General features: G+C 32.9%; 3 protein-coding genes and 2 long non-coding RNA genes across 5 annotated transcripts; 3 read left to right on the forward strand and 2 right to left on the reverse strand.

Annotated features, from left to right (window-relative positions):
- Window positions 1-6,220: 6,220 nt before the first annotated feature.
- Window positions 6,221-7,242, forward strand: LOC142241369 (uncharacterized). Its single transcript, XR_012723601.1, has 3 exons — window positions 6,221-6,538; window positions 6,602-6,707; window positions 6,773-7,242. It is a non-coding gene; the product is annotated as an uncharacterized LOC142241369 (long non-coding RNA).
- Window positions 7,243-27,722: 20,480 nt separating this feature from the next.
- On the reverse strand, window positions 27,723-210,924 carry sli (slit guidance ligand). The gene is given in 24 exon segments (XM_075313673.1): window positions 27,723-31,693; window positions 31,756-31,898; window positions 32,948-33,104; window positions 33,169-34,166; window positions 34,228-34,751; window positions 34,821-34,964; window positions 35,022-35,093; window positions 35,153-35,521; window positions 38,001-38,072; window positions 38,148-38,366; window positions 38,427-38,580; window positions 38,736-38,893; window positions 65,988-66,203; window positions 73,011-73,154; window positions 80,441-80,582; window positions 85,886-86,121; window positions 86,192-86,335; window positions 86,630-86,701; window positions 87,076-87,147; window positions 87,223-87,294; window positions 101,617-102,124; window positions 102,209-102,703; window positions 143,925-143,954; window positions 209,827-210,924. Coding segments are annotated over 21 exon segments (6,564 nt in total). The 5' UTR covers window positions 101,928-102,124; window positions 102,209-102,703; window positions 143,925-143,954; window positions 209,827-210,924; the 3' UTR covers window positions 27,723-29,548.
- Window positions 107,616-153,116, reverse strand: LOC142239767 (uncharacterized). The gene is made up of 5 exons (XM_075311540.1): window positions 152,916-153,116; window positions 121,595-121,775; window positions 121,149-121,237; window positions 120,654-120,839; window positions 107,616-108,740 (listed from the first exon to the last, which is right to left on the reverse strand). The coding sequence occupies exons 1-5, from the start codon at window positions 153,114-153,116 to the stop codon at window positions 107,616-107,618; spliced, it is 1,782 nt and encodes a 593-aa protein (XP_075167655.1).
- Window positions 210,925-242,689: 31,765 nt separating the features above from the next.
- On the forward strand, window positions 242,690-243,960 carry LOC142239312 (uncharacterized). The gene has a single exon (XM_075311098.1). It carries the CDS (start codon window positions 242,799-242,801, stop codon window positions 243,855-243,857), a length of 1,059 nt encoding a protein of 352 aa, XP_075167213.1. The 5' UTR covers window positions 242,690-242,798; the 3' UTR covers window positions 243,858-243,960.
- A 24,115-nt stretch (window positions 243,961-268,075) lies between these two features.
- On the forward strand, window positions 268,076-268,699 carry LOC142238168 (uncharacterized). Its single transcript, XR_012722671.1, has 2 exons — window positions 268,076-268,355; window positions 268,411-268,699. It is a non-coding gene; the product is annotated as an uncharacterized LOC142238168 (long non-coding RNA).
- Window positions 268,700-270,301: the final 1,602 nt, after the last annotated feature.

Here is a 270,301-nt window from a genome sequence, read left to right on the forward strand (position 1 = left end):
TAACTAATTGATTGAATCAATTAATATTTTAATTGGAAACGTAACAAATATCAATCATTTTTTTAATTGGTTTTTATTCGGATTTGATTAAATAATTAATTGAATCAATTAACATATTAATTGAATCCGTTTCCAAATTCAATTAAGTGTTTAATTGAAAAAATTTTGGTGATAATTTTTTGTGTGTAGCATGTATCAAAATAATCGTGGAAGTTGAGGAGGATCCCGAAAATATTTATGATTTATAATTAGATGTGTAGGTATATTTGAGACATTTTTACAATTTTACAAATGGGCTGGACCTCCACAAGACATTTGGCGAATTGGGAATTTATGTTTACAAATAGGGTGGTTTGTAATTATTTGCAATCAGCTAGTAACCGATTTTCACCATTAAGAAAAGGCCCGGCAGATGTTCTATCGTATTTAGTTGATTTCAACACGAACATATATCATTCCATTTATTAATCAATTTTTATTTTATTTTTAGTAAAGATTTCTTGCCGTATAGGATGATTTCGCCAATTCATGGCAGAGGGTACATGAGTTGATTTAGTGCAATTTTCATCTTTCGATGTCACCTACTTTGTATTTAGATTTATTATGTACATATATTTTAATAAAATATTTAACTGGGACGAAATTGATTTTTAATTCGGTCATTAGTATTATCAAAGATGGGCAACACAACCGAATGATGAAGGTAGCAACAACCAATGTCGTCGGCAGACCCAACCAACACCATATGAGATATTGGTTGTGTCGACCGAATCAGTCGGGTGGCACAACTGCCAACTGGTAGTTGCTACAACTACCAAAAGGAGGTTGGCAATAAATTCGATTGTCACAACCAATCTGTATTCTCTGCACCCAGAGAAATGATTGGTTGGAATTCGATTACGACAACAGTTTGATAGTGGAGACCCACAATTTTTAATTGTGTGTAATAATTGTTAGTTATTTCTCTTGTTTGATAGTTTATATAATCAATATAACGGTGGTGTGACCAAAAGTTGGTACACACGACCAAATATTGGTCGTTATTTATACATTGAAGTAACCAACCATTTCAATTTATTCCACCCTGTTGTGATAACTGATTTGTTTTGCCAATGTGTCACCAAACCCAACTGAAAGTCCGCCTAGCCAATAAGTTGGTTGTGTTAACAAATTTTATAGTTATAAAGGAATTTGTTACTATGGACTACATAAATATGACAACAAATAAGTTGTTGTTTGATTTCATTAATTATAAACTCTAAATTCTCAAAATTTCAATACAATTCAAATTTTTCATGTCGAGTACCCAATATTAGAGAAAATTCTGGCCATAAAGACTTGCTGTGAATTAGGTATATATTCTTTTTAATTCGGTAGCTGCATTCTTAATTGGTGAGTAACATAATCATCAAATGAAATTAATACCACTCACTCACTTACGTTCTTCCCAACTAGAGATATTTTAACAAATGTGACGATTTCCGAGGATGGGAATGGTAAATATATAGATTGGCTACCTCGCCATCGAACTTAAAATCGATCAGAACTGAAGAAAGATTCTGGTGCAAAGACATAACAATACGTCAAGGTCCATGCGTGAGTCACGATCGGGTAATTGTGAGTGGAGTAATAGTAATTATTAATTAATAATTTAAATAAATACAGACTAAAATTAATTCACCAAATGGTTTCTTTAATTTCTCAAGCATTGGTTGTCCGAAAATAATAAATAGTTGTTTCAACAAACGAATAAAATCTTATTGGTTGGGATTACCAATTAGACTTATAATGTGCCTAAATTTTAGTTATCGAAACAATTTGATATACTGTTGTGCAAGACAACAGTTGGTTGCTTTGACAAATTTTGTCAGTTATATTCTGGTAGTAGATAGGACCGAATAATTTGGTTGGCAAAAGAATTGGTTGGCACAACAAATTTGTTTTCTGTGTGTGTGTAGCATAATTCAGGAAAATAAAATATTGAAGATTTTTATAAGATACGCATATTTTCTTTTATTTCAAATAAAACTAAACTAAAACTAGATTATGGGGGTGCAATATATACATTTTTTGATTGAAATGTATTGCCAATATCAATTATTAATTCAATAGAATCGATTAAATATTGATTGATTTTGTCGCGAAATTAATTAAAATTTTAATTGATTCAAGTAAAACTGTGATTGAATTTTATGTCAAAAACCAATCACTTGATTCAATTGATTCAATCACACAATTAATTGATTCCATGACGAAATTCAATCAAATTTTTAATTGAAAATCGTGTTTGTTTTCAATCAAAATGGGTGATTGATACTATCATTTTCGTGATTGAAGACATTTCAATTAAAAAATGATTGAATCCGTTATTTTCGTGATTGAAATAAAAAAAAATTGTGTAGTATTTCTTCAAAAAGCGATTATATATCATTGAATTAAATATTCTGGTTTCTTCCCATCTATAAGAATTTATGTTTACTCTTTTTGAGGTATCTTCACAATTAGCACACATTGTAGCTTATGCCCCCTACGAAAATTTTGCTAGCTACGCCAATGTTTAATTGACAAGTGTGACAAATAAAAATGAAAATTCAAAATCCAGATTTTCTCTATTTTAAATTTCCCACAATATGTGCAACAAGTGAAAAATTTAATTCAATTTGACTGACAATCAAAGTTTCAATATGGCGACTGACATTTTTGTTTGTGTAATACTAAAACTTCCTTATTAAATCTGCTTTGAACTTCTACATTTATTTAATATGTGAAATAAATTGAATTCCATCAAAGTCTATTACTGAGGTATTTAGGGATGCCAGATTTTGAAGGACAATAAGAGCACATTCAGCTTATAAAAAGAGCACATACGGAGAAAAGAGCACGCTTTTTCAAATAAGAGAAAAACATTTAATTCCAATTTATTAAAATAGAATTCATTTAAACATAATCAAAAAGCTAATAACATAAACATAAAATAACCCACTTGCAACTCAAGCTAATTTTCTTGCAATAGTTTGTAAGTAATTTTTTGATGTTTTTGTGAAAAATGTTATTGAAAGAAGTTTGTTTACATTTAGAACAGACTACAAGGTGAAGAAGCAACATCGGCGTGCTCTTCTTCGACTAAATAAAACGTTAGTTTATTAGAAAAAACGGCGTAGGAAAATCTCGTAATGCGACATTTACGTATGTTCAGTTTACTTTTACCATTTGTTGAATCGCGTTGGAGTAATATTTGTTGTGATGCATAAAAAGAGCAGTTAACAAAAAATAGAGCACTTTTGAATGCTCTTTTGGCCTATCTTGGTTTAAGAGCACTTTTTGTAAAAAAGAGCACATATGCTCTTTAAAAGAGCACGTCTGGCATCCCAGAGGTATTGGTAATTGGAGTTTTGACCTTTGGACCAGTATTAAATTGACATTATCGCGCTAAATTGGTAATTTGTTCACTGTTACTTTTCTTTAATAACTCATATCATAGAAAATAAACATTTTAAACTGTTGCATTGACTCACTCGCCATCAAGTTATAATAAAATGTGCAACAAGATGATATCATTTTATTTTTGCATATTTGTTTTTGATTTTAGCGGCTAAACTCGAACAAGTTCCCACCTTTATGCACGCGAATAAAACATTACAACTTTAAGGCAATCACTCGTGCGTGAGCGAGGAAATTTTGTTCGAAATGAGACTCATACGAAAGAAGTGTCTTTGATATGTATTTTAAATGCAGTTTTACGGTATTCAGGTGTCCGTCGTCTACGTTTGTCTCCAAATTTATAACATTATCGGTGATATTTTCTGCGACCTTCAGTATACGCTTCAAGAAATATCTTTGGCGTTTATCCACATCTTCAAAATTTTCGTAGCCCCCTTAATTGTGCAGTGTAACTTTTTGTCGATCTCCATATTGCCAGAAAGAGTTTCCATTTCGAATCTAGTAATAAAAATTCCATTTCGAATCTAGTGATAAATAAATCGGGCTACCACTTTAACCTTGAGGTTAATTTATTGTCAGGCTCACTTAGAATATTCAGTCTATTTTGATAACCCCAAGATAGTTATATTCCGTTACGGTTTCTATTTGTTGTCCATCTAAATACAATTTTCACCCTCTGACAATCTTTCTCCATTCCGGAATACCATAATTTTCGATTTATTCATTTTTAACCCTTCTGTGCGTGATGAGGTCCCGTTGGACCTTTTTCTTTTATATGATTTGCAGCATGGTGGTTTATGACTTCTTGTATTAAAGTGTTTTAAGTTGAAAACTTTAAATTTTTATGTGATTGAATCATTAAATCGGTTTTTATAGGTGTTTGTAAATGTTTAGTACGCTTCTGCGTGATGAGGTCCAATAGGACCTACCACTAATTACATTAGTAGTTTTAGCATAGTTTAAAAAGCCGCGTAAAGAAATTGCGATTTTTGTGTTTGGAACAATTAATTGCACTAACATCCTTTCAGAAAATGCGGTTATTTAGAAGAATTTGTCATTTTTGAAGTTTCCATTGGTTTCTTTGCTTGGTACACACAAAAAATTATCACCAAAATGTTTTAAATTAAACAATTGAATTTGGAAACGGATTCAATTAATATGTTAATTGATTCAATTAATTATTTAATCAAATCCGAATAAAAACCAATTAAAAAGAAGTGATTGGTATTTGTTACGTTTCCAATTAAAATATTAATTGATTCAATCAATTTGTTAATCAATTCAGAAATAATTTTCAATTACAAACGTGATTGAACATTTTTCCGTTTCCAATTACACATGTGATTGATCCAATCACCTTTCTGATTGAAATTGAATAATTTTGAGCAATGGAAAGAGTGAAAAGAGAACAAGAGAATGGGTATTTATCAGGGCTGTCAATAAAATTTCAAGAATAATCGTCACTTTTTTCCGAAAAAATCGTCACTTCCATTTTAAAAATCGTCAAAAAATCTGCAATGTTAATAATATTAAAACCAAACTAAATTTTTGGTTAAAAACAAAAATATTTATTTCATATAAAGAACAAAAAATTAACACAACTATGCATTTCAACAACAAAATCATAATGAATTCAGCCTTGTAAAAAAATAAAATAAAATAAAAAAACATTTTTATGCAATGCTATGCAATTCCAAAAATAATATAAAATTTTTTTTGTAATATATAGTTTTACTTCAGTAGGTTTTTTATTTAAAAATAAAACTAAAGATCTTTAATATTTACATATGTGTTGCCCGATTTTCCAAAATTAGACAATTTTCAAAAATTTTATTAAAAATAAAATTTTGCAAAATTTTCTTAGAAATACAATTTTTCAAAAATGTTCATAGAAATACATTTTTGTAAAAATTTACTATAGAAAATAATTGCCAAAAATGTTCATTAGAAATAAAAATGTGCAAAAATTTTCTACAGAAATAAAGGCTTGAGAAAGTTGTCTATAGAAATAAAATTTTGACAAAATTCTCTATAGAAATAAAATGTTGACAAAATTTTCTATAGAAATAAAATTTTGACAAAATTTTCTATAGAAATAAAGATTTGACAAAATTTTCTATAGAAATAAAGATCTGACAAAATTTTCTATAGAAATAAAGATTTGAAAAAATGTTCTGTAGAAATAAAATTTTGACAAAATTTTCTATAGAAATAAAATTTTGACAAAATTTTCTATAGAAATAAAATTTTGACAAAATTTTCTATAGAAATAAAATTTTGACAAAATTTTCTATAGAAATAAAATTTTGACAAAATTTTCTATAGAAATAAAATTTTGACAAAATTTTCTATAGAAATAAAATGTTGACAAAATTTTCTATAGAAATAAAATTTTGACAAAATTTTCTATAGAAATAAAATTTTGACAAAACTTTCTATAGAAATAAAATTTTGACAAAATTTTCTAGAAAATAAATAAATAAAATTTTGACAAAATTTTCTATAGAAATAAAATGTTGACAAAATTTTTTATAGAAATACAATTTTGACAAAATTTTCTATAGAAATAAAATTTTGACAAAAGTTTCTGTAGAAATAAAATTTTGACAACATTTTCTGCAGAAATAACATTGTGACAAAATTTTCTATACAAATAAAATTTTGACAAAATTTTCTATACAAATAAAATTTTGACAAAATTTTCTATACAAATAAAATTTTGCCGAAATTTTCTATTGAAATAAAATTTGAACAACTTTTCCCAATAAACACAGGATGAGCGTTTTTCAAATGCAACAACTTTTCAGTTTGAGGGTAAATATAATTTTCAACATAAATTCAACTTGACTTGAAATAGCTCATCTTCAATACATCTTCAAATTGTTTGCGAATTACTTCCAATTTGCCAAAATGTTGACGAAATCTTTGAAAAGGTGTTGAAGATAATATGAGAAAACTTTGACAAAACACTACCCTAAAATGCAACGAAAAAACCATGTGGTTTTCAATACTTATTTGTGCAACGAAGTTCGTGGTCAATTGCAAGAAATTAAAATGGAATATTTTAGACAAATAACCAAATAGTTTATAAAACTAGGTAAGTGAAAATAAAAAATGAAATAAAACTTTAAGGAAGTCACTAAATGTATATCTCTTTGAGAAAACTAAAATTATGGATTCTACGTTCTTGAAAACATTAAAAAGCTGACCGATGAAAAAATGGTGGACAATTAACTGGAACTGCTTCAAATAGTTTATAATAATTGGTACGTCAATATGAAAAATTAAATCAACACTTTAGAGAAGTCACTAAATTTAAATCTCTTTGCAGAAAACTAAAATCTTTGGATGCTACATTCTTGCAAACATTAAGAAGCTGACCAATGAAAAATGAGTGGCTTATCGACAAGAAAAAGTTTCCAGAAACATTACAAGTGCAACCAATTAAAATTGTTAAAAACAACAAATTGTTGAAATCAACAACTTCTGGATGAAAATGAGCATCACATCGTCAGTTTAATTCATATGCTATTATCAGTTTAAAATGGATATTTTGTGAATTCCTTCTTCTGGAAATCAATTCTAACACGCGGTCCAGTACGTTCCTAATTTCAAATTGCCCGCATGTTAATAAATTTTAATGCTGTTTTATGACACCAAAAGGAAGGAAATCGAATTATCAATGCAAAAGTGTTTACTAATAATGTTTAAGATATTTAAAGTTTTGTTGTTTGTTTTTTTTTGTTCTTATTTGTTGATATGTTTAATAAGATTATTATTTATCAATTGGTATTGTAGTGTATTATGTAGTGTAGTGTATTATGTAGTGTAGTGTATTATTATATATTTTATTTTGATGAAAATGAATAAATTATACAAAATTCATAGAATTTTGGCTTTGACTTTCAATTTGAAGTGGGGATACCATTCATACAAATTTAGGTTGAAAAGTATTTGCAACGACTCGCATCGAAAATTGTTTGACAAATTATTGAGTAGCGATGCATTTCAATTTGAGGATAACACTTGAGATATTATTGCTAATGTGTTGAATTTCACTGTTGAGGGTAATGTCTGTTTTTTGTTGAGAACGCGATTTTCTCAACAATTTCTCAACTTAAATATTACCCTAATCCTTCGAAAAAATGTTTGAAAAGTTGTTGAAATTTAGCATTTTTCAAACGTTTGTGTTTATTGGGTTTCTATAGAAATAAAATTTTGACAACATTTTCTATAGAAATAAAATTCTGACTAAATTTTCTATAGAAATAAAATTCTGACTAAATTTTCTATAGAAAAAAAATTTTGGCAAAATTTTCTATAGAAATAAAATTTTGGCAAACTTTTCTATAGAAATAAACTTTTGACAACTTTTTCTGTAGAAACAAAATGTTAACAAAATTTTCTATAAATATAAATTTTTTGGTATTGCACAAACATTTACATATTTGATTTATTCCAATATATAATATGTTTGAAAGCACATTGGCCTAAACAATATAATATGTTTGGGTAGTTTAAGTTCCAAACATTATGTATTTTTCCATCCAAATTCAATAATGTTGTCTTCCAAAAAACTATATGTTATTATGTGAACATATAAATGCTTGGAAACATTTTGAACCCAAACCTGTTATATGCTTAGAAGAATTTTCTCCCAAAGAAGATTGTGCTCAAAAATGTTTTTCTGCCTAATTGTATATTCCCTCACATTTTTCCCACTTCCACGAGTTTTTTTTTAGTTCTTAGCACCTTTTTCTGTAATACAAACATTGTAGAAGAAATTATTAAATTTTATAATTTTTTTAAATTTTACCTTTTGCCGGACGGGGATTTGAACAGCGGACCACACAGTTTGTAAAGCAGCACACTATCCACTGGGCTACGTAGTTGTTATGGTCATCAAGAGATAATTATTGTTATAAGATATATTTATATAGCATAGCTTGCGGCGCCCACGAGCCGATGCAAACATAACATTGTTTAACAACATAACATTGTTAAACATACATTTGTTGGCGACGTGGAGCAGTGGTTGGTACGTCCGCCTTGCATGCCAAGGATCCATATATTATTTTTTTGTTGCAAAAATAAAAATTTTGTAACAAAAAAAAAGGTTTTTGTATACAAGTTTGAAATTTTCGAAGAAATTCACAAACTCTTATAAAAGAAGAACGTGAAGTCGAGTATATAAAGGGTGATTTGTTAAGAGCTTGATAACTTTTTTTTTTAAAAAACGCATAAAATTTGCAAAATCTCATCGGTTCTTTATTTGAAACGTTAGATTGGTCCATGACATTTACTTTTTGAAGATAATTTCATTTAAATGTTGACCGCGGCTGCGTCTTAGGTGGTCCATTCGGAAAGTCCAATTTTGGGCAACTTTTTCGAGCATTTCGGCCGGAATAGCCCGAATTTCTTCGGAAATGTTGTCTTCCAAAGCTGGAATAGTTGCTGGCTTATTTCTGTAGACTTTAGACTTGACGTAGCCCCACAAAAAATAGTCTAAAGGCGTCAAATCGCATGATCTTGGTGGCCAACTTACCGGTCCATTTCTTGAGATGAATTGTTCTCCGAAGTTTTCCCTCAAAATGGCCATAGAATCGCGAGCAGTGTGGCATGTAGCGCCATCTTGTTGAAACCACATGTCAACCAAGTTCAGTTCTTCCATTTTTGGCAACAAAAAGTTTGTTAGCATCGAACGATAGCGATCGCCATTCACCGTAACGTTGCGTCCAACAGCATCTTTGAAAAAATACGGTCCAATGATTCCACCAGCGTACAAACCACACCAAACAGTGCATGGGCAGTTCTTGAACGGCTTCTGGTTGCTCTTCACTCCAAATGCGGCAATTTTGCTTATTTACGTAGCCATTCAACCAGAAATGAGCCTCATCGCTGAACAAAATTTGTCGATAAAAAAGCGGATTTTCTGCCAACTTTTCTAGGGCCCATTCACTGAAAATTCGACGTTGTGGCTCGTTAGTAAGTCTATTCATGATGAAATGTCAAAGCATACTGAGCATCTTTCTCTTTGACACCATGTCTGAAATCCCACGTGATCTGTCAAATACTAATGCATGAAAATCCTAACCTCAAAAGAATCACCCTTTATATATATATATATATATATATATATATATATATATATATATATATATTTATATATATATATATATATATATATATATATATATATATATATATATATATATATATATATATATATATATATATATATATATATATATATATATATATATATATATATATATATATATATATATATATGATTTATTCCAATATATAATATGTTTGAAAGCATATTGGCCTAAACAATATAATATGTTTGGGTAGTCTAAGTTCCAAACATTATGTATTTTTCCATCCAAATTCAATAATGTTGTCTTCCGAAAAACTATATGTTATTATGTGAACATATAAATGTTTGGAAACATTTTGAACCCAAAAATATTATATGCTTAGAAGAATTTTCTCCCAAAGAAGATTGTGCTCAAAAATGTTTTTCTGCCTAATTGTATATTCCCTCACATTTTTCCCACTTCCACGAGTTTTGTTTAGTTCTTAGCACCTTTTTCTGTAATGGTTAGGTTAGGTTAAAGTGGCAGCCCGATTAAGATTCAGGCTCACTTAGACTATTCAGTCCATTGTGATACCACATTAACTAAAAGTACCTATTACATATGGGCACTTCTAGTTTTAACCGCTGAACCTTCTTGATTATTTTTCTTTGTTGAACCAACCAGATTGTTCCAAAAACATTAGCAGACTGCTTAAGTTGACGTTTTCCAGATCCGCCAGTAATCCGAAGCTATATGCTCCTAAAAGTTGCTTGCGCTTTACACAAAATGCAGGACACTCACACAAGAGGTGTTTAATTGATTCTTTTTCCTCCGCATCATGACAGCTCATACAATAGTCATTATACTTCGCGTCAATAGTTTTTGCAAAATCTCCTATCAGGCAGCGACCCGTTATAGCAGATATCAGGAGTGATATCTGACGTCTCGAGAACATTAGCATATCTAGTGTGCGGTTTAAGTTGAAATGGGGCCATATTTGCTTGGTGTCGTTACAACCCTTGCAATTCTCCCATCGAACATTTGCCATCATAACAGCCTTCTCACGCAGCATGAGCTTGCAGGTAGCTAGGGGCATACCAACAAATTCTAGTTCCCCTGGAATATGTAAGGTAGTCCCTAGCCTTGCCAACTCATCCGCTTCGCAGTTCCCCGGTATGTTCCTATGGCCAGGCACCCATATTAGGTGAATATTGTACTGCTCAGCCATCTCATAGAGAGATTTGCGGCAATCGATGGCCGTTTTCGAGTTGAGGAACACAGAGTCCAAGGATTTTATTGCAGGTTGACTGTCTGAGTATATATTAATGCCCACATTTTGTGGAACATTACTTCTCAGCCAATTCGCCACCTCTCTTATTGCTAATATTTCAGCCTGAAAAACACTACAGTGATTAGGTAATCTTTTCGCTATTTGAAGTTCCAGATCATTAGAATATACTCCGAACCCCACTTGTCCATCCAATTTGGAGCCATCAGTGTAGAAATCTATATATTCTTTATTCCCCGGGGTCTGTGTGCACCACGCCTCACTGTTGGGGATTAGAGTCTCAAACTTTTTGTCGAAAAGTGGACTCGCCAAAGTGTAATCCACTACGTTAGGTACATCTGGCATTATTTTGAGGACAGAACTGTGACCGTAACCTTTTTCCGACCACAGCGATAGTTCGCGCAACCGCACAGCCGTTGTTGCAGCTGACTGTTTGGCCAAAATGTCTAAAGGCAATAGATGCAGCATGACATTAAGGGAATTTGTTCCTGTCTTGCTGAATGCGCCTGAAATACACAAACACGCCATACGCTGAACTTTATCTAAACCAGTCGGTTTCTGAAGTGCCGGCCACCAGACTACAACACCATATAGCATTATAGGTCTAACCACTGCCGTGTATAGCCAATGCACAATTTTTGGTTTTAGTCCCCACTTTTTTCCTATTGCCTTTTTGCACGAGTACAAAGCTACAGTTGCCTTCCTCGCCCTTTCTTCAATATTAAGCTTAAAGTTCAGCTTCCTGTCCAAAATAACGCCAAGGTATTTTGCACAATCACCAAAGGGAATTTCAATACCCCCTAAGGAAATAGGCCTAACCGTGGGAGTTTTGCGATCTTTGCAGTACATGACTAATTCTGTCTTTGCAGGATTTACCCCAAGACCATTGTCTTTCGCCCATTGTTCAGTCATCCGGAGGGCCCTCTGAATAATATCTCTGATTGTGGATGGGAATTTTCCCCTGACTGCCAGAGCTACATCATCTGCGTATGCCACCACTTTTATCCTTTCTTTTTCTAGAGTAACCAGAAGGCTATTTATAGCAACATTCCAAAGAAGAGGTGATAGAACTCCTCCTTGGGGAGTGCCTCTGTTCACATACTTTTGTATGTTTGCTTGTCCTAGTGTGGCTGAAATACGTCTCTTCATTAGCAGTTCGTCTAACAGCCTGAGTATACATGGATCAACATTCAGAGTTGTCAGTCCATTTAATATCGAGCTCGGATGGACATTATTGAACGCCCCTTCGATGTCTAGAAACGCCACGATTGTGTATTCTTTGACAGATAGTGAGCTTTCAATAAAGCTAACTAGTTCATGTAGTGCGGTCTCAGTAGACCTGCCCTTCGAGTATGCATGCTGTCGTTTCGAGAACAAACTTGAATCGATGCTAGTTCTAAGATAAATATCTATCATCCTCTCCAGAGTCTTAAGTAGGAATGAGGATAAGCTGATTGGTCGGAAATCCTTCGCCCTCGAGTGAGAGGCTTTTCCTGCTTTAGGTATGAAAACGACTTTTGTTTCCCTCCACTTTCCTGGGATATATGATAAGTTGATACATCCTTTATATATCACCGACAACCAGGGGATAATTTTGTCAGTTACATTCGGAAAGTCCAATTTTGGGCAACTTTTTCGAGCATTTCGGCCGGAATAGCCCGAATTTCTTCGGAAATGTTGTCTTCCAAAGCTGGAATAGTTGCTGGCTTATTTCTGTAGACTTTAGACTTGACGTAGCCCCACAAAAAATAGTCTAAAGGCGTCAAATCGCATGATCTTGGTGGCCAACTTACCGGTCCATTTCTTGAGATGAATTGTTCTCCGAAGTTTTCCCTCAAAATGGCCATAGAATCGCGAGCAGTGTGGCATGTAGCGCCATCTTGTTGAAACCACATGTCAACCAAGTTCAGTTCTTCCATTTTTGGCAACAAAAAGTTTGTTAGCATCGAACGATAGCGATCGCCATTCACCGTAACGTTGCGTCCAACAGCATCTTTGAAAAAATACGGTCCAATGATTCCACCAGCGTACAAACCACACCAAACAGTGCATTTTTCGGGATGCATGGGCAGTTCTTGAACGGCTTCTGGTTGCTCTTCACTCCAAATGCGGCAATTTTGCTTATTTACGTAGCCATTCAACCAGAAATGAGCCTCATCGCTGAACAAAATTTGTCGATAAAAAAGCGGATTTTCTGCCAACTTTTCTAGGGCCCATTCACTGAAAATTCGACGTTGTGGCTCGTTAGTAAGTCTATTCATGATGAAATGTCAAAGCATACTGAGCATCTTTCTCTTTGACACCATGTCTGAAATCCCACGTGATCTGTCAAATACTAATGCATGAAAATCCTAACCTCAAAAGAATCACCCTTTATATATATATATATATATATATATATATATATATATATATATATATATATATATATATATATATATATATATATATATATATATATATATATATATATATATATATATATATATATATATATATATATGATTTATTCCAATATATAATATGTTTGAAAGCATATTGGCCTAAACAATATAATATGTTTGGGTAGTCTAAGTTCCAAACATTATGTATTTTTCCATCCAAATTCAATAATGTTGTCTTCCAAAAAACTATATGTTATTATGTGAACATATAAATGTTTGGAAACATTTTGAACCCAAAAATATTATATGCTTAGAAGAATTTTCTCCCAAAGAAGATTGTGCTCAAAAATGTTTTTCTGCCTAATTGTATATTCCCTCACATTTTTCCCACTTCCACGAGTTTTGTTTAGTTCTTAGCACCTTTTTCTGTAATGGTTAGGTTAGGTTAAAGTGGCAGCCCGATTAAGATTCAGGCTCACTTAGACTATTCAGTCCATTGTGATACCACATTAACTAAAAGTACCTATTACATATGGGCACTTCTAGTTTTAACCGCTGAACCTTCTTGATTATTTTTCTTTGTTGAACCAACCAGATTGTTCCAAAAACATTAGCAGACTGCTTAAGTTGACGTTTTCCAGATCCGCCAGTAATCCGAAGCTATATGCTCCTAAAAGTTGCTTGCGCTTTACACAAAATGCAGGACACTCACACAAGAGGTGTTTAATTGATTCTTTTTCCTCCGCATCATGACAGCTCATACAATAGTCATTATACTTCGCGTCAATAGTTTTTGCAAAATCTCCTATCAGGCAGCGACCCGTTATAGCAGATATCAGGAGTGATATCTGACGTCTCGAGAACATTAGCATATCTAGTGTGCGGTTTAAGTTGAAATGGGGCCATATTTGCTTGGTGTCGTTACAACCCTTGCAATTCTCCCATCGAACATTTGCCATCATAACAGCCTTCTCACGCAGCATGAGCTTGCAGGTAGCTAGGGGCATACCAACAAATTCTAGTTCCCCTGGAATATGTAAGGTAGTCCCTAGCCTTGCCAACTCATCCGCTTCGCAGTTCCCCGGTATGTTCCTATGGCCAGGCACCCATATTAGGTGAATATTGTACTGCTCAGCCATCTCATAGAGAGATTTGCGGCAATCGATGGCCGTTTTCGAGTTGAGGAACACAGAGTCCAAGGATTTTATTGCAGGTTGACTGTCTGAGTATATATTAATGCCCACATTTTGTGGAACATTACTTCTCAGCCAATTCGCCACCTCTCTTATTGCTAATATTTCAGCCTGAAAAACACTACAGTGATTAGGTAATCTTTTCGCTATTTGAAGTTCCAGATCATTAGAATATACTCCGAACCCCACTTGTCCATCCAATTTGGAGCCATCAGTGTAGAAATCTATATATTCTTTATTCCCCGGGGTCTGTGTGCACCACGCCTCACTGTTGGGGATTAGAGTCTCAAACTTTTTGTCGAAAAGTGGACTCGCCAAAGTGTAATCCACTACGTTAGGTACATCTGGCATTATTTTGAGGACAGAACTGTGACCGTAACCTTTTTCCGACCACAGCGATAGTTCGCGCAACCGCACAGCCGTTGTTGCAGCTGACTGTTTGGCCAAAATGTCTAAAGGCAATAGATGCAGCATGACATTAAGGGAATTTGTTCCTGTCTTGCTGAATGCGCCTGAAATACACAAACACGCCATACGCTGAACTTTATCTAAACCAGTCGGTTTCTGAAGTGCCGGCCACCAGACTACAACACCATATAGCATTATAGGTCTAACCACTGCCGTGTATAGCCAATGCACAATTTTTGGTTTTAGTCCCCACTTTTTTCCTATTGCCTTTTTGCACGAGTACAAAGCTACAGTTGCCTTCCTCGCCCTTTCTTCAATATTAAGCTTAAAGTTCAGCTTCCTGTCCAAAATAACGCCAAGGTATTTTGCACAATCACCAAAGGGAATTTCAATACCCCCTAAGGAAATAGGCCTAACCGTGGGAGTTTTGCGATCTTTGCAGTACATGACTAATTCTGTCTTTGCAGGATTTACCCCAAGACCATTGTCTTTCGCCCATTGTTCAGTCATCCGGAGGGCCCTCTGAATAATATCTCTGATTGTGGATGGGAATTTTCCCCTGACTGCCAGAGCTACATCATCTGCGTATGCCACCACTTTTATCCTTTCTTTTTCTAGAGTAACCAGAAGGCTATTTATAGCAACATTCCAAAGAAGAGGTGATAGAACTCCTCCTTGGGGAGTGCCTCTGTTCACATACTTTTGTATGTTTGCTTGTCCTAGTGTGGCTGAAATACGTCTCTTCATTAGCAGTTCGTCTAACAGCCTGAGTATACATGGATCAACATTCAGAGTTGTCAGTCCATTTAATATCGAGCTCGGATGGACATTATTGAACGCCCCTTCGATGTCTAGAAACGCCACGATTGTGTATTCTTTGACAGATAGTGAGCTTTCAATAAAGCTAACTAGTTCATGTAGTGCGGTCTCAGTAGACCTGCCCTTCGAGTATGCATGCTGTCGTTTCGAGAACAAACTTGAATCGATGCTAGTTCTAAGATAAATATCTATCATCCTCTCCAGAGTCTTAAGTAGGAATGAGGATAAGCTGATTGGTCGGAAATCCTTCGCCCTCGAGTGAGAGGCTTTTCCTGCTTTAGGTATGAAAACGACTTTTGTTTCCCTCCACTTTCCTGGGATATATGATAAGTTGATACATCCTTTATATATCACCGACAACCAGGGGATAATTTTGTCAGTTACAGCTTGTAACTCCGCCGGAGTAATTCCATCAGGTCCAGGGGATTTGAATGGTCCAAAGCTATTTAGCGCCCATCTTATTCTAGTTTCCGATACAATTTCCTCGACAGGAAACGACCGCTGAGCAACTGTGGCACCGCCAGTACATGGTTCAACCGTCTGATTTCCAGGAAAATGTGTGTCCAATAGTACCTCCAGCGTCTCCTCACTGGACGTTGTCCAATTGCCCTCCGATGTTTTAATGAAACCTGGAGCGGAGTTGGTGGATGCTAGAACCTTCCGTAGTCTGGAAGCCTCGGACGTATTCTCAATACTGCTGCAATAAGCATTCCAAGAGTTATGCTGAGCCTTTCTCAGTTCTCGCTTGTATCCTCTCAGATTCTTCTTGTAAGCGTCCCAGTCCTCAGGGGCTCTGGTGGACTTTGCCTTGTTAAAGAGCTTCCTGCAGGATTTCCTCATATTACTTAATTCCGTAGACCACCATGGTGGTCTATGTTTCCCCCTTGGCTTTCCTCTAGGGCATGCAGCTTTCAGTGAGATGTTGAAGGCCTTAGTAATCCGCTCCACTGCGTGTTCGATATCTTGCACATTTCTCATATTTGTCTCTGTTATCTCCGGTATCATCATATTGAACGATTCCCTATACCTATTCCAGTCAGCTTTCCTAACATTTGGCGGAAATATGATCTTGGTGATATGAACATCAAATTTGAAACTGATGTAGCGATGATCTGAGAAGCTGTGTTCACTTAAAACCTGCCACTCAGATATCATTTCATTCAGTTCTTGCGAGGCCAAGGTGATGTCCAAAACCTCTTGCCTGTTTTTAGTGACAAAGGTTGGGACATCTCCCTTGTTGCAAACTACCAGATTAGTACGCAAAATAAACTCTATTAGCGACTCTCCCCTTGCATTAGTATCACTACTTCCCCATATACTGTGATGCGCATTCGCATCGCATCCCATAATGAGTTTCGTCTTTGTTTTCAGTGACTCCTCCACTAAGGTCTTAACGGCATGCCTCCATATGCCGTTATATATATATATATATATATATATATATATATATATATATATATATATATATATATATATATATATATATATATATATATATATATATATATATATATATATATATATATATATATATATATATATATATATATATATATATATATATATATATATATATATATATTGCTCTCTTTAATAATTTATTTTAAAGAAAATAAACTTATTCAATTGTTGCTTTGCATCATTCTCCACCAAGTTATAATACAATTTGCAGAAAAAAAATATAATGTTATTCTGGTTTTACCGATTCGAGTTTTTCCGCTAAAATGAGAAATAATTTTAGTGGCAAAACTCGAACTCAATATCCGCCTTTATTTTCGAAAGTATCCGTCAACTCCTCTTGGACTACTTATTAATAAGGAGGAACTAAACTTTGTTTTTATAGATCTTACTGTTTAATTTTTCACTGGTTCCCAATGTTTTCATTTTACTGTCACAACTCTAAAAAGAGTACACTGAAAAAAATATTGTCGTGAGGCCAAAGATTTCATGTCCTTAAAATAAGAATACACATTTTGCTTAGCTTAGAAGACGCATTTCTCTAATATAAAGTTTTTTTCTATGTTCAAAAGTCCATAAACTTTTCAATGGAGTCGTGTTGTCCTTATAATTAAGTGACTTGGGTATCATAACATAAAAGAAAAAATTTTTGGAATAAGGTCAACTTGACTTTAATAATTCAGAAAAATTCTTTAAAATTAATGAAATTGTCTTTAAATTTGTTGCATTTTTGCATCTTGACTACAAAGCAAAAATCGTTAAAAAATAGGACATGTTTTTCAACACTTTATTTTAAAGACGTTTTTTACTTGAAACATAGCATAAATTCATATAATTGGAAGTCTTGTTTTTAAAGCTGAAAAGGCGAAAAATTAAAATTTGCTTCATAGAGTCAAATACACAAAACCCACATTTAAAAGAGAATTGTGCCTAAAAAGTATCCTTACTTGAATTATCCGCTTCATTGGCTCGGAATCAATACCAAAATTGTTAAAGTAGAGACACAATCTTTGGAACCGGACATGCTTTTTTCAGTGTATAGTGTCCTTTCGTTAGTTTTTATGAAGATCCCTTTAATTACCTTTGTTTGAATATTTTGACTTACTCGTCCTACGTTCCGATTCGTTTTGACGAAACAAAAAAATTGTGCCCGTAATGCGAAAATGATAAACATAAACAAAATTCATGCTCTTTTTTTCAAAGGCTTTTCTCTTGGTTCCGAATGAATTTTCTCTCCGAATACGCATTTTAATATTTTTACTTAAGCATATACAATTTTTGGCGAAATTGTAAATTTATACTTGTTTATATTCACACATAGTATTTTTCCATTCTTTAATGAAATTTTCTTTGTGTATATATATTTTTAAGGCGCCAATTGGTTACTTTCATTACTTTACTTCCAGCATACACTTTATGTCTCTCTTTCTAAACACATACATGTTTATAGCCTATTTCTAAATTAATATATGTTTGCATCCAAGCATATTATATTTACAAACATTTTATGTCCCAAACATAATATGTTCTAACATATTAACATATATGTCCCAAACATGTTATGCTAATTTATGAACATTATATGCTTGCACTTAAAAATATTGTGTTTAGAAATTTGAGTTCCAAACATATAATTTTTACACCCAAACATATGAAAAACAGTCTTTTTCGTCCGTGTACACCCTCACAAAAAATCGCTTCTGTAACATATACTCCCAAACATATTTTACTTCAAGCATATACATTTTTGGGTATTGCCCAAACATTTATATGTTTGATCTCTTCCAATATATATTATGTTTGAAAGCATATTGGTCTAAACAATATATGTTTGGGTAGTCTAAGTTCCAAACATTTTGTATTTTTGCATCCAAATTCAATAATGTTGTCTTCCAAAAAAAAATATGTTATTATGTGAACATATAATATGTTTGGAAGCATTTTGCACCCAAAAATATTATATGCTTAAAAAAAATTCTCCCAAACAATATTGTGCTCAAAATTTTATTTATTTATTTATATATTTACAATCATAATGAATTATGAAAATAAACAGGTAATATAGGTGCTAACAACATAGGTTTTCGACCTGAATGCCCAAAATTTTGTTTCTGCCTAATTGTATATTCCCCCACATCTTTCTCACTTCCACGAGATTTTTTAGTTCTTAGCACCTTTTTCTGTAATACAAACATTGTAGAAGAAATTATTCAATTTTATGATTTTTTTTTTATTTTAATTTTACCTTTTGCCGGACGGGGATTCGAACAGCGGACCACACAGTTTGTAAGGATCAAAGAAGTAGCTGATCAATTGCCCAAGGAAAAACAAGTAAGGAAAGTCTAAAGTCGGGCGGGGCCGACTATATTATACCCTGCACCACTTTGTAGATCTAAATTTTCTATACCATATCACATCCGTCAAATGTGTTGGGGGCTATATATAAAGGTTTGTCCCAAATACATACATTTAAATATCAATCGATCTGGACCGAATTAGATAGACTTCTGCAAAATCTATAGACTCAAAATTTAAGTCGGCTAATGCACTAGGGCGGAACACAATGTTAGTAAAAAAATATGGGAAACATTTAAATCTGAAGCAATTTTAAGGAAACTTTGCAAAAGTTTATTTATGATTTATCGCTCGATACACGCACAGAAAAACCATGTTTGGACATGGTTGCCGCATCCATTTAATGCTTAGCTAGAGCATGTAATTGCCGCGAAAACCATGTATTTTGTCTTTGTAAAAATAGTTTTCGAGCGGAGAAAAATTTATGGTGGCAATAAGCATTTGAACGGTTCTCAAATACCGCAAACATGTTCTATCATTTAAATGATAGAATTTGAGACCATTAAATGGTCGGGAAAATCATGTACCTGACCATTCAATTTTTTTTTACTTTTTTACAGGGAAAAAAGTATTTTTATAGGTTAAGTATAGACATGTCTAGAACCATTACATGGCCATAAAGACCATTTACATTTTTTTCGTGACCATTTAATTTTTTAACTTGTTTGCAGCGAACAGAATTTTATAAAAACATTGAGCAGGTACACACGATTTTCATTTTGCGCGTCAGTCGTGTGTTGATTGTTTCTTGGAATGGACGGAGAATACGGATTTACTGTGTTTTGTGTTAATTTATTTATTCAGAAGTGGCACGTGGTTTTATGTGAACACAAAAAAGGAAAGTGTAATTGAAAAAATGTACCTGTTTTTTGTTCTGCATTTTGCTATATGGTATCATTTATTTTTATTTGCAGTTACATGATGTCTGCGTTTGTACATTTGATGCGCACGATGTAAATATGGAATAATTACTTATTGTTGAAATTGAAATAAAATAGAGTGTGTAAAAATATATGATGTTTGCTTGAACGGCATTATAAATACAAATAAACAATGAATTAGTTTATAAATAAATAAAAACAAACAAATAAAGTTAATTTTGTGTTTTCTTTTCTCAAGTGGCGTACTTTTTTCGACGATGAAAAAAGTTTTTTCATAAAGATCAAAACATTTTAGGTTGTGATCATGTTCTTTTAACTAGAAGAAAAACATTTTTAATGAATACCATAACATTTTAAATCGTGACCATTGTCTTTTCATTCAAACAAAATTCTTTTTATCAATATAATAACATTTTAGATGAGGACAATTACATTTTTCTTAGAACCATGTTCACTGAGCCAACATGGTTGCAGGTTAAAATGTTACATGGTCGCCGCAAAAATAGCTCCTATCATATTATTTTGCTCTTCGAATATGATTGTGACAATCATGTTTCTTCTCTGCGTGTATATATGTATTAGAAGTTTAGGAAAATTAGAGTCATTTTTACAACTTTTCGACTAAGCAGTGGCGACTTTACAAGGAAATTGTTGATATTTTGACCATTTTTGTCGAAAACAGAAAAACATTTATATGGGAGCTATATCTAAATCTGAACCGATTTCAACCAAATTTGACACGCATAGCTACAATGCTAATTCTACTCTCTGTGCAAAATTTCAACTAAATCGGAGCAAAAAATTGGCCTCTGTGGGCAAATGAGTGTAAATCGGGCGAAAGCTATATATGGGAGCTATATCTAAATCTGAACCAATTTGCCTGATATTTTTCAAGTTTTTCGAGACTCATAAAATATTCGGATGTACGGAATTTGAGGAAGATCGGTTGATATACACGCCAATTATGACCAGATCGGTGAAAAATATATATGGCAGCTATATCTAAATCTGAACCAAAATCAATAGGGATCGTCTTTGAGCCGAAACAGGACCCTATACCAAATTTTAGGACAATCGGACTAAAACTGCGAGCTGTACTTTGCACACAAAAATACATCAACAGACAGACAGACGGACGGACAGACAGACAGACAGACAGACAGACGGACATCGCTAAATCGACTCAGAATTTAATTCTAAGACGATCGGTATACTAAACGATGGGTCTCAGACTTTTCCTTCTTGGCGTTACATACAAATGCACAAACTTATTATACCCTGTACCACAGTAGTGGTGAAGGGTATAATAAAATGTTAATTTTGTAATAACAAGCAACAACCACCAAAAAATCGGAAGATCGGCATTTGCTATTTTTTAAGTAAAAAATCGTCAAAATGCCGATAAATCGGCAAAATTGGCAGCCCTGGTATTTATTCAACAATGTGTGATGAAGAGATCAGTCTGCGGAAGTAACTCGTAACGAACGGTTGGGTTTTTGTTTTTCGCGTAAATTGAAAACCATGATTGGCGACATTCTGTTTGCTGACTTCAAAATGTGTGCATGAATATTTTGAACGCAATAACAAATCATAGCAAAGGGTTGAAATAAAGTGTGCAACAACAAAAGGCCACGTGGTAAAGGTTTGAAAAAATATATGACAGAACGCATTTGAAATTACTTGTGTTTGCGTTTTGTGATATTGTAAAAATGGAAAACAATCTATGTTTATTGAAGGTAAGAAATTGTGAAATGTGAATACCGTTTTCCACTGAAGCCTGTTTACATTAAACGGACTAAAATAATATATTTTTTATTCATTTCTTTTAGTGACCAATTTTATTTCGTGAAATTGACCAATCAATCCCATCAACTCCATAATTTTATCAAATATATAAGAATATGTTTGCAATCAAAGAAAAAATAATTTAGCTTACAGGCTGCTGATTTATTGGAAATCTAAGCGCATCTACATATTACACGGACGAAAAAGACTGTTTTTCATATGTTTGGGTATAAACATTATATGTTTGGAACTCAAATTTTTAAACACAATATTTTTGAGTGCAATCATATAATGTTCATAAACTAGCATAATATGTTTGGGACATATATGTTAATATGTTAGAACATATTATGTTTGGGACATAAAATGTTTGTAAATATAATATGCTTGGATGCAAACATATATTAATTTAGAAATAGCCCATAAACATATATGTGTTAACAAAGAGAGACAAATTGTATGCTGGAAGTAAAATAATGAAAGTAACCAATTGGCGCATTACAAATATATATACACAAAGAAAATTTCATTAAATATAGGAAAAATACTATGTGTGAATATAAACAAGTATAAATTTACATATTATGAGTAAAAATATATATGTTGTGATATAAGACTTCGCCAAAAATTTTATATGCTTAAGTAAAATATTAAAATGAGTATTCGGAGAGAAAATTCATTCGGAACCAAGATAAAATATATTTGAAAAAAGAGCATGAGTTTTGTTTATCATTTTCGCATTACGGGCACAATTTTTTTGTTTCGTCAAAACAAATCGGAACGTAGGACGAGTAAGTCAAAATATTCAAACAAAGGTAATTAAAGGGATCTTCATAAAAACTAACGAAAGGGCACTATACACTGAACAAAAAGCATGTCCGGTTCCAAAGATTGTGTCTCCACTTTAACAATTTTGATATTGATTCCGAACCAAAGAAGCGGAGAATACAAGTATGGATGCTTTTAAGACACAATTCTCTTTTAAATGGGGTTTTGTGTACTTGACTCTAGGAAGCACATTTCAATTTTTCGCTTTTTCAGCTTTTTTTCATATGCTATAAAATGTCCGTTAAAAACAAGACTTCCAGTAGAAATTATGTTATGTTTCAAGTAAAAAAATGTCTTTAAAATAAAGTATTGAAAAACATATCCTATTTTTTTATGATTTTTGCCTTGTAGTCAAGATGCAAAAATGCAACAAATTTAAAGACAGTTTCATTAATTTTAAAGAATTTTTCTGAATTATTAAAGTCAAGTTGACCTTAGTCCAAAATTTGTTCTTTCATGTTATGATACCCATTTTTAAGTCAAATCACTTAATTATAACGACAACACGACTTCATTGAAAGTATTGACCTTTGAAGATCTATAAAAACAAAGATTAGTTCCTCTTTATTAATGAGTAGTCCAAGAGGAGTTGACGGATTTTTTCGAAAATACAAGTGGGCATTGAGTTCGAGTTTTGCCGCTAAAATTATTTCTCATTTTAGCGGCAAAACCAGAATAACATTACAACTTTTTCCGGTAAATTGTATTATAACATTGTGGGGAAAGATCCAAAAACAATTGAATAAGTTTATTTTCTTTAAAAGAAATTATTAAAGAAAAGTAAAAGGGTAAACATGGCCATTTTAACGTGATAATGCCAATTTATACCGGCCTTAAGAATTAAATTAAGTACAAAATTATTCGTTAATAAAAATTTGTATTTCTAAATTAATGGTGTTACATGCTAGCAAACAATTGTTCACACCAAAATAAATTTATGTGCAGTTTTAAAATTACTGTTTAGAATTTAAATATGTGCTTTTGAATGGTTATCGTTAAACTTAGGATTCGATGGAAAAATAGTTATATATAATCGACTTCACGTTCTTCTTTTGTAAGTGTTTTTGAATTTCTTCAAAAATTGTAAACTTGTATACAAAAACCTTTATTTTTTACACAATTTTTATTGTTGCAATACAAAAAATAATATTTGAATTGAACTCAGTCCATTCCGTTTATATCAAGCTGACTTTCTGACTTTAAGTCTTTTATAAGACACACTTTACAATTTCGTAGTAAAAATTTAATATAATTTAATATAATAGTATGTAATGCTGAACACCTTTTCGGGAACTTCCTAACGTATCTGGAATATATGTTAAAAAATATATTTAAAAAAAAAATGGTGTTGGTCGAAGCAGGGATCGAACCCAGGTCCCCTGTCACGCTAGGCGGACGACCAACCGCTGCTCCACGCTGCCAACAAATGTATGTTTAATAATGTTATGTTGTTAAACAATGTTATGTTTGCATCGGCTCGTGGGCGCCGCAAGCTATGCTATATAAATATAACTTATAACGATAATTATCTCTTGATGACGTCCGGCAAAAGGTAAAATTAAAAAAAATTATAAAATATAATAATTTCTTCAAAAATGTTTGTATTGCTAAAAACTCGTGGAAGTGAGAAAAATGTGAGGGAATATACAATTAGGCAGAAAAAAAAATTTGAGCACAATCTTCTTTGGGAGAAAATTCTTCTAAGCATATAATATTTTTGGGTTCAAAATGTTTCCAAACATATTATATGTTCACATAAGAACATATAGTTTTTTGGAAGACAACATTATTGAATTTGGATGGAAAAATACAAAATGTTTGGAACTTAGACTACCCAAACATATTATATTGTTTAGACCAATATGCTTTCAAACATATTATATATTGGAAGAAATCAAACATATAAATGTTTGGGCAATACCCAAAAATTTATATGCTTGAAGCAAAATATGTTTGGCAGTATATGTTACAGAATCGATTTTTTTTGAGGGTGTAGGCATTATGGCTATTATGATAAGGAAGATAATGATTTATATAGTTTATTTTTGCACCCTATAGTTGTTATTGGTAGGTTAGGTTAGGTTAAAGCGGCAGCCCGATTAAGTTTCAGGCTCACTTAGACTATTCAGTCCATTGTGATACCACATTTAACTAAAAGTATCTATTACATATGGGCACTTCTAGTTTTAATCACTGAACCTTCACTATTATTTTTTTGTGTTGAACCAACCAGATTGGTGATAGTTGTTATTGATAGTAATTGTATGTGTAAGTTATGTTAGAACAAAACACACAAATGACAAGAACCAAATTTATTTGTCTATTGCATTATTCAAAAAATAATAAAATACTGAATTGTTTTATAGAAACACATATTTTCTTTTATTTCAAATAATATATACATTTTTTGAGTGAAATGTATAGCCAATTTCAATTAATTATTTAATTCAATTAATCAAATAGTTGATTGATTTTTGTCGCGAAATTAATTAAAATTTTAATTGATTCAATCACACAATTAATTGATCCCGTGACAAAAGTCAATTAAATTTTTAATTGAAAATCGTGTTGGTTTTCAATCAAAATGGGCGATTGATAGTATCATTTTCGTGATTGAAGACATTTCAATTAAAAAATGATTGAATCCGCGATTTTCGTGATTGAAATCAAAATTTTTTTGTGTGTGTAGTACATAATTTTGTCTTCCGTGGATATATCCATAATAGTGAAATTACAAGTGCAAAAAAGTTATTTGAATTTCATACACGGATGAAAAAGACTGTTTTTCATATGTTTGGCTATAAACATTATATGTTTGGAACACAAATTTTTAAACACAATATTTTTGAGTGCAAGCATATAATGTTCATAAACTAGCATAACATGTTTGGGACATATATGTTAATATGTTAGAACATATTATGTTTGGGACATAAAATGTTTGTAAATATAATATGCTTGGATGCAAACATATATTAATTTAGAAATAGCCTATAAACATATATGTGTTTAGTAGCTTGGAGCGCTATTTAACAGGGAGCGATATTGAATTAAGTTGGTGGTTGTTGCTTGTTATTACAAAATTAACATTTTATTTTTCCTTGGGCAATTGATCAGCTACTTCTTTGATCCTTACAAACTGTGTGGTCCGCTGTTCGAATCCCCGTCCGGCAAAAGGTAAAATTAAAATAAAAAAAATCATAAAATTGAATAATTTCTTCTACAATGTTTGTATTACAGAAAAAGATGCTAAGAACTAAAAAATTTCGTGGAAGTGAGAAAGATGTCGGGGAATATACAATTGGGCAGAAACAAAATTTTGAGCATTCAGGTCGAAAACCTATGTTGTTAGCACCTATATTACCTGTTTATTTTCATAATTCATTATGATTGTAAATATATAAATAAATAAATAAAATTTTGAGCACAATATTGTTTGGGAGAATTTTTTTAAGCATATAATATTTTTGGGTGCAAAATGCTTCCAAACATATTATATGGTCACATAATAACATATTGTTTTTTGGAAGACAACATTATTGAATTTGGATGCAAAAATACAAAATGTTTGGAACTTAGACTACCCAAACATATATTGTTTAGACCAATATGCTTTCAAACATATTATATATTGGAAGAGATCAAACATATAAATATTTGGGCAATGCCCAAAAATATATATGCTTGAAGCAAAATATGTTTGGGAGTATATGTTACAGAAGCGATTTTTTGTGAGCGTGTAGAAATCGTGGTCGATCTGAGTTTTTATATTTCCATACGTGTTCCAGACCAATTTGGACCAAGTTTTAAGCAACCTATATGCCAATAATACTGCGAACAAAACGAACGCCACTAAAAAAATCGTACTGTGTTTCCTTCAAAAATCCAGTCTGTTCAGAACATTCAACTACCAAACCAATATATTGTTGATTGGTACCTATAACATAGGTATACTTATAGGTACCACACCTGCGACAAACATCAGGGCCTCTAGAATACAATATCTGTATCCAATTAAAAATTAAAGAAAAGTCTATATTTACAAGTAAATATCTAAATAATCGAAAAATATCTAAAGGATAATCGCTCTGCCATCCTTTTTTTATTGTGGGTCCCAAGGGACCTTATCACGCTGGTATGCTTTCCCCTTTTCAGCAAAAAAAAAAACTGCTGTTTTAGCACAATTTTTTTGCTGATATAAATAATATTTTTTTGAGTGTATCTACACTGATAGAAAAAGGTTCGTTATATCAACGAAATGTGTCATTAAAATTGAGTCAACGAAAAATATTCATTAATAGAACGAAATTTTTCATTATTGCGATGAATTTTCTGTTAAAGGTGGGTATTAAGTTCGAGTTTAGGCGCTAAAATCGTAATTTTTTCACGATTACTTTTCTTTAATACTCCATTTCAAGGAATACAAACTTTGTGAAAATTTGCTTTGGGATATTCCCCATCAAGTTATAATGAAATCTGTATAATTTTACGACTTTTTTTACTGATTTAGTTTTCACTTTAGTGAAAATTAGCGGCTAAACTCGAACTTAATGCTCACCTTAAACAATGAAACGTTTCGTACTATTACCGAAAATTTGCATTGGCTTAATGAAAACTTTTCGTTGTATAAATGAAAACCTGTCGTTGGCTTAATATTAATGAAATTTTCTTTGTGTGTAATAGACTTACCATAACAATAGTTTGGAATATAAAAATTAAATCCTATACCTGACGATACGATTTACTTTTATTGCTGCATTGGGTTGGGTTGGATAGGTGCAAAGCGAAACTCGTACATGTAAATGAATTTATATTATTTATTTTTGACGAAGTTTTATTTCGACACATTCGATTAATAATTTCGTTTGTTTTTTGTTTTGATATATAGACATAAGAATATAGAGTTAGTCATAGATACATACAATAGATTATAATTTGGGAAAAAATAAAAAAACAAATAGAATAATTGGACATGTTGTGTATATATTGTATATATGAGTTAATATTTTTTGTTTAGCAAATATTCCTTTTGTTATATACTCTCTGGCAAAGATTTTATTCTATTGTACATAAATCAGAGGGTACGGGACAAAGCGGAAACCCAATCTAGAGGTATTTGAAAAATACGTTGAAATTCTCTCAGTTAGTTTTACTTGACACCTTACATGATCTCCGTCGTCTCCGCTTTTGTTGATGTTTCACGATATTGTATATGCGTATTTTTGTATAATTCAAAAACTAAAAGGAAGTGAATGGTTTGTTTCGTTTGTTTGTTTGTTAGTCTAACTTATTGAACTACAAAGGTGTATTTGTATATATAGAGTAATTATTTAGAGTTACTTAATACTATGTTTAATAAATACGCAATAATGGAAAATTCACTTTCGTTTTGTTTTTTATTCTTATTATTTGTTAAATTGTTATTTTTACATGCGACTACCCAGCTTAGATGTTAGTTCTTGTTTAATTGATTTCTTAAAACTTCTTAGTTTCACCATTGAGCTTTGTTATTTGCTTCTTAATTTCGTTTATTAATCTAGGGTTCTTTTGCAACGATTTGTTGAAAAATTCGTTTATAATAGTAAATTACTTACAATTAGTTTGTATACATTAAAAAATACAAATAAATATTTTCACGTTTGCTTCGGCAATGTGCGAGAGAGTCGTCAACTATGCCGAATTCTCTGAGGGGATCGAGAGGGATCTGTCAGTCATATGTCTGTAGGAGTTTGTCAATATTGCAGTGTTTGTTGTCGGTTTTGAGGATTGCTAATTTACAAAACGGATGGAATTGATTTTTAGATGTTGCAACACATATATAAGAATGAAATCGGTAACGGATTTCCCATAGTTAATTAATGTAGAGTTGTTCGCGTAAGCATGGTGATGATGGAACTTCGTGTGTTGGATTGTGTTCGTCCGTTTGTGTCAAATTGTCACTGTTATCAATAATTGGGTAAAGGATTCAAAATTTGCGTACTATGTTATGTTGTTTTTAATGAATGAGTGAAATGTATAAGTGAAAATAGTGCGCATAGAATTGACACTTGGAAGGAAGATTGAAAAAGAATTGTATTAGATTTCGTTGTCGTTAATGGCTGTGCTACGTGTCAGTGAGCTCGAGTGATTGAGTGTATGTTCTGCCTGGGTAGCTGGCACATTAGTATGGCTTATATGAGTGATGTTGTATTTAGTTAGTTTGTATATATGTATGTAGTAAGTGTTAGATAATTTATTTATTTTAGTAGTAGTTAATATAGTATATACGTATGTATGTATGTGTTTAATTTTATGTTTATGGTATGTTAGTCACAAAACAATATGCTTTTATGCACTTCTTATCCAGTATATTCGATTCGATGTACATGTGTATGTATGTATGTGGTAGTGACTTATAATATAACATGATTATATGAATGTTGGTCTTGCGAACAGAGAGATATATGAATACGAAAATATTTTGTTAGACAGGAATTGAGACACATAGTGAACAGTTGGGAGTGAATGTATGTGAGCTTTCTTAGAGCAGTGTTTTAACGAAGGATAACAACGACAGTGGCAACAAGAACAAGTATGATGGGGTATTCAATTGCGAAATGAGAAACAATCGAATACCCTTGTTGTACTACCAGTGCATGAGGCGCAACTGGTCAAGTATGCGTTGCTTAAAGAACGTACCGAGCATACCGAATACGGTAGATATCGCCGCAATACCCATCATGGCCTGCATGATGCAGTGTATGCCCGATAGATCTTCATCGTTTTGTTTTTGTCGATGCCGTTGGCGATGATGGCGACGTTCTTCGTACTCGCGCAATCTTTGTAATCTCTCAAGCTCTTCATCAAAGTGTGGTATGATTGCCAAATTAACAACTTCGGTTTTAGATAAAATTTCTTCATTTGCAATTTCAGAAGCCTGGTTATTGTCATTGTTTGAATTTTGAAGATTTGTATTGAGTACTGATTTAGCTTGCTGGTCTCTGTGGCGGGTGCGTTCATCAAGCATAGTATTGTCCCGACTGAAGTCAAAGTCAAAGTTTCGAGAACGCGCCGACGTTGGGTAGTCCGCTAAGTTGACTTTTGTCAAGAAATGTAAAGTTGTTGTATCAGAATTTTCCACGTGGAATCCATTTATTGGACGAGAAGATTGCTCGGTTGTAGTTGTGGAGGTATCTTTAACGCGGAATTGCTTAAATTGATTTTTCTTAATGCCAAGTACTTCGGACAAAGGTCTATTTATCATTGGCAAAACAGAATCGGTTGGTCTTATTATAAAAGATCCTGTCGTGGGTGCAGTTTCTGGTGCTGGGAGTATGGCGGCTTGCTCTTCATTCGTTGTGGCTTTGCTAGCCGTTGGATTTTTAGGTATGTGATCGTGAGAAGAGTTGAATCTAATATCATCGTCATCATCATCCGTATCTGAGTTTTGTTCGGAGTCATCATATTCACCACTGCTGGTATCTGCATTAGCATTTAACTTTTTTTCTGTATTGGAATCGGCATTTTTGTTGAACTTGTGGGTTGTTAGATTTCTTATGGGCTCATATTTTGAGTTTTCGGAATCTCCACGATAAAGCAGGGCAACCTTGCCATCGGGTGTTAAGACCGGTGTAATTTTCGGATGAGAAGACGCCAAACGATGACTGCTCTCTGGGTCCGGCGATAGGGCGTCAAAATCGGTAAAAGCGGTAGATTTTTTTTCTGAATTGTCTTGTGGTTTTTCTTCACCATTAACTGGCGTTTGTTGATAAACTATACCAACTTTTCCTAGTGGTGTAGAGATTATTTTAATGGCGTCATTAGTATTTTTTCGGAAATAACGACTAGTAGACTTCCGCTTCGAATTGAAGAACCCATCGCTATCTTCATCGTCATCGCTGTCGTCATCATTATCTTCATCATCGTTAGCAAAATTACCGCTGCTTTCTCGCAAATCAACTTCCGATTCACCCTCGTTTAAATGACCGCTTTGCGGTTTTTGGTGTTTTCGTCTGTATTTATTTACGTAGTCAAATCTAAATCTATCATTTTGTATCTCTTTATATGAGTTTTTTGATGATCTGCCGAAACTTCCGCTACCTTCTTCATTAATAAATCCTTGATCCTGGTCTGCGCTAGTACGCGATCGTACTTCTTTCGGCCGTTCTACGGCAATGGCAATACGCTCGTCGTCCTCGTCATAACCCATGTCCTCTTCTTCTTCAGCGTCGGTAGTAGCGGATGACTGAACCAGACCCTTAGCCTCGGGCAATAATTCGGGCTCGTCGCTGTCATCTGCATCATCGTTGACATCTTCGTCGATATCGTCGTCGTCCTCATCATCGTAAAAGTCAGTACTAGGATTTAATTGCATTTGTTCGCTGTCATCGGTCAAGTCTTCAGTCTCATATTCGCTCATGTAATCACCGTCCGTTTTCGTGTCCTCTCCTTGACTTTTTGTGTTATTAAAAGCTTTATTGTTTTCGTCCTCCTTTTTATGTGATGTCTCCCCAATTCTTTCAATATATTGATTGAATAGTTTCTCTGTTACCCTAATATTATCGTCTAACGTATTATTACTATTACTATGATAACTATTTATACTTCTATAATAATTATTACTACTATTTAAAATGGTGACATTTGTGTGTTCTAAATTTGTAACTAAGCTGCTGTTGTATAATTGGGTAGTCGCATCTTTCAGTCAGTAGCACTTCTTAGTGCACCCGCATTTTCTTACGATATCTAAGTTTTTAATATATTTTCTATTGTTGCTGCATATCATCCGTACCTGTAATTAGAATTTTTAAATGCATTGAAATAGGTAACGAATGTTTATTTTCTTCTTCATACCTTGCGCCTTCGCACGATTTTCGCCGCACAGCATTGATTTCCACAACCACCAACACATTTGGCGTATTTCAAGGGCTGTCTCGATCGGCAGTCATTTTCTGTATAGTATTCCCGTACTTGTTCCTTTCGACAAGTTGATGCAACTGAAATACAAAATAGTAATAAAGCCAAAATAAAAATATGCCGTTCCCCATTTGTGTAAAACAAGTTGTTGATTATAAATAGAATTCGACATGAACTATGATATGGTTGATCCTTGTAACTTCATCACCAATTTCTAAATGTATGTAGAAGACAATTTGTGTTAATTTATTTGCATGCAGCTGGTGACCTTTAATATCTAGGCAGACAGGGTTTTAATAGATATATGCCAACGAGATGAGATATGTAAATAGATGGGTGCCATAAATTGTGTTCTTTTGTTACTCTAGCGTTTGTATAATACTCAGAAAAAATTTAGAGTTTTCGAGTTTGTGAAAATTTGGAAAGGTCGTCTTAATTTCAAAAGTCGCCTTTCCGATTTAACCGGATAATTTTACACATTCATATTCACCATATGTTTGTTTTCTTTTCGTTAAAAGTCCATTGGCCAATTTTAGCCATCATCGAAGATTTTGAGATTTTGAGTCAAAATTCATTTGGAGGAATTTGCCAATTACAAAACGGAGACTTCGACTTTTTTGGTTGCTAGTTTCTGCTGGATATTTCTTCCTTTTGTAATTTGATTTTAAGGAATGACTTTAACAGTCCAGAACATATTTAAATATATTTTATTGATTATAAACATTTTATTTCACTGTTTCTGTTACTTTGGTTTTTATTAAGTATTTCTGTTTGACTTCATGATGATTATTCGTGATTTTCTAGTATTTCACCGTATGTATGAATGAATATGATTTTGACCATATCTTCATTGGTGACAACATAATTTTCGTGAGCGTGATACCTGTTCGTGAGTATCTATACTCTATTAATCACGGTTCGTGAAAATAAGGGAGCATTAGAGAACTACGATAACCAAAAATTAATAAAATATATTTGGGACAGTCTAATCTAACCTATGTCTTCCATATCTCACATATTTTTCTTAAAAGTGATTATAGAAAACGCGATGAAGTTTTAAGACTAATCTTCGATATGGATTCAGATTTGGGAATTGTTAGTAATGCGTGAGAAAATGAATGATTAATACCGGTGTTTGTTGGGGGCTCAGTCGTGGTGCCCTCACCTTGATCACAGTAACGTCCTTTTTGGCCATGTTTGCATTTGCATTGGTAACCATCTCTCGAACTAGAGTTTGGTACACACCGACTTCCACGACGACATTTATTGTTTTCACAGGGATCCACCTATCAATAAAAAAATATCGTCGAACATATTATCAAATAATTTAACGGAGCAATTAAAACATACCTCTTTACTAATGTGAGGAGTTTCATCCATGAAATCTCGTTCATCATCTTCAGCGTTCTCCCCTTCTAAGAGAGCACATCCTGGTGTGATTTTTTGTTGTCGTGCAGCATTTTCAAAATCGACTAGTTTGTGGTTAATCCACACCTCTCTCATACATCCCTTGAAACTTGTAAGGTTACGAAGTTGCCAGTTTTTATAAGCTTGTTGAGCTGGTTCTGGTGGAAGACCACCCAAATAGAGTGGTGTTGTTAGCTTCAAATATTCGTTGGAACCATCGTTGATAATGGATCTAGCTAAACCGCGATCCACTCTCAGGGTAAAATTCTTCTTGATAGACAAAAGTTCAACTGAATGGTACTTGCTGTCGGCTACCATCTCAAAACTGTACATTGTCGACACAGGATAATTACCAACATCATAGCTAACACGTATTCTACCATTAAAAAGTTCCACGGCCCAATGAGCATCCTGCCCATCATACATAAGGATTCCGTTCTGCTCTGACGTGCTAAACACGATAGTCACATTAGCGTCCGGCTTAGTACGCAGTGGTTCCATTTCGACGTAGGAGTTATTGTGCACGAAACTGATACTCGTCAGATACTCACACCACTTTCCAGTATATCCCGGATGACATTTGCACAAATAATCGGAGCCCGAAGGATTTGGTTGGAAACAAACACCATGCTTACATTCGTGATTTTGACATGGCGATGTTTGTGGGTACATCATAGATACCATATTGTGACCCTCACAGTATTTGCCAGTGAAATCGTCGGGACACATACAAATATAGTCATTAATACCATCGACGCAAGTTCCTCCATTTTGACAAATATGGTTTTGACAATCATCGATATTGTCAGTACAATTTATTCCATGGAATCCTGGCATACATTCACACGTGTAGTGTGAAAAATGGTCCTGGCATTTGGCGCCATTCGTACAGGGATTGAATTCAGAACTGCAAAATTTAATTTTTGTATCACAATACTCGCCTGAAAAAAGAATGAAAGCCAGTCATCTATAGTATAACACTCGAAGAAATTTTGAAAATACCTGTGAAACCTGGTTGGCACTCGCAAGTATACGATTCGATGCCATCAACACAAGTTGCATTGTTCTGACATTTGATTTCACCTAAACAGTCATCGATATTCGTTTCACAACGAGCTCCGGTATATCCTGGTGAACATTGGCAACTAAACCGACCTTCTTCAAGTACAGTACATGTTGCATTATTTCGACAAGGATTTCCATAGCAAGCGTCTATCATGAATTCACAGTGCTTTCCATGGTAACCAGGTTGACACAGACACTTGTAGTCTCGCTGAGGAAGCGACACACATTTTGCTTTGTTCTGACAGGGGTATGTGAAGCATGCATCACATTTGGCCAATATCTCGTTACTGACTTTGGTTTTACAAACAAAATTGTGCGACGGAGTTGAAAGAACTAATTTATCTTTCATATGTTCCGGTTCCGAACACCTCGCTATACCCGGTTCAACGTAGTCAAGTTTGATCCAATCGGAAAACCATTTCAGGGTGCAGTCACAGTATAGTGGATTACTTCCTAGGGCTCTGCAAAGCGAAACGGTTATCAATACAAATTATAAAACTTTTCTCTTCGACTTTCGGTTGCTATCTTACATGTGGGTTAAAGATTTTAGATCTTCAAATGAGCCCTCCGGCATCATAGATATTTGATTCCCGTGCAAAGATAATACTCTCAAATTATTCAAACCAGCTAGAGCATGACGTTGCAAACACTGCAGATTGTTGTACGATATTATTCTGTAAATAATGAATGAATCAACAACCCAATCTGTCAAATACGTTTACTCTACTTACAATGTGGACAATTTTGTTAGATTTGCAAATGTGTAATCCGATAACACAGTTATTTTATTATTGCTCAAATCCCTGTATTCAAATGGATATTATGAAATTCTAAAATATTGAATGTGCAAGTTCATACTTACAGCCTTGAAAGTGATTTTAGGTGACGAATACGGTCGTGGTGCACCATATCTATTTCATTGGACTCCAAGTATAGCTCAGATGTTTCACTTGGAATTCCACGGGGTATTTCCGTCAAATTGTTTCGAGAACAGCGCACAACAGTTCCAGTACAAGTGCACATTGGGGGACAGTAGTCATCACCCAAACATCCGTCATTGTTTTCGGAAGTGCATTTGAATTCGTTATGGGGTAAATCTTTAATTTGTACATCACGAACTTTCGCCGGAATGGCACAACGAGCAGCACCTCCCGATAGGATTCTTTTGCGTAGCCAGTCAGAAAACCACGCCAAGTGACAATTGCAATTAAAAGGGTTTGAAGCCAGATTTCTGAAACGGTTCGTAATATAAATATTTAGATTAAATGGAATCAATAAAATACATTTCGTGCCCACATAACAGCATTTGTGGGAAGCTTGCGAACAGTTTCTCCAAAGGCAACAAAGGAAATATTCTTTACTTTGCATCGTTATTAGTAATGAAAAGTTGATCCATTACGACAATCCCAAGCGAAAAAAATCATATGGTTACACCGGCCACGTCTTGGCATGGAATAAGTCTTATGATTTGTATTTGTGAGGTGTACTAAGAACTACTGCAACCGATAGAAAATATCACAGGAGCTTTGTATCGAACTCAATTGATGCGTTTGAGCCGATCATTGCATTATAAACGACCACAATATTTGGAAAGGTACAATAGGGTGGATTTGCAGCACGAAAACGCATGTTTCAAATCCCGTAAAAATTATTTGGAAACACTAGAATGAGGAGACATGCTCCACCCGTCGTATAGCCCAGACATTGCTCCCTTTGATTACCACTTGTTCCGATCGATGACGTATGACCTGGCTGATTAGCATATTCCTTCTAATGAAGAAGGCAAAAATTGTGTCGATTCGTCGATTGAGTCATATTTGTTGGCCGAGTCAAGAGGTACAACTTTGCTAAAGACTACAAAAAAAAGCACAGCAGTTTTCGAGCTATGACCATGCGAAAATTGCAAAAAGCGCTCAAAACCGAAAAATTTTTAGAGGCTCATAAAAACCAACTTTGATCCAAAGCTTTATTTCTACATTATTCTTTATTTCTTTTCCTTACGCTCTCTCCCTTTCTCTTAGATCAGAATCTTTTAGCATATACATGTATACACGAAATTTGTCAATGAATATTCAGTCAATGAATTTGTACACGGACAAAAAAGACTGGTTTTCATATGTTTCGGTGTAAAAATTATATGTTTAGAACTTAAATTTTTAGCACATTATTTTTAAATGCTATATGCTTACATTGTGTTCATGAACTAGTATAACATGTTTGGGACATAATTTAGAAATTTCGTATAAACATATATATGTTTAGGAACGTCAGGGAGCGAGAAAGAATAGAGAAAAAGATAAAGACTGAGACAATTAGACCAACACAGTGAGTGAATCAAATGCGAGCAAATTGTGCCCTACTTGAGAGACATATTTTATTGTGGATAAATGTGCTTCCATTCATTTTCCGTATGTGTCATTCATTTTCCGTATGTATGTGCCAAATGAGCGAGGCACCCCAAAAATTTTAAATGTTGAAGTCTAACTATTAGAATTAAACGAGTCGGGTTACGACTAAGCCGATATTTTCTGACCAAGAACTAGTAATAAGATTAAGCATTACAAATTCATGAACAGATTTGTTTGAAAAATAAAAAGGGAATTGACTATTTGAGCCTTAAAAAAGATATGCTTAGGGTGAAACATAATATGTTTGCACAGAACAAACAATTTTTGTTTTAAAAACTTTGAAAATATATATGCTTGTTTGGCAGCATATGTTACAGAGACGATTTTCATAGGTAGGGCTTAGTGGTGGTTGGTCGATGTTGGGATTGTATGCAAGGCGGGCATACTAACACCACTGTGGCTCCCGTGAGAAAAATAATTTTTGACGAATATCATAACATTTTAGATGGTGACAATTTTCTTTTAATTCAAAAAAAAAAAATCTTGTCATCAATACCATAACATTTCAGATGAGGACAATGTGTTTCTTAGATCTATGTTCACGGGTGAACATGGTTACGGTGGAAATTTTACATGGTCGTCATTCCATTATTTTGCTCTTCGAATATGATCGTGATAACCGTGCTTCTTCTCTGCGTGAGGGGCAATGGTGGTGCTTATATTTTATTTCAATGGAGATATGAAGTTTTTTTGTAACGACAGGCGTGGTGATTCCCTGCTCCAAGAGTATTGAAACCAGTGCCATATATTAAGAATATATGGGGCCGCAATTAGTTCAAGGCATGATATTGGTGTGATTGTGTGCATCTCTCAAACTTTCCAACTAAATTCAATGAAGAAAGTGATATGCTGGTGGTGCGATTGCCATGGGGGGTTGTAATTTCGGTCTTTGTATGTATTCCATGCATGCTATAAAAATGTTTTACTCAGTAGTTTGACTATTCATATTGGCGACCTAATGCATGGAGATAGCAAAAAGACGTCGTCGTTTTCCACATAACAATTTAGTTAAAAATCACACGGAGCAATCGAACAAAACCCATTAACCTCAATTTAATTCGATCAGAGTACACGTTTAAGTAGTTGCAATTAAGTAAGACCTCCTAACCAATTCCCCCGACAAACACACACCCTTCAAGTCGTAGGAGTTTTCCTGGTTTTACCACTTCAAATGAAAGTGATGATAAACACATGAACATCCATTTTCCAAACATGCTCATATAAAATAAATGGATGCTTGTGCACACATCCGCATGTACATTTTATTTTTGCTGATGTGTTTGAATAAGTGCTTGTACTTACAGTGAGGTGAGCGACGTTAGAAATTCAAAGGATCCCGGCATTACACACGAAATTTGATTGTCGTATAGATTTCTGTTGAGAGAAGCACAATGGATACATTAGTAGCATGTAATTAGATTAATTGGGTATACCATGAGGAACACTTACAGAGTTTTTAATTGATGTAAACCCAAAAACATTTTGTTGGAGATCTCTTTGATTTTGTTCTCGGCCAGTTGTAGGTCCTGTATGTGCGAGGCACCCTCAAAGGCGTTTGCCTCAATTCCGCTGATTTGATTTCGTCTCATGTCCAATTTAATAAGGTGCGGCAGCCGACCGAACAGACCATCCGAAGTGATACGACCCAATTCATTGTCGTTCAACAATCTATACATTTCGAAGAAAACCGTAAGTTCCAATTAGAATTATAAATGGAGAATTACTTACAATTCGGTGGTGTGTAAGGGTATGTCACGCGGAATTTCCTTAAGGTTTCGACCAGAGCAATCCACTACCGAACCGTCACATTGGCAAAGAGCAGGACAGTCCGTATTCAAACGACATTCTCCAGAAAGTTTCATTCGCATTTCGTCCCAAGAACCTGAGAGTCGACAAGAAAGTTAAAGATTTGTATTACTCATTGAAAGACAGATTGGCTTATATTCCATATGGGCAAGTGTGAAACAATGCATGTCTGCCACATTTAGAAAGTTGAAATTATGTTATTGATGATAAACAAATCGAATAACAACTCACACTTGAATTTCTCCTCCCGTAATGTCTCGATACGTCGACGATGCATCCGCTTAGGAGATTCGCACCGAGCACCACTTGTTTCGATGGGGTTTTTGTGTAAGTAGTCGGCCAACCATCTTAGATTACAATCACAAATAAAAGGATTCTTTGCCAGATGCCTGTGGGTGAACGATAAGATGATACTCTTTAAGTGGAATGTTAAGTGTTATTTTGTAGCATATTCTTCGCTTTCTTAAAAGAGAATAACGGCAACAACACCGATAAAATAAAAGAAATAAAAAAAATACAAATTGTACGAGAATCGAAATTCTATACATTGCCATAAATTAGCGTAGCCCTCGCCTAAAAACTCGTAAGAAATATTAAATACACTCAAAAAAAAGTGCATTCGAAAATACTTTTCCTTAAAAAAATAAATTTTAGACTCGGAAGTTAATCAAAATGCAATCAGAAACAACGAATAGCTGGAATACATTCTTTCAAACATCCAGTACATTCATTTCACATCAGTTCTTCAAATGTTATCCTACTTTAATATTTCGCATTTCACTCGAAAACACTGAAAAAATGCGATAAAAAATACTTTCAGATCCAGAAAATATAGTTTATTCACCCTGAGAAAGAATATCTAATATCTAAACAATGTTTCGAGAGCAAAATGTTATTGTTGGATGGGGAACATGTAACATGGTTGCCGGAACCATTATATCTTTTCAAAAATTATGTTATTGATTTTGGCAACCATGTATATGTTTGCCGAGAAAACAACATTTTTGCGACAAAAATGTTCCATGGTCACCCTCAAAAAATAACATTTTGCTCTAGTATTCATATTCCTTCTCTAAGCAATTTTCAGCATTTTTACTATCAATGCACTCTGTGACTTTCTAAATTGTCGCGAACAGTTTTCAAAGTGAAGTTCTATTTCCCGCTTTGCTGCTTATGAAGAAGAAAAACGTTTTTCTATTTTTGTTTCAAAAACCAGGATCTGCTCTATATTTGATTCCGAAAAGAAGACAAATGTCATAACTTTCTTTACCACATAACCAAAAATTTACACTTGAATATCTAAAATATTTAAAACAAAATTACGAAATTATTGTTCAAAATTGAACACAAAAGGGCAAAATGCGGGAAGACAAAAAACCGATTCAATTTTCGTTATGATGCTTGGTTCAGGGTGAACTTTTGTTCAAATCCTTGTCGATGATCCTTCTCTAGACCAATTGGAAAATTTTAGCTGCGATAGTTATGCAACTTTTCGAAATCAGCAGGATTTAACTATATCAAAACGAGGACGTCAGAGCGTTCTCAAAAAGAATATTGATTACAACCCAGCAACAATTCTTATTACCCGGTAATCTTGTAGGTAATCCTACTTAAAAAGTAATAACCACTTATTAATTGGCATCGATCCGGATTACATTTACATACGCATGTCCTAGGAGGAAAAATACTTCACCCCAGGCATACCTTCGGTCATGAAATAATTAGTGTATAATATGTAATCAGTTATTCGTAGTTTACATCTCGAAAATAAAAACCGATTCTAATGGACCAATGCTGTAAGATGAACACTACTTGAATAGGAACTCATAAAGTAAATTAACGCTTTTCTAACAACTAGGTTTTGAAAATTATGTATAATTGTATACACATACGTTGCGTACAAGTATAGTTTTTTAATCATATAAAACCTAGTTTTCTACGCTGAAACAAAGCTTGTCCGGTTTCAAAGATTTTGCCTATACACTAATGATTTTGGTATTGATTCCGAGCCAAAGAAACGGACAATTGTAGTAAGGACACATGTAAGATATAATTCTCTTTTAAATTCTGAATAGTTCATACTAGGAGACGAATTTGAACTTTTTCGTTTCTTTTTTCAAACAAAATTTTATTTCATGTAAAAATACCATTTTCAAGTCGAATCACTTAGGTTAGGTTATGTGGCAGCCCGATGTATCAGGCTCACTTAGACTATTCAGTCCATTGTGATACCACAGTGGTGAACATCTCTCTTATCACTGAGTGCTGCCCGATTCCATGTTAAGCTCAATGACAGGGGACCTCATTTTTATAGCCGAGTCCGAACGGCGTTCCACATTCCAGTGAAACCACTTAGAGAAGCTTTGAAACCCTCAGAAATGTCACCAGCATTACTGAGGTGGGATAATCCACCGCCGAAAAACTTTTTGGTGTTCGGTCGTAGCAGGAATCGAACCCACGGCGGGCATGCTAACCATTGCACCACGGTGGCTCGAATCACTTAACTGCAAGGTCAAAATAACTTCAATAAAAAGTTTATCGGTATATCAGAGAAATGCTTCTTCTATGCTAAGCAAAACTCACATTCGTATTTTAAGAAAAAAAATCTTTGGACTCATGACATTAATTTTTTCAGCTATTGTTGTGAAAATAATGAAATGATCATAACAAAATTTGGTCCATTACATATACATATGCATAAACGCCAGAATTTCAGCATTAAACGCAAATTAATGTCATGACTAAACTACAAAACTCACTAAACAACCATATAATATAGCAAAGTCATCCATTTAAAACACCATTATTATGAAATACTTGGAAAATCTTCAGAATTACTGTTACATTATATATTGGTTTTAATTTTTTTAAGTAAATCAATTATGTTGATATTTATCCTTAATTATGTAATGATGTTTTCAATTTTATTAAGTCATTATCCGTCAATTGCATTACATATTAAGAGCAATCATCACAAATTACTGAGAAGTAATTACTGATTTACTACTGGTAATGCAAATTGTAATGAGTTGTGGTTACCTAGTTTTTGCTGGCAATTCAGTTAACTAAAATATATATTAAACAATCAACAATGCACTGAACCCCAATCAAGCAATACACAAACCACTGAATCAAATAAACTGTCTGAAATTCCAGATATCGTTAGCTTAATGTGTAAAGGTGCTAAGTCAACCTTTTACAAAAAAAATGGATTAAGATGCAGATCGACAGATAATTCAAAAATACATAGTTTACCATAAAAAATATATTAAATATCTGTTTTTATTTCTGTTTGGTAATGATGGGTAAAAGTGCTAAGTCAGCACCTGTTAAAATACACGTGCTAAATCAAATTTAAGTTGAGGCTTTGTTAAAAAATTTAATAGCAATTGTTTGTGTGCGATATTGATAGCATTTATGGATTTACAATTTTTAGAAAATAGCATTTACAATTTTTAGAAAATAGGTTTATTTCACAATTTATTAAGTTTTTTGCCTCTCCTGTAAAATTTCAAAAATTTGACTTAGCACTTTTACACATTAAGCTAACGATATGCTGAAAAATTTAACCTTGCTTATGCAACAAATGTCAACTCTGCTTACGAATATAAGCACAAAACTTACCTTGCAACCCTGAGCAATAATATTAACAATGGATTATCTGAAAATAATATTCTGGAATGCAAATGTCCTTGCCCAGCATACATTGAAAAAAAAAAAAACTTTTATATAACAAAGTGGATATTTTACTTATATCTGAAACGCATTTTACTGATAAGCACCATTTTTCCATTCCAAAATACAATTTTTACCATACTATGCACCCTAGTGGGAGGCGAGTGGTGGATCCGGAATCCTTATCAAAGAAACAATTAAGCATTATCCTGAACGCAATTACAGGGTCCTGTTACTATATATTCGGTATATAGTCCACCAGGATACACTTAGAAACTCTTGGAAATAGGTTTCTAGCATGTGGTGACTATAATGCGAAGCATACCGTTTGGGGGTCACGTCTCACGACGCCCAAAGGCAGACAATTGTATTTGGCAATCAAAGAGCTTAGATTAGAGACAATTTCTCCATATTCACCGACCTATTGGCCTACTGATTTAAATAAATTGCCTGATTTGATAGACTTCTTCATTTCAAAGGGTATCCCGATTGAATCTGTAAAATGTGAATGTAGCGAAGACTTGTCTTCAGATCACTCCCCAGTTTTCTTAACCTTGCATACACAACGAATCGAAAAAGATCATAAATGCAAACTTCATACTAAGAAAACTAACTGGCATTACTTTAAATATCAAGTCAGCAAAACTTAAATAAGAAACTCCCTCTAAAACAGAGCTTCCCAACCCAATTTGCTTCGCGCCCCCCAAAAAATGTATCAATTTCGTTACGCCTCCAACCTAAAACAAATTTTGTTTACCCAAACAAACAGGAATAAACATTAACAAAAGCTGAAAATATGATTAACAATAACTAATTAAATAATTAAAAATAAAAATGTTTATGAATATTAATATAAAAGAGTTTATCAACACAGGTGAGTACTATGTTCGTGTTTTTCACCAAAACACTAAATTAAAAGTGCAAACATATATATGAAGATGATAACATTTTTATCAAGTCTCTTCAAATTATGGATGGAAAATATCCAATGTATTGATTGCGAACCATTTAATATATCGAAATTAATTGATTAAAAAAAGTAACCGTGAAAATAAGCTGGTTTTCAGCTTGAAAACTGAACCTAGTACTCAGCTTTAGTGGAAAATTTGGCAATTGTTTCAACATGACGGCAGTTTGAACATGAAGGCAAGGCAGATATTTTGATTTTATGTCTAAAAGTGACGAAAATGGATTCAAAATTTTTAAAATGTGTGAATACAAAAGTGGGTAGTGGTTCTGTATTTTAGCAAGAAATTTAGTCGTTGTAAATAAAGTGAACGACTAATAATGGAAACTTATAGGAAGAATGAACTACCACGCACGAAAATTGAACTAAATTTTATTCCACATTTTCAGATTTCCACAAAGCGTTGTTAAAACCAGGAAATTTTAATGCCATGTTGTACTTTTTAACTGCAGTTCACGAAATTACATCATATCATAGAAGAAAAAATGAACTAAAAGTAAAGAAGAAAATCATTGGCGCCAAATCATGACCATTTTAACCATATACGAGTAGTAGTTGGACCTGTAGTGGACCTGTCCTCTTTACAATCTTTATAAATGACTTACCCTTTGTGATTAAAAATGCACATGTATTAATGTATGCTGATGATGTCAAAATCTTCTATTCATTTAATGACCCTATTGACCAAACTCTATTACAGTCTGATCTTGACAATTTCTTAGTGTGGTGTGATATAAATTTGATGAAATTAAATATCTCAAAGTGTAAGCATATGTCATTTTATAGAGTTAAACGCATTGATACTACACGGTTGAAAAAGACTGTTTTTCATATGTTTGGCTATAAACATTATATGTTTGGAAAACAAATTTTTAAACACAATATTTTTGAGTGCAAGCATATAATGTTCATAAACTAGCATAACATGTTTGGGACATATATGTTAATATGTTAGAACATATTATGTTTGGGACATAAAATGTTTGTAAATATAATATGCTTGAATGCAAACATATATTAATTTAGAAATAGCCTATTAACATATATGTGTTTAGTAGCTTGGAGCGCTATTTAACAGGGAGCGATATTGAATTAAGTTGGTGGTTGTTGCTTGTTATTACAAAATTAACATTTTATTTTTCCTTGGGCAATTGATCAGCTACTTCTTTGATCCTTACAAACTGTGTGGTCCGCTGTTCGAATCCCCGTCCGGCAAAAGGTAAAATAAAATAAAAAAAAATTGAATAATTTCTTCTACAATGTTTGTATTACAGAAAAAGGTGCTAAGAACTAAAAACTCTCGTGGAAGTGAGAAAGATGTCGGGGAATATACAATTGGGCAGAAACAAAATTTTGAGCATTCAGGTTGAAAACCTATGTTGTTAGCACCTATATTACCTGTTTATTTTCATAATTCATTTTGATTGTAAATATATAAATAAATAAATAAAATTTTGAGCACAATATTGTTTTGGAGAACTTTTTTTAAGCATATAATATTTTTGGGTGCAAAATGCTTCCAAACATATTATATGGTCACATAATAACATATTGTTTTTTGGAAGACAACATTATTGAATTTGGATGCAAAAATACAAAATGTTTGGAACTTAGACTACCCAAACATATATTGTTTAGACCAATATGCTTTCAAACATATTATATATTGGAAGAGATCAAACATATAAATGTTTGGGCAATACCCAAAAATGTATATGCTTGAAGCAAAATATGTTTGGGAGTATATGTTACAGAAGCGATTTTTTGTGAGCGTGTAGTTACTTTCTTTACAGTCGTGAACTTGATAGGGTTGAGACTTTTCTTGATCTTGGTATTCTTTTAGATAATAGATTAAATTTTAAACAACATTTAACTATGATGATTAATAAAGCATACAGCTCGCTTGGTTTCATGAAGAGATGGTGTAAAGAATTTGATGATCACTGTGTCACTAAAAGTCTGTACATTTCTCTTGTTCGTACTACCCTAGAATATGGCTCAGTTATATGGGACCCTGTTTATAAAATATATTCGGATAAAATTGAATCAGTTCAAAAACAATTCCTTATTTTTTGCCTGAGAAAACGAGGATGGACATATCTTACACTACCTTCATAAAAATATAGACTTGAACAAATTAAACTTCCGTCATTAATTAGTCGAAGAAAAATGTTAAATATCACGTTTATTATGAATATTATACATGGGAAAATTATTTCGAGTTTTATTTTGAGTCGTATTAGTCTAACTGTACCTCTTAGACCAACAAGGAACTTCCGTTTATTAAGTATAACTTACTTCCAAAGAGAGTTTGCAAATAATGATTCTCTTCGCCACCTATGTGATGATTTTAATAAGTATTATCATATTATTAATCTTTCTGAGGATAGAAATATGCTAAAACGTAAAATGATTCTTTATTTGAATGAATGAATGATAATTTATAATATACTTCCCATTTTTTTTTATTGTTGTATATATGTTATGTAGTATTATTATTAGTCTGTAAGGATATTGTATCTATAGACTTAAATAAAAAAAAAAAAAAAAAAAAAAAAAAAAAAAAAAAAAACAGGAAATTTTAATGCCATGTTGTACTTTTTAACTGCAGTTCACGAAATTACATCATATCATAGAAGAAAAAATGAACTAAAAGTAAAGAAGAAAATCATTGGCGCCAAATCATGACCATTTTAACCATATACGAGTAGTAGTTCATTCTTACTATTTTTGGGAATAGTACGAAAATGTTAATTTGTTTTAGTTCATATTGAACTTATGTGTACGGTTATTGAACTTTATACTCACGTTTAATTCATGAAAATTTGAGACATATTTAAAAAAGTAAGATTTCATTTAGCTGTAGAAAATTGCGATAAAAATAATAAAATTTAACTACAAGTAAATAATTTTTTCCAATAAAAATAAGTTAAATTTAGCGTTAGTTTAACTACGGAATTTTTTTCTGTGAACAAATTTAATGATACAAAACCTGCTCAACCAAAAATGACGCTGCGCTGACCATTTGTACAATGTATTCACTCCCAACAGTTGCGAAGACACTCCAGAATATATTCAAACTTTTTTAGATCAAACTCATCAACTCGATTTGCCAATTAAAAAATTCACTAAAAGCGAAATTACACAAGCTATAAAATCTCTAAAACTTGGTAAAGCTCCGGGTTATGACTTAATAACCCCAAAGGTTCTGAAGGAGCTTCCAAAGAAGGTATTGATTGTATCACATTTATATTTAACGCCTGTCTAACTTACAACTTTATTCCTCTGCAATGGAAAGTTGCACAAATTTCTATGATTCAAACACCTGCACGGACGAAAAAGACTGTTTCTCATATGTTTGGGTATAAACATTATATGTTTGGAACTCAAATTTTTAAACACAATATTTTTGAGTGCAAACATATAATGTTCATAAACTAGCATAATATGTTGGGACATATATGTTAATATGTTAGAACATATTATGTTTGGGACATAAAATGTTTGTAAATATAATATGCTTGTATGCAAACATATATTAATTTAGAAATAGCCCATAAACATATATGTGTTTACAAAGAGAGACAAAGTGTATGCTGGAAGTAAAATAATGAAAGTAACCAATTGGCGCATTACAAATATATATACACAAAGAAAATTTCATTAAACATAGGAAAAATACTATGTGTGAATATAAACAAGTATAAATTTACATATTATGAGTAAACATATATATGTTGTGATATAAGACTTCGCCAAAAATTGTATATGCTTAAGTAAAATATTAAAATGAGTATTCGGAGAGAAAATTCATTCGGAACCAAGATATATTTTGAAAAAAGAGCATGAGTTTTGTTTATCATTTTCGCATTACGGGCACAATTTTTTTGTTCGTCAAAGCAAATCGGAACGTAGGACGAGTAAGTCAAAATATTCAAACAAAGGTAATTAAAGGGATCTTCATAAAAACTAACGAAAGGGCACTATACACTGAACAAAAAGCATGCCCGGTTCCAAAGATTGTGTCTCCACTTTACCAATTTTGATATTGATTCCGAACCAAAGAAGCGGAGAATACAAGTAAGGATGCTTTTAAGACACAATTCTCTTTTAAATGGGGTTTTGTGTACTTGACTCTACGAAGCACATTTCAATTTTTCGCTTTTTCAGCTTTTTTTCATATGCTATAAAATGTCCGTTAAAAACAAGACTTCCAGTAGAAATTATGCTATGTTTCAAGTAAAAAATGTCTTTAAAATAAAGTATTGAAAAACATATTTTTGAATGATTTTTGCTATTATTGTGGTAAGCCATTTGACCAAGTGAATTCTTATCGACCAATCAGTTTACTGCCTGTATTATCTAAACTTCTGGAGTCTCTTTTCCTTAAAAGATTAATGTCAATAATTGAAGAAAATAAAATTATACCACATCACCAGTTTGGATTCAGGTAGAATCACGGAACAATCGAGCACACCCTCAAAAACAAAATCGCTTCTGTAACATATACTCCCAAACATATTTTGCTTCAAGCATATACATTTTTGGGTAGTCTAAGTTCCAAACATTTTGTATTTTTCCATCCAAATTCAATAATGTTGTCTTCCAAAAAAGTATATGTTCTTATGTGAACATATAATATGTTTGGAAACATTTTGAACCCAAATTAGAAGAATTTTCTCCCAAAGAAGATTGAGCTCAAATTTTTTTCTGCCTAATTGTATATTCCCTCACATTTTTCTCACTTCCACGAGTTTTTTAGTTTTTAGCACCTTTTTCTGTAATACAAACATTTTAGAAGAAATTATTATATTTTATATTTTTTTTAAATTTTACCTTTTGCCGGACGGGGATTCGAACAGCGGACCACACATTTAGTAAGCCAGCACACTAACCACTGGGCTACGTAGCTGTTATGGTCATCAAGAGATAATTATCGTTATAAGTTATATTTATATAGCATAGCTTGCGGCGCCCACGAGCCGATGCAAACAGAACATTGTTTAACAACATAACATTGTTAAACATACATTTGTTGGAAGCGTGGAGCAGTGGTTGGTCGTCCGCCTTGCGTGACGGGGGACCTGGGTTCGATCCCTGCTTCGACCAACACCATTTTTTTTTTGTTTTTTTTTTTTTAATATATTTTTTACATATATTCCAGATACGTTCGGAAGTTCCCGAAAAGGTGTTCAGCATTACATACTATTATATTAAATTTTTACTACGAAATTGTAAAGTGTGTTTTATAAAAGACTTAAAGTCAGAAAAGAAAAGTGCTTGATATAAACGAAATGGACTGAGTTCAAATCAAATATTATTTTTTTATTGCAACAATAAAAATTGTGTAACAAATAAAGGTTTTTGTATACAAGTTTAAAAATTTCGAAGAAATTCAAAAACTCTTACAAAAGAAGAACGTGAAGTCGAGTATATATAAATATTTTTCCATCGAATCCTAAGGTTAACGATAACCATTCAAAAGCACATTATATTTAAATTCTAAACAGTAATTTTAAAACAGCACATAAATTTATTTTGGTGTGAACAATTGTTTGCTAGCATGTAACACCATTAATTTAGAAATACAAATAAATATGAATTTTTATTAACGAATAATTTTGTACTTAATTTAATTCTTAAGGCCGGTATAAATTGGCATTATCACGTTAAAATGGCCATGTTTACCCTTTTACTTTTCTTTAATAATTTCTTTTAAAAGAAATAAACTTATTCAATTGTTGCTTTGGATCTTTCCCCACCATGTTATAATACAATTTACCGGAAAAAGTTGTAATGTTATTCTGTTATAATATTGTAATGTTATTCTCGAACTCAATGCCCGCTTTTATTTTCGAAAAAAATCTGTCAACTCCTCTTGGACTACTCATTAGTAAAGAGGAACTAATCTTTGTTTTTATAGATCTTCAAAGGTCGATACTTTCAATGATGTCGTGTTGTTGTTATAATTAAGTGATTTGGCTTAAAAATGGGTATCATAACATGAAAGAACAAATTTTGGACTAAGGTCAACTTGACTTTAATAATTCAGAAAAATTCTTTAAAATTAATGAAACTGTCTTTAAATTTGTTACATTTTTGCATCTTGACTACAAGGCAAAAATCATTCAAAAATAGGATATGTTTTTCAATACTTTATTTTAAAGACATTTTTTACTTGAAACATAGCATAATTTCTACTGGAAGTCTTGTTTTTAACGGACATTTTATAGCATATGCAAAAAAGCTGAAAAAGCGAAAAATTGAAATGTGCTTCGTAGAGTCAAGTACACAAAACCCCATTTAAAAGAGAATTGTGTCTTAAAAGCATCCTTACTTGTATTCGCCGCTTCTTTGGTTCGGAATCAATATCAAAATTGTTAAAGTGGAGACACAATCCTTGGAACAGGACATGCTTTTTGTTCAGTGTATAGTGCCCTTTCGTTAGTTTTTATGAAGATCCCTTTAATTACCTTTGTTTGAATATTTTGACTTACTCGTCCTACGTTCCGATTTGTTTTGACGAAACAAAAAAATTGTGCCCGTAATGCGAAAATGATAAACAAAACTCATGCTCTTTTTTTCAAATATATTTTATCTTGGTTCCGAATGAATTTTAATATTTTACTTAAGCATATACAATTTTTGGCGAAGTCTTATATCACAACATATATATGTTTACTCATAATATGTAAATTTATACTTGTTTATATTCACACATAGTATTTTTCCTATATTTAATGAAATTTTCTTTGTGTATATATATTTGTAATGCGCCAATTGGTTACTTTCATTATTTTACTTCCAGCATACACTTTGTCTCCCTTTGTAAACACATATATGTTTATGGGCTATTTCTAAATTAATATATGTTTGCATCCAAGCATATTATATTTACAAACATTTTATGTCCCAAACATAATATGTTCTAACATATTAACATATGCACTCAAAAATATTGTGTTTAAAAATTTGAGTTCCAAACATATAATGTTTATACCCAAACATATGAAAAACAGTCTTTTTCGTCCGTGCAAGTACATCGCTTGGTGGAAAAAATAAATCTAGCTTTTGAATCGAGACATTACTGTACATATGCGTTTCTAGATATTTCACAAACATTTGACAAAGTATGGCAAGATGGCCTACACAGAAAAAAAGTGTCTCGTAAAATTAAGAAGATTTTTACAATAATTTATTACAAGAATTTTCCAGAATTTTAGTTCATTTTTCGTATCTTCAACGAAAATTAACTACTCGAAAGGAAATTTTACAAATTCTAAGTAGCAATCGTTTAGTTCATGGCATACAAAATACGATGGAAATTTCCTTAAAAAATTTCTTAACTTTTAGTTAAAAATTCTTTTGATATGCCATAAAACTACTTGTGAAATGTAAAGTACTTTCTAAATAATAAGTGCAATTTACTATAAGATTTTTTGTATGAGAAAATATTTTTTACGAAAAATGAACTTGAAAGTGGATAGCAATTTCTTACTGACAATTCCTATAGTTAATAATTGTTGGTAGAAAATTACCCAATGAAATATTTTTAGTTCACATGTAATTAAATTTATAGACATTTTCGTCAAAAATGGTAGATAACATTTCATGAAGTTTTTGCAAATTTTAAGTTAAACGTTTCATCGTTTATAAACTGGTGTGCCTTTACGAATATTATTCTTAGAGTAAAATGTCAGCAGATGCGATGAACTAATGCATAGTACAGATATATATCTTTATCGGCATAGTGGAATGTGATGAATTTAAAGATGATGTTACTTGAGTTTAGTTTGAGTGAGAGTAATGCATTAATGAGAAATGGTAGCGAGGGCTGGGTATGTTCTGTATACATGAGCGTGGGTTTGTTTTTATTGTTTTTCATTTAGTGGTTTGTGTGTGTGTTTGTTATTCGCGGATGGTTTATTTGGCTGGATGAGATGTTGTTTTCAATAAAGGCACATGTGTTTTTGTTGTTGTAGCAATGTTTTGGCTTTGCTTGGTTTTGTTTGGCATGCTTCAGTTGTATAGTTGCCGTTGGCGTGGGCTGTTGCATCTTTTAAGCAGGTATGCAACAAGGGAATATAAAGGCATGGAATATTTTGGATTTTTAAGACATATATTGGTGTTTGTTTATTAAACCTTTTAAATGAAAGTTACTAATATTTTATAGGTAGTTTAGAAAAGTGTTATTAAGAATATTTAGGAAAATATGTTGAAATTGAAAGTGTATTGAATTTTTTATTATTCAATGTAAAAAATTAATATTCAATTCCAGATGAATTTGGAAAATTTTTGTTATATCTCATAGTCATAAATTGGTAAGTATTTTATTAATATGGCTTTATTTAAAAAAAATTATGTATATTATTATTTGTTAATTAATTTTTTTGGAAACCAGTTTAATGATTTTCTTTGTTGTAAAAGCAATATTTAATTTCAGAGCCACTCCAGATAGATTCGAACAAATTTATTTAAAAATAGAGAATTGGTATGTTTTCTTTTAAAAATTGGATTTCTTTCAACTAGAATATTTACGTTTTTATGACCTTTTTATCATCAAAATTGCAGGTTTTTAATACCTTATTTTAGTATTTCTTTAATCAAATTTTTTGGAAACCAATGTAATATTTTTAATGTAAAAAACAAATATTTAATTTCAGAATAACCCCTTAAAAATTTGGAAAAAAATTTGGTACTCCTTTGCTTGTAATTTAATAGTGAATTGGTAAGGATTCTTTAACTTTCTTTTAACTATGGAAGTCATCCTTATTTTTTGTACATTAACGTCATCCTTCGTAATTTTCACTACGGATCATTTCAAGAAGCTATAATTTTCATCGTAAGCGAAAAAGTGAAGCAAACTTGAATTTATTTTCTTCTTCAATTTGGTTTTAATTAGTATAAAACAAAAATTTATAAATCGGTCGAATTAGTATAACTTAAATTTACCATTTCCCAGTAGACTAAATGCATTTTACATCAAAAATGAAATTACCTGTCGTCATTTTGACGAATGATGACTGTCTAGGGTTAACCAGAATATTTGGTTTTTTATGCATATTATTATTTTTTTTTAATTAGATTTTTTGGAAACCTATTTCATAATTTTATTTAATGTAAAAAATAAATATTTAATTTCAGAGTAACCCAAATAAATTTCGACAACTTTTTATATTTCCCCTCAGCGTACAATTTAATAGATAATTGGTAAGTTTTATATTAAAACTTTGGCTTTCTTTCAACTAGAATATTTATTTTATTATATCCTTCACATCAATAACAACACAGTTTTGTGAGTTTATAGAATACTTAATTATTTCTCTAATTGTTTCAGGTACAAATTTTATGATATATGTTTTCCAAAGAAAAGTTGAATTCCTTACACCATTTGATAAAATGCCCCCACATATGGTAAGTTACAAGCTAAAATGAAGAATTAAAAAATTATATTTCATTACATGGTGTTAATTTTTAACAATTTTCATTATTGCTTCCATTTTTTTCAGCAAGATATGTGAAAAAATTACCTACGATGAATAAAAAAGGATAAGTCAAAATGTCCAAACAGCGTGTTCAAATGAACTATTCTCTGTTCCACATGGTCATAATGAACTAAAATTTAAGAGACTTATAAACTAGACAAGTTTAAAAAAATCTTAAGGGCTAAATCATGGTCAATATTCCTACAGATTAGTTCATTTTGCAATGGAAAAGGGTTCACTGTTTTTTCAGTGTACTATACAAAGTCAAATCGCTTGTTCCAATAAACTATTATTTGTTTATAAAATCCTATATTCAAAACCGATTATTCTGTGTACAAGATAATGATGAGATGAGCACACTGAGATCTATTAGGGCGGGCGTTCCCCAGGGGAGCGTTATGGGTCCTATTTTATATGTACTACTTACATCAGATCTGCCTGAATCAGAATCTACTGTCATTGGAACTTTTGCGGATGATACCGCTAGTAGACATCAATGCGGAAAATGCGAGTAATTTACTACAGAATTATTTAAATACTTTAAGTAAGTAAGGCTAAACAACTGGCGCATAAAAGCGAATGAGTCGAAATCTACCCATGTCACATTTACATTAAATCATTCAACTTGTCCACCTGTGAAAATGAATCAAATAGATATTCCACAAAAGAAAAACGTTAAATATCTTGGATTGTACTTAGATAGCAAACTGAAATGGGGAACCCATATCAAAACGAAACGAAAAGCACTTGATATCCAAGCCAATAAAATGAACTTTCTAATTGGTCCCAATTCGAAACTCTCTGGAAAATACTGACCCGTGTAAAAATTGGTGGATCTGGCCAGATATTATTAGATCTTCTGCCATATCTGATTAGATATGATAGTATATGTAGGCAGATCTGGACAGATCCGAAAAATGGTAATATCTGATCAGATCTAATTCTAAAGGAATTAGATCTGACCAGATCTCAAATTTGGCCCACATCTAATTATATCTAATTTGATATAATTAGATGTTAATATATCTAATTATATATAATTTTATCTACAAATTTCCAAAATTAGTGAAATTACAGTAATTAATAAAAAAGATTTATTTAATGGTTTTATAGTGAAAAGAGTATTTAATATTATAAGTTGGATCAAACATATGTACATTATATGTAAGTCTAGGTATAAAAGTCTACGAATTAAAAAAAAACAACAACAGCAAAAACAAAATATATATACATAGCCACCAAGGGTTCTGGCATTTCCCAAGGCGTTAGTACATTGCTCTCTGCAAACATTTCTTTAAATGAGTCTCGCAATTCCTTTATTTGACTACTCGGTATGAAAACTCTGAAAAATATAAAATATACAGAAGAATTATCAGTCTAACATATTTAAAGATATATTTGCAAATAATACATATACTTACCAAAATTTGCTTCTCGTACCCAATAATTTAAACCAGCGCTGTATTGAATGGTTTGTGCGAAGCTCCAAATACCATACTATGAATAATTGCACGGGAATGTATCCGGTTCACAATCCAAATCATCTCCAAATTTGTATTCTTTTTGAAATTGGATAATACTTCCTTCTATCGCAACTTCGGATATGGCCTGGTCACAAATCTTTACATTGCTCCACTGTCTTCTTTTAATCTTTTCCTGGACTACCACAAATTCATCCTCCTAAAACAGAGAAAATATTTAATATATAAAAATAGGAACAAAACAATAAACTTACCTTCTTTATCTTCCTCGAAAAATGAGATTTTTATATGAAATAAAAATATGAAACTCGCATTATCAAATATTTGATATATTTTTTTTTTCAAATTTAATAACAACAGGCGTTTCTAATGGTGATAGTTATGGGGTTACATTTTTGAAAACAAAAAGACAGTTGTGTCTGAAAGTTAAGCATTTTATGAAGACACTTCAAACTGATATTTAAAAGGGTTTCTTGAAACTGTCACAACATATAAAGATTGTTTGGTTATGTTCACCACTTGTTTGATGTGCGAAACATACGTGCTTGTAACCAAGTATATCACGTTAGTATTCTCGTAACAAACACATTATTTTTACACACAAACATATTCAAATATTTTTTTATCCGTGTTACACAGCTGGTTCATGATTTAACGCGATATATATAATTAGATATGGAGCTATATATAGTATATATAATTAGATATGATGTCATATATGAAGATATATAATTAGATCTTACCAGATATGACTGATATAAATAGATATAACAACATATATAATGAGATCTTGAATCAGATCCAATCATATATAGCACTATACATAACATATCTCCGTAGATCTATTTATATCTACAACCATATCTGAGCAGATATAATTATATATAATTTGATATTATTAGACATGATTAGATCTCTCAATTTTTACACGGGGATATATAAATGTATAATAAAACCTATCTGGACATATGGTATCCAGATATGGGGCACAGCTTCCAATACAACCATCATACTGCAACAATTTCAATCCAAAATACTAAGAAAAATAACTGCTGCTCCTTACTATATAACAAATAAACAAATACATGCACCCAGAAAAAAGTGACCCCTTCTTTAAGTTAAAATGAACTCATTGCGAAGAAAGTTGAACTTCGTATAGCGCCAAAGACATTTTTATTTGTTTGAACGATGTGATTTTCGTAGAAATTAGGAATAATGCATTCCATATATTAGTTAACATTTTCCTATATTTATATACCACTATACTACAGAATGAAAAAAATTAACTAATTTGAATTCATATATGGAATGATTTTATTGAAATTTTTTCATTCATTTCGACAAATCTTACACATTTGTGGTAAAACTTTTACTTCATAATTAGAACTGCTTACCTTCGTTTTTATATACAATTTTATTTATTTCTATAAGCAATTTTATCTTCAATAAAAGACATGTTTTATTAATATATTGAATATATTTATTAAGAATCAACAGCATCGAATCTCTTAGAAATATTAGTTTATTATTCCACTATTTCCAATTTCCGTGTGATATTATCAACTGTAAAACGCACTTTTTCTTCTTCTTGTACTTTTCACTTTTAATAAGGTGCTGCCTAACGATTTTGTCCTCCTTTTACAATTTCAATACCTACAAATATAAAAAATCATAAAACATTTTTGTTGCAAAAGGTTAGCGTCACTGAATATTACCTGATAATTGAAGATTCCAAAATGAAGACAAATGAAAGGGTTGTTATTCTGCTGGTGTTTTCTTTCTTTATACACTATCACGAACATTGATAGATTTATTAAAAAAAAACGAAAATTTTTCTCACTAATTTAAAATAAATATTTTATTTGTTATTTATTATAATTTTTTAACAATCTCTCCGTATACCAAAACAACGCGATTCCAACTAAAAAAACAACCGACGCGCAAATATATCGATTACACCCACGCGCTAACACATCGATTACGATGACAGGTATCGATTACAGGTAGACAATAGAAATTTAGGAAAATTTCCTATATTCTAACAAGTGTGTTTCCTTAAGTTTTGAAAGGATTGCATACTTCTTAGTACGAATGAACTAAAATATTTTTCTATGCCAAGTGGTGTTCGTATGTATGAAAAACTTTCTATTATAAAGGAAGTCGCAATTATCATTTTATAAGAAATTTTACTAATTTTGAGTAAACTTGGTTTTAGTTCGGTTTTTGTTTATTTTTACGAATGCTTTGTTATCGGTGAATAAAATTTTCTTTTTCAGTAGTAAATTCGTATACCCAGCGAAGAAAATAGTATGAGTAAAATTCCATGCCTTATTCTAGTTAATGAAGTATTCCTAACTGCTTACAGTTTAGGATTTTTTTACTGAAACGAGTAAATTTTATTATTTTTCACAAAAATTTACCTTAATGGAAAAAAAATGGATAAACTATATTGATGAAAATTTTTTCCTTTAGTTTCGAAGGCACTTTTTTCTGGGTGTGAAGAACTGAATATGAAAACTGTTAAAGAAGAAATAATATCGCAACTTCAAAGTTACAAAATAAGAACACAAAATCATCCAAACCCATAAGCAACAAATTTAATGGCAAATGTGGAAACTTTCACTAGACTAAATAGAAAAGCTCCGCAAGATTTACTGTAATCATTAAAAAACCATAAACATGAAGATTGAGGAAAACAAATATTGAAAATAAAATAATTTTAATTAAATATATTTAATATAAAATAGGCTCACCACTGGGTGGGTACCACTAGCATAACTGTATTAATAATCAATTAAATAATGAAAATATCGCTAATAAGATAGAATGTATTAATAAAGAGATAAAAAAGTTAACTAAAATAGAAAAAACAATATACAGTGAAACTTCTGAAAGGTGGACTCGCACGGTGGCCTTTGAGAGGTGTTAAGGTATGAGAGGTTAATTCTAATGTGTTAATATAGCAAATGTCCCCTCCATGTTTGAGAAGTGTCCGGTTTTCAGAGTGTCAAATTTTGACAGGTTTCACCGTACATTTTTTCTTCATAAATTGCAATAAAAGTTAAAAGGGCAATCAAATTTTTAAAAACTACGAAATTGGTTATAACTCCGAAAAGATAAAATATACCGTTGTTTGTAGACAACTTCTTTTTTCTAAAAAAAAGAGTTAATGATTTCGATTTATTACACTGGTAGAAAAAGGCGGTACGTGACCATTACCGTTTGGTATTAATAGTTTAGTTCACGCTACCTTTCAATTTTGATACCACATTATATCAAATCATTTACATCCGGTATTATTATGGTATTAACTATCACATCCCCATAATATATGATATGTCGCCGTTGCTCACTGGTCGCCTTGGTAGTTTATTTTCTTCCCCGCTTGTTCGGCAAATAGCTATTGTCGCTTTTTCCCTGCTTATATAAGCACTCCACATGTGCAGGCGGTTATTTTGGTATAGAATGACTAAAGACCCCTTTTCTAAATGCATATAATGCACCATTTCGTTTCACTCAATTCAGCACCATAAAGTAATCTATTAAATAGTCGATAAACTATATTGGGCATTACCAGTTGAGGATGAAATCGATAAGAAAGACCCTGTTACTCTCACAGAAAAAATGAGAGAGAAATTAAAAAAGTGATCATTTAATTTCGGTATATAAAAGTAATGTACGAAATAGTTTGCCGAGCAAAATTAAACAAAACACAAAAGTAATTATGTTCTTAATTTGGTTTTGGTGCTTACGCGTAATGCATAGAAAGATATTATGCTTGTCCTAATCGTAAAGAGATGTTGAAAGAACAAAAAAACGAAGTCCCGCTAGAACACGTTAGAAGTCAAATGATTTGTTCAGTTGTTTTCTTGGTTTCAATGCGTTTGGCTGGATACGGAGTGCTTATGGTGATTCAAAAGGAAAGAAATTCAAAAATGTAAGTTAAAAAATTAATTATAATTCTATTACATATCAGTTGTATTTATGTATTTCAAATTTATATTCTGTAATGGTTTACTAAAGCGTATTAGTGAAATAGAATATTTCTTAAACGATCAAAAGGTTGACATTCTCCTGATATCTGAAAGTCACTTGACTAAGCAATCGTACGCTTCTATTGACGGCTACAAATTGTACCATTCTATCCATCCTTCTCAAAATCCACGAGGTGGCTCAACAGTCATAATCAAATCTAACATAAATCATCACGAAGAGCTTAAAATCGAAAATGAGGTATTTCAAGTTGCATGCGTATCTGTTTGTCTTAAACAAAACAAGTCATTTAAAATTTGTTCAATATATTCACCACCAAAACATAACATTAAATCAGACCAATACGAATCGCTGTTAAAGTCTATTGGAGATCATTTCATAATAGGCGGTGACTTCAATGCCAAAAATAAAAATTGGGGATCGAGACTTACATCTACAAAAGGCAGTGAGCTATATAAGGCATGTAGAAAATTGAAATGCCAAATAGTCTCGGGGGATGAACCTACTTATTGGCCATCCAACCCTGAGAGAATTCCAGACCTTATTGACTTTTTCTAGTTAAAAATTTAGCAAGATCTATATATTTGTTGAAAATGTCACATCTTTATCTTCATCAGATCATTCTGCTGTTATTATGACTATCAGTGATTCTATAATAAAGAAAATGAATGCCATCTATATAATAAGCGGACGAACTGGCGATTATTCCAATATCTTATCGATCAGAAGATAAATCTAAAAACCCCCTTAAAATCTGAAAGGGAAGTTGATAACGATTTTACTGATTTTATCCAATCCATTCAAACATCAGCTTGGGAGAGTTCACCCGAATTGAATCAAAACACTGTAGAAGTTACATATCCAAAAATTATCCGTGATTTGTTGTCTAAAAAACGTAAAGCACGCAAAAAATGACAGAGGGAAAGAACTCAAGAAAACAAGGCGACTCTTAACAGACTTTGTAATGAATTGAAGCAAGTAACGAATGAAAATAAGAATAAAACTATGACTGACCGTCTTCACAACTTATCAGCTCGGAAGGACACAAACTACAGCTTGTGGAAAGCAACAAAAAATGTTAACCACCAATCACCTCAAATGTCCCTATCAAGAGGAAAGATGGTACTTGGGCTCGAAGCTCTAGAGAAAAAGTAGATGTATTTGCATCATATTTTCGAAGTACATTCCGTTCCCTAGAAGGATACAAAGAATCTGAGGATCTCCTGAAAGTCGAAAAAATGATAATGCAATCATTAAACCGGCTTCCTTTGGAGAGTTAAAATATATTATTAATAAGGACTTGAGCTTCAAAAAAGCACCTGGATATGATTTGATCACTACGAAAATCATTAAGAAATTAACTCCAAAAGCATTACGAAAATTTTTATATTATTTTTATACTGGAATGGAAAATTGCTGAAATAATAGTAATTCCCAAACCTGGAAAACCTCCAAACGAAACAACGTCGTACAGGCCTATATCAATTTTACCAATCTTGTCCAAAATATTTGAAAAACTCTTGCTGAAAAGACTTCAACCAATAATCTCAAAAAGAGAACTGATTCCAAGTCATCAATTTGGATTCAGGAATAAACATTCTACTGTACAACAAGTCCATCGTATAATTGATGTTGCAGAAAAGGCAATTGCAAGCAAAAAAGTTTGTTCGGCTGTCTTTCTAGACATAGGTCAAGCTTTTGATAAAGTATGGCACAAAGACCTGCTATTCAAACTCTACAATGATTTTCCAAAAGAATATTATGAAATTTTGAAATCATATCTTGAGAATATACACTTTCGAGTCAAAATAGAGAATCAATATTCAGATCTAAATCCAATTGAAGCAGGAGTACCACAAGGTAGTGTCCTTGGGCCAGTGTTGTATCTTTTATACACGAAAGATATACCAAATCCACAAATTGCCAAAATAGCTACGTTTGCAGATGACACTGCCATTTTAACAACAGCAAAAACAGAAACTGAGGCCACAAGCAAGTTGCAATTCGTACTTTCTGCTATAGAAAACTGGATAAAGAAATGGCGAATGAAATTAAACGAAAGCAAATCAATTCATATGATATTTACAAACAAAAACACAAGTCATACTCCGCTGTACATCAATAAAACAATTGTCCCATTTGCAAACTACGCGAAGTATTTAGGAATGACTCTGGATACAAAACATAGATGGAAAGAGCACGTGAAGAATAAAAATAAAGAGATGAAAATAAAATTCGGCCAAATTTTTTGGATTCTCACCGACAATAGAGTATCTACCGAAAATAAAATATTGCTCTACAACCAAATTATAAAGCCAGTATGGACTTATGGTATACAACTTTGGGGCTGCGCTGCACAAATCTACCGAAAATAAAATATTGCTCTACAACCAAACTATAAAGCCAATATGGACTTATGGTATACAGCTTTGGGGCTGCGCTGCACAAAACGACATTGAAAAAATACAAAAGACGCAGAATCAAATTCTTCGCACTATAGTGCATGCACCGCGGTACGTTATAAATAGTGATCTGCACAGAGATCTCAATATAAAAACAATTATTGAGGAAATATCCCTTATCGCCCAGAAGCATGCAGCTAATCTACACACGCATGTGAACTCTGACCTGAAGGATATTTTCAACGGCTATGTAACGTCAAGAAGACTTTTAAGGACTGTCCCCATGGACCTAGCCAACTAATTCAGAAAATTGTAAAACTAGAGTGTAATTATTGAATTATTCCTCAACCATGTGCTTGCTAATGTTAAATTTTAGTGATAAGCTATATGTAATGATAATCTTAAATTACTAGATGAGTTTTTTTACTCAGTTGTAATAAATTGAAATAAATAAAAATAAAAATATTTATATTCTAATTTCAGAAACGGCGTCTCCATTTCCTGGCAGCAATGGACCTCCAGAACAACAATTACGCGAGGCAATGCAGCGGAAAAAGAAGGGCCAATTTAATAGTAAAACCATATTTAAACCAACATTAACATTTTTTCTTTTTGTTTGTATAATCTTGACGTAATTTTGTTATTTATATATTAAAAAACTATTTAATAAAAAAGCCTTGAGTAGCAACAATGAAATTAATTTTCAGAATAAACCAGCAAATGGGGTATAGATTTAAAGTGATTATTTTGCTACCACATATTCACCACCCTTTTCTGTGAGTAACTTTCAGCTACCAAATGGGGGGTTATCGTTAATGCAGAGAATAGTCTATTGGTTATTTTGAGCGACATCTCCTTGTTAAATTCCTCAAATACAAGGGCGGTAGTCAGGATTATAAGTAGGGGTGTTTACGAATAGGTAGCCATATAAGCAGGCATTCACTACTTACCCGAACAAGCGGGCCACATAAAGAAAGTAGGCGAGTAAATTACAATATTTCTTGGAAAACGGGACGATCAAAAACCTAATTTGTGAAGCATTGGTAAGTATAATATGTTTTAGCATTATTAATTTTTTTTGAATTCGGCATTCTTCTCTCATTAGATGCGTAAGAGACATACAAAAGCTTTCCAAATCTCACAGCAAACAACTTGAGGCATGCAGTGCCTGCGATGGGGCCCAGAATTTAGTGCATAACTTGAGAATAACTTTTAGAAAATTATAAGATGAAAAAATTGAGGTGTTTTATATATTAAATACATTTAAAAAAAGTCTTTGTTGCGTGTGTTTTATTAAACTAACATGTATTAAAATACCGGGTTTGTATTAAACCCAATACCGTTTTGGTATTATTTGGTAATACCGAACTGTTTATACATCAATACCTTTATTGTATAAATATTAACATCGTTTAGGTATTATTTTCAATACCATATTGGTATTTTCACAATACCGTATGGTACTTTCATGCTTTGCGTACCGCTTGTACCGTTCGGTATCGATATTGTACCATACGGGGTTGGCTAACTATCAATAATGTACGGCGTCGATTTGAGCACGTATGGTAATACTTTTTTTATGGGTGTAGTTCAAAAGCAAGAGACTATTGAAAAGTAATACATGAAAATAGTAGATTTTGACTCACGAATTAACAAAAATTAATAATGCTAAAACATATTATACTTACCACACTGAAAAAACAGTGAACCCACCAGGAAGAAAAATTTCAGTTAATTTTAGAAAGTTTTGAATATTTTTAGAAAAATTTAACTAAACAGTATTACAAACGCTGGCATCACGCCGATGTCATTGCAGTAAATATTTTTCGACAAATTCAAGAAAATTTATTAGACATAATTAAGTTTTTTCACTTGTTAAAGAAAAATTTGTAGTTTCAAGGAAAAATTTGGAGTTCAAAATTGCAAGAATGTCTTTAGTGATATATTGAGTTCATGGTGAACACATTTATAGTAAAATTTGCAAATCTAAAGAAATATTGAACTATTTTGTGGAAGACACGAATTTAGTTAATCTTTATGCTTCATTTGTGTATATTTTTTCCTCGGTTTTAGTTAATTTAACTAACGTACGCAAATAATTATTATACACCCATAGTAAAATTATTACCATACGGTCTCAAAACGATACCGTACATTATTGATAGTTAGCCAACACCGTATGGTACAATATCAATACCGAATGTTACAGCCGGCACGCAAAGCATGAAAGTACCTTTCGGTATTATGAAAGTACGAATATGGGAATGAAAATAATACCTAAGCGGTATTATTATCTATACCATAAAGGTATTGATGTATAACAGTGCAGTATTACCAAATAATACCTAATCGGTATTGGGTTTAATACCAACCCTGTATTAATTATAGTAATACATATTTAGTTTAATAAAACACACATAAAATGTATTTGTTTCTTTAATCTAATCATATCTCCGTGCAAAGTTTTTCTCCCAATTCAGCTCCCTGTCGCACTTCAGTTACTGCATCCCTCAAGTCGTCTGTTGTGGTATTTGGATGGTTTTTGTATTCCAATTGCGCATCTAATTAAAGAAGGTTCGCATTAGAAAACTTTTGAAATGTTAAAATATATTATATTTACCTTTACTTTGCTATATTCACCGAATTCATTTTTTCGGTAGTCATCTTATCCTAAAATATTGTTATTTACAAGCCACATGAAAAAAATAAACTACCAAGGCGACCAATTATACTTGGTCGAAACGGCTACATATCATATGTTACGGCGATAGTTAATACCATAATAATACCGGATGTAAATGATTTGATATAAAGTGGTATCAAAATAAAAAGGTAACGTGAACCAAATTTTTAATACCAAACGGTAATGGCCACATACCGCCTTTTTTTCTACCAGTGTAGTAAAGGAAACTTTCTCCAAACATAATAATTCCATGAACTAAAATAAAGTTAAATCGGCTTTAGTAAAATAGAGAGTTCACATTTTTTTGAGTGCAATACTTCACAAATTAGGTTTTTGGTCGTCACGTTTTCCAAGAAATATTGGAATTTACTCGCCTACTTTCTTTATGTGAAGAAAATAAACTACCAAGGCGACCAATTAGTTTTTAGCAACGGCGACATATCATATGTTATGGGGATGTGATAGTTAATACCATAATAATACCGGATGTTAATGATTTGATATAATGTGGTATCAAAACTGAAAGGTAACGTGAACTAAACTATTAATACCAAACGGTAATGGCCACGTACCGCCTTTTTTCTACCAGTGCATTTTTATTTTTTTGAACGATGTGATTTTCATTGAAAGTAGGTAGAATACATTCCATATATTAGTTAACATTTTCCTATATTTATGTACCCTTATACTACAGAATGAAAAATTTATTTATTGAACTTTTTCATTCATTAAATCTTACATATTTGTGGTAAACCTTTTTACTTCAAACTTAGAACTGCTTACCTTCGTTTTTAAATACAATTTTATTTATTTATATAGGCAATTTTTCTTCAATAAAATACACATTTCATTAATATATTTATTACGAATCAACAGCATCGACTGGCCTTGAAATATTAGTTTATTATTCCATATTAAAAAAAAAGTGAACTCTCTATTTCACTAAAGCCAATTTAACTTTCGTTTAGTTCATGGAATTAATATGTTTGAAGAAAGTTTCCTCTACTCTAATAATTTTTTGTGTACGTTAGTTAAATTAACTAAAACCGAGGAAAAATATACACAAATGAAGGATAAAGATTAACTAAATTCGTGTGTTCCACAAAATAGTTCAATATTTCTTTAAATTTGTAAATTTTACTACAAATGCGTGCATCATGAACTTCGTATGTCACTAAAGACATTCTTGCAATTTTGAACTCCAATTTTTTCCTTCAAAGTACAAAATTTTCTTTAACAAGTGAAAAAAAAAATTAATTATGTCTAATAAATTTTCTTGAATTTGTCAAAAAATATTAACTTGTTTTAATGACATCGGCGTGATGCCAGCGTTTTTTATACTGTTTAGTTAAAATTTTCTAAAAATATTCAAAATTTTCTAAAATTAACCGAAATTTTTCTTCCTGGTGGTTCACTGGTTTTTCAGTGCAGTATTTCCAATTTCCATGTAATGCCATCAACTGTAAAACGCATTTTTTCTTCTTGTACCTTTCACTTTTAATAAGTTGCTACGTAACGATTTTTTACAATTTCAATACCTAGAAATATAAAAAATTATAAACCAATTTTTTCCCAAAAGGTTAGCGCCTCTGAATGTTACCTGTTAATTGAAGATTCCAAAATGAAGACGAATGAAGGGGTGTTATTCTGTTGGCGTTTTCTTTCTTTATACACCATCACGAACATGATTTTTTCTCACTAATTTAAAATAAGATATAATTTATATATTTTATTTGTTATTTATTATATTATTCTACTATATTATTTTTAACAATCCCTCCGTATACCACAACAAAGCGATTCCAACTAAAAAAAAAACCACGCGCAAACATATCGATGACAGGTATCGATTACAGGTAGATAAAAGAAATATAGGAAAATTTCCTATATTCCAACAAGTGTGTCTCCTTAAGATTTAAAAGGATTGAATACTTCTTAGTATGAATGAACAAAAATATTTTTCTAAGCCAAGTGTTATTCGTATGTATGATAAGCTTTCTATAATAAAACAAGTCAGAAATATCATTTTATAAGAAATTGTACTAAATTTGAGGAAACTTGGTTGTAGTTCAGATTTTGTTTATTTTTACGAATGCTTTGCTATCAGTGAATAAAATTTTCTTGTTCAGTAGTAAATTCTTATACCCAGCGAAGAAAACAGTATTAGTAAAATTCCATGCCTTATTCTAGTTAATGAACTATTCCTAACTGCTTTCAGTTTAGGATTTTTTACTGAAGCAAGTAAATTTTATTATTTTAAACAAAAGTTTAACTTAATGGAAATAAAATGGCTAAACTAAATTGAACATTTTTTCCTTTAGTTCCGAAGGCTCTTTTTTCTGGATTTTACCGTATATATCTTTCTTTTTTCATTTTCTGGCTTTTGTATATAAACTTTAAATTTTTTTCAACTGGCACAAAATGGGGCATTAGAGGGTTGATTTCCATAGGGTATTTTTTATTCAAATTAAAATAAATGTATCTGACAAAACACTTATCACATCTAACACTTCACCTAAATGGTTGAAGAATATAAAGATTCATACGAAATATTCAACAAGTCACACCAGGATAATTCATGCCACAATGGATGTAAGATGTTCATATGTCATATAACACGTTAACAAGTACCTCACACGATTACCACCTAAGTTAAACGACACTAAATACTGTAGAGTGCTCTTATGCTTGTGACAAATAGGCGATTAATATGGTCTTATGGCTCGATAGATGCATACTGGCATTTGTTTTTGTTTTTTTCTGCATGAAAAGGATAAAAATACAGGCTAATACTTACAGAGTCTGAATGCTCTTCATGGCATCAAAAGTACCATTTGCCAGTGTCTGAATGTTGTTGTCGTATAAGGAGAGCAAGCTGAGGCTATGCAAGTCGCGGAATGCATCCTTGCGAATACACGAAATCTCATTGGCGTTTAGTAAGAGCAGCTGAAGCGAGGTGAGTCCTTTAAAAACGCCCGAAGGTAAGTCCTTTATTTTATTTCCATATAGAACGCTAAAAGGAATGGAATGAGAGTGTGAGAAAAATTCAGTGGGCGTACTTAAAATACAAAATATATTAATAGATTAATATTGGATATAGTATATTTTCCCATAAAAAACATAAGCGAGATGCTCCGATTTTTAAATGTGATTGTGGGGTTTCATCACACTTTTTCTTTCTTCTGTCAAATCACGATTTTAAAACATTAATTTGTGGTTATTTTTCTCTCATAATTAATTTACATATCATTTAATACGAGCTTTTTGGATATGAAGATAAAGGATTTGAAATGGTTGTTGTTGAAAAGATAATGACAGACAATGCTAATTCCTTAATCTTCCTGGCCAGTATGCTCGTATTAGAATTGTAATGATATGTAAAGCAATTGATTTGGACGAAAAAACCAGCCTGCAATGATATCAGGCTAATATAAAAATTCATAATTTCATTTTAAATCAAACAAAAAATACTTTTTTATATTGATGCATTCAACAATTTAATAAGTTTAACATAAATTGATGCATTCACAGAAAAAATATTGTAGTATCAATCACCAACGTTCATCAATTAAAAAATTAATTGATCCAATTAAAAATTTAATAAATGCAATTAATTTCTGTGATTGACTTTTGTTTCAATTAAAAACTTTGTTGAACCAATTAACTTTTTAGACTACACCACTCTCCCTCTCTCTACGACGATTTTCGTAAAGCTGAAGAGATAAATTGTTTGTTTTGCACCCAAAAAACCATAGACAATAGAATATACATAGATGATCCACTTGTGTCTTTAAAAAATGTGTCAGTTCCAAAAGTTAATTTTCTATAATTTCATTTTGATTTTTTCGTAAAGAGTCAGTCCCAAACATTAATTTTCGTGCATTTGCTTTTGTGTTCTTCGTAAAGAGCAACCGATGGATCATCTATATATATTCTATTGTCTATGCAAAAAACAAACATATTTTCCACCGGAAAAAAATTTTAGTCAAGGGAAATTCTGCTTTTTCTAAAGTCCTTTCTTTAAAAGCAAATAAAACCTAATTTATTTTACGTGCTTTTTTATTTACTTTTAAAGAAAGATTTTTAAGTCAAAAGAAAATGCCGTTTGTCTAAAATTTCGTCCCTCAGAAAAGAAAATAATTCTTTCAGTATATACAAAGTACTGAAGACGCATCAACGATAAGTGAACGAGCATTTTCAATCAGGGATGGAAAATACAATTTTTAAGAAAGTACAAAAAAGGTATTTTTTGAGCGGAAAGGTACTTTTTGACAAAATTTTCTATATAAATAAAATTTTGCAAACATTTTCTATAGAAATAAAAGTTTGCAAAAATTTCCTATAGAAAGAAAATTTTTACAAAATTTTCAATTGAAATAAAATTTTGACAAAATTTTCTATAAAAATAAAATTTTGCAAAAATTCTATATAGAAATAAAATTTTGACAACATTTTCTACCGAAATAAAAAATCGATAATATAGAATCGCATTCTTTTTTCGACTAAAACATTCTTGAAGTTCAATAAAATCCTGTTTTTGACTATGTCTTTTACAAAATCGAGATTTTCTTCCCACATGAACATGTCTGTTTTGCCATAAGGTGGGTATTAAGTTCGAGTTTAGCTGCTAAAAACGTCATTTTTCCACGATTACTTTTCTTTAATAATCCATTTTAAGGAATACAAACTATGTGAAAATTTGCTTTGGGCTTTTCCCCATCAAGTTATAATAAAATTTGCAACAAATACGTATAATTTCATGCATTTTTCTTACTGATTTAGTTTTCACTTTAGCGATTTTAGCGGCTAAACTCGAACCTAATACCCACCTATATTTGTAAAAGACTATTAGCAAATAAGGTTGATAAAGACTTTCTCAAAATATTAAAATATTTTGTCAAAGCTATTGTACCATAAATCTGATATCGACTCAAAAATGTCTACACAAAAGGTATCAAATCATTCGCGGGGGTACTACGGTACTGACCGGGGTGAAAAAGTACTGAAAAAAGTACTATAGTACTGCATTTTCCATCCCTGTTTTCAATATATCAATTGGAAACGGAGCACCTTCACGATATTATTTTTTTTATATCACAATGGAAATACAACATGAATTTATTCTTAGTTTCTTTTAATTTTTTGTAAAATGAATTGTTAATTCTTTGTTTTATAGAATAAAACTCATCTTCACGAAAAAACGAAAACCTGTTTTTCAAAAAATGGGATAATTGAATTGAATATGTTTGAGGTCCGCATTGCTTTGTTTGTTTTCGTGCTTTCTTAGTAAGCTCACCAAGTGGACGACGCTATAAATCTATAAATCCACGGACTTTATAGGACTCATAGGAAAATGTTGGCGAAAAACTGTAGTAGGCGTCTACATTTTTTACTTTTATGGTCTAGCGCCAAAAATTCGTAAAATATTTTAGTTTTAAAATCTTACCCAAAGTATTTTCAAAATCCTAAAATTGTTTTTGTATATTATATCCCACTAATGTTCTCCTGAAAAGGCTCCTAAATATGATAAGCAAACATTTTGTTTGATGACATTCCTACTTAGTTTGGATTAGCGTTGTCTTTATTTTTACGATAACCCCAAAATTATATTTGGACTGCTTGAATTAATTCGTTTTTTTTTACAATTATGTACAGCGGTTCTTGAAATATGTTCATAATTGTGGATTGGAATTTAACACAAAATTTCATACTCCCGAGGTTACCACCTTTCAAGTTGATATCTTTATCCATTAAAAAATTGCAAACATATTTCCAACAACATTGGTTTGGAATAACCGTGCGCCGCTAACAATTAAATTTAGAGGTTAAGATTTGTCTTTAAATTACAAACTAAAATCGGAATCGAAATTATGAAAATAATAATTTGGAAGCAGATAATATTTCTTTATTTTCTTAAAACACATTACAAAATGGGATTTGAAAGAAAAGTTTACTTTGTTGAAACAAAATATTGTCCACATCCATTTCTCTCGATTCGGGTCATAATAGATTCGTTATCACGAAAGTGAACACCATTCATTGTAACTGCCTGCACTGTTAGAAAAATATGTTTTTCATATGTTCCGATATAAACAAAATGTGTTTCGGGCACAATTTTTAAACACAATATATTTAAGTGCAAACATGTAATGTTCCTAAACTAACACTAAATGTTTGGGACATCTATGTTAATATGTTAGAATATATTATGTTTGGGGCATGAATGTTTCATAAAAATCATATGTGTGAATGCAAACATATATAAATTTACAAATTTCGACTAAACATACATATGTTGTGATATTTTATTCAAAGCGCCAGAAAGAGTATAGAGAAAGAAATAGAGATGGAAACCGGGAGAGTTGACGAAAGATATCAACATAACACAGCGAAAGAATAAAAAAGAGAGCAATTTCTGTGAAACCGCTTGTATGTTGTTTCGGAAAACTGTTTTATGATAAGGCCAAAAATTTGATATGCTTAAGTCTAAATATTATTTAATTTGAATAAGAGAATAGACATTCGGAACCAAGAGAATAGTTCTTAATTCAACCGTCGAACTGAACGGACGTGTTTTCTAATAGCGGAGCTCGATATTAAATGGACTGACAACTCTGAATGTTGATCCAGGTATACTTAGGCTGTTAGACGAACTTCTAATAAAGAGACGTATTTCAGCCACACTAGGGCATGCAAACATACAAAGGTATGTGAACAGAGGCACTCCCCAAGGAGGAGTTCTATCACCTCTTCTTTGGAATGTTGCTATAAACAACCTTCTGGTTTCCCTAGAAAAAGAAAGGATAAAAGTGGTCAGTCAGGGGAAAATTCCCATCCACGATCAGAGATATTATACAGAGAACACTCCGGATGACTGAGAAATGGGCGAAAGATAATGGTCTTGGTGTAAATCCAGCAAAGACAGAACTAGTCATGTACTGCAAAGATCGCAAAACTCCCACGGTTAGGCCCATTTCCTTAGGGGGTACTGAAATTCCCTTTGGTGAGTGTGCAAAATACCTTGGCGTTATTTTGGACAGGAAGCTGAATTGTAGGCTTAATATTGAAGAGAGGGCGAGAAAAGCCACGGTAGCTTTGTACTCGTGCAAAAAGGCAATAGGGAAAAAGTGGGGACTAAGACCAAAAATTGTGCATTGGCTATACACGGCAGTAGTTAGACCTATAATGCTATATGGTGTTGTAGTTTGGTGGCCGGCACTTCAGAAACCGACTTGTTTAGATAAAGTTCAGTGTATGGCGAGCTTATGTATCTCAGGTGCATTTAGTAAGACAGGAATAGACTCCCTTAATGTCATGCTACATCTATTGCCTTTAGACATTTTGGCCAAACAGTCAGCTGCAACATCGGCTGTGCGGTTGCGCGAGCTATCGCTGTGGTCGGAAAAAATGTACGGTCATAGTTCGGTCCTCAAAGTAATGCCAGATGTGCCTAACATAGTGGATTACACCCTGGCAAAACCACTTTTCGATAAAAAGTTTGAAACTCTAATTCCCAACAGTGAGGCGTGGTGTACACAGACCCCGGGGAATAAAAGATATATAGATTTCTATACTGATGGCTCCAAATTCAATGGACAAGTGGGGTTCGGAGTATATTCTAAAGATCTGGAAATTCGAATAGCGAAAAGATTACCTAATCACTGTAGTGTTTTTCAGGCTGAAATATTGGCAATAAGAGAGGTGGTGAATTGGCTGAGAAGTAATGTTCCAACAAATATTGGCATTAATATATACTCAGACTGTCAACCTGCAATAAAATCCTTGGACTCTGTGTTCCTTAACTCGAAAACGGCCATAGACTGCCGCAAATCTCTCAACGAGATGGCTGAGCAGTACAATATTCACCTAATATGGGTGCCTGGCCATAGGAACATACCGGGGAATTGCGAAGCAGATGTGTTAGCAAGGCTAGGAACTACCTTACATATTCCAGGGGAACTAGAATCTGTTGGTATGCCTCTGGCCACCTGCAAGCTCTTACTGCGTGAGAAGGCTGTTATGATGGCCAATATTCGATGGGAAAATTGCAAGGGTTGTAACGACACCAAGCAAATATGGCCCCATTTAAACTTAAACCGCACACTAGATATGCTAGTGTTCTCAAGGCGTCAGATAGCACTTCTGATATCTGCTATAACGGGTCGCTGCCTGATAGGCGTATTTGCAAAAACTATAGGTGCAAAGTATAATGACTATTGTATAAGCTGTCATGATGTGGAGGAAAAGGAATCAATTAAATAGTTGGGACAGTAAAATTAAATAAGGAGGAAATAGTGAAAAATTACACAGTAAAAGGTATAAAAACAAAATTTAGTTCCTCTTTATTAATAAGTAGTCCACGAGGAGTTGACGGACACCTTCAAATATAAAAGCGGGCATTAAGTTCGAGTTTTGCAGCTAAAACAATTTAAAAAGTTTATTTTCTTTAAAATTAATTATTAAAGAAAAATAAAAGGCATTTTAGAGCGATGGTGTTAAATTCTAGTAAACAACTGTTCACGCCTAAATAAATTTATGTTTATATTATAAAATTATTTATGTATGTTTATACTCGACTCCACGTTCTTCTTTTGTTAGAGTTTTTGAATTCCTTCCAAATTTTAAAGTTTTGTGCCAAAAACAGTTTTTTGTTACAAAATTGTTATTTTTGCAATAAAAAATAATATTTTATCCAAAAATCAGTCAATTTCGTTTATATCAATCACTGTTACTGACTATAAATCTTTAATAACCCACATTTCGATGTTTCATTATAAAAAATTAATATAGTATAAATATAAATGTGTAAATTAAAAAAAAAAAAGTGTTCGGTCGGAGCAGGGATTGAACCCACGACCCTTTGCATGCAAGGCAGACATGCTAACCACTGCTCCACGTGGCAAACAAATGTATGTCTCTGTTAAACCATGTTATGTTTGCATGGGCTCGTGTGCGTTGCAAACTATGCTATATAAATGTAACTTATAACGATAATTATCTACTGGTGACTATAACAGCTACGTAGTCCATTGGATAGTGTGTTGGCTTACAAACTGTATGGTCCTCGGTTCGATTCTCCGTGCAGGCGAAAGGTAAAATTTAAAAAATTTATAAAAGTGAATAATTTCTTCAACATTATTTGTATTACAGAAAAAGGTGCCAAAAACTAAAATATTTCGTGGAAGTGAATATTACGAGTATGTTAGGCAATGAGCACAATCGTCTTTGGGAAAAATTCTTCCAAGCATATAATATTTTTGGGCAAAACATATAATATGTTCACATAAAACAAACATATTAATGTTTCGGCAGTATCCAATAATATATGTGCTTCCTGCAAAATATGTTTGGAACATATGTTAAAGAAGCGATTTTTTTTTGAGGATGTGCCCGACATCATTTTTTAGGAAATACAGTCAGGTGATGCTGCCTATAACCTCACCAAACATTCAGTCTTTGTGGATGCATGGATTTTTATAATTTTGAGTCAATTGCACCTTGTAAGCGACGATCGTGAGGGGTGCATATTTTGGGCACCACGACGACTTGATGCGGACGTCTATTCTGCCACACTATGACAACTCGCAGCAATATTTTCTTTGGTATGAGCTGTACGAGCATTGACAGTGGAGTTGAAAGTCGACCCTTTTATTTTCATTACTGTCCCTATTACATACTTCAAAACAAAACTCACCCTACAGAACAATTATATGGAATCAACTCCATTTTTGAGTTGAGAATCGGCACAATACAACCATTTTTTGTAAATAATTCGAAATAATTATTTAAATTAATAATAAATTATATAAGCAATACTTACAGTGTTGTCAATGATTTAAGGCCACTTAGCGCATCATGGGCTATTCTTGATATATTGTTATTAGACAAATCAATACGCCTCAGACGTCGAAAATTCGCAAAAGCCTTTGGGGGTAATTCTGTGATGAAGTTTTGCTCCAAACGTCTGAAATGAAACAAGACAGTGAGTACTAAAATTTTAAGTTTTCATTTATTTATTTATTTATATGCAATAATATCTACAAACAAAAAAATTACATCTAATAAATGGCAATGTATACAAACTAGAGGTGTGCGCGTGACACGAAATTGTTGTGACACGCGTGAATCACGTGAGTCGTGAATAAAATCTGAAACAACTCTCGTGAATGTGCGTGAATGGGACTAAAACAAATATGTCGTGTGTGAGCGTGCGTGAGTAATAAAATCGGTTCGTGAATAAAATTTCTGCAAAATCACGCTCACGAAAAAAAATCAAGATTTAATTCTTACTCGTATGTTAACTGAAATAGATTTAGCTGTCGAACTATATTTTATTTATGAATTTTGATACCCTTGCTCATTCCCGGTTGGAAAATGTAGTGAGTCTCGCGAATTTGTCGTGAGTCACGTTAATTGTCGTGAATCGTGAGTGAATGTGAGTCTTTAAAAGTAGTTTGTGCGTGAACGTGCCTGAGTACTGGCATTAATTTCGTGAATTTTCGTGAGTGGGATTGGCTATCACACGTATCGTGACTGAATAAATATTTGACTTCGTGAATGTGCGTGAGCGTGAGTGAAGTTTCATGTTTGTAAATTTTCCTCAGTAATCCGGACGGTAATTTTGTTTCTTTGTGTCGCAGCAATTGTTTGTTATTTTATGTATGTTTAGAAACTAAAAGGATAGTAACAAAAGATGAGGGAGAAGGAATATGTTGTCACAGTTCGTCCAATATTACAAATACCAAGGTACTTCAAAAAAAAAAACCATTGAACAAAACCATCATAAGCTAGATTCACTTTCATGCCATGCTTAAAGCATAATTTTCCGCTTCCTGATATTGGCAAGGTTTTGTAAATAATACGCGCTTCCTGTAACATATAAGGGAACGAAAAAATTGGATGTCATGATGACCCAAAAGGAAAGGAAATCAATACTGACTTTAAATTTATTTGTACTGTAGTCCGGACGATCCAATAGTCCGGACAAAGGTCGAAACTATATCTGTCCGGAGTAGGGAGGTTGTACAAAAGTCCACGGTTAGCAATTTGATGCATCAATCAGTGTTGAATCGTTGGCAAATTCGTAAGAAACATTGTTGCTAATCAACAGTCGAGAATTAGTTTGCATGTTTAAGAGGGAATGCATTATTAGAATATTACCTCTATATGTAAAAACATCGAATTTCTAGCTATACGAACTGTGAAAGATCTCTCATATGAACATCCAATTTAGTTATTTGATCATTCCTACAAGAGTGGGAGAAGCCGAATAAATTAAATATAGGTACAGGTATCTAATTTATGTTAATCCTAAAAACGATATGTTAAATATTTTTGACAATCCATAGTTTTAAGTGATTTGGTTTGCAAATAAAACAATAATTTCGAAATTTGATATACGTGCTAAAAAATAGAATTTTTGACTAATGGACTATTTGTCGAAGTTGAATTTGTAAGGCTCAATTTCGACTACAGGTCTGTGATGATTTTCAAAATTAGCTTTGGTATGAAAATTGGTATTCTATTTCTCGAAACATATACATTTAACCCTTTCGACCCCGAATTTTTATAGGTATCGCTAAATTTTTTTTTTTTACTTTTAATCATGTTGAAGTCATTTAAGAAGCGTCTAGCCAAAATTTCGGGTGGCCACGCCTATTCGTTTAGGCGGTAGAGAATGTTGCCTGTGGGCAACTTTGGGCAATTGTGACTACAAACTATTTTGTTTTGTAATGATAGACGTATTACGTTTTATTGGATTTTTGTTAAGTTTTTTGTTATTTTACAGTAAATATATACTTAGATGCGCGCGTGAGTGGAATATCAATCACGCTCAAACACATTCACGAAGAAATATTTGTACTCACGCATGCCATGTGGGTAGGAATTCACGAAATGAAAAGTCATACTCGCACACGCTCACACACGAACAATTTTTATGTCTCACGCTTTCGCACGATTCACGACAATTTTCGTAATTCACGACAAATCTCGTAAGTCACGAATATTTTTGGAACACGACAATTTTCGTGGCTCAATAAAATTCTGGTAATTAACGAAATTTCTCGTGACTCACGCTATTGAAATCTTAAGCGTGATTAAATATGTAAGGGTGATTAAAATCGGTGAGCTTGAATTTAATCGTGAACGTGAATTTGTTCGTGATTGTGACTTTTTGTGCCTGTTTTTTCGTGACTGCGAATTTTATCGTGAATATGAATTTTATTGTTAACGTGAATTTTATCTTGAGCGTGGGTTGGAACGTGAAAGTAAATTTTTATCGGGAGCGTGATTTCGGAGAAAGTTTACTCACTCACAATCACGAACACAATTTGATTTTTACTCACGCTCACGCGCCACACATTTTTCTTTAATCCCGTTCACGCACATTCACGAGGTTTCGTTTAAATTTCATTCATATGATTTCGTTTAAATTTCATTCACGGCTTCGCGTGAATCACGCGTGACTCACGAAAATGTTTTGTTTTTTTTTGTTTTTAACCCATGTCAATTTAACTGGCGCTGTAAAAAACCAAAGTATTATAAAGCGTCAATATTCGTGCTAATCCACTAGTATGTTGCCAAGAAATGGCTTCCTCCCTTTTTACGATTCCTTCCAAATTCCCCACTGCACTGCAGATATGTTTTCCACATCATGGCCGCATTTCTCGTCGCTGGGACATCCAAATTGAAGTTAAAAATTTTTTCAAAATCATTGTTTTTCAAACCTTTTTTTTTCTCCTGGTCTTATGCTCAAAAATATGTAATTTTACTACCACAATTGCCCAAAGTTGCCCACAGGCAACTTTTCAATTTTAAAAATTTCCCATCTGTTGTTTTTTTGCAATTCTAAGATTTGACTTCCAGAAATATTTTATTTGACATGTACTACAATAGATTTAATAAAAACTTTCAACATTTTAGTTGTAATTTTTGAAAAAAGTCACATGTATAAAAACCTCTTTTTAAATTCGCAAATATTTTTTTCTTGAGGTACGTGCGTATTAATGAAAAATTTATTGCTAATTGACAACCAAATTAGCTGATTTTTCATTCAACTTGAAGAAAACACTTGTAGCTTTCGATACCGTTACAGTTTTATGAACAAAAACAACGCTGTCAGTGAGTCTCAAAACACAAAAAGTTGCCCACAGGCAAATTTAGGGTCGAAAGGGTTAATGGTAAACGAGATGAGTGCTTCATATACTATTAAATACATCGCCAGTTTATACTAAATCTACACTGAAAAAATATTGACATTATGCAACCTAAATTTCAGGTCAAACAATTTACAGAATATTAAGACAAATTTCTTTATATAGAAATTAAGAAATTTTAATTAAAAGAAAGTTTATAATAATTGCTTTCACAATTTTCTTCTTTAAAATTACGACTCGAATCTTTGAAATTTCCGTCCCTCTGCTAAAGTCGCATATCTTTGATAGCAAATTTTCCTTAAAGAAAAACATGTTTGATTTAAAGAAATAACCTTTAAATTTAGTGAAATATGGAATAGTTGGTTTAAAAATAAAAAAGCTCCAAATATACACGGATGAAAAAGACTGTTTTTATATGTTTGGCTATAAACATTATATGTTTGGAACACAAATTTTTAAACACAATATTTTTGAGTGCAAGCATATAATGTTCATAAACTAGCATAACATGTTTGGGACATATATGTTAATATGTTAGAACATATTATGTTTGGGACATAAAATGTTTGTAAATATAATATGCTTGGATGCCAACATATATTAATTTAGAAATAGCCTATAAACATATATGTGTTTAGTAGCTTGGAGCGCTATTTAACAGGGAGCGATATTGAATTAAGTTGGTGGTTGTTGCTTGTTATTACAAAATTAACATTTTATTTTTCCTTGGGCAATTGATCAGCTACTACTTTGATCCTTACAAACTGTGTGGTCCGCTGTTCGAATCCCCGTCCGGCAAAAGGTAAAATTAAAATAAAAAAAAATTGAATAATTTCTTCTACAATGTTTGTATTACAGAAAAAGGTGCTAAGAACTAAAAAATGTCGTGGAAGTGAGAAAGATGTGGGGGAATATACAATTAGGCAGAAACAAAATTTTGAGCATTCAGGTCGAAAACCTATGTTGTTAGCACCTATATTACCTGTTTATTTTCATAATTCATTATGATTGTAAATATATAAATAAATAAATAAAATTTTGAGCACAATATTGTTTGGGAGAATTTTTTAAGCATATAATATTTTTGGGTGCAAAATGCTTCCAAACATATTATATGTTCACAAAATAACATATTGTTTTTTGGAAGACAACATTATTGAATTTGGATGCAAAAATACAAAATGTTTGGAACTTAGACTACCCAAACATATATTGTTTAGACCAATATGCTTTCAAACGTATTATATATTGGAAGAGATCAAACATATAAATGTTTGGGCAATACCCAAAAATGTATATGCTTGAAGCAAAATATATTTGGGAGTATATGTTACAGAAGCGATTTTTTATGAGGGTGTTGGCTACACGCTCACAAAAAATCGCTTCTGTAACATATACTCCCAAACATATTTTGGTCAAACATTTATATGTTTGATCTCTTCCAATATATAATATGTTTGAAAGCATATTGGTCTAAACAATATATGTTTGGGTAGTCTAAGTTCCAAACATTTTGTATTTTTGCATCCAAATTCAATAATGTTGTCTTCCAAAAAACAATATGTTATTATTTGAACATATAATATGTTTGGAAGCATTTTGCACCCAAAAATATTATATGCTTAAAAAAAATTCTCCCAAACAATATTGTGCTCAAAATTTTATTTATTTATTTATATATTTACAATCATAATGAATTATGAAAATAAACAGGTAATATAGGTGCTAACAACATAGGTTTTCGACCTGAATGCTCAAAATTTTGTTTCTGCCTAATTGTATATTCCCTCACATCTTTCTCACTTCCACGAGATTTTTTAGTTCTTAGCACATTTTTCTGTAATACAAACATTGTAGAAGAAATTATTCAATTTTATGATTTTTTTATTTTAATTTTACCTTTTGCCGGACGGAGATTCGAACAGCGGACCACACAGTTTGTAAGGATCAAAGAAGTAGCTGATCAATTGCCCAAGGGAAAATAAAATGTTAATTTTGTAATAACAAGCAACCACCACCAACTTAATTCAATATCGCTCTCTGTTAAATAGCGCTCCAAGCTACTAAACACATATATGTTTATAGGCTATTTCTAAATTAATATATGTTTGCATCCAAGCATATTATATTTACAAACATTTTATGTCCCAAACATAATATGTTCTAACATATTAACATATATGTCCCAAATATGTTATGCTAGTTTATGAACATTATATGCTTGCACTCAAAAATATTGTGTTTAAAAATTTGTGTTCCAAACATATAATGTTTATAGCCAAACATATGAAAAACAGTCTTTTTCATCCGTGTAAAAACTATCTTCATTTTAAAGAAGTTGCATTTTTGGCTCGGAATCAATTCAAAAGTCCTTAGCAGAATGTCAAAATCTTTGGATCCAAGTAAATTTTATTTTGAATGTAGATTATTCTATCAAACAAATTTCATTATGGCGAAAAGAACAATGCAATCGAACTTCACTTGGGAGAATAAATTATTTCTTTATTGTACCGATTAATCTGTTTAGGATTCATACTATGCCCCATAAAATTCTCGTCTGTGAATGTCCTTTCTTTGCCATGTCTTTTATTGCGCTAATTTATTTTATTTATTTACTTATTTTAAAAACATCCATAATAATAAAAAACATCCATAATATTTGAAATATATTTCAGTTTGATTATAGTTTGTTTAGTTATAAAAAACATAAAATATGAGTGATGTTCTATAATGCTTGCAATTAGAAAAGAATGTTGACCCGATATGAAAGATTAAGCAACTTATATTTTAGGACACGCAATTAAAACTTAATTAAAAGAAAGTTTATCTTTTCTTTAAAAAATAATTAATTTTTCGTTTAAGCCACATGTCTTTGAAATAAGGCAAACTTAAATAAAGGTTTGATTTAAAGAAATAATATTTATATTAAGTGAAATATTCAATCGTTGGGTTAAAGGTAAAAAATACTTCAAATAGGGCTTATTTTGAAAGAAAAAAAAAATCACGAAAATGTTTCCAACTAACGCCTTAATTGAGTATTGAAAAATATTCAATTAAAAATTTAATTGATTCAACAAATTTTAATTGAAACAAAAACCAATCACAAAATTAATAGTATCAATAAATTTTTTAATTGGAACAATTAATTTTTTAATAGACTTTCAATGAAGTTTTTAATTAACACTATCATTTCTGAGATTGAAGACATTTCAATTAAAAAATCAATTGGATCAATTAATTTCGTGATTGAATCAGAATTTTTGTTTGTGAGGATTTTAATCTTTGGCTTAAGTTTTTTTTAATTAACAAAATTTTTTTATTATGAAATATCAGTTATAATTTAAATTTTTTAAACAGACATTTATTTCTATGTGAATTTAGATTTTTTAAACAGACATTTATTTCTATGTGAAGACATTTCAATTAAAAAATCAATTGGATCAATTAATTTCGTGATTGAATCAGAATTTTTGTTTGTGAGGATTTTAATCTTTGGCTTAAGTTTTTTTTAATTAACAAAATTTTTTATTATGAAATATCAGTTATAATTTAGATGTTTTAAACAGACATTTACTTCTATGTGAATTTCGATTTTTTAAACAGACATTTATTTCTATGTGAATAGAATATATCGCAAAGAGAGAATGAAAATTCGTTAAATGAGATCTCTATCTTAATTGAAATTTTATAGAACCTATATTTAAAGTTACACACAAAGAAAAAATATTTTCCTCCGTAAAGAAACGAATTTCCCTTTTCCTATAAAAAGTTTTCTTCAAGAATAATATAAACGGAATTTATAACAAGCGTTTTAATGTCTAATGTTTTAATGTTTTAATAATGTTGTCTCTGAACTATGCTAGTTGCTTTTAAAGAAAATTTCTTACGGGCAATAGAATACTTTGTTTGTTCAAATTTCGTTCTTAAGGAAAGAAATCTCTTCTTTCAGTGTAGATAGATAGCTTCCCAAAAATTTCATTATTTTAAACAGAATCGTTGGCTCAGAATCAATTGGATTCAAATAATTTTTTTTTTTGAATGTGGCAGCCACCGTGAAACAATAATAATATAACAGGGAAATTAATATACTTACAACTCGGTGGTATCTTCTGGCAGAGAGGCTGGTACGGCGGTCAAACTTTTTTCACGGCAATCAACAATACCATCTGCACACCTACATGGATGTGGACAACTATTCTCTATTCCACATTCGAGGGGAGCATGTTCAGTCAATCCTACAAATACAAAAAATTGAGAATTAAAAACTTTGAAGAAGAAAAACAAACATTATACATCGAAATAATAATATTTGCAAACACTTGTAATTAAAAATAATATTATAATAAAATATTGTGGTACGAATGTGATAACATAACATTAATGGTCAAATTTTATTAGGTTACGTTACAACCTAACCTAACCTAAGGCTCCAATTCATCGAAATCCACATCCCAATTGTCAAGGCCGTATTTAGAAGGGGGGGGTGAGGGGGATCAAACCCCCCCCCCGAAATGAATGAATATTTTCATATAAATAAATATATCTTTTTAGCTGCATAGAAAAATCTTATCGAAGATGTTGAAGAAAAGCTGGAGGTTTTATTTTGAAAAACGCTTACCTATAAAACTTGCACAAATCATAGAATATTAGTTGAAAAGCCCGTCAACCGACGGTCGAAAAAAACAACTTGTTTTTGTTCTCGCACCACAAATTTCATTTTTGGAAAATGCATTTCTGCTTTTTATGTGTGTTTGTTGTTCTTTTTGTGAACATTACTTACTATGTTTGGCCATAGCAACAACAACGAAACAGCCAAACACACATGTGTAATGAAATGGCGCAAAACCTGCGAAAAGAACCTGCATAATTCAGAGATGGAAGCAATAAAGAGATATTTCCAAACGTGCACATTCTTTTAAAAAGTTTGGTCACTTTGCCAGTTACTCAGGGATGGAAAATACAATTTTTAAGAAAGTACAAAAATGGTATTTTTTGAGCGGAAAGGTACATTTTACTAAATTTCAACAAAAATTTCACTGGAAAATTATTGTCAAGAGACTGAATTTTAAAGAAAATAAAATTTTGACAAAATTTTCTATATAAATAAAATTTTGCAAAAATGTTCTATAGGAAAAAAAATTTGCAAAATTTTTTCTATAGAAATAAAATTTTGCAAAAATTTCCTATAGAAATAAAATTTTTACAAAATTCTCAATTGAAATAAAATTTTGACAAAATTTTCTATAAAAATAAAATTTTGCAAAAATTCTATATAGAAATAAAATTTTGACATTTTCTACCGAAATAAAAAATCGATTGACTATGTCTTTTACAAAATCGAGATTTTCTTCCCACATGAACATGTCTGTTTTGCAATATTTGTAAAAGACTATTTGCAAATATGGTTGATAAAGACTTTCTCAAAATATTAAAATATTTTGTCAAAGCTATTGTACCATAAATCTGATATCGACTCAAAAATGTATACACAAAAGGTACTAAATCATTCGCGGGGGTACTACGGTACTGACCGGGGTGAAAACGTTTTGAAAAAAGTACTATAGTACTGCATTTTCCATCCCTGCAGTTACTACGTGCTCATCCGAACGTTCATTTTCAACAATGAAGAGATTAAAGACGTATCTTAGAAATTCGACTAGCGAGAGTAGACTCAAAGGATTGGCATTAATGTCGGTTCATCGCCGAATAAATGTGCCGACTGAAGAAGTCATTGATTTATTTGCTGCCCAAAAAGCCCGTCGGCTCAATTTAATATTATAAAAATATTGTATACATACCTATGCATAAATAAAATTTTCTACACATGAGATTATATGAATATTTTTTTTTAAAGTTGAACCACCCCCCCCCCCCCCTGGCTACGGCCTTGCCAATTGTAGGTTCTCCAACTTAAATATTCAAAAATATTGGCAGGAAGTATTACTAATCTACGAATGGCTTTAGGATACTGCCAGTTTTCATTGGGAACGATTTTTTTTAAATGGCACCTTCGTTATTTTACAAGTTGATATTTTGAAAATTTTTTTTTCAGTTTGTACAATTTGTACCGAAAGCGTAATTTTTTATTCTTGTTGGTACAATTTAAATATTTGATTTTTCATCTCTGGTCGGAAGTCGCATAAGTAATTTTTCATATGCTATAGGCTCTAATGTATTACATTCAAAATCCACATTTTTCGAATTTTAAAATCGGGACTTAAAGGCGTAGAAATCACGTGAAGTTCACATATATTATATTTGATAATATACTTGAGTTAGGAGACACCGTGGTGCAATGGTTAACATGTCCGCCTTGCATAAAAAGGGTCGTGGGTTCAATCCCTGCTTCGGCCGAACACCAACAAGTTTTTCAGCGGTGAATTATCCTTTCTCAGTAATGCTGGTGATGTTACTGAGGGTTTTCAAGTTACTCTAAGTGGTTTCACTGCAATGTGTTAAGTTAAGAAATTACGAATCCACTCAAAAACGGAACTTCTAGGTTCAAAATACTGACCACACTTTGCCAAAATTTTACCTCAGCTTTCATACAAAGAAAAATTATGTTGATGTCTTTATCCGTTCAAAAGTTGCAGAATTATTTAAAAAAAGCGATTTGGAACCATGCGCCGTTCGGACTCAACTATAGGTTAGGTTAGGTTAAAGTGACAGCCCTATTAAGTTTCAGGCTCACTTAGACTATTCAGTCCATTGTGATACCACATTAACTAAAAGTACCTACTACATATGGGCACTTCTAGTTTTAACCGCTGAACCTTCTCGATTATTTTCTTCTGTTGAACTAACCAGATTGTTCTAAAAACATTAGCAGACTTCTTAAGTTAACGTTTTCCAGGTCTGCCAGTAATCTGAAGCTATATGCCCCTAAAATTTGATTACGCCTTACACCAAAAGCAGGACACTCACACAAGAGGTGTTTAATTGATTCCTTTTCCTCCGTATCATGACAGCTCATACAGTAGTCATTATACTTCGCGCCAATAGTTTTTGCAAAATCGCCTATAGCGGATATCAGGAGTGATATCTGACGTCTTGAGATTACTATAGTATATCTAGTGTGCGGTTTAAGTTTAAATGGGGCCATATTTGCTTGGTGTCGTTACAACCCTTGCAATTCTCCCATCGAACATTTGCCATCATAACAGCCTTCTCACGCAGTAAGAGCTTGCAGGTAGCCAGAGTCATACCAACGGATTCCAGTTCCCCTGGAATATAACTCATCCGCTTCGCAGTTCCCCGGTATTTTCCAATGGCCAGGCACCCATATTAGGTGAATATTGTGTTGCTCAGCCATCTCATTGAGAGATTTGCGGCAGTCGATGGTCGTTTTAGAGTTAAGGAACACAGAGTCCAGGTCGAAAAGTGGTTTCACCAAGTGTAATCCACAATGTCAGGCACATCTGGCATTTTTTTGAGGACCGAACTGTGACCGTACCTTTTTCCGACCACAGCGATAGCTCGCGCAACCGCACAGCCGTTGTTGCAGCTAACTGTTTGGCCAAAATGTCTAAAGGCAATAGATGCAGCATGACATTAAGGGAATTTGTTTCTGTCTTACTGAATGCGACTGAGATACACAAGCACGCCATATGCTAAACTTTGCCTAAATTTGTCGGCTGCTGAAATGCCGGCCACCAGACTACAACACCATATATCATTATAGGTCTAACCACTGCCGTGTATAGCCAATGCACAATTTTTGGGTTTAGTCCCCACTTTTTTTTCCTATTGCCTTTTTGTACGAGTACAAAGTTACCGTGGCTTTTCTCGCTCTTTCTTCAATATTAAGCTTAAACTTCAGCTTCCTGTCCAAAATAACGCCTAAGTATTTTGCGCACTCACCAATGGGAATTTCTATACCCACTACCCGTGAGAGTTTTGCAATCTTTGCAGTACATGACTAGTTCTGTCTAGGCAGGATTTATCCCAAGATCATTATCTTTCGCCCATTTCTCAATCATCCGGTGGGCTCTCTGTATAATATCTCTGATTGTGGATAGGTATTTTCCCCTGACTGCTAGCGCCACATCATCTGCCTATGCCACTATTTTTATCCTTTCGACTCGACTCAACTATAAAAAGGAGCACCCTTGCCATTGAGCTAAACATGGAATCGGATAGCACTCAGTGGTAAGAGAGAAGTTCGCCACTGTGGTATCACAATGGACTGAATGGTGAGCTTGAAATATCGGGCTGCCTATCCTTTCCTAACCTAATATACTTCAGTTAAGTAAGTTAGGCAATATTTTCATAAAGCATATACATATGAACTAAAATAATAATAAAATCGAAATAAAAACTGATACATTTTATTAGTATTGCCACTATATATAGATTGTCCATTACAATAAAAAGAAATTGGTAATAATTGTCAATTTGAAAGAAGGCTTAAATCTACTAATTTCAACTTTTATTTCTAATTTGAACGACATACGACTAATGTAAAACTTGTCCTTTTTCTTTTAATGTTTCCATACACACAAAAAAATAATACATTTATTTTATGAATAGTGTTCACAAAATTTTTGCAAACACGGCATTCATAAATTATATGAAAACAATTCATAAAAAAATACAGGTTTTCATTGACTACGAATGTATACATAATATGAATGGAATTTTTAATATTATAAATGAAGTATACATATTCCAGTTAATATTGTTTTTTCGTCAATTTTTTTACAGCAATAAAAAATCTTCGAATCGCGATGGAGACTCAAACTGCACTGAAAAACTCAAACACACGGGTTGCCTTCAAAACGTTATGCTTCGTTTTTTTGTCTCGTATTATATGCTTGTATTGTACGCAAAGATAAAACTAGTATTTTTGATATATTAAGTAAAGTTTCATTAATTTTATGAAACCGTCCATATATATTATTAAAAATGCATAATTTCATAACAAGTTTTTACGAAAACAATATATTATGTAGGTGTATTTTTTATGAAAAAGTCCATACATTTATAAAAATGTAAAATTTTATGTACAAATACATATTTTTTTGTGTGTATGAAATTCGATCCTTTTATTTAGACTTTATCTTTAACTATCAGAAAAGTTAGAAACTTTTTTCTGAAGTTGTAACTCACAATTTGTGAGGTGTACATCCGCAAACGCTGTAAATCCTGAGCACAAGGCAAAAAAGCCATTGTGACAGTAAACATTTGTATATTCGTCAAATTTTGGTGAAATTTCAGTGGGGGATAGACGAGAGAGTGATCATACGCATTTAAAACATATTTCCCCCAATGCGGAAAATATTTGTTCCAATTGATTTTTATTTGAAATTGAATGATTAATTATCAACATCAATTAAAACGTTAATTAATCTGATTTAAGAATTAATTAGCTCTATCAATATTAAAAATGAACAAATGATAGTGGCACTTTTGGTCTATATTATTATGAGAATATGGTAAAAAGAATGACCTGTGGGAAGTTACCTTTTGTTGGCTATCGGTGGTAGAATAGTTTGACTATTTCGTAGAGTTAAATAAAATAAAAATAATAATAACTTACCTGAACATTTGAATTCTTGGTCATGTAAATCAGCCACATTTTGACCCTTCAACTGTGATGGAGACTGACATCGCGTATATGGCGCTAGACGAGGAGCACTACGCAAAAACCGAGACATCCACGATAAATGACAATCGCAAGAGAACGGATTGTCAGAAAGTCGTAAAGCACGCAATCGACTTAAGCCACTGAATATGTTATGCGGCAAAGATGTCAAGTTGTTGTTATTGAGAGTACTGATCAAGAATATAATAAGGATATTATAAGAAATTACTCAATTTGAACAGCTCACTCTATAATACTTACAGTATTTCGAGTTCTGAAAGTCCCTTGAAAGCATGTTCATCCATACAGGTTATTTGATTATTGTCCAGTTGAAGACTGCGCAGCGATTGGGCACCCTTGAATACACGACGGCCCACGGTTGCAATCGCATTGTTTGACACATCCCTAGACGATTTGGAAAGTAATGAAATTTGTTATTAAACCAGTGACTATACAATACTATTGAAAACTGAAGACATGCAACAAGCACTCGAACACATTGAACAAAAGACTGAATCCGTATATCAGCGCAATGGTAAGGCAAAGGCATTTATATAAAAACCTCATTCAATTCGTCATCGGACGCCTGAGACGAGAATCGTTATATATGACGCCTTGAACCAAACCATTCGTGAATACAACGACCACATTCTTATGGGTGTTTATGCAGAGTGCCCATGGCTTCAAGAAGCTACTTACAATCGCAAAAGACTCGCTGAACTTGTGACAAAGTTATCAGGTATTGCCTTTAGCCGATTGTTATTGAGGCGTCTGCAGAGACCATACAAGGATGCGTAAAGATGCGAAGAGTTTCGTGCAATAATCAATCGTTTGTAAATTGTAAAAAATTAAACAAAATGTAAGTAAACAAAATAAACAATTGTAATGCCAAATAATTTCAATATAACGATACTTAGCGAGCAATCTAATAAATTAGAGAAGATTCAAGTACTACTGCTTATGTAATCAATCAAAAAAACCAAATGAAAATGACATCTGCTACCAAAATTCACAAATGAAAGTACCTCTAGGATAAACTAAGATCAAACTTCTTTGCAAAGTACATGGCAAAGATGTTATGTACCCGAAATTGATGTACTAAGTATTGCAAGCATGCTGGTTTTTAGGTGTGGAATTGTACTTACAGCCTTTCAAGTGATATCAAATCCTGTAGTGAACCTTTTTCAATGGTATGAATTTGGTTGTCCGTAAGTTGCCTATGAGATGAAATGAAAACATATAGTATACTATTGTAGGTTATGTTTGCTATGTAATCATATATCGGTACTTACAGTATTCTGAGTTTGGTTAATCTCTGAAAATCAGACTCGAAGATCACAGTTATATTATTGCCTTGTAGATCACTGAAATGAAAATGTATAGAAAATGAAATGAAAGAAAAAACAAGTGAATAAAGTAGAAAGTCGGGCGGGCCGACCATATCATACCCTAACTGAATAACCCCTACTGAATAAGTAAAAAATAAGCATTTATGGACTATTAATAAATTAAGTTTACGAGATATAGTGTATTTTCGCAATTAAGGCATTTAAGGGGCACTAGGAGTTCTATCTAGGTTAGGTTAAAGTGGCAGCCCGATTAAGATTCAGGCTCACTTAGACTATTCAGTCCATTGTGATACCACATTAACTAAAAGTACCTATTACATATGGGCACTTCTAGTTTTAACCGCTGAACCTTCTTGATTATTTTTCTTTGTTGAACCAACCAGATTGTTCCAAAAACAGTAGCAGACTGCTTAAGTTAACGTTTTCCAGATCCGCCAGTAATCTGAAGCTATATGCTCCTAAAAGTTGCTTGCGCTTTACACAAAATGCAGGACACTCACACAAGAGGTGTTTAATTGATTCTTTTTCCTCCGCATCATGACAGCTCATACAATAGTCATTATACTTCGCGCCAATAGTTTTTGCAAAATCGCCTATCAGGCAGCGACCCGTTATAGCAGATATCAGGAGTGATATCTGACGTCTCGAGAACATTAGCATATCTAGTGTGCGGTTTAAGTTGAAATGGGGCCATATTTGCTTGGTGTCGTTACAACCCTTGCAATTCTCCCATCGAACATTTGCCATCATAACAGCCTTCTCACGTAGCATGAGCTTGCAGGTAGCTAGGGGCATACCAACAAATTCTAGTTCCCCTGGAATATGTAAGGTAGTCCCTAGCCTTGCCAACTCATCCGCTTCGCAGTTCCCCGGTATGTTCCTATGGCCAGGCACCCATATTAGGTGAATATTGTACTGCTCAGCCATCTCATTGAGAGATTTGCGGCAGTCGATGGCCGTTTTCGAGTTGAGGAACACAGAGTCCAAGGATTTTATTGCAGGTTGACTGTCTGAGTATATATTAATGCCCACATTTTTTGGAATATTACTTCTCAGCCAATTCGCCACCTCTCTTATTGCTAATATTTCAGCCTGAAAAACACTACAGTGATTAGGTAATCTTTTCGCTATTCGAAGTTCCAGATCATTAGAATATACTCCGAACCCCACTTGTCCATCCAATTTGGAGCCATCAGTGTAGAAATCTATATATTCTTTATTCCCCGGGGTCTGTGTGCACCACGCCTCACTGTTGGGGATTAGAGTCTCAAACTTCTTGTCGAAAAGTGGACTCGCCAAAGTGTAATCCACTACGTTAGGCACATCTGACATTATTTTGAGGACAGAACTGTGACCGTAACCTTTTTCCGACCACAGCGATAGTTCGCGCAACCGCACAGCCGTTGTTGCAGCTGACTGTTTGGCCAAAATGTCTAAAGGCAATAGATGCAGCACGACATTAAGGGAATTTGTTCCTGTCTTGCTGAATGCGCCTGAAATACACAAACACGCCATACGCTGAACTTTATCTAAACAAGTCGGTTTCTGAAGTGCCAGCCACCAGACTACAACACCATATAGCATTATAGGTCTAACCACTGCCGTGTATAGCCAATGCACAATTTTTGGTTTCAGTCCCCACTTTTTTCCTATTGCCTTTTTGCACGAGTACAAAGCTACAGTTGCTTTTCTCGCCCTTTCTTCAATATTAAGCTTAAAGTTCAGGAGTTCTATCTAAATCTGAACAGAATTAATTGATATTTCTCAAATACAAAAGGTGTTGAGAAGTATTAGCCCGTGCTAAATATAATAAAATCGGGTAATAAATGAGGGTATTCGAAAATGTTTCTTGATAATTTGGTGACACATACACGCAGAGAAGGAATATGATCACCTCAAACATGTTTTAAGAGCAAAATGTTATTTTTGGGTGGTGACCATGTAACATGGTTTTCGCAACCACTCGGAAATCATGTATCTGATTTCGGCAAGCAGGTTATATTTGACGAGAAAATAACATTTTAGTGACAAACATGGTACATGGTCACCATACAAAAATAACATTTTGCTCTTGAAACATGTTTGAGGTGATCATATTCCTTCTCTGCGTGTATATATGAGAAATATGTAGATCTAAATCAGATTCGATATAAGCGATGCTTTATAGGTATTTTCAATTTTGAGTTATGGGTTATATGACCATATGTCTGATATTTTACAACAAGATGGGTAATGTGGAAAATCTTATGTATGTAAAGATCTATATGTAAATCTGAATACGATCGGATAATACTCGTATATCCGAATTTGAATTTTGGGTAACATTGGTTAATAGATATGGATATTATGGCCATATTTGGGAATACATATATATGGGAGCTATACCTAGATCCAAACCGATGTCTATGTTTTTTTTCGCAGGTTTAGAGAATACTGAAAAATATCGCTCTGTGCCAAAGGATCATCAAAATCAAAGAGTTGTCTCTACACTTTTTTAAATTTTCTCTTTCCAAAAATCTGCTGAAATAGCAAAAATCTTTCTGAAAAAAGTAAAGAAAATAGCCAATATTGTCTCCCAGTTTTAAGTAGATGTGATAATCTACCTTTGAAAAACTTTGGTGATCACCTCGACTCTTTATCTGCAAGACAGACGTGCTAACCATTTCATTTGTTGCATGGCATATCCTGATACTATATATAGTTAAATATGATGTTTGTGCTCAAAACGACATTTGTTCACATTATTAAATACCCAAATGAAAATATTCCAAAACACAAAATCTCAAAAATTGTATGAACTGAACTTGTGTATAAATATCAATGGCTATAAAAATAAGTTTTCTTTACGTTTTTGAGAAGGAAGAATTTCGTAAGAGGTAGTTAAATATTCAAAAATCTCAGTAAATTTTCGTAACAACAATATAATAAAGTTTAATTAATTTTAGCACGACGTAGTTCATTCTTCCCATAAAACAGTCCACTTTTTTCTGTGCATAAAGAGATATACTAGGTTAGAATAGGTTATGGTAATATCCCCTTCAGACTCACATAAACTATTCAGTATATTTTGGATAAATCAGCGGACAGATAATATGAATGAACATCTCGGAAGTTGGCTAATAAAGTATTTGTAAACCTTACAATTCGACATTCCAAGTGAATATTTAACTGTTCAGGTAACTCTAATAGGATTGCAGCATCCTATGACCTGATATGCCAAATATGGTCCATATCGGCGTACGTTTTCAAAAGGCCCCGATTTGACTTTCTTGAGCAACTAGATACTATTTATTTGGAATATTTCTTTATTTTGAATCAATAAAGTGATGTCCTAAAAATGGAGTTTTACGTTCGTAAATTTGGACTCTTGAGCATTTAGACGCAGTGAGTTTTTGAAGAAATTTCGAAAGTCTCTTAAAAAGATACACTCAAAAAAACAGTGAACCCAACAGGAAGGAAAGTTTCAATTCATTTTAGTTTGTGGTAAATAAGTCTTTATACTTCATTTCTTTATAATTTTTGCCGCTTATTGTTTAATTTTCACTTTTTGTTTTGTTTAATTTTAACTTTTTTGAGTGTATATTCAATATAATATCAAAACAGATTGATATCGAGATTAGATTTTTGAGCATCTATACTGAAAAAATGCATGCCCTTCTCTAAAGATTTTGTCTTTACGCTACACCCAAAAAAATAGTGAATTCTCTATTTCACTAAAGCCAATTTAACTTTATTTTAGTTCATGGAATTATAATGTTTGTTAGAAAATGTTTACAAATAAATGAATAAAGTACACCCTCAAACAAAAAAAAATCGCTTCTGTAACATATACCCCAAACATATTTTGCTTCAAGCATATATATTTTCAGGATTGGTCCACACATAATATTGTTTGTATTGTTCAAACGTATTATGTATCACGTTAGGGCATACACTGGTAGTAAACAATTTTAATGAAATTTTCTTTGTTTGGATATATTTTTAAGGCGCCAATTGGTTACCTCCATTATTTTACTTGCAGCATACACTATAGGTCTCCCTTTCTGAACACATATATGTTTATAGGCTATTTCCAAATTAATATATGTTTGCATCTAAGCATATTATATTTACAAACATTTTATGTCCCAAACATAATATATTCTAAAATATTAACATATATGTCCCAAACATGTTATGCTAGTTTATGAACATTATATGCTTGCACTTAAAAATATTGTGTTAAAAAATTTCCCAAGTCCCAAATATATAATTTTTACACCCAAATATATGAAAAACAGTATTTTTCGTCCGTGTAGAAAGTCGGGCGGGCCGACTATATCATACCCCAAACAACACCTACTGAATAAGTAAACATAAGCATTTATGGGCTATTAATAAAACAAGTTTACGAGATATAGTGTATTTCCGCAATTAAGACAATTAAAGGGTTATGGGAGTTCTATCCAAATCTGAACAGAAATAATTGATATTTTTCAAATACAAAAGGTGTTAAAAAGTATTAGCCCGCGCTAAATATAATAAGATCGATTAATGAATGAGGGTATTCGAAAAAGTTTCTTCATAATTTGGTGCCACATATATACACGGAGGAAAAAGTGTGTTTTTACATGTTTGGATACGAAAATAAGATGTTTGGGACAAAAAATTTAACACAATATGTGTGGGTACAAGAATATTGTGTTTGAAAACTAGAATATTATGTTTTTAATCGATCTTTTAATATGTTACAATATAATCTCTTTACGTGAATATTTTTTTAATACAAAAAATGTTACACAGGAAAGTTATACTAAAAATGGTACTTCCATTACTTGCCGCGGAAAAATATATTTTTACAACATTTAAAACATACATTTGATGTTTTCATTAACATTAAATTTAATACCAAGTTTTTAACCTACTCGAATTAGAAAATTTTATTTCCAATTTAATGGTTGTGGTGGTCATCAATACGTTTTGTTTAATTGGTACAGAAAACTATTATTTTTCATTTCGAAGATAATACACAGCAATAGGCATTATTCCCCTATTTTTTACTATTAACGATGTCTTTGCATTTAACCTGGAAATTAAGTACAAAATCTAGAAGTGATTGGAAAAATAATATATGTGCACCCATAGAAATGATTGGTAGTGGAGACCCACATAGTGGAGACCCACAATTTTTAATTGTGTGGAATAATTGTTAGTCATTTATATTATTTGATGCTTTATATAACCAATAAAATAGCAGTGTGACCAAAAGTTGGTACACACGACCAAATATTGGTCGTTATTTATAAATTGAAGTAAGCAACCATTTCTATTTATTCCTCCCTGTTGTGGTAACTGATTTATTTTTCCAATCTATCACCAAACCTGATTGAAAGTCAGTCTAGCAAATAATTGGTTGTGCTTACCGATTTGATAGTTATAAAGTGAAATGGTTGCTATGGACTACTAATATTTAGACAACAAATAATTTTTTTTGTTTCGTTATTGAGAATTTTTATAGAATAAAGTTTATTTAAGCCAATGTTTAATTTAATTCAATTGATTATATGCGATGTGAATTATAAGCTTGTTTCTAATTCTGCAGTTGCATTCTCAAGAGACAAGTAAGTATAAATATGAAATTAAATTTTTACTTCTCACGGCAGTTTTTTAATTTTTCTCCAATTTTATATAGATGCTATATCTCAATAGATACACGCAAAGAAAAAAAAAACGTTTAGAAAACGTGTACCGAAAACGTTTTTCTTTTGTTAGAGTTTTTTGAATTGCTTCGAAAATTTTAAACTTTTATCACCAAAAAAATTCGTTTGTTACAAAATTTTTATTTTTTCAATAAAAAAAGTTATTTTTGAAACAACAACGCAGTCCATTTCGTTTATATCAAACACTGTTCTTTTACAGTTCAAAATTTAATATACTACAATGTAATAATTAACATTTTTTCGGAATCTTCTGAACATATCTGGAATATATGTAAAAAAAAAAAACAAAAAAACTTTGGTCGAAGCAGGGATCGAACCCACGACCCTTGGCATGCAAGTCGGACGTAGCAACCACTGCTCCGCGGTGCCAAACTACATGTTTGTTTCTGTTAAATAAACTTTGTTTATTCGGTTCGTGGGCGCCGCAAGCTATGCTATCTAAATATAACTTATATGGATATTTATCTATTGATGACCATAACAGCTACATAGCTCAGGGATTAGTGTGTTGTTTAACAAAGTGCATGGTCCGCGGTTCGATTCTCCGTCCAGGCGAAAGGTAAAAAAATTTAAAAAATTTATAAAATCGTATAATTTCTTCTACATTGTTGGTATTACAGGAAAAGGTGTTAAGAACTAAAAACCTCGTGGATGTGAGAAAGATGTGAGGGAAAATGCAATTAGCAAGAAAACAATGTTTTTTTTTTTGAGTTTGTCTTTATGAAATCCTAGAAAAGAATAAACGTTTATCACAAAAAGTATATACTTTTCTTCCAAATACACTTCCTTACAGCGAAAAGCAAATGAGAAACGAACTTTGTTTGTCTAAAATTTCGTTTGGGAGGAAAGAATTATTTTTTTTGCGTGTATCTACTATGATGAAAACCTGACATGGTATGCCGCGTGAACGCGACTTTTGTGATAGGTACAACTAAAAATAAAGTGAATATTTGTAATAAATATTTGTTATTTTTGCAGCCTTGCACGTCCATGACATTGACATTCCTCAGTGGCTGCCTTTCTGTGGTATAGTACCATGTACTTTTAATTTGTCGTATATTTAATATTTCCAATGGTTACACGGTTATGGTTATATCTTTATTCAAATAAAGATAATCTAAACTGAAATTTGCTCATTATTCTTATTTCACAAATGGTACCGATAGCAAAATATTGGTTGTTCCGTTAAATTATCAGGTAGCTACGCCAATATAATTGTCAATTGGTTATCACAACCAATTATGACGGTTTTATTATGATAGTAGATGCAACCAAATAATTCGGTTGGCAAAATAATTGGTTGTCCCAACAAATTTGTTTTCTGTGTGTGAATGCAAACATATATAAATTTACAAATTTCGAGTAAACATACATAACAGGTTGGCTGATAAGTCCCCGGTGTAACAAAGAAAACACATTTTTTTTTGTCAAAATTCGTTTTTATTATTCAACATAGTTCCCTTCAAGAGCGATACAATGATTATAACGACCTTCCAATTTTTTGATACGATTATAACGACCTTCCAATTTTTGGTAGTACTCCTTCGGTTTTGCCTCAAAATAGGCCTCAGTTTCGGCGATCACCTCTTCATTGCAGCCAATTTTTTTCCCTGCGAGCATCCTTTTGAGGTCTGAGAACAAGAAAAAGTCGCTGGGGGCCAGATCTGGAGAATACGGTGGGTGGGGAACCAATTCGAAGCCCAATTCATGAATTTTTGCCATCGTTCTCAATGACTTGTGGCACGGTGCGTTGTCTTGGTGGAACAACACTTTTTTCTTCTTCATATGGGGCCGTTTTGCCGCGATTTCGACCTTCAAACGCTCCAATAACGCCATATAATAGTCACTGTTGATGGTTTTTTCCTTCTCAAGATTATTCCATGCGCATTCCGATAAAAATTATTCCATGCGCATTCCAAAAAACAGAGGCCATTACTTTGTCACCGGTCGCTGTCCACTCAGCCGACTGTCGATTGGACTCAGGAGTGTAGTGATGGAGCCATGTTTCATCCATTGTCACATATCGACGGAAAAACTCGGGTGTATTACGAGTTAACAGCTGCAAACACCGCTCAGAATCATCAACACGTTGTTGTTTTTGGTCAAATGTGTGCTCGCGCGGCACCCATTTTGCACAGAGCTTCCGCATATCCAAATATTGATGAATGATATGACCAACACGTTCATTTGATATCTTTAAGGCCTCTGCTATCTCGATCAACTTCATTTTACGGGTATTCCAAATCATTTTGTGGATTTTTTTATGTTTTCGTCGGTAACCAAAAACAGAGTTCGGAAACTCATTATCAAGCCAAGTTTTTGCTTCCACCGTATTTTTTCCCTTCAGAAAACAGTATTTTATGAAAACACGAAATTCCTTTTATTTCATTTTTTTCACAATAACAAAAGTTGCTTCACAAAAGACGCTCTATCTCACAAACTAATTGACTTACAGACGTCAAATTTTGACACTAATCATTTGAAGGTTGGTACTATATAAAAATAATATGCATTTAATACTAGCGACGCCATCTATGTGTCAGACCGGGGACTTATCAGCCAACCTGTTATGTTGTGACGTTTTATTCAGAGAGAGAGAGAGAGAGAGAGAGAGAGTATAGAGAAAGAAATAGAGATGGAAACCGGGAGGGTTGACGATAGATATCAACATAACACAGCGAGAGAATCAAAAGAGAGCAATTTCTGTGGAACTGTTTGTATGTTCTTTCGGAAAACCGTTTTATGAGTTCATTTCGTTTATTTATTTTTTATTTATGCGAATTTCCTATACAACAAGATATAAATCTTATAATTATAGCATAGGAATATATATTGATTAAGTTAGGTATACATTTAATATATAAAAGTAATACAATTTATATATTCTCAAAGCAAATTAATTGTAACAGTAAAATTCTACGTATTCAAAAAGTAGTTATATATTTTTGTTTTGAATTGATCGTTTGGCTATGGGCTTGGCATGTTTAGAAGACTTCGCCAAAAAATTGATATACTTAAGTCAAAATATTATTTAATTTGAATATTAAAATGAGTATTCGGAAAGAATATACATTCGGAACCAAGAGAATATACACTGGGAAAAAAGAGCATGCACTCAAAAAAAATTTACTTGGATCCAAAGATTTTGACCTTCCCTTAGGATTTTGGTATTTCTCTTTTCGCGGTTTATTAATAAAGGTACTCACGTACAAACAAATGCCAGTTTAAAAATCTAAATTATAAAGAATAATTCAAAGTAAAATTTTTTTCTTAAATCTTAGCCTATATTTGAAGCGTTTTTATCTTAAATCTAAAGTTTCAATATTTCAGTTAATTTAAAGAAAATTAGTCTTAGTTCAAAGACATGCGACTTTAACAAAATTTGTGTCCTAAATTTAATGAACAAAAATTTTTGAAGCAAAGATTATGAACTTTATTTTAATAAAAATTACATTTTTTAAAGAAATTTGTCCTAAATATTTTGTGAATTTCGCATCCTAAAATTTAGGTTGCGTAATCTTTAATATCACGTACATTTTTTTCAGTGTGTGTTTTGTGTTTTGTTTCTCATTTTGGCAAAATTTTTTTCTTGGTTTGTCAAAACAAATCGGAACGTAGGATGAGTAAAGGGTGATACGGTCAAAATTTGGTCAATATAAACTTGACGTATTTCTTTCAATTTTGCATTTAAAACACCTGAACACCCCTCATTTTGACGTTGTGTGTGTGTAGAATGTTGCTCCTATTTTGATTTTGGAATTCACTCTTCAGTTGTCAAAATGCCGTCCAAGCAAGAAGAGCAGCGTATCAAAATTTTGCTCGCGCATCGCGAAAATCCGAGCTACTCGCACGCAAAGCTGTCAAAATCGCTAAAAGTTGCCAAATCAACCGTTACAAATGTAATTAAAGTGTTTTGGGAACGTTTGTCGACAGCCACGAAGTCTATATCGGGGGGAAATCGAAAACCGGAAGCCGCTGAGACGACAAAGAGAGTTGCCTGTAGTTTCAAGCGAAACCCTAACCTCTCTCTCTCCGAGATGCCGTAAATAAGCTGGGTGTATCGTCTACAACCGTGCATCGAGCCAAAAAACGAGCCGGACTATCGACTTACAAGAAGGTAGTGACTCCAAATCGCGATGATAAACAAAATACGACAGCCAAAGCGCGATCCCGGAGGCTGTACACGACGATGCTGACGAAGTTTGACTGCGTGGTAATGGAACCTACGTCAAAGCCGACTACAAGCAGCTTCCGGGACAGGAGTTTTATACGGCAAAAGGAAGGGGAAAGGTAGCAGATATTTTCAAGTACATAAAACTGTCAAAGTTCGCAAAGAAATATCTGGGGCCAAATCACCGCAGTCGAAATCGAGTACTTCGTCATCGTAATGTAGTTTACGCGGATCACCGCAGTCGTTATCGAATTGTTTCTACTCGAAGTTGAACACGATAGGTAGCATGCTATCGAAAACGAAGTATGTAGTGATTTTTGAGCAGAAAAAAGGTAAACAAAAAGAAAAAAGTTGGTGAAAATGTAATTATTATTCCATTTTGGCAAAATACATTTAAGAAAATATAATATTACTTGCATTTAGGGAATCGGATCAAAGAAAGGAATGCTCAGTAGCCGCTTCAAAAAAACTTATTTTTTCAAGAAACATATTTAAAAGCTTCTTTTGACATATGAAAACGTCTTTTAAATCTATGGATGTTAAAAACACAATTTACTCTTACTCTACTTCAGGCAATTCTAAAGGACTGATTTTGTCACGAATATTTTTCCTTATTAATGCCACTTTGTACTCATCGTCTGAATCCGAAAACGAGGAAAAAAAAACACTTGGATTCATAATATATTTTTACACATATATTTTAACATACAAAAACAATATAAATATCTCAGAAATAACATAATTTGATAACAAAACATTATTTTGAAATTCTACTCTCTTTTAATTTCTTATTACCATATGTTTACAGCAATGTAAAAAAAAGTAGTAGACAAAATAAATTACGATCGAATGCGGTGATCCAAAAATTTAATACGATCGAAATGTTTCTCTATACGAAACAGAACTCGATGACGAATGCGGTGATTTGGCCCCTGGTTTGGCAAGCCATCTGTACCTGTGGCTTCAAAAATAGCATTTTCATAGCTTCCGGGACTGTCAACCAAGAAATTTACGTGAAAGAGTGTTTGAATAAACGTCTGCTGCCTTTCCTGAAGAAACACGGTTGTTCCGTACTGTTTTGGCCGGATTTGGCATCTTGCCATTACGGTAAAAAGGTCATGGAGTGGTACGCCGCCAACAACGTGCAGGTGGTTCCCAAGGACAAGAACCCTCCCAACACGCCAGAGCTCCGCCCAATTGAGAAATACTGGGCTATTGTCAAGCGGAACCTAAAGAAGACCAAAAAAACTGCTAAGGACGAGCAGCAGTTCAAGGCAAACTGGCTTTCTGCGGCGAAGAAGGTGGACAAGGTGGCTGTACAAAATCTGATGGCAGGTGTCAAGCGTGAGGCCCGGCAATTCGGATTTGGAAAAGCGAAAGCCTAACTGAATATTTTCCCTGAATTTTATACTAATTGAACTTGAAAAAGAAATTTAATTTGATTTTTTAAATAAACGATTTCACCGATTTACACGCGTTTTCCCTTGACCAAATTTTGACCGTATCACCCTTTAAGTCAAAATATTCAAACAAAGGAAATTACAAAAAACAGTGGAAAATACAAACATTACAAAGGGATCTTCATTTAAAATAACGAAAGGGCACTATACTCTTTTTAGAATTGGGACGGTAAAATGAAAAAGGAGGAAACAGTGAAAAATTAAACAATAAGATTTATAAAAACAAAGTTTAGTTCCTCTTGTCGGATACTTTCAAAAATAAAGGCGGACATAAAGTGCAAACATAATATGTTTGCACAGTACAAACAATTTTTTATTTGAACAAATTCTGGTTTTTGATGGTGTAGGCATCTGTGACCGTCTCTTCAATCAGTCTCATTAAGTCTGGAAGAGACATACTCTACGCTCTGTCTACGAATTCGTAAAACGCAACTCTTTGTAGTTTGAATATACGGGGATGATAATTTTACGTTTTGCGAATTCGAAAACCAGAACATAGGGTATAGGGCATGTAGGCATCTGTGACCGTCTCTTCAATCAGTCTCATTAAGTCTGGAAGAGACATACTCTACGCTCTGTCTACGAATTCGTAAAACGCAACTCTTTGTAGTTTGAATATACGGGGATGATAATTTTACGTTTTGCGAATTCGAAAACCAGAACATAGGGTATAATATTATCGGGAAAACATTTTTGAGAAATGATCACGCATTTCAGTCGTAGGTCATGAACGTGGAAAAAAGATACAAATCCGATGTACTATTTTGTTTGTATAATCTTAGAGTGCAACTACACGCAGAGAAAGAATATGACTACCTTAAATATGTTTCAAGAGCAAAATGTTATTTTTGGACGGAGAACATGGAACAGTTTTGCTGAAAAATGTTGTTTTCTTGCCAAACATAAAATGCTAGCCGAAATCAGATACAAAATTTCCGAGAAAATAACACCGTTGCGATCAGCGTTGCCAATTTAGCTCTTTTCCCGCTAGATTTGGCTTTTTTTGAAGACGTTTAGCGGGAAAAAAATGCATTTAGCTTTTAGCTTTTTTCTGGCTTTTTTTCATGACCCTTTTAGCTATTTTTGGCTTTTTTATTTTCGACATGTTCCTATTGAAATATGGATAAAACTTCGTTTTTATCTAAGTCTTGCTGCCAGAATAAAGTTTTCCGCATATTTCAAAGCTCAATTGAAGCCTTAATAATTATTCCAGCCATTATGCGGGCATTTTTGCAGCAAATACACATTGTTGTAAAGTTTTTTCCTCGTATTCATAAAAGTTATCGTAAACTTTAAATCTACTATTACCATACAAATTCCTTATATAAACTGTCAGTAAATTATTAGGAATATTAGGAATAATAGCATTTGACTCGTTTATCCTTTTTATGTTATTATATTTAATACGTATTCTAAAGTTATTATGATATTACTAAATTAAAATAGTAGATGTGAATTGCTTTGTACACTGAAAAAATATTGTCATGAGGCCAAAGATTTCATGTCTTTAAAATACGAACGCGAATTTTGGTTATAATAGCATTTGTGAATTTCTCTTATATGTTATAAACTGTTTTCATTGTCCAAAAGCCGATAAAATGGTTTTGTCCTTATAGTTAAGTGATTCAACGTAAAAATGGGTATCTTTTCATGAAAGAAGGCTAGGGTCAATTCTAAAAAATTCTTAAAATTAATTAAATAGTCTTTAAATTTGTGGAGTTTTTGTATCTTGACCACAAACCAAAATAGCGTTCAAAAATAGAAGAGGTTTTTTAACATTTTATTTTAAAAACGTATACACAGAATAATTTCTACTTAAAGTCGAGTCTGAATTTGGAAATTTAAGTTGCGTTAGCACGTTTTTAAAGCACTGTGATAGCTCATGAAGAAAAAGCTGAAAAAAACGAATATATTCAAATTTGACTCTGAATCAATACCAAAATCATTAGTGTACAAAATCTTTGGAACCGAACATAGAAATAATTAAGGAAATAAAGTTTTGAATGTGGTATTATTTTTTTAACATCAAGAAAAATGCATTAAAAAATTCGTAGTGATAGGATCAAAATAAATTTGCTATTTATTAATGGAATGGATTTACATTTACGAAAATTGGACAATAGGTTTGTATGGGAAATTTTCGAATAAAAGTTATTCAGTATAAACTTGCAAGACAGTTAGAATGAGTTTTATTCTCTTGGGTAATATTAGGAGAAGTGTACACGTTCACGAATTAATCATTAATTCAGTTAAAACGAAAGATATTGATATTTTCTAATGCAGTTCTATGTGACATTGGACTTGTTGATGATTAACCAGCTGATGATTGCAAGTTTACCGGGAAAAAAGTTTTTACTAGGAAATATAAATGAAGGACTTCCAGTAAAAATTTGTGATAGTAATCAAAATGTATCGAGTACGCAAACAGAGCTAATATGACATAGATTTTCTTACAGTCTCACAGAAATGAAAATAAAATGAATACAATTAAAATAATATGCATTTTAAGTGAAATAAAGCCTTTAAGTTTGTTAAATTTCAATCAAAAATGTGACTTTTGATACAAAAAAATTTAGCTTTTTTTCTAGCTATTTTTTAACATTTTTTAGCTTTTTTTTGACAAATCTAGCGGTTTTTGGTGAAACAATTCTGGCAACGCTGGTTGCGATACATATGTTACATTTTCCCCATCAACAAATAACATTTTGCTCTTGAAATAGGTTTGAGGTGATCATACTCCTTCTCTGGGTGTAAGACTCTTGCTTTTGACTCCGAGCAATGGTCATGGCAAAGGGTCGCCATCTTAGACAATTAGACCACTTCCACACATTTTTGTCACATCTTTGAACAGTATTACATTGAAACAAATACGATATTCTTATACTTTTTGTTTGAAACCAATTAATATCTTGTAAACAAAATAACCATGCTGCTCTTGTAGTAATCATGCCTCAAAATGTACAAACTACAGATGGGTAATCATTGCAGAATATTATGATGTACTTACAGTCTTTCCACATCGGCAGATATTTTACGTGGAACTTGGGTAAGTCCACGATGCGAACAGTCAACAGTTAATCCATTGCATGAACATACTCTAGGACATCTCGCTTCACTAATAGCACCCAAACTGGCACCAGGTATATGTATTCCAACGGAACCACCTCCAAATGGTTCGGAGAAAACTGATGTTATGATATTGCATTGCAGTACTGTATATCCTAGCAATATCCGAAAGAGCAACCAACGAGGAGAGATTATTCCAGGTTCTCTCCTTGTGCCTCCTTTATACCGTATAGGGGCTTGGTAGCACGACATTGTTGTTTCTGTACATGGGCTAACAATTTAACGCCGTTCTCCACTGACCGTAATATAGCGTAGTTAGTCACGATTAAAATAACACCGCTTCTTTTCAATTTTTCACGGTGATCTTTCGCGTATAAACTGTGCTACAATTTTCAATTTGAACACACTTTTCACAATAATCTTCACAGATGAGTATCACCAACAGAATTCTGTAACATATTTCAATAGTGATATTTAGAAGCCACTTGTTTGAATTCGATGGTGGTTTTGTATATTTTTGGTGTAATTAATACCTTTTTATGTGATGTTGTTATTAGAATCTTTTTGTTTTTATTTTTTGTTTGGAGAAACGCGAAGTTGAAACGGAGCGATCGACACAAGTCTCTTTACACGACCGACGCATATACACACTTTACGTACACTAACATTAAAGACATAACAATTTCTTCTTTTGCCCTTAAGCGGACAACGCTACAAGTAATGTCATGTAGTGGGAGAATCCTAACGATACAAGCAGCAACACAAGAGAGAGAAAGACTATGTTAATGAGAGAATGTGAGAGCGGATGTTTGTCAGTGAAACAATTGGTTATCAAAAGAAGACACGGCAACCCAACGATCTGCTTGCTGCTCAATGTGTGTGTGTTTTTAGAGATGGAAAGAGTAGGTAGTCATAAGAAAGTTTTGTTTGTAGTTGTTTCTTTTGTTGACGATGGTAACATCAAAAAATGATTTTATCCGGGCGGGGAATGACCATTTGTATGCCCTTAAGTACACGTCAGAGAACATCTGGAATTAAAGAAACAAAAAGAAAGAGAAATTGTAGTGGATTAGATATACAAATATGTGTGCATACAATTGTGTGGGTAAATGCTCAGCCATGTACAAACATTCTTGATGCTAAGTCACCTATTGGTGCGAGTATACGTGATTATTCACGAAATGAAAAAGGCCATGGTGGCCGCGTAAACCTCATCAGCAAAAAAAAAATATCACATCTCTGATCAGTTGATAGCTATCACAAAAAAAGACAAAATCAATTGATATATGACGATAACTCTTCCGAAGTTCGCCTGCCCATTTAAACTCAATTTGCAAATTGTCTTTGTAGTGTCTCGAATATTCTTATACATGCGTATATTTTCTATGTACCCAGTGACAAATTTTAGATACTGATTTCCAGGCCGTTGTCCAGAGGACAAACAGTCCGTGTATGCGAGCATGGGTAATGTGAATTACCCCACATTGACATGTCAATGATGGGATTGAAAGCAATTGACGTTAAATCATTTCAAGTCAATTTGAAGAACATCAACACAACATGTGCTCGATCTGCCAGCTATGCATCTAGCCCTGCATTATGAAGAGGGGGCATTTATTAATTTAGATTGAATTCTCAGAAGATACAATTTTCATCAGGTCTATGAGCAGTAGTTTCATATTCTGAAGAAAACTCGCTTAAGCAATGCATATGGCCCGAGCAATAGCTTAATTAATTCAAATTAGCAATCCTCCATAGGTAATTGTTAAAGTAGTATATAGATAAAAAAATACTAAAATACTTCCGGCTAGATTAAAATGTTCGTTAACACATAAATATGTATGTCCAAGATTTAAACCTACTTAAATTTAAAAAAAAAAAATAAAAATGACACAAGAAGAGTAGAAGCACCAATGTTATGACAATACAGAGGCAGATATAGAAGATATCGCAACTCACGAAAATTTCCGTGACTGTTGCATGAGTTTAGAATGTGGTCCAATAGCTTCTACGGTCCGATTCTTCCCGATTTTCATGATTTCATACATAATGTGGCATTCGGATTTGAATATAAGAAGGCTATCCCATTCATTGCTAAGAGAGAAGATTACAAAATCAAAATATATTTATCTTGTAAAAATAAGTTTGTCTGCTTATACGCAACCGTTTTATGTTGACAAAAACAAACAATGCAATCACCTGATCATCAAAGAAAACTACGATAATTAATAAACTTGGAACTTAAACCTGGAACTTCCTTCACATCCCTTAGTTGAAGAAGCATTACTTAAATGAATGAACATAATATTTTTGCGTCACAAATATAGTTTCGTTCTCTAGATGCATTACGAAATTTCAGAACTCTACACGCTAAAAATAATTCTTTCCTCCCAAACGAAATTTTAGACAAACAAATATCGTTTCCCATTTGCTTTTCGCTTTGTGAAAAAAGTATATACTTTTTCTGATAAACGTTGATTCTGTTATAGAATGTAAAAACAATTTCATACAGACTAAAAACTTTTCTGACTAATTGCGTCTTCCCCCACATCTTTCTCACTTCCACGAGGTTTTTTAGTTCTTAACGCCTTTTTTCTATAATACAAACAATGTGGAAGAAATTATTTGATTTTAAAAATTTTTAAATTTTACCTTTCGCTTGGTCGGAGAATCGAACCGCGGACCATACAGTTTGTAAGCCAACACTATATCCACTGGGATAACAACATACAATTATCGCTATAGCCACCAACGCACAAGCAACACAAACAGTCATGAAGTTATATTTATAAAGCATCGTTTTCGGCGTCCACGAGCAGAAGTTGTTCGTTGCTTCGACCGAACACCAAGTATTTTTTTGATCAAAAATATAAATTTTGTAACAAAAAATTTTTTTGGTGATAAATGTTTCAATTTTCGAAGAAGTTCAAAAAACTTTAACAAAAGAAAAACGTTTTCGGTACACGTTTTCCAAACGTTTTTTTTTCTTTGCGTGTAGGTATTTAGGTCGGTCACATGGTCCCATACTGCATAGTGGTATGAATACTTCCATTCGAGGTATATAAATCTGAGTCAATGCGAGCTATTTTTTGTTTGGTTTGTGGAGAAATGTATGTCGGGCGGTATATACACTGAAAAAAATATTGTCGTGAGGTCAAAGATTTCATGTCTTTAAAATACGAATACAAATTTTACTTAGCATAGAAGACGCATTTCTCTAAAATAAAGCTATTTTCCTTGTCCAAAAGTCGATAAACTTTTCAATGATGTCGTATTGTCCTTATAATTAAGTGATTTGACTTAAAAATGGGTATCTTAACATGAAAGAAAAAAATTATAGGGTAAGGTCAACTTGATTTTAATAATTCAGAAAAATTCTTTAAATTTAATGAAATTGTCTTTAAATTTGTTGTCTTTTTGCATCTTGACTACAAAGCAAAAAATCGTTCAAATATAGGACATGTTTTTCAAAACATTATTTTAAAGAAGTTTTTTACTTCAAACATAGCATAATTTCTACTGGAAGTCGAGTCCTAATTTGGAAAATAAAGTTGCCTTTAACTCGTTTTTAAAGGACTTTGATAGCATATGAAGAAAAAATCTGAGAAAGCGAAAAATTTAAATTTGCGTACTATATTTTTTATTCCTTTTTTACTGATTTAGTTTTCACTCGAACTTAGTACTCACCTTTATTCTGAAATAAAAGTTTAAAGTACAAAAGTGAAATAAATTTTAAATTTTGTGCTACAAAACAGTTTTTGGTGGTGTAAGGTTAGGTTAAAGTGGCAGCCCGATTAAGATTCAGGCTCACTTAGACTATTCAGTCCATTGTGATTTGGTGGTGTAAAATAAGTTGTGATAAAAATCACATTTTCTTGCTAAATTTAATGTTTGTCTCATATTGTCTGGAGAAGAATTTTTAAGTTGGAACTAATTGACTTCCATGTATCGTTGGAAATGTTTTGTATTTTAACTTCTACTTTTATTTAAAATTAACTTTAAGTTCTGTTGCCACTGACGGACTTATCACATTATTTATTTATTTATTTATTCTCTTGATATTAAATTCTTATTGAATCTAAACATTTAATTAAATACAATTACTAGAATAATATATTGTTTAGCTTATTTCAAAAGTTTTTGCTTTCTGGTCCGATTTGGATGCTCAAAATGATACAGATTCTTAAGAGTGTGTCCAAGATTGGTTCATGATGGCCTTTTTATGGGGTGGTTCTACTAAACCAGGACGTGTCCTTTGGAATGAGTCCAAGTTGGGTCTTAAAGTGTAAATTTGCCCTGCCAATGTCAAAACAATGTTAAAGTGACCGGTCCCTTCCATACGATTTGACCAGAACTGGAACTGGTCCATACACACCAGAAACTAGTCCAATACTGATCCTGGGGTTGATCCGTTTTCCCTATGGAATTAATAGAGCTATGCCCAGTGGTAACATAAGTTTTGAAGTTAACTTCATTTAAGAAACAAGATCTGTCATTTTTTTGAATGCGTTTCGATTCAATTTGATCTATAAATAGATATGCTTGGCTGTAGGCATAATTTGTGTAGTTTGTTTACCTGCACTGAAAAAAAAGCATACTCGGTTCCAAAGATTTTGTCTCTACTTTAAAAAATGTGGTATTGATTCCGAGCCAAAGAAGCGGAGAATACAAGTAAAGATGCTTTTATGACACAATTCTCTTTTAAATTTAAGTTTTGTGTACTTGCTTCTAGGAAGCAAATTTTAATTTTTCGCTTTCTCAGCTTTTTTTCTTCATTTGCTATCAAAGTCCTTTAAAAGCGAGTTAACGGCAACTTTACTTTCCAAATTAGGACTCGACTTCCAGTAGAAATTATGCTATGTTTGAAGTAAAAAACTTCTTTAAAATAAAGTTTTGAAAAACATGTCCTATATTTGAACGATTTTTTGCTTTGTAGTCAATATGCAAAAAGACAACAAATTTAAAGACAATTTCATTAGTTTTAAAGATTTTTTCTGAATTATTAAAGTCAAGTTGACCTTAGCCTATAATTGTTTTCTTTCATGTTAAGATACCCATTTTTAAGTCAAATCACTTAATTATACGGACAATACGACTTCATTGAAAAGTTTATCGACTTTTGGACAAGGAAAATAACTTTATTTTAGAAAAATGTGTCTTCTATGCTAAGCAAAATTTGTATTCGTATTTTAAAGACATGAAATCTTTGACCTCACGACAATATTTTTTTCAGTGTGCAACACGATAGAGCTGCAAAACTATGGATAGTTTTATTTTTAAGGCACTATCGATATTTATTTTCCGATAGCGATACTATCGAAGAAACCCAGATCATTAAAAATACCGCCGATCAGGGCTGCCAATAAAATTTCAAGAAAAATCGTCACTTTATTCGATAAAAATCGTCATAATCGGCACTTACATTTTAAAAATCGGCAATATAAAAAATATTAAAATTAAACATATTTTTTGGGTAAACACAAAACAGAAGTATTTATTTCAGATAGAAAACAGAAAATTAATGTACACAACTATGCATTTCAATAAAATAAAATGCAAAGAAATCAGGCTTGTATGCAAATAACATTAACATAAAAATCATTTTCTACTTAAACAAAAATTTCGTAATTTTTATATAAAAAATCTGTTTTTCTAAAATATTGTTAATGATTGAGTAACATTTTTATCTTTAAGAATTATTTTTCATAGTTTCGGCTATAGGTCGAGTAAAAAACATAGATATGATGTTTTTCTTTTATTTTTATTTCCAATATTTCGGTTGACTTCGTCAAAACCGTTTTCAAGGCTGAAGTGAAACAAAAAACAGAAAATTGTTTTTAAATTTAATTACAAAAATCACTAACAAACAAAACCAAACAATAAATTATTAAACTATTATAATTTACATTTGTTCTGGTGTACACAGCTTCACACTCTGTTTTACACTGAATTTAACTTTCTATTGTGCTTTTGTATTGTATGTCTATATATTCGAGCGCAGTTCTCAATGTCTTTCTTGTAATTCATTCTCTCGTCAGGTGGAGTGTTGATAATGTGTAGCATCTCAAGAGTAAATCTGCGTCTGTAATTGTTTTCGTGGTCTAAAATTTCTACACCTTCAAAGTTTGGCTTGTGACCAGTCTGCGCACAGTGGGCCGCGAGTGCTGTTTTCTGCTCCATGGGTTTGTCAGTGGCTTTAATGTCAGATTTGTGAGAAGATAGTCTGGTTTTGAGTTTTGTCATTGTAGTGCCAATATATGTCTTTTGACATAAATTAGATTTGTCACCTTTACATTTAATCTTATATATTATATTGCTTTTATCGTCATTTTTAATTTTGGTTTTAGTTTTGCTAAATAGTCCCTTTACTGTTTTGGTAGTCTTTAACGCGAGCTGATATTTATCTTTGTCGTATATATCAGACTTACACAGTCGCTCCGAAAAGCCAGCTATATAAGTCACTGGCTTGTAAATTTTCATAACTTTTTCGTTATTCTCATTTTTGTTGTTCATCTGTTTCGATTTTACCTTATTTATTAGATTCTGAATTGTTCTTTTTGGGAAGTCATTATTGGTAAGTATCTTTCTAATTTTCTCTTCATTTTCCAAGTGAAATCCAGGATCACTAATGCTGAGTAATCTTCTGATGAAGTTAGTCGCAGTGTTAATTATGATACGTTTGTTATGATTGGAATAAAAGTTAAGTAGACGTCCAGAAGCTGTTGGTTTTTGATACCAGTTTAATTTTAGTTGGTTACCTTGTCTATGAACTATTGTGTCAAGATATGGCAACTTTTGATCCAGCTCCTCTTCCTTCGTGAATTGGATTTGTCGGTTGTAAGAATTTAAAGCGTTAAGCGTTTCTTCGACGTCTGATCTTTTTATAATGGCGAATATGTCATCTACATACTTAGTTACTACACGAGGCTTGGTTGTCTTCTTAAATACGTCGTCCAAAAGTTCCTCCATAATGATGTCCGCTATGATTGGTGAAGCGGGGGATCCCATGGGCATGCCTTTTAGTTGCTCATAAACTCTGTCCTCAAATTTGAAATATCGTGTATCCTTAATGCAAAATATTATTAAATCTTTGAATATGTTGAACGATGTAACATTTTTATTTAAAAATTAAATATTTTGAAACTCAAGAAAAAGTCGCGTGTTTTCAAAAACAGGTGATTTTTTATGGGTGCCAGAGACATACCAATAGATTTTAGTTCCCCTGGAATATGTAAGGTAGTTCCTAGCCTTGCTAACTCATCTGATTCGTAGTTCCCCGGTATGTTTCTATGGCCAGGCATCCATATTAGGTGAATATTGTACTGCTCAGCCATCTCGTTGAGAGATTTGCGGTCGATGGGCGTTTTCGAGTGAAGGAACATAGAGTCCAAGGATTGTATTGCAGGTTGACTGTCTGAGTATATATTAATGCCAACATTTTTTGGAACATTACTTCTCAGCCAATTCACCACCTCTCTTATTGCCAATATTTCAGCCTGAAAAACACTACAGTGATTAGGTAATCTTTTCGCTATTCGAATTTCCAGATCTTTATAATATACTCCGAACCCCACTTTTCCATTCAATTTGGAGCCATCAGTATAGAAATCTATATATCTTTTATTCCCCGGGGTCTGTGTACACCACGCCTCACTGTTGGGAATTAGAGTTTCAAACTTTTTGTCGAAAAGTGGTTTCGCCAGAATGTAATCCACTACGTTAGGCATATCTGGCATTATTTTGAGGACCGAACTGTGACAGTACATTTTCTCCGACCACAGCGATAGCTCGCGCAACCGCACAGCCGTTGTTGCAGCTGACTGTTTGGCCAAAATGTCTAAAGGCAATAGATGCAGCATGACGCCATACGCTGTACTTTATCTAAACCTGTCGGTTGCTGAAGTGCCGGCCATCAGACTACAACACCATACAACATTATAGGTCTAACCACTGCCGTGTATAGCCAATGCACAATTTTCGGTTTCAGTCCCCACTTTTTTCCTATTGCCTTTTTGCACGAGTACAAAGCTATGGGCTTAACCGTGGGAGTTTTGCGATCTTTGCAGTACATGACTATTTCTGTCTTTGCAGGATTTACTCCAAGACCATTCTCTTTCGCCCATTTCTCAGTCATCCGGAGAGCTCTCTGTATAACATCTCTGATTGTGGATCGTCTGCGTATGCCACCACTTTTATTCTTTCTCTTTCTAGGGAACCAGAAGGTTATTTATAGCAACATTCCAAAGAAGAGGTGATAGAATTCTTCCCTGGGGAGTGCCGCTGTTCACATACCTTTGTATGTTTGCTTGTCCTAGTGTGGGCGAAATACGTCTCCCCATTAGCAGTTAGTCTAGCAGCCTAGGTATACCTGGATCAACATTCAGAGTTGCCAGTCCATTTAATACCAAGCTCGGATGGACTCTATGTCTAGAAACTATGTCTAGAAACGCAACGATTGTGTATTCAGTGACAGATAGTGAGCTTTCAATAAAGCTGACTAGTTCATGCAAAGCGGTCTCAGTAGACCTGCCCTTCGAGTGTGTATGCTGTCGTTTCGAGAGCAAGCTTGAATCGACGCTAGTTCTAAGATAAATGACCGCTGAGCCACTGTGGCAACGCCAGAACATGGCTCAACCGTCTGATTTCCAGGAAAATGTGTGTCCAATAGTACCTCTAGCGTCTCCTCACTGGACGTTGTCCAATTGCCCTCCGATGTTTTAATGAAACCTGAAGCGGAGTTAGTGGATGTTAGTACCTTCCGTAGTCTGGAAGCCTCGGACGTATTCTCAATACTGCTGCAGTAAACATTCCAAGAGTTATGCTGGGCTTTTCTCAGTTCTCGCTTGTATCCTCTCAGATTCTTTTTGTAAGCGTCCCAATCCTCAGGAGCTCTGGTAAACTTTGCTTTGTTAAAGAGCTTCCTGCAGGATTTCCTCATATTACTTAACTCCGTAGACCATCATGGTGGTCGATTTTCCCCCCTTGGCTTCCCTCTAGGGCATGCAGCTTTCAGTGAGATGTTGAAGGCCTTAGTAATCCGCTCCACTGCGTGTTCGATATCTTGCACAGTGCTCATATTTATCTCTGGTATTTCCGGTATCATCATATTGAACGATTCCCTATACCTATTCCAATCAGCTTTCCTAACGTTTGCCGGAAATATGGTCTTGGTGGTATGAACATTAAATTTGAAACTGATGTAGCGATGATCTGAGAAGCTATGTTCCCTCAAAATTTGCCACTGAGATATTCTATCATTCAGTTCCGGAGAGGCCAGTGTGACGTCCAAAACCTCTTGCCTATTTTTGGTGACGAAGGTTGGTGCATCTCCCTTATTGCAAACTACCAGGTTAGTACGCAAAAAATTCTATTAGCGACTCCCCCTTTCATTAGTATCACTACTTTCCCAAATACTATGATGTGCATTTGCATCGCATCCCATAATGAGTTTTGTATTTGTTTTCAGTGACTCCTCAACTAAGGTCTTAACGGCACATGGAGGCATCATGTCCCATGCAGATCGAAGACACCTAGTATTTGCATTTGGATATCTCTAAACTGGCTACGACAGTGTCTGCATTGCTCAATGAAGGAAGCAGAAACAAGTTTAGTTCGTTCTTAGCAATTATACATGCTCGATTTTTATCTTTACCGGTATTATGCAAAAGTTTGAAACCCGGAGTGCTTAATTCACAGATCTTATTCTTATATATGTATGGTTCTTGAATAAGAACTATATCTATGTCTCCGTCACATCAGCCGCTTCAATTGAGTCATCAAGGGCTTCCTTTTCACAGATCTCGTTGACTCTCGCAACAATCCGCGGTTCAGCTTTGGTGAGGTTTGAGTCTGTAGGTACTTCCCGCATACGATGTTCGTCAATGTCTGCAGTTTTTATGTCTCCTTCGGCTTGATCCCGTTTAGAGGATGGAGTTCATCCGGTGGTCGTTCCCTTTTTCCAGCTTCAAGAATTCCTTAGCCGACAACGTGCTTGTGTCGACAGATCCTAATTAATTTAGGATAAACAAAGCATTTCTTTGAATCTCTTTCGTGAGGGATTATGTTACCTCCTTTTGATGTCGTTACCTTAGAAAAGGTTCGACTTGTCTACAGGTCGACTAATTGGGCCTAAATTTGGAAATTAGTCAAATACACGGAAGAAATATAGCCTTTGTTACAAGCGGACAAATTGTTAAAATGGCCAAAAATCTTGCACACAGTTGAATATTCTTCACTCAAAATATATTTCCCGAACATTAATAAACATTTCTCAAGAATGATACTTAATTCAAAAAACTATTTTTGTATTTGTTTATTTACTGTTTACTGACATTGTGATGAGCTGGTTTTATATTTTTGTTGTTATTTTTGGGCTAGTGAGACTATCTTACAAATTATTGTACCATGGGTAGCACCTATTTAAAGAATCAAATTTAAAGCGTTAGGTTTTAGTGGTAGTCCGTTTTATTTCAGGCTCACTTATACTATTCAGTCCATTGTGATAAATTTTGCTACAAGTTCCATCGGAATGTCGGTGATAAAATCTAGCGTCTTAAGTTTTGTTTTACGTTCCAGCATCCACGAAGTCCGAACGAATGTTTAGCAAAACTGGATACACCATTTCAAAAATGACCTGTTTGAAATCAAGTAATGTCAACATGTTCTCGGTGGAACTTAGTAATTAGCACTTGAAGTAGCTTTTTCCGTTATTTTTATGTAAGTTTAAAACGCACAAGAACCTTTTGTTTAATGAAAAGCATTTCAAATGGGAAATACTTATGGCGTTTTCTTTTCTTATGAAAAATGCGCACTTTTTTGCATTTTGGCCGGAAAATGTACTTTTTAGGTTCTTTTCTAAAAAAACAGGCAAAAGTGCGAAAAGGCTTCAAATTCTGTTGTGAAAATAGTGCCACGCATAGAGGCAAATTACGGGCATTTTCAGCACTGCCAACAAACGAGAGTGCTGCGATTGCCCTGTTTCCTTCTTTGAATTCTTTTCTGCCCGCTGAAATGATAGCATTTTTTTAGGTTGCTGGTAACATTTTAAAAATGCGCATTCTGTACAGACAAAATGACGGCAAAGCACTTTTTTCAGAAAAGAAAACACCATTAGTTACTGCAAAAAATTCGATAGTATCGATCTATGCTGCCGGATTATTTCGGTGTTCGTCTGAAATTGTGATTGAACGCATTACTGTGTTTTTTTATCATTATTAATATTTTTTTTAATTTACTCACTATTACTACATTCACTATATGATACACCATATTTTTCGTAAGTCGGGACAATTGCTTGACAATTCGTCAGTATTCACATATTTCTTGTGCCATGTTTTCGTTCATGAGTATATACACTCCGTAAGTTTTTGTAACCTTGCTCGTGCATGATTTCTTCCGATCGTGAGTATTCGTAAGCATGAGATCGTAAGAGTGAATGTTTGGAAGATGTGTGCGATTTCTCAATAGTGCAAAAATGCAAAAATATGTGAGTGAACCACTACCTCAAATCTTCGTGGGCTTGAGTAAAATTTCACCCATATCCTTATTATGCAATGCAAGATCAAACTAACATAAGCCTAGTTTTTTAGTTCAAAAAATTCTTTTGTGTTACGGGATTTTTAGTGGACCGAATAGACAGATGAATAAATTAAATTGTTAAATTAATTTTATTCGTATTGCGTTTTAAACAATTGCCTTTTAAAATGTTGGTTTGTTTGATTTTTTAAAAGTTTTAATTGAATTTTCACTACTGTTTACCATGACGAGTATTTTTTTTCAAAATGACAATCAAACCTTATTCACCCACACAAACGCATTCAGCTTTATTAAGACGATGATTTTTATTGAAAATGTAAATTTTTGCAATGAACCTACGGGTCCCAATGTATATTACACTTGTCTTACAATGAACCTATATGTCAATAGCAACGTTAGGGTCGTACAACATCTTTGAAGTTTTCTGTCTGTCACACATAAATCAGTGGAATTCTTTTGAATTTATTTCACAAACAAGTGGTGTTGTGTGATGGATGTAAGACTGGTTCCTATGTCCCCAGAAACGAGAACTTGACATCTGAGATTTTGTGCGTTAATTTGATACGAAGACTAATCAGAGACAAGAAATATTTTTGCCAGAAAACTGCTGTAATATGCCAATGTATATCAATTTAAAGCTTTTACTTCCGTTGATGTTGTTAACAGATACAAAGTTTTTTGGAAATCATGCTAAGGGCTGGTCTAATAAATGCACATTCCTAACGAAGATGTTATACATATGCACACTCACAACAAATTGAGATGAAAAGAAAATTCCAAAGGAAATTCAAAACATACATAACATCTTTCGGGTTCACAATCTTGAGCTTGGATCAGGCAACAGTATGGGGTGGACTACACGAAAAGTTTTATAAAAACAAATCAAAGGCGAATAATAAGCACACTCAGGCACTTACGCACATACCAACAAAGGGATGTTTGGCTCCGTACGGCATCTAAAATATGGGGTATATTAGGTTTGAAACATGAAAATATAATTGCTATATTATTTCTACTGTGTGATTCGGTATGATTCGACTTGTTCATTTCCTTTTCAATTGATTCCTACACCCTCAAAAAATCGCTTCTGTAACATATACCCCAAACACATTTTGCTTCAAGCATAATATTTTCAGGATTGGTCCAAACAAAATATTGTTTGTATTGTTCAAACATATTATGTTTCACCTTAGGGCATACACTGGTAGAAAAAAATTTAATCAAATTTTCTTTGTATGGATATATTTTTAAGGCGCCAATTGGTTACTTCCATTATTTTACTTGCAGCATACTCTCTAGGTCTCTCTTTCTAAACTCATATATGTTTATAGGCTATTTCTAAATTAATATATGTTTGCATCTAAGTATATTACATTTACAAACAGTTTATGTCCCATACATAATATTAACATATATGTCCCAAACATGTTATGCTAGTTTATGAAGATTATATGCTTGCACTTAAAAATATTGTGTTAAAAAATTTGAGCTCCAAACATATAATTTTTACACCCAAACATATGAAAAACAGTCCTTTTCGTCCGTGTAGATAGTGAACAAGTAAATACTATTATAGGCCACGCAGAAGTGGAACACATACAATCTTGTGGCACTTTCAATTCTAATCATCAAATGGATAAATTAAAGCTGTCATGGGACACAATGACCGCATGATAGAGAAGTAACAGAAATACAATGGGGATATTTCTGTGGGGCTAACATTAAATGCGGGACTGAGTGACAGACACTGTCATAGGCGTACGCAAAACACAAACTGAAGGAAATCGAAAAGAATGTCGTAAAATGCGCAGTAGGAAATGAATCGACATGTTCGTTCCTCCAAACCCACAATGGACAAGTAACGATCCCTCAATGCTTCGTGCCACATTTTACTCTATCGGGGTCTAATATTAAACTTGGAGAAACAAAGCTTTTCTCAGGAACGAAATTTTAGATAAACGTAATGTTTCTTTGTTTGTAAAAAACTTTTCTTTCACTACCGAAACAAATCTAATGTTAAAAACTGTAATTTTGAGGTCTTACCTCAATTAGCTGTATATATCTGTCGAAGTGTGGAAAAAATACGAAAAAATTTCTGAAAAATGATCATCTAATATTGCGTATTTTCCTTAATTGTTAAAGAACTTTATAAAAATGAATTTTAGTGCCCACCAATATGTAAACTAATAAATGAAGTATTTAGATTACATCCTCTACTTTAAAACAACATTGAGAAATAAATCGAATGTAAGTGGGAAGTTAGAGTTTGGTATCGTTTTCGAATGTTCTCTATAGCGGACATCGTTAGTTAAAGCACTAAAGGCGAATAAAGCGTATTAGGGATTACCCTTATATCATAAGAGAAGGGAATTTCGACTGTTCAAAATTTTGTGTGGGAAGAAATACTTTCGGAAGACTCGCTATATACACAGAGAGTCATAGGCTTACTTTCAAGCACCGGCAAGATTAGGTTAGGTATAGTGGCAGCCCGATATTTCAGGCTTTATTTGTATGGTGAAGCTCAACAATTTTGTTCATTGAATGAAACATTTGTTGTTGAAATGTGTTTGTAGATGCTTGATAAAGAAAACAATAGAAACATCCTGAATTTCCAACAAATAGCATATGAAAATAAAATTAACAAGAATGTTGACTCACACATCGCTGAGAATATGTACGAAATAGAGTTGGGAATTATAGTTCCTTTAAGTGATCGCTCCTTTTAGTTCCGTTTCGCAATAGGAAATAGTTTCTTAGTTCCTACACCCAGAAAAAAGTGACCCCTTCTTTAAGTTAAAATGGACTCATTGTGAAGAAAGTTGAACTTCGTATAGCGCCGAAGACATTTTTATTTGTTTGAACGATGTGATTTTCATAGAAATTAGGTAGAATGCATTCCATATATTAGTTAACATTTTCCTATATTTATGTACCACTATACTACAGAATGAAAAAATTTAACTGAATTGAATTCATATATGGAATTATTTTATGGAACTGTTTTCATTAATTTGGACAAATCTTACATATTTGTTGTAAACCTTTTACTTCACAATTTGAACTGCTTATCTTCGTTTTTAAATACAATTTTATTTGTTTATATAGGCAATTTTTTCTTCAATAAAAGACATGTTTTATTAATATATTAAATATATTTATTAAGAATCAACAGCATCGAAATATTAGTTTATTATACCACTATCCACGTAATGTTATCAACTGTAAAACGTAATTTTTTCTTCTTCTTGTACCTTTCACTTGTAATAAGTTGCTGCCTAACGATTTTGTCCTCATTTTACAATTTCAATGCCTACAAATATAAAAAATCATAAACCAAGTTTTTCACAAAAGGTTAGCGTCCTGAATGTTACCTGATGAACATTGAAGTTTGAAGGTTGTTATTCTGTTGATGTTTTCTTTCTTTGTACACCATCACGAACATTGATAGACTTATTGTTTGTTATTTATGTTTAATAAGTTTCAAAAAACGAAAATTGTTCTCACTAATTTAAAATAACAAATATTTTATGTATTTTATTTGTTATTTATTATATTATTTTACTATATTATTTTTTAACAAACTCTCCGTATACCATAACAACGCGATTTCAACTAAAAAACAACCCACGCGCAAACATATCGATTACACCGATGACAGGTATCGATTACAGGTAGACAAAAGAGATATAGGAAAATTTCCTATTTTCTAACAAGTATGGTTTCCTTAAGTTTTGAAATGATTGAATACTTCTTAGTACGAATGAACTAAAATATTTTTCTATGCCAAATGTTATTCGTATGTATGATAAGCTTTCTACACAGAAAAAAAGTGTCTCGTAAATTTAAGAAGATTTTTACAATAATTTATTACAAGAGTTTTCCAGAATTTTAGTTCATTTTTCGTATCTTCAACGAAAATTAACTACTCGGAAGGAAATTTTACAAATTCTAAGTAGCAATCGTTTAGTTCATGGCCTACAAAATACGATGGAAATTTCCTTAAAAAATTTCTTAACTGGTAGTTAAAAATTCGTTTGTCATGCTACTTTCGTTTGTCAAACTACTTGTGAAATGTAAAGTATTTTGTAAATAATAAGTGCAATTTATTATAAGATTTTTTTGTATGAGAAAATATTTTTTTACGAAAAATGAACTTGAAAGTGGATAGCAATTTCTTACTGACAATTCCTATAGTTAATAATTGTTGGTAAAAAATTACCCAATGAAATATTTTTAGTTCACATGTAATTAAATTTATAGACATTTTCGTCAAAAATGGTAGATAACATTTCTTGAAAAATTTGCAAATTTTAAGTTAAATGTTTCATTGTTCATAAACTGGTGTGCCTTTACAAATATTATTCTTAGAGTAAATTGTCAGCAGATGCGATGAACTAATGCATAGTACAAATATATTTATCGGCATAGTGGAATGTGATTAATGTAAAGATGATGTTACTTGAGTTTTGTTGTGTATACATGAGCGTGGGGTTGTTTTTATTTTTGTTCATTTAGTGGTTTGTGTGTGTGTTTGTTATTCGCGGATGGTTTATTTGGCTGGATGAGGTGTTGTTTTCAATAAAGGCACATGTGTTTTTGTTGTTGTAGGAATATTTTGGCTTTGCTAGGTTTTGTTTGGCATGCTTCAGTTGTATAGTTGGCATTGGCGTGGGCTGTTGCATCTTTTAAGTAGGTATACAACAAGGGAGTATAAAGGCATGGAATATTTTGTATTTTTGAGACACATGTTGGTGTTTGTTTATCAAACCTTTTAAATGAAAGTTATTAATATTTTATTGGTAGTTTAGTTTTTAAGAATATTTAGGAAAATATGTTGAAATTGAAAGTGTTTTGAAATTTTTATTATTGTATGTAAAAACTTAATATTCAATTCCAGACGAATTTGGAAAATTTTTGTTATATCTCAGCGTATAGTTTATTAATAAATTGGTAAGTATTTTTTTAATATGACTTTATTTTAAAAAGAATATTTTTTATGTATATTATTATTTGTTAATTAATTTTTTTGGAAACCAGTTTAATGTTTTTCTTTGTTGTAAAAACAATATTTAATTTCAGAGCAACTCCAGATGGATTCGAACAAATAAAAAATAGATAATTGGTAAGTTTTCTTTTAAAAAGTGGCTTTATTTCAACTAGAATATTTAAGTTTTTGTGACCCTTTTATCATCAAAATTACAGGTTTTTAATGCCTTATTTTAGTATTTTTTTAATCAAATTTTTTGGAAACCAATGTAATATTTTTAATGTAAAAACAAATATTTAATTTCAGAATAACCCCTTAAAAATTTGGACAAATTTTTAGTACTCCTTTGCCTGTAATTTAATAGTGAATTGGTAAGGATTCTTTAACTTTCTTTTAGCCCTGGACAGTCATCCTTATTTTTTGTACATTAACGTCAGCCTTCGTCATTTTGAAGTGAACCAAACTTGAGTTTATTTTCTTATTCAATTTGGTTTTAAGTAGTATAAAACAAAAATTCATAAAACGGTGGAATTAGTATAACTTAAATTTACCATTTCCCAATAGACTAAAATGCATTTTAAATCGAAAATGAAATTACGTGTCGTCATTTTGACGAATGATGACCATCTAGGGTTATCAAGAATATTTGGTTTTTTATGCATATTATTATTTTTTTCATTAGATTTTTCGAAAACCTATTTAATTTTAAATTTCAGAGTAACCCAAATAAATTTGGACAACTTTTTATATTTCCCCTCAGCGTACAATTTAATAGAGAATTGGTAAGTTTTATATTAAAACGTTAACTTTCTTTCAACTAGAATATTTATTTTATTATATCCTTCACATCGATAACAACACAGTTTTATGAGTTTATTTAGAATACTTCATTATTTCTCTAATTGTTTCAGGTACAAATTTTATGAGATACGTTTTCCAAAGAAAAGTTGAATTCCTTTCACCATTTGATAAAATGACCCAAATATGGTAAGTTACAAGCTAAAATGAAGAATTAACAATTATATTTCATTACATGGTGTTAATTTTTAACAATTTTCATTATTGTTTCCATTTTTTCCAGCAAGAGATGTGAAAAAACTACCTACGATGAATAAAAAAAGGATAAGTCAAAATGTCCAAACAGCGGGTTCAAATGAACTACTCTCTGTTCCACGTGGTCATAATTTTTATCCACAAAAGAAATTGTATTAAGAACTTTCATCATAAGTTTTTATAATAAAGTACTTTTACTTAAAGAAAGTTAAATTTTAATGTATGAAAATTTTCATAATAGTAAAACGGTTTGTTGTTCCTTTAATTATTTAAATTCTCTGTACTGTGGAATGATTGATTTAAAAATAGTTTAGTCGTCGACATTTTAAAGAGACTGTTAACCAATTTTTATTATCGGGTTTCCCACAAAATAAGCAAGTAAACCACAATAATACTGACTTTTTAACTTGGTAGGGGTATATAAATCTTATGGTGTTGTAAAAATGAACTAAACTACAATGTTATAGATGAACTAAAATTTAAGAAAATTATAAACTAGACAAGTTGAAAAAAATCTTAAGGGCTAAATCATGGTCAATATTACTACAGTTTAGTTCATTTTGCAATGGGAAAGTGTAATGCAATGGTTCAGTGTATAATAAATGAAGCCAGAATCATAATTTTATAAGAAATTTTACTAAACTTGAGGAAACATGGTTTTAGTACGGTTTTTGTTTATTTTTACGAATAATTTGTAATCAGTGAAAAAAATTTTCTCGTTCAGTAGTAAATTCTTATACCCAGTGAAGAAAACAGTATTAGTAAAATTCCATGTCTTATTCTAGTTAATGAACTATTCCTACCTGCTTTCAGTTTAAGAGTTTTTTATATTATAGCTGAATATAGTGAAAAAGGTTTTCATAAATTCTCACGATGCAAATTATAGCGTCTTGAAATAAGCCGTTGTCAAAATGACGAACGATGTCGTTAGTGTACAAAAATAATAATAACTTTCCAAATTTAAAGAAATAATTAACTATTTTGAGAGAAATGCTTCATTTGTGTATAATTTTTTACCGTTTTTTAGTTTATTTAACTAGCGTACGAAAAAAAATTTTAGAGTAAAGGAAACTTTCTCCAATCATAATAATTTCATTTCATTTCATTTCTTTACGTCTATGGATTACATAACCCTTACAGACTACGCATAACATTTCATTAAAATTAAAAAGTAAAGTAAATAATAAAAAAATGTAAATACAATAACCTTTAATGTATTAGGGAGTATAGCAAATGTTTCAATTTATACTTAGTAAAAGTAAAATCCAAGAACTCATTATAAGTGTTAAAAAGTCTCATTGCCTTAGTTAATGGCTCATTTGTAGCATAAGAAGTAGAATGTGTATTTATATGAAAAGGGTAATAGCACCGAAGAGAACGAGGTGGCGTATTGAAGAACTTACAATTCCTTGCAAGAATACCAACGAATCAATCTCTCTACGAGAGCGCAAAGACTGCAACGAAATCAATGCACATCTACTCACATACGATGGCATTGAATGTGAAAAATTAAGGGATTTCAAAGCAAATTTGACGAATTTCTTCTGTACACTTTCAATGCGATTAATATGCTTCAAAGCATTAGGGCTCTAAACAAATGAACAGTACTCTAACTTAGAACGAACATAAGCACAATACAAGATCTTCTTGGTATACGGGTCAGAAAACTCATCAGCATTCCTTCGAATAAAATATAGACTAGAATACGCTCTAGGAATAATATAATTCAAGTGATCCGAAAAATTCAATTTAGAATCAAAAACAACCCCTAAATCCAATTTTCCATTCACAGATTCTAACAATTGGTTACATATAGTATAATCAGATATAACGACATCCCTACATCTATGAAATACTAATTTCTGGCATTTTTTAAGATTAAGTGGAAGCCCATTAACCAATGTCCAGAAAGACAATCTATCAAGATCCTCCTGCAATTTAATTACATCAACAGAGTTCCTTATGCAACTAAAAATTTTTAAATCATCTGCGTACAGTAGATAATTGGAATGGAGAAAACAACTAGAGACATCATTAATGTAAATATTAAAAAGTAACGGCCCAAGGACACTTCCCTGTGGCATTCCAGACTTCGGAACATAAGACTGGGAATAGCAACCTTCACAGTCTACAACACACATTCGGGATGACAAATAAGACCTTAACCAACACAACAATTCATATAGAAAACCAATTTTAGATAATTTATGTAATAGGAGATTATGAGGAACTTTATCAAAAGCCTTAGCAAAATCAGTATATATCGCATCAATTTGACGCCCTTTTTCAAAATTCGAAATGCAAAACTGTGTGAAAACCGCCAGATTAGTAACTGTTGACCTACCATGGAAGAATCCATGTTGTGCAGGACTTATGTAAGCCCTAAGCATAAATAACAATTTATCATTAACAATATGTTCTATTAGTTTGGCAACATTAGATAATTTAGATATAGGTCTATAGTTTGTTACATTACTCTTCTGACCCGATTTATAAACAGGAACTACAATAGTATACTTCCATTTCTGCAAGAAAAAACCAGACTTCAATGATTTAGAAAAAATAATCTTTAAGGGCAATATTAAAGATCTTGAGCATTTCCTAAGTAGAAACGATGAAAGTCCATCAATATCATTACGAAAAGATATTGAAAGTTTATCAATAGCCGCCAGGACATCATTATCATCAATACAAATCTTAGAAAGATTATCACAAGAAGAAATATCAGTAAAATTAGCTTCATCGAATGTTATCAAATTTTCATTGAAGTTCGCCATGAAAATTTTCTGAAAAGTTCCGCCGATTCATACATCGAATTAGAAGACACGCCGTCAAAGGCAACAGTAGCAAGAATAGATGAAATACATCTTTTCGACTTTATAAAAGACCAAAACCGTTTTGGATTACTTTTAATAGAATCATTATAACCCAAAATATACTGGTTATAAAAAATTTGGCTTAGCTCTAGGAACATTGTCCAACAAAATATTATTGACAATACCAAGAAAACATTAACTAAAATAAAGCTAAATTGGCTTTAATGAAATAGAAGGTTCACTTTTTTTTGAGTGTAGATTTAAAGTCAGAAGCTGCACCTTTGGCTCGGAATCAATACCAAAATCCTTAAGTGAAGCTCAAAATCTTTGGATCCGAGTAAATAAGTAGAAACACATTCTTGATCAGGATATAATTTGTTGACTACGAAAGCTTATTATTTTAAACAGTTCCTGTAGTGTTAAAATCGTCTGCCACTGACGATTAGCTAAAGATTATCCCACCAATATACACAATGGGTGACAAAAGAAATATCTAAATTATTGAGTTTAAGTATTTAACTGTTCAAACAATAGTCAATAACTTCCAGAAGAACAATAGTGTTGAAAATAGGCCATGCAGTGGACGCCCACATAAACTTAATCGTCGAGAGGGGATAAAAATCCTAAAGTACACGCGAAAAAATTAATTATGTCTAATAAATTTTCTTGAATTTGTTGAAAAATATTTACTTACTTTTGTGATATCGGCGTGATGCCAGCGTTTGTAATAAGGTTTAGTTAAAATTTTCTAAACTTAACTAAATATGACAAATTGAACCTTGGCAAGAGGTGAATTTTTCAACAGGATCCCAAGCACACCGTTCATGTTGTGAAAGACTGGTTACTATATTATGCCACTTGTCAACTTAATTGTGGCGGTCCAACCACACCCTCAAAAAAATCGCTTCTCTAACATATGTTCCAAACATATTTTGCAGGAAGCACATATATTATTGGATACTGCCGAAACATTACTATGTTTGTTTTATGTGAACATATTATATGTTTGGAAGCAGTTTGAGCCCAAAAATATTATATGCTTGGGAGAATTTTCCCCAAAGAAGATTGTGTTCATTCCCTCACATAATTTTCACTTCCACGAAATTTGTTAGTTCTTGGCACCTTTTTCTGTAATTCAAATAATGTTGAAGAAATTATTCAATTTTATAAATTTTTAAAATTTTACCTTTCGCCTAGACGGAGAATTGAACCGAGGACCATACAGTTTGTAAGCTAACACACTATCCACTGGGCTACGTAGCTGTTATAGTCACCAGTAGACAATTATTATCGTTGGACAATATATTATTTTTTTATTGCAAATATAACAATTTTGTAACAAAAAACTGTTTTTGGTATAAAAGTTTGAAATTTTGGAAGGAATTCAAAAACTCTAATAAAAGAAGAACGTGAAGTCGAGTATAAACATACAAATAATTTCATAATATACACATACATTTATTTAGTCGTGAACAGTTTTTCACTAGCAGTTAACTCCATTTTAAATGCATTTAAAACTTATCGTGTTTGTACTTAAAATCATTTTTACCTTTAAGGCCGGTATTAACTTTGCATTATCGCTCTAAAATGACCCTGTTTTGCCTTTTACTTTTCTTTAATAATTTATTTTAAAGAAAGTAAACTTTTTCAATTGCTTTAGGTGCAAAACTAGAACTTAATGCCCGCTATTATTTTTGAAGGTGTCCGTCCAACTCCTCTTGGACTACTTATTAATAAAGAGGAACTAAACTTTGTTTTTATACATTTTACTGTTTACTTTTTCACTATTTCCTCCTTTTTTCATTTTACTGTCCCAACTCTTTCGTTTTTTTGAAGACCCCTTTGTAATTTTTGTATATTAACCACCGTTTTTTTTTAATTTCCTTTGCCTGAATATTTTGACTTATTCCTCGTACGTTCCGATTTCTTTTAACGAACCAAGAAAAAAATTGTGCCCATAATGCCAAAATGATAAACAAAGCACATGTCCACACATACATAAAATGCTGCTCTCAAGGCGAAAACACCCGCTGTTTGTTTTTAATGTCTATTCTCTTGGTTCCGAATGTCTATTCTCTTTACTCCAAATACTCATTCTAATAATCAAATTAAATAATTTTTAGACTTAAGCATATCAAATTTTTGGCCTTATCATAAAACAGTTTTCCGAAACAACATACAAGCGGTTTCACAGAAATTGCTCTCTTTTGATTCTCTCGCTGTGTTATTCTATTTCTTTCTCTATACTCTCTCTCTCTCTCTGTCACTCTCTGAATAAAATATCACAACATATATATGTTTACTCGGAATTTGTAAATTTATATATGTTTACATTCACACATATTATTCTCATGAAACATTCATGCCCCAAACATAATATATATTCTAACATATTAACATATGTGTCCCAAACATTTAGAGTTAGTTTAGGAACATTATATGTTTGCACTTAAATATATTGTGTTTAAAAATACTGTCCGAAACATTTTGTTTATATCGGAACTTATGAAAAACATATTTTTCTAACAGTGCTAATACTAATTTAAGCAAACATTTACCTTAAGTACCTCGTTGAAGTTAATTAACTATTTAGTATTATGTCGTACATATAATACATAGGTTTTTGTTGTGTATTAATAAAAACAGGCTCACAACAATACCCTTAATTTCGTCTTTGTTTCACTATACCCTCGTCTAACAGCATGAATGGATGCAGTGCGTGGACTTTTGTCGCCCACTGTACATAAAAAAAATTATATCATCAATTAATATGTATGAGAATGGTTGATTCAATTCGGATGCATTTGTTTAGAAATATATATCTTGACAAAGGGTTTATATCATATAATGTGAAATATTTAGAAATATTACGTTATGTTTATATGATCCTGAAATAGATGATAGTGTTTTACAATTCCGCTTCGAATAGGACTCATACAAGTTCGAGAAAAGCCAACCAACATTTCATAAAAGTATTTTCAGTATGTGACCCCATCTCTAGGACTGGTCACCATGTGTGCAAGTTGAAATATGCGTTCATAAAATCTTTGTTCGCATTCCAATCAATTCATTGAATCTCATTGTTATCTCTTCTTATTCGTCTTCCTCTTCTATTTATTAATTATCTTAGAGCAACGAAATCCGGATGTAATGTTTGCTCCATTCTTTCAGATTTTTTAGTTTCTTGTTCCCTTCTTCCCTTTTCAAAAAATAAGAGGAATTTAAGTTGTGCACCCTCAAAAAAATCGTTTCTGTAACATATACTCCCAAACACAATTTGTTTCAAGCATATAAATTTTTGGGTATTGCCCAAACATTTATATATTTGATTTCTTCCAATATATAATATGTTTGAAAGCATATTGGTCTAAACAATATAATATGTTTGGGTAGTCTAATTTTCAAACATTATGTATTTTTCCATCCAAATTCAATAATGTTGTCTTCCAAAAAACTATATGTTATTATGTCAACATATAATATGTTTGGAAACATTTTGAACCCAAAAATATTATATGCTTAGAAGAATTTTCTCCCAAAGAAGATCGTGCTCAATTTTTTTTCTGCCTAATGTGGGAATATACCCTCACATTTTTCTCACTTCCATGAGTTTTTTAGTTCTTAGGACCTTTTTCTGTAATACAACCATTGTAGAAGAAATTATTAAATTTTATAATTTTTTTAAATTTTACCTTTTGCCGGACGGGGATTCGAACAGCGGACCACACAGTTTGTAAGCCAGCACACTAACCACTGGGCTACGTAGCTGTTATGGTCATCAAGAGATAATTATCGTTATAAGTCATATTTATATAGCATAGCTTGCGGCGCCCACGAGCCGATGCAAACATAACATTGTTTAACAACATAACATTGTTAAATATACATTTGTTGGCGACGTGGAGCAGTGGTTTGTACGTCCGCCTTGCATGCCAAGGGTCCTGGGTTCGATCCTTGCTTCGACCGACACCATTTTATTTTTATTTTTTTTTTACATATATTTTTTTACGCATATTCAAATACGTTCGGAATATCCCGAAAAGGTGTTCAACATTACATACTACTATATTAACTTTTTACTACGAAACTGTAAAGTGTGTCTTATAAAAGACTTAAATTCAGAAAAGAACAGTGCTTGATATAAACGAAATGGACTTATTTCCAATCATATATTATTTTTTATTGCAAAAATAAAAAAATTGTAACAAAACAGGGTTTTGTACACAAGTTTGAAATTTTCGAAGAAATTCAAAAAACTCTTACAAAGGAAGAATGTGAAGTCGAGTAATATATAAATATTTTTCCATCGAATCCTAAAGTTAACGATAACCATTCAAAAGCACATTATATTTAAATTCGAAACAATAATTTTACAACCAACACATAAATTTATTTAGGTGTGAACAATTGTTTGCTTTCTTTAATAATTTATTCTAAAGAAAATAAACTTATTCAATTGTTGCTTTGGATAATTCCCCACCAAGTTATACTACAATTTGCCTAAAAAAGTTATAATGTTATTCTGGTTTTACCGATGCGAGTTTTGCCGTTAAAATGAGAAATAATTTTAGTGGCAAAACTCAAACTCAATGTCCGCTTTTATTTTCGAAAGTATCCGTCAACTCCTCTTGGACTACTTATTAATAAAGAGAAACTTTATAGATCTTACTGTTTAATTTTTCACTATTTCCCAATGTTTTCATTTTACTGTAACAACTCTAAAAAGAGTACACTGAAAAAAATATTTCATGTCCTTAAAATAAGAATACAAATTTTGCTTAGCTTAGACGACGCATTTCTCTAATATAACGTTTTTACCATGTTCAAAAGTCGATAATGTTTTCAATGAAGTCGTGTTGTCTTTATAATTAAGTGATTTGACTTGAAAATGGGTATCATAACATGAAAGAAAAAATTTTGAACTAAGGTCAACTTGACTTTAATAATTCAGAAGAAATCTTTAAAACTAATGAAATTGTCTTTAAATTTGTTGCATTTTTGCATCTTGACTACAAAGCAAACATCGTAAAAAATAGGACATGTTTTTCAACACTTTATTTTAAAGACGTTTTTACTTGAAACATAGCACACTTTCTACAGTCTTGTTTTTAACGGACTTTTTATAGCATATGAAAAAAGCGAAAAAAATAAAATTTGCTTTGTTTGAATATTTTGACTTACTCGTCCTACACTCGAAAAAAAGTGAACTCTCTATTTTACTAAAGCCAATTTAACTTTATTCTTGTTCATAGAAATATTATGTTTGGAGAAAGTTTTCTTTACTCTAATACTTTTTTGTGTACGTTAGTTAAATTAACTAAAACCGAGGAAAAAAATATACTCAAATGAAGCATAAAGATTAACTAAATTCGTGTCTTCCACAAAATAGTTCAGAATTTCTTTAAATTTGTAAATTTTACCAAAGGTTAGGTTAGGTTATGTGGCAGCCCGATGTATCAGGCTCACTTAGACTATTCAGTCCATTATGATACCACAGTGGTGAACTTCTCTCTTATCACTGAGTGCTGCCCGATTCCATGTTAAGCTCAATGACAAGGGACCTCCTTTTTATAGCCGAGTCCGAACGGCGTTCCACATTCCAGTGGAACCACTTAGAGAAGCTTTGAAACCCTCAGAAATGTCACCAGCATTACTGAGGTGGGATAATCCACCGCTGAAAAACTTTTTGGTGTTCGGTCGTAGCAGGAATCGAACCCACGACCTTGTGTATGCAAGGCGGGCATGCTAACCATTGCACCACGGTGGCTCCCTTTACCAAAAATGCGTCCATCGTGAACTTCGTATGCCACTAAAGACATTCTTGCAATTTTTAACTCCAAGTTTTTTCTTCAAACTACAAAATTTTCTTTAACAAGTAAAAAAAACTTAGTTATGTCTAATAAATTTTCTTGTATTTGTCGAAAAATATTTACTTATTTTTATGACATCGGCGTGATGCCAACCTTTGCAATACTTTTTAGTTAAAATTTTCTATAAATATTCAAAATTTTCTAAAATTAACCGAAAGTTTTCTTCCTGGTGGGTTCACTGTTTTTTCAGTGTACGTTCCGATTTGTGTTGACGAAACAAAAAAAGTGCCCGTAATGCGAAAATGATAAACAAAACGCATGCTTTTTTTTTGTAAATGTCTTTTCTCTTGGTTCCGAATGAATTTTCTCTCCGAATACTCATTTTAATCTTTTTACTTAAGCGTATACAATTTTTGGCGGTCTTATATCACAACTTATATATGTTTACTCCAAATTTGTAAATTTATACTTGTTTATATTCACACATAGTATTTTTCCAATCTTTAATGGAATTTTCTTTGTGTATATATATTTTTAAGGCGTCAATTGGTTACTTTCATTATTTTACTTCCAGCATACACTTTATGTCTCTCTTTCTAAACACATATATGTTTATAGTCTATTTCTAAATTAATATATGTTTGCATCCAAGCATATTATATTTACAAACATTTTATGTCCCAAACATAATATGTTCTAACATATTAACATATATATCCCAAACATATTATGCTAGTTTATGAACATTATATGCTTGCACTTAAAAATATTGTGTTTAAAAATTTGAGTTCCAAACATATAATTTTTACACCCAAACATATAAAAAACTGTCTTTTTCGTCCGTCTAGTAAGGATGAACTACTGTATGGTTAAAATGGTCATGATTTGGCACCAATGATTTTCTTCTTAACTTTTAGTTAATATTTTCTTCTATTAGAGGGTGTAATTTCGTGAACTGTAGTTAAAAAGTACAACAGGGCATTAAATTTTGCTGATTTTAACAACGCTTTGGGGAAATCTCAAAATGTGTAGCAAAATTTAGTTCAATTTTCGTACGAGTTAGTTTATTTTTCCTATAAAACAGTTTACTTTTTTGTCGGTGTAGTTAAATTTTCAAATTTTCTTATGTTTGCGGAATTTCCCACAACCCAATGAAATGTTCCCATTTTTTAAGTATGTCATAATTTCAATATGTTATGAACTAAAGCAAAAGAAAAATTCCGTGCGATTCCCAAAAATAGTACAGTATTTTACAATTACAATTTGGTTACAACTTGGCGCTAATGATTTTTTCTTTAATTTTAGTTCATCATAGCAATCGTTTAGTTTATGGCCTACAAAATACGATGGAAATAATAAGTACAATTTACTATAAAATTTTTTGTATGAGAAAATATTTTTTTCCGAAAATTTAACTTGGTGCTTTCAGAACCAAATTTAGTACTTTTTGATTTGCTTTAGGTGTGTTTTTTTTTAATTTGAAAAATATTTAGTTTGATTGACGAAATCTTTTCATACAAAAACTAGATTAGATTGTGAAAAGCTTAAGAAACTCATCTATGTTGTTTCTTAAGCTATATATATATATATATATATATATATATATATATATATATATATATATATATATATATATATATATATATATATATATATATATATATATATATATATATATATATATATATATATATATATATATATATATATATATATATATATATATATATATATATATATATATATATATATATATATATATATACACTTGTTAAAGAAAATTTTGTTGTTTGAAGGAAAAAATTCGAGTTCAAAATTACAAGAATGTCTGTAGTGACATACGAAGTTCAGATTGGCGCTTTATTGGTTAAATTTAAGAAATTCTGAGCTATTTTGTGAGAAGTTCGAATATAGTAAATCTTTGTACTTCATTTATGTATATTTTTTCCCAGTTTTTTAGTTAATTTAACTAACGTACGCAAAAAAAATATTAGGGTAAAGGAAACTTTCTCCAAACAAATTTATTTCACTAACTAAAATAAAGTTAAATTGGCTTTATTGAAATAGAGAGTTCACTTTTTTTGTGTGTGGTGTTAATTTTTAAAAATTTTCATTATCCTTCCATTTTCTTCAGCAAGATGTGTGAAAAATATACTTACGATGAATAAACAACTTAGGATAAGTCAAAATGTTGTTGTTGTTGTTTAATAGTTGACCTTTAAACTGCTAATTACATTTGTTTAGTTCGGCTTGAAGTCATGTGAATAAACTAAACAAGTCTTGAGCTATATTTTGTTAATTAATGAGTTAAATGTTTTCACTTTTTGTTTAAAGTAATTTTCCCTGAGGACTAGCATCGGAGATGTCTCGAAATATTGGATAATTTTAAATAAAAATTACAACTCATAAGTCAAAATGTTCAAAAGGCGAGTTAAAATAAATTACTGTCTTGTTCCATGTGGACATAAGTTTTATTCACAAAAACCATTATATTAAGAACTTTCATCGTATTTTTTTATAAGAAAGTACTTTTGCTTAAAGAAAGTTCACTTTTGTTGTTCCTTTAGTTATTTAATTTCTCTTTATTGTGGGAAGATGTATTTAAAAATAATTTATTCGTAGACATTTTAAAGAGAATGTTAACCACATTTTATTATCGGGTTTCCCAAAAAATAGTCAAGTTAACCAACATAATACACGTTTCTTTTAACTTGGTAGGGGTATATAAATCTTATGGTGTTGTAAAATTGATCTAAAATACGATGCCATAGATGAACTAAAATTTAAGAGAATTATAAACTAGACAAGCATAAACAAATATTAAGGGCCAAATCATGGTCAATTTGTACAACAGCTTAGTTCATTTTGCAATGGAAAATGTTCACTGTTGCTTCTTTCTATACAACAGTTTACTTTTTTTTCTGTGTATAATGTTGCTACGATGCAAACGAGAAGCAATTAAACGTCCTTTCCTTTAGAAAAATTCCGGCATTCGTGGATGACAACATCATCATTTTAGTTAGTTCAAAATAAGGATATAATCGTTTAGGTTTAACACTGGTAAAAAAAACTTTCATTACGAAGATATTTGATCACTTCCCAGAAGTCCACGATGTTTACAAACTCTTGAAAAATGGGTAACTTTCATTTAACATACACTCAAAAAAAAGTGAACTCTCTATTTCACTAAAGCCAATTTAACTTTATTTTAGTTCATGGAATTATTATGTTTGGAGAAAGTTTCCTTTACTCTAATAATTTTTTGTGCACGTTAGTTAAATTTACTAAACCCGAGGAAAAAAATATTCTCAAATGAAGCATAAAGATTAACTAAATTCGTGTCTTCCACAAAATAGTTCAGAATTTCTTTAAATTTGTAAATTTTACCAAAAATGCGTCCATCATGAACTTCGTATGTCACTAAAGACATTCTTGCAATTTTGAACTCCAAGTTTTTCCATCAAACTACAAAATTTTCTTTAACAAATGAAAAAACTTAGTTATGTCTAATAAATTTTCTTGAATTTGTCGAAAAATATTTACTTATTTTTATGACATCGGCGTGATGCCAACGTTTGTAATACTGTTTAGTTAAAATTTTCTACAAATATTCAAAATTTTCTAAAATTAACCGGAATTTTTCTTCCTGGTGGGTTCACTGTTTTTTCAGTGTACGTACAATACATATGAATCCTAACTTCATGGCCAACTAGATTTTGGGCAATCTTATAACTTTGGTTTTGATCAAAAAACCTAGCGCTTAGTATCGCGCAAAGAATATCGGACCTGTTTTTAAGGTAGAGTTTGTAAAAACTAAAATGCTGGCTGGTTGGTGGATCTCCATACCACAATTGACTACATACTAGGTACATCGGTAAAAAAAAAACTTGTAACGTCTATACTTAATAGATGTTAACATTATGTAACATAAGAATTGTTTAATCTGAAGTACATTTCCTACACTGAAATGGTCGTGAGCGTGATATACGAATGTGACTATTCAAAAATAAGAGATGTCTTCTTTCAAGAGGGGATAAAGAAATGAAAGAAATACGGTCGTGAGCGTGATATACGAATGTGACTATTCAAAAATAAGAGATGTATTCTTTCAAGAGCTGAAAAACTTTTTGGTGTTCGGCCGAAACTGGGTTTGAACCCACGACCCTATGTATGCAAGGGGGCCATGCTAGGATCTATAAATTTAAAATTAGATCTTTATTTCAGTTTTTGTTTACTTTTTAAGATATATCAACCAGGGCTGTGGAGTCGGAGTCTGAAGATTTTGCTGGAGTCGGAGTCGTGTAAATTTTGCTCGACTCCGACTCCGGCGAAACAACATTTGAAAAACACTTCATATCTTTGTAACTAAAGAAATATTTCGATAAATTAGATTAATCGAATAACAAAAAACGAAGTACTGGATTTCAGGCCATTCAAAGTGTATTTATATGGGTGAAATTTCACGGTGATATAGGTTTTACTAGAATATGGGCTGAATTGATCAATTGTATAGTCCATTTTTAACATATTAAACTATCGGTTTTTAACCCTATACACACTGAAAAAAATATTGTCGTGAGACCAAAGATTTCATGTCCTTAAATTACGAACGCGTTTTTTTGCTTAACATAAAAGACGCATTTTTCTGATATAAAGTTTTTTTCCTTGTCCGAAAGACCATGAACTTTTCTATAATTAAGTGAAATTAAAAATGGGTATCTTAAAATGAAAGAAAATTTTGTTTGACTATAGTGAACTTATCTTTAATAATTGTGAAAAATTCTTTAAATTTAAAGAAATTTTCTGTAAATTTGTTGTCTTTTTGCATCTTGACAACAAAGCAAAAGAGCGTTTAAAAATAGGAGACGTGTTTCAGCACTTTATTTTAAAGACGATTTTTACTTGATACATAGCATTGATTTCTACTTGAACTCGAGTCTGAATTTGAAAAGGTAAGTTGTCGTTAACATGTTTTTAAAGAACTATAATTGCACATGAAGAAAAAAACAGAATAAATGAATAAATTCACATTTGCTGCCTAGAATAAAGTACGCAAAACTTAAATTTAAAAGACAATTCTGTCTTAAAAGTATCCTTACTTCAATTGTCCGTTTTTTTGGCTCGGAATCAATAACAAAATCATTAGTATAACGACAAAATCTTTGTTACTGGGCATGCTTTTTTCAGTGTATGCTCTTGATAAAAGTACAATTTTAAGGCAATATAGCAGTAGAATCTAACGTTCTGAATTTTTTGCAGGCATGTCGAGATGGAAGATGGTTCATACCGGACAATTTTGTGATATAGCACCTACATATAAACCCATCTCCGATTTGTTTTAAGAAATTTTAACCAGTCTAAAATTTTCATAAGATTTGTCAGAAATTTTGAGTTATTTGAGATCCATAAATATATGCGGAAATTTCCCGTCGGCCCAAATATTGTATATGGAGGTAATTACTTGAGAAATCTCCATATACACCCGATGTCCTTGAAAGCTGTAATTTTAAATTAAACCTCTGCCAATGTACCATCTGAGGCGGTCTTTTTGGAGAAAGTTTGTTTATCAAAGCCACTCGAAATTCTTTACATTAAATTAATGGCCTCTAATGTCCATAACTGATAGACCATTTATAAATCGATGTTTCACCATTTTACTTTTATAGAAACAATATTCGTAACTGTCCACACTAAAAAAATATATTGTCGTGAGGTCAAAGATTTCATGTCTTTAAAATACGAATGCAAATTTTGCTTAGCATAGAAGACGCATTTCTCTAGTATAAAGTTTTTTTCCTTGTCCAAAAGTCGATAAACTTTTCAATGAGGTCGTATTGTCCTTATAACATAATTAAGTGATTTCACTTAAAAAAGGGTATCATAACATGAAAGAAAAAATGTTTGGACTAAGGTCAACTTGACTTTAATAATTCAGAAAATTCTTTAAATTTAATAAAATTGTCTTTAAATTTGTTGTCTTTTTGCATCTTGACTATTTACAAAGTAAAAAATCGTTCAAATATAGGACATGTTTTCCAACACTTTATTTTAAAGACTTTTTTACTTGAAACATAGCATAGTTTTTAGTGGAAGTCGAGTCTTAATTTGGAAAATTAAGTTGTTGTTAACTCGTTTTTAAAGGACTTTGATAGCATATGAAGAAAAAAAGCTGAAAAAGCGAAAAATGAAAATTTGCTTCCTAGAAGCAAACCCAAATTTAAATTGTGTCTTAAAAGTATCCTTAATTGTATTCTCCGCTTCTTTGGCTCGGAATCAATACCAAAATTTTTAAAGTAAAGACATAATCTTTGGAAACGAACATGCTTTTTTTTCAGTGCAGCTATTCCTGTCATCTGTTGTATGGTAGTGGTTATTTAAAATTCCGCCCGTCCCAATTTATGGCAGTTTATGTTTGTTTTATATATCCGACACATTACATTTTTTAATATCTAAACTTTCTATCTGATTAGCCCGACATTTAGATTTTTGTGTATTTTCTTTTTTATACAGATTTATTTTTTATAAAATGCCTATATAGACCAACACCAGGATTTTACTTCTTAAACTTCTGGAAGCCTAATTATTTTTTGAAATTTTGTGTTTTTATAAATTCATATTCTGGAGATTGTTGTTACCTACCCCTATTTTGATGTGGTCTCTATATAGTCTTATGTCGTATTTTAATTTATTGACCTGAGGTTTGTCGTCGAGTCGGATCAAAAATTAAAATTAGAGTTCTTTTGGACATATAAACACATATGGCAAAATAGAATACTTATATCGGTCTATTTTTGGAACACTACACCTTAAAATTACAATTGGAATACTGTGAGATTTAAGTACACCACCTGGAGTCGACTCCGGAGTCGGAGTGGAGGCTAATAAGAAATGCTGGAGTCGGAGCCGGAGTCGAGCAAAATTGACTCGACTCCACAGCCCTGATATCAACTGTACAACTAAAGGTCAGTTCAAAACTCCTAATTATAACAAATACTTCAAAGCAAAAACTGTTTTCTTAAATTCAAAAATAACTTTAAGCCAAAGATGCATAATCCTTAAATTATATATTAGCATAATTTTGAAGCTTTTCTATCTTTAAACCAAATATTCAATATCTTAGTTCATTTCATGATGGGTAAAGTCGAAAACTAGAATTTACAATTGAAAAACTATTTTTTCGGTAGCAATGCATCTTCAGAAAAAATACGAGGGCGGTTCAGAAACTTCTTAGACTATCAATGAAAGAGAATAGTTAGTTTTTCCAAAATTTTTTTATTTTTCAATGTAATCTCCTGAAACTTCAATACACTTAGTCCAACGCTTTTCTAGCAATTCTATCCCTTGATTAAAATAGTTTTCCTCAAGGTCTTCAAAATAGTGGTTTACAACTGTAATTGCATCTTCATTTGAGGTAAACCGCTTGCCAGCAAGGAATTTTTTTAGATTTGGGAACAAGCAAAAGTCACTGGGAGCTAAATCGGGAGAATAAGGTGGGTGGTCAAGCAACTCGTACTTTACTTCGTTGATTTTAGCCATAGACATTATAATACATAGATGAACCATGGGTGTCAAACTATGTTTGACAGTTCCGAAGATTACGAATAAACGAGAAAAATAAGAGCACGCTTACAATCTCTTTCGTTTTCCTTTTTGTAGTTTGCCAATTTTACAAAATTAAAACGTTTATGATGCACCAGAGGATTTATAAATAAATTAATATATTAAAAGTTCATATTTGAACAAAAAATTGTGACCAAAACCGCGAAAATACGAAATTTAATTTTGAGCAGCATTGCTCTTTACGAACAACACAAAAGCAAATGCGCGAAAATTAATGTTTACGAACAGGGTATTATAAGTTAGTGCATATGTTTGTAACACCCAGAAGGAGACGAGATAAACACATGTTGTCTTTGGCAATAATGCTCAGGGTGGGTCCCTGAGTCGATATAACCATGTCCGTCTGTATGTGAACACATTTTTGTGATCAAAGTCTAGGTCGCAATTTAAGTCCAATCGCCTTCAAATTTGGCACATGTTCCTAATTTGGGTCAGAATAGAACCCTATTGATTTTGGAAGAAATCAGTTCAGATTTAGATATAGCTCCCATATATATCTTTCGCCCGATATGGACTTATATGGCCCCAGAAGCCAGATTTTTGGCCGAATTTGGTTGAAATTTTGCACTACACACAAAAAATTTTTTTTTGATTTCAAGCACGAAAATCGCGGATTCAAAACCAACACGATTTTCAATTAAAAATTTAATTGACTTTTGTCACGGAATCAATTAATTGTGTGATTGAATCAATTAAAAACGTGATTGATTTTTAACATAAAATTCAATCACAGTTTTAATTGAATCCATCAAAATTTTAATTAATTTCACGACAAAAATCAATCAACTATTTGATTCATTCAATTAAATAATTAATTGAAATTGGCTATAAATTTCATTCAAAAAAATTATATATTGCGTCCCCAAAATTGAATTTAGTTTTATTTTAAATAAAAGAAAATATGTGTTTCTTAATAAAAAATATTCAATATTTTATTATTTTTTGAATTATGCAATATAAATTTGGTTCTTCTCAGTTGTGTGTTTTGTTCTAGCATAACTTACACATACAATTACTATCAATTACAACTATAGGGTGAAAAAATAAACTATATAAATCATTATCGTCCTTATCATAATAATCATATCAGCATGTTCCTTCTAACATGTAGATGCGCCTAGATTTCCAATAAATCAGCAGCCTGTAAGCTAAATTAGCTTTTCTGAAAGTAAACAGAATAATTCGAATTTTATTTTGTTCAATTAAAAATCAAGAAAAATCAAGTTCAATTCTTAGTTCCAGGTTACAGATTTATAATCATCTTTTGCAGTTGTAGTCTTTTAGCATAAAAAGGTATATTAAGGAGCTCGGTAATTTAATTCCTTTCCAAAATGTCCACACATTGAAATCGTCTATTAAAATTTGAACCAATCAAAGACAAAAATAATGGGAAAGCAATGTAATATTTGGTATTATATTGATGATAACTTGTAAATTCTGGAAATAGAAAAAATATAAGTGGAAAATACATATTTTTATTATTTTCGGACATTTTTCATATTTTTAAATGCAAAAGAAAGAACTTTTTAACCATTACATAATTCAGCTCATTAGTTTATATATCAGATATACTGCTCTCTACTTGGGTTCAAACTGAAAAAGGCAGGTAAAACAAAAATTAATTTAATGCCAACGCTACTTCGCAACTTGAAGGTGAATCTTCCAACAAACCCATACCACTCTTGGTTTTAAGAAAACTAGGAGTGAAAAAAAATTATAATTTTAAAAGATCCATACGGTACCCACCTTTTGATTGCAAACATATTCTTATATAATTGACAAAATTATGGAGTTGATGGGATGGGGCACTAAAAGAAATGAATAAAAAATATATTATTTTATTTAGTTTAATGTAAACAGGCTTCAATGGAAAACGGTATTCACATTTCATAATTTCTTATCTTCAATAAACGTAGATTGTTTTCCATTTTTACAATACCACAAAACGCAAACACAGGTAATTTCAAATGCGTTCTGTCATATATTTTTCAAACCTTTACCACGTGGCCATTTGTTGTTGCACACTTTATTTATTTCAACCCTTTGCTATGATTTGTTGTTGCGTTCAAAATATTTATGCACACATTTTGAATGCAGCAGACAGAATGTCGCCAATCATGTTTTTCAATTTACGCGAAAAACAAAAACCCAACCATTCGTTACGAGTTACTTCCACAGACTGATCTCTCCATCATACATTGTTGAATAAATACACATTCTCTTGTTCTCTTTTCGCTCTTTACATTGCTCAAAATGATTCAATTTCAATCACAAAGGTGATTGGATCAATCACACGTGTAATTGGAAACGGAAAATTGTTCAATCACGTTTGTAATTGAAAATTATTTCCGAATTGATTAACAAAATGATTGAATCAATTAATATTTTAATTGGAAACGTAAAAAATATCAATCATTTTTTTAATTGGTTTTTATTCGGATTTGATTAAATAATTAATTGAATCAATTAACATATTAATTGAATACGTTTCCAAATTCAATTAAGTGTTTAATTGAAAGAAATTTGGTTATAATTTTTTGTGTGTAGGAGTGCAATTAGTAGTATAGTCAAGTGTGCAAAATTTGATTGAAATCGGTTCAGATTTAAATATAACTCCCATATATATCTTTCGCCCGATATGGACTAATATAGTCCGAAAAGCCAGAGTTTTGGCCTAATTTGGTTGAAATTTTGCACAGGGAGTAGAATTAGCACTGTAGCTATGCGTGCCAAATTTGGTTGAAATCGGTTCAGATTTAGATCAGAGATGGTCTGTATTAATCTTTTTTAGGTTTGTAAACGTCGTAAACGTCACATACGCGTCGAAAATGTAGAAAAAGTAACAAAAGTCGTAAACTGAAAATACTTTAATCGCGTCAGCTAGGCAGTGAATTCGATGATATCCAAGACGATGTTATGTGCGAAGAAGTTTCAATTCTTAGGAATGTTCACAATTTTCGGTTTTAGTCGCCACATTTTCCCTATTGCCTTTTGCACGAGTACAGGGTAACCGTGGATTTTCTCGTCCTTTCTTAGCTTTAGGTTCAGTCTCCTGTCCAATATAACCCCAAGGTATTTTGCACACTCACCAACGGGAATTTCGATACCACCTAAGAAAATAGACTTGACCATGGGAAAACTTTCACAAATTTCTGCAGAGACTCACAGTGAATGCTGTCAAACTAAATTAAAAATTGTTCAGGATTTCTTCTATTCAAAATTTGGTTTTCTACAGTAGGTTTACGACTTTTGCGACATACGTATTATACCGTCGCAAATGTATGTCGCAAAAGTCACAGTTTGTGACAGGCCAACCCTGATTTAGATATAGCTCCCATATTTATGTTTTCTGATTTCGACAAAAATGGTCAACTTCTAATACATATATATCGAGCGATAAATCATAAATAAACTTTGCGAAGTTTCCTTAAAATTGCTTCAGATTTAAATGTTTCCCATATTTATACCCTTCACCACTACTGTGGTACAGGGTATAATAAGTTTGTGCATTTGTATGTAACGCCAAGAAGGAAAAGTCTGAGACCCATCGTTTAGTATACCGATCGTCTTAGAATTAAATTCTGAGTCGATTTAGCGATGTCCGTCTGTCTGTCTGTCCGTCTGTCTGTCTGTCTGTTGATGTATTTTTGTGTGCAAAGTACAGCTCGCAGTTTTAGTCCCATTGTCCTAAAATTTGGTATGAGGTCCTGTTTCGGCTCAAAGACGATCCCTATTGATTTGGGAAAAAATCGGTTCAGATTTAGATATAGCTGCCATATATATTTTTCACCGATCTGGTCATAATTGGCGCGTATATCAACCGATCTTCCTCAAATTCCGTACATCCCAATATTTTATGAGTCTCGAATAACTTGCAAAATATCATCCAAATCGGTTCAGATTTAGATATAGCTCCCATATATAGCTTTCGCCCGATTTACACTCCTTTGTCCACAGAGGCCAATTTTTTGCTCCGATTTAGTTGAAATTTTGCATAGGGAGTAGAATTAGCATTGTAGCTATGCGTGCCAAATTTGGTTGAAATCGGTTCAGATTTAGATATAGCTCCCATATATAGCTTTCGCCCGATTTACACTCATATGACCACAGAGGCTAATTTTTTGCTCCGATTTAATTGAAATTTTGCACAGGGAGTAGAATGAGCATTGTAGCTATGCGTGCCAAATTTGGTTGAAATCGGTTCAGATTTAGATATAGCTCCCATATATATGTTTTTCTGATTTCGACAAAAATGGTCAAAATACCAACATTTTCCTTGTAAAATCGCCACTGCTTAGTCGAATAGTTGAAAAAATGACTCTAATTTTCTTAAACTTCTAATACATATATATCGAGCGATAAATCATAAATAAACTTTTGCGAAGTTTCCATAAGATTGCTTCAGGTTTAAATGTTTCCCATATTTTTTTACTAACATTGTGTTCCACCCTAGTCCATTAGCCGACTTAAATTTTGAGTCTATATATTTTGTAAAAGTCTATCAAATTGTGTCCAAATCGAGTGATATATAAATGTATGTATTTGGGACAAACCTTTATATATAGCACCCAACACATTTGACAGATGTGATATGGTATCGAAAATTTAGATCTATAAAGTGGTGCAGGGTATAATATAGTCGGCCCCGCCCGACTTTAGACTTTCCTTACTTGTTTTTTACTAACATTGTGTTCCACCCTAGTGTATTAGCCGACTTAAATTTTGAGTCTATAGATTTTGTAGAAGTCTATCAAATTCTGTCCAGATCGAGTGATATTTAAATGTATGTATTTGTGACAAACATTTATATATAGCCCCCCAACATATTTGACGGATGTGATATGGTATCGAAAATTTAGATCTACAAAGTGGTGCATGGTATAATATAGTCGGCCCCGCCCGACTTTAGACTTTTCTTACTTGTTTTAAAGAGAATAGTGGATCATCTATGTATTACAATGTCTATGATTTTAGCCATTGTTAAAACACTCTTGTGCGCTGGTGCGTTGTCTTGATGAAAAATTATTTTTTTGTGTTGTAAGACAGGAAGTTTTTCTCGAATTTGTACATTTAATTTATCCAAAAGGTTGCAATAGTACTCTGAATTTATTGTTTTACTTCTGCAGATAGTCAATCAATAAAATACCTTTGAAGTCCCAAATAACCGTTGCCATAACCTTACCAGCATATTGAATTGTTTTTGCCTTCTGTGGGGCACTTCCTCCAGCTTCAGTCCATTGTTTGGATTGTTCTTTTGTCTCTGGAGTACACGAGTAATTTTAATTAGATTTGATTGTGAAAATAGCAAATGGAATGGACTTATTAAATTGTTAAACATTTTAGGCCATTTTGTTGGTGCCTGCGGTCGAAATAAAACTTGTGATGCATGAACAACGCAGCTGGGTAGCCAAGGAAAGAAAAACTCACACTGCCAAGTTCACTCTTATTGAATGACTCTTAATACATAGATGATCCACTATTCTCTTTAAAAAAAATGTGTCAGTTCCAAAAATTAATTTTCTGACATTTCGTTTTGATTTTTTCGTAAAGAGTCAGTCCCAAACATTAATTTTCGCGCATTTGCTTTTGTGTTGTTCGCAAAGAGCAATGCTGCTCAAAATTAAATTTCGTATTTTCGCGGTTTTGGTCACAATTTTTTGTTCAAATATGAACTTTTAATATATTAATTTATTTATAAATCCTCTGATGCATCACAAACGTTCTAATTTTGTGTAAAATTGGCAAACTACAAAAAGGAAAACGAAAGAGATTGTAAGCGTGCTTTTATTTTTCACGTTTATTCTTAATCTTCGGAACTGTCAAACATAGTTTGACACCCATGGTTCATCTATGTATTATAATGTCTATGCTCTTTAGTAATAGTGCTGCATTCCCTTGGGATTCATGTCTACAAACACTTGTATTCAATTTTCTTTCGATACACAAACACCAGCACACCGCCTTCATAAAAATTATAAAATAGACATAAACAACAAGGTGAAACAAAGCGAAGAAAATACAAACCAATCCTAATGTACACAACAAAACAACGAACTCACCTAAAACGCAGACACCGAGACGATAATAAAAAAACATAATAATTCATAATTTATTACGTTGAGGACTCGCATCAATTTTATTTATTATCTGCCTCACTTAATCTCATGCCTGCACTCGCTCAAAAACGTCTATCTGCCCTTCGTTTTAATACTCGGGATTCTCGCCGTTACATTTGCTTATGTATATGTTTATTTGTGTTTTTTTTTTTTTTTTTCATCGGCCTATTACTTGTTGAAGATGATGGAGCAGTCTTGGGCATATTCCGGTAAAAAAAAACAAAAGCAAATGAACATAACTAACATATGTTGCTGGGCATTGCAAGACATGAAAATCTTAGATAGGTGAAAATATAAGGTTTCCTCTTTAAGGTGAGTACTATGTTTCGAGTTGGAAATCACTTTATTTTCGCGATTACTTTTCCTAAAATAATCAAAATTATAAATGAAAACAAACATAGTCCCGTAAAGTCTTACCGAAATCTAAAGGAACAACAAACTACGGATCAATTCAGTTAATTTAACTGCTTTATATTGAACTGTTTTAATGAAGTAAAACAGTTTAATGAATGAAGTAACCGCGAAAATTTCAACTCGAAAAGCGGACATTGTACTTACCTTTAAGGTTGAATTACACACCATGCGTCAATCCGTGCGTTGATGGAAGGGTTTAGTTTTTTCTGTTTGCCGCAGACTATTCGAGCTTTTGATTTCAAAGAGAAATTTCAACTCTTCATATGATACATGATTTTTGAAACCAACGATAAATTTGTTTAGCATAGAAAACACATTTCTCTGATATAACGGTTTTTCCATATCCTAAAGTCGATAAATGAGCAAAAGTTCTGCCCTAAAAGTCGACCTGATGGATCGAAATACTGGGGAATTCTTTGGCATGTCGGAGTTTTCTTAAGCCAAAGTCTTCTAAAGGAGGAAATATTTTGATAATCCTCGTGAAATACAAACTTTATAAGTACAGCCAAAATAGTCAGCGACTTACAATCAAAATAATTTTGAGGAAGCATCTCAAAGTTTAAATTATATCGGTCACTTCAAGCTATAAGATGTTGTCTTGGATAAAAAAAAAGAAAAAGAATGCAATATCGTCAAAATAAAGTTATTTAAAGGGTACACCCAAAAAAATATTATTAGATACATCAATCAATCGAATGCGCATCAAAGATGATAAATGCAATTTGAAAGCATGGTTTAATTTAAAAAGTTAACTAAGTAGCTAAACACACATAGAAAAAATACTTTCCTCATACTTTTCTCACAATGGACTGTAGTCTAATGGTTTATATCAGTGTTGCGCCTTTCTTGTTCGTTTTCACACGCAAACGGTGTTGTCATTGCAAGGGGTTTCGGCAACACTGTGGTAACACCATAAAATGTTGTATCATTTGTATGCAACACATTTTTCCCCAAACGAAATCACCATAAGTGAGTCTGACCCTTAATCGGGCTGCCACTTGAACCTAACCTCATAAAAGAAATTTTTCTCAAACGGAATTTCTAATAGAAAAATTTACCAGATTCTATTTTATTTGCTTTTAAAGAATATGTTTCTCAGACAAAAGAAATGTTTGATTGTCTAAAATGTTGTTCCTGAGAGACCTCTTCATTGTAGTGTAATACACTATAGGGCTGTTTTCTTTTAGTACTGGATACCCTAAGCCATGTCGGATTAAAAGAATACAGAGTACAATGTTTAAAGAATATGACTTGTGTTTGCACAAAAATTTTTGCCGTTCGCATATATGTGTTTTTAAGAATTTTAGAGTGCTGGAAAAAAAACCTAAAATCTAAAAATTTACCAACTACACTAGTTTACAAAATAGTTTTTTTAAATACATTTGATGAGATGTAACTTTTCATATTTTGATCTGCTAAATTTGAAAATAAAATTAAAAATTTTTTATGGAACAGTTTTTGAGATATCCCGTTGTTTTTAGCTTTTCGCTCTTTTTTCACTACACCAGGGAGAACACTATTTATAGAGTTCCAAATATATCAACCGATATCCAATAAAATTTCTCATAAGATAAACGATTGCTTAACTCAATCATGTGCCTTTTATCATAAACGTAATTATAATGAAAGTGTCTACGAATGACCTTAAGGGCATAATAACAATAAAGAAAATTTGTTTCTTCAATTGATATCGTTCTAAGTAGAAAAGTTTAACTTTTCATGATTTCCAACCTGTCTCCTCTGTATCTTCCCTGCGTGTTGATATTTGTTTTACGTACTTAATACTTAGATGCAAATCTCAACGTATTCAGGGTTTTTTCTTTTATAAAACGAACACGTATTCTATTGTATAAAAATTGGTTCTAAACAATCTATGAACATCTATGTATTTTACTCACCCACAACAATATAGTTCCCTCGTGAAAGATCTGAAATAAAAATTAAACAAAATATTAGTGGTATATAAGGGGCTTGGGCGGATTTTTCAGTACGTACAAATTTAAATAAGAAACAAGTATATACAGCAGTAAGTTCGGCCGGGCCGAATCTTAAATACCCACCACCATGAACCAAATATTAGGGTTTCCTTTGAAATTTCAGGAGGGCTTGAGAACTTGAGGACACTTCCCGAAAATAAATTTTCACCTAAAGGGTGATACGGTCAAAATTTGGTCAAGGGAAAACGCGTGTAAATCGGTGAAATCGTTTATTTAAAAAATCAAATTAAATTTTTTTTTCAAGTTCAATTAGTATAAAATTCAGGAAAATATTCGTTAGGCTTTCGCTTTTCCAAATCCGAATTGCCGGGCCTCACGCTTGACACCTGCCATCAGATTTTGTACATCCACCTTGTCCACCTTCTTCGCCGCAGAAAGCCAGTTTGCCTTGAACTGCTGCTCGTCCTTAGCAGTTTTTTCGGTCTTCTTTAGGTTCCGCTTGACAATAGCCCAGTATTTCTCAATTGGGCGGAGCTCTGGCGTGTTGGGAGGGTTCTTGTCCTTGGGAACCACCTGCACGTTGTTGGCGGCGTACCACTCCATGGCCTTTTTACCGTAATGGTAAGATGCCAAATCCGGCCAAAACAGTACGGAACAACCGTGTTTCTTCAGGAAAGGCAGCAGACGTTTATTCAAACACTCATTCACGTAAATTTCTTGGTTGACAGTCCCGGAAGCTATGAAAATGCTGCTTTTCAAGCCACAGGTACATATGGCTTGCCAAACCAGATATTTCTTTCCGAACTTTGACAGTTTTATGTGCTTGAAAATATCTGCTACCTTTCCCCTTCCTTTTGCCGTATAAAACTCCTGTCCCGGAAGCTGCTTGTAGTTGGCTTTGACGTAGGTTTCGTCGTCCATTACCACGCAGTCAAACTTCGTCAGCATCGTCGTGTACAGCCTCCGTGATCGCGCTTTGGCCGTCGTATTTTGTTTATCATCGCGATTTGGAGTCACTACCTTCTTGTAAGTCGATAGTCCGGCTCGTTTTTTGGCTCGATGCACGGTTGTAGAAGATACACCCAGCTTATTTGCGGCATCTCGGAGAGAGAGGTTAGGGTTTCGCTTGAAACTACCGGCAACTCTCTTTGTCGTCTCAGCGGCTTCCGGTTTTCGATTTCCCCCCGATTCAGTCTTCCTGGCTGTCGACAAACGTTCCCCAAACACTTTAATTACATTTGTAACGGTTGATTTGGCAACTTTTAGCGATTTTGCCAGTTTTGCGTGCGAGTAGCTCGGATTTTCGCGATGCGCGAGCAAAATTTTGATACGCTGCTCTTCTTGCTTGGAGGGCATTTTGACAACTGAAGAGTGAATTCCAAAATCAAAATAGGAGCAACATTCTACACACAAACACCTTCAAAATGAGTGGTGTTCAGGTTTTTTAAATGCAAAATTGAAAGAAATACGTCAAGTTTATATTGACCAAATTTTGACCGTATCACTCTTTATGAGGGCTATGTCAGATTCTGGATTTATAAGAACCATTTTTGTTTGAGTTCTAGAGGAATAATTAACATCTCTTGTAAGTGTGCAAGATTGATTTGAAATCTTAAATCTGTAGAAGTAAAATCTGGAAATTTTTCATTGAGTTTCAAGCAATTTCCATGATCACTGCGCCTTCTACACCCTCAAGAAGTGAAGTCGGTCTATATGGAGGCATTACCAAATGGACCGATAAAAACTTAATCCGATACACGTTTTTGTGAGCCTAAAATACCAGAATATTTACAATTTCAGGCAAATCAGATAAAAACTACGGTTTCTAGAAACCCAAGGAGTTAAATCGGGAGATCGTTCTTATGGGGGCTATACTAAAATATGGACCGATACTCACCGTTTTCGGAACACCACTTTATGACCCGAAAATACCTCTAGATTTCCAATTTCAGGCAAATAGGATGAAAACTTCGGATTCTAGAAGCCCAAGAAGTAAAATCGGGCAATCGGTCTATATGGGGGCTATACCAAAATATGGACCGATACTCACCATTTTCGGCACACCTCTCTATGGTCCTAAAATACCTCTAGATTTCCAATTTCAGACAAATTAGATAAAAACTACGGTTTCTATAAGCCCAAGACCCCAAAGCGGGAGGTCGTTTTATACGGGGACCATACCAAAACATGGACCGATACCCACAATTTTTGGCACACATATTTGTGGTCCTACAATACCTCTAGATTTCCAATTTCAGGTAAATTGAATAAAAACTGCGGTTTCTATAAGCCCAAGAAGTAAAATCTGGAGATCGGTCTATATGGGGGCTATACCAAAACATGCACTGACACTCACCATTTTTGGCACACCTCTTCAAGGTTCCAAAATACCTCTAGATTTTCAATTTCGCGCAAATTGGATGAAAACTACGGTTTCTATAAGCCAAAGACCCCAAATCGAGAGGTCGGTTTATATGGGGGCTATACCAAAACATGGACCGACACTCACCATTTTTGGCACACCTCTTCAAGGTCCCAAAATACCTCTAGATTTTCAATTTCGCGCAAATTGGATGAAAACTACGGTTTCTATAAGCCAAAGACCCCAAATCGGGAGGTCGGTTTATATGGGGGCTATACCAAAACATGGACCGACACTCACCATTTTTGGCACACCTCTTCAAGGTCCCAAAATATCTCTAGATTTTCAATTTCGCGCAAATTGGATGAAAACTACGGTTTCTATAAGCGAAAGACCCCAAATCGGGAGGTCGGTTTATATGGGGGCTATACCAAAACATGGCCCGATATAGCCCATCTTCGAACTTGACCTGCGCGCAGACAAAAGACGATTCTGTGCCAAATTTCAGGACGATAGCTCCATTATTGAATGCTGTAGCGTGATTACAACAGACAGACAGACGGACAGACGGACATGCTTATATCGTCTTAGAATTTCTCCCTGATCAAGAATATATATACTTTATATAGTCGGAAATCGATATTTCGATGCGTTACAAACGGAATGACAAACTTATTATACCCCGTCACCATTCTATGGTGGTGGGTATAAAAACTATTAATCTTGTTTTTATGTCAGCTTAAAACCATGGAAAAGTATGTTTGTCAAATTTATTTGGCCAAAGATGGTTAGATGGGCGGCCGTTTCGGAACGCTCACATTCCTCATTAGCATCCCCAAAGTGTATTAAACTTGAACCTTCTGCACTGAAAAAAATAATGTCGTGAGACAAAAGATTACTTCAAAGATTTACTTCAAATCTCCGCTTCTTTGGCTCGGAATCAATACCAAAATCATTAGTGTAAAGTTGTCTTTATCTTTGCAACCGGGCATGCTTTTTTTCAGTGCGAAAAAGGTTTTTGATAGTCGACTTTGCCTTAATAAATTTTCACAAACATATCACTTTTACTTTCCCAAAGTCAAATCATCGATAAGAAAAAAAATTATATACTTGTTTTGAACAAAATGTTTACTTAAAAAAAAACTACTCAGCATTAGACATAATTATTTTTTTAATTTTTAATGAAATTTTCGTAGTTTGAAAGATTGGAGAAATTGGAGTTCAAATATGCAAAAAAGGTGTGGTAAAATGTACAATTTTTTAGAAATTCTGAATTTTGTAGGAAATATGAGTTAGTGTATCTTTATACTTCATTACTGTTGCACGACAAATAGTTGTGGAAACAAAACATGACTCCTACTGTCCAAAAGAAGTCAATCCACTAGGAAAGAAAATTGTAGGTTAATTTTAGAAAATTTTAATGTTTTCACTGTTAAATCGACGCCGTGTACAAATCGTTTTCCTCATTAACCTAAACAGTGAATTTATTGTGAAATATGTGTATGTTCAATGCGTTGTCGCTTTTCTAAGCGCTACATACCAGAAAGATTTTCGAACAACAGATGTGGCTAAACACAATATGTAGTGTTCTTGACTTTTAGACACCAATTGTCTTATTCTTTATTTTCATAAAATATATAACTAAATCTTAAACATAAGCATATCCTACTGATACTTAATAACAAAGTAAAAATAACAAAGTATATTTACCCCCATTTTCATGAAGCTCCGTTAGTGCTACGTTAGCTAACGAACTTTTAAACCGTGATATCTACATATCTGTCATCTTGCGTATATATTCCATATGCCAGTTAGAAACTTAACTGCTGAAAATTTTTCAGTTAAAGTTAACCGGAGAAAAGATACTTCCATTTTTCTTTCTGTTAACTGCCAGTTAAAGACTAACGGAGCTATATGAAAATGGCCGTTAAAGAGAAATATGAAAACGTTAGTTCAAATGCTATATACATTCAAAGTCCTGGCATGTTTTGATAAAATATAAAAACTTAATGGAGAGTTAAGTTCATAACTCAACACACTATACCAACATAAAAATATACCAAAATTCCAATTTTGTGTTTGAAAATCAATTTGATTGTGGCTATCATCGAAAGTCAGTAGATTTTAATCAACATGCAATATTTATCGATTTGGGTCCATTATATCAAGAGTCTATTAGTTGAATTCGGGGATTAAACGTTTTTTTTTTTGTATCCCTAATTGGGGGCACTCAACAACATTTAATGGGTGTCCTACAAAAGTAACTGGCATTTGTGGTTTGGTTTTTCTGTTCATAAAATTCACACGTTCAAGATGTACTTCATGCCTCCAATCTGTAAGCTAAGCATACAATCGCGCAGCACTTAAATATGAGGGAAAACAACATTACAAAGGGCTTGACAGTGAAATGGCAGTTTTCTCAATCTCCGCAGGGACTGTTTTTCATATGTTTGGGTGTAAAAATTATATGTTTGGAACTCAAATTTTTTAACACAATATTTTTAAGTGCAAGCCTATAATGTTCAAATATATGTTAATATGTTAGAACATATTATGTTTGGGACATAAAATGTTTGTAAATATAATATGCTTAGATGCAAACATTTATTAATTTTGAAATAGCATATAAACATATATGTGTTTAGAAAGAGAGACCTAGAGAATATGCAGCAAGTAAAATAATGGAAGTAACCAATCGGCGCCTTAAAAATATATCCACACTAAGAAAATTTCATTAAACATTTTCTCTACTTGTATATGTCCTAAGGTGAAACATTGTTTGAATAATACAAACAATATTTTGTTTGGACCAATCCTGAAAATATGTATGGTTGAAGCAAAATGTGTTTGGGGTATATGTTACAGAAGCGAAGAAGATTTGCTATTTGCCGATAGGTTAAATTATGAATGTATATTGAGGAAACTGTCATACAGTACACTCGCGGTATTCAGAACAAAACTCAGCGAATTTCGGAACAAAACATAGCCATATTCGGGAGGTTTACACATTCTAGCGTGATAGTCTTTTATTTATTTTATTTATGTTATTAGTAATATTAAAAACTTAATTTAATTTAAGATCGGAAAAATATCAGTGGGTATGGAATTATAAAGCAATTTAAATTAATATTAATTCACGAAAAAAAAAGCCAAACTAGATCACTAAAAAATTCCGTATGTGTATTTGAAATTGTACTTGGCATTCTGAATCTGCTTTTAACGTCAAATTTCATGTTTTTCAGCGTTACGGAGTAGTTAGTGTATGAAAACCCGTATTAACGTTAAGCGGTGTTAACGTTACCGCGAGTACATTGTATATGTATTAGTTAGCAGACAGCCTTCTTCTGCTTTTGGTATCCTGACTGCTACAAATTACATTTGTATTGTAAGTTACTCACATACATGCATATTTAAGTGCTTAGCCACTTTCCACAAGTTCCCAAGTGGGAGGACACTTAAAAAAGGTTCATCATACATTATTCAGTTCCTTATATTTATAAGGATACATCATTAAAGAAACAGTAGGAACGGCGAACAATTAGTCATTCGGTCCTATGTGGCCTCGCATTATGCAGTGGCTTATATCGACTTCTGGATGATTGTATTACACTTCGCAACACACCGTCGTGTAGACACACATACTTTCTTTGCTTTAAACTGTGTGTGTTGTGTGTGTGAATTCAACCTGCTCTGGAAGCAACAGTTGTATGCTTGGGTATGTATCTACTTCCAAATGTTACATTTCACAAATTATGGGAAACTCAAAAAGTGTCTCATAAAAGAGCAAGAAAAGAAGCACAAAGCAACAGCATAAAGAAATCAAAATACAAAGCAACAGCAATGTCTATTAATACCAACAACAAAGGGAAATGTAAGTTACTCATTTTTACCTGCGTGATGAATTTGCTGATGTACAGAGCTCGGTGACGGTATTCGGTCGTGATAATTTTAAAAGCCACGCCATTTTGTTTATGGCCATAGCTCGAGGCTATGAAAAAATGAGTATGCCATACAGCGGTAGAATTGGTACGACCCTCTAACGCTAATACCAGGTAATGTACCTGTAACTTCAATTTCATAAAAATATAGGGTGTTTTCCCACTGCTACACAACAAAAAAGGAAATATAAGAATGGTTTACAGTTTATTTGATGATTTTTGGAAATAACTATAGCATCATTCCGAATTGAACACAGGACAGATCTTTGTTTAATCGCGATGGATATTGTACCTGTAGCGTGAAATTCGCAGAAGCCATATACGTATGAAAGTGCTAAACGAGTGTACAAATAAATATTAGAGTCAGGCCAAGGTAGTACCTAGAAGGACAGATGCTTCACTTCTTAGGTGAATTCAAATATTAAATTTAAATTTTATGAATCAACTATTAAGTATAAATAGCTTTGTAGACATGCAACAGATGTAATTATTCCCATAAGGATTGATATGTATTTTCAATAAATGAGATACCTTCCATTTATGTTTGTAACATGCACATAACATATCCCTATGTCGTCATGAAGCTACAATAAAGCTACGAATTTTAATTCAAGAAATGGTAGCATGGTGGTTATTAGTAATTTTTTTTTTTCATAGAAGACCAATTATTTGATTTGCTCTTGAATGTCAAGAAGACCCAATATATTGGTGATGGTTTATATTGATCCACATTTTATTTATATAGACAGATCTCCCGACTTTGCTTTTTAAGGATCGAAACTTCAAGAATGGTCCTCGCTACCTCATGCCCCCTAATTACCATGCGAAATTGGTTCATATCGGTTCATAATTATTTATAGACTTTTCTATATAAACCGATCAAGAACTAAAGTGGCTTTTATAGGCATTTAATAAACCTTTTTTATCTAACATGGACTAACTTACTATTTAGAAGACAATGTTAAGAACTGTTAGTTTGGTACCGGTAAATGTTATTACAACCCAAATTGTTGATGAAGTATTTAGTAGAACTTTGTTCAGTGCATACAATAACGAATTCTTGAATTATAATCTTGCTTCGAAAAATTTATTTAATTTTAGTTCCTATTTTTATCGTCTATTCAACTTAGTAAAATTAAACTAAAATACAAATTGCGAACCGCATAAGTACATTTTTTTATTCGTGAAATTGCCACAGTACTCTTTTTTCATTTTTGGCTCTGTGCCCATGAATTGATACATTGGCTCGAAGAAAGGAACTGCATACGAGTGCGTACACATGCACTAATATGTATGTAGAGATACCGAAAAGATTTGTATCTGACCTAAGGCTTTGGATATTAAATTTCAATAAATGATCTTAAAAATGCACAATGACAATAGCCCTATAAAAACAAAACAACAACCACATTATGTATTCTTGAAAAACAATAGAGCATTGGATTTCTTATTGGAGGACACCACATGGTGTCAAGTCTGAACAGGGTAGCTAAAGCAGATGATGAGTCAGATTGAGACTTATTGGTGACTAAGATAACTAAGGTTCCATGAGTATCTGATATCTTCCCACACATGTTAATTTCATTCGAAATACTACAGGTTGTTTGACATTTGTTTGAACATTCACTGTTCAATGATAAATTTAGCCACGAGCTCATTACTTCTGCCAAGAGCAAATATACTTGTGCATTAATGTATGTCCAATTTGTACGCTTTTGTTGTGATAACAAGGATATTATTAGATATAGAATGAGATAAACTCAGCCAAGGTTATAAACACGACGCAGGATCGATAGGTGGGTAAACACAACCATAGAAATAGTCGAATATTGTTGCTTCCATTTCTTAAGGGAAGCCCAAAATACCCGACAGAATAATACGACGGTTGGTGTCATGTCGCCACATTAGTGATAACTGCCACAATAGTGTGATAGCTTTCACTGATTTACGGCAAATTTCTCATATCCGAAACGAAAGCTTTAAGTCAAGTCAATTGGAGTAAAATGCCGTTGAAAATGGGTGTAAAATATGAACTTTTCTACCATATTTCCCCGAATCAGGAGTACATATATGAGGGAGGTATCTAAATTTTAACCGATATGAATCAAATTTGGCACACATTGCTAAAATGTTAATTCTACTATCATTCCAAATTACAAGTAAGTCGGAATGAAACTTCGCCTACGGTGGACCGATTTCAAACCAATGGGGAATACATGACAATACCTCCAGAAGAAATCAAGGTGAAACTCTGGCCACTGGGGTCAATAAGATACGTACGAAAGATATGTATGTCAATTGTATGTAGGTTAGGTTAAAGTGGCAGCCCGATTTATTGTCAGCCTCACTTAGACTATTCAGCACATTGTGATACCACATTAACTAAAAGTACCTATTACATATGGGCACTTCTAGTTTTAATCGCTGAACCTACTCGATTATTTTCTTTTGTTAGGTTTAAACGTCTTTTCTTTTCCAAAGTTTTTATTTTTCTGACAATATTTGAAAACCATTTTATCAAGGCATACTACATAATAATAAAAAATAATTAATTAACGTAAGTGTGTGTGTATGGAGTGGGGAACACTGCATCACTCCCCCTCCCAAAAAAATAACATTACGATATAGAATTTAAATAATGTTGTATGTTACGTTGTGATTTGGTTGGGTGCTTGGTTGTGATTTATCGACGTATGCAGGTTTGAGTAGATCAACATGAACTTTCTTTATTACATCGCCATAGTATATGTCGAATGTATTGTTCCTTTGCTCTAGTACCTTGAGCGGACCTCCGTAAGGTTGGTGTAAGCCACTAGGTCTATGAACTTTCAGAAAGACATACTCTGAACTCATTACTATTAAATGTGGATTGGAATAAAATCTTACCACCGAGAAATCTTGATGAATCAATAAATACATTTTATGAAACTTTGAATTCATTCATAGCCCAATCTGTTCCATTAATTCGAATAACTTCTCACACTGGTCCACCTTGGAATGACAGTAAATTACGTAACTTGAAGAATAGAAAGAATAAACTTTATAAAAAGTATAAAAAATCTGGATCTGTGACTGACTATGCAAACTACTCAATTGCTCGTTCAGAATACAACCTGTGGAATAAACAATCCTATAACAATTATTTATCGAAAATTAAAAATGAACTGAAGCTTAATCCAAAGTCATTTTACAGATTTGTTAATTCTAAACGTCAATCAAATGTGTATCCAAGAACCCTTCACTATGGTGCTGTTGAAGGGGATGATAATGAATCTATATGTAATTTGTTTTCAAAGTTCTTTGCAACAACTTACTGCCATAAGGATTTCAAGCAATCTGATGCGTACCCATATAAGATACAGGAATATTCGACATTCACTACTCCATTTATTTCTCCTGATATTGTGATGAGTTATATGGAAAAGATAAAATGTTCATATCGCCCGGGCCCTGATGGGATTCCCAGTAACATCCTCAAATATTGTGCTCATTCTCTTTCGACTGCTCTTTCATTTCTGTTTAATGAATCTTTGCGCACAGGTCACTTTCCTACATTGTGGAAGAATTCATTTATCATTCCGCTATTTAAAAATGGAAGCAAGTCAGATATTACGAATTATAGAGGCATTGCTAAATTAAGTGCTATTCCAAAACTGTTGGAGAAAATTATTTCTGATAGTTTGAATCATCAAGTCTCCTCTCTTCTATCGCCTAAACAACACGGGTTCCGTAAATCTTGTTCGACCATAACAAATATCTTGGAATTGACTACAATTGTTAATGAAGGCTTTAGAGATCGTTTACAGACTGATGTCATTTATACTGATTTTAGTAAGGCGTTTGACAAAGTAAACCATTCACTTTTACTGTACAAACTGCATCGCATGGGCTTCAGTGAATTAATGGTATCCTGGTTTGAAAGTTATCTAAAGAATCGTACACAATTTGTAGTATTTGATAACATTATTTCAAAATCAATACATGTGCCTTCTGGTGTTCCACAAGGAAGTCATCTTGGCCCTCTATTGTTCTGCTTATTTATAAATGACCTTCCATCAGCCATTAAATATGGTTACACTCTCATGTATGCTGACGATGTTAAAATTATAAAGGTTATTCGGAATAGTGATGACCAATCCTTACTCCAATCTGATCTGAATAGCATGTACAGATGGTGCTCATCAAATATGATGGAACTGAACATAAGGAAATGCAAGCATATCTCTTTTTATAGATTAAATTATATCGACACGAATTATAACTTGAATGGCACAACGCTTGAAACTGTTGAATCCTTTAAAGATCTTGGAATACTTTTGGATCGCATGCTAAATTTTAGATCTCACATTTCTATGACTGTAAATAAGGCCTATGGATCATTTGGATTTGTCAAGCGCTGGAGTAAGGAATTTTCTGACCCATTTGTTACAAGAAACTTATATACTTCACTTGTGCGTCCTATCCTGGAATATGGATCTGTAATTTGGGACCCACAGTACCAAATTCATTGCAATCGTATTGAATCTGTTCAGAAACAATTTTTACTGTTTTGTTTACGTCGGAATAACTGGACACCTCAAACCTTGCCGTCTTACAAAGAAAGACTATCGCTCATCAAATTACCTACACTGAAAAGTAGACGTACCATGCTGAATATCTGTTTTATGGTTGATTTAATTAACGGAAGATTTAAATCTGACTTCCTTATTAACAGCATATCATTCAATGTACCCTTTAGACCTACCCGCAACTTTGAACTGCTCCACATTGAATACTTTCGAACGAACTTTGAAAACAACGATCCACTTCGCCGTCTTTGTAAAGAATTCAATAAATTTTATTATTATCTTGATTTGTCAGAAGAGAAATACAATGTAAAGAAAACGATAACATTATTATTAAATACTTGATATATTAACAAACAATATGTATATAATGTAATATATTACTGTTAGTCTGTAAGGGATTAATCCATAGATGAAAATAATAAAATAAAAAAAAAAAATAAATAAATTAAAAAGACTTTCTGGCATGTAGTGTGGAATATTCTTATTGTGGTGCATAACCTTGTTCCTGACTGAAGAGAAGTATTCTCGTATTTTTCTTATCATTATATCAGCGTTGTCACAGGACTTGTGCAGATATTTTTAATTGGCTTGGTGAGTTTTGATTTTAACGTTTATGTTGATATATGGATCTTTATTAGAGGTAATATGCTCCTGGCAGGATCGCCAATGAAGTGGACCTAGGATTCTGTTAGGTTTAAACTTATTTTCTTTTCAAAAGTTTTTATTTTTCTGACAATATTTGAAAACCATTTTATTGAAGCATACTACAAAAATATTAATTAACGTAAGTGTGTGTGTGTGGAGTGGGGAACACTACAGTTACTTTTTCTACATTTACGACACGTATGTGACGTTTACGACGTTTATAACTTTGCGACTGTCACAAACCAAAAAAGTTGTTCCTGTTACATATTGGCTCAAAGCATATATGGTATATATATACTTTGAGCAGAAATAAGGCCCTACGACAAATTTTAGGACGATCGGACTTAAACTTGTTCTTGTATTTTGCACGCATACGCACATCGCTATATCGACTAAAAATTTAATTCTAAGGCGATTTGCATCAGTGATACCATTTTGCTTTTAGAACCAAATTTAGTGCTTTTTCATTTCCAAAAAGCATCAAATTGCCTTATTAGTACCCAAAATCAACAACCTGGTACTTTCTGGAGTTTTCACTTAGTGCTTTTGGTGCTTTTTTCAATTGAACTGTATTGAGTTTGATTGACGATATATTGTCATACAAAAATTCAGAATAGACTGTCAAAAGCTAAGAAAGTCAACTACATTTCCATTTTACAGAATTTGAGTGTTATGAAGCAGATATTGATCCGTTTTTAATCAATACTGTTATTTTTTATGTTCTTTTGAAAAGTCTAGCAACGATTGCAAAATTTAAAACGTTTGTATTAAATTCACAAAAGCTCATAATTGAAATAAGAAATAGACTCCCTTCAAATATTAAAATACTAGAGAATACTTCCAAATTTAATGTCGACAAATTAATTTCCTTCTCTGAAAAAACATATTTTGAAATATGAAATTCATTACTGATCAAAATTTAATGAAATGAAAATAAGCATTAAAAGTTTACCTGGCGATACTATATTCGCTGCACTTACTCTACATAAGAAATCAACAAGGTTTAAATTATTTTCGTACTTTATACAAATACAAATATAATTACAACTAGATAACAAATCTCCAAAAATAGAGAATATTCACGATTTTAAAATTGTTAGAGAACTGAAAATGAAGAATTCACAACTCTGTACAATCATCATTTCTGAATGAATGTAGGGATGCCAGATTTTGAAGAGGCAAAAAGAGCACATTCAGGTTATAAAAAGAGTATCCGTATGTGCTCGATTGGTACGAAATGTTTATGATTTTCATCCCTCGAATTTTATACGTCTTGGCTAATAGTTCTAATATGCAATAACGTTAATTTCGAAGTTGTCCCACAAACACACACGCACGTTTAATTCAATATAAACCATATTGAGGGTGCCTTGTCATTTCATTCTATGGCAAATTTTTAATATTTGTTACTTGGCTCAACAGTCATTGAATCCGAACATTGAAATAACACATTTCCTGTATGAAAATTTTATTTACTCTTCAACAGATAAACATAGTGTTGCGCTGAGAGAACTCAGGAGCAGGATGGAGAACTCGGATTGAAAAACGCACAGAAGGTGACGATAAACATGCATGACCTATGATTGAAATATAAGTAAGGGATGAATTTGGCAAAGTGGAAGGATTATTAAGCATCTGTTTGGACGAATCAAATATATGAGGGCTGGCCAATGTGAGTTGCATGATTGTTAAACGGCTAACGTATTTATTGTCAATTTAAAAGCACATCTCTTACTCATAGAGAATTCGCAAAAGAGATCATAACCTATATTCCCCCAAAAACAAATTTCCTGTTACATATTGGTCCAAATATATTTCGCATTGAAACAGTAATCCACAATCGTTAGGTGGAAATATAAATTTAATTTATATTATATACACGCAAAGAAGGAATATGATAACCGAAAATATGTTTCAAGATCAAAATGTTATTTTTGGAGGGTGAATATAGAACATTTTTGTGGCAAAAAATTTGTTTTCTCGGCATACATATACATACATGGTTGCCGAAATTAGATACATAGTTTTCGAGAAAATAACATGGTTGCGAAAATCATGTTCCGTGTTCACCATCCAAAAATAAAATGTTTGAGGTGACCATATTCCTTCTCTAGGTGTACTTAGGCCCTAATTCTAATTTAAAGTCGCTATCAAACTTTCGAGACAAATCCCAAATAATTTATGTGATTGATAAGGTATTTATCGATTTTTATCTTATATGGCGTTCTCACCAATCATGTTTTGGGGTTTGAAATGTTTTCCCTTTATAAGCATTTCAAAACGAGTCGTGAAAATAACTTAAAAACAAACGGTGCGTATATTTGAATTTAGAGTAAAGGAAATTTCGACTTTCCATGGCAACCGTCAAACTAAAACATCTCAACTCGGTGTGAACGGTGAAATGTTTTGCAAAAACGAATGAGGAAAACGAGTTAGTGGAAATATAGCATTATCGGAGACAAATCTTAAGGCTTGGACATATTGTAAGAAGCACTTCACACTCAGACATGAAAGTATAATGCGAACGGACCACACACACATAGAAAAAATGCGTTCCACAAACGTGAACGTACACCCAGAAAAAAGTGATCCCTTCTTTAAGTTAAAATGAACTCATTGTGAAGAAAGTTGAACTTCGTATAGCGCCAAAGACATTTTTATTTGTTTGAACGATGTGATTTTCGTAGAAATTAGGTAGAATGCATTCCATATATTACTTAACATTTTCCTATATTTATGTACCACTATACTACAGAATGAAAAAAATTAACTGAATTGAATTCATATATGGAATGATTTTATTGAACTTTTTTCATTCATTTGGACAAATCTTATATATTTTTGGTAAATCTTTTACTTCAAAATTATAACTGTTTATCTTCGTTTTTAAATACAATTTTATTTATTTATATTGGCAAATTGTTTCTTCAATAAAAGACATGTTTTATTAATATATTAAATATATTTATTAAGAATCAACAGCATCGACTGGCCTTGAAATATTAGTTTATTATTCCACTATTTCCAATTTCCATGTAATGTTATCAACTGTAAAACGCATTTTTTTCTTCTTCTTGTACTTTTCACTTTTAATAAGATGCTGCCTACCGATTTTGTCCTCCTTGGACAATTTCAATACCTACAAATAGAAAAAAGTCATAAACCAATTTTTTCATAATAGGTTAGCGTCACTGAATACTACCAGATAATTGAAGATTCCAAAATGATGACGAATGAAGGGGTTGTTATTCTTCTGGTGTTTTCTTTCTTTATACACCATAACGAACATTGAAAGACGTATTGTTTGTTGTTTATGTTTCTCACTAATTTAAAATAACAAATATTTTATATATTTCATCCAGAAAAAAGGGACTCTAATGCCAACTAAACTTTATTTTAGTCCATGAAGATTAGTTGATTTTAGTTAAATTTTGCACAATAAAGGGTGATACGGTCAAAATTTGGTCAAGGGAAAACGCGTGTAAATCGGTGAAATCGTTTATTTAAAAAATCAAATTAAATTTTTTTTTCAAGTTCAATTAGTATAAAATTCAGGAAAATATTCGTTAGGCTTTCGCTTTTCCAAATCCGAATTGCCGGGCCTCACGCTTGACACCTGCCATCAGATTTTGTACATCCACCTTGTCCACCTTCTTCGCCGCAGAAAGCCAGTTTGCCTTGAACTGCTGCTCGTCCTTAGCAGTTTTTTCGGTCTTCTTTAGGTTCCGCTTGACAATAGCCCAGTATTTCTCAATTGGGCGGAGCTCTGGCGTGTTGGGAGGGTTCTTGTCCTTGGGAACCACCTGCACGTTGTTGGCGGCGTACCACTCCATGGCCTTTTTACCGTAATGGTAAGATGCCAAATCCGGCCAAAACAGTACGGAACAACCGTGTTTCTTCAGGAAAGGCAGCAGACGTTTATTCAAACACTCATTCACGTAAATTTCTTGGTTGACAGTCCCGGAAGCTATGAAAATGCTGCTTTTCAAGCCACAGGTACATATGGCTTGCCAAACCAGATATTTCTTTCCGAACTTTGACAGTTTTATGTGCTTGAAAATATCTGCTACCTTTCCCCTTCCTTTTGCCGTATAAAACTCCTGTCCCGGAAGCTGCTTGTAGTTGGCTTTGACGTAGGTTTCGTCGTCCATTACCACGCAGTCAAACTTCGTCAGCATCGTCGTGTACAGCCTCCGTGATCGCGCTTTGGCCGTCGTATTTTGTTTATCATCGCGATTTGGAGTCACTACCTTCTTGTAAGTCGATAGTCCGGCTCGTTTTTTGGCTCGATGCACGGTTGTAGAAGATACACCCAGCTTATTTGCGGCATCTCGGAGAGAGAGGTTAGGGTTTCGCTTGAAACTACCGGCAACTCTCTTTGTCGTCTCAGCGGCTTCCGGTTTTCGATTTCCCCCCGATTCAGTCTTCCTGGCTGTCGACAAACGTTCCCCAAACACTTTAATTACATTTGTAACGGTTGATTTGGCAACTTTTAGCGATTTTGCCAGTTTTGCGTGCGAGTAGCTCGGATTTTCGCGATGCGCGAGCAAAATTTTGATACGCTGCTCTTCTTGCTTGGAGGGCATTTTGACAACTGAAGAGTGAATTCCAAAATCAAAATAGGAGCAACATTCTACACACAAACACCTTCAAAATGAGTGGTGTTCAGGTTTTTTAAATGCAAAATTGAAAGAAATACGTCAAGTTTATATTGACCAAATTTTGACCGTATCACTCTTTATGAGTAAATGTTCCTTATTTGAATAATTTTTTGCTAACTTCAATGACGTGAACTAAACATAAGAAAAAAAGTTGTATACAAATATAGTGCACAATTTTACTAAAAAATTAAATAGTTCATATTTTCCTGAAATGGCAGAAGTTTGCTAAAATTGAGTTCACAAGACTCTCAAATGAATAAATTTTACTAAAATTGTAACTGTCTTGAAGTTCGCTCAGCGCTAAAGACATTTTAACAATTTTTAAATCCAATTTTTTCTTTCAACATATGAAATTTTCTTAAATTACAGAAAAAAATTAATTATTTATAATAATTAGTTAAAATTTTCTAAAATAAAACTACATTTTCTTCCACGGTGGGTTCACTAATTCCACGATTCCAACTAAAAAAAACAACACACGCGCAAACATATCGATAACATCAATGGCAGGTATCGATTACAGGTAGATAAAAGCAATATTAGAACTGCTTACTTAACATACGTTTTTAAATACAATTTTATTTATTTATATAGGTGCATTTTTTCTTCCATAAAAGATATGTTTTATTAATATATTTAATATATTTATTAAGAATCAACAGCATCGACTGGCCTTGAAATATTATTTTATTATTCCACTATTTCCAATTTTCATGTATTGTTATCAACTGGAAAACGTAATTTTTTGCAACTTCTACCTTCCAGTTTTAATAAGTTGCTGCCTAACGATTTTGTCCTTCTTTTACAATTTCTATACCTACACTCTTAGAAATATACGTTTTTCATATGTTCCGATATAAACAAAATGTGTTTCGGGCACAATTTTAAAACACAATATATTTAAGTGCAAACATGTAATGTTCCTAAACTAACACTAAATGTTTGGGACATCTATGTTAATATGTTAGAATATATTATGTTTGGGGCATGAATGTTTCATAAAAATCATATGTGTGAATGCAAGCATATATAAAGGGTGATTCTTTTGAGGTTAGGATTTTCATGCATTAGTATTTGACAGATCACGTGGGATTTCAGACATGGTGTCAAAGAGAAAGATGCTCAGTATGCTTTGACATTTCATCATGAATAGACTTACTAACGAGCCACAACGTCGAATTTTCAGTGAATGGGCCCTAGAAAAGTTGGCAGAAAATCCGCTTTTTTATCGACAAATTTTGTTCAGCGATGAGGCTCATTTCTGGTTGAATGGCTACGTAAATAAGCAAAATTGCCGCATTTGGAGTGAAGAGCAACCAGAAGCCGTTCAAGAACTGCCCATGCATCCCGAAAAATGCACTGTTTGGTGTGGTTTGTACGCTGGTGGAATCATTGGACCGTATTTTTTCAAAGATGCTGTTGGACGCAACGTTACGGTGAATGGCGATCGCTATCGTTCGATGCTAACAAACTTTTTGTTGCCAAAAATGGAAGAACTGAACTTGGTTGACATGTGGTTTCAACAAGATGGCGCTACATGCCACACAGCTCGCGATTCTATGGCCATTTTGAGGGAAAACTTCGGAGAACAATTCATCTCAAGAAATGGACCGGTAAGTTGGCCACCAAGATCATGCGATTTGACGCCTTTAGACTATTTTTTGTGGGGCTACGTCAAGTCTAAAGTCTACAGAAATAAGCCAGCAACTATTCCAGCTTTGGAAGACAACATTTCCGAAGAAATTCGGGCTATTCCGGCCGAAATGCTCGAAAAAGTTGCCCAAAATTGGACTTTCCGAATGGACCACCTAAGACGCAGCCGCGGTCAACATTTAAATGAAATTATCTTCAAAAAGTAAATGTCATGGACCAATCTAACGTTTCAAATAAAGAACCGATGAGATTTTGCAAATTTTATGCGTTTTTTTTAAAAAAAAAGTTATCAAGCTCTTAACAAATCACCCTTTAAATTTACAAATTTCGACTAAACATACATAAATATGTTGTGATAATTTATTCAAAGCGACAGAGAGAGTATAGAGAAAGAAATAGAGATGGGAACCGGGAGAGTTGACTGTGAAACCGCTTGTATGTTGTTTCGGAAAACTGTTTTATGATAAGGCCAAAAATTTGATATGCTTAAGTCTAAATATTATTTAATTTGAATAAAGAGAATGGACATTCGGAACCAAGAGAATAGACATTTGAAAAACAAACAGCAACATTTTTCGCCTTGAGAGCAGCATTTTATGTTATGTATGTGTGGACATGTGTTTTGTTTATCATTTTGGCATTATGGGCACAATTTTTTCTTGGTTCGTTAAAAGAAATCAGGGGTCTTCATAAAAATAACGAAATGCACTATACTCTTTTTAGAGTTGGGACAGTAAAATGAAATAAGGAGGAAATAGTGAAAAATTACACAGTAAAATGTATAAAAACAAAGTTTAGTTCCTCTTTATTAATAAGTAGTCCACGATGAGTTGACGGACTCCTTCAAATATAAAAGCGGGCATTAAGTTCGAGTTTTGCAGCTAAAACAATTTAAAAAGTTTATTTTCTTTAAAATGAATTATTAAAGAAAAATAAAAGGCATTTTAGAGCGATGGTGTTAAATGCTAGTAAAAAACTGTTCACTCCTAAATAAATATATGTTTATATTATAAAATTATCTATGTATGTTTTTACTCGACACCACGTTCTTCTTTTGTTAGAGTTTTTGAATTCCTTCCAAATTTTAAAGTTTTGTACCAAAAACAGTTTTTTGTTACAAAATTTTTATTTTTGCAATAAAAAATAATATTTTATCCAAAAATCAGTCAATTTCGTTTATATCAAGCACTGTTACTGACTATAAATCTTTAATAACCCACATTTCGAAGTTTCATTATAAAAATGTAATATGTTATAAATATAAATGTGTAAATTTAAAAAAAAAAGTGTTCGGTCGGAGCAGGGATTGAACCCACGACCCTTTGCATGCAAGGCAGACATGCTAACCACTGCTCCACGTGGCAAACAAATGTATGTTTCTGTTAATGTTAACAGGTTGGCTGATAAGTCTCCGGTCTGACTCATAGATGGCGTCGCTAGTATTAAATGCATGTTATTTTTATATAGTACCACCCTTCAATTCGTGTCAAAATTTGACGTCTGAAAGTCAATTAGTTTGTGAGAAGAGCGTCTTTTGTGAAGCAACTTTTGTTATTGTGAAAAAAATGGAAAAAAAGAAATTTCGTGTTTTGATAAAATACTGTTTTCTGAAGGGGAAAAATACGGTGGAAGCAAAATTAAATTAAAAAAAAAATTACAAAATGATTTTGAATGAACGTAAAATGAAGTTGATCGATATAGCAGAGGCCTTAAAGATATCAAAGGAACGTGTTGGTCATCATTCATCAATATTTGGATATGCGGAAGCTCTGTACAAAATGGGTGCCGCGCGAGCTCACATTTGACCAAAAACAACAACGTGTTGATGATTCTGAGCGGTGTTTGCAGCTGTTAACTCGTAATACACCCGAGTTTTTCCGTCGATATGTAACAATGGATGAAAATTGGCTCCATCACTACACTCCTGAGTCCAATCGACAGTCGGCTGAGTAGACAGCGACCGGTGAACCGTCTCCGAAGCGTGGAAAGACTCAAAAGTCCGATGGCAAAGCAATGGCCTCTGTTTTTTGGGAAGCGCATGGAATAATTTTTATCGATTATCTTGAGAAGGGAAAACCCTTCTATTATATGGCGTTATTGGAGCGTTTGAAGGTCGAAATCGCGGCAAAACGGCCCCATATGAAGAAGAAAAAAGTGTTGTTCCACCAAGACAACGCACCGTGCCACAAGTCATTGAGAACGATGGCAAAAATTCATGAATTGGGCTTCGAATTGCTTCTCCACCCACTGTATTCTCCAGATCTGGCCCCAGCGACTTTTTCTTGTTCTCAGACCTCAAAAGGATGCTCGCAGGGAAAAAATTTGGCTGCAATGAAGAGGTGATCGCCGAAACTGAGGCCTATTTTGAGGCAAAACCGAAGGAGTACTACCAAAATGGTATCAAAAAATTGGAAGGTCGTTGTAATCGTTGTATCGCTCTTGAAGCGAACTATGTTGAATAATAAAAACGAATTTTGATAAAAAAATGTGTTTTCTTTGTTAGACCGGGGACTTATCAGCCAACCTGTTATGTTTGCATGGGCTCGTGGGCGCTGCAAACTATGCTATATAAATGTAACTTATAACGATAATTATCTGCTGGTGACTATAACAGCTACGTAGCCCAGTGGATAGTGTGTTGGCTTACAAACTGTATGGTCCTCGGTTCGATTCTCCGTGCAGGCGAAAGGTAAAATTTAAAAATTTATAAAAGTGAATAATTTCTTCAACATTATTTGTATTACAGAAAAAGGTGCGAAGAACTAAAATATTTCGTGGAAGTGAAAATTACGAGTATGTTAGGGAATGAGCACAATCGTCTTTGGGAAAAATTCTTCCAAGCATTTAATATTTTTGGGCTCAAAATGCTTCCAAACATATTATATGTTCACATAAAACAAACATATTAATGTTTGTATCCAATAATGTATGTGCTTCCTGCTAAATATGTTTGGAACATATGTTAAAGAAGGTGTACAAATGTAAAAAAATCATAAACCAATTTTTTTCACTAAAGGTTAGCGTCACTGAATGTTACTTGATAATTGAAGATTCCAAACTGAAGACGAATGAAAGAGTTGTTATTCTGTTGGTGTTTTTTTACACAATCACGCACATTGACTTATTGTTAGTTATTTATGTTCATTTTCAAAAAAAAAAAACGAAAAATTTATTCACTAATTTAAACCAACTAATATTTTATATATTTGATTTGTTCATTACATTATTTTTTAATAATATATACCATAACAACACGATTCCAACTGAAAAAACGACCCACGCGCAAACATATCCATTACAGGTAGATAACAGAAATATAGGAAAATATCCTATATTCTAACAAGTGTGTTTCCTTAAGTTTTGAAAGGATTGAATTCTTCTTAGTACGAGTGAACTAAAATATTTTTCTATGCTATGGCTTATTCGTAGGTATGATACGCTTTCTCTAATAAAGGAATGTGTGTGAAGATAAATTTTAAAATTTAACTTTAACAGAGCAATTTTAACAGGTTAACAGAGCTATGTTAACGGTTAACAGAGCTCTTTTGTGTTAAAAAATAGCGCATTTGAATTTAATTTTAGATTAAAACTTAAAAAATGGCGTTGTATGTGCATTGCAATTAAAAAAACAAATCAATAATAATAGAAAACACAATGAGTAATAACTAACTTAAAGGAATATTAGGAATATATATCTCAGAACTGTTAAAGAATGGCTGGTTGCAAAAATAAGTGGTAATAAATTGATTTGTTTAAAGTAGGAAATTGGAGATAGATAGGTTGATAAAACTGTTACCACATATAGCTCTCGTCGAGTGCTATCAGAAAGTACAAGAGTTATATTCCAAATTCATTTCAGATGCGAGAAATTTTGAAATTTTAGAAATCTGGAATGGCCCACTGTGCTGGAATGGAAAAAGATAGGTTAATGAAACTGGTACCACATATAGCCCTCGTCGAGAGCTATCAGAATATATACGTGTTGTATTCCGAATCCATTTCAGATTCGAGCAATTTTGAATGTAAAGTTAAATGATAAAAATCTAAAGTGGCCCACTGTGCTGGATTACAAATAGATAGGTAAATGAAACTGGTACCACATATAGGCCTTGTTGGGCGCTATTAGAATCTACAAGAGTTATATTCCGAATCCATTTCAGATTCGAGAAATTTTGACACTAAAATTAAATTTTAAAAATCTAAAATGGCCCACTGTACTGGAATGGAAAAAGATAGGTCAATGAAACTGGTACCACATATAGCCCTCGTCAAGAGCTATCAGAATATATAAGCATTATAATTCAAGTCCATTTCAGATTCGAGAAATTTTGATTCAAAAGAAAAATTTTATAAATATGAAATGCCCCACTGTGCTGAAATGGAGAATGATAGACCACTGAAACTGGTTTCACATATAGCCCTCGTCGAGAGCTATTAGAATGTATAATCATTACATTCCAAATTCATTTCAAATTCAAGAAATTTTGAAATTAAAGTTAAATATAAATTTGAAAAATATAAACTGGCCCACTGTGCTGGACACGAAAAAGATAGGGCAACCAAACTTCTACCACAAACAGCCCTTGTCGAGTGCTATAAGAATCTATAGGCATTATATTCCGAATCCATTTCAGATTCGAGAAATTTAGAAATTAAAGTTAAATTTTAAAAGTCTGAAATGGCCCACTGTGCTGTGGAATGGGGGAAAGATAGGTCAATGAAACTGGTACCACATATAGCCTTCGTCGAGAGGTATCAGAATATATAATTGCTATATTCTAAATTTATTTCGAAATATTGTCAAAATTAGAAATAAAATAGACATATTTTCCTTTTGAAATTTACCTCTGTGACTGCGTAGCAAAATGTGTTAAACCTCGCTGTTATTAATATAACATAACATACTTTACTCTGAGAGTCGCTCTCTTGATTCGACTCTCAACAGATATTGTGAAAATAACATAGCAGAGTCTCACTATTAACTCAAGTATTTTTGAAATTAAATTTTAAAATAGAAAAATTAAATTTTTTCAAAATCGTAAAAAGATAGGCGAATGAAATTAACGTCAATAATAGCTCTTATCTAGACCTATCAGAATATATAAGCATCATATTACGAATCCATTTCAGATTCGAGAAATTTTGAATGTAAAGTAAAATTGTAAAAATCTCAAATGACCCACTGTGGTGGACACGAAAAAGATAGGTTAATGAAACTAGTACCATATATAACCCTCGTCGAGAGCTATTAGAATATATAAGCATTATATTCCAAATCCATTTCAGATTCGAGAAATTTTGAAATTAAAGTTAAATTTTAAACATCTCAAATGGCCCACTGTGCTGGAATGGGGAAAGATAGGTTAATGAAACTGGTACTACATATAGCCCTCGTCGAGAGCTATTAGAATATATAAGCATTATATTCCAAATCCATTTCAGATTCGAGAAATTTTGAAATTAAAGTTAAATTTTAAAAGTCTCAAATGGCCCACTGTGCTGGAATGGGGAAAGATAGGTTAATGAAACTGGTACCACATATAGCCCTCATCGAGAGCTATTAGAATATATAAGCATTATATTCCAAATCCATTTCAGATTCGAGAAATTTTGAAATTAAAGTTAAATTTTAAAAGTCTCAAAGGGCCCACTGTGCTGGAATGGAGAAAAATAGGTCAATGAAACTGGTACCACACATAGCCCTCGTCGAGAGCTATCAGAATATATAAGCATTATAATTCAAGTCCATTTCAGATTCGAGAAATTTTGATTCAAAAGAAAAATTTTATAAATATGAAATGCCCCACTGTGCTGGAATGGAGAATGATAGGCCACTGAAACTGGTTTCACATACAGCCCTCGTCGAGAGCTATTAGAATGTATAATCATTACATTCCAAATTCATTTCAAATTCAAGAAATTTTGAAAGTTTCATTGACCTATCTTTTTCCATTCCAGTACAGTGGGCCAATTTTAGATTTTTAAAATTTAATTTTAGAGTCAAAATTTCTCGAATCTGAAATGGATTCGGAATATAACTCTTGTAGATTCTAATAGCGCCCAACAAGGCCTATATGTGGTACCAGTTTCATTTACCTATCTATTTGTAATCCAGCACAGTGGGCCACTTTAGATTTTTATCATTTAACTTTACATTCAAAATTGCTCGAATCTGAAATGGATTCGGAATACAACACGTATATATTCTGATAGCTCTCGACGAGGGCTATATGTGGTACCAGTTTCATTAACCTATATTTTTCCATTCCAGCACAGTGGGCCATTCCAGATTTCTAAAATTTCAAAATTTCTCGCATCTGAAATGAATTTGGAATATAACTCTTGTACTTTCTGATAGCACTCGACGAGAGCTATATGTGGTACCAGTTTTATCAACCTATCTATCTCCAATTTCCTACTTTAAACAAATCAATTTATTACCACTTATTTTTGCAACCTGCCATTCTTTAACAGTTCTGAGATATATATTCCTAATATTCCTTTAAGTTAGTTATTACTCATTGTGTTTTCTATTATTATTGATTTGTTTTTTTAATTGCAATGCACATACAACACCATTTTTTAAGTTTTAATCTAAAATTAAATTCAAATGCGCTATTTTTTAACACAAAAGAGCTCTGTTAACCGTTAACATAGCTCTGTTAACCTGTTAAAATTGATCTGTTAAAGTTAAATTTTAAAATTTATCTTCACACACATGGATCATGTGCGTGAAGATAAATTCCGAATTTAGTTAGCACAGGCACAAACCAATTTTTGCAGAACTCTGTTAATTAGTTAACAGAGCATCATAAAGGAGATAACAGAGCACTGTAACGAGTTAACAGAGGTATTTTCTGTCCTAACCAATGATAGATTTATTTTTTGATCACCTGGAAAAATATTAAATGGTCTTCCTGCCCAATTTACTTGTATCTAAAATTAAACCACCCACTTGTGGCATTATCACTCACAGCTACATTCACACATATGTCTCAACATTTTGCAGAAAATTGAGTTTTTCGGCACAATTTTTTGAGAGGATGAGACTCACGTGAACATTGTGGCCACATGGAAAATTGAAAAATAAAATTCTTTATAAAATTCTGGACGGGATGCCTCCAGTGGCCATTGTGGCCAAATGGACAATTGTGCCACAATGACCTATACACCATATGAAAGGGCTTGAAGAGCTCTATCGATATTGGATATAATTTTTTAGATCCAAAACTAACTGGCGGATCTAAAAAAGAGCTTTTCAAGCCCTTTCATATGGTGTATGGGTCATTGTGGGATAATTATACATGTGGCCACAATGGTCACGTGAGTCCCATCCTCTCAAAAAATTGTGCCGAAAAACTAAAATTTCTGCAAAATTTTGAGACATATGTGTGAATGTAGCTGTGAGTGATAATGCCACAATTGGGTGGTTTAATTTTAGATACAAGTAAATTGGTCCGGAAGACCATTTAATATTTTTCCTGGTGATCAAAAAATAAATCTATCATTGGTTAGGGAAGAAAATACCTCTGGATCATTCCCCAGCAAGTTATAATACAATTTCCTAAAAAAGTTATAACGTTATTCTGTTTTTAGAGATTTGAGTTTTGAAAAATGAAAAATAATTTTATCTGCAAAACTCCAACTTAATATCCGCTTTTATTTTTGAAAGTGTCCGTCAACTCCTCTTGGACTACTTATTAATAAAGAGGAACTAAACTTTGTTTTTATACATTTTACTGTTTAATTTTTCACTGTTTCCTCCTTTTTTCATTTTACTGTCCCAACTCTAAAAAGAGTATAGTGCCCTTTCGTTATTTTTTATGAAGATCCCTTTGTAATTTTTGTATACTCGTATTTTCCTTTTTTTGTTTTTGTTTTAGTTTCCTTTGTCTGAATATTTTGACTTACTCGTCGTACGCAAAGACAATAAACTTGAGGAAGATAGGAAATTGGCATGCGTCATACCAAATGTTGCATTTACCATGTTAGTTCAATACATGTTTGTAATCTTTTAGTTGTTTTCGTTTTTATTTTTTAAATGAAAAATTTAATTTTCTTAATGAAACAATGCTAAATTTTAGCCAACAACAAAATAAATTACATTTTCCCCTTTATGGAAATTTATTTCGTGCACTTAATTTCTTTTTATTTGCATTTTAATGCTATGTCAATAATTGTCGTATACGCGTTTGGTTCGAGTAGCCAATCTCCCATCTTCCTCTTCTATAATCTTTGGTCGTACGTTCCAATTTCTCTTAACCAACCAAGAAAAAAATTGTGCCTATAATGCCAAAATGATAAACAGAACACATGTCCACACTAGAGGTGTGCACGTGACACGAAATTGTCGTGACTCACGAAAATTTTCGTGATACGTGCGTGAGTTGTGAGTCACGCTCATGACAACAAGGTGAGCGTGCGTGAGCGTGATTAACAAACCAAAATGTCGTGCGTGAGCGTGAGTCACGACAGGTTAGGTTAGGTGGCAGCCCGATGTATCAGGCTCACTTAGACTATTCATTCCATTGTGATACCACATTGGTGAACTTCTCTCTTATCACTGAGTGCTGCCCGATTCCATGTTAAGCTCAATGACAAGGGACCTCCTTTTTATAGCCGAGTCCGAACGGCGTTCCACATTGCAGTGAAACCACTTAGAGAAGCTTTGAAACCCTCAGAAATGTCACCAGCATTACTGAGGTGGGATAATCCACCGCTGAAAAACTTTTTGGTGTTCGGTCGAAGCAGGAATCGAACCTACGACCTTGTGTATGCAAGGCGGGCATGCTAACCATTGCACCGTGACACGGGAGCCATCGTGAGTCACGATGATAATATCTTCGTGAGTGCGCGTGAGTAACGAATTACACTCACGAAAATATTCCTGCTCACCAACATAAAACGCTTAAGAGTTAAATTCAATTACAATTTTAGTGACACCTGGGATGTTAAGAGTTTGATAACACTCCCGATTTTAATAATGTTCATGTTTTCAGACACTTCGGTAAGGTAAATTAATCATAAAATTATTCGTGAGTCACGACGTTTTCGTGCGTGAGTAAAAATTTTCTTTTCGTGAATGTGCGTTAGCGTGAGTCCCACCAAAAAATATCGTGCGTGAGTGTGCGTGAGCGTGAGTAAACTATTACTCACGTGCACACCTCTAGTCCACACATACATAAAATGCTGCTTTCAAGGCGAAAACACATGCTGTTTTTTTTTCAAATGCCTATTCTCTTGGTTCCGAATGTCTATTCTCTTTATTACGAATACTCATTCTAATATTGATATTAAATAATATTTAGACTTAAGCATATCATAAAACAGTTTTCCGAAACAACATACAAGCAGTTTCACAGAAATTGCTCTCTTTTGATTCTCTCGCTGTGTTATGTTGGTATCTTTCGTCAGACCGCCCGGTTTGCATCATTATTGCTTTCTCTATACTCTCTCTCTGCCGCTCTCTGAATAAAATAACACAACTTATATATGTTTACTCGAAATTTGCAAATTTATATATGTTTACATTCACACATATTATTTTTATGAAACATTCATGCCCCAAACAAAATATATTCTAACATATTAACATATGTGTCCCAAACATTTAATGTTAGTTTAGGAACATTACATGTTTGCACTTAACTATATTGTGTTTAAAAATTTTGCTCGAAACATATTTTGTTTGATTTCTCGCTGTTATGTTGATATCTTTCGTCAGACCGCCCGGTTTCCATCACTATTGCTTTCTCTATACTCTCTCTGCCGCTCTCTGAATAAAATAACACAACTTATATATGTTTACTCGAAATTTGTAAATTTATATATGTTTACATTCACACATATTATTTTTATGAAACATTCATGCCCCAAACATAATATATTCTAACATATTAACATATGTGTCCCAAACATTTAATGTTAGTTTATGAACATTACATGTTTGCACTTAACTATATTGTGTTTAAAAATTGTGCTCGAAACATATTTTGTTTTATCAATGCGAATACCTCACCTCTTGTCATTACGTGTGGAAGATATAATAAAATCCGTCAAGAAGAAATATAACACTATTGACAATAAGAATTTCTGTTGGTTTACTTTATAGATCAAATTAAAATGTTTTCCACAATATTACGTTTTTGTCGTATTCAATCTTTATACCATTCACCACTACTGTGGTACAGGGTATTATAAGTTTGTGCATTTGTATGTAACGCCAAGAAGGAAAAGTCTGAGTCGTTTAGTATACCGAAGGTCTTAGAATTAAATTCTGAGTCGATTTAGCGATGTCCGTCTGTCTGTCTGTTGGTGTATTTTTGCGTGCAAAGTACAGCTCGCAGTTTTAGAACGATTGTCCTAAAATTTGGTATAGGGTCCTGTTTCGGCTCAAAGACGATCCCTATTGAAAAATCGGTTCAGATTTAGATATAGCTGCCATATATATTTTTCACCGATCTGGTCATAATTGGCGTGTATATCAACCGATCTTCCTCAAATTCCGTACATTCGAATATTTTATGAGTCTCGAAAAACTTGCAAAATATGAGCCAAATCGGTTCAGATTTAGATATAGCTCCCATATGTAGCTTTCGCCCGATTTACACTCATTTGCCCTCAGAGACCAATTTTTTGCTCCGATTTAGTTGAAATTTTGCACAGGGAGTAGAATTAGCATTGTAGCTATGCGTGTCAAATTTGGTTGAAATCGGTTCAGATTTAGATATAGCTCCCATATATAGCTTTCGCCCGATTTACACTCAAATGACCACAGAGGCCAATTTTTTGCTCCGATTTAGTTGAAATTTTGCATAGGGAGTAGAATTAGCATTGTAGCTATGTGTGCCAAATTTGGTTGAAATCGGTTCAGATTTAGATATAGCTCCCATATATATTGCTTCAGATTTAAATGTTTCCCATATTTTTTTACTAACATTGTGTTCCGCCCTAGTGCATTAGCCGACTTAAATTTTGAGTCTATAGATTTTGTAGAAGTCTATCAAATTCTGTCCAGATCGAGTGGTATTTAAATGTATGTATTTGGGAAAAACCTTTATATATAGCCCCCAACACATTTGACGGATGTGATATGGTATCGAAAATTTAGATCTACAAAGTGGTGCAGGGTATAATATAGTCGGCCCCGCCCGACTTTAGACTTTCCTTACATGTTTTGTTTTAGATAAGAATTCAACATTTTTTTTCAACATATTTTCGAATGTAGACGTCATTATGGGGTTAGCTGCCACGGAAATCAAAATTATTAAAGGGTGATTCTTTTGAGGTTAGGATTTTCATGCATTAGTATTTGACAGATCACGTGGGATTTCAGACATGGTGTCAAAGAGAAAGATGCTCAGTATGCTTTGACATTTCATCATGAATAGACTTACTAACGAGCCACAACGTCGAATTTTCAGTGAATGGGCCCTAGAAAAGTTGGCAGAAAATCCGCTTTTTTATCGACAAATTTTGTTCAGCGATGAGGCTCATTTCTGGTAGAATGGCTACGTAAATAAGCAAAATTGCCGCATTTGGAGTGAAGAGCAACCAGAAGCCGTTCAAGAACTGCCCATGCATCCCGAAAAATGCACTGTTTGGTGTGGTTTGAACGCTGGTGGAATCATTGGACCGTATTTTTTCAAAGATGCTGTTGGACGCAACGTTACGGTGAATGGCGATCGCTATCGTTCGATGCTAACAAACTTTTTGTTGCCAAAAATGGAAGAACTGAACTTGGTTGACATGTGGTTTCAACAAGATGGCGCTACATGCCACACAGCTCGCGATTCTATGGCCATTTTGAGGGAAAACTTCGGAGAACAATTCATCTCAAGAAATGGACCGGTAAGTTGGCCACCAAGATCATGCGATTTGACGCCTTTAGACTATTTTTTGTGGGGCTACGTCAAGTCTAAAGTCTACAGAAATAAGCCAGCAACTATTCCAGCTTTGGAAGACAACATTTCCGAAGAAATTCGGGCTATTCCGGCCGAAATGCTCGAAAAAGTTGCCCAAAATTGGACTTTCCGAATGGACCACCTAAGACGCAGCCGCGGTCAACATTTAAATGAAATTATCTTCAAAAAGTAAATGTCATGGACCAATCTAACGTTTCAAATAAAGAACCGATGAGATTTTGCAAATTTTATGCGTTTTTTTTTTAAAAAAAGTTATCAAGCTCTTAACAAATCACCCTTTAGATCAATTTAGAGCCATACATGGAAGTATTTATTGCCACTTTAACATCTATATCGACATTTACGAGTATACAAACGCCAATGAAAGTTCTCTTTGGGAGACTAATGAATAATCCAAAGATTATTTATTTTCTTACTTAAGGAATTCAGGCCAAAGATTATTTATGTTCTTACTTAAGGAATTCAGGCCCATAACGGGATAATAATCCATCTAGGTCATGCCCAGCACTTTGAATAAAATCATAAATACAAAGATGTGGCCATCTCGGCATCTTCAGTTCGAAAGAATATAAACAAAACTAACGAGTTGCGAACGACATGCCGCGGCAATTATTTACTCGTAATTTACCAAATCACATTCTGTAAATAATTCAGAGCCAATATACATATCTGACTTGAATATGGAGAAGTTCATTTCATGAAGACTTTAAAAATCGTATCTGCTTTTCCCGATGGCATGACATGATTCGCATATGATATCTTATCTCTCCTTTTAGCACTTACTGTATTCAGTTCTGTATATCAGAGAAAATTTATTTTTTATTTGAGAGCACAAAACGCACAAAATATTGTAAATTTTTCAAACAACATGACGTACAATTTAATTTACATATGTATATCCAAATAAGCTTCGTATTGTTTTCACTTAACAAAAAGTATCTTGAAGTAAATATTCAAATTTTAGGAAGATTATAGCAACAAATTTGCATATATTTCATCGAAATTGCACTGCTTGTAATAAACAGAAACAATTCAAACATGTAAAAATATCACAATATCACATATACCACCCGCCATAGATTTAAATAATTGGACATTTGTGTAGAAATTCGTTTATAATTTTAAGATAGAGCTCACGGAAAGAAATAAAAGCGGACAATCGGTCAGTATAGAAGTTACATCAAAATATGATCGGATGTAATTGACTTCGACCATCTCCACCTTATGTCAAATTTTAAAACGGTTGCATCTTTCCATTATAAGGTCAGTACTATGTTCGCTTTTCGCGGTTACTTTATAAAACAGTTCAATTAAAGGCCGGTATGCACCTCTAGCGAAAATTTTCATTCCCATAAGAAATGCATTGATATTTATGCTAACGAAATTTTCGGTAGCGTTCAATTTCATAAGCTGGTACGCACCTCTAATGAAAATAACAGGGTTGTCAAAAGCATATTTGGCAGCAAACATTTAATTTATTACAATCATTGTGTGCGTAAAAGTTTTAAAAGGTCTGTAAATAATAAACAATTTATTTGAGGAATATTTGGAACATATATTAACAATTTTTAAAAGCGATTAGCTGGTTTAAAATTTGTGTACACAGCCCTGTTTTTTTTTTGTTGTAGACTTAAATAAATTTTTGCTACCGAAAATTTCGCTAGAGGTGCATACCGGCCTTAAAGATAAAGATAAATTGACTCAATTGATGCGTAGTTTCTGTTCCTCTAGATTTCAGCAAGACTTTACAGGAATATGTTTGTTTTCATTTATAATTTTGATTATTTCGGGAAAAGTAATCGTGAAATAAAGTGATTTTCAACTCGCAAACCGAACATAGTACCCACCTATAGACGGAACTTCCCATTTTATTTTTCTAGCATATAGACGAAACTTATTTGTTTGGTAATCGGAATAAATACCAACGTTTAGTTCGTACAAATTTTTAAGACATTCTCGGAATACATAAATATCATGAGGCTGGTCAAAATTTCTTTAAAAACTTGAAAATAAAAAAAAAAACAATTAATCTGCAATAAACGTAAGCAAATATTTTTAAAACGGAAACTGTTTCCTGTGCATTCCTTCTCTGCGTGTAGTTAGAAATGTTGTTTTTTTTTAATTCAATTCTTATAGAGTCAGTTTTTTTTAAATCCCCGATTCAAACTTTTAAAATAAAATACAAATATGTTATTATGTTATTTATTCATAATTTTTCCCACTTGTAAATTACTTGAAGTTTTAGGCTTATTTTTGTAATCTGGGTTTGTTCATCCCTAGAATTTACATATTCCACCGGCGATGAAAAGCATCTACAAATTGTTAGCCGCATGAAGTACACCAGGCCATCCGATTACGATTCATATGCGTCAACATCTGCATGCCTTATAGACAAGGAATGTTGAAAGAGAATGTCTATAAAAATAAACGTTGGCTGCTTTGAAAAGGGGGGTATTGGCGTCAACCTCAACTACATGCGTCTCTACAAGATATGGTGTATATAATTTCATTAGCGGCAGACACCATGTTCTCTATGGCAATAAAGACACTTTGAGAAGAGTATTTTTATGAAGAAATTTCAATAAAATTTAGTAGTGAATGTCTTTAATTTATACCATTTCCATTTCTATTTCTTCCTATCGTTTATGTTGTGGTCCCAACTGAACAACTTTTGGAGGTAATTATCAATAACGCAACAAATAAATTGATGTTGTTCTAAAATCATTAGTTTTTAAGTAATTCCACACTGTTAGAAAAATATGTTTTTAATATATTCCAATATAAACAAAATGAGTTTCGGGCACGATTTTTAAACACAATATATTTAAGTGCAAACATGTAATGGTACTAAACTAACACTAAATGTTCGGGACACATATGTTAATATGTTAGAATATTTTATGTGTGGGGAATGAATGTTTCATAAAAATAATATGTGTGAATGTAAACATATATAAATTTACTAATTTCGAGTAAACATATATAAGTTGTGATATTTTATTCAGAGAGCGGTAGAGAGAGAGAGAGAAAGAGTATAGAGAAAGAAATAGAGATGGAAACACAGCGAGATAATGAAAAGAGAGCAATTTCTGTGAAACCGCTTGTATGTTGTTTCGGAAAACTGTTTTATGATAAGGCCAAAAATTTGATATGCTTAAGTGTAAATATTATTTCATTTGAATATTAGAATGGGTATTCGGAATAAAGAGAATAGACATTTGATACCAAGAGAATAGACATGTATGTGTGTTTATCATTTTGGCATTCTGGGTACAATTTTTTTCTTGGTTCGTTAAAAGAAATCGTAACGTACGAATAGTAAGTCAAAATATTCAGGCAAAGGAAGTTAAAAAAAAAAAACGGTGGAAAATATACCAAAATTACAAAGGGATCTTCATAAAAATAACGAAAAGACATTATACTCTTTTTAGAGTTGGGACAGTAAAATGAAAAAAGGAGGAAACAGTAAAAAATTAAACAGTAAAATGTATAAAAACAAAGTTTAGTTTCTCTTTATTAATAAGTAGTCCAAGAAGAGTTGACGGAGACCTTCAAATATAAAAGCGGGCATTAACGTTATAACTTTTTTGAGAAATTGTATTATAACTTGGTGGGGAATGATCCAAAGCAACAACTGAAAAAGTTTATTTTCTCTAAAATGAATTATTAAAGAAAAGTAAAAGGCAAAACATGGTCATTTTAGAGCGATAATGCCAACTTAATACCAACCTTAAAGGTAAAAATGAAATTAAGTACAAAATACGATAAGTTTTAAATGCATTTAAAATGGTGTTAAATGCTAGTAAAAAACTGTTCACGCCAAAATTTCAACCTTTTACACCAAAAATAGTTTTTTGTTACAAAATTTTTATTTTTGCAATAAAAAAATAATATTTTATCCAAAAGCTCAGTCCATTTCGTTTATATCAAGCATTGTTCTTTTCTGACCGTAAATCTTTAATAACTCACATTTCGAAGTTTCATTATAAAAATTTAATATAGTATAAATATAAATGGGTAAATTAAAACAACAAAACAAAATTTGGTGTTCGGTCGGAACAGGGATTGAACCCACGACCCTGTGCATGCAAGGCAAACATGCTAACCACTGCTCCACTTGGCCAACAAATGTATGTTTCTGTTAAATAATGCTATGTTTGCATTGGCTCGTGGGCGCTGCAAACTATGCTATATAAATGTAGCTTATAACGATAATTGTCTACTGGTGACTATAACAGCTACGTAGCCCAGTGGATAGTGTGTTGGCTTACAAACTGTATGGTTCTCGATTCGGTTCTCCGTCCAGGCGAAAGGTAAAATTTAAAAATTTATAAAATTGAATAAGTTCTTCAACATTATGTTATTTGTATTACAGAAAAAGGTGCCAAGAACTAAAAAATTTGGTGGAAGTGAAAATTATGTGAGGGAATGAGCACAATCTTCTTTGGGGAAAATTCTTCCAAGCATATAATATTTTTGGGCTCAAAATGCTTCCAAATATATAATATGTTAAAACAAACATATTAATGTTTCGGCAGTATCCAATAATATATGAGCTTCCTGCAAAATATGTTTGGAACCTATATTAGAGAAGAGATTTTTTTGAGGGAGCAGTGACGCTCTATTCGATTTTTTCGAATTTCAAGGAAATTCTTTTGGTCAAATCAATTTCACTTTTACTGGTTAGGTTTAGGTAATAGGAGCCACCATGACCACCTTATTAGGCCAAGTATGGCCAATTAAAATCTAAGTTTTGTACCTCTTGAGCAGATTCGGCTTAGGAAAAAATCTAGTGTTGCAAGTGTAGTTCAAAGAACCCTAATTCCCACGGTTAATAACATCTCCTTAGGTAATATTTAAATTCTCTTTCGTAGTTATATTTTGCCCCGCGGGGGAATTTTAAGCTTGAATATTGAAGAAAGGGCGAGGAAAGCCACGGTACAAAGTGGAAAAATGCCCAAGAGATACTAGTACAATACTGCCACATGTGACCATATATAACCACAACTTCTTTTAAAAGCTATTTCGAGAAATTACAACGCATTTACATACACTGTGGTTTAAGAGGAGAAAGGTAACCAGTAATGATATTTTATGTATGTATATATAGATGTTAAGCCCCAACCTTGGTATGCAGGAAAACTTTTCAAATAAAATTTATATCTTATCCGATCCTCTTAATTCTGACTTTTCGTTCACACAATATAGAGCCCATCATATTGGGGATGATGTGATTCGGAAACATGATTGAAAGAAGTTAGAGCGCACAACAAGTAGAATACTGGCAGAGGTGTATGTCAGCGACATAAGACAGGGAAGCCTGGATTATTTATTCAACAATGTCTAATCTTCTTTGTTAGGCGATATTTATTGATGTGATAAAAAAAATACTTTCAATAAAATGTAATATTTTACCACATCCCATTCCTTTCTATTAAGTTTAATAAATTGTTATTAATGAATGAAAAGAATCTGTATGGGCTAAATATTAGAAGAATTAAGAGACAATTAATATGATCAAGGTCGTTCTAATTTGTAAACAAAATTAATACGCAGAGAAAAAACAATGTTTACGAAAAGAGTTTTCTGACTTTTCTGGGCTTTTCTCTTATCAATGAGTGCTATCCTCTTCTATGTTTAGCCCAATAATAAGGAATATTCTCTTTATTGTAACGGTGTATCATACAAAATGTGTGAGGCATTTTTTGTGATTCGGAGAGGAGATAAATCACAGCTCATGTTTCTGCGTGTTCGGCCGAAACTGGGATTTCGACCCAATTCTGCGTTAAAAATTAATTATCTAATTATTCAATGTTTTAATGAAGCTCCGTTAAATCAAGACATTTTCGAACTATACAACGGCTACACGGACGTAAAAGACTGTTTTTCATATGTTTGGGTGTAAAAATTATATGTTTGGAACTCAAATTTTTAAACACAATATTTTTAAGTGCAAGCATATAATTTTCATAAACTAGCATAATATGTTTGGGACATATATGTTAATATGTTACAAAATATTATGTTTGGGATATAAAATGTTTGTAAAAATAATATGCTTGGATGCAAACATATATTAAATTAGAATAGACTATAAACATATATGTGTTTAGAAAGAGAGACATAAAGTGTACACAAAGAAAATTTCATTAAAGATTTGAAAAATAATATGTGTGGATATAAACAAGTATAAATTTACAAATTTGGAGTAAACATATATATATATATATATATATATATATATATATATATATATATATATATATATATATATATATATATATATATATATATATATATATATATATATATATATATATATATATATATATATATATATATATATATATATATATATATATATATATATATATATATATATATATATATATATATATCGTATATGCTTAAGTAAAAATATTAAAATGAGTATTCGGAGAGACAATTCATTCGGAACCAAGAGAAAAGACATTTGAAAAAAGAGCATGAGTTTTGTTTATCATTTTCGGGCACAATTTTTTTTTTGTTTCGTCAAAACAAATCGGAACGTAGGACGAGTAAGTCAAAATATTCAAACAAAGGTAATTAAAGGGATCTTCATAAAAACTAACGAAAGGGCACTATACACTGAAAAAAAAGCATGCCCGGTTCCAAAGATTATGTTTCTACTTTAACAATTTTGGTATTGATTCCGAGCCAATGAAGCGGAGAATTCAAGTAAGGATACTTTTAAGACACAATTCTCTTTTAAATGTGTTTTTTGTGTATTTGACTCTATGAAGCAAATTTTATTTTTTCGCTTTTTCAGCTTTTTTTCATATGCTATAAAAAACCCGTTAAAAACAAGACTTCCAGTAGAAATTATGTTATGTGTCAAGTAAAAACGTCTTTAAAATAAAGTGTTGAAAAACATGTAGCGGCAAAACTCGAATCGGTAAAACCAGAATAACATTATAACTTTTGTCGGTAAATTGTATAATAACATGGTGCACACAAAAAATTATCACCAAAATTTTTTCAATTAAACACTTAATTGAATTTGGAAACGGATTCAATTAATATGTTAATTGATTCAATTAATTATTTAATCAAATCTGAATAAAATCCAATTAAAAAAATGATTGATATTTGTTACGTTTCCAATTAAAATATTAATTGATTCAATCAATTTGTTAATCAATTCGGAAATAATTTTCAATTACAAACGTGATTGAAATTTTTTCCGTTTCCAATTACACATGTGATTGATCCAATCACCTTTGTGATTGAAACTGAATAATTTTGAGCAATGGAAAGAGCGAAAAGAGAACAAGATAATGGGTATTTATTCACATTGTTGAATGATGGAGAGATCAGTCTGTGGAAGTAACTCGTAACGAACGGTTGGGTTTTTGTTTTTCGCGTAAATTGAAAAACATGTTCGGCGACATTCTGTCTGCTGCATTCAAAATGTGTGCATAAATATTTTGAACGCAACAACAAATCATAGCAAAGGGTTGAAACAAATAAAGTGTGCAACAACAAACGGCCACGTGGTAAAGGTTTGAAAAAAAAACGCATTTGAAATTACCTGTGTTTTGTGGTATTGTAAAAATGGAAAACAATCTACGTTTATTGAAGGTAAGAAATTGTGAAATGTGAATACCGTTTTCCATTGAAGCCTGTTTACATTAAACGGACTAAAATAATATATTTTTTATTCATTTCTTTTAGTGACCAATTTTATTTCGTGAAATTGACCAATCAATCCCATCAACTCCATCATTTTATCAAATATATAATAATATGTTTGCAATAAAAAAGTGGGTACCGTATTGATCTTTTAAAATTATAAATTTTTTTCACTCCTAGTTTTCTTAAAACCAAGAGCGGCATGGGTTTGTTGGAAGATTCACCTTGAAGTTGCGAAGTAGCGTTGGCATTAAATTGCATTTTTGTTTTACCTGCCTTTTTCAGTTTGAACCCAAGTAGAGAGCAGTATATCTGGTATATAAACTAATGAGCTGAATTATGTAATGGTAAAAAAGTTCTTTCTTTTGGATTTAAAAATATGGAAAATATCAGAAAATAATAAAAATATGTATTTTCCATTTATATTTTTTTCTATTTCCAGAATTTGCAAATTATCATCAATATAATACCAAATATTACATTGCTTTCCCATTATTTTTGTCTTTGATTGGTTCAAATTTTAATAGACGATTTTAATGTGTGGAAATTTTGGAAAGGAATTGTTACTAAAATTAAATTGCCGAGCTCCTTAATACACCTTTTTATGCTAAAAGACTACAACTGCAAAAGAAGATTATAAATCTGCAACCTGGAACTACGAATTGAACTTGGTATTCTATGCAGGTAATATTTAACAAAATTAACTTTTAATTGAACAAAATTAAATTCGAATTATTCTGTTTACTTTCAGAAAAACTAATTTAGCTTACAGGCTGCTGATTTATTGGAAATCTAGTCGCATCTACATATTAGAAGGAACATGTTAACATGGTTATTATTATAAGGAAGATAATGATTTATATAATTTATTTTTTCACCCTATAGTTGTTATTGATAGTAGTTGTATTTGTAGGTTATGTTAGAACAAAACATAAATGACAAGAACCAAATTTATTTGTCTATTGCATAATTCAAAAAATAATAAAATATTAAATATGTTTTATAAGAAACACATATTTTCTTTTATTTCAAAAGAAAAAAAAAAAAACTAAATACGATTTTGTGGTCGCAATATATAAATTTTTTGATCGAAATTTATAGCCAATTTCAATTAATTATTTAATTGAATGAATCAAATAGTTGATTGATTTTTGTCGCGAAATTAATTAAAATTTTAATTGATTCAATTAAAACTGTGATTGAATTTTATGTTAAAAATCAATCACGTTTTTAATTGATTCAATCACACAATTAATTGATTCCGTGACAAAAGTCAATTAATTTTTTAATTAAAAATCGTGTTGGTTTTCAATCAAAATGGGTGATTGATACTATCATTTTCGTGATTGAAGACATTTCAATTAAAAAAATGATTGAATCCGCGATTTTCGTGATTGAAATCAAAAAAATTTTTTTTGTGTGTAGAATACACTGAAAAAACAGTGAACCCACCAGGAAGAAAACTTTCGGTTAATTTTAGAAAATTTGGAATATTTGTAGAAAATTTTAACTAAACAGTATTACAAACGTAGGCGTCACGCCGATGTCATAAATATAAGTAAATATTTTTCGACAAATTCAAGAAAATTTATTAGACATAACTAAGTTTTTTCACTTGTTAAAGAAAATTTTGTAGTTTGAAGGAAAAATTTGGAGTTCAAAATTGCAAGAATGTCTTTAGTGACATACGAAGTTCATGATGGACGCCTTTTTGGTAAAATTTACAAATTTAAAGAAATTCTGAACTATTTTGTGGAATACACGAATTTAGTTAATCTTTATGCTTCATTTGAGTATATTTTTTCCTCGGTTTTAGTTAATTTATCTAACGTAAACAAAAAATTATTAAAGTAAAGGCAACTTTCTCCAAACATAATAATTCCATGAACTAAAATAAAGTTAAATCGGCTTTAGGGAAATAGAGAGTTCACTTTTTTTTGAGTGTATAAATATAATGTGCTTTTGAATGGTTATCGCTAACCTTAGGATTCGATGGAAAAATATTTATATATATACTCGATTTCACGTTCTTCTTTTGTAAGAGTTTTTGAATTTCTTCGAAAATTTCAAACTTGTATACAAAAACTTTTTTTGTTACAATATTTTTATTTTTGCAATAAAAAATAATATATGATTTGAACTCAGTCCATTTCGTTTATATCAAGCACTGTTCTTTTCTGACTTTAAGTCTTTTATAAGACACATTTTACAGTTTCGTAGTAAAAATTTAATATAGTAGTATGTAATGTTGAACACATTTTCGGGATATTCCGAACGTATCTGGAATATATGTAAAAAAATATATGTAAAAAAAAAATAAAAAAAAACTTGGTGTCGGTCGAAGCAGGGGTCGAACCCAGGACCTTGGCATGCAAGGCGGACGTACCAACCACTGATCCACGTCGCCAACAAATGTATGTTTAACAATGTTATGTTGTTAAACAATGTTATGTTTGCATCGGCTCGTGGGCGCCGCAAGCTATGCTATATAAATATAACTTATAACGTTAATTATCTCTTGATGACCATAACAGCTACGTAGCCCAGTGGATAGTGTGCTGGCTTACAAACTGTGTGGTTCGTTGTTCGAATCCCCGTCCGGCAAAAGGTAAAATTAAAAAAATTATAAAATTGAATAATTTCTTCTACAATGTTTGTATTACAGAAAAAGGTGCTAAGAACTAAAAAACTCGTGGAAGTGAGAAAAATGTGAGGGAATGAATGAGAGGCAGAAAAAAATTTTTGAGCAAAATCTTTTTTGGGAGAAATTCGTCTAAGCATATAATATTTTTGGGTTCAAAATGTTTCCAAACATATTATATGGTCACATAATAACATATAGTTTTTTTTTGGAAGACAACATTATTGAATTTGGATGGAAAAACACATAATGTTTGGAACTTAGACTACCCAAACATATTATATTGTTTAGACCAATATGCTTTCAAACATATTATATATTGGAAGAAATCAAATATATAAATGTTTGGGCAATACCCAAAAATGTATATGCTTGAAGCAAAATGTGTTTGGGAGTATATGTTACAGAAGCGATTTTTTTGAGGGTGTAGGTATGTATGCCAACTCGTCAGTTAGGAACTTAACTGCTAAAAATGTTCAGTTAAAATTAAACAACAACAATATTATCTTCAATTTACTCTTACTCTGTTAACTGCGAGTTAAAGACTAACGGAGATTCATGAAAATTGCTGTTAAGCATTATTTGAAAAGTTTAGTCTTCCAATTGTGCTATTAAATGTATGAATAACGATTAATGGTACGGACATCCTACTATTAAAATAATTCCACGATACATCGGTTTTGTAAAGAGTATTTCTTACTCGTTTCAATTTTTCTATTTCGTTTTGGCTTTTCCTACACCAAATGTCATCTGAAAAAGTCAACTTTTCCACAATTATTTAAAATATTCCAAAGCCATTTGCTAGTTTGGATTCAATTATAGAGAATAATATAACTAACTCGCATCTCGTACCCTAAAATAGCTTTGTGTTAAATGAATAACCGTTGAAATTGAGAGTAGAAGTCGGGTTTTATCCATCCAAAACGTTTGTTAGTTTCTATGATATATAATCAGCACAATCATTAATGCAATGTATACAGAGGAAGTTGTTATCGCTATGCTTATAAAATAAAATGTTTTCGATTTTTGTCCCTTTTGGCGACGTAACTCATGAGAATTATTAGAAACATCAGTTGTGTTTATCAACAATCGAGATAATCTAGATCACAGTAACCGCGGTTTGGGTAAATTTTAATGCAAATGTAATCAAAATAAATCCGATGTTGTTATGCTAATTAAAAGAAACTGACATTACGGTGTACTGTGTAGGAGATCTCCAGAGAAGGTGCATTCACTGTTCCCTCTTAACTTGACTCGAAAATGGGGCAGGGTTTCATCAAAAAGGCCTGTTGTCACTGTAAGATGCCAAAGATTTTTAAAACTTTCGAATAGCTGACCATTTACAATTGGCCTCTGAATGAGCCATGTCTAATATATGATAAGACATCTTCTAGTTTAACATTAGAATGAATACCCCAGGTTAAGGCCCTTTTGTTTGAGTCTCCAAGCGTCATGTGTTCCGCTCTGGTCTCTAAATACCGTCGTTTCTGTGTTTCGAAATAAAAAAATCGAATTTACACCCATCTCAAACTATATTTTATTGTTTTCCTGTGTCATGACCAAGTATTAGACAAAACTGAGCCGAATATAAAGGTATTATTTAAATTAAACAAACACACAAATTCAGATTATGACCGCATTACAAGTCGAACGATACAGATGAATTGTTATGTGGACTGTTAACAGAGGAAATCTGTGGGAAGCAATGTTGACATCGATAAGTTTTCTATTCAATTTCTTTACTAAATTTAGTCTATATTAGTTTATTTTGTGACTTTTTAATTAAACGGATTGGATACGTCTGTGATTTTCAAGCTGAAAAATTAAAATTTTCTGGGCAGTTTAACAATTAACATCTTCCATGGTTTTTATAAGAAATAATGTAATTTATAATACCATAGGAAACTGGAAAATTGGAATGTATATTGCATTCTGTATATGAAATATGTCTTGAATGAATAAAAAAACTCAAAAGAAACAGAAGTAGGCGAAGGCCGTTGTGGAACTGTGGAATGTGTATTTTTTTAAACATATTGAGAATTAATAAATGTAGAAATCTAAATAATAAATAATAAGCATTGTTCTTTTTTAGGTGGGTATTAAGTTCGAGTTTAGCCACTAAAATCGTAATTTTTTCACGATTACTTTTCTTTAATAATCCATTTTAAGGAATACAAAATTTGCTTTGGGCTATTCTCCATCAAGTTATAATAAAATTTGCAACAAATATGTATCATTTTATGCCTTTTTTACTGATTTAGTTTTCACTTTAGCGGCTAAACTCGAACTTAGTACTCACATATTTTAAGATACCGTAGTAAAAATGTTATATAGTAGTGTTTAATGCCGAATATGGATTTCGAAATTTTGCAAACATGTTTGGAATATAAGTAAAATTACAGTATTTCCGTGTACTAATGTTTATTTGGTATATCGTTTGTAAGAAAAGGAAAGTGGTAATTTTTCTTTAAATAAAGTTGCTTTACATCGGTTTGTGTGTTGCCAATAATGTGGTCTATAAGTAGAAATGATTGACTGTATGCGCTGCTTGTGCGTTAACGGCTATAGCGATAATTCTATGTTCATCATGTTCGATTAACAAAATTTGAGAAAATTCAAAAAAAGTTCTCAGATCTAAATAAGCCACGTGGAAGTGATTAAATTAAAATTTCGCATCTGGTTTGCCCATAAACCAGTTTACATATATTCAATGTCAGAGAAAAGAAGTTATTTTCTTATTATATATGTATATACCCTCGAAAAAAATCGACGAAAATTTCTATAGCCGATTTAAGTTTATTTTAGTTCATGAAAATTAATTGATTTTATTTTATGCTTACTTTAATGACATTATCTTAATATGAGAAAAAGTTTTATACAAATGAAGTATACAATTTCGAAATTCGCACACATCACTTCATTGTTTCCTCCCAAACGATTTTGGACAGCAAAAATAGAATAAAAGTTTTTTTTATCGCCAAAAATAAAAATTTTGTAACAAAATTATTATTTGTTAATAAAGGTTTGACAAAAGACAGTAACAAAAAGAACAAAGTTTGCGATACCCATTTTCCAAACTTGGTTTCTTTGCGAGTATTTTCGTAAAATTAATACATTTTACTTAAATTGCGTTTGTAAGATTCAAAAATGTGTTAATTTTAGTTAAATTGTGTTTGTCTGGAAATCCGTATAACGCCAAAGACATTTTTCCTTCAAATGTGAAATTTTCTCAAACAAGAGAAAACTTGAATTATTTTTATTAAATTTTCTACAAAAGTAAAGAAGTATTAATTTATTTGTATCATGTTGCAATTAGTAAAATATTTTGGTTAAAATGTTCTAAAATAAATCTAAATTTCCATGGTGTTTTTGGGTGTATGATTAGTTTATATTATTAAATTTAAATGGTAGTAGCAAATGCGTTTTCATTGGTATAATACCTTTTGTGAACCTCTTTTGCATTTTAAGTGGCAATATGGTATAGATAATTGTATGTATTCATATAGATCTTACTAGTTGAACAAACACCAATTTGTTGCTGCTTCTAATTATGCATGTTCATATTAATTGTGTGTTAAATTTTAAAGAAATATATAAAGATTAACATATTAAAAAACATTTTAATTGACAAAAAACATAGCTTAACTACGGGGTATATCGTGATTACCTGTTTGGCTTCTCTAAATCTAAAACTAAACCAACGATATACCATTTCAACTCTGTGTTGGACTACACTGAGAAAATTTTACCCACTTCTGTTTCTAATTCCATTGATTTCTAATTTTTTAAACTAACTGCCTAGTAGTGTTGCTGTGTCCAATAATTTTATCTTTCAATATATCAAACAATATTAATAAATTGAGAGGTTTTCTTCAATTGTAACGTGGAATACTCAAAAAGAACGCTATATTAACATCAAGAACACAAGGATGTTTCCTTGTTCAAATGCCGAAAAATGGAGAAAAATTACTAAATTCTTTTCTGTCGTTTAGGAAATTTTCGTATATCGAAGAAAAAAATTGGAAAAATGTCCTTAGCGCAATACAAAATTCAATACGGAGACAACTAAGGTTCAATATACTTACACACAAACAAATTTTTTTGGTTTCAACCACGAAATTAATTGATCCAATTAATTTTTTAATTGAAATGTCTTCAATCACAGAAATGATAGTATCAATTAAAAAATTAATTGGCAGTGAATTAAAAATAATAATAATAAAAAAAATTTTTTTGAATCAATTAAATTTTTAATATTTTTTAAAACTCAATTAAGATTTTAATTGGACAAATTTTCGTGACATTTTTTTCTGTGTAGTGTTGAAAAAATTAACTATTTTGCGAGAAATTCGAATTTAGTAAAATAGTGTGCTCGAATTGTGTATAAAAAAAGAGATAAAAAAATGTTTTTTCACAATTGGGAGAATTTAAATACACTGAAAAAAAGCATGCCCGTTCCAAAGATTTTGTCTTTACTTTAACAATTTTGGTATTAATTCCGAGCCAAAGAAGCGGAGAATACAAGTAAGGATATTTTTAAGACACAATTCTCTTTTAAATTTGGGTTTTCTGTACTTGCTTCTAGGGAGCACATTTTAATTTTCGTTTTTTCAGCTTTTTTCTTCATATGCTATCAAAATTTTAAAACTAGTTAACGACAACTTTATTTTCCAAATTCAAACTCGACTTCCAGTAGAAATTATGCTATGTTTCAAGTAAAAACGTTTTTAAAATAAAGTGTTGAAAAACATGTCCAATTTTTGAACGATTTTTTGCTTTGTAGTCAAGATGCAAAAAAGACAATTTCATTAATTTTAAAGATTTTTTCTGAATTATTAAAGTCAAGTTGACCTTATCCCAAAAAAAATCTTTCGTGTTATGATACCCATTTTTAAGTCAAATCACTTAATTATAAGGGCAATACGACTTCATTGAAAAGTTCATCGACTTTTAGACAAGGAAAAAACTTTATATTAGAGAAATGCGTTTTCTATGATAAGCTAAATTTGCATTCGTATTTTAAGGACATGAAATCTTTGGCCTCACGACAATATTTTTTTCAGTGTAGGATTTCAAAACTAGCAAATAGAAGTTGCATCCACTAACTCCGCTCCAGGTTTCATTAAAACATCGGAGGGCAATTGGACAATGTCCAGTGAGGAAACGCTGGAGGTACTATTGGACACATCTGGCGGTGCCATAGTGGCTCAGCGGTCATTTCCTATCGAGGAAATTGTATCGGAATCTAGAATCAAATGGGCATTAAATAGCTTTGGGCCATTCAAATCCACCGGACCTGATGGAATTACGCCGGCGGAGTTACAAGCAGTGACTGAAAGAATTATGGTTGACGGTGGTATATAAAAGATGTATAAACTTAGCATATATTCCCGAAAAGTGGAGGAAAACAAAAGTCTTTTTCATACCTAAAGCGGGAAAAGCCTCTCACTCGAGTGCGAAGGATTTCCGACCAATCAGTTTATCCTCATTTCTACTTAAGACTCTGGAAAGGATGATAGACATATATCTTAGAACTAGCGTCGATTCAAGTTTGCTCTCGAAACGACAGCGTGCATACTCGAAGGGCAGGTCTACTGAGACCGCTTTGCATGAACTAGTCAGCTTTATTGAAAGCTCACTATATGTCAATGAATACACAATCGTGGCCTTTCTAGACATCGAGGGGGCATTCAATAACGTCCACTCGAGCTCTATGTTAAATGGACTGACAACTCTGAATGCTGATCCAGGTATACTTAGGCTGCTAGACGAACTGCTTATGAGGAGACGTATTTCGGCCACATTAGGCCAAGCAAACATACAAAGGTATGTGAACAGAGGCACTCCCCAAGGAGGAGTTCTATCACCTCTTCTTTCGAATGTTGCTATAAACAACCTTCTGGTTTCCCTAGAAAAAGAAAGGATAAAAGTGGTGGCATACGCAGACGATGTGGCTCTAGTAGTAGGGGAAAATTCCCATCCACAATCAGAGATGTTATGCATAGAATCGTCCGGATGACTGAGAAATGGGCGAAAGAGAATGATCTTGGAATTATTTAATTCTGTCTGCAAAGACAGAATTAGTCATGTACTGCAAAGATCGCAAAACTCCCACGGTTAAGCCCATATCCTTACACGCAGAGAAGAAACATGATTGTCACAATCATATTCGAAGAGCAAAATAATATGATAGGAGCTATTTTTGCGGCGACCATGTAACATTTTAACTTGCAACCATGTTGGCTCGGTGAACAGGGTTCTAAGAAAAATATAATTGTCCTTATCTAAAATGTTATTATATTGATAGAAATAATTTTGTTTGAATGAAAAGACAATGAACATGATTTAAAATGTTATGGTATTCATTAAAAATGTTTTTCTCCTAGTTAAAAGAACATGGTCACAACCTAAAATGTTTTGATCTTTATGAAAAAACCTTTTTCATCGTCGAAAAAAGGACGCGACCTGAGAAAAGAAAACACAAAATTAACTTTATTTATTTATAAACAAATTCATTGTTTATTTGTATTTATAATGTCGTTTTTGCTTACATCACATATTTTAAACACTCTATTTTGGTTCAATTTCAACAATAAGTAATCATTCCATATTTACTTCGTGCCCATCAAATGTACCAATGCAGACATCATGTAACTGCAAATAAAAATAAATTATACCATATATCAAAAAGCAGAACAAAAACCAGGTACTTTTTTTCAATTACACTTCCCTTTTTTGTGTTCATATAAAACCACGTGCCACTTCTGAATAAATAAATTAACACAAAACACAGTAAATCCGTATTCTACGTCTATTCCAAGAAGCAATCAATACACAACTGACGCTCAAAATGAAAATCGTGTGTACCTGTTCAATGTTTTTATAAAATTCTTTTCGCTGCAAAAAAGTTAGAAAATTAAATGGTTACGAAAAAATGTAAATGGTCTTTATGGCCATGTAATGGTTCTAGACATGTCTATACTTAATCTATAAAAATACTTTTTTCCCTGTAAAAAAGTAAAAAAAAATAATGGTCAGGTACATGATTTTCCCGACCATTTAATGGTCTCAAATTCTATCATTTAAATGATACAACATGTTTGCGGTATTTGAGAATCATTCAAATGCTTATTGCCACCATATATTTTTCTCCGCTCGAAAATTATTTTTACAAAGACCAAATACATGGTTTTCGCGACAATTACATACTCTAGATAAGCATTAAATGGATGCGGCCACCATGTCCAAACATGGTTTTTCTGTGCGTGTAGGGGGTATTGAAATTCCCTTTGGTGAGTGTGCAAAATACATTGGCGTTATTCTGGACAGAAGCTGAACTTTATGCTTAATATTGAAGAAAGAGCGGGGAAAGCCACGGTAGCTTTGTACTCGTGCAAAAAGGCAATAGACAGTGGTTAGACGCATTCAGTAAGACAGGAACAAATTCCCTTAATGTCAGGTGCATCTATTGCCTTTAGACATTTTGACCAAACAGTCAGCTGCAACAACGGCTATGTAGGTCACAGTTCGGTCCTCAAAACAATGCCAGATGTACCTAACGTAGTGGATTACACTCTGGCGAAACTACTTTTGGACAAAAAGTTTGAAACTCTAATTCATAACAGTGAGGCGTGGTGTACACAGACCCCGGGGAATAAAAGATATATAGATTTCTACACTTATGGCTCCAAATTGGTTGGACAAGTGCGTTTCGGAGTATATTCTTAAGATCTGAAACTTCGAATAGCGAAAAGATTACCTAATCAATGTAGTGTTTTTCAGGTTGAAATATTAGCAATAAGAGAGGTGGCGAATTGGCTGAGAAGTAATGTATCAAAAAATGTTGGCATTAATATATACTCAGACAGTCAACCTGCAATAAAATCCTTGGACTCTGTGTTCCTCAACTCGAAAACGGCCATCGACTGGCGCAAATCTCTCAATGAGATGGCTGAGCAGTACAATATTCACCTAATATGGGTGCCTGGTCATATGAACATACCGGGGAACTGCGAAGCAGATGAGTTAGCAAGGCTAGGAACTATCTTACATATTCCAGGGAAACTAGAATCTGTTGGTATGTCTTTGACTACCTGTAAGCTCTTACTGCGTGAGAAGGCTGTCATGATGGCAAATGTTCGATGGGAGAATTGCAAGGGTTGTAACGACACCAAGCAAATATGAAAACATTTAAACTTGAACCGCACTAGATATGCTAGGGATCTCAAGACGTCAGATATCACTCCAGATGTCTGCTACAACGGGTCGCTGCCTGATAGGCGAATTTGCAAAAACTATTGGTGCGAAGTATAATGACTACTGTATGAGCTGTCATGATGCGGTGGAAAAGGAATCAAGCGAATTTTAGGGGCATATGGCTTTAGATTACTGACGTACCTGGAAAACGTTATATTAAGCAGTCTGTTAATGTTTTTGGTTGGTTCAACAAAGAAAATAATAGAGAAGGTTCAGTGGTTAAAACTAGAAGTGCCCATATGTAATAGGTACTTTTAGTTGAATGTGGTATCACAATGGACTGAATAGTCTAAGTGAGCCTGAAACTTAATCGGGCTGCCACTTTAACCTAACTTAACCTATATTATTATTTCCAAATTTAATGTCGAAATATTTATTTTTTCCTCTGAAAACATATTTTGAAATTACTGATCAAAATGAATTGATTGAATGTAAAATAAGCATTAAAATTACAAAGCTGTACATAATTTCATAAAATTAAAAATGCTTCAAATTAAATCAATACCCAAAAGTTCTATATACCATACATCTTTGGAAGTTTTTTTGTATGAATTTTAGCTGGCTGGAGTTTCATTGAAGTGTCAGAGGAGATAAAAACGAAAATCTCATACTCAAAAAATAATACAATTTCATTTACATATCATTTTCATTCCCTTCATTATTTTCTAAAATATCAACTATTTCAATAGCATTGAATAATGATTATAGATTTATTAAAGACACATTAACTTACTTATTAAAATAAAAACACGGCTCGCCTATGTGAATATGTAATTAATAATATAATAATAATTATAACAATTTTCATCCCCAACTGAAGTGTTTGGAGTCTTCCCCATTGCACCGGCATTCCTCTCAGTGTATTGTGTTTATGCGCTGTAGAACCTGATTTGACCAAGTATAAATATTAGCTTGGCCCAAAGTACAATAAAGATGGCCGCTAATGTTTCCCCATATCTCATCCAACTCATTTCACAATACATTGAATTTAAGCGTTTGAAATACTTCACAAACATATGAATGACGAATGTGAAGACATAGGCAAATCGACCGGAACATTTACTCTGCACATACGTCTTTCCTCAGCACTCATCGTAACTCTTTATGAATACATCATATTGAAGGTGGCCAACAGTAAATGAAAACAAAACAACTTCCAAGTAGAATAATTGCCAATAAAGACAGGTTTTTCTTCGAGATGAAACCGGAGCTTAATATGGGAATGTAAGATGCCCTTTGTAATTATTCGAAGTTACAAAAATTCTCTGTTCAAATTGATCGGATAAACTCTGGAGAGCACCATGTTTACCATATTTAAATCTAAGATTGTAAGTTAATAGCTGATATGAGTGTTAACTTAAACAATAAGCAATGCGCATCATAACATTTCAATAAAATGAACAGTAATTCCAATCTTAGTGCTCGCCAATTCAGTCAACTGGAACATTATTGCTCTTGCAAAAGAACATCGATTAATTCCAGTGAATTAAATATAAAACATTGGAAAATAGATTTAAAAACTGAATTTTGTGACTGAAATTGTAATGCTAGAATTAAGTTTCGTATTTTACAGTATACAGATTAGTTTGTCATACTTACAGAAATGTAGTTTAATTTTTTCAAAAATTTATTAATTTATTAAACTATTTTCAGTAGTAAAAAATCAGTAACAAATGTTTTACGATAAGTTCTCGGACAATGGAAACTCGATAACAAGTCTAGTGATCCGAAAGTATTTACACGCTCACAAAAAATCGCTTCTGTAACATATACTCCCAAACATATTTTGCTTCAAGCATATACATTTTTGGGTATTGCCCAAACATTTATATGTTTGATCTCTTCCAATATATAATATGTTTGAAAGCATATTAGTCTAAACAATATATGTTTGGGTACTCTAAGTTCCAAACATTTTGTATTTTTGCATCCAAATTCAATAATGTTGTCTTCCAAAAAACAATATGTTATTATGTGAACATATAATATGTTTGGAAGCATTTTGCACCCAAAAATATTATATGCTTAAAAAATTCTCCCAAACAATATTGTGCTCAAAATTTTATTTATTTATTTATATATTTACAATCATAACGAATTATGAAAATAAACAGGTAATATCTTTCTCACTTCCACGAGATTTTTTAGTTCTTAGCACCTTTTTCTGTAATACAAACATTGTAGAAGAAATTATTCAATTGTATGATTTTTTTTTATTTTAATTTTACCTTTTGCCGGACGGGGATTCGAACAGCGGACCACACAGTTTGTAAGGATCAAAGAAGTAGCTGATCAATTGCCCAAGGAAAAATAAAATGTTAATTTTGTAATAACAAGCAACAACCACCAACTTAATTCAATATCGCTCCCTGTTAAATAGCGATCCAAGCTACTAAACACATATATGTTTATAGGCTATTTCTAAATTAATATATGTTTGCATCCAAGCATATTATATTTACAAACATTTTATGTCCCAAACATAATATGCTCTAACATATTAACATATATGTCCCAAACATGTTATGCTAGTTTATGAACATTATATGCTAGCACTCAAAAATATTGTGTTTAAAAATTTGTGTTCCAAACATATAATGTTTATAGCCAAACATATGAAAAACAGCCTTTTTCATCCGTGTATATTTCGAGTTCGAATGCCGTAATTAGCCGGTTTTCTCGGTCGATATAAATTTATTTCCTCGGTTATTTTTTCAAAATAATTAAAAATACAAATGGAAAGAAACGTTTTCCTGTTAAATATGGAAAAAATTTAGGGGTACATGTTAAAGGATTTTTATCTTAATCTGAACAGAAATGCCATTGAGTCCATTATCAAAAAAAGGGAAAATCGCTCAAGTAGTGTGGGTAATTTATGAAATTTTTGTGAAAATCGGACAATAACTTTAAATAAAAACTATATATAAGTCTAAATAAGATCGGTCAATACATCAAACTTTGAAATAACTTTGAATAACATTGGTTAATAAATAAGAGTATTATGGCCAAATTTGGGAAAATCGGGCGAAACATTTATACAGGAGCTATATCTAAATCTGAACCGATTGCTATTAGTTTTGCAGACTTATTTTTTTTAAATTTTTTCAAGGATTTTTTTTTTCATAATTTAAGCTTTTAATATTACTACTAACAAAAACAAAAGACTATCATGCTAAAACGTTTAAAACTGCTGAATATGGCTATTTTTGTTCTGAAATTCAAAGTTCGCTAACGTGAACTCTCTTGGTTTTAATTAGTTCACGTTACCGCAAGTGGGAGCTATATCTAAATCTGAACCGATTTCGATGAAATTTTGCACACGGTGCCAAATTTGACGACGAACGCAATATGAACCCATTTGTTCTAAGTTCAATATTTCTGGTAGGCCCATTTTTCTAGATCAAAGTTATTATACCCTCACCACTATGTGACTTAGGGTATAATTAACAAAATAAAGATACGGATTTTCAAATGCTTAATTTTTTACAACAATTTTTATATCAATAATTATAAATATATTTATTTTTATCATGGATTAAAATTTCCAAGGTATGAGTACAAGTATGCCGGCGCAAAATTAGGTAACAAATTCTTCGTGCATCTACCAGCAGTAATACTTTTAGAATTTTATTATTCAACAGTCGAACTGAATGGACGTGTTTTCTAATAGCGGAGTATTTCATCGTAATAAGGAGGCAATCCCTCTCGAAAGAGATTCAAGGAACGAAGAAATGCTTTGTTTATCCTAAAGAAATTAGGATCAGTCGACCCAAGCACGTTGTCGGCTAAGCAAAGCGATTCCTTAAAATGGGCTCAAGGAATTTTTGAAGCTGGAAAAAGGGAACGATCACCGGATGAGCTGCCATCCTCTAAACGGGATCAAAGATCGTTTGCCTCAGTTGCAAAAGACAGCCTTGTGATGGCTATCATTAATAAGGGAGCATTGGACGGTATGATTCCAAGGCCAAAATGGGGGAAATTGAGAACGCGATGTCTGGTGTCTACTCAGAGGTGCGAAAAAAGTTTCCCGGACCAAGTCCTCGACAGCAAGATGCTGGATGGTATCAAGGACGATATAAGTTAATAGCTTTCGCAGACCAGAGGTCTATGGATTGCTTTAAAGCTGCATTGATGCTAATTAGTGAAGTTTGGGAAGGAGCCGCTTTGGAGTTAGTCGATAAAAAAGACATACCGGCTAAACCTAGAGCACATGCATGGATACCGGCAAACCCTCCTGATCCTGAGTCAATACTAGAGAGACTAAAAGAATGTAACCCAGATCTTCCAACCGCCGATTGGAAGGTTGGTCGTTTGGATGAGGTGGATGGACCAAGACGACATGCGGTGTTTATATTAAACATAGAGTCGCTGCCACATCTAGCCCAGACCCAAGGACGCGTAAGTTATGGCTTTCATGATATCCATATGAAGGTATACAAAAGCGATCAGCCAAAGGATACCGAAACGGACAAGCCTCCGGTAGAGTCAGCAGTGAAAAAATCTCCTAGCGAAGCCGAAGGAGACATAAAACCTGCAGACTATGGCGAAAATCATATGCGGGAAGTTTCTACAGGCTCAAGCCTCACCAAAGCTGAACCGCGGATTGTTGCGAGAGTCACCGAGATCTGTGAAGAGGAAGCCCTTGATGACTCAATTGAAGCGGCTGATGTGACGGTGGTTGAAAATTTGGATGGTTCTACGGTTCCTCCAGATAAATCTTCACCATTGTAAGGCCGCTTGTGCTGCCTTAAAAGTTCTCCTGATGAAAGGAGACATAGATATAGTTCTTATTCAAGAACCATACATATATAAGAACAAGATCTGTGAATTAAGCACTCCGGGTTTCAAACTTTTGCATAATACCGGTAACGATATAAATCGAGCATGTATAATTGCTAAAAACGAACTAAACTTGTTTCTGCTTCCTTCATTGAGCAATGCAGACACTGTCGTAGCCAGTTTAGAGATATCCAAATGCAAATATTGGGTATCTTCGGTCTACATGGGACATGATAGGGAGATGCCACCCTGTGCCGTTGAGACCTTAGTTGAGGAGTCACTAAAAACAAAGACAAAACTCCCCATTAAATTTGGAAGTTCTTCCAAATGCACAACTTTAAAAGCTCTTCCAGAAGATGCACTCCAAATGAGGTTCTTTATTTTAACTACCCAGGAAGTTCTTTTAATTCGATTTTTTATAATTTGGTTTTTTCATACTTTTAATGGATAATTTTAACTTTTTTTGTTTCAAATAGGTTAAAAACAGAGTAAGAATTCATAAAATGGTACAAATCATTTAAATTTTGTCGACAAAAATGCTAAATTTGAGGTCAAACGTTTCCGACAAGCGTTAGAATCCATTAAAGATTATAAAAATTTTTTATTTGACAAAATATCACAGATTACTGGCGGACCTGGAAAACGTTAACTTAAGCAGTTTGTTAATGTTTTTGGAGCAATCTGGTTGGTTCAACAAAAGTAAATAATAGAGAAGGTTCAGTGGTTAAGACAAGAAGTGCCCATATGTAATAGGTACTTTTAGTTAAATGTGGTATCACAATGGACTGAATAGTCTAAGTGAGCCTGAAATTTAATATATATATATATATATATATATATATATATATATATATATATATATATATATATATGTATATATATATATATATATATATATATATATATATATATATATATATATATATATATATATATATATATATATATATATATATATATATATATATATATATATATATATATATATATATATATATATATATATATATATATATATATATATATATATATTACATCAATCGGATCAAATTTATCCGATTTCAATAGCGTTCGTCCTTGTGCCCAAAAAACACCCTGTACCAAATTTCATCCAAATCGGTTAATAATTGCGACCGGAATCCTCTGAACAACAAATATATATATATATATATATATATATATATATATATATATATATATATATATATATATATATATATATATATATATATATATATATATATATATATATATATATATATATATATATATATATATATATATATATATATATATATATATATATATATATATATATATATATATATATATATATATATATATATATATATATATATATATATATATTTTACATCAATCGGATCAAATTTATCCGATTTCAATAGCGTTCGTCCTTGTGCCCAAAAAACACCCTGTACCAAATTTCATCCAAATCGGTTAATAATTGCGACCGGAATCCTCTGAACAACAAATATATGGACAGACGGACTCCAAGCGCCGGTAATGTATTTTATGCGTTCTAAGATCAATATTTCTGGTAGGCACTTTTTTGTCAGATCAAAGTTATCATACCCTGACCACTATGTGATTTAGGGTATAAAAACATGATTCCTGAAGGATTCCAAAATAGTTAATGAGAATAAAAAAACAAAAATAATTTTTAAAATGGAGGACCTCAAGATATGATTTTGATTACTGGTTTAATAAAACGAATCCCTTTTGGTCTACATCGGTAAGTTATTATTTTTAAATCACAGGTAATACTAAAAGTAGTCAGTTCTTAATTACTGGTATTACTGGAAGAAACACAGGTTTTGCTGGGAGTCCTATTCCCAAAAACCAACCGACTTGTTGAATATTAAATTAAACTTCCTAATGATTGAAAGTAATATCGTAAATTACTTCTCGGAATTGTCGTCAAAGATTAGACGAACAGACATACATACATTATTTCATAATATACCTTTTTAATATCTTTACTATTTACCTTTGGAGACATCGTTACAAAGCATTAAATGATTGTGTGTGTGTTTTTTTTTTAGTTTTAGATAAGCAACGGTCAACGCTCTTTCTCATATAGATAACAACCTACGATAATTCCGTTTTCCTTCCGAAACTCATTCCCTTCACAATCAATTTATGTCAGGCCAAAACAGAAGTAGACGAAGAATATAATGTGAAAAAAAGTTCTCCAGGCGTTGATTAATAGTTTTATGAGCATATAGTTTAGGAAAAGATGAAGATAATAGAAGAATCAGGCGAAAATGCAAGACAACATAATATATTATTGTTTTTCATTATTAAGGTTAGTACTAAGTTCGAGCTTAGCCGCTAAAGTGAAAACTAAATCAGTAAAAATTATGCATATTTGTTTGCAAATTTTATTATAACTTGATGGGGAAAAGCCCAAAGCAAATTTTTACAAAGTTTGCATTCCTTAAAATGGATTATTAAAGAAAAGTTATCGTGAAAAAATAACGATTTTAGCGCTAAACTCGAACATAATACCCACCTTTAACGACAATTATTCGTCTTTATTATGAAATAATCATCAGATCATGTCTCACAAAATTAATTTTTTCTTTGTATACCAAAATAACACATCCTATTGCAATCCCTCTATCAACCAACAACCTCGTGATTCACGATGTTATTTTTAAGGCAACTGTTAAAAAACATCAGGTAGTTTAAAGATATTAGAACAGATATTTTTTCCTTTATTTGAGGAGTGACTTTATCGGCCAGAAATATTCAACTTATAGGAAGGACATACATTTCAAAGAAGTGTTTTCTACGTTTATTGCAGGACATACTAAATAGACCCAGCGCGGCATCAAAAAATTCCAGAGATGGTGATGATGGCAGCATTTCTAAACATTTAAGGGGTCATCAAGTTACAATGTATCCTTTTAAAAACACCACGAAATTGATATGTACAACGAGTACAAAACAAATCAATTTTGTTGAAAAAAACTTTATGGTAATTTTCATTAAATACATACATACATACATGTTTTTCTATAATAATATCGGCATATGTACTGAGTATTCATAGTAATATTGTATATTTCTAAAAAAATACAAGGTTTTTTACCACTTTTCTAGCTTGCATATTATTTCTAATTTGTCCACCATTACAATTGTTTAGGATAAACTTACTTTTTACAAAAATAGTCTGGCACATCAACACATTTTTTAAAAAATAACTACGGTTATATAAGTACTTCACTCTTGACACTCACAAACCTGCAAATTAATCGCGCCCACTACTGATCCAAGTCTTCAAAACCTTGTTTAAATCAGTGTTTCATGCGACGCCCGGACCATATTACAAAATATCTTTTATTAATGAGATGGAATCAGCATCGACCAGCACTTACAACACTGATACGAAAGAAGTTTTCCCCTGCCCTTCATTGGGTGTTTATCAAAACTGTGAATGTATGTACATACATATACTTGCATTGTCGAATTAATGGAGAACACTAAATATGTATTTGGTCACGCAATGAAACATTCACTCGCTTGAGAATATTGTCGTCAGTGATGCCAACCCCGAAGGGCAAAAAGCACCAATAATATATTATAAATTGGAACATACCTGTTTCCAATGCAAAAACTAATTCAGCCAGCTAAAATTTAAACTAAAACAACTTTCAAAGATGTGTGGTATATAGAACTTTTCGGTATTGATTTGAGGCATTTTTAATTTTATGAAATTATGATCCTCTATCCAATAATGTTTAATGCTTATTTTACATTCATTCAATTCTAAAAGCACCAAATTGGCATCACTGATTGTCGTTTTTTGCCCTTATGGCTTGACATCAACAGCGAAACGAATCTATTGCAAATTTATTTCTCTATTCAATCGAGAATTTGAAATCCAGTTAAAGTAAACATCCAGTCAGATACCGTCCACAAGAAGAAATGTGACAAAAGTGGTAAAACAAACTGAGACATAAAATTGCTGCTCTCTCATATCGCATATACAGCCTCTCTCATGCCACTCGCATACATTCGTCGCTATCCATGTGGTGAGGTCTCGGCAGCCAGTCTATCAAGAAATGAAATACAAGTAATAGATACACATCAGCTAAGGAACACACACACTCACTTGTACTAAGGTGCAACGTTAAGGCCTTAATTTGTTATTTGGCGTATTCTGCAAAAATTGCTTTAAAACTAAGTCGTCGTACCAATTACGGTTTACCCACCTGATTAAAAAAATCTTGAGGAAATTTTTTCTAATGCATTTTGATACCTCCATAGGTTAGGTTAACCTAACTATTTATTTTCAGGCTTACTTAGACTATTCAGTCCATTGTGATACCACATTAACTAAAAGTACCTATTACATATGGACAGTTATATTTTTAACCGATGGACCTACTCGATTATTTTCTTCTGCTGAACCAACCAGATTGTTCCGAAAACATTAGCAGACTGCTTAAGTTAACGTTTTCCGCCAGTAATCTACTCAAAATGCAGGACACTCACACAATAGGCGTTTAATTGTTTCCTTTTCCTTCGCATCATGGCATTACCGAAACAGTTTTAGCAGTAAGTACCATATTCTTCCACGATCATCTATAGAAGCGGATTGATGGTATTGATGTAAATTTTAGAAGATTTCGGCCTGCTGATACCGAATACGTAATAAAATTTAGAATCTTTTCTAGTTTTTTACGATATTGTGGCGGGAATGTCTAATAAAAGATCAATATTGTTGTTTTTGATCTCAGCTTAAAGCCATGCATTGACTAAACTACAAGTGTAGCTTAACCAACAGAGGAAAAGTATGCTTGTCAAATTTATTTGGGCAAAGCCCTATAGACTGCAAGATGGTTGGATGTACAGCTGTTTCGGAATTACCACATTCCTCATCAGCATCCTCTACTTGCACACGCAGAGAAGAAACATGATTGCCACAATCATATTCGAAGAGCAAAATAATATGATAGCAGCTATTTTTGCGGCGACCATGTAACATTTTAACCTGCAACCATGTTGGCTCAGTGAACATGGTTCTAAGAAAAATACAATTGTCCTCATCTAAAATGTTATTATATTGATAAAAAGAATTTTGTTTCCATTAAAAGACAATGGTCACGATCTAAAATGTTATGTTATTCGTCAAAAATGTTTTTCTTCTAGTTAAAAGAACATGGTCACAACCTAAAATGTTTTGATTTTTATGAAAAAACTTTTTTCGTCGTCGAAAAAAGGACGCCACTTGAGAAAAGAAAACACAAAATCAACTTTATTTATTTGTTTTTATTTATTTATAAACTAATTCATTGTTTATTTGTATTTATAATGTCGTGCAAGCAAACTTCACATATTTTTACACACTCTAGTTTGGTTCAATTTCAACAATAAGTAATCATTCCATATTAACTTCGTGCCCATCAAATGAACAAACGCAGACATCATGTAACTGCAAATAAAAATAAATTATACCATATATCAAAATGCAGAACAAAAACCAGGTATATTTTTTTCAATTACACTTTCCTTTTTTGTATTCACATAAAACCACGTGCCATTTCTGAATAAATAAATTAACACAAAACACAATAATTCCGTATTCTCCGTCCATTCCAAGAAACAATCAACACACGACTGACGCGCAAAATGAAAATCGTGTGTACCTGCTCAATGTTTTTATAAAATTCTTGTCGCTGCAAAAAAATTAAAAAATTAAATGGTCACGAAAACAATGTACATGGTCTTTATGGCCATGTAATGGTTGTAGAAATGTCTATACGCAAACTATAAAAATATTTTTTTCTCTGCAAAAAAGTCAAAAAATTGAATGGTCAGATACATGATTTTCCTGACCATATAATGGTCTCAAATTCTATCATTTAAATAATAGAACATGTTTGCGGCATTTGAGAACCATTTAAATGCTTATTACCAACATATATTTTTCTCCGCTCGAAAATTATTTTTACAAAGACAAAATACATGGTTTTCGCGACAATTACATACTCTAAATAAGCATTAAATGGATGCGGCAACCATGTCCAAATATGTTTTTTCTGTGCGTGCAGCAAAACTATCAACCAATTATCAGAATAAGCCCAAAACTTCCAATAAGTATCTTTTGCATAGATTGCGTTTCGAAATTTGTGTCAACGGATTCGCAAGTTCATATTAAGTTCAGAATGTTCATTGTTTATCCCAACATGTGTAAACTTTTCAAAATAAAATAAAGAGGCCCGGCTAACAAATCATACGATTGTTTCCCCTCTGGTTGTTCACTGTTTGAAGCAAGGGCAATTTTTACAATACAACGTCATAAACATACATTCATTCAAAATAAAGTACTTTATATATAAAGTATGTATATGTTACTATTGTTATGTGGGTGGTAATATTTGTGCTATTTTGAAGCAAACAAGTATCCAACGGTTCAGAGTTAGTTTGGGGGCTTGTATTTTGAATGCTGAATCAAATCAGACGAAGAACATTGATTATATCTTCTTCTATAGTCAAAAATCTTTGATTATGCTTCCTTGAAGCAACCAGCAAAAAAAATTGCAATCAACAAAACAAATTGCCAATATCTACAAAGAACAAGAGAAGTGAAATTGAGACGCAATGACCGTGATACAGGTGCTCGGTAAGTTCTCAACACAAAAACGAAAATTCATGTTTTCATTATAATCGTTTATCGAAAGTAAATTTTTTGGGGCTTGTCACAACAGTTTTAAAAAGTTATATGAATTGCTAGACTCCCAGATTTGTCGGCATACATATATTCTAATACGTAGATTAAGACAATGTTGCGTTTAAACTCAATGTTTTTGAAATCCAAAAATTATCAAAATATGCATGTCAAAATGTCAATTCTTAAACTGCTCGTAATTAACTTTGCCAAAAGGAAAATTCTATAATTTTACAAGTTGAGTTGTTTCCACGTCTGCGGCTCGGAATCAAGACCAAACTCCTAAAGTGGTTGTCATAATCTTTGGACAAATATATTCTGTCTTATCTTAATCTTATTGAGTACATTACAATATTCCACTAGTAAAAAAACGCTATTTTTAGTGGATTATTAGCGTTGGTGTGAAATCTTGAAAAATTTATAATTTTCTCGTATTGAAAAATGGTTCTCAAAGAAGAAAAATTTCTCTAGACGTATTATTGGTATCCTCACCCAGCAAAAACTAGGTAACAACTCATTACAATTTGCATTCACACAAAAAATTTTTTCTCTGATTCAATCACCAAATTAACTGATCCAATTAATTTTTTAATTGAAATGTCCTCAATCACGAAAATGATAGTATCATTCACAGTTTTAATTGGGCATAGAAAAAATTCTTGATTAAAAAATTAATTGATTTTTTCAGCAAAATTCAATTAATTATTTAATTGATTCAATTAAAAATTTAATTGATGTTGATTGCAAAACGCAATTAATTTATTAATTAAAAAAGGTAACTATTTTTAATTACTTAGTTAGATTGGCTTAGGAAACAAGTAAAAAAAAAATCAGCACTTTTTTTAACTGAATTAGTCTTCCGAATTTGATTAAAAAGTTAATTGTATCAATTAATTTTTTAATTAAACATTTCAATCATTGACTTAATTAACTTAATGTTTCTATCATGATTAACAAGTTAATTGTATCAATTAATTTATTAATTGAAAAAATTTTCAACTTCAATTAACTTTTTAATTGGAAATATTTTGGTGATATTTTTTTCTGTGTTACCAAAGGTAAAACAATCACTACACGTTGCATTACAGTGGTGAGTTATAATGACTAATAGCAAAAGCAAATACTTCTCAGTAATTTGTAATGAGTATTGTCAAAATGTAGTGTATTTCATCAATAATTACTTAATCAAGTGGAAAAAATTTTGGTATATTTAACCCTTTCACTACCGAAATAAACCTAATGATAAAAACTTTTATTTTTCTTCTTTTTTTACTTGTAGTAACAGCATGTAGAACAAAAATTGTCAGTTTGAAAACCTACCTCAATTACTTCAAGAGCTATATGAGCTTGTTCTGAAAACTTGATTCTTGAATTGTGACCAAATGGTCTTACGAAAATAAGCGCTATTTGGCCTATAATATCTTTCAAAGTGTGAGAAAAAATACAAAAAAGAACCCGTAAAAATATCAGCTATAGTTTTTGTATAAATGTCAATTTACTAGAAACATACAGTACAAAAATTGTCTCAAATTTTCGTATTTTTCGTTTCTTGTTAAAGAAGTTTATAAAAATGTATTTTAGACCTCACCAATATGGACAATATTTATAGCTTATTTAGATGAAAGCCTCTACTTTAAAATAACATTGAGAAATAAATCGAAACTAAGTGGGAAAATAGAATTTGGTGTCTTTTTCGAATGTCCTTCTAAGTGGACATCAGTAGTGAAAGGGTTAAGTAAAAGTATCAATAAATGCTTTAATATGTATATTATAAAGTAAGTCACAAATTTAACTCCCTGAAGAATTTTGTCTTAAATATGTGTTTATTTCAATACTCCGGTTGAAAACAATACCAAAATCAGTAGTTTAAAGATAAAATCTTTGGAACCGGGAAAGCTTTTTTTCAGTGTCGAAAACTACGTTTTATATGATTATGGATAGTTTATGTAATGTATACAATTATATATAATTTTCAACAAGTATTCATTAGAAAAATATTAGTTTACTTTACATCTTACATCATTGATCCATTAGAATCAGTGATGGAAGTTTTATTTTTCAAACTTTGGTTCCTCTAGGAGTAAATGATTATATATTAGGTGATCGTATGTTTTTAATACACTACTTATTGTCTAAGGTCAAGTAAATGTAATCCGTAGCGATGCCAATTAATAAGTGGTTATTACTTTTTACGTAGGACTACCTACAAGATTACCGGCTAATGAGTGTTTTTGCTGGGCAATACTAACTAATGTCCTGCATGAGGAAGCAATGCACTCCCATTTTTACGGCGATTTCGTTTTACCTTTTACGGGAATTTCAGTAATAATTTTTTAAATATGACACTTCGTTTTGTTATTGTTGCTTTACTCTTCAATCATTATTGTTGTTTTCGATTTCAGCTTAAAACCATGCATTGACAAAAGTACAAGTGTAGCTTAACCAACAGAGAAAAATGCATGGTTTTAAGCTGAAATCAAAGGCAACAACAATTCACATTTGCTCAGTCATATAGCAAATTTATGAAAACAAAGTCGATTCACATTGGGTTTAGTGAATTATCCGAATTTATGCGGATAATTTGTTTCGCTGCAAGTAGAGGATCAGCATATTCTTAGGAATTTGGGAGTTCCGGAACGATCGTACGTCAAACCATCTTGCAGTCTAAAGGGCTTTGCCCAAATATATTTGACAAACGAACATTTCCTCTGCTGTTTCAGATACTGTTCTAGTTTATTCAACACATGGTTTTAAGCTAAAAACAAAATAATTATAATGATTGAAGAAAAAACTACACCCAAAGAAATTTTTTAGTAGGGATAGCAGAAAAGTCTGCTAAAACAGCAGAAAGTCTGCTGAAAAAGGGACAGCAGCCACTGTTTGCTGAAATAGCAAACATTTCCTGCTATTTTTTAAGCTCGACTACACTACATCATGTTTTATTTTGGCAGAAACAAATAAAAATATCAACTTAGGAGCTATCCTAACATAATTAAAACAATATTTTATGAAAATCTATACTAATTGATTAAAAATCTGAATATTTATCGATTTGAGGCATAACAGCAAACAAAATGTTTGCTGATCGTATTTATGAGCTTTTAAGTATGTTACAGTGCAAAAATATACCAACAATTATTTGCAGACTTTTTTCTATGAGTGTAACAAAAACAAAACAGATTTAAAAACTATTTCTTAAATCGACATTGGACGCAAATTTCAAAGATGAGTATCCTAAATTTATTAAAAACAAAATTTTAAGACAAGGATAATAAACTTCCTGTTAACTGATTTTGTTATTAATATTGAGCAAATTTGGTATCTAAAAACTAAGGTTGCATAATATTTTATATTAGGTATATATTTATTAGTGTGTTGTAGTAGTTGATCCAATCTATATTCGAGTGTTTGCAACCAAAAATCTCTTTAGGAAATGAAGGAAGGATACATTTAAGACAAAATTTTCTTTTAAATTTGAATTTTGAATACTTGATACTAAACTAAAAAAAAGTGAACCCACTAGTAGAATGAAGGTTAATTTTAGAAAATTTTAACTAAGCTGCAAACGCCGAAATCACAAAAAATAATTAAACCTATGTTTTCAAATTCAGACTCGACCTTAAGGTCGGTATGCACCTCTAGCGAAATTTTCGGTAGCAAACATTTATTTAAGTCTACAACAAAAAAAACGGCTGTGTACACAAATTTTAAACGAGCTAATCGCTTTTAAACATTGTTAATATATGTTCCAAATATTCCTCAAATAAATTGTTTATTACACTAGGCAACAAATAACAAACTTTTCTCTGTGAATTGTTTCTAGCATATTTTTTCTTATTGATTATGACCTACTAAACACGAAAATGATTTTTAAAAAATTTTCTGTCGATTGGTTTTCGAGACACAATTTTTTTTTTAAATTTTTGGAGGTACACTTCCAATTTTGAGCATATCTTTCGTTTTCTTTAATACTCAAAAGAAATTAAAGAAAATTGAGCCGTCTACAACTCATTCTCAGAAAATTTTCAAATCGGGTAAGTAGTTTGGATGTTGGCGGCTTAAAAAGGTTAAAAAACGGCGTTTTTTTAGTACAAATGTGGCAGAAAAAACCATATAAAGATTCATATAAAATATAAAAAAATTGCTAACAGCAATTTTGGGTTTTTTACGTATAGCTGAAATTTTTATAAAGAAAATAAGCCCTTACTTAACAAAATCGAACAACAAATAGTTGGTAAAAGACCGAAAAACCAAATCAACGCATCAACGCTGTTTTCCACATGGCATAAAATGTACAGTTATATTTTTGTTTCTACTCATTTGGTTTTTTTGGGCGTTGATTTGGCCTTTTCGGTCTTTTACCAAAATTATAACTCCGCTATTTGTTCGATTTTGTTAAGTAAGGGCTTATTTTCTTTGAAAAAAATTCAGCTATACGTAAAAAACCCAAAATTGCTGTTAGCAATTTTTTTATATTTTATATGAATCTTTATATGGTTTTTTCTGCCACATTTTTACTAAAAAAACGCCGTTTTTTAACCTTTTTAAGCCGCCAACATCCAAACTACTTACCCGATTTGAAAATTTTCTGAGAATGAGTTGTAGACGGCTCAATTTTCTTTAATTTGAGTAGTATTAAGATCAAAAAGGTTAAAGAAAACGAAAGATATGTTCAAACTTGGAAGTGTACCTCCAAAAATTAAAAAAAAAAAAAATTGTGTCTCGAAAACCAATCGACAGAAAATTTTTTAAAAATCATTTTCGTGTTTAGTAGGTCATAATCAATAAGAAAAAATATGCTAAAACAATTCACAAAATGGCTGTTGGCTAGTGTTATTTAAAGACCTTTTAAAACTTTTACGCACACAATGATTGTAATAAATTAAATGTTTGCTGCCTGCTTTTGACAACCCTGTTATTTTCATTAGAGGTGCGTACCAGCTTACGAAATGGAACGCTACCGAAAATTTCGTTAGTATAAATAGCAATGCATTTCTTATGGGAATGAAATTTTTCGCTAGAGGTGCATACCGGCCTTTAATAAAAATTATGTTATGTTCCAAGTAAAATTATTATTTAAACTAAAGTGTTTGAAAGGCATCTCCCATATTCGAACGCTTTTTAACTTTGTAGTAACTTTATTATAGAAAAAATATATCAGAGGAATGCTCCTTCCATGTTAAGCAAAAATCGCATTCATATTCTAAGAACAAGAAATCTTTTGGTTTCACGACAATATTTTGTTAGTCTAATTGTATTTTACATGACGCATGTTAAACATAATCAGTTTTAGAAGGAATTATATGAGTTCATCCTTTTTTCTGCAACTTTGGCTTTTGATATTTACTGCTAAACAAAAATTTAGAATCCCTCATAGGCAGTTTTCCAACAACTAAGTTTGAACAATACAAATTAATGAGCGATTTTCGGCTGATCGACGTTATTGGAAAATTCCAAACTGTTATCCTTCACTCCGTGTGCGAGTCATCGCGAATGTGCAAATTTTAGTGTGAATGAATGAATACTTTCGAAGTTATGTTGTTAAAACAATTAGAGAGAAGATAAATACAAATAAAAACAAACTGTCATACCCATGGCACTATCCCACTCCACAACGCTATACATAGATATGTACAAGCATGGAACCGTAAGGTATTTTAACGTTATCGCCGAGAGACATTAATGTCAAAGTAGGCCGAAGAACAGCAGAACGGAATGGAATAGCTGCCAATACAAACTCCTCTGGTTAGTGTAGATCATATTGGTGTATTAAAAATTAAATGTCAATGTAAGAGTCAGTGGCCATTGCCGCTTTTTCGTATGCCCACCATTCCGAAAAGATGAAAAACCACCCCCAAAAAGCTATTCCACCAAATACCGACCACAAAAGGAGTGATGACAAAAATCCAAATACACGCACATATGTACTCGTTATCGATAAAGAACAACTACTACGTATTAGTGTGCCTTTGGTGTTATGGTATAGTACGAGTATATGGACATACAAACATACATAATAGATAGATTCGTTTACGAAATATTTCGAAACGGAATTCCGGAAAACTTACATATTTTCTCATCAGCGTATGCTGGTGTACAAGCATTTACATATTCCGTTCAGCCTAGTTGTCACATTACACGATGGGTAGTTTAGAGTATATCCAAGGAACAAATTCGGATTACGACGATGAGAAGACGATGGGCACTTGCAGGCGAGATGGATGGAGCACCCAGTTTTTGGATTTGCTGCAAATGAAGAGTGATTCAACCACACTGTAATGTTCAATGGTCGGATGGTTGGTTGGTTGGTCGGTCCACGGACGACAAATCAGTCGATGACAATGGGTGTGTAATATTCGGATTTTCAATACGAACACCAGCCCCACAAACAAAACACCGAAGATATATCCATGTACCTATTTGTGTCTGTGTGTGCAAAAATTAAATTTGAGAATTTATGGACTTCTTATGCACCGCGAATTGTAAATAAATGACTTCGGCGAGAAGTCAATCAAATTGCCGTCGTAAATCTTCAAGAATCTCTATGTATTGGTCTGACAGATAGACTCTTAAGTTACGCATGTGTTTATCCCCGATGCATTAATTCACCACTCACTGTAGTTTTTAATGTAAGCCTTCACTTTAATTTTGCCAAAAAGCAAATATTTTGTTTTTTCAATCGAGCTGAAAAGGGGCATTTGAATTTTATCACTTTGGGATTTCTTCTATTCCCTGCTATGCTTTTTCTTAACTTATTATACACACATTCGTACAGAGTGTATGTGCGATGTATGTTTTTGAATGTTTCAAATGAATTGGAGGGGCTCACACTACTGCGTGTGAGTAGTTTAGACAAATTTGTTGCAGTAATCCTATTCAGCAGAAACACTCTTGAAATGACCAAAGGAAAATCACTTTGAACTTTGCTTTGCTCGTCGAACCTTATTATTTACTGGCCATGTAGGAAATTCACGTTTTTTCACTAAACTTCCAATTTTTGAATTCTCATTGGTATAGTGGCTCACTGAAATGTCTGCAACATTTCGAATGTACTTCACATTATATGTAGGTATATTTTTTGTCTACTTTTTTTCATCAACTCTGAAATTCAGGTTTTGTTCACGGGGCAAAGACGCGCGCACCCGCCTTACAACATTTACGTACGAAGTCGGAGAGTCAACTAACTGCTAAATGCAATTTGGATAGTTGGTCGGTTGCTCGGTCGCAGACACTCATGAAGTGGAAAGGCAGGGTGCGTTTGTGTGTTGCTCCGAAGTTACTCTGCACATAAATACGATCCACAAATGTAAGGCCATGTAGGCTTTATTGTTTCCTTTCGTCATCTGCTCTTGTCTTCTTGGTGTAGTTTTGTTTTGTTTCCATTGTTTGTTAACATGGTTGGTTGAGGGAGAGAATAGAGCGAACGTGCTTAGTATAACCAAAGAGGGGATTTGGAGTTTGCGTTCATGAGTGTTTGACAAGCAATCGCAGAGAGAAGTAATGAAAGGCAATGGGAAGTGTTCGGAATGTTTCGTATGAATTTCCGCTGTTGGTTACCAACATTTGTTGGTTTGGATAAGCAGTATGGATAATGCCATAACGGTTATCTCATTCAATATTAAATCACACAAATCCATTTAAAAGGTTGATATATGCTCGATTTTCGTATCGAAACATTAAATTAAAAAGAGCAAGAATGTTATTGAGACAGAATTTGTACGCAGAGTTAATTTAAAATATATATATATATATATATATATATATATATATATATATATATATATATATATATATATATATATATATATATATATATATATATATATATATATATATATATATATATATATATATATATATATATATATATATATATATATATATATATATATATATATATATATATATATATATATATATATATATATATATATACTTATATTGCTTTATTTGAATTCAGTATACAGAAATTGAGTGAGTGGAAAACATATTTTTCAGTACAAATAAAAACAAAGGTATCTCTATCAAATTAATTATGTTGCACTAAAGTAGAATTTTATAAAGTATTTTCAACATTCCTCCTCAACATTAATTTGAACATTAAATAATATTCCCATTTTATTTGAACAATAAATATGTTTTGGTTTCGGTACTGGCTTCGTTAGAACATCCGCAATAATTTGATTTGTTGGCAAGTATTGTAATTCAACAATTCCATTTTAAATAGTGTCTTTTATATAGTGATACTTGTAATGGATATGTTTTGTCCGAGAGTGATTAGAGCCAAATTCCGCCATCTTTTGGAATCAGTATGAATTTTGGTTGGTCTACCATTTGATAATCCAAGCTCACTAAGAATGTAATTTAAATACGATGCTTCTTTAGCTGCTTCTGTCAAAGCTACGTATTCAGCTTCGGCACTAGAAGTTGCAACCACCTTTTGCTTTTTTGATTCCCAAGAAATCACTCCTCCAGCTAGAAGAAAACAAAATCCTGATTGAGACTTTCTATCATTGATATATTGAGCCCAATTAGCGTCGCAATACCCTTCGAGTGATGCAGAGTTTTTCTTGTACGATATTTTTGCATTCCTTGTTATACTTAGGTACCGTATTACATGTAAAGCAGCGTTATAATGTTGCTTTGGCGGATCCTTAGAAAATTGTGATAACATATTAACTTTCTTTACATTTTTTTGTAATTTTCTTATTATTACATGCGATAACTATATCGTCCACATAAAGCGCAACTATCATAAGGGTATATTCATTGTGGATATAATAAATACAAGGATCATAATTTGATTTATGAAGTCAAAATTCTGCAATTACTGAATCGATGCATTTAAACCAATGTCTTCCAGATAGTTTAAGTCCATAAATTGCCCTCTGTAATTTACATACCTTATGCTTTGTTGTCTCCTGAACAAACATCTCTGGTTGTTCCATATATATTTCTTCGTCCAATGTTCCATTTAGAAATGCTGTTGACACATCTAATTGCCTTAGTTGAATTAATCTTAATGAAGTTTGTCTCACTACTGGAGCAAACGTGTCAACGTAACCTAAACCCATGACTTGGGTATAGCCTTTAGCAACGAGTCTGGCCTTTCGCTTTTCTACAGTACCGTCAGTCCTAATCTTCGATTTGAACACCCATTTGCAACCGACTGATTTTCTTCCTTCTGGCAGGTTTGTCAAAATCCATGTATTATTTTTCATTAATGAAGTATGGCGAAAAGCCATCGGAGATGAATAATCTCCGATGGCTTTTCGCCATTCGTCGGCATGATCTGATGTTAAAGCTTCTTTTATGGATCTCGGGTCCATACATGTTTCATCAACCATATTGGACGACTCATTGTTTTTTTCCAAACGTCCATGACCGAAGACGTTGCTTTATGGATTCAAACGGTTCTTGATTTCTATCACAACAATTTTCCATCACATCATTTGATCGAAATTCCAAAGACTCGTATATTTTATTCGTATCTTCGTTTGGAAATTCTGAGTTTCCACAATCAAAAAGTTCATCATCCGTTTCTTGATCGGGAGATTTTCCTATTTGTCGAAAATGTTTAACGCAAGGTTTCAAGCCAGTCCAAAACTGTTCCGGAGTTTTCTCGTGATTCTAATTTGTCGGACACCTATTTCTAATATATACAGATGGATTTATCAGCTCTGCCCATAAATACATGGGTAAATCAGCATCTAACATAACATATAGCATCGACCCATCTCAACCAAAGTCTGATGCATACGTTCGGCAACGCCGTTTTATTGAGGAGTGTACGATACAGTAAGTTGATGTTTAATTCCACTTTCTTTCAAAAAATTTGAAAAACCTGTGCCAACTAACTCTTTCCGCATTATCGCTTCGCAATATCTTTATTCTTTTCTCAGTTTCGTTTTCGACAGTCTTTTTAAATTCTTTAAATTTCGCTAGAGATTAATCTATGTTTCGAAGAAAATAGACAAAAACTTTACGAGAAAAATCGTCTATGAACGTTGCAAAATATAAGCTCCGTCCATAGATTCACATTTCATTGGACCGCATAGGTCTGTGTGAACAAGTTGCAATAATTCAGTAGAGGACTTTTAACTTTTTCGTGGGAACGGCAATCTGGTCTGCTTACCTCGAATACAAGCTTCACAATCAATTTGCACCGAATTCAATTTTGGTATCCCTTTTACCTTTTCAAATGAGGAAAGTTTGTTTAAATCTTTTCAATTTAAGTGTCCATATCGATGATGCCACAACTTGAATTCCTTATTAACAGTTCCTTGCACTGAATTTGCTATTTCTTTATGGCCAAAAAAAATTACGATATAAACATTATTTTTCTTATATCCTTCAATCAAAATTTCTTCTTTCCTTGAAATGAAAGCTTTGTTGCCTTCCATGATTATCGCACAACCGGAGTCTGTTGCCTTACTAGTCGACACAATATTACACTTCAAATGTCGAACATATAGGGCATTATCAAGGTGTATGGGCTTCTTCTCGCCTTGTACATTTACAAAAATCGAAACTTTTCCAATACCTTTGATACGTAGGTTAGGTTAGGTTAAAGTGGCAGCCCGATTAAATTTCAGGCTCACTTAGACTATTCAGTCCATTGTGATACCACATTTAACTAAAAGTACCTATTACATATGGGCACTTCTAGTCTTAACCACTGAACCTTCTCTATTACTTACTTTTGTGGAACCAACCAGATTGCTCCAAAAACATTAACAAACTGCTTAAGTTAACGTTTTCCAGGTCAGCCAGTAATCTAAAGCTATATGCTCCTAAAATTCGCTTACGCCTTACACAAAAAGCAGGACACTCACACAAGAGGTGTTTAATTGATTCCTTTTCCTCCACGTCATGACAGCTTATACAATAGTCATTATACTTCGCACCTATAGTTTTTGCAAATTCGCCTATCAGGCAGCGACCCGTTATAGCAGATATTAGGAGTGCTATCTGACGCCTTGAGAACATTAGCATATCTAGTGTGCGGTTTAAGTTTAAATGGGGCCATATTTGCTTGGTGTCGTTACAACCCTTGCAATTTTCCCATCGAATATTGGCCATCATAACAGCCTTCTCACGCAGTAAGAGCTTGCAGGTGGCCAGAGGCATACCAACAGATTCTACTTCCCCTGGAATATGTAAGGTAGTTCCTAGCCTTGCTAACACATCTGCTTCACAGTTCCCCGGTATGTTCCTATGACCAGGCACCCATATTAGGTGAATATTGTACTGCTCAGCCATCTCGTTGAGAGATTTGCGGCAGTCTATGGCCGTTTTTGAGTTAAGGAACACAGAGTCCAAGGATTTTATTGCAGGTTGACTGTCTGAGTATATATTAATGCCAATATTTGTTGGAACATTACTTCTCAGCCAATTCACCACCTCTCTTATTGCCAATATTTCAGCCTGAAAAACACTACAGTGATTAGGTAATCTTTTCGCTATTCGAATTTCCAGATCTTTAGAATATACTCCGAACCCCACTTGTCCATTCAATTTGGAGCCATCAGTATAGAAATCTATATATCTTTTATTCCCCGGGGTCTGTGTACACCACGCCTCACTGTTGGGAATTAGACTTTCAAACTTTTTGTCGAAAAGTGGTTTTGCCAGTGTGTAATCCACTACGTTAGGCACATCTGGCATTACTTTGAGGACCGAACTATGACCGTACATTTTTTCCGATCACAGCGATAGCTCGCGCAACCGCACAGCCGTTGTTGCAGCTGACTGTTTGGCCAAAATGTCTAAAGGCAATAGATGTAGCATGACGTTAAGGGAGTCTGTTCCTGTCTTACTAAATGCGCCTGAGATACATAAGCTCGCCATACGCTGAACTTTATCTAAACAAGTCGGTTTCAGAAGTGCCGGCCACCAGACTACAACACCATATAGCATTATAGGTCTAACCACTGCCGTGTATAGCCAATGCACAATTTTTGGTCTTAGTCCCCACTTTTTCCCTATTGCCTTTTTGCACGAGTACAAAGCTACCGTGGCTTTTCTCGCCCTCTCTTCAATATTAAGCCTAAAATTCAGCTTCCTGTCCAAAATAACGCCAAGGTATTTTGCACACTCACCAAAGGGAATTTCAGTACCCCCTAAGGAAATGGGCCTAACCGTGGGAGTTTTGCGATCTTTGCAGTACATGACTATTTCTGTCTTTGCTGGATTTACACCAAGACCATTATCTTTCGCCCATTTCTCAGTCATCCGGAGAGCTCTCTGTATAATATCTCTGATTGTGGATGGGAATTTTCCCCTGACTGCTAGCGCCACATCATCTGCGTATGCCACCACTTTTATCCTTTCTTTTTCTAGAGAAACCAGAAGGTTGTTTATAGCAACATTCCAAAGAAGAGGTGATAGAACTCCTCCTTGGGGAGTGCCTCTGTTCACATACCTTTGTATGTTTGCTTGCCCTAGTGTGGCTGAAATACGTCTCTTTATTAGAAGTTCGTCTAACAGCCTAAGTATACCTGGATCAACATTCAGAGTTGTCAGTCCATTTAATATCGAGCTCGGATGGACATTATTGAACGCCCCTTCGATGTCTAGAAACGCCACGATTGTGTATTCTTTGACAGATAGTGAGCTTTCAATAAAGCTGACCAGTTCATGCAATGCGGTCTCAGTAGACCTGCCCTTCGAGTATGCATGCTGTCGTTTCGAGAGCAAACTTGAATCCACGCTAGTTCTAAGATACATGTCTATCATCCTCTCCAGGGTCTTAGGTAGGAATGAGGATAAGCTGATTGGTCGGATATCCTTCGCACTCGAGTGAGAGGCTTTTCCTGCTTTAGGTATGAAGACGACTTTTGTTTCCCTCCACTTTTCTGGAATATATGCTAAGTTTACACATTGTTTATATATCACCGTCAACCAGGGGATAATTCTTTCAGCCACTGCCTGTAACTCCGCCGGAGTAATTCCATCAGGTCCGGGGGATTTGAATGGTCCAAAGCTATTTAAAGTCCATTTTATTCTAGATTCCGACACAATTTCCTCGATAGGAAGTGATCGCCGAGCCTCTGTTACACCGCCGGAACATGGTTCAACCGTCTGATTTCCAGGGAAGTGTGTGTCCAAAAGTACCTCCAACGTCTCCTCACTGGACGTTGTCCAATTTCTCTCCGATGTTTTAATGAAACCTGGAGCGGTGTTAGTGGATGCTAGTACCTTCCGTAGTCTGGAAGCCTCTGACGTATTCTCAATACTGCTACAGTAATCATCCCAAGAGTTTTGTTGAGACCTTCTCAGTTCTCGTTTATATTCTCTCAGATTCATCTTGTAAGTGTCCCAATCCTCCGGAGTTCTTGTGGACTTTGCTTTGTTAAAGAGCTTCCTGCAGGATTTCCCCATATTACTTAACTCCGTAGTCCACCATGGCGGCCGATTTTTTCCCCTTGGCTTTCCTCTAGGGCAAGCAGCTTTCAGTGAAATGTTGAAGGCCTTCGTAATCCGCTCCACTGCGTGTTCGATATCTTGCACAGTGCTCATATTTGTCTCCGGCATTTCCGGTATCATCAAATTGAACGATTCCCTATACCTATTCCAATCAGCTTTCCTAACATTTGGCGGAAATATGGTCTTTGAAGTACGAACAGCCAATCTGAAACTGATGTAGCGATGATCTGAGAAGCTATGTCATTCAGTTCCGGAGAGGTCAACGTTACGTCCAAAACCTCTTGTCTGTTCCTGGTGAAGAAGGTTGGTGCATCTCCTTTATTGCAAACTACCAGGTTAGTACGCAAAATAAACTATATGCTCATAAAACTATTAATCAACGCCTGGAGAACTTTTTTTCACATTATATTCTTCGTCTACTTCTGTTTTGGCCTGACATAAATTGATTGTGAAGGGAATGAGTTTCGGAAGGAAAACGGAATTATCGTAGGTTGTTATCTATATGAGAAAGAGCGTTGACCGTTGCTTATCTAAAACTAAAAAAAAAACACACACACAATCATTTAATGCTTTATAACGATGTCTCCAAAGGTAAATAGTAAAGATATTAAAAAGGTATATTATGAAATAATGTATGTATGTCTGTTCGTCTAATCTTTGACGACAATTCCGAGAAGTAATTTACGATATTACTTTCAATCATTAGGAAGTTTAATTTAATATTCAACAAGTCGGTTGGTTTTTGGGAATAGGACTCCCAGCAAAACCTGTGTTTCTTCCAGTAATACCAGTAATTAAGAACTGACTACTTTTAGTATTACCTGTGATTTAAAAATAATAACTTACCGATGTAGACCAAAAGGGATTCGTTTTATTAAACCAGTAATCAAAATCATATCTTGAGGTCCTCCATTTTAAAAATTATTTTTGTTTTTTTTATTCTCATTAACTATTTTGGAATCCTTCAGGAATCATGTTTTTATACCCTAAATCACATAGTGGTCAGGGTATGATAACTTTGATCTGACAAAAAAGTGCCTACCAGAAATATTGATCTTAGAACGCATAAAATACATTACCGGCGCTTGGAGTCCGTCTGTCCATATATTTGTTGTTCAGAGGATTCCGGTCGCAATTATTAACCGATTTGGATGAAATTTGGTACAGGGTGTTTTTTGGGCACAAGGACGAACGCTATTGAAATCGGATAAATTTGATCCGATTGATGTAATATATATATATGGACCATATATATATATATATATATATATATATATATATATATATATATATATATATATATATATATATATATATATATATATATATATATATATATATATATATATATATATATATATATATATATATATATATATATATATATATATATATATATATATATATATATATATATATATATATATATATTTGTTGTTCAGAGGATTCCGGTCGCAATTATTAACCGATTTGGATGAAATTTGGTACAGGGTGTTTTTTGGGCACAAGGACGAACGCTATTGAAATCGGATAAATTTGATCCGATTGATGTAATATATATATATATATATATATATATATATATATATATATATATATATATATATATATATATATATATATATATATATATATATATATATATATATATATATATATATATATATATATATATATATATATATATATATATATATTAAATTTCAGGCTCACTTAGACTATTCAGTCCATTGTGATACCACATTTAACTAAAAGTACCTATTACATATGGGCACTTCTTGTCTTAACCACTGAACCTTCTCTATTATTTACTTTTGTTGAACCAACCAGATTGCTCCAAAAACATTAACAAACTGCTTAAGTTAACGTTTTCCAGGTCCGCCAGTAATCTGTGATATTTTGTCAAATAAAAAATTTTTATAATCTTTAATGGATTCTAACGCTTGTCGGAAACGTTTGACCTCAAATTTAGCATTTTTGTCGACAAAATTTAAATGATTTGTACCATTTTATGAATTCTTACTCTGTTTTTAACCTATTTGAAACAAAAAAAGTTAAAATTATCCATTAAAAGTATGAAAAAACCAAATTATAAAAAATCGAATTAAAAGAACTTCCTGGGTAGTTAAAATAAAGAACCTCATTTGGAGTGCATCTTCTGGAAGAGCTTTTAAAGTTGTGCATTTGGAAGAACTTCCAAATTTAATGGGGAGTTTTGTCTTTGTTTTTAGTGACTCCTCAACTAAGGTCTCAACGGCACAGGGTGGCATCTCCCTATCATGTCCCATGTAGACCGAAGATACCCAATATTTGCATTTGGATATCTCTAAACTGGCTACGACAGTGTCTGCATTGCTCAATGAAGGAAGCAGAAACAAGTTTAGTTCGTTTTTAGCAATTATACATGCTCGATTTATATCGTTACCGGTATTATGCAAAAGTTTGAAACCCGGAGTGCTTAATTCACAGATCTTGTTCTTATATATGTATGGTTCTTGAATAAGAACTATATCTATGTCTCCTTTCATCAGGAGAACTTTTAAGGCAGCACAAGCGGCCTTACAATGGTGAAGATTTATCTGGAGGAACCGTAGAACCATCCAAATTTTCAACCACCGTCACATCAGCCGCTTCAATTGAGTCATCAAGGGCTTCCTCTTCACAGATCTCGGTGACTCTCGCAACAATCCGCGGTTCAGCTTTGGTGAGGCTTGAGCCTGTAGAAACTTCCCGCATATGATTTTCGCCATAGTCTGCAGGTTTTATGTCTCCTTCGGCTTCGCTAGGAGATTTTTTCACTGCTGACTCTACCGGAGGCTTGTCCGTTTCGGTATCCTTTGGCTGATCGCTTTTGTATACCTTCATATGGATATCATGAAAGCCATAACTTACGCGTCCTTGGGTCTGGGCTAGATGTGGCAGCGACTCTATGTTTAATATAAACACCGCATGTCGTCTTGGTCCATCCACCTCATCCAAACGACCAACCTTCCAATCGGCGGTTGGAAGATCTGGGTTACATTCTTTTAGTCTCTCTAGTATTGACTCAGGATCAGGAGGGTTTGCCGGTATCCATGCATGTGCTCTAGGTTTAGCCGGTATGTCTTTTTTATCGACTAACTCCAAAGCGGCTCCTTCCCAAACTTCACTAATTAGCATCAATGCAGCTTTAAAGCAATCCATAGACCTCTGGTCTGCGAAAGCTATTAACTTATATCGTCCTTGATACCATCCAGCATCTTGCTGTCGAGGACTTGGTCCGGGAAACTTTTTTCGCACCTCTGAGTAGACACCAGACATCACGTTCTCAATTTCCTCCCATTTTTGCCTTGGAATATACCGTCCAATGCTCCTTTATTAATAATAGCCATCACAAGGCTGTCTTTTGACACTGAGGCAAACGATCTTTGATCCCGTTTAGAGGATGGTAGCTCATCCGGTGATCGTTCCCTTTTTCCAGCTTCAAGAATTCCTTGAGCCCATTTTAAGGAATCGCTTTGCTTAGCCGACAACGTGCTTGGGTCGACTGATCCTAATTTCTTTAGGATAAACAAAGCATTTCTTCGTTCCTTGAATCTCTTTCGAGAGGGATTGCCTCCTTTTGATGTCGTCACCTTAGAAAAGGTTAGACTTGCCAAAGTGTCACCGCCAGTCGACCCGTCTACAGATCGACTAATTGGGCCTGAGTCTTGGTCGCTGCCCAAATTTATAACTTCAGTCGTTACCCGTCCACTGGGCCCTGAAGTTAGCAACCCAGTGGATGACTTTGAATTTCGCTGCATGGTGGTTTATTATTTCCACCACACGTGAAATTCGTAATAAGTACTTATTACGATGAAATACTCCGCTATTAGAAAACACGTCCGTTCAGTTCGACGGTTGAATAAATAATATACGTACGTACCTCATTGTCGTCTGCTAATTTAACATTACTATAGCTTTTGTCGAATTCTATGAATAGCGATTCTTCGTTGCACAAGTGGGAAGTAGCCCCGCTATCTATCACCCATTCGCGGTTAGATTTGACAAACATGGCAGTTTCGACGGCACCCAAACAATTTGGCTTTTCTTCAGCACCTCGAGAATTTTCCTCAGCAATTAATTTCGTCCTACACTCATTTGTTTTGTGTCCTTTCTTTTTGCATCGAAAACATTTGAATACCTTTTTGTACGTACCTTCGACTTGGGCTTTCTTGTAATTTGAATAAAATTTTTGTTGTTGTTTTCTCATATAATGCTTCGCTTTCATCGCCGAATCTTGATTAACCTCACTTTTGTCACCAATTTCCAGGAGTCGCGCCATCAATATTTCGACTTTGGGAAATCATTTGCAGTATCCACGGCAGCCTTTATTGCTGAGAATTTTTCGGGTAAAGCGTCTACAATTATAACTGCTAGAAGGTCTTCATCCAACTCAACCGCCATTTCACGAATCGAAGCTGCACAAACATCAAATTCAATTAAAAATACCGAGATGGTTTGGCCTTCCCACATTTTGAAATTTAGTAACTTCTGTAGCATTCTATTTTCTTCCTTGTAGACTTCCGGTCGAAAGTATCGCCAAGATGCTTCCACACTTCACTAGATGTTTTTATATATCTCACCATACTTACAATGTTTGCTTCCAGGGATACTAAAATCTCGGCCCTTGCGTCCATTTCTTTCAATAAGATTTATTCTTCCTTGCACAATATTCGCGTTATGAGATCTGGGCCCATAACCTATTGAGACAGAATTTGTACGCAAGTTAATTTAAAATAGATATTGCTTTATTTGAATTCAGTATACAGAAAGTGAGTGGAAAAAATATTTTTCAATACAAACAAAACAAAGGTAACTTGATCAAAGAATTATGTTGAACTAAAGTAGAATTTGAAAACATATGTAAATGAAGACATACATGTTTTTGTGTATTGACAACTTTATGGAAATTATGCAAGTTATTAATTGATGAAAGGGGTTTCCACGCTTAATATCGGCTCTATTTCCGTTATGGACATTTGAAACCACACAGTTAGAATAATATGTTTTTCATATGTTCCGATATAAACAAAATGCGTTTCGGGCACAATTTTAAACACAATATATTTAAGTGCAAAAATGTAGTGTTCCTAAACTAGCATTAAATGTTTGGGACACATATGTTATGTTAGAATATATTATGTTTGGGACAAGAATGCTTCACAAAAAATAATATGTGTGAATGTAAACATATATAAATTTACAAATTTCGAGTAGACATATATTATAAAATTCACTAACTAAGAAAAATGAGCATATGATTACAATATTGTAACTAATTTAAAATGATAACATACGCCTTACATCAACGATAGTTACAAATTAAAAGAAAATAAAGAGGTATTCAGGAAAAATACTGGGTACTTTGCAGAGTAATTATTTGGTCGCGACAAAACAAAAGCACGAAGTAATTGGTACTTAAATTCTTTAAAAAAATACCAACCATAAGTACCGTTAAACAACAAAAACACTTTACTGAGTATTATAAGAATATAGAAAACTTTACACGTGCTTAGTATTTTTTTTTCTGTTTAATAATTTTCATCGGTCATTTTTCATTCATATTTCGTGCAAAATGGGTAATAATAAGTACTCATTGCATTTAAAAGAAAAAATTTTAAGTGATTACAATAAAGGAGAATCAGTCACATCTATTGCAAACAAATTTGGAATCCATCATAGTGTAATTTCTCGAACTATAAGCCGTTTTCGTTCTTCAGGCACACTAGCTCCCATAAATACCGGTGGAAGACCGAAAAAAACCAGTAAACGGGACGATAATTCGATAATCCGATTAATAAAAAAAGATCCCTTTATATCAGCCAGGTCTATAAAAACCCAACTGCAGCTCGATATTTCTACAAGATCGATTCAAAGAAGAGCTATTGAGTTTGGCTTAAAATCGTACAGAAGTGCAAAAAAACCTTATATTTCTAATAAAAATAGACAAGCCCGGATCGAATTTGCAAAGGAGCATCTTAACTGGAGTAAAGCCCAATGGAATAGTGTCCTTTTCTCTGATGAATCGAAGTTCAATCTGAAAAGTTCGGGTGGATTCAGGCTAGTACGTAGACCTAAAGGACGCCTTAATCCTCGATATACTAAAGCTACAATAAAACATGGAGGAGGAAGCGTTTTGGTTTGGGGGTGCTTCTCGCGGCATGGGATCGGTCCAATACATAAAATAAGTGGTATAATGGACCGTTTCGTCTACAAAGACATTTTGCAAAATATAATGTTGCCATACGCAGAGGAAGAAATGCCACTCAAATGGAGATATCAACATGATAACGATCCAAAACATACAGCAAAGTGTGTAAAGGAATGGTTGGAGCATAACAATGTTAATGTTTTGAAGTAGCCTGCCCAATCACCAGATCTCAATCCCATAGAAAATCTGTGGGATATAGTAAATCATAAGATTAATCGCGATAACTGCAGAAATACAGACGAACTTTTCCGGCAAGTGGAAATAGCATGGAGTGCCATATCCGGGGATATTGTATCGAACTTAATCGGGTCCATGCCACGCAGATGCGAAGAAGTTTTAAAAAATAAGGGCTACGCAACAAAATATTAGTATTAAACGTATTTTTGATACATACATTGGTTATATCATAAATGATGTGCATTTGTTTTGTCGCATAGAAAAATCTTTCTGATGACCAAATATTAATTTACTACTTTTTTTATATATAAATAGAGTTACTTTTGTTTTGTTTAATCCAATTGAAATAATTACTTTTATGAATAAAGTAAAAAAGAATAATCCACTTTAGTTTTCTTAGTTATTAAATGCCAATCGAAGTATGTGTAAGTTCGTGCATATGTTTTGTCGCACACTGTATATGTTGTGATATTGTATTCAGGGAGCGACAGAGAGAGTATGGAGAAAGAACCCGGAAGGGTTGACGAAAGATATCAACATAACACAGCGAGAGAATCAAAAGAGAGCAATTTTTTTCTTGTATGTTGTTTCGGAAAACTGTTTTACGTGTCCATTTGTTTTGGCTATGCGCTTGGCATATTAATAAGGCTTCGCCAAAAATTGGATATGTTTAAGTCTAAATATTATTTGGATCATTAAATTGCGTATTCGGAGTAGGTTAGGTTAAAGTGGCAGCCCGATTAAGATTCAGGCTCACTTAGACTATTCAGTCCATTGTGATACCACATTAACTAAAAGTACCTATTACATATGGACACTTCTAGTTTTAACCGCTGAACCTTCTCGATTATTTTTCTTCGCTGAACCAACCAGACTGTTCCAAAAACATTAGCAGACTGCTTTCCAGACGTTTTCCAGATCGACCAGTAATCTAAAGCTATATGCTCCTAAAAGTTGCTTGCGCTTTACGCAAAATGCAGGACACTCACACAAGAGGTGTTTAATTGATTATTTTTCCTCCGCATCATGGCAGCTCATACAATAGTCATTATACTTCGCGCCAATAGTTTTTGCAAAATCGCCTATCAGGCAGCGACTCGTTATAGCAGATATCAGGAGTGATATCTGACGTCTCGAGAACATTAGCATATCTAGTGTGCGGTTTAAGTTGAAATGGGGCCATATTTGCTTGGTGTCGTTACAACCCTTACAATTCTCCCATCGAACATTTGCCATCATAACAGCCTTCTCACGCAGTATGAGCTTGCAGGTAGCTAGGGGCATACCAACAAATTCTAGTTACCCTGGATTACGTAAGGTAGTCCCTAGCCTCGCCAACTCATCTGCTTCGCAGTTCCCCGGTATGTTCCTATGGCCAGGCACCCATATTAGGTGAATATTGTACTGCTCAGCCATCTCATTGAGAGATTTGCGGCAGTCGATGGCCGTTTTCGAGTTGAGGGACACAGAGTCCAAGGATTTTATTGCAGGTTATATATATTAATGCCCACATTTTTTGGAACATTACTTCTCAGCCAATTCGCCACCTCTCTTATTGCTAATATTTCAGCCTGAATATTAGCAATAAAATCTGGAACTTCGCTATTCGAAGTTCACATCATTAGAATATACTCCGAATTACGTGGACTGTATTCGGAGTAAAGAGAATAGACATTCGGAACCAGGAAAATATACTTTTAAAAATAAAACAGCATGTGTTTTTGCCTTCACCGAAAAAACTTTCACGAAAATTTTTCCAATTAAAATCTTAATTGAGTTTTAAAAAATATTCAATTAAAAATTTAATTGAATCAACAAATTTTTTAATTGAAATAAAAATCAATCACACAAATTAATAGTATCAATTAATTTTTTAATTGGATCAATTAATTTTTTAATTGACTGTCAATTAATTTTTTAATTGATACTATCATTTCTGTGATTGAAGACATTTCAATTAAAAAATTACTTGGATCAATTAATTTCGTGATTGAATCAGAAAAATATTTTTTTGTGTGTTGAGAGCAGCAATTTAAGTATGTTTGGACATGTGTTTTGTTTATCATTTTGGCATTATGGGAACATTTTTTTGTTCGTCAAAAGAAATCGGAATGTACGACGAGTAAGACAAAATATTTAGGAAGAATGGAAATTAAAAAAAACAGTGGAAAACATATAAAAATTGCAAAGAGATCTTCAGCGGCAAAACTCGATTCTCTAAAAGCAGAATAACATAACTTTTTTAGCAAATTTTATTATAACTTGGTGGGGAATGATCCAAACCAACAATTGAAAAAGTTTAGTTTCTTTAAAATTAATTATTAAAGAAAAGAAAACGTGAAAACATGGCCATTTTAGAACGATAATGCCAACTTAATACCGGCCCTAAAGGTAAAAATTAAATTAAGTACAAAATTATTTGTTATTAAATATTCATATTTATTTGAATTTCTAAATACGATCAATTTTAAGTGAATTTAGAATGGTATTAAATGCTCGTAAAAATAGTTCACGCGTAAATAAGTTTATGTTTATATTGTAAAATTATTTATGTTTATACTCGACTTCACGTTCTTATTTTATTAGAGATTTTAAATTTCTTCAAAAATGTCAAACTTTTATAGAAAAATTTTTTTTGTTACAAACTTGTTATTTTTGCAATAAAAAAATAATATTTTATCCAAAAACTCAGTCCACTTCGTTTGTATCAAGCACTGTTCTTTTCTGACTGTAAATCTTTAATAACACACATTTCGAAGTTTCATTGCAAAAATTTAATAGTAATATATAAGTATAAATATATAAATTAAAAAAATTGGTGCTCGGTCGGAGCAGGGATTGAACCCAGGACCCTTTGCATGCAAGGCGGATATGCTAACCATTGTTCCACGTGGCCAACAAACGTATGTTTCTGTTGAATAATGTTTTGTTTGTATCGGCTCGTGGGCACTGCAAACTATGCTATATAAATGTAACCTATAACGATAATTTTCTATTGAGGACTATAACAGCTACGTAGTCCAGTGGATAGTGTGTTAGCTTACAAACTATATGATCCTCGGTTCGATTCTCTGTCCAGGCGAAAGGTAAAATTTAACAAACTTATAAAATTGAATAATTTCTTCAGCATTTTTTGTATTCCAGAAAAAGGTCCTAAGAACTAAAAATATCGTGGAAGTGAGAAAGGAGTGAGGGAATATGAAATTAGGCAGAAAAAAATTGTTTGAGCACAATCTTCTTTGGGAGAAAATTAATTCAAGCATATAATATTTTTGGGCTCAAAATGCTTCCAAACATATAATATGTTCACATAAAACAAACATAGTAATGTTTCCGCAATATCCAATAATATATATGAGAAGCAATTTTTTTGAGGGTGCATTTATTAAACATGAAGAATTTCGTGACGTTTTGATGAAACACTCCGTCAAAAAGATGGGTATTGTTAAGCGTAGATCAAAATGTCGCCTTCCTGATATTCGATATATTAATTCTGTAGATTTGACCAACCTCCTCCGATTTGGTTTCTTGAGCATTCAGGTAAGGTTAGGTTAGTCTGCACCTAAAGAAAAAATACTTTCCTAAGGAACGAAATTTTAGACAAACGAAATTTCCCTTTGACATAAAGTATATGATTTATTTGCTTCTTCTAATTGTTTAGCGCCAAAAGAAAACTTCGTTTGTCTAAAATTTCATACCTGAGAAAAATAGCTCTTCTTTCAGTGGGTCCTAAGGGTCTACAATTTTTCGCCAGTTTGAAATTTTCATATAATTTTTCAGAATTTGGGATCTCTAATAAAATATTCAAAATACTAATCCTGTCGGTTCAGATTTTGATATAGCCTGATATAGATTTTGATATAGCCAAGAGGCTAGTTGGTATCAAGAACGATTTAAGCCAGTCGCATTTGAGGACCAGAGGTCTATAGAATGTTTTAAAGCTGCTCTGATACTAATTGGTGAAGTTTGGGAAGGAGCTGCTCTAGAGTTAGTCGAGAAGAAAGACATACCGGCTAGACCTAGAGCACATGCGTGGATACCTGCAAACCCTCCTGACCCTGAATCTATTTTAAATAGACTGAAACAATGCAATCCAGATCTTCCAACAGCTGATTGGAAGGTTGGCCGTTTGGATGAAGTGGATGGGCCAAGACGGCATGCAGTGTTTATATTGAACACTCAGTCTTTGCCACATCTAGCAAAGTCTCAGGGCCGTGTATGTTATGGCTTTCATTATATCCAAATGAAGGTGTATAAAAACGATCAGCTAAAGGATTCAGAAATGGACAAGTCTCTGTCTGAATCAGAAGTAAGCGGATCCTCTTGCGAAGTCGAGGGAGATACCAAAGTTGAAGACATGGATAGATACCGTATGCGTGAGGAAGCTTCTACTGCCTCAGAACTCACCAAAGTTGAACCTATGGTTATTGCAAGAGTCACCGAGATCTCTGAAGAGGACATTCTTGATGACTCGATTGAAGCGGCTGATGTGACGGTTGTTGAAAATCTCGATGGTCCTACGGATCCTCCAGATAAATCTTCATCATTGTAAGGCTGCATGTGCTGCCTTAAAAGTTCTCCTTATTCAAGAACAATATGTTTATAGAAACAAAATATGTGAATTAAGTACTCCGGGGTTCAAACTATTGCAATATACAGGTAATGATGTAATTCGAGCCTGTATAATTGCTAAAAACGAGCTTAACTTGTTTCTGCTTCCTTCAATGTGCAATGCAGACACTGTCGTTGCCAATTTAGAAATAGCCAAATGCAAATATTTGGTATCTTCGGTCTATATTGGACATGACAGGGAGATGCCTCCATGTGCCGTTAAGACCTTAGTTGAGGAGTCACTGAGAACAAAGACGAAACTCATTATGGGATGCGATGCGATGCGAATGCGCATCATAGTATATGGGTACTAATCTGGTAGTTTGCAACAAGGGAGATGCCCCAACCTTTGTCACTAAAAACAGGCAAGAGATTTAGGACATCACCTTGGCCTCGCAAGAACTGAATGAAATGATATCTGAGTGGCAGGTTTTAAGTGAACACAGCTTCTCAGATCATCGCTACATCAGTTTCAAATTTGATGTTCATACCACCAAGACCATATTTCCGCCAAATGTTAGGAAAGCTGACTGGAATAGGTATAGGGAATCGTTCAATATGATGATACCGGAAATACCAGAGACAAATATGAGCACTGTGCAAGTTATCGAACACGCAGTGGAGAGGATTACTAAGGCCTTCAACACTGAAAGCTGCATGCCCTAAAGGGAAGCCAAGGGGGAAAAATCGACCACCATGGTGGTCTACGGAGTTAGGTAATATGAGGAAATCGTGCAAGAAGATCTTTAACAAAGCAAAGTCCACCAGAGCTCCTGTGGATTGGGACGCTTACAAGAAGAATCTGAGAGGATACAAGCGAGAACTGAGAAAGGCTCAGCATAACTCTTGGAATGATTACTGCAGCAGCATTGAGAATACGTCCGAGGCTTCCAGACTACGGAAGGTGCTAGCATCCACGAGCTCTGCTCCAGGTTTCATTAAAACATCGGAGGGCAATTGGACAACGTCCAGTGAGGAGACGCTGGAGGTACTATTAGACACACATTTTCCCGGAAATCAGACGGTTGAACCATGCACTGGCGGTTCCACAGTGGCTCAGCGGTCGTTTCCTATCGAGGAAATTTTATCAGAATCTGGAATAAAATGGGCGTTAAATAGCTTTGGATCATTCAAATCCCCCGGACATGATGGAATTACTCCGGCGGAGTTACAAGCGGTGGCTGACAGAATTATCCCCTGGTTGTCGGCGATATATATAGGATGTATCAACTTAGCATATATTCCACGAAAGTGGAGGGAATCAAAAGTCGTTTTCATACCTAAAGCGGGAAAAGCATCTCACTAGAATGCGAAGGATTTCCGACCAATCAGCTTATCATCATTCCTACTTAAGACTCTGGAGAGGATGATAGATATTTATCTTAGAACCTCTCGAAACGACAACATGCATACTCGAAGGGCAGGTCTACTGAGACCGCATTACATGAACTAGTCAGCTTTATTGAAAGCTCACTACCTGTCAAAGAATACACAATCGCGTTTCTAGACATCGAAGGTGCGTTCAATAACGCCCATCCGAGCTCGATATTAAATGGATTGACAACTCTGAATGTTAATCCAGGTATACTTAGGCTGTTAGACGAACTTCTAATAAAGAGACGCATTTCAGCCACACTAGGACAAGCAAACATACAAAGGTATGTGAACAGAGGCACTCCTCAAAGAGGAGTTCTATCACCTCTTCTTTGGAATTTTGCTATAAACGACCTTCTGGTTTGCCTAGAAAAAGAAAGGATACAAGTGGTGGCATACGCAGATGATGTGGCGCTATCATTCAGGGGAAAATTCCCATCAACAGTTAGAGATATTATACAGAGAGCCCTCCGGATGACTGAGAAATGGGCCAAAGATAATGGTCTTGGGGTAAAGCCTGCAAAGACAGAACTAGTCATGTACTGCAAAGATCTCCCATCGTTGGGCCCATTTCCTTAGGGGGTATTGAAATTCCCTTTAGGGAGTGCGCAAAATACCTTGGCGTTATTTTGGACAGGAAGCTGAATTTTAGGCTTAATATTGAAGAGAGGGCGAGAAAAGCCACGGCAGCTTTGTACTCGTGCAAAAAGGCAATAGGGAAAAAAAGACTAAGACCAAAAATTGTGCATTGGCTATACACGGCAGTGGTTAGACCTATAATGCTATATGGTGTTGTAGTCTGGTGGCCGGCACTTCACCAGCCGACAAGTTTAGACAAAGTTCAGCGTATGGAGTGCTTGTGTATCTCAGGTGCATTCAGCAAGACAGGAACAAACTCCCTTAATGTCATACTGCATCTATTGCCTTTAGACATTTTGGCCAAACAGTCAGCTGCAACAACGGCTGTGCGGTTGCGCGAGCTATCGCTGTGGTCGGAAAAAAGTTACGGTCACAGTTCGGTCCTCAAAATAATGCCAGATGTGCCTAACGTAGTGGATTACACTTTGGCGAGTCCACTTTTCGACAAAAAGTTTGAGACTCTAATTCCCAACAGTGAGGCGTGGTGTACACGGACCCCGGGGAATAAACGATATATAGATTTCTACAGTGATGGCTCCAAATTGGATGGCCAAGTGGGTTTCGGAGTATATTCTAATGATCTGGAACTTCGAATAGCGAAAAGATTACCTGATCACTGTAGTGTTTTTCAGGCTGAAATATTAGCAATAAGAGAAGTGGTGAATTGGCTGAGAAGTAATGCCACAAGCAATATTGGCATTAATATATACTCAGACAGTCAACCTGCAATAAAATCCTTGGACTCTGTGTTCCTCAACTCGAAAACGGCCATCGATTGCCGCAAATCTCTCAATGAGATGGCTGAGCAGCACAATATTCACCTAATATGGGTACCTGGCCATAGGAACATACCGGGGAACTGCGAAGCAGATGAGCTAGCAAAGCTAGGAACTACCTTACATATTCCAGGGGAACTAGAATCTGTTGGTATGCCTCTGGCTACCTGCAAGCTCTTACTGCGTGAGAAGGCTGTCATGATGGCAAATGTTCGATGGGAGAATTGTAAGAGTTGTAACGACACCAAGCAAATACGGCACCATTTAAACTAAAACCGCACACTAGATATGCTAGTGTTCTCGAGACGCCAGATATCACTCCTGATATCTGCTATAACGGGTCGCTGCCTCATAGGCGATTTTGCAAAAATTATTGGTGCGAAGTATAATGACTATTGTATGAGTTGTCATGATGCGGAGGAAAAGGAATCAATAAAACACCTCTTGTGTGAGTGTCCTGCATTTTGTGTAAGGCGTAAGCAAATTCTAGGGGCATATAGCTTCAGATTACTGGCGGACCTGGAAAACGTTAACTTAAGCAGTTTGCTAATGTTTTTGGAACAATCTGGTTGGTTCAACAGAAGAAAATAATCGAGAAGGTTCAACGTTTAAAACTAGAAGTGCCCATATGTAATAGGTACTTTTAGTTAATGTGGTATCACAATGGACTGAATAGTCTAAGTGAGCCTGAATCTTAATCGGGCTGCCACTTTAACCTAACCTTGATATAGCCTTACATATATCTCTTCTTGAGCGCATAGAGCCTCCACATTCATTCGATTTGACTAGAATTTGGTTTTTATTGTTTTATTTTGGGACCACAAAATCAAATTAGTGTGTTTTTATAGATATCGGCTATTTATACCCTGCGCCAGAAGAGGATATTATACGTTAGTACATATGTTTCCAACACCCAGAAGGAGACACGTAGTAACTTGATCTAGTCTAGGTCGCAGTTTTATTTTAGTCCAATCGTCTCCAAATTTGACACAAGAATATGTTTCAAGTCAGAATAGAACGCTTTTGAGTTTGGGAAAAAATAAGTTCAGATTTAGATATAGCTCCCATATATATCTCGTTTATATGGCCCCAGAAGCAAGAGTTTTACCTTGACATTTGTGGTACTATTGACAAAGAATACATCCAATAAACTATTAATTGTGTTACTACGAGTATAGTGGGTAGGTATGATTGTGTTAATCGGATGGAGGCCAATTGTTAGCATAGCATTCTTCAGGGATGATTCTTTTAAAAGATTAATATTAAAATCTCCAACAATTATTACATCTTGGTATAGAATAGAGAGATTTCCAATCAATAGTACTAGATCTTCAAAGTTTACTAAATTGTTCGGTCTAAATACGCAACCAACGAGAATGTTATTGTCTATCTCAAGCAGTAAGTGCGTTTTCCTATCTACCCGAAGGAGTTTATATCCATGAAGCTGGTAAATCGCATCAGAGATAATTGGACTGAACCATGTTTCGGAAACGCAGATTAAGTCCACACAAGAAGATACAAATATAAATCTAAATTCATCCAACTTATTATTTAAACTTTGGGCGGTCAAGTGAACAATTTTGAAACCAGATTTCTGCTTCATTACAACTCTAACCATATTGTAAATATTGTCTTTGGAACTATAACTATTATCACAGGGCATTAAAATTTATTATCACAGCTAATTTATCACAGTGCAGAAAGTAACGTAGTTTTATCACATAAGCATATTTATATATAATAAGATAATAATTGTAGTAAAAATATTTTTGGAGCACTAATTAATAGATTATGTAGCAACTCCATTGCTGTGATTTTTTTCTGGCATTTCACAGTCTGACAGAAATAAATTGAGAGCATTTTCTGACTCGATTCGCACAGATCGATCACTCCCCATGCCTTTGACATAGATAACTCCCCGCATAGAGTAAACTGCAGAGAGACGTTTACTGTTTTTGTGTTTTAATGCCAATTGAAAAATATGAAAATTCATTGTGGTTAAATCTTCATTAATATAACAAGGTTGGTTCGTAGTAGTTTAGTCAATGTATGGTTTTAAGCTGAAATCAAAAACAACAATAAAAATTTTATTTCTATAAAATTTTTGTGAAAATTGTATTTCTTAGAAAAATGTTATCAACATTATATTTCTAGAGGAAATTTGTGAAGTAACTCTTAGTTGGAGAGGAATATTTTGAAAAATCTACAAAAAATAAGAATTCTACCAATGCATCAAACTGTAAAAAATCTACCATTTTTTTGTAGAATTCTACCAACTAAGGCAACCGTGATTGTGCAGGGTATAATATTGTTGACCACGACCGACTTTCGACTTTCCTTATTTGTTTTTTATATAACACCAATATAGCCCGATAACAGGGTTTTACTTCTTAAACTTCAGCTTGAAATTTAGAGCTTTTTTACACATATAAATAACACTATGCAATTGGCGTCAAATGTCGACTCCGGAGTCGAGGTTGATGAAAAATGCTAGAGTCGGAGCCGATCAAAATTGGCTCGACTCCACAGCCCTTGTAGTAGCAACCATTTTATTTTCTCGGACATTATGAATTTGACTTTGACAACCATTTTATGCTTGGCGAAATATATAATTTTTGCGGCAATATTGTTCCGTGAGTAATATTTTCCTCACGACGGAAAAATCTTACTCACGCACGATATTGTTTGGTAGGACTCACTTACACTCACAAAAAGAAAATTTGTGCTCACGCGCAATCTCTCACAAAAATGTCGTGACTCACGAAAAATACCGAGACTCCGAAAAATGTCGAAAAATGACCCACAAGTAATTGTATGTGTTATTTACTTTTCCGAAAACATGAGCATGATTAACATGATTTTAACAACCCAAGTGTCACTTATGGTGTTTTCTTTTCTGAAAAATGAGCTTTGCCTTCATTTTGTCTGTACGGAACGCGCATTTTTAAAATTTTGCCAGCAACCTAAAAAATGCTATAATTTCAGCAGGCAGAAAAGAATTCAAAAGAGCAAACAGGGCAATCGCAGCTCGTTTGTCGGCAATGCTGAAAATGCCCGCAATTTGCCTCTATGCTTGGCACTATTTTCACAACAGAATTCGAACCCTTTTCGCACTTTTGCCTGTTTTTTAGGAAAGAACCTAAAAAGATCATTTTCCGGGCAAAATGCAAAAAAGTGCCCATTTTTTACAAGAAAAGAAAACAACATTAAATGAATTCACACTCATAAAGAAATTGTTTTCGTGACTCACGCACGACATTTGGTTTGTTAATCACACTAACGCCGTTGCCATCAGAGTGACTCACTCCCGACAACAGATTGACTCACTCACGACAATTTTAAGTCATGGGCACACCTCTAATATGGACCATGCTTTTCAATGCGCTCAATAAGTAAACTAACTACAGGCCGGTATGCACCTCTAGCGAAATTTTCGGTAGCAAAAATTTATTTAAGTCTACAACAAAAAACAAATTTTAAACCAGCTAATCGCTTTTAAAAATTGTTAATATATGTTCCAAATATTCCTCAAATAAATTGTTTATTATTTACAGACCTTTTAAAACTTTTACGCACACAATGATTGTAATAAATTAAATGTTTGCTGCCAAAATATGCTTTTGACAACCCTGTTATTTTCATTAGAGGTGCGTACCAGCTTACGAAATTGAACGCTACCGAAAATTTCGTTAGCATAAATAGCAATGCATTTCTTATGGGAATGAAATTTTTCGCTAGAGGTGCATACCGGCCTTACACATAAAAAACTCCGTTGTTAAACTGATGCTAAAATTAACTTATGTTTACTACAAAAAAGTACAATAAATTCAATGCTAACGAAAGCAGAAAAAAATTTGCATACAATTCTCAAAAATAGTAAGTATGAACTACAGTGGGTTTAGAATCCCATCAAAAAATTTTGGAAGGTGTATCACAAACATGAAGTACTTTTGGGAAAGTCTTAGAAAATACGCTATTTGGCCGTTTAAAGTAAAAGTTTAAATTTTTGACAATTAATTTTAAATTGAAAATCACTCCGCGCTGATTTGAAACTGTGCCAGTTAACTTTTTCAATTCCATGGAAGTTCATTTGAGAAGATTTTGCAAACTGCGAATAATTTCAATTTTTGTCGAGTTTAAATGGAAAAAGTACACCCTCAAAAAAATCGCTTCTCTAACATATGTTCCAAACATATTTTGCAGGAAGCACATGTATCCTTGGTTATTGCCGAAACATTATGATGTTTGTTTTATGTGAACATATTATGCTTGGAAGCATTTCCTCTCAATTTTACCTTTAGCCTTTTAATTTTACCTTTAAGGTGAGTATTAAGTTCGAGTTTAGCCGCTAAAATCGCTAAAGTGAAAACTAAATCAGTAAGAAAATTGCATGAAATTTTACATATTTGTTGCAAATTTTATTATAACTCGAAGGGGAAAAGCCCAAAGCAAATTTTCACAAAGTTTGTATTCCTTAAAATGGATTATTAAAGAAAAGTAATCATGAAAAAATGACGATTTTAGCGGTTAAACTCGAACTTAATACCCACCTTTAGCTTGGACGGAGTATCGAATCGTTTTTGAGCCAACACACTATCCACTCGGCTACGAAGCTGTTATTGTCATCAAGGGACAATTATCGCTATAGCCATCAACGCACAAACAACGCAGACAGTCAAACAGTTATATTTTATAGCATAGTTTTCGGTTTCCCCACCAAGTTATAATAAAATTAGCCAAAAAAAAGTTATAATATTATTCTGCTTTTACAGATTTATTTTTCATTTTAGCGGCAAAACTCGAACTTAATACCAATTTTTTTTTGAAATTGTCCGTCAGCTTTTCTTGGTCTACTTATAATAAAGAGGAACTAAACTTTGTTTTTATACATCTTACCGTTTCCACATTTTTCATTTCACTGTCTCGACTTGTTTTGATGCCGATGCCGATGTCGATAAAAATACAAACACATAAAATGAAAAGGAACAATAAAATGCATTACTATTCACTCCTGCTGTAACCTTTCGTTATTTTTTTACGAAGATCCTTTTGTAATTTTTATATATTTTTCACTGTTTTATTTTAAAGTTCCTTTGTCTGAATATTTTGACTTACTCGTCGTACCTTCCGATTTGTTTTGACTAACTAACAAAGAGTATAAAGAAATAAAGAGGATCGAAATCGCTCACTTACGATCTATCCAAATCAAAGAGTATAAAGAAAAAAAGAGGGTCGAAACGTCTCATTTTTGAAATATCGTATAAATGTCATAGATTAGGGTCGAACATGTTGCAAAACGGTACCAAAAATTTCTTCGTATTCCCTTTTGTTATCTACGGCTTTTCACATGGTTTTGATTCGGGGACATGCGATTCGATTTTTAAAAATCAAATTATTATTTTGGTTATCAAAAAATTTTTTTTAATTTATAATAAAAAGTGAATTCTTATAATTTTTATAAATGTTAAAAAAAACAACTTCACGCGAAAATCTAGTGAAAAAGAGAAAGTTTTCTGGAGTATTTTACGTTAAGCCTAGTATTCATCTTCAGCCGAAATTTCATGTACACGCTCACAAAAAATCGCTTCTGTAACATATACTCCCAAACATATTTTGCTTCAAGCATATACATTTTTGGGTATTGCCCAAACATTTATATGTTTGATCTCTTCCAATATATAATATGTTTGAAAGCATATTGGTCTAAACAATATATGTTTGGGTAGTCTAAGTTCCAAACATTTTGTATTTTTGCATCCAAATTCAATAATGTTGTCTTCCAAAAAACAATATGTTATTATGTGAACATATAATATGTTTGGAAGCATTTTGCACCCAAAAATATTATATGCTTAAAAAAAATTCTCCCAAACAATATTGTGCTCAAAATTTTATTTATTTATTTATTTATATATTTACAATCATAATGAATTATGAAAATAAACAGGTAATATGGGTGCTAACAACATAGGTTTTCGACCTGAATGCTCAAAATTTTGTTTCTGCCCAATTGTATATTCCCCCACATCTTTCTCACTTCCACGAGATTTTTTAGTTCTTAGCACCTTTTTCTGTAATACAAACATTGTAGAAGAAATTATTCAATTGTATGATTTTTTTTTATTTTAATTTTACCTTTTGCCGGACGGGGATTCGAACAGCGGACCACACAGTTTGTAAGGATCAAAGAAGTAGCTGATCAATTGCCCAAGGAAAAATAAAATGTTAATTTTGTAATAACAAGCAATAACCACCAACTTAATTCAATATCGCTCCCTGTTAAATAGCGCTCCAAGCTACTAAACACATATATGTTTATAGGCTATTTCTAAATTAATATATGTTTGCATCCAAGCATATTATATTTACAAACATTTTATGTCCCAAACATAATATGTTCTAACATATTAACATATATGTCCCAAACATGTTATGCTAGTTTATGAACATTATATGCTTGCACTCAAAAATATTGTGTTTAAAAATTTGTGTTCCAAACATATAATGTTTATAGCCAAACATATGAAAAACAGTCTTTTTCATCCGTGTAGGTACCAGTAAATGTATTGTTTAACGATCTTTAATAATTTGTCTAAAACAAGAAAACTTATCGAATGAATGTTTTGGGACATAGACTTAAAAAATTTAGCAAACAAAAGTATTTTTTGGTCCTTTTTGGCATTTTTCTTTTTGATTTTAATCAAAGACTTTAATTTCAAATCAATTAAAATCTAACTAACATTGCAGAACACGCCTTATGTTATTTCCAAGTTATCAAACGTAAATAAAACATGTTGCGTGTTTGATCCTAATCTATGGCATTTGGGCATATCGTAAGCAGCGTTGCGATAACGAAAATTTATTTTGGACCAAATTTTTTCCAAAATCGGACCAAAATTCCCTCCAGCGGACCAAATTTCCAATTTCGAAGAAAATACCTTAAAAAGTATTATATTATTGTACATAGTGCTTTTATTAAAAAAGTTAAGTAAACCAGAAAGGAATGATATGATTTAGCGGTTGTCATAGGAATCATGGTTGTTATGGTTGGGAGCCACCGTAGTGCAATGGTTAGCATGTCCGCCGTGCCCACACAATTCGATTCCTGATTCGACCGAACACCAAAAAGTTTTTCAGCGGTGGATTATCCCACCTCAGTAATGCTGGTGACATTTCTGAGGGTTTCAAAACTTCTCTAAGTGGTTTCACTGCAATGTGGAACGCCGTCATTGAGCTTAACATGGAATCGGGTAGCACTTAGCGATAAGAGTGAAATTCACCACTGTGCCACCATCGGGCTGCCACCTAACATAACCTAGGAATCAAAACGACGACTTTTCAACTTTTTTAAAATTGGAAAAAAATAGACAATTTGAAAAGGTCGAATTTTAAAGTCAATTTTAGTTGACATCAAACAACAGTCCCGATTTTACTTCTAGAGAGATTGTAATAGTTTCCCGAATTTTCATCCAATTTGCTGTAGTGTTGCTTTGCATCCATAATTTCATGCGGTCCATATTCTTATATAGCTCAATCCTACAATTCTACTTTTTGCGCACATTCGAGTATACGGCTAACATTGTCCAAAAAGATGTAAAACCTGGCCCAAGACCTAAGACACGAAATTTTCATTCGAGTTTCTGTGATTGAAATGGTATCTAATCCCACACTGAAAAAAACATTGATGGTTCCAAAGATTTTGTCTGTACAATAATGATTTTAGTATTGATTCTGAGCCAAAGAAGCGGAGAATTGAAGTAAGGACACATTTACGTTAACATACAATACACTTGTAAATTTGAGTTTTGCGTACTTGATTCCAGGAAACAAATTTTATTAATTATTCCAGCTGTTTTCTTCATGTGCTATTAATGTCCATTAAAAATGTCTGAACCACTACTTAAATTTCCGACCATCGGACCAAATTAAAAATTAGAAATTTTTTGGACCAATTTTGGTCCGATCGGACCAAAATGGCAACGCTGATCGTAAGTGAATGATTTCGTCCCTCTGTATTTCTTTATACTCTTTGGGTTCAACTCACTTTGGGTTTAGTGAATTCCCCGAATTTATTCTGATAATTGGAAGATAGTTTTGCTGCAAGTAGAGGGTGCTGATGAGGAATGTGGTAATTCCGAAACGGCCATCCATTCAACCATCTTGTAGGCTATAGGGCTTTGCCATATAAATTTGACAAACATACTTTTCGACGGTTTGTTAAGCTACTCTTGTAGTTTAGTCAAAACATGGTTTTAAGCTGAAATAAAACAACAATTACGAGAAGATCGGTCTATATGAGAGCTATATTAAAACTCGATCCAATATAGACCAAATGTGGTATAACTCTTCACGTTAAAATATGTATATAAAAACATTGACCAATTTATACCAAATTTAGCTCTTAAATTAAATAAAAAAACAAAATTTAAATATAAAGAAAAGTGCTGGTGTTGACAACATACGTGCTAAAGATTGACGAAACTACTCACAAATTCTCACGCCGGTAATAACATCTCTTATAAACCAGAGTATGAATGATGCTGTAATTCCAAAATTATTAAAAACATCTTTGATTAGACCAATTTTCAAAAACGGGATAAAGAATGATTTTAATAACTATAGGCCTATATCAATACTACCAGTAATTGAAAAAGTAATGGAAGAAGTGATGGTTAGGAGGCTCATGGATTTTCTTAAGAAATATAAGGTTATACACCACAATCAATATGGCTTCCAAAAAGGAAAAAGCATAAATAAACTTCTCGGTAGATTTACAAATGAGATTAATTCTAGTTTGGACAATAATTTAAACTGTTTGGTAACCTTTATTGACTTCAGCAAAGCATTTGACACTCTGTCACATTCCAAACTTATAGATGCCCTAGAAAGGAATGGTATACGTGGAAACTGTCTCAAGTGGTTCCGCAATTATCTCCAATTTCGATCCTACCACGTAAAAATAGATACAAGTCTCAGCAATGAACAGAAAATATCGCATGGCGTTCCACAGGGATCTAAACTTGGTCCGATTTTATATATTATATACGCTAATGAAATGCTCAATATACTCAAAAACTGCACTGCATATGCGTATGCTGACGATACAGCTATTGTCGTAAAGCATAAAGATTTAGACACAGCACAACGAACTATGCAGAAGGAATTCAACAATCTCATCAAATGGTGCCACGATAACGGTCTAGTTATCAATTTTACAAAGACAAAAATCATGCACATAAAACCTCCACACATACCAGATACAAACATTGATATAATTTTCCATGACTACAATTGTTTACATGATTCTCAAAGAAATCCTTCCAATGATAATTGTCAAAACACAATTGAAAGAGTGCAAATATACAAATACTTGGGGATTCTGGTTGATAATAAATTTAAATGGAAACCGCATATTGATAATCTTCAGAAAAAACTTCACCAATCGTCGTACGCACTTTTTCATTTACGTAATTGCGCTCCACCTCATGTTGTTAAACAAGCGTACATTTCTCTATGTGAATCATATCTCAGATATGGAATTATAGCTTGGGGAAACTCTACATACTGTAAATCTTTACAGAATACACAATATCGCTTAATTAAAAATATCATACAGTCAAAACGTTATACAGAACTCTTAATCTCACCCAATGATTACCCAACTCAAAACACCAACAACTATAATATGGCTGACTCCAACATTGATTTTATAAATACTGGCAACAGAGACGGAAACAACAGAAATCAACACACACCAACAAATACAACTCATACCATTTCAAATACAAACACAACTCTCAGAAGAGACGATAACATAACACACAGCAACAACATTGAATCTATAGATAACGGAAACGGATATGGTAACAACCGAACTCAATGCACACTAACAAACACAACATACAACATTCCATCAACTATCAGAAGAGATGATAACATAACACAAACCTGTAACACCCACAGTGGTACAAACACAGTTAACACTACACAACATGCTTATTTTGGTTTCACAAATACTACAAACCCTAACAACGATTATGTAAAACAATTTATGCGCAGTGAGAGATTGCTCAATATTCGAAGTATTCATAAATTAACGCTCTGCGCAGAATTTTTTGACGATCAAAGCTTGTTGGAACGGATTGATCATCAACAGAACACAAGAATGAGGAAAGAAGGACGCTACAAAATCCCGAGGCATAGAACCACATACGGGAAGAATTCTTTGGGCATTCAATTACCGAATATTTTAAATGCTTTACCCTTGAATTTATTTAATCTCAAAGATAAATTGAAATTAAAAAAGAATTTAAAAGATTATTTACTTGAAAATCAATGAAAAACTAAATTAAATTTGAATATTATAATTATGTAATGTATATGTGAATTTGATATAATACTTCTTTTATAACATTAAGTCTCTTCAAGACACTTCAATACTTTCCTGCAGAAAAACCGCTATGGTTTCGCGGGTCTATATTATTGTGTAATGGTAAATTAATTATTCAATAAAGGAAGAAAAAAAAAAAAATAAAAAAAAATAAAATAAAATAAAATAAAATAAAATAAAATTAAATTAAATTAAATTAAATTAAATTAAATTAAATTAAATTAAATTAAATTAAATTAAATTAAATTAAATTAAATTAAATTAAATTAAATTAAATTAAATTAAATTAAATTAAATTAAATTAAATTAAATTAAATTAAATTAAATTAAATTAAATTAAATTAAATTAAATTAAATTAAATTAAATTAAATTAAATTAAATTAAATTAAATTAAATTAAATTAAATTAAATTAAATTAAATTAAATTAAATTAAATTAAATTAAATTAAATTAAATTAAATTAAATTAAATTAAATTAAATTAAATTAAATTAAATTAAATTAAATTAAATTAAATTAAATTAAATTAAATTAAATTAAATTAAATTAAATTAAATTAAATTAAATTAAATTAAATTAAATTAAATTAAATTAAATTAAATTAAATTAAATTAAATTAAATTAAATTAAATTAAATTAAATTAAATTAAATTAAATTAAATTAAATTAAATTAAATTAAATTAAATTAAATTAAATTAAATTAAATTAAATTAAATTAAATTAAATTAAATTAAATTAAATTAAATTAAATTAAATTAAATTAAATTAAATTAAATTAAATTAAATTAAATTAAATTAAATTAAATTAAATTAAATTAAATTAAATTAAATTAAATTAAATTAAATTAAATTAAATTAAATTAAATTAAATTAAATTAAATTAAATTAAATTAAATTAAATTAAATTAAATTAAATTAAATTAAATTAAATTAAATTAAATTAAATTAAATTAAATTAAATTAAATTAAATTAAATTAAATTAAATTAAATTAAATTAAATTAAATTAAATTAAATTAAATTAAATTAAATTAAATTAAATTAAATTAAATTAAATTAAATTAAATTAAATTAAATTAAATTAAATTAAATTAAATTAAATTAAATTAAATTAAATTAAATTAAATTAAATTAAATTAAATTAAATTAAATTAAATTAAATTAAATTAAATTAAATTAAATTAAATTAAATTAAATTAAATTAAATTAAATTAAATTAAATTAAATTAAATTAAATTAAATTAAATTAAATTAAATTAAATTAAATTAAATTAAATTAAATTAAATTAAATTTAGTTCAGCTGTAACACTCAAAGCGAACGGACGTGTTATAAAAGTGCGCGGATCATATCGAGCATACATTTGTGTTTATTCTACATTTTGTATCTTTCTTCTCTTGAAAAAATCCGAAGAATGTCTACAACGACGGAACTTCCCAAATGCGATAATTGCAATCTGCCAATAACAGGAATCACTTTTGTTAAGTGCCATAATTGTGATCGAAGCTTTCACTTCAGCCCTTGCTCAGTACTTTCTGAAAATACATACAATTTCATGAGCAGCAATAAGAAAGCAGAATGGAAATGCCAAGTATGTAAACCAAGAGGCAAGTCTCCAAATAATGTCTATCATTCGTTTGTATACAACGAACCAAATACTCAATGCCATCAACAAAAACAACAACGAGGAGACGACGATGAAACAAACGATTTATCAAAGCGCTTCAAGCAAGCAACAACTTCTCAAAACACAGAAAGCAACAGCAATGTATTAACACACAACAATGAACAATCAATAAGCATGAGCGACTTACAAAATGCCATGCAACAAATGGGAGCAAGCTTGATGCAGCAAATGAATACACTAAATGCATCCAACATAGAAATTAAAAATACATTGTCTCATGCCATAAATACTATTAACCAAACACTTGCCAGCTTAACTGAACAAGTCAAAGAACTGCAAGAAAAAGACAAAATTAAATCACAACAAATAACAAATATGGAAACACGTATTCAAAAACTAGAACAACAAGCACTATGCAAAAATATTGAAATTAATAATGTGCCAGACTCTCTCACTGATCCAGTAAACATCATTAAAAAAATAGCGGCATCAGTTGACTTACAATTAAACGATACAGACATAGTTAGTGCCCTCAGGTTGAAGAGAAACAAAAAAATAATCGTTGAGTTCACATCTCTTTACACTAAGAGAGAACTTATGAAGAGATTGAAGGGGCATAAAGTAAATGCAAATATACATAACAGCAATACAACAAGCTACATATACGTGAATGATGAGCTTACTGGAAATAATAGGCGTCTTTTATGGATGGCGAAAACAAAAGCACGAGAATGCCAGTGGAAATTTGTATGGGTACGAAATGGAACAATATATGCACGCAAAGCTGAAAGCTCACCTCAAATATTAATTAACAATGCCGCGGATATCGAATGCATTTGTAATTAAAATATAAATGAATTAAATTAAAACTCCTAAATCAAATCAAAATTAAAACAAGATTATTGAGACATTATATATTTTTAACACTGTTATTGTTATAATTTAAAAGCATATAAAAACAAACAATATTAAACAAAAACACAAAATGAATTCAAGAAATGAAGTAATAAACAATTTTAATGAAATACAATCAAAATATTTGAATTTTTCATTACCTTTTATTTATTTAAATATAAGATCCCTAAGAAAAAATTTTATAATTCTACAATCACACATAATTCAACTCATAAATAAAATTCAACTAATAATACTGACCGAAACGAACATAACAAACGACGAAAACAACCTCTACTCAATAAATGGATTCAATTCTATTTTCCTAAACAGAGAAGGAAGAGGCGGAGGAGTGGCAATGTACATTCGCGAAAACATCAACTTTGAAACAACAACAACAAACACTGAGTCGTTTGAATCGATTACGGTAAACATGACAATAAACAACAAAGCCATGACAATCACCTCACTATATCGACCACCAAACCAAAATCCACACTCTTTTATAGAAGAATTGGACATCACAATAAATAAATACAAAAAGAAACAAGAGATGATTATAGTAGGTGATATGAATATCGACATTAGCAAGAACACAGCGACGACAGCAAAGTATTTGGATATGCTTTCATCAAACGGAATGCAATGTATGATAGATAAAACGACGAGAGAAGACGCGAACAACGAAACTAAATCATGTATTGATCACATCTTCGTTCGATCGAACATATCCACAACGAGAGCATATGCAGCCGTTGTTAAAACAACCATATCAGACCACTATTCTCTCTTCTGTGCAATATGCAACGATTGCAAAATAAATGATAACACAGTGGTTAGACAAGGTACAAATTATGAACAAGAAGAACCTTCAGTCATAACATTTAATAATGGGAAAGTTAATCGAATGGTAAAGGAAGTAAAATGGGAAGAAATAATAAATTCAAATTATACTACAGATGAAATGTTTCAAGTAATATGCACCACTTTCGATGATATTTATAAAAAATGTAAAATAATGACTAACAAAACAAAAAGAAGAAATCCATTACCTTGGTTAACAAAAGATCTATTGCAATCTTGTGATATTCGCGATAGGCTTCATAAAAAATGGCAAAAGAACAAAAATAGTAAGATAAATGAGAAGATATATAAAGTGTTTAACAATAAACTTAATAAACAGATTACAAGAGCGAAAAATTCATATAATCGTCAACAGTTTATAGAAAACAGAAAAGATATTAGGAAAACATGGAAACTTATCAATGAAATAACAGGCAAAACAACAAAGAATCTGGATCAAACAATAAAGAGTAATTTTCCGAATGAACAAATTGGTATAATAACACGAAATTTTGCGAACAAATTCGAAGAAAATGTTGATAAATTAATTCACAACTGCAACATTCAAACTATCAGCACTATAAAATCATCTCTCACAAAGACGATATATATGAGCGCTGTAAGTGAAAATGAAATATATAGCATACTAAACACGCTAAATATAAACAAAAGTGCTGGAATTGACGGAATCAGGGCGATTGATCTCAAAAATAACGCAGCCTGCCTAACACCGGTTTTCACCAAATTAATCAACAATAGCTTCAACGAATCAGAAATACCAAACATTCTTAAAACTTCCTTAATTAGACCAATATATAAAAGTGGATGAAAATCTGATTATAACAACTACAGACCTATAGCCATACTATCGATAGTAGAAAAGATTATGGAAGAAGTAGTTGCAAAACGTATAAATGATTTTATTGAGAAAAACAAGATAATCCACAAAAGCCAATTCGGTTTTCAAAAAGGCAAAAGTATAAATAAATTGCTAGGATTATTCTCAAACTATATAAACCAAAGCTTGCATAATAATCTTTACTGCATAGCACTTTTTATAGACTTCAGTAAGGCGTTTGACACCCTGCCACATGGAAAATTAATTGAAACTTTGGAGAGATATGGAATTCGGGGATATTGCCTAAACTGGTTTAAAAACTATTTCCACTGTAGAACATACAGAGTTAAAATCAAAAACAATCTCAGTGAAACCAAAGAAGTTAAATATGGTGTACCACAAGGATCCAAACTGGGCCCTATCCTATATATATTATACGCAAATGATATGTTGGCACAACTACAAAATAGCACCCCATTTGCATATGCAGATGATACAGCAGTACTTGTTTCCAATAAATGCTTTTCCACTGCCTTAAATATCATGCAAGATGAATTAAATACTATCTGCAAATGGTGCCACGACAGAGGACTTATCATAAACGCAACGAAAACTAAAATAATGCAATTCAAACCAAAAAGTATGCCAAGCAGAAATATTACGCTGAAATTTCATGATACAGCATGCCTACATCGCACCACCCATCCTCAGCAAACTGACTCCTGTACCACATATATAGAACAAGTTGATACATACAAATACTTGGGAGTTTACCTTGAAACCGATTTCAAGTGGAGACAACATATTGAACACATCCAAAACAAGTTAAGACAGATAACATTCTCGCTATATCACCAAAGCCGATGCTCGACTTACTCCGTTCTACGACAAGCCTACTTTTCAATGGCGGAGACGTACCTTAGACACGGCATAACAGCCTGGGGAAGAGCCACACACTGCAGAACGCTACAAATAACACAAAACAGACTTTTAAAACTACTGTATAAAAATAAAAACTACAAAGAACAACTCACACCCGTGAGCAATTCTAGTCGATATCCATCTCGAATAAATCACCCAGCTTTTCCATACTACAACATGCAATCTCCAAAACAAATGTACAGCGATTTAAAAATTCTCGACATTGATGGAATATATAAAACAACAATAACATCAGAGTTCTACAATGACCCTGAACTACTGAAATGCATTGATCACCAACATAACACTAGACGTAGATCTCAAAGACGGTACAAAGTTCCTATGTTCCGCAATAACTACGGAAAAACTTCACTGGCCGTAACACTACCAACAACTTTAAACAGCATACCTGTAAATCTCCTGAACCTAGATAATAACTTGCTTAAAAAAAGAAAAATTAAAAACTTTTTTCTAAGTTGATATACATTTTCAAATATTAATGTTACTTATCCTCAGCTGAACTGATATAAACTAAGATAATCACTATTAGCCATCATTGTTTTCTAAATTCCAATTATCCAACCTAGTATAATTATCAAAACATGTAATTTAATTAACCTGCAGACAAGCCTCCTAGGGCTTCGCGGGACTAACAAATTATTGTGTTTATATTTTTTATCTGAAATAAAGAAAAACTGAATTTAAAAAAAAAAAAATTAAATTAAATTAAATTAAATTAAATTAAATTAAATTAAATTAAATTAAATTAAATTAAATTAAATTAAATTAAATTAAATTAAATTAAATTAAATTAAATTAAATTAAATTAAATTAAATTAAATTAAATTAAATTAAATTAAATTAAATTAAATTAAATTAAATTAAATTAAATTTAGTTCAGCTGTAACACTCAAAGCGAACGGACGTGTTATAAAAGTGCGCGGATCATATCGAGCATACATTTGTGTTTATTCTACATTTTGTATCTTTCTTCTCTTGAAAAAATCCGAAGAATGTCTACAACGACGGAACTTCCCAAATGCGATAATTGCAATCTGCCAATAACAGGAATCACTTTTGTTAAGTGCCATAATTGTGATCGAAGCTTTCACTTCAGCCCTTGCTCAGTACTTTCTGAAAATACATACAATTTCATGAGCAGCAATAAGAAAGCAGAATGGAAATGCCAAGTATGTAAACCAAGAGGCAAGTCTCCAAATAATGTCTATCATTCGTTTGTATACAACGAACCAAATACTCAATGCCATCAACAAAAACAACAACGAGGAGACGACGATGAAACAAACGATTTATCAAAGCGCTTCAAGCAAGCAACAACTTCTCAAAACACAGAAAGCAACAGCAATGTATTAACACACAACAATGAACAATCAATAAGCATGAGCGACTTACAAAATGCCATGCAACAAATGGGAGCAAGCTTGATGCAGCAAATGAATACACTAAATGCATCCAACATAGAAATTAAAAATACATTGTCTCATGCCATAAATACTATTAACCAAACACTTGCCAGCTTAACTGAACAAGTCAAAGAACTGCAAGAAAAAGACAAAATTAAATCACAACAAATAACAAATATGGAAACACGTATTCAAAAACTAGAACAACAAGCACTATGCAAAAATATTGAAATTAATAATGTGCCAGACTCTCTCACTGATCCAGTAAACATCATTAAAAAAATAGCGGCATCAGTTGACTTACAATTAAACGATACAGACATAGTTAGTGCCCTCAGGTTGAAGAGAAACAAAAAAATAATCGTTGAGTTCACATCTCTTTACACTAAGAGAGAACTTATGAAGAGATTGAAGGGGCATAAAGTAAATGCAAATATACATAACAGCAATACAACAAGCTACATATACGTGAATGATGAGCTTACTGGAAATAATAGGCGTCTTTTATGGATGGCGAAAACAAAAGCACGAGAATGCCAGTGGAAATTTGTATGGGTACGAAATGGAACAATATATGCACGCAAAGCTGAAAGCTCACCTCAAATATTAATTAACAATGCCGCGGATATCGAATGCATTTGTAATTAAAATATAAATGAATTAAATTAAAACTCCTAAATCAAATCAAAATTAAAACAAGATTATTGAGACATTATATATTTTTAACACTGTTATTGTTATAATTTAAAAGCATATAAAAACAAACAATATTAAACAAAAACACAAAATGAATTCAAGAAATGAAGTAATAAACAATTTTAATGAAATACAATCAAAATATTTGAATTTTTCATTACCTTTTATTTATTTAAATATAAGATCCCTAAGAAAAAATTTTATAATTCTACAATCACACATAATTCAACTCATAAATAAAATTCAACTAATAATACTGACCGAAACGAACATAACAAACGACGAAAACAACCTCTACTCAATAAATGGATTCAATTCTATTTTCCTAAACAGAGAAGGAAGAGGCGGAGGAGTGGCAATGTACATTCGCGAAAACATCAACTTTGAAACAACAACAACAAACACTGAGTCGTTTGAATCGATTACGGTAAACATGACAATAAACAACAAAGCCATGACAATCACCTCACTATATCGACCACCAAACCAAAATCCACACTCTTTTATAGAAGAATTGGACATCACAATAAATAAATACAAAAAGAAACAAGAGATGATTATAGTAGGTGATATGAATATCGACATTAGCAAGAACACAGCGACGACAGCAAAGTATTTGGATATGCTTTCATCAAACGGAATGCAATGTATGATAGATAAAACGACGAGAGAAGACGCGAACAACGAAACTAAATCATGTATTGATCACATCTTCGTTCGATCGAACATATCCACAACGAGAGCATATGCAGCCGTTGTTAAAACAACCATATCAGACCACTATTCTCTCTTCTGTGCAATATGCAACGATTGCAAAATAAATGATAACACAGTGGTTAGACAAGGTACAAATTATGAACAAGAAGAACCTTCAGTCATAACATTTAATAATGGGAAAGTTAATCGAATGGTAAAGGAAGTAAAATGGGAATAAATAATAAATTCAAATTATACTACAGATGAAATGTTTCAAGTAATATGCACCACTTTCGATGATATTTATAAAAAATGTAAAATAATGACTAACAAAACAAAAAGAAGAAATCCATTACCTTGGTTAACAAAAGATCTATTGCAATCTTGTGATATTCGCGATAGGCTTCATAAAAAATGGCAAAAGAACAAAAATAGTAAGATAAATGAGAAGATATATAAAGTGTTTAACAATAAACTTAATAAACAGATTACAAGAGCGAAAAATTCATATAATCGTCAACAGTTTATAGAAAACAGAAAAGATATTAGGAAAACATGGATACTTATCAATGAAATAACAGGCAAAACAACAAAGAATCTGGATCAAACAATAAAGAGTAATTTTCCGAATGAACAAATTGGTATAATAACACGAAATTTTGCGAACAAATTCGAAGAAAATGTTGATAAATTAATTCACAACTGCAACATTCAAACTATCAGCACTATAAAATCATCTCTCACAAAGACGATATATATGAGCGCTGTAAGTGAAAATGAAATATATAGCATACTAAACACGCTAAATATAAACAAAAGTGCTGGAATTGACGGAATCAGGGCGATTGATCTCAAAAATAACGCAGCCTGCCTAACACCGGTTTTCACCAAATTAATCAACAATAGCTTCAACGAATCAGAAATACCAAACATTCTTAAAACTTCCTTAATTAGACCAATATATAAAAGTGGATGAAAATCTGATTATAACAACTACAGACCTATAGCCATACTATCGATAGTAGAAAAGATTATGGAAGAAGTAGTTGCAAAACGTATAAATGATTTTATTGAGAAAAACAAGATAATCCACAAAAGCCAATTCGGTTTTCAAAAAGGCAAAAGTATAAATAAATTGCTAGGATTATTCTCAAACTATATAAACCAAAGCTTGCATAATAATCTTTACTGCATAGCACTTTTTATAGACTTCAGTAAGGCGTTTGACACCCTGCCACATGGAAAATTAATTGAAACTTTGGAGAGATATGGAATTCGGGGATATTGCCTAAACTGGTTTAAAAACTATTTCCACTGTAGAACATACAGAGTTAAAATCAAAAACAATCTCAGTGAAACCAAAGAAGTTAAATATGGTGTACCACAAGGATCCAAACTGGGCCCTATCCTATATATATTATACGCAAATGATATGTTGGCACAACTACAAAATAGCACCCCATTTGCATATGCAGATGATACAGCAGTACTTGTTTCCAATAAATGCTTTTCCACTGCCTTAAATATCATGCAAGATGAATTAAATACTATCTGCAAATGGTGCCACGACAGAGGACTTATCATAAACGCAACGAAAACTAAAATAATGCAATTCAAACCAAAAAGTATGCCAAGCAGAAATATTACGCTGAAATTTCATGATACAGCATGCCTACATCGCACCACCCATCCTCAGCAAACTGACTCCTGTACCACATATATAGAACAAGTTGATACATACAAATACTTGGGAGTTTACCTTGAAACCGATTTCAAGTGGAGACAACATATTGAACACATCCAAAACAAGTTAAGACAGATAACATTCTCGCTATATCACCAAAGCCGATGCTCGACTTACTCCGTTCTACGACAAGCCTACTTTTCAATGGCGGAGACGTACCTTAGACACGGCATAACAGCCTGGGGAAGAGCCACACACTGCAGAACGCTACAAATAACACAAAACAGACTTTTAAAACTACTGTATAAAAATAAAAACTACAAAGAACAACTCACACCCGTGAGCAATTCTAGTCGATATCCATCTCGAATAAATCACCCAGCTTTTCCATACTACAACATGCAATCTCCAAAACAAATGTACAGCGATTTAAAAATTCTCGACATTGATGGAATATATAAAACAACAATAACATCAGAGTTCTACAATGACCCTGAACTACTGAAATGCATTGATCACCAACATAACACTAGACGTAGATCTCAAAGACGGTACAAAGTTCCTATGTTCCGCAATAACTACGGAAAAACTTCACTGGCCGTAACACTACCAACAACTTTAAACAGCATACCTGTAAATCTCCTGAACCTAGATAATAACTTGCTTAAAAAAAGAAAAATTAAAAACTTTTTTCTAAGTTGATATACATTTTCAAATATTAATGTTACTTATCCTCAGCTGAACTGATATAAACTAAGATAATCACTATTAGCCATCATTGTTTTCTAAATTCCAATTATCCAACCTAGTATAATTATCAAAACATGTAATTTAATTAACCTGCAGACAAGCCTCCTAGGGCTTCGCGGGACTAACAAATTATTGTGTTTATATTTTTTATCTGAAATAAAGAAAAACTGAATTTAAAAAAAAAAAAATTAAATTAAATTAAATTAAATTAAATTAAATTAAATTAAATTAAATTAAATTAAATTAAATTAAATTAAATTAAATTAAATTAAATTAAATTAAATTAAATTAAATTAAATTAAATTAAATTAAATTAAATTAAATTAAATTAAATTAAATTAAATTAAATTAAATTAAATTAAATTAAATTAAATTAAATTAAATTAAATTAAATTAAATTAAATTAAATTAAATTAAATTAAATTAAATTAAATTAAATTAAATTAAATTAAATTAAATTAAATTAAATTAAATTAAATTAAATTAAATTAAATTAAATTAAATTAAATTAAATTAAATTAAATTAAATTAAATTAAATTAAATTAAATTAAATTAAATTAAATTAAATTAAATTAAATTAAATTAAATTAAATTAAATTAAATTAAATTAAATTAAATTAAATTAAATTAAATTAAATTAAATTAAATTAAATTAAATTAAATTAAATTAAATTAAATTAAATTAAATTAAATTAAATTAAATTAAATTAAATTAAATTAAATTAAATTAAATTAAATTAAATTAAATTAAATTAAATTAAATTAAATTAAATTAAATTAAATTAAATTAAATTAAATTAAATTAAATTAAATTAAATTAAATTAAATTAAATTAAATTAAATTAAATTAAATTAAATTAAATTAAATTAAATTAAATTAAATTAAATTAAATTAAATTAAATTAAATTAAATTAAATTAAATTAAATTAAATTAAATTAAATTAAATTAAATTAAATTAAATTAAATTAAATTAAATTAAATTAAATTAAATTAAATTAAATTAAATTAAATTAAATTAAATTAAATTAAATTAAATTAAATTAAATTAAATTAAATTAAATTAAATTAAATTAAATTAAATTAAATTAAATTAAATTAAATTAAATTAAATTAAATTAAATTAAATTAAATTAAATTAAATTAAATTAAATTAAATTAAATTAAATTAAATTAAATTAAATTAAATTAAATTAAATTAAATTAAATTAAATTAAATTAAATTAAATTAAATTAAATTAAATTAAATTAAATTAAATTAAATTAAATTAAATTAAATTAAATTAAATTAAATTAAATTAAATTTTTTTTCTTCCTTTATTGAATAATTCATTTATCATTACACAATAATATAGACCCGCGAAACCATAGCGGTTTTTCTGCAGGAATTAAATTAAAGCAATTCAAAGAATTTAAAAGGCCAAATTAACGTGTTTTAGAGGAATCATTAACATCTCTTGTAGGTGTGCAAGAAAATGATGAAATAACGCCTTGATTTGAAATCTAAAATATGTAGATTTTCATCCCCATTATTTAAATGATTACGAGAAGTAAAATCTGGAAATTTTACATTCAGTTTGAAGCAATTTTCATGATCAGTGCGCCTTCTATACCCTCCAGAAGTGAAATCGTATAAAAACTAAGGTTTCTAGAAACCCAATGAGTGAAATCGGGAGATCGGTCTATATGGGGGATATAGCAAAACATGAACCAATACACGCACACCCCTTTATGGTCCTAAAATACCTCTAGACTTCCAATTTCAGGCAAATTGGATAAAACTACAGTTTCTATAAGGCCAAGAAGTAAAATCTGGAGATCGGTCTATAGGGCTATATCAATATATGGAATATACTCACCATTTTCGGCATACCTTTTTATGGTCCTAAAATACCTTTAGATTTCCAATTTCAGGCAAATAGGATAAAAACTACGGTTTCTATAACCCCGAGAAGTAAAATCTGGAGATCGGTCTATATGGGGGCTATACCAAAACATGGACCGATACTCACCATTTTTGGCATACCTCTTTGTGGTCCTAAAATACCTCTAGATTTCCAATTTCAGGCAAATTGGATAGAAACTACGGTTTTTATAAGCCCAAGACCACAAATCGAGAGGTCGATTTATATGGGGACTATATCAAAACTTGGACCGATATAGCCCATCTTCGAACTGGACCTGCCTGCAGACAAAAGACGAGTTTGTGCAAAATTTCAGCACGATTTCTTCATTATTGAAGACTGTAGCGTGATTACAAAAGACAGACAGCCAGACAGACGGACATACGGACATGGCTATATCGTCTTAGAATTTCTCCCTGATCAAGAATATGTACACTTTATATAGTCGGAAATCGACATTTCGATGTGTTACAAACGGAATGACAAACTTATTATACCCCCGTCACCATTCTGTGGTGGTGGCTATAAAAATAATTTAGAAACCGGCAAAATTAAAATTTTGTTTAACAAAAAAGGGACCATTGTGCGAAAACTGTTCGGGGTTCCACAACGAAACTACCACTGTTGGATAGGGGTTAGTGCGTACTATTCAAATTTTATTAGAAAAGTATTTCAGAAAGCAGAAAATTGAAAAATATTTTCCGAGTAAATTTACATCAACGGGGCCACTGTACCAAAACCTTTCGGGGTTCATGCTCAACACTTTCTTTTACATGCAAAATGAGCGTTTTTTTTAAGGAATGTATGTTATTTTCTGTATTTCTTCAATTGGCAGTTCATTAAATAATTTAAGCCTATTTATAATAAGTATAGTCGAAAATTTCACAAGAAAATATAAACTCTTAAACAATTTTGCAAAAAAATATTTCTTCGACTGGCGAAATAATTATAAATAAATAATAGAAAATTATTCAATTGATTGTCTCAAATAAAAAAATTGAGTTTTCTAACAAAATCAATCAAATTTTTAATTAAAGCAATTAAAAATTAAATGAAAGTGCCATGAAAACAATTACTTTTTAACCAAGAATATTTTTTATTTCAAATTAATTCTGAGATTGATACTATCGTGATTGCATCAATTTCAATTAGAAAATTAATTGGATCAATTAATTTCGAGATTGAATCAGAAAAAAATTCCTGTGCAATTACAATTATAATTGAAAATTTTGTAGAAATAATTATTGTAGTTTCTGTATAAATATTTTCATATTCACAAATTCCAGAAAAAAAATCCAACCACAATTGTAATCGGAAAAGACATCTTATGTTCAGTCATACAGAGAAAACAAAATATTTTTTGTATTCAATCACAAAAGTAATTGGTCCAATTAATTTTTGATTGAAATGTCTTAAATCATTGAAATGATAGTATCAATTAAAAAATTAATTGATACAATTAATTTTTGTGATTGATTTTTTTTTCAATTTAAAAATTTGTTGAACCAATTAAATTTTTAATTGAATATTTTTTTTAAATTCAAGTAAAAGTTTAAGTGGAAATATTTTGGTGGCATTTTTTCTGTGTATGCACTGTTATGAAATTACCAGAAACCTTAAAATGAAATGCGTGCACAGAAAAAATATTTCTAAAATATTTCCAATTAAAAAGTTGAAAACGCAATTAATTACAAAATTAACAAGTATATACGGCCGTAAGTTCGGCCAGGCCGAATCTTATGTACCCTCCACCATGGATTGTGTAGAAAGACTGTCATCCACAAATTTCAACTCACTCGGATGAAATTTACTCCTCCAAGAGGCTCGGGATCGGTTTATATGGGGGCTATATGGACTGATATGATTATGGACTGATATGGACCACTTTTGGCATGGTTGTTAAATATCATATACTACCACCACGTACCAAATTTCAACCAGATCGGATGAATATTGCTTCTCCAAAAAGCACCGGAGGTAAAATCTGACGATCGGTTTATATGGGAGCTATATATAATTATGGACTGATAGGAACCAATTCCTGCATGGTTGTTGGATACCATATACTAACATCACGTACCAAATTTCAATCGAATGGGAAGAATTTTGCTCTTCCAAGATGCTCCGGAGGTCAAATCTGGGGATCGGTTTATATGGGGCCTTTATATAATTATGGACCGATATCGACCAATTTTTGCATGGGTGTTTGAGGCCATATATTAACATCACGTGCCAAATTTCAACTGAATCAGATGCATTTTGGTCTTCCAAGAAGCTCCGGAGGTCAAATCTGGTGATCGGTTTATATGGGGACTGTTGTGAACATGCCTATTACCATTTTATAATCGATAATGGAACCTTTTCTTATTCTGACTATCATTTCTTATATTGTCATCACCAGCACATGTAATCGATGGTGACTCACTTTCGTTGACATTCATTCGTCATTGTATTCCAGATAAAACGGTTGTTTTACTCATTTTCCAATAAACTGGTTTTAGCAAGTATTTGAGTTGTTTTAATTAAAGTAATAGTTGTGGAGATCACAAACTATTACATTGGCGCAGTCGGTAGGATTACATCCCTACACAAAAACAACACAGGTATTACCAGTAGGACAATAACAACGAACATCAGCCTTTTTGTTATTGTTTATTGTCATATTCTTTTTTTCCCGTGACTTTAATGACGGAGGAAGACAGAGAAGAAAGAAAACCGCTAGCATCAAGCATAGCACATTTCAGAATGTCAGCCGTAGATCATATTGAAGCTTTTGACATTGCTCATCCGGAAAATTGGTCAAACTACTATGCGCGCTATGAGTTATTTCTACTCGCCAATGAAGTCCAAGGTGACGATCGTCAAAAAGCAACATTCCTTACACTAGCGGGAGCCCCGTTGTATGATCTCTTGGCGTCATTGGTATCTCCAAAGCAGGTGAGTCAGTTGAGTCTCATTCAAATTAAACAGACTCTGACCGATCATTTTTCTCCCCGACCTTCTGAAATTGCGTCGTTCTACAAATTTCATAAACGGGACCAACGAGGGCTTTGCGGATTATTTGGCCGCGTTACGTAAACTAGCTGTAGACTGCAATTTTGGAAATGCTTTAGATCGAATGCTCCGAGATCGTCTCGTTTGTGGTTTACGTGACGAAGGGCTACAACGTAGTCTCTTGGCTGAAAGTGACCTTCCTCTGCAAAAGGTTATCGACAGAGCTTCCACTGCAGAGGCAGCCTGTAGGAATGTGCTGGAGATACGACATTCCGAGCAAGTAAACCATATCTCGAGGCGGAAATATGATCACCCACTTAAACTTGAAACGCAACGGAATCAGCGTAAGGACATTTGCAATGGTTGTGGGACAAATCACCCACGCGCCCAGTGCCCGTACCGTGACACTATATGTTTAAATTGTCACAAGACAGGCCACCTCCAGAGGGTTTGCCGAACTGCAACAAACGGCAGGGTAGCTCATTCTACTACCAACAATAAGCAAATGCCACATAAGCGGAAGGCTAAGAAGATTTTTCAATCTGTGAACCTAATCTCACCAAATGTAAATATGAAAAAGACCATATCAGTTTCTATAAACGATCGCCCAATAATGTTTGAGATTGACACGGGTTCGAATCGTGTAAATCGGAAATGGAAATGCATCTCTCTGATTATCAAGGAAATCCAATTCCAACTTTAGGTGTAACTGATGTGTCCATTCAGTATAACAATCGACTTATTGGTGGATTACCCCTTTTAGTTGTCGAAGGTAATCAAGCCAATGTGATTGGATGGAATTGGTTCCAATCTTTAGGAATACGAATTGAAGGAGTTAATTCTATATCAGACGGATCATCAATTAGCAATGTTTTAAAACAGTATGAAACGCTCTTTGCTAAAGAACTGGGCTGCTATAAGGGTCCCCCAATATCATTGCCAATCAATCGGTCTATATCACCAGTAAAATTGCCCCCTCGAAGAATACCGTTATCTACACGTGGTCTGGTCGAGGCAGAACTATTGCGTCTTTGCGATCAAGGTCTTTTGGAACCCGTGGAATATTCGTATTGGGCAACGCCTATCGTGCCGGTTCATAAAAGTGACGGCACCATACGAATATGTGGTGATTATAAGTCTACAGTAAATAAGGCCATTCAACCACATTGTTTCCAGATACCTACAATCAGCACTCTACTGGTTTCGATAGATGGTGGCTACATGTTTGCCAAGGTGGACCTTGCACAAGCTTACCAACAGCTGCCTGTAGATAATGAGTCATCCTTATTGCAGACTATCATAACACATAAAGGCGCTTTTAAGGTGAACAGACTACAATTTGGAATTTCATCGGCACCAGGTATTTTCCAAAACCTTCTTGAAAATTTACTCCGGGGTTTGGAAGGAGTTTTGCCATACTTCGATGATATAGTAATAATGGGAAAAAACGAAGCGGAGCTTGCCAAACGTATTTCCGAAGTTTTCAAGCGTTTAGACAAAGCTGGTCTTAAACTTCGAAGGGATAAGTGTCGTTTCGGCGTACCCAGTATTGAGTTTTTAGGATTTAAACTCGACGCCCTTGGTATCCGTCCATCACCATCAAAGTTAAAAGCAATCAAGGAGGCTACTCCTCCAACCGACAAGAAACAACTCCAATCATTTCTTGGATTATTGAATTTCTACCATTCGTTTCTACCCCACAAATCCACTGTTGCAGAACCTTTGCATAGGTTATTAGACAATAACGTTCGTTGGACATGGGGAGAACAACAGCAAACAGCATTCACGACACTAAAGAATCTTATCACATCAGACCGTGTTCTAGTACATTTTAATGAAAATTTACCACTTGTGAAGGCAGCAGCCTCACCGTATGGTATTGGCGCAGTTCTCAGCCATCGTATGCCAGATGGAGCAGAAAGGCCAATTGCATTTTACTACAGGACATTGTCAAAATCGGAACGCAATTATGCTCAAATTGACAGAGAGGCTACAGCCTTAGTAGCAGCAATCAAAAAATTTTATGAGTATTTACACGGTCGCAAATTCACATTGACCACCGTCCTCTTTTAGGTATTTTTAGAACAACAAAGCCCGTTCATTTAGTAATTTCTAACCAAATGCTACGACGTTGCATTTTTTTGAGCGCATACGATTTTGACCTTATCTATCGACCAGGCAATAAAATGGGTAATGCAGACTTTTTGAGTCGTTTTCCAATTGAGGTCGAATCAAAAGCAGCAAGTTATGCTTATTGAGTCAACTGGTAGTTCACCTGTTGATGCTAATCAAATAGCCAAGGAAACAAAGCGTGACAAGTCGCTTGCTAAAGTTTTAAGCTGGGCGTTAAGGGGGTGGCCGACATCATTGCCCCGCTCCGATGAACTTTACTCCTTCTTTTTGAAAAGAAATGAAATATCACTCAAAGGATGCTTGTTATGGGGAAACAGAACTATAATACCACCATCAGCTCGTCAAAACATTTTGAAAGCACTTCATACCGCTCATCCAGGGACTGTCAAGATGAAGACGTTGGAAAGGAGTTATGTATGGTGGCCGAAAATGGATACTGATATCGAACATATTGTCAGACGCTGTGTGTCCTGTCAAGAGACTAGACATGAGCACCTTAGAACCGAATTGCATTTATGGGAAACAACAAAAAACCCTTGGTCACGACTCCACATTGATTTCGCCGGACCTTTTAGAGGAAAGCGATTTTTTTTGGTGGTCGATTCGCATTCAAAATGGCTTGAGGTTTCTATTGTAAAGTCGACGTCATCATTTTCTGCGATACGGGTTTTGAGATCTCTTTTTGCCACCTTCGGTCTTCCTGACTGCATAGTCTCAGATATTGCTACAGCATTTACATCAGAAGAGTTCAGACAATTTTTAAGTAATAACTGCATTCGCCAAATTCGTGTTGCGCCTTTCCATCCTTCGTCAAACGGTCAAGCGGAACGTATGGTTCAAACTACAAAGGATTTCCTTAAGAAAATTCTTATAGATAGATTCTAACACAGAACTAAATTTGGCCCGATTCCTTTTCAATCAGCATATAACACCAAATAGTTCCACAGGACGGTCACCATCGGAAATGCTTCTAAACCGTCAGTTAAAATCATATTTTGACAAGATTCATCCGCATGAGATCGGTGCGGAGGGAAATTTCCCAGAAACCGAATCTTTCGAACACAATGACACGGTTTGGATAAGGAACTATTCAACGGGTCCCAAATGGATTGAAGGAAGGATAGTTTCTAAGAATGGACCAATCTCTTATTCAGTGCTACTGAGTGATTCTCAAATAGTGAAACGGCACTTAGATCAAATACGTAAGCGTGTAGATCCAATATGGGAACCTAGCGTAAAAGATGGTACCACCTTGGAGAATAATGTTAACAGCGAGTTATTGGACACCGAATCGAACGATGGAAATCTCGAAGTTAGTGAACCGCCGGTACAAGAGGACCCTACAACAAATTGTTCTGCACAGGCACCTGCCCCAGACATTAACACTCCCCGCCGTTCCACAAGAGTTAAAAGAGCGCCAAGTTACTACATTCCATCTGGGCGTTAAGGAGTGTTATGAACATGCCTATTACCATTTTATAATCGATAATGGAACCTTTTCTTATTCTGACTATCATCTCTTATATTGTTATCACCAGCACATGTAATCGATGGTGACTCACTTTCGTTGACATTCATTCGTCATTGTATTCCAGATAAAACAGTTGTTTTACTCCTTTTCGAATAAACTGGTTTTAGCAAGTATTTGAGTTGTTTTAATTAAAGTAATAGTTGTGGAGATCACAAACTATTACAGGGACTATATATAATTATGGACCGATATGGACCAATTTTTGCATGGTAATTAGAGACCATATACTAACATCATGTACCAAATTTCAGCCGGATCGGATGAAATTTGTTTCTCTTAGAGGCTCTGCAAGCCAAATCGGGGGATCGGTTTATATGGGGGCTATATAATTATGGACCGATGTGGACCAATTTTTGCATGGTTGTTAGAGACCATATACTAACACCATGTACCAAATTTCAGCCGGATCGGATGAAATTTGCTTCTCTTAAAGACCTCGCAAGCCAAATTTGGGGGTCCGTTTATATGGGGGCTATACGTAAAAGTGGACCGATATGGCCCATTTGCAATACCATCCGACCTACATCAATAACAAATACTTGAGCCAAGTTTCAAGTCGATAGCTTGTTTCGTTCGGAAGTTTGCGTGATTTCAACAGACGGGCGGACGGACGGACATGCTCAGATCGACTCAGAATTTCACCACGAGCCAGAATATATATACTTTATGGGGTCTTAGATCAATATTTACAAACGGAATGACAAAGTTAATATACCCCCCGCTACATAATTCAACCGTCGAACGGAACGGACGTGTTTTTTAATAGCGGATAAAATCATCGTAAGAAGTACCTACTACGAATTTCAAGTGTGGCCACCATGCAGAGAAAATCAAAGACATCCACTGGGTTGCTAACTTCAGGGCCCAGTGGACGGGTATCAACTGGAGTTATAAATCTGGGCAATGACCAAGAGTTAGGCCCAATTAGTCGACCTGTAGACGGGTCGACAGGTGGCGAATAAAGGAGGTAATCCCTCACGAAAGAGATTCAAGGAAGGCAGAAATGCTTTGTTTATCCAAAAGAAATTAGGATCAGTCGACCAAGCACGTTGTCGGCTAAACAAAGCGATTCTTTAAAATGGGCTCAAGGAATTCTTGAGGCTGGAAAAAGGGAACGATCACCGGATGAGCTGCCATCCTCCAAAAGGGATCAACGATCGTTTGCCTCATTTGCTAAAGACAGCCTTGTGATGGCTATCATAAATAAAAGAGCATTGGACGGTATGGTTCCAAAGCAAAAATGGGGGAAAATTAAGAATGCTTTGTCTGGCGTCTACTCACAGGTGCTGGAAAAGTTTCCCGGCCCAGATCCTCGACACCAAGAGGCTGGTTGGTATCAAGGACGATTTAAGCTAGTCGCATTTGAGGACCAGAGGTCTATAGAATGTTTTAAAGCTGCTCTGATACTAATTGGTGAAGTTTGGGAAGGAGCTGCTCTAGAGTTAGTCGAGATGAAAGACATACCGGCTAGACCTAGAGCACATGCGTGGATACCTGCAAACCCTCCTGACCCTGAATCTATTTTAAATAGACTGAAACAATGCAATCCAGATCTTCCAACAGCTGATTGGAAGGTTGGCCGTTTGGATAGGGTTTCCATATGGATAACTTTCAAAAGAGATCTTTCGCTTTAAAAAAAGAGAACATTTTAACTAAAAAAGAGTTTACAATAAAAAAATTCTTTATTAAATAATTAATAATTTTATTGATGTTAAAATTAAGATAATAATAGTTTCTAATGATAGAAACAACGAAAAAAAAAATATGATAAAACAATAAAAAGCAAAAAGAATCACATTTTCTTAAAAAATAAACAGAATAAATTCAAAAATACGCTGTCAAAAATAAAACACAAATGTTCCTATGATCTCGCCCACAATTGACGACGACAACGTATTGGCGTATTTACGTCGTATTTTCAATTACATCTAATTTTTACGTAGTACGTCGAAACGTCGCAATTGTGTTCCGGCCTTTAATTTGTCAACAGACTTAACCCAGTAAACAATTGTTGCGAACAATTGTGGGGAATTCCTACTAAATAAATAAAATTCCATCAATCTAGGAGTTTTTTTGAAATAGAGTACATAAAGAGCACTGTTGGACATAAAAATACGGCACCAAAAAAAGAGAGTGAACAAAAAGATACGAACACAAAAAGAGAACATGTTCTCTTTAAAAGAGATGTAATGGACAGCCTACGTTTGGATGAAGTGGATGGACCAAGACGGCATGCAGTGTTTATATTGAACACTCAGTCTTTGCCACATCTAGCAAAGTCTCAGGGCCGTGTATGTTATGGCTCTCATTATATCCAAAAGAAGGTGTATAAAAACGATCAGCTAAAGGATTCAGAAACGGACAAGCCTCTGTCTGAATCAGAAGTAAGCGGATCCCCTTGCGAAGTCGAGGGAGTTACCAAAGTTGAAGACATGGATAGATACCGTATGCGTGAGGAGGCTTCTACTGCCTCAGAACTCACCAAAGTTGAAACTTTGGTTATTGCGAGAGTCACCGAGATCTCTGAAGAGGACATTCTTGATGACTCGATTGAAGCGGCTGATGTGACGGTTGTTGAAAATCTCGATGGTCCTACGGATCCTCCAGATAAATCTTCATCTTCATCATAAATCTTCATCATTGTAAGGCTGCATGTGCTGCCTTAAAAGTTCTCCTGATGAAAGGGGACATAGACATAGTTCTTATTCAAGAACCATGTGTTTATAGAAACAAAATATGTGAATTAAGTACTCCGGGGTTCAAACTATTGCAGTATACTGGTAATGATGTAATTCGAGCCTGTATAATTGCTAAAACCGAGCTTAACTTGTTTCTGCTTCCTTCAATGTGCAATGCAGACACTGTCGTTGCCAATTTAGAAATAGCCAAATGCAAATATTGGGTATTTTCGGTCTATATGGAACATGACAGGGAGATGGCTCCATATGCCGTTAAGACCTTAGTCGAGGAGTCACTGAAAACAAAGACGAAACTCATTATGGGATGCGATGCGAATGCGCATCATAGTATATGGGGAAGTAGTGATACTAATGCAAGGGGAGAGTCGCTAATAGAGTTTATTTTGCGTACTAATTTGGTAGTTTGTAACAAGGGAGATGCCCCAACCTTTGTCACTAAAATCAGGCAAGAGGTTTTGGACATCACCTTGGCCTCGCAAGAACTGAATGAAATGATATCTGAGTGGTATGTTTTAAGTGAACACAGCTTCTCAGATCATCGCTACATCAGTTTCAAATTTGTTTCAAGTTTCAAGACCATATTTCCGCCAAATGGAATAGGTATAGGGAATCGTTCAATATGATGATACCGGAAATACCAGAGACAAATATGAGCACTGTGCAAGTTATCGAACACGCAGTGGAGAGGATTACTAAGGCCTTCAACATTTCACTGAAATCGACCACCATGGTGGTCTACGGAGTTAGGTAATATGAGGAAATCGTGCAGGAAGCTCTTTAACAAAGCAAACAAAGGATACAAGCGAGAACTGAGAAAGGCTCAGCATAACTCTTGGAATGATTACTGCAGCAGCATTGGGAATACGTCCGAGACTTCCAGACTACGGAAGGTGCTAGCATCCACGAGCTCCGCTCCAGGTTTCATTAAAACATCGGAGGGCAATTGGACAACGTCCAGTGAGGAGACGCTGGAGGTACTAGTGGACACACATTTCCCGGAAATCAGACGGTTGAACCATGCACTGGCGGTGCCAAAGTGGTTCAGCGGTCGTTTCCTATCGAGGAAATTGTATCAGAATTTAGAATAAAATGGGCGTTAAATAGCTTTGGATCATTCAAATCCCCCGGACCTGATGGAATTACTCCGGCGGAGTTACAAGCGGTGGCTGACAGAATTATCCCCTGGTTGTCGGCGATATATATAGGATGTATCAACTTAGCATATATTCCACGAAAGTGGAGAGAATCAAAAGTCGTTTTCATACCTAAAGCAGGAAAAGCCTCTCACTCCAATGCGAAGGATTTCCGACCAATCAGCTTATCATCATTCCTACTTAAGACTCTGGAGAGGATGATAGATATTTATCTTAGAACTAGCGTCGATTCAAGTTTGCTCTCGAAACGACAACATGCATACTCGAAGGGCAGGTCTACTGAGACCGCATTACATGAACTATTCAGCTTTATTGAAAGCTCACTATCTGTCAAAGAATACACAATCGTGGCATTTCTAGACATCGAAGGGGCGTTCAATAACGTTCATCCGAGCTCGATATTAAATGGACTGCCAACTCTGAATATTGATCCAGGTATACTTAGGCTGTTAGACGAACTTCTACGGAAGAGACGCATTTCAGCCACACTAGGACAAGCAAACATACAAAGGTATGTGAACAGAGGCACTCCTCAAGGAGGAGTTCTATCACCTCTTCTTTGGAATTTTGCTATAAACGACCTTCTGGTTTCCCTTTAAAAAAGAAAGGATACAAGTGGTGGCATACGCAGATGATGTGGCGGAAAATTCCCATCAACAGTTAGAGATATTATACAGAGAGCCCTCCGGATGACTGAGAAATGGGCGAAAGATAATGGTCTTGGGGTAAATCTTGCAAAGACAGAACTAGTCATGTACTGCAAAGATCTCCCATCTCGTGCAAAAAGGCAATAGGGAAAAAGTGGGGACTAAAACCAAGAATTGTACATTGGCTATACACGGCAGTGGTTAGACCTATAATGCTATATGGTGTTGTAGTCTGGTGGCCGGCACTTCACCAGCCGACAAGTTTAGACAAAGTTCAGCGTATGGAGTGTTTGTGTATCTCAGGTGCATTCAGCAAGACAGGAACAAACTCCCTTAATGTTATACTGCATCTATTGCCTTTAGACATTTTGGCCAAACAGTCAGCTGCAACAACGGCTGTGCGGTTGCGCGAGCTATCGCTGTGGTCGGAAAAAAGTTACGGTCACAGTTCGGTCCTCAAAATAATGCCAGATGTGCCTAACGTAGTGGATTACACTTTGGCGAGTCCACTTTTCGACAAAAAGTTTGAGACTCTAATTCCCAACAGTGAGGCGTGGTGTACACGGACCCCGGGGAATAAAAGATATATAGATTTCTACACTGATGGCTCCAAATTGGATGGCTAAGTGGGTTTCGGAGCATATTCTAAAGATCTGGAACTTCGAATAGCGAAAAGATTACTTGATCACTGTAGTGTTTTTCAGGCTGAAATATTAGCAATAAGAGAAGTGGTGAATTGGCTGAGAAGTAATGCTCCAAGCAATGTTGGCATTAATATATACTCAGACAGTCAACCTGCAATAAAATCCTTGACTCTGTGTACCGGGGAACTGCGAAGCAGATGAGCTAGCAAGGCTAGGAACTACCTTATACGGTGTTCTCACCAAGCATGTTTTGGGGTTTGAAATGTTTTCCCTTTATAAGCACTTCAAAACGAGTCGTTTTCGCCATACTAAAAAACAAGTTCAAAACACAAGTTTTCCTCCAAAACACGCCAATTTTAGAATGTGAACCCACCTAATTTGGAATATACCCCGAATAACATACCCTATTCAAAATATATGTCAAAATATTGAAATAAGTTTCATAAAAAAAAGAATAAACAAAGACTTTTAAGAACATGGACATGTGAAAATAACATAAAATTGTTTTCCCTTTGCGCTCGCGGTAATTATTTGGACATAGGTTGCATATATGTGAATTTCGAGTAAATGTGAATTTCTAGTTTCCATGGTAACTGTCAAACTAAAACATCTCAACCCGGTGTGAACAGTGAAATGTTTTGGAAAAACGAATGAGGAAAACGAGTCGGTGGGAACATAGCATTACATATTCCAGGGGAACTAGAATCTGTTGGTATGCCTCTGGCTACCTGCAAGCTCTTACTGCGTGAGAAGGCTGTCATGATGGCAAATGTTCGATGGGAGAATTGTAAGGGTTGTAACGACACCAAGCAAATATGGCCCCATTTAGACTTAAACCGCACACTAGATATGCTAGTGTTCTCGAGACGCCAGATTTCACTCCTGATATCTGCTATAACGTGTCGCTGCCTGATAGGCGATTTAGCAAAAACTATTGGTGCGAAGTATAATGCCTATTGTATGAGCTGTCATGATGCGGAGGAAAAGTAATCAATAAAACACCTCTTGTGTGAGTGTCCTGCATTTTGTGTAAGGCGTAAGCAAATTTTAGGGGCATATAGCTTCAGATTACTGGAAACGTTAACTTAAGCAGTCTGCTAATGTTTTTGGAACAATCTGGTTGATTCAACAGAAGAAAATAATCGAGAAGGTTCAACGGTTAAAACTAGAAGTGCCCATATGTAATAGGTACTTTTAGTTAATGTGGTATCACAATGGACTGAATAGTCTAAGTGAGCCTGAATCTTAATCGGGCTGCCACTTTAACCTAACCTATCCTAACCTTGTTTACACAAGGTCGTAGGTTCGATTCCTGCTTTGATAGAACACCAAAAAGTTTTTCAGCGGTGAATTATCCCACCTCAGAAATGTCACCAAAACTGCAAAACTTCTCTAAGTGGTTTCACTGCAATGTGGAACTCAGTTCGGACTCGGTTATAAAAAGCAGGTCCCTTGTCATTGAGCTTAACATGGAATCGGACAGCACTCAGTGATAAAGGTGAGTATTAAGTTCGAGTTTAGCCGCTAAAATCGCTAAAGTGAAAACTAAATCAGTAAGAAAAATGCATGAAATTATACGTATTTGTGGCAAATTTTATTATAACTTGATGGGGAAAAGCCCAAAGCAAATTTTCACAAAGTTTGTATTCCTTAAAATGGATTATTAGAGAAAAGTAATCGTGAAAAATTACGTTTTTAGCGGCTAAACTCGAGCTTAATACCCACCTTAAGAGAGAAGTTCACCAATGTGGTATCACAATGGACTGAATAGTCTAAGTGAGCCTGATACATCGGGCTGCCACCTATCCTAACCTAACCTTGGGTATATATAATTTTGAAGCGTCAAATGATTACTTCCATTATTTTACTTGCAGCATACTCTCTAGGTCTCTCTTTCTAAACACATATATGTTTATAGGCTATTTCTAAATTAATATATGTTTGCATCCAAGCATATTATATTTACAAACATTTTATATCCCAAACATAATATGTTCTAACATATTACATGTTATGTTAGTTTATGAACATTGTATGTTTTCACTTAAAAATATTGTGTTAAAAATTTGAGTCCCAAACATATAATTTTTACACCCAAACATATGAACAGCCTTTTTCGTCCGTGAACAATTAAGAATTAAATCTTGATTTTTTGCGAGAGTGTGATTTTGCAGAAAAATTGTTCACGCACATTCACCAATCGATTTTATTTCCCACCCACCACAACATATTTGTCTTAGATCAATTCACGAGAGTTGTTTTGAATTTTGTTTACGACTCACGTGTTACAACAATTTCGTGTCACGCGTACACCTCTAATATAGAATGAAAAGAAATTGAAAAATTAAAGTGAAATCCAAAATATCGCATTTAATTTTTTGAACGTATGAATTGCATCGGTGTATGCAAACACTACGGAATTAAATATAGCACATTTACTCGACAGTGTGAATGTATTAATCGGATTAAAAATCCTCGTTTGTTGTTACCAATGTGCAATGACCTCGATGGCGGCCGTAATGACGCGCATCCATTCCCGATTTGTTTGTGCCAACGTATGCTTCTTCCTGTGTTTTTTATTTTAAATACCTATCACCGATTCAACAGGCACGCAATATATTTGACTTCTTTGTTCTCCTACCAACGAATTCCTATGGTGAACAGTTATATACGTGCCTGCAGTCTAATTAACACGATTTAGTTTTCTTTTGCCACGATATTTTCTTCATTTTTGACTGGGAAGGACGTGATAATAACAAATGGACAACATTTAAGATTGTTGGTTGTCGACACAATGATCTATTCAACGCTGCCTATATCCGAATAAATCACTAAACACAAAATTTCCCTATTAGTTTTGCAAAATGATATTATCATGGAGAGTAAGGGGAAGTATGTTTTGGTTTTTGTTTTAATTCATTCATTAATTCATTGAAAACCTTAATAGGAAATATATGGAAAATTTAATATACATAAACACATTTTTGAGAAACCTATCGGAGCTTCAGAAAATTGGGGGATGGATATCAGAGCGATCGCGCATAACAAATTCCCATAAAAAACCTGCTGAAGCTGCAAGTCGAAGAATTGTAATCAAAATAAAACACATAAAATATATACATTGAAAAAAATTTAGTCGTAAGGTTAAAGATTGTATGTCTTTAATATATGACTCAGAATTATGCTTAGCATATAAGAGCATTTCTCTGATATAAAGTTTTTTTCCTTATCCAAAAGTCGATAAACTTTTCAATGAAGACGTTTTGTCCTTATAGTGATTCGACATAAAATTTGGTATCCCAAAATGAAAGAAAATTTTGTTTGACTAAGGTCAACTTGTCTTTAAAAATTCTGAAAAATTCTTCTATATTAATGAAATCGTCTTTAAATTTGTTAATGTTTTGTATCTTACTAAAAAGCAAGAAAGCGTTTAAAAATGGGAGATTATTTTCAACACTTTATTTTAAAGATTTTTTACTTGAAACAAATCAAAATTTCTACTTGTAGTCGAGTCCGAATTTGGAAATTTAAGTTGTCGTTAAGATGATTTTAAAGGACTCTTATACCACATGAAGAAAAAACGAATAAATTAAACTTTGTTTCCTAGAGTAAAGTACGAAATACTTAAATTTAAAGGAAAATTTTTCTTATACGGCATTCTCACCAAACATGTTTTGGGGTTTGAAATATTTATGAGCATTTCAAAACGAGTCGTTTTCCCTGTACAAAAAATTAAGTTAAAAACACAAGTTTTCCTCAAAAACACGTCAGTTTTGTAATGTAAGGGGGGTTTAGATTATAAAAGTGACTGATTTGGAATATGTTCTGACTGAATACACTCTTTTCAAAATGTACGTCAATTTATGGAAATAAATGTCATAGATAAAACGAATAAACAAAGTCTTTGAAGAACATAGGGATGTGAAAATAACTTAGGGAAAGTTTTTCCTTTATTTGAAGAAACGTTGCATATTTAATTTGAATTTACAGTAAATGGGCATTTCTAGTTTCCGTGGTAACTGCCAAACTAAAACATCTAAACTCGGTGTGAACGGTAAAAAAAAACGAGTCAGTGACTCGTTTTTCTAAAACATTTTACCGTTCACACCGAACGGTATATATATATATATATATATATATATATATATATATATATATATATATATATATATATATATATATATATATATATATATATATATATATATATATATATATATATATATATATATATATATATATATATATATATATATATATATATATATATATATATATATATATATATATATATATATATATATATATATATATATATATATATATATATATATATATATATAATTATATATATATATATAGGTTTTCAGCGTGTCCAAAATTGAGAGATTTCGCTGTATAAATATGAGAGCTATATCTAAATTTGAACCGATTTCTATTAGTTTTGCAGGCTTAATTTATACTATAGAAGATTACATCGTGCTAACATTGAGTAAGACGGATTAGTAAATAAGAATATTATGGCCAAATTTGGGAAAATGGGGCGATACATACACTGAAAAATATTGTCGCGAGGACGGAAGATTTCATGTCTTTAAAATACGAATGCAAATTTCGCTTATCATAGAAGACGCATTTCACTAATATAAGGATTTTTTCCTTGTCCAAAACTCGATAAACTTTTCAATGAAGTCGTATTGTATTATTATCACTTATCATCATAACATGAAAGAAAAAATGTTTGGGCTTCACTCACTTCACTTAATAATTCAGAAAAATTCATTAAATTAAATGTAATTGTCTTTAAATTTGTTGTCTTTTTGCATCTTGACTACAAA

The sequence above is a fragment of the Haematobia irritans genome, chromosome 5 (assembly GCF_050003625.1).
Source record: "Haematobia irritans isolate KBUSLIRL chromosome 5, ASM5000362v1, whole genome shotgun sequence".
NCBI lineage: Eukaryota > Metazoa > Arthropoda > Insecta > Diptera > Muscidae > Haematobia > Haematobia irritans.

Bases quoted from the DNA above. Each gene is read 5' to 3' on its own strand.
- LOC142239767 (XM_075311540.1), bottom strand. From the start codon at position 153,116: ATGAGTTCAGAGTATGTCTTTCTGAAAGTTCATAGACCTAGTGGCTTA. The intron at 121,776-152,915 runs GTAACATACAAC...TTTTTCTTGCAG, and splicing joins GCACCCAACCAAATCACAAC to AAATGGAAGTATACTATTGT. The intron at 121,238-121,594 runs GTAGGTCAACAG...TACTGTACGCAG, and splicing joins ACAACATGGATTCTTCCATG to ATGATTTAAAAATTTTTAGT.
- LOC142239312 (XM_075311098.1), top strand. From the start codon at position 242,799: ATGTCTACAACGACGGAACTTCCCAAATGCGATAATTGCAATCTGCCA.